Source organism: Saccopteryx leptura, chromosome 7, assembly GCF_036850995.1.
Source record: "Saccopteryx leptura isolate mSacLep1 chromosome 7, mSacLep1_pri_phased_curated, whole genome shotgun sequence".
Classification (NCBI taxonomy): Eukaryota; Metazoa; Chordata; class Mammalia; order Chiroptera; family Emballonuridae; genus Saccopteryx; species Saccopteryx leptura.
This window is the reverse complement of record NC_089509.1, coordinates 86288444-86565306: the sequence shown is the minus strand read 5'-3', so window position 1 is coordinate 86565306 and position 276863 is coordinate 86288444. Positions and strand designations below refer to the sequence as shown.

Below are 276863 nucleotides of genomic sequence, written 5' to 3'. Positions count from 1 at the left end.
AAGGGAAGGCAGGGTAGATGTAGGAGAGATGTTAAAAATTGTGTGTATGTGAATGTAGTTTGTGTTATATACATATGTATTATTCACTTTATGTTCCAAGAGAATTAGCTTAGTTTTCTTTCACAAATGTCTTTCATAATCTCTATAAAGAATTTGGGAAAACTATGCAGAGAAAAAAATTTCCTCTCTGTATTCTATTAGACTGAAAATTAAAATAGCTTATTAAATCTAGGTTTTAATAATTTATTATACAACTTTTCACAAAGATAGCGTGGAAAGCAATGAAGGAAGTCCCTGCCCCTCCCAAAGACAAAGTCAAGGCAAAGGATTTGAAGGCAAAGGAGGCAGTGATGAAAGGCGTCCACAGCCACACAAGAAAAGGAAGATCCAAGCATCACCTCACCTTCCAGGGCCAAAGACACTGCAGCTCATAAGGAAACCTAAATAACCTCTGAAGATCACCCCCAGGAGAAATAAGCTTGATCACAATGACACCATCAAGTTCCTCCTGACTATGGAGTCAGCCATGCAGAAGATGGAAGACAACAGTACTTGTGTTCACTGTGGATATCAAGGCCAACAAGCACCATTTCAAACAGGCTGTGAAGAAGTTCTATGACAGTGACATGGCCAAGGTCAACATCATGAACAGGGCTGATGAAGAGAAGAAGACTTGACTGGCTCCTGAAAATGGTGCTTTGGATGTTGCGGAAAAAATTGGGATTACCTAAACTGAGTTCAGATGGCGAATACTAAATATAAATAAATAAAAAGAAATAATAATTGGTTATACAGTGATGCAGTCAACTTCATACTGATATTTTGTTCACTTGGAGATGTTTCGAGAATCACAACTTTCCATTTTACTTTAGAGAATCCAGAGAAATAAAGCAAAACATGACTTAGAGTTAGACCTCTTAGTCTAACTATTGAAGATCAGTCTCCAAAGAGATCTAACCAGTATCTTGTGTTAGTATAAAAGTATTTATTTTTGGCCAGCTGCTAAAATTATAGCATATAGTACAGCAAAAATTTCAATTATAGTGGTTTTGAATGTAATATACTGGTTATAGAAATTTCTGTTATCTAGGGGTTAACTAGCACTATATCTTTTTCTTTTTTTTTTTGTATTTTTCTGAAGCTGGAAACGGGGAGAGACAGTCAGACAGACTCCCGCATGCGCCCGACCGGGATCCACCCGGCACACCCACCAGGGGTGACGCTCTGCCCACCACGGGGCGTCGCTCTGCCACGACAAGAGCCACTCTAGCGCCTGGGGCAGAGGCCAAGGAGCCATCCCCAGCGCCCGGGCCATCTTTGCTCCAATGGAGCCTTGGCTGCAGGAGGGGAAGAGAGAGACAGAGAGGAAGGAGGGGGGGTGGAGAAGCAAATGGGCGCTTCTCCTATGTGCCCTGGCTGGGAATCGAACCCGGGTCCCCCGCACGCCAGGCCGACACTCTACTGCTGAGCCAACCGACCAGGGCCACTAGCACTATATCTTGTTTACCCAACCTGGCACACTAAATGCTCAATATATGTCATATGCTTTTTTAAATGAACCATGTCATGGTTCTGCCATTTAGTGGTTATTTAAATTCACCAAGTTACTTAATCTCTCTGAGCTTCTGCTTCCTCATTTGTAAAATAGATTAATAACAGCATCCAATATATTTGTATGACGGTTCTAATCAACAGTCCTGTCTGTTCAAATACATTAATATTGCTTTCTTCTTGATTCATTTTGCAGCTACAGCTTCAAAAGCAAAACAAATAGAAAAAGGGAGACAGAGCAGTCAGAGTTAGGAGAGATGTTTAAAATTTTATCAAGACATGAATACCAACATCTCTTTTTTAAAAAGTGCTGATTATTTCATCTCAGAACAGTTGAAAAAATTTAACAAACCAAGAGCTCTTTAAAGTATAGAAGTTCCTTTCTGTAATTGTAAATTTTTATCATACACAACCATAAACTTTTTTTTTTTTTTAGGTGAGAGGAGGGAAGATCATGAGGCAGACTTCTGCTTGTGTTCCAACCAAGATCCACCCTACAATTCCATCTGGGGCTGTTGTTGGAGGACCGAGCTATTTTTAGCATCCAAGGCTGACATGCTGGAACCAATCCAGCCACTGCCTGGAGGGCTGGGGCTGAGGGAGAAGGTGGGGAGAAGATAGTCATTTCTCTTGTGTACCCTGACCAGGAATCAAACCCTGGGTCCATACACTGGGCCGACACCTTATCCTCTGAGCCACTGGCCAGGGCCAACAACCATAAACTTAGAAAGTTTGGCCTGAGTTTAACCTAATCTCAGCTTGGTTTCAGATCATTTGCCTCTTGATATAATGCACAGAGGCAGGAGTACTGGACTAGGAGTTTAAAGATGAAGTTCCTTATATATTGAGTACATATTATCTGTATGTTCTTTGTTGCAAACTCCTTATCTATAAAATAAATCAGTTAAATTAAATGAGCTCACAGTTCTGTTGTGATGTTCTCCTGCACACGGCACTGATTTTGCTGTTCTCTCCTCCTTTTCCTTTATTCTTCTATTCATCAGTTGCCTGATTTCCTCTACCTAAAGGTAGATTCTAGTCAGTTAAAATTTTATTATCCTGACCCACACTCCCCACACTAATAAATGGGTAGAGGGAAAGAAACAAGAGGAAAGCTAACTGCTAAATAACACAACAATGAAAATCATTGTAAACATCACAGCATTACTAAAACAAAAATCCATGAAAAGTCATCCCTGAACAAGAGCCAAATAGAAGACACACTGCAAATCAATAAACCAATAAAACAAAGCAGAAATAGTATACTTACATTTTATTAAACTATCTGATCTGATGATCTGTATTGGTTTGACAGGTTGAATTGCACCAAGTAACCCAGGCTGATAGAAGCAGAAAAGAACAACGGGTAGTTGAAGCTCAGGGTGATTTCTGCCTTAGTGGTCCCCAAAGTAATTCTCCTAGTTTCACCAGTCCCCAAGTGTAAAAATGTTGAAAACCACTTGTTTAAAGCATTTCTGGAGAGGATAGAGATGTGGGCTGGTAAAGAGCAGGAAAAGGAGGCCTTTACAGTGGACAAGGACCGAGCTACAGTTGTGCTAATAGTACAGCCTGTGTGAGGAGCAAGAGCAGAGCAGACTTTCCCTCAACTTTTGACAATCCAATATGGAGTCGCTGTCAGCCATTACAGTTATGTCAAGTGGCAGTATGCCCAAAACTGAGGTAATGGAGGGTAATGGGGAATGCCCTTGGGAGGGGTCCAGAATGCCCAAAACCACAAGTCTGGACACGAGATAAGGATTCCATCTAGACACAGATAAGAGTGGGACTGCTGCCCACTGGGGGCTATAAGAACTTGGACCATTTGACACTTGAACTTGGCTATATCATGGGTCATGCTCTTCCACTCCACCAGACACATGCTACCACTGCAGCCACCTAGCTCGAGACTGACACACCCCCTCTCCATCCCCAGACATGCCAGTGGCCCACACTTCATGTCAGTCACTTGCTCTACTGTTTCTATGACCTAAGCTCCCACTCCTGTGTGTAACTCTATTGCCTTATTAGGGATGTCTCCCCTAATAAACATGGAATTGTAGAAAGACACAAACGTGTGTGAGTGGCTCCTCTCAGGAATGCTCCTTTGCTCATGACAGCTTGTAAATATGCCACTGATCTTGCACAACCAACAGGGGCTCTACAAGCTGCTGCTGAGACAATCATTGCTACAGTCTCTGCAAAAAGTAGGCAGGACTGTGCTGGATCACAGGCCATAAATCATAGCTGCAAGGGAATCCTGAACATTCACCCTGTGTCTGGCTTTTGTAGCTTCTTACTGAGAAGCTTTCCACTTACTCAGGAAAGGCATTTTGAGCTGAACCGCCAAAAGAATAACAAAGGTTCATTTCAGTATTTTTTAGTACTTTACTATAGTAACTATATTTTCTTTAATGGAAAGACTTCCTGTTGTGCTAGGAGAGAAATAGGTAAATAAATACAATAGCATTAGATAAGATTTATCAGGTGCTTACCATGTCCTAGGCACTGTGTGAAACCCTTTATATGTCTTTTTAATTCTCACAGTGATCTTATGTGGTAGGTATTATTATTTCCTTTTTACTTGTTTGAGGAATCTGAGGCACAAAAAACTGAAATGACTTCTGTAAACTTTAGCAAGTAGTACTGCTGTAATATGAATCCAGGTGATCTGTTCCAGGCTTCTTTGAGATAGTAGAAAAAGTGGCTTTCTATCTCTCACTTCAGTTTTGAGACATAATTTTCCTCATGTGAATTTCCACATGTTGCCTGCTTGCCAGCTTTTTCTTTTTTCTTCAGTATACAATTTGGGGGAGTCCCTTTGGCACCTGGCATTATGCTAGGAGCGAACATGAATGAGACAAGTCCTCTTTCATTGAGGGAGAAGGCAGACAATGCAAACAATGCATTTGCATTGTGGTAAATAGAGACTTGAGGTGATTCAAGACTGTTTCTCTGGTCCAGGCAAGGCCAGGGATTATGCAATAGGGACAGCAAGTATTCTTATCTCGGAGGTGTAGGTGCGTGTGGAAGTAAGGCTCCTCAGGGAGGAAAAATATAATCAGAGGTCTTGGTCTACCATTTTTTCTGGCTGGAAATCCTCCCGCAGTAGTTCTAATTACAGCTCCTTCACCTACACTACACTAGCCTACATGCCGTACTATGTTAAGAGACTGGGGTGGGTCTATTACAGCTCCTTCACCTACACTACGCTAGCCTACATGCCGTACTTTGTTAAGAGACTGGGATGGGTCTATTACAGCTCCTTCCCTTACACTACGCTAGCCTACATGCTGTACATTGTTAAGAGACTAGGGTGGGTCTACTTGACAACCTCTATCTTCTGCCTCCACAGGGAATTCTAGAAGGTTCAAGTATTTTTTACTCAAGATTTCCAGTGATAAAATCCAACGCATACAAACTGAAGACTTGGGAGGACTTGAAAAATAAGCTGTTGTGCTCATCAGCTTTCCTGATGGAGTTATGATTACATACACCATCCAACAAGCAGGGCCCTGAAGCCCACACCTCCAGAGTTCTCTCCATATGGCCATCCCCCTGGCTTCCTCCTCCTTGTCACATACTATTTCTGCCTTCTACGACCCACTGCAAATGCAACGAAGCGGCAGTTGCGGAAAATAGTGAATTGTGCTGTTTAAAGCCCCTTTGGACTATCTAGGTGGAAATATTCAGCAAGCACGCAGATGTAAAACATGGAGCTCAAAAAAGATGTCTGGATTTGAGAACACTAATAGAAATCCTGCTGCAATTGATTAAGAAAGGAGAGCACGTAGAGCGCAAAGAGGGTAGAAGGCAGAACGCTGGTGAAAGACAACAAATAGAGGAAACGTGAACGGAAAGCCAGAAAGGCAGCGAGAGGTCGGAGAAGACACAGGCCCACTGTGGAGGGGACAGGAGCTGGTTCAAAGGGGACAGCCGGCCTTGTCTTCTGCAGCAGGAAGATGTGAGTGAGAGCAGCCGTGAGGGTTGACTAATGGTTAGGGAGTCACTTATTTTACAGCAGAGAGGATGCAGAGATGAGAAATTTTTTTTCTGAATACAATTATTAAATATTGAAAGTAGTTTTGTCTTTATGTCAGCAAGGAATGTTCTGGGTTTAGTTTCTTTCATTTTTCACCAATAGAACTAAGAAAACACTGGAATCCTTAGCTTCAAAAAGGAAGTATATAATGGGCAACACAAATGCTCTTTATTTCATGGAAATCTCTATACTTTCTTGTGAGGTTTTTTTAAGAGATTTATTCCTCATTGGATGACACATTAAAGTTTATTAGATTGAAATGGGAATACAAAGAAAACTGAAGTCAGAGCACTAAAAAGCTAAAAGATTGGTCAATCGAAATGTATCTTAAAATGCATAATATTGGCCATGAGTCAAAAATCAAATATTTGTTAGTGAAATTTTGTTGTTAGAAATGATTTTTTTTGTTTTCAACACTCTCTTACGGAAGAGTGCTGCAGTATTACCTTAAGGATAACTTAAATGCAATCAAATAGCTACCTGTGAGGCTTATTTGATTGGCTTTCATGCATTGATATTTTCATGCTTGAGATGTTCTTGCCATCTTGATAGAATTTGACTGGGTAACTGGCATCGACACTTCTTAATCTCAAAATCAGCTAGTTTGGGGCATAATGACATTTCTAAAAGATACATATTGTATTTCTCCATAATTAGCTTCTTGTTGTTTTCCAATTTTGCTTCTTTACTCATTCCATAGAGAAAATGAAGGGCCGATGGATTGTGGTCTCTCTTGTGCTTTTTCAAGTGCAGATAATTCTTTGAGGATAAAAAGGAGTGGCACTAGCTGCAGGGGAATGCAAGGTGGAGGGAGGATTTGTATTCTGCTCACAGGCTGGGGGATAGATAGAGGAAAAGTGGATATAGGGAAGAGGTGGGTAGTGGTGGAGCAAAGTTCTGTGGATCTAGAAGTTAGACCAAGGGCTAAGTAAGCCATGAGGCAGGAAGAAGAGATGTTGAAGTCATAGGTGAGTTTGAAAACAAAAGTGCTTTGCAAACTTTCCAATTCATACTATTATCTATCATTTCATTTAAAACATTTGCTTCCTTTAAAAAAGCCATCACCACATTTAAAATTTTTTTATACTTTCCTTTAATTTAGTACAAACTAAGGCCTCAGAGACATTATTTAGATAGTGTAAGGTATTTTTCCCCGCTGAGTAGGAAGGAAGGGGGCCAGAGCCACCAAGTGTGGAATAACAAAAGGCTTTATTGAGTACAGAGCATCCCACCTGGCAAGGTTCCCTGGCCCTGAGGTAAGACGGAGGCCAGGGAAGTCACAAGGATTAAACAGCGTGGGAAATATTTAAAGGGGTCCCTCTAGGGAAGTTGAGCTAACATGACATGGTGAAATCTCACTGGCTGGCAGACGGTCGCTTTTTTCCAAAGGGCTCCTGCAAAGCTTCTTTTGGCACGCTTGGTTGTGGGTGGTCCTAGCCAAAGTTTGCAGGTCTGAGTTCCCCACGTGACCATCCCCCATTATCCACCGACCTTACATTCTGACCTTTTGTGTTAAATAGAAAAAGGGGCGCCGTTTATTCATCTGGCTACTTCCTGCTGATTAGGGGCATCGTGGGGAGGGGGAGGTCAGAAGGTGGTGGCTTTGAGGGGTGTCAGGAGGAACATCTGTGTGGCTATGAGTTGAGAAACTTCGCGGATGCGGTCCTGTAAGGATTTTTTTAAAAAGGGAGTAATAGGGGAATTTGCAGGGTCCAGCCTTTTGGTGAGATGGAGATGGGTAGAGTCCAGTGGTTCCGACTGCCAGTGGTCCTGCATGGGAGCAAGCTTGAGGCAAAACTGCATGTCAGGAGTGGCGTAAAAGGGGAAAGGAAGGGGTCCCATCCATTCCCATAACTGAGACCTGTGAGGAAACTAGAGGTCCAGAGTGTGATGGCAAAACAAAGGAGGTAGCCCCTGTATACACAAGAAATGAGATGGACTTACCCACTCATTGCAGCATACCCTGGGATCTCCGAGTCCAGGCCATGTCCTAGGAGTTTGAGCGATGCGCCTACCTGGCTGGATTGGCCTTCCCATTCGGGCGGCTTGTCCTCCACGTAGAGGCACCGAGGAAAAGCCTGTTGCCCAAAGGGGCAATTGCTCCGCCAGTGACTGGGCTGCTTGTAGTCAGGGCAGGGCTCAGTGGGTAGCTGCGGGCAGGGGCCCTGCAGGGACCAGTGACCCTGCTTGCCACACTTAAAGCAAGCTGCTGGTGGGGTTTCTCTTTGTGGCTTGGATTTGGGTTGGGCACTTCCTGTGCCTTGCCTCTGTTGTTCTACTGGCCTCAGGGTTGCCACAAGAGCCGGGGTTTGGAGCATTACCTTCTGCTGCATGCGGGCCTGGTGAACAGCCTTGGCCTGTTTCTACTAGTTGGGACCGTTAAAAACTTTAAATGCTGTGTTCACAGGTTCCGGGTAGGGGTTTGGGGGTTTGGGAATAAGAGGAGGAGGGCTCGTGCAGAGCCCGGCACCCAGATCCCGCAGGAAACACTGGAGCCAATGGCAGGACAGGGCCAGAACTTCCTGCAAGAAAATTGGAGTTGGACGTCCTGAAAACCGGTGTAAGAGCCAATGCCAGGCTGAGAATGGCCTGACAGAGGAGGGGTTTAAGAACACAGTGGAGAAGGGAGGGGCCCCTGACCAGCAGGGGAGGAGAAAGAGAGATGGTAGTGGTGGATAAGAAACAGGTTTTTGCAGAGGGGAAGGGGCTTTCAGAGGGAAGAGACCCGAGCACAAAAGAGGTCTGCAGAGGGACCAGAGAAAAGTCCCGAGAGAAGGAGATAGAGAGAGGGAAACAGAGAGAGAGAGAGAGAGATGCCCCCGGGGGTCAGGCAGGAGGGAAAGAGAGTGGGGAGTCCACGGAGAAGTTAAGATCAGGAGTGGAGGTTTTAGGTGAGGTTTCTCTGGCCAGAAAAAGGCCTGTGCAGTGGAACAGGCAGCACAGAGATCAAGGACGGGTGCGCAAATAATTAGAAGCTGTGTATGTAAGAGATCTCCAATCAGTCCCCAGCTTTTTTGGCAATAGTTAAATTGGTGAGGGTGTTAAAACCAAAAGTCCCTTCAGGAGGCTAATTCAGTGGGTTCTGTGGCCTGGCCACAGCAGAGAAGAAGAAGAGTTTCTTCTTCTTCAGGGAGGGAGATTCCTGTGCCCCCATGGCTGCCCTCAGTCCTCGAAGTGGTCAGATTTGAGTATTAGCATCCTAAATCTCAAGGTCTGGCCACGGACGGAAAAGGTATGCTTGGGACATCTCTGCAAGCACACACTCACTTGGAACGGAAAAGACTTCCCTGACGTAGCTACGGTTTTGGACAGGGAGTCTCGGAGGAAAGAACTCAAGGGTGGGTGGAGGCAGGGGACTTACCGCACTGTGCGCCGAAGTGGGTGGAAGGTCAGAGATCCTGGTTCTTTCTCGGAGGGGATGAGGAAAAGGAGTGGTCCTTGCAGACTTCAACTCCTCCTGGGTTTTCGGCACCAAAATGTAAGGTATTTTTCCCCGCCGAGAAGGAAGGAAGGGGCCTGGAGCTGCAAAGTATGGAATAATAAAAGGCTTTATTGAGTACAGAGCACGCATCCTGCCTGGTGAGGTTCCCTGGCCCCGAGGAAAGATGGAGGCCAGGGAAGTCATAAGGATTAAACCACGTGGGGGATATTTAAAGGGTCCTCTAGGGAAGTTGGGCTAATATGACGCGGTGAAATCTCACTGGCAGGCAGATGGTCGCTTTTTTCCAAAGGGCTCCTGCGAAGCTTCTTTTGGCGCGCTTGGTTGTGGGTGGTCCTAGCCAAAGTTCGCGGGTCTGGGTTCCCCATGGACCATCCCCCATTATCCACCGACCTTATAGATAGCAATCAAAACTTTCTGATCTCTTGTAAATGAAAGAAAATAATTAGTTTATGTGTAAAACTTTCAGCTGTTATTTTATCAACCACTATACAAAGTTATGGCCTCTTAAAAGAGTTTGTCATAGAAAGAAATATGAAAAATACTGGCTTCAAAATGAGTTGCCTGATGACTAAAGCACCGCATAAGTTGAGAGGGAAAAGAAAAATACATTAGATTGCAGAGTCCTCTCAAAGTAAAAATTTAGACAAGCGAGCTCATCAAATTAAATATTTCTCAGCCAAGGCAGGAACCTGTAAGTAGCTAAATATTAATCATAACAGTAAGTTGTAGAAAAGTTTACTGTGTTCATCCTTAAAGCAAATATGAAGTACTTTTCTCAATTAAAAGGACAACTGCTAATTTTTTTATTATTATTATTATTTTTTTTTTCATTTTTCTGAAGCTGGAAACAGGGAGAGACAGTCAGACAGACTCCCGCATGCGCCCGACTGAGATCCACCCGGCACGCCCACCAGGGGCGACGCTCTGCCCACCAGGGGGCGATGCTCTGCCCATCCTGGGCGTCGCCATGTTGCGACCAGAGCCACTCTAGCGCCTGAGGCAGAGGCCAAGGAGCCATCCCCAGCGCCCGGGCCATCTTTGCTCCAATGGAGCCCTGGCTGCGGGAGGGGAAGAGAGAGACAGAGAGGAAAGCGCGGTGGAGGGGTGGAGAAGCAGATGGGCGCTTCTCCTGTGTGCCCTGGCCGGGAATCGAACCTGGGTCCTCTGCACGCTAGGCCGACGCTCTACCGCTGAGCCAACCGGCCAGGGCTGCTAATTTTTTTAAACTAAAAAAATATCATGTATCTTCCCCATCACCTTAATTATATTAAGACAGGTAACATAGCTGTTTTTATTAAGATTATATTTTCCATTTTTTAACGTGTAAGAAAAGAACAATATAAGGGGTGGTAGAAATTATTTAGAAAAAAGGATAAACAGTTGATAGGTGCCAGGTCCTATGGCAGGGATCGGGAACCTTTTTGGCTGAGAGAGCCATGAACGCCACATATTTTAAAATGTAATTCTGTGAGAGCCATACAACGACCCATGTACGTTTCACATTATCCAATAAAAATTTAGTGTTGTCCCGGAGGACAGCTGTGATTGGCTCCAGCCACCTGCAACCATGAACATGAGCAGTAGGAAATGAATGGATTGTAATACACGAGAATGTTTTATATTTTTAACGTTATTATTTTTTTATTAAAGATTTGTCTGCGAGCCAGATGCAGCCATCCAAAAAGCCACATCTGGCTTGCAAGCCATAGGTTCCTGACCCCTGTCCTATGGGATTACAATGATAGAAAGTTTGTGTTTCAAAGAATTTTAGAGACTAGTAGATCTGGCATATACATTAATAATAATACAAGATGGTCCATGTTTGTTGCCATGACAGTAGCAGAGGATAGAATGATTCTTATTTGGTTGTATATCCAGGAAGCCAATACTGAGGAAATTTCATGTGACCTAGGGGACTGCTGTAGGCTAATAAAATGGCTCCCTAAAGATGCCATATCTTCCTAGTTTCTGGAATTATGAATATTGCCTTATATGGGAAAATCATGGCTATTACTTTATTTTGAAAAAGTCTTTGGAGATTTTATTATGTTAAGGATTTTGAGATGAGATTATCCTGAATTCCCCAGGTGGGCCCTACATGTCATCACAAGTGTTCTTATGAGAAAGAGGCAGAGAGATATTTGGCACACAGACTTCTGTGAAGAGAAAAGAGCAGAGAGAGATCCAGTGACAAGCTCAGGGATGTCAACAGTCACCAGAACCTGAAAGAGTCAAGGAACAGATTCCTGCGAGCCTTCAGGGGGAGTGCAGCCATGCCGACAGCTCGAGTATGGACTCTGGCCACCAGAATTCTGAGATAATAAATTTCTGCTGTTATAAGCTGTCGTGGTCCAGCCATGACAAGTCTGTTACGGGGTTCTCAAACGGGAAAAGGTATGGAATTAAATAAATGATAGACAGAGAATTAAAGATATATACATAAAGATGGGTTCGGGGAGGACCATACGGCAAGCAGTCTCTACTGCTCCTAAGCCGATGCAATGGCGGCCCCCAGAAGCACATCTGTCTTTATTCAGGGAAAAAACCTGGTCCATTAGCAATTCAATTGTTTCCAAGACAACTTAAAGACAACCCCCACCATACCATTTAGATCTAACTTTATACCAATAAGAAACTAGCTTCCAGCCTCTTCTGGAGAACCTGGGTGGGATACGCAGTAATCAGGTATAGCTCTTTGTTAACTGGGCAGGTGAGATGGGTGGTTAGGCCCAGCACCTCTCCCCTGGATATAAAAACACCCTGTTTATATTTCGGTCCCCAACAATAAGCTACCCAGTTTGTGGGAATCTGCTACAGTAGCCTCAGGAAACTAACAAAGGATGAGTAGGGTTTCGCCAGAGGAGAACTGCAGTGTATGAAAAGGAGCATTTTATGTTGAGACAAGGGCAGGATCAAGGGAAATAAAATAGAAAAAAAAGGCAAAATTTTCTAACAAATAGTTTAGTTCAGGTATAATACAATTACAGAGGGCTAAGTAGGAAAGAAGGGATGGGTCAATTATTTGGCAATGTGGACACAAATTTTTGGTCAAAAAGGGACATAATCAGGGCTATGCAGAAGATATATATAGATATATGGATATAGATATATATAAGCTTGTGTAAGGTCTTCTGGAATTGCCAGAATAATTTACAGAAAGCCTATATAAACTCTACTTAACCCTAACAAAGGACTGCATTTTTATATATTTGTAAATGTATTTATATTTTTATTTATTGTTTTGAAATAAATTTACTTACATTTTTATTATAATACTTTTTATTTTGACAGTTTCAGACCCTATAGATACCTTTAAACTGGAAAATTTTTAAAGTCTTTTTGCCTTTCATGAGCTTGACATTTTTGAAGTGTATAGGCCTACTAAATTACAATGTCCCTCCCCTTGAGATTGATGTTTCTTCAGGATTACACTTAAGTTTTCATTTTGGGCAACTGTATTATGGAAGTGATGTTGAATTTTCTTAATATATCATATCACATATTATATATGATATATATAAGATATATAGAAACATATATATGATATATATGTACATAAACATATATATAAACATACATATATGATATATATAAACATATGTAATCCTATGGGCACATAATAGTTTCTACTGGTAATTACAACTTTGACTTCTTAATTAAAGTGGTATCTGCCAGGTTTCTCCACTGTAGAATTAACACTATTCCCTTTATAATTAATAAGAATCTTGTGGGGAGATGTGTTGAATGTATGTAACTATTCTGCTACTAATCAAAATTTTCACTTACTAGTTTTCACATCTATTGATGTACCTTGCCTGAATCAATTATTCCTGTGATAGTTGCCAAATGGCGACCTTTCTATTTTATTGTTTCTGTTACATTTACTGGTTGGTAGAGCTTTCTTCTCCATATCTATTTATCCACCTACCTATCTAACAGTATGGACTCATCTATCAGTATCTGTCAGCATTTATCCGTACAGATTTACGAACTCTTGTTTCATTCAACAGATTATAATCTCTAACTATTATAATTAATTTTTATGAGCAAAATGTCCCATTTGATAATTTCCACCATTCATTGAATATGTCCTTACTTTCTGAAGCAGCAGGATATTTATGGCTAATTTTATACTTTCTTGGTCCCAGCTCTGGAATCAGTCAATTGGCCATTTCATTAAGAAGCTCTGGTTTCTTTTACTGGAGGAAAGGGGAGAATGGGATTAGAAACCAAAATCAGGGCACTCAGTGTACCCATTGCTACTGGGGTGTCATTAGTGCTAGGCTTTCTAAGGGGACAGAGCTTGAAAAATCTATGTACATTTATATATACGTGTATGCATGTATTTTAACATATCCATGTTTTTATATCTATCTATCTATCTATCTATCTATCTATCTATCTATCTATCTACCTATTTTAGAACCTATGTAGTCACAGCAATACTTAGAATCTGAAACAAAATCATAGGGTTTATTCTAGCATTTTCCTTTTCAATGCATGTATTACTTCTTCAACTATGAGAAATTTGATTTCTATTATTTATAATACATTTAATTTTTACTCAGTCACAGAAAATAATGTGGGAGTTAAAAAAATTAATAGTTCTGAGTTTCTCTAGGCTGGGCTGAAAATCAAATTAACAAAGACAGATCAACAGCAGAAAATCAAGTTTTAATACATGCGCATGGGGATTCACATAGTCATGAAAATTCCAAAGACAGTGAGGCAACATTGGGTATATCAGATATTTTTGGACAAAAGAGAAAGGAGGGAGGATGGAGTAGTAGATTTCATAAGTGAGAATGGGTAACATAAGGAAAAGAGAAACATACATGACAGAAAAATTCTTACAAGACAACTCAAAACAACTGGACACTAAGGAGTATCTAGCTAACAGGCTTAGAGTCTTCCTGCTAGGGTGAAAATTCTTAAAGTGATTAATCCAAAGTTTCCTTTCCAAATTAGATCTCTGTCTAAATCTCTTGGACAGGAAAGAAGGAGGGTCTAAGTCTTGTTTCTTAATAACCAGCTCAAAATTAATATCCCAAAAAAGGCAGCTTCATGATGGCCAGTAATTCCAGAATTGCTAACCCTACTATTCTTTTTTATATCTTTTGCTGAAGGGTATGTATTCAAATATTGTGAACTAAAGTTACTTGGACTCATTAATTTCCTCACTTTCTTCAGTGTGACTATGTTATTTATTTGAATTATGGTTAGGTTTACTTACATCTGTTTGTATATAGTTTTAGAATTTTTCTCTCCTTTATATACACATGTGTTTATACTTATATTTTAGTATGTGAAACAGTAATTAGTTTCAAAAGTCAAAATTTTATAAATAGGTGTATTAAAAAAGATCACTCCTCTTTTCTTTTCTTCTATTCCTTTCCCACTCCCAGTTCCTTACCTCCTGTATTGGTTTCTTATTGCTGCTGTAACAAATTCCCATAGAGGTAGTAGTTTAAAACAACAGAAGTTAATTCTCTGGAGGTCAGAAGTCTGAAATGAATCTTATGGCACTAAAATCAAGCTGTCAGCAGGGTTGTGCTTCCTCTGGAAGCTTTGGGAACAATTTGTTTCCTTGCCTTTTTCAGTATCTAGAGCTGCATTCCTTGCATTCCTCCACTCAGGGTCATTTCCTTCATGTTCAAAAGCAGCATTTTGATTCAGCTTCCCTCTGCTTCCATTACATGCTTTCCCTTTTGCTTGCAGTCAAATCTCCATCTGCCTGCTTCTTTTTTCTTTTTAAAAGATTTCTACCTATCTATCTATCTATCTATCTATCTATTTTATTAGTAGTATTTTTTAAGGTGAGTGGAAGGGAGATCGTGAGGCAGACTCTCGCATGCACCCCACCTGGCAATCCCACCTGAGGCTGATGCTCAAGTACCAAGCTATTTTTAGTGCCTGATGCTGATTTGCTTGGACCAACAGAGCTATCCTCAGCACCTGGGCCGATGCTCAAACCAATTGAGCCACTGGCTGCAGGAGGAGAAGAGAGATAGGGGAGAGAGAGGGAGGGAGAAGCATATGGTTGCTTCTCCTGTGTGCCCTTACTGGGAATTGAACCCAGGATGTCCATATGCCAGGGTGACACTCTATCTATTGAGCTACCAGCCCAGGGCTTGATTGACTGATTTGAGAGAGAGAGGGAGGCCCAGAAACACTGATCTGTTCCTGAATGTGCCTGACTAGGGATTAAACCTGCAACCTTTGCAAAGCTGGACAATGCTCTAACCAACTGAGCTATCTGGCCAGGGCCCTCTGCCTGTCTCTTATAAAGATATTTGTGATTATATTTAGGACCCATCTTAATAATCCTAGACAATCTCTCCATCTCAATATACTGGATTTAATAATATCTACAGAGACCCTTTTTTCCGTAGAGGGTAACATTCAAAATTTGCTAAATTGGGATCTAAATGGCCATTATTCAGCTAACTGTAGGTATCTAATCTTAACAGTTTCTTGTTTATGTTTTCTGTGTTTCTTCACACAAATGATACATGTATGTTTTCTCATTTTCTATTTTTATACAAAAACTGACATACTATTAGAACTTTTGCAATCTGTCTTTTTCATTTAAAAGTATCCTAGAAATCACTTTACATTAGTTTATAGAAAATGACTTCGTTTTTTTACAGACTCATAATACTCCATTGAACGTGCACCTCACAGTTTATTCACATACTCTCCTATTGGCAGAAATTTAGATTTCCCCTGAATTTTGCAATTACAAACAACACTACAATGACTTTGTCATACTTTTGGAGGTGTATCATCAGAGTAGATATAATTTGCATTTCATTTGTGATGACTGAATTTAAACATCTTTTCATATTTTTGAGAAGTATGTGAGAAATGTGTGTATGTGGAGGGGGAATTCTCTCTTGGTTAGTAACTCGTTTTTATTATTTTTGTTGTTATTCAAGGGTTTTTAAAAACGTAGTCAAATTTATCAACTATTTTTTATTGAGTCTGAATTTTAAATCATGCTTAGAAAGCATCTTCTACATTAGACTAAAGAGAAAATCATATATACTTTTTCCTAGTACTTCTATGGTTTTATCTTTGACATTTATATCTGTGGTCCTTTTGGAGTTTATTCTTTTTTTTTTTTTTTTTTAGATTTTTTTAATTGTTTTTTTTAGAGAAAGGGGAAAGTGAGAGAGAAAGAAAGGGGAGAAATAGGAAGCATCAACTTGTAGTGGTTGCTTACTATATGTGCCTTGACCAGGCAAGGCCAGGGCTCTGAACTGGCAACCTCACTGTCCCAAGTCAACGTTTTATCCGCTGTGCCACCACAGGTCAGGCTGAAGTTTATTCTTGATAATAGTGTGAAACTTGGTTCTAATTTTATCTTTCTGCAAATGGCATACCAGTTGTCTTACCAATATTTATTAAATTGCCCATCTTTTCCCAAGTAATTTGAGATACCATGTTAATCACATGTTAGATTTCCATATGCATTGGATCATCTATTTCTAGGGCTATTTTATCCCACTGGTCTATTAGTCTATTTGTACGCCAGTACCATGAATAGATAAACAAACCAGATTTATAGTGTATTTTAATGACTGGTAGGGTTAGCCTCTCTTCATAAATTTTTCTTTTTCCTGTTTTCCTGTCTATTTTTGCATTTTTATTTTTCCATATGAATTTTAATGTCAACTTGTCTAACTCCGTAAAAATCTTGTTGGTATTTTTATTGGTATTTGTTAAATTTATAAATTAACTTAGAGAAAACTGATCTTTTTATGTTACAGGATGTCTTTCCATTTGTTCAAGTCCATTTTTATATCTTTCAGGAGTGCAAACGGTTTTCTCATATAAGGTTTGCACCATTTCTTGATAACTTCATTCTGAAATATTTTATCTTCATTGTTACTATTGTATTCTCTCTTTTCAGGGTAGAAAGTAAGTATATCTATAAAATCTACCTTTTTAAAAAAAAAAAAAGACTTTATTCATTTTAGAGAGGAGAAAAGGAGGAGAGGGAGAGAGAGAGAGAGAGAGAGAGAGAGAGAGAGAGAGAGAGAGAGAAGAGGGGAGGAGCAGGAAGCATCAAGTCCCATATGTGCCTTGACCAGGCAAGCCCAGGGTTTTGAATGGGCAACTCAGCGTTCGAATTCGACGCTTTATCCACTGCGCCACCACAGGTCAGGCTAAAATCTACCTTTTTGACTATGCATTTTACATCTATATTTATTTTCCTTACTTATTGTTTGTTTCCTCAGTCGGCTTGCACTAAAAGTGACATATTTTTCCCTGGGATAGACAGGCGCCCATGTTTCCGTCCGCTTTTCCTTTCCCTGAAGGGTACCAAGACTCCTGACTCGGGTCCTCTCCTCGCTGGTGGCGGGCGGGCGACCCGCGGGGCTGAACAAGTCCGGGAGCGAACCGCGGGCGGGGCGGGACGCGGGCGCGGCGGGCCAGTCCAGGGGCGAGCCAGCCCCGGGGGCGGGGCTCTGGCTGGGCGGGGCCAATGTTAGGGCGGGGCATGTCCGGGGCGCCGCTACCCGGCCGGGCCGCACGGGGGAGCCGCTGGGGCCGCGTTGCTTCGAGAGTTGCTGAGCCGCGGAGGAGGCGCTTACCTCCGAGTGGGGCCTGGCAGTGTCCGGCGGCCGTGCCGAGGGCCGGGCGGGCCGCAGGTCAGTCGGGGAGGCTGCCTATCCGGCCTCACCCGTGCGGAGGATCTGGGCCCCGGGTGGGCCGCGGGCCCGGGAGGCGGCGGGGAGCCCCGAGCAAGAGTCCGGGCCGCGCTAAATAACATGGGCGGCCCCGGCAGCGAGCTCGGGCTTGGGGACGATTCCGCGGTCGCCGGCGGCGGGGAGACCCCGGCGGGGCCTTCTGGTTTCTCGGCCCCTTTCATCCCACCTGGTGGGAGAAGAGCGTATTCCTTGAGCAGCGTTTCTCTGCGTGGGTCCGGGGCACACTGCCCACCCCTCCTCAGACCTGAGCCCGACTGGGTGCCGTGCCCGGGAATCTGCATTCAGCAGGCGTTCCTGATGGTTTTGATACAGGTGGTCACAGGGCCGCACTTGGGGACACCTCCCCGGAGGGCAGGGCACTGCTGACATAGTAGGGAGCCGAAGTGGGTGCAATTGCGGATGGGGCACCGTGACGAGCTGACACGGTGGTGGCCCTCCGCCTTCGGAGAGCCTGTGGCAGGCCTATCTCTAAGTCCTGGCATTCCGCGTGCCCGCTGAGCTCCCGGGGTGCTGAGTGCAGGGCCTGGCTCAGGAGCCTTCGGCCTGAAGCACTGCCGAAGGTGGCCTTGAGGGGTGCAGCCGGGAGAGCCTGGGAGCTGGTCCTGCTGCCCTGAATCAGAGCCGACTCCATCACCTAAGAGCAGGGCAGCCTTAGTGTGGGCCCTGAACACATCACTCTGTTTATTCCCCCAGTGTCCCCATCTGCCAATAGGTAAAGTTTATGTCGTTATAGGTAACATTTATCATTTATTAAGTACTGACTTTGAACAGTTTTAAGTCCCATCCAAAGGGGCTTTTGTAGGAATTAGACGATGTCAGTCCAGTGTCTCCTACCGTGGCTGGCACACAGTGAATGCTCAGTAAATGGGAATTATTGAATGACACAGGCCCTGACTTCCAGGGGCTTATAGCCTCCCAAAGTAGGGATTAAACAAGTGAGGTAAAATGTAGACGGGGCTACCAAGTGTATTTGGAGAACTGTGCAAAGATTCTAACTACGCAAGTACTGAGGTTTGCCTGGGGCTTTGAAGAATGCACAGGATTCCAGGGAGCTGGTAACGGGCAGCATGAGCCAGTTCTGTCCCATGCCTCAAAGGTGGTTCTCTCACTTGGATCATTGGGGGCTGCTCCCAGACCTGTAGGCAGTGTAGGAAGTCACATCCAAAAGTGGTTTTGAAGGCAGGCCCATAGGCCCATAATAGTTCTGTCTATTCTGACCGTGTTTGACACACGTGGTTTTCCTCAGACTAATGGTCTCCTTTCCCTCTTTCATTGGAGACTGGATAAATCGGAGCATCTATGAAAGAATCTTATCTGATCACAGTAAAAGTGAATTGCCATTGATGTAGGTGAGGCTCCTGGCAGCCATGTTACCCTTGCTGTGGAATGTACAGAGACAGGGGGTCTCAGTCAGGAGGGCCTTTTTTTTTTTCCCCGTTACAGTGTTGATTTAGCTTCCATAGAAATGCCACAGTCACCCATTCCCATTCCCATTCCTAGTTTCAGAATGAATTAAGAAATCAATTTCTTAAAACTTCCCTAAAGCTTCAATCACTTTAGAGTAAAGAAGTTAGATAATTTAGAGCAGGGGTAGTCAACTTTTTTATACCTACCACCAACTTTTGTATCTATGTTAGTAGTAAAATTTTATAACCGCCTACCGGTTCCACAGTAATGGTGACTTATAAAGTAGGGAAGTAACTTTACTTTATAAAATTTATAAAGCAGAGTTACAGCAAGTTAAAGCATATAATAATAATTACTTACCAAGTACTTTATGTTGGATTTTCGCTGTTTGGCAGAATAAATCTTTATAAAACAACCTACTATAGTTAAATCTTTTTATTTATACTTTGGTTGCTCTGCTACTGCCCACCATGAAAGCTGGAACGCCCACTAGTGGGCGGTAGGGACCAGGTTGACTACCACTGCTTTAGAGATATTACTTGTTATTCTGGACCAGTCTAACTACTAGCATACATGGAATTCTGATCTCAGTTGATAATTTGTGTCTCCCTTAGTTACCTAACTTAAGAATTATAATTACCATTGTTAATAATTTCTGTTGTTTTGTTTTCTTAAATCTCCAGAGCCAACAACAAGTCCCACTATATACCCTATGGTAAAATTTATATCTTTATAGGTAACATCATTTATTAAGTTATGACTTTGAACCAGAGACTGACTGTTTTATATGCTTTAAGATGTGTTAGTTATTCCTCTGGTAGTCCTTGGAGGTAGGCACTATCTCTGCCTCCATTTTGTAGGTGAGACACAGGCAGAGGAAGATAGGTATTTGTCTTGGGTCCCAGAGCTAGTGAGTGACAGGGCTAAGCAACCTCGTCCCATGCGCTACACACGGATGTCCTCTGCAGTCTAGACAACTCCTTCAGACTTATTGTAGTTTAAAAAGATATACGAATAGCAAAGATATAAACACACTTCACCTTTGCTTTACAGGCAGTGCATTTTGTTTAATTAAACAGTAATCGCAACAGCTATAATTTAGTTGGTAATAGTTTATTATTTGCAAATCCTTTGAGCCAAAGTTTTCCAGATTCTCAGTATATCTCAAACTATGTTCATATTGTAGAAAATCTTTCAATTCAGTCTTGTCAATGCCGAGTTTATTTTAAATCACTTTGAAATGTATTTATCATTGGAAGTGTCAGTGGTGATTGTCCTTTGTTTTTACAGAGGGGGACTGGGACCGCCATTGTTTTGCAGTTTCTGAAAGGGTTTGAAGGCAAAAATTCAGGTATCATTGGAAACAATGGAAGACAAGGCAGAAGAAGAGATGTTAGATATTCTCCGATTGAACGTGGGTGGCTGTATTTACACAGCCAGGCGTGAGTCCTTGTGCCGATTTAAGGACTCCATGCTGGCATCTATGTTCAGTGGTCGTTTTCCTCTAAAAACAGATGAATCAGGTAAATAATTAGTCTGTAAGCATGATTATTAATATTCATTAAACTAGGAATCTAGTTCAAATTTCCTTTGATTTTCCTAATTACAACGGAATATATTAGATTAGTTTACTAATTAGTGAGATCATTAGGACTGTATGGAGACCAATTAGATAGATGAAGAAATTAAACACCAGTTTCTAGACTCTGTGATGCTCTTGCTGAAATTTGACAAAAAAAGTGAGAGTGTGTGAAGGCCAATAATTATAGGGATTAATTGTATTTTGAAAGTTGTTACATTCATGCAACTCCATGGGTAAAGGTATAGAGGCTGATTAATATATTAGCTTCTCTCTGTGTTTTTCAAGTTAAAAAAATATATCTCTGGAGAAAACACTGTTGCCGTCACTGCTGACGGGGCAGTGGCTGTTAGTGTAGTTTTATACTTGTCACCTAGTGTAGCTGGAAATGAGGTTCTTTGCAAATCTTAGAGGTGCCAGGGCTCCTGGAACCTCCTCTTGCTTCTGTGTTAGAAGAAAGAGAGGGGTCTTGAGCATGAGGGGCTGTTAGGAAACCCTGGGTTTTGAGAGATTGCTTTGCCAGCTGAACAGCAGTTGAAAGCGTGGGAAATGCACCAATGGCTGTTGCCCATGGCTTGACGTCCATCTGAACAGAAAGGTTGCTGGTGGAAGATGGTAAGCAGAGATTGAGTTTTCTGTCCCCAAGGGAGGAATGGAATTGCTGAGTAACATCACACAGAAGTATTTTTCTTTAATTCTGCTAAATTGCCTAAGAAAACTCTTTTATCATAAAGCCAGCATATCATTTGCTTTTTGAAGTCAGATTTGCACAATACAAAGGGACTAATCTAATAAATCCAAACACATGGCATGCCTGAAGCCAGGAGCCCTGGGTTTATATGCCAGTGCTGCAAATCAACACGAACGTTGGACATGGTACAAGCACCCTGTAGGCCCTCATTAGGAGAAAGACTCCAGAGGCCTTTCCTGGCCAAGCTGGGCTGAAGTGAGGGGTCAGCTTCTCTTTCTTCCAGAAGTCTGAAGTCTCCCTGGCTTTTGCAGTGGCCAAAGTGGGAATATGGCCATTGCCTCCAAAATTCCAGATGGAGCTCAGAATAATTTTCCTATATGGTCGGTGAGAATGCAGAGGATCACTAAGTTTGACTAAACCTATTTGAACACTAGATGTGAACTTTTTTGTGAGAAACTAGTCTACCTCAGTATGATTTTAATTTGACATGTTAAAATTTTGTCAGTGGTCATGTGTATCTGTGCAGTTATTTTTGAACTGAATCTTTTCTAGGGGCTTGTGTTATCGACCGTGATGGACATCTATTTAAATACCTTTTGGATTATCTTCACGGAGAAGTTCACATTCCTGCAGAGGAGCAAACCCGTGTTGCTTTACAGGAAGAGGCTGATTACTTTGGCATCCCTTATCCGTACAGCCTGTCTGACCACTTGGCCAATGAAATGGAGACATATTCTTTAAGGTCAAATATAGAACTTAAAAAGGTCTTGACATTTTCTTAAGTTTTAAAAAATATATATGTGTACATATATATATATTGTGCAGTAAGCAATGTATATTATTTTGTATAGCTTATGTTGTCACATAAACCAAACATGAGACAGTTTAACTTTTTTATAATTTTTGAAGATACACTTCTTAATGACTAGTAGTCATTTTTTAAGGCCAAAGTTCTGTTTTAGGAAAAGTGCATTATATCGCCACTCAAAGGTTTATAGAATTTTTATTCTTCACTGATGATGGCTATTTTATAGAACTGTTTTTCTCTTGAAGTTGTTTTTAAATTAAGAGCAATACTATATAGTATGTCAGGGTGTAGTGGTATTATTTTATTTACTGAAATGGTTTTTTTTTAAAAGAATGGTCATAATTGTATGAAATCTCTTACCTGACTTAGTGAGTGTAGAATTTGTTACTAAGTTAAAATATCAGTTTGATTAATTCACTTTGAGATTAGTATATCTTTTTAAAGATGCTTCTATTTTAAATCACATTTTGAAGATCTTTACTACTTATTTATATGTTTTTGCCTTATTGATAAATATTACATTTGCTGTTAATTAGCACCTTTGCACAGCTCAGAGAGATATTTTTCTTAAGTAACTGTTAATAGTGAACACTGATCTGAACTGATGTGAATTCTTTGACTTGGGTATCCGTGTTCAGGGGAGCAGTATGACGCTGTGGTTATTAGGAGTACAGCGTAAAGACAAAGTTGATTTGGTTCCAGGTCCTCTTCAGGAATCTGCATGATTGTATGGTTCTGCTACAGGAAGCATATATGAATTGAGTTATCAGAAAGTCTTTTGGTGCTTTTTGCCACATCTGCAGAATGGGGCTAAAAAAGCTTGACTGGGAGGTTGTAGTGGGTTCACATTCATCTTCTGAAATCTCAAGTCTGTAGTCTTTTATTCCTGGTTTGTATGCAAAAAGGACATAGCATGCATACATTCATTCTGCCCACCAACACACCTTTATTTCAAATGTTTTTGGCAAATGGAGCACTGTTCTAGGGATTGTGTGGGACACAGAGAAATATAACATATAGTTCTTACCCTTGAACAGTTGATAATATAGTTGGAAATTCTGTTCAATGTGCAAGTAAAGTCACATCTAACTCCCAATATAGGAGTTAGATGGCAATGTTAAATGAAAATGCAAGACATGTCAGGGTTCTATTTTTATTCACTGCGCCAGTAAATAATTATATTAAACACCTCCTTTGTGTCAGGCGCTATTCCAGGCATTATTTCAGGCACTTGGGATATAAGACAACAGTGCCTGCCCTCAAGGTGCTCACAGCAGTAATGATGCCATTTCTCCCAGGTCATACCCCTGCCACCCCACTGAGGGAAGCCCTCCTGCTCTATGTCCCGTAGCCCGTTGTAGGCTCACCTACTAGCGCTTACTGCGTTGTGTGCCGCTGGCTTATTTAATGTTTGTATTCTGCATTAGCTGTAAACTCTGGGAGGGTCAGGATCTTGTCTCTTGTTCCCTGTTATATCTCCAGGACTGGTAGTGCCCAGCACATAGCAGGTACTTAATATGCAAGTGAATGAGTGGTAAGTGCCAAATAAGTTCAGACAGTATGTATTGAGTTCATATATTCATATCTTTCAGTGTAAAAGAACAAGCTCAAATCTGCTTAATCCATGATTGGATTTGGATATAAAAATAAGCATCAACCATAGAGCCAGTCAGTAGAAAGTGAAAGGAAGATTGAGTCAAATGGGAAATCTGTGGGAAAATAAAGGGAAAAGTACAAAGGTCTAATTCTTAGTAATTATGTGAAGATTTTAAAATTGAAAGTGATGTTAGTAGTAAGGCTAAAGAAAGAGGAAATAAAATGTAATTTCTATTCAAAAAAGGATTCTCTAAACTGAAAAGGTATTGAGTTTTTGGTTGGTGCTTTTTTGTGATTTTATTTTTAAAGCCATAAAATCTTTTTATTTCCCATATGACCAATTGAAATTATAGCTTTATATGAAAGTAACAGCAAATTAATTTTTTATTAAAAATTACTTTCCAGAATTAAATTCAAATTGATATATGTATATATTTTGCTCCAGGCTTTAACAGACTTCTGTGACTCATATGGTTTAGTTTGCAATAAACCAACCGTTTGGGTTCTCCACTATCTTAACACATCTGGTACAAGCTGTGAGAGTAGAATTATTGGTGTTTATTCCACAAAAACTGACGGAACAGATGCTATTGATAAACAGCTGGGAGGAAGAATTCACAGTAAAAGCATTTTTAAAAGGTATGTCTATATTTTAAAATGAAAAAGAAACAAAATTAAGTCTTGGTCTTTTCTAAGAGGGATTACTAAAAGGAATATGTGGTTGACCAGGAAAGACCATCTACACCTCTCAACAGGCAGAGTGAGCCTTTGGAGCTGTTAAGATAGTCCTGCTTCCTGAGGAATTATAATCAAAACCATTTCTCATGTGTATCATCTATGGGTTACCTGTATGGTCCTGTACTGTGATTCTCAATTGGGGATGGATATCAGAATAACCTGCAAAGCTTTATTAAAAAAAGAAAAGAAAGAAGGAAAAGAAAAGCCACATGCTTGGGTGTCTCAAACATAATCTAGGGCAGGCATCCCCAAACTATGGCCTGCGGGCCGCATGCGGTCCCTTGAGGCCATTTATCCGGCCCACCTCCACACTTCCAGAGGGGGCACCTCTTTCACTGGTGGTCAGTGAGAGGAGCACTGTATGTGGCGGCCCTCCAACGGTCTAAGGGACAGTGAACTGGCCCCCTGTGTAAAAAGTTTGGGGACCCCTGATCTAGGGGCAACTGTCGAAGGAGTCAGTAGGCTCTCTTAATGACCCAGGACTGGCCTGGGTCTCGGTGTCCTTTTCTGAGAAATGATGAAAGACTTTCCTGGTCCCTCCCAGCTTTAAAATTCTATGACTTGAACATGTTAGCTTCTTAGGGTTATTCTCTTAATATTTTCCCTGTAATCTTATTTACACTGGTCACTTCACTTAGCCAGTTTTTTATTTTAATTTTGGGGCTATTGGATTGGGGCACATAATAGTGACTAATGCATGACCACATGAGTTTGTTTTGTAGATGATTAAATATGTCATCATTCATCATTTTCTGAATTTTTTGCAGGCAGAGATGTTTCTATATAGGATATATAACTGCCTGGCAAAGTGCTAGGGAAGTTTTAGTCAAAATGAGTCTTTTTCTCACTTTTACTGGAGTTAGGTGATTTTTTAGAAGAGTTATTTTAAAAATTTTGTTGTGAAATTGATAAATACTTTACTACTGTGAAAAGAGATCAACTGTGGGTTAGTATATTCATATAGTATATTATAAACATAGTATATAATACTATATACACAAGTATATGTGTGTATGTATACACACACACACACACACACACACACACACACACATATACTGAAAGGCCACAGAACAAACCTTTTCCTTAATGAACAAGGACTTACTGTCTATTAGCTATATACATACTCACATACACAAACATACATTCACATTTAAGTAGTATGTTTTCATTACCTTTTGCACTGTTTCTAGAGAGGCGGGAAATAATGTTCAGTACATATGGAGCTATTATTCAGTAGCAGAACTGAAGAAAATGATGGATGCCTTTGATGCCTGGGAAGGAAGAGGTACAGTACAGTTCTTTTATTTCATGGGAGAAGGTAGCATTATACCTAGGAAGACAAAGGAAGGTTAAATATGTGTTTATTATGTTGAGGAGGTAATTTTTTTGTGTGGGTCCAGGTACTTGTCATGTCATGGTAACATTGAGATAATTTACTTACAAGTCTTTAAACCCCATGAGTTGCTAAATATTATTAATAGTATCTAGATATTATTAATCCACTTGCTTAAGGATCACAGAAGATTAATTGTTCTATGCCTAAGTTGTTTTTTCCCCCTTAATTAATAAGCATTTATTGAGTGTTAAGTGCAAGCACTAAATCCTAAAATTGGGTCCAAAAAAAAAATAGCCCACTTCTCAGTCCTCAAATGATCTTAAAAGCTGATAGAAACAGTGATTATCAGTCATATAAAATTGAATAAAGGAGTGAAGAGGCTTTTCAACATCACATCAGCCGTCCCTCCTGTGTGTGGGGTGCTAGCACCAGCCCTGTTTTCTTTCCTCACCTTTGCCCCTCTCATTTTTCTTCCTTTTTTTTCTTTTCTTTTTATACCCTTCAAGCAGACCAGATGAAGTATAATGAAAAAATTGCTCTTCTCCTTAAGCTTATTATTTTAGATTTCATTGACTTTGAGATGCTTGGGTTTAAACTGAGGAACAAAGCTTACGGTGTTCTGTGTCTCCCTCCGTGCGTCTGGACGGGCGGGGCTGCGCAGGAGACTCGGGAGGGCCTGACTGGGCTTATTTCCTTACTGACTTAGGAAGCTGGAGCAAAGAACTAGAATCACTGACTTTTACAAAGCATGCACCTGCTTTTAACCTTTTAGAAAGCATGTGATGGAGCATCATTACTATTTAATCAAGTTCTAGAAGGCCTGTGGAAAGCCATAAGACAGGAAACAGAAGTAAGTTGAAAGAAGACAATTATTATTATTTTTGGAGAGTGTATCTTTTTATATAACTCAAAAGAATCAACTAAAGGTAAATTAAATGATGAGTTTAATAGACTACAATAACTGGATACAATATACTATATATACACAAAGAACAGCTTACTTATAATAAATTAATTAGAAATTTCAGAGAGAAATCCCATTCACTATAGCAATAAAGAAAACAAAAAAATAACTAGTACTGCCCTATCAAGAAATGCTTGAGTGTTTTATGAAGAAAATTAATAAAATGTATTTATTCATCCACCCATTAAAAAAAGACATAAAGCTTGACCAGGCGGTGGCACAATGGATAGAGCATCAACCTGGGATGCTGAGGACCCAGGTTTGAAACTCTGAGGTTGTTGGCCTGAGCGTGGGCTCATCTGGCTTGAGTGCAGGCTCACTAGCTTTAGTGCAGGGTCGCTGCCTTGAACATGGATCATAGACATGACCCCATGGCCACTAGCTTGAGCCCAAAGATCACCAGTTTGAAGCCCAAGGTCGCTGACTTGAGCCCATGGTTGCTAGCTTGAGCAAGGGGTCACTGGCTTGGCTGTAGGCCCCAGTTAAGGCATGTATGAAAAAGCAATCAATTAATAACTAAGGTGCCACAACTTCAAGTTGATGCTTCTCATCTCCCTCCTTTCCTGTCTATCCTTGTCTGTCTGTCTCTCTCACTTAAAAAAAAAAAGCATAAAATTATGGTGAGACATACGATGGTCCTGAGCAGGAAATCTGAATATTATAAAGATGTCAGTTCTTATTAGATTACATTGTAATTTTAACACAATTCCTATCAAAGTATCAATAGAACTCTGTGGGAATCTTGAAATGATTCTAAAATTCCTTTGAAAATAAAAACAGGTAAAATAGCCAAGAACATTTTGGGAAGTAGTAGTCATTAGAGGAATGAAGCTGACTCTGTTTGATAGTAAAACATGCTGTAGATAGTTATATTAAAAACAATGTGTTTCTGGTATAAGAGTAAACGCAGAGATCAAGAGTAAACCCTAATAAAATTATAAGAATAAAAATACTAAGTAATAAGAAGTCACTTAATTGATTGACTAAATGTCAATGAAAAAAGGATAGATTATTTAATAAGTAATCGGAAAATATTTTTGAGAGAAAAACAATTTTAACCTCACATCAGGCCTGACCTGTGGTGGCGCAGTGGATAAAGCGTCGACCTGGAAATGCTGAGGTCGCCGGTTCAAAACCCTGGGTTTGCCTGGTCAAGGCACATATGGGAGTTGATGCTTCTAGCTCCTCCCCCCTTCTTTCTCTCTGTCTCTGTCTCTCCTCTCTCTGTCTCTCTCTCCTCTCTAAAAATGAATAAATAAAAAAAAATTAAAAAAAAAACAAAAAAACCTCACATCATTTATCAAAATAATCCCAGGTAGATTTATGAATGAAAAATGAAACGATATATAATGAACTAAAAGGAAATTTAAGCAAATAATTGACTTCTTAGTAAGGAAAAGAATGATAAGCCTAACATAAATTATAAAGCTAGATTAATATATTTGACTACATAATGTTTAAAGTATTAACTTTAACAAAAAAAATATGAAAAGACTATTAAAAAACTAGGATAAATAATGTTATATTAACTGGTAAAAGAATATCCGTAATGCAGAGAGTTTATTTTAATTGATTAGAAAATCAACTCCATCCCTACTCTACAAATAAATGTGCAAGGTTCATGGGCATAAAATTCCCAGAAAGGGAAATAGACATATGGTGAAAGGTTCAAACTTATTATTTATCAATGAAATATATATTCAATAACAACTATATTTTATATACCAGATTAGTAAAGAACTTATATATTCTTGACAGGAGTAAAAATTAATTTTACTTAAAAAAAAATCAGTAGCATCAGAATTGTTCATACTCTTTGACCCAGCAATTCTACTTCTGGGAATCTACCTAAAGGACATAACCATATAAAATACAGAAAAGGCTTATGAACAGAGATGTTCAATTAAGCATTACTCATAGTAAATAAAGAAATAGGAAACGAATAGAAAATCTGTAATAGAAAGTTAAAAACATTTTGGCACATCCATGGGATAATATAGCTAGCTATTCAGATTATTTTGAATAACTTTTTACATAGATGAATGCCCACGATGAAATAAGAACTGATTAAAATCAGGAAAGAAAATTAAATGTCAAGTCTCTTAAATTATGTGCATATCATATAACTAGAAAGAAGACTGGAAGGAAATACATCAAAATAACAAATTTTTATTTTCTTATATATACTTTTCTATACTTTCAAACTTTTATGCAATGAATGTTAACTATTTAATAGGCAGGAAAAAAAGTGTTAAAAACAAACAGTGGAATATCCATACAATGGAATACTACTCAGCATAAAAAAATGATCATTGATACATATATCAACATGGATGACTCTTCAAATCATGCAAACGAAGCCAGACACAAAAGCTACATACTGTGTGATTCCTGATTTTATTTGTATGACTCTCCGGAAATGACACAACTAGGGAGTGGAGAGGAGGGACCTTTTTGGGGTGATAGAAATGTTCTGTTTTAATTGTGGCTACAGTTCCATGACTGCATACATTCCTAAAAGGTCATTGAACTGTGTACTTTAAAAGGGGTGAATTTTATTTTATATAAATTATATTTCAGTAAACCTGACTAAAATAAACGCTTAATGGATAAGATTTGGAAAGGTTTTTATAAGATGAATAGATTTGGGGACATTATAAAATGATAGCAGAAAGTTATTGTCTTAAAACAAGGTTCAGAAAATTCTTTGAGTATTGGACATATTTTATGTAACAACTTATATACTCAACTTGCTAAGTTGTGTAGTATTACCAGACCTTTAATAATAAAAGACACCAACTCCCTTCTTGGGATTTTAAGGTAATTTTTTTTAATGCTGAACAACTTTTATTCACCATTTTAAAGCCCTTCTTAATGAATCTATATGTCTTTATGGTTCTTTTTCAAAAAAACTGAGGAATTTATATAACAGAATTGAAATATACATTTCAGTGGCATATACCACATTGATAATATTGTGAAATCACCACCTCGATGCAGTTTTAAAACATTTGGGCAGGGGGTCAAACCATTTTATTGGGAGCCTTGGAAGGGTTGAAGGGCTGTGAGGACACTGAGATGGGATGTCCTCAGCCCAGCCAGGATCTTCCCAGCTCCACAGCTGCTGAAAGCTGGAACACCTTCATTGCCCCAAAAGGCAACCCAGGACCTAGTGAGCAGTAACTTCTCATTCGCCTCTGCTTTCAGCCCCTGGCAACCTCTAGTCTGCTGTCTGTCTCATTGGATTTGTCAGTTCTGGATATTGAGATCATATAATTTGTGTCTGTCTTATTTTACTTAGCATAATGTTTTCAAGGTTCATAAGAATATGTTTTTAACTTTCAATCAGAAATATATCAGGATTAAAAACTAATATGAATTTGGCTGGAATTTTGGCCTAAGACATTAACTCAGATTATTCTTGTTTGAAAAGGTGCTTCTAGGGTTTTGATATCTCCCATTTATATCGTAGTTGCCTCTTACAGAGTGGTTCACGAAATTTGCCTGATTAGAAGGTCACAAATCCAATGAGGTAGACAGGGTAAGTGTTAGGACACCCACTGTCCAGTCCTTACACTGCTGCCAACATTGACTTATAATATAATAAAGGCAACTCACATCTCCTGAGTGCCTAGTCTGTGCCAAGCCCTGTCCGAAGAGCTTTACATTTATTTACTCCTGTAATTACCACAGCAATCCTGTGAGGTATGTATTGTAGTTGTTAACATTTTGCAGATGAGAAGTTAAATAACTTTCCTAAGGTGACGTGGTTAGTGAGTGACAGGAGTGGGATGCAGACCCAGAGCCTGCCCTCTCTCACCAGCACACACTCAGCTGCCAGGGCCTGGAGAAGACCTGCTGCTTGCCAGTGACAGAGCGGGGCTGGTCACCGGCTCCCCGCGACCCCTGTCAGGAGCTGTGCCGCTGCTGCCCTGTCTCTTGGTGGGAACACTAACCCCTGCCTTTGTCAACTGGGAGGCATGAACCTCAAGCTTTCTTTCTGGCTTGTCTTATACAAAGCAGTGTTTCTGAACATTTTGCAGTGGACAAAGGCTCTCTTAATTAGGTCTTTTTATCTTTCAGGTGTTAGCTACTGGCGGGTGCCTCACGAGCTGATAGAATGTTGGACTCTGGAAGAGCGGCCTCTGCTTGGCAGCTTGCGTCACATGGCACCAATTCGAAAGAGGTTATCAGTGCTTTGTTATGGTGTTTGATTTTTGTTCTTTTTTTTTTTTTTTTTTTTTTTAAATCTGTGACCTCTATTTTTACCTCCTTTATTGGGGAAGTGAATAATAGTTCTTGACTTTACTAATCCTGTTAATCACCTAGATGAATATAAGTAAATATAAATCTTGATAAATGCAAAGTTAGCAAAACTATGTAGAAAGTGCAAATAATTCTCTAAAACTTTTAGTATGTACTTTTTGGAAGAGTGGTTTTAAAAATACTAGTGGACACAGTAGGAATGCTATGCTACTTAGTTTTCCCCACAAAAATGAAATCCAGGCTTTATTGGCAATAGTCAAAATATTTCTTGTGACTTATTTGGAATTATTTTCTCCTTGGTACTGCAAATAGTATTTTAATTTAATGGTATTTTCTTGTGTTCTATAAGATTATTAGCCCTACATTTATTCCACATCTGTGTCAAATCATCTTTTTTATTGTCTGGGAATTATTCATGGCTTTCAGGTGTTCTGATTTCTTGATCCTCCGCTCTAGAACTTGAGTCAAGGCCCCTATGGAATTTCAGAATGCTCTCTTACTTGTACCCCCCGGGTCTTTTTCAGGAATGCTGGGTTTATTCAGTTTTTAATAATTAATCATCTCTTGTTACAACAGATATTTTTTCTTAAAGGTCCTCATTTTGTTATCATGATTCTTTTTTCTTTTTTTTCCTATTTGGTTCTCTAAAAATGTCTTGGAAAGAAATGAGCCTAGGCAAGCAGCTTTGGCTTACAGGAGAGTTAGAGAAAAGGGGCCTTGGAGACAGGTTCAGGGGGTTAGCCCAGGACAAGGTGCAGCTGCCCACTGCTCCCCTGGTTGCAAGTATTATGGGGTCCCTTACAGTTTAGGAGAAAGAGAGGGGCAAGGAAAATATGCCTGGGGGGAGTAGAGGAGGAGGAGAAGGAGGAAGAAGGCACAGGTGTCCTCCCAGGAGGGAGAGCGCTTGTTTTCATTATATATTGAACCTATAGTTAGCAAATATCATTTTGGTCTATGCCATGGATCAGTGTGGCTCGTAATTCTGGGTCTTGAGGGAGAATGGTGCAGAATTAAGAAAACAGACTCATTGAGGCCCTGGCCGGTTGGCTCAGTGGTAGAGCGTCGGCCTGGCGTGCGGGGGACCCAGGTTCGATTCCCGGCCAGGGCACATAAGGAGAAGCGCCCATCTGCTTCTCCCCCCTCCCCCCCTCCTTCCTCTCTGTCTCTCTCTTCCCCTCCCGCAGCCAAGGCTCCATTGGAGCAAAGATGGCCCGGGCGCTGGGGATGGCTCCTTGGCCGCTGCCCCAGGCGCTAGAGTGGCTCTGGTTGTGGCAGAGCGACACCCTGGAGGGGCAGAGCATCACCCCCTGGTGGGCAGAGCGTCGCGCCCTGGTGGGCTTGCCGGGTGGATCCCGGTCGGTCAGGCGCATGTGGGAGTCTGTCTGACTGTCTCTCCCTGTTTCCAGCTTCAGAAAAATACAAAAAAACAAAAAAAACAAACAAAACCAGACTCATTGAGAAAAAAGGATGGGATCAGGAGGCCTCTTCAATGCTGATGGCAATATCCGAGTGCCCAGTAGCCCCAGTTTGCTTTATTATATAGCCATATGCAAATAAGGAAGTCCTGATACAAAGTCACACATCTGAGGCAAAAACAGAAACTCTCTTAAGGCATAAACAGGAATCCCCCCACCATGCATAAGTGAAATCAACCAACATCTGAACAAACAGTGAGAGGAAGGGCATGTAAATTGCTTCCAGCAACTTAGGCAAGCAAGTGAAGTGAGGCTATGGGATGAGTGCAAATACTCAGCTTCATAGCCAATATGGAGGTAGTGGGGGGAGAACTTAGCCTTTTGCTAAGCCTCGAATCTACAAAGGCTTTTTGCCAGTTGCAGTCTACTACATAGTCTCCTTTTCTTTTTTCTTTTTAATTTGTGTGCTGAGATTTGCACTCATTTGATTTCATAGTTTCCCAGATTCTAATTCGGAGGCAGATTGAAAAAATAAAGAATAAACACAAAATTAGTATAGCCAATGCTAAGAGATACCCAAACAAGTATTCTAATACATTACAGGGATTAAAGCCTTTTAGATTATCAAGCAAATTTTTAGCCAACACTACAGGATCTATAATAGAGTCTTTGCTGTTTTAAATGTCTTTAATATGTTAATGTAATTTCACCAAGTCCATGTTGGCACCATCACCATTCCAAATCCCTGCAGATGCAATCCAACTCCACTTCAGTCCCATTGAGAGCTGTCACAAGGAGCAGGAGTCCAGGAAATACATCCAGGAAAAGTCCGCGTGGCACTGGAACTGTCACATTTCTACACTTTGCAGCTAGCATCCAAGTCCCAATGACCGCTGCTTCTAGCTGGTAATGATTCAGGTTGACTGGAAAAGCCATCTGCAGGCATGTGTGGAGATGGAGCCCCTGTTCTCTTCAGCCTGGAGAGACCGGGGGCCCTTTCCTGGAGTTTTGCAGCCGTGGAGGTGGTGAGGAGAACCTTGGGATACACTGTGCTGGGTGGAAGAGGTAAATTTGTAACAGAAGTTGGCAAAAAGGAGAAAGAGAGTTCTAAATTAGGAGTAGGTCTCAGCCTAAAATATGAATGGGGCCTTGAAGCAAGAGGAATAAAGGAGACAAACAAAGCAGCAGAAAATAGGACTATCAACACCCACAACAGAGATCTTCGAGGGATGAATAAAAAACCTGAATATTGGCCTTGGCCGGTGGGCTCAGTGGTGGAGCGTCGGCCTGGCGTGCAGCGGTCCCGGGTTCGATTCCCGGCCAGGGCACACAGGAGAAGCGCCCATCTGCTTCTCCACCCCTCCCCCTCTCCTTCTTCTCTGTCTCTCTCTTCCCCTCCTGCAGCGAGGCTCCATTGGAGCAAAGATGGCCCGGGCGCTGGGGATGGCTCCTTGGCCTCTGCCCCAGGCGCTAGAGTGGCTCTAGTCACAGCAAAGCGACACCCCGGAGGGGCAGAGCATCGCCCCCTGGTGGGCAGAGTGTCGCCCCCTGGTGGGCGTGCCAGGTGGATCCTGGTTGGGCGCATGCGGGAGTCTGTCTGACTGTCTCTTCCCGTGTCCAGCTTCAGAAAAATACAAAAAAAAACAACCCCAAAACCCTGAATATTAGTAAGTGGCCCTTGTGTCCATAAGAAATGAGATCAGTTTACCTGCTACTTGGAAGAAATACCCTAGGCTCGTCCACAGTGACATGAGATGGGGCCAATGGCCTTAGGCACCTTTAGCCTTCAATGGCAAGTCCCAGCAGGCTGGGCAAGGTTAGGTCACAGGTGGCTGGAGCAGGGTTGGAAGATACTGAACCCTCCCTTAGAGGAGCGAGGGGGCAGCTTACCTTCCAGTGTCCCTTTTTCCCCACAGCAAGGGCATGTCCCTGGTGGGGACCGAGAAATCTAGCAGGCTTTAGCTCAATGGCCTTCCTTTCCACTCTTGAAGCAGGGCCCAGATGGAGTCTTATGAGTCCCCTTCGGGGCATTGGAGCCTTTAAGGGCATATGGCAAGAGCTGGTATTTTACCCGATCTCTTTTGGGCTTTCTGTCTCTTGGTCACTATAGACCTTAAAAGCCATGCTCAGAAGCTCTTGCTGAGGTGTTTGAGGGTCCTCATCTGTCTATATAAACTTTTCCGTATATCTGGAGCTATTTGGAAAAAGACAAAACAGCGTTATGAGCTGGATCAAATAAAAGAGGGTAGAAGTTTGCAGGAGAAAGAGGTTTGGCATCTCCTGTACATCAGCATTCAAAAGAAATTTTTTTAAGTTAAAAGCATGATAAGGAAAATTTGCAGGAGTTTCAGGATATGACTCCCCCATTTTATATTTTTTAAAATTGACCTTAAATATTTGCTGGGTACACTTTAATAATACCTTGACTTTAAAGATTGTAAGAAATACCCATAATTCGAAAGGTTTGACAAAATATAGTAATTACTTTTCCTACCTATGTAGGAGTATTGTCAGTTTTAACCAGTTTAAGAAGTCCAATAATAGAAAATGCGTACAGATAATGAGCTATAACATGCTTTACAGTTCTCCTGTTCTGGCAGAGGCTACTATAAATCCAGAATAAGTATCCACTATAATGTGGACAAAGGACTGTTTGCCAAATGAAGGTATATGAGTAACATCCATTTGCCAAAGTTGTCCTGGTAGGAGTCCTCAAGGGTTAACCCCAAATGAAGTGACAGATTGTAGTGTATGATACCTTAGGCAGGATTTAACAATCTGCCGTGCTTCCTGAGAAAGTTGAAACTGTTTACACAGGGCTGCAGTGTTCTGGTGGTGAATAGTATGAGACTGAATTGCTTGATCTGTCATAGTTGCTCCAATAATTTTCTTTTGGGTAGCTTGATCAACAAGGGCATTCCCTTGTGCTAAAGCTCCCGGGAGCATGGAATGAGCTTGAATATGTCCTATAAAACATGGAACTCTATGTTGACGTACAGGTCTTTGAAGAAGGAGAAATTGCTGAAATAGTACCTCATCAGCAGTTGTCCTTAAAACAGCAGTCTCTATAGTGGAAACAACCATAAGTAAATATTTGCTGTCTGTATACAGATTAAAGGAGGAACATGGCAAATTCTGAAAAGCCATGACAATGGCATGTAATTCTACTCTTTGAGCTGATTTTAAGGTGACTGTTTCAGTATAAACTTGTCCATCGATTATTAAGCCTGCTATTCCTAAGCTGGAACCATCAGTAAATACTGTAGGTGCTTCAGGAATGAGTTTATTAACAATTGTCTTAGGAAATACAAATAATAGTAATTAATGAAAGTCCTGTAAAATTTGCAAAAGCAATTTGCCTTTAGTGGAAGTTTCCCAGAGCCATTGTTGTTGATCCTTTGAAAAAGGAACAATAATAATTTGAGGCTCAAAACCTATAAACTGTAAGAGTCGCCTACACCCTTTGATAATCAAGGAGGCGACAAGATCAAAATACAGAGATGAAACTTTCTTAGGAGTAACAGCTAAATGAATCCATTCAATAGGACCTGAAGCTTGCCACAATAGTCCACTTGGAGTGTAACTCGAGGGACAAATTAGTAAGGCAATTGATTCTTCAGGATTTATGCGTTTTAGTTGTGCTTGTTGCAAGGCTTTTTTACAAGCTTTAAAACTTGCTGTCCTGCAGCTGTAAGTAGCCAAGGAGGAGCTGGTTCAGCCGAGCCTTTAAGAAGATCAAAAAGTGGCTTCAGTTTCCCAGTAGTTAATTTCAAGGAAGGTCTAAGCCAATATCTCCTAATAATTTCTGGAAATCATTTAAAGTTTGCAAATGATCTGTCCTGATTTCTAATTTTTGTGGACAAATTTGTTGTCCCTCAATAATTTGTCTAAATAAGAGAAAGGTAAAGATTGCTGTACCTTTTCAGGACCTATATAAAGTCCTGATTCTTTCAAAGAATATTCTAGTTGTTGCAAAATGGTCAACACAGTGTCTTTTATCTGGATGAGCAATAAGAATATCATCCATATAATGAATTATGTATGCCTTAGGGTGCTGCCTTCATACTGGAGAGATAGCTTGAGCAACATATTTTTGGCACAAGGTAGGACTGTTAGCCATACCTTAAGGCAAAACTCTCCTCTGGTATCGCTCCATTGGAGCCTGGAAATTAAGCGAAGGAACACTGTATGCAAAACACTTGCAATCATGAGGGCTTAAAGCTATAGTAAAAAAACAATCCTTCAAGTCAATAGTTACAAGGTGAAAATTCCATGGAATGGCAGTAGGAGAAGGGAGTCCTAGCTGGAGAGGACTAATAATTTCCATAGTCTTATTTATTGCTCTCAAATCTTGTAATAGCCTCCAGTTTCCTGATTTCTTTTTAATAACAAATATAGGCGTATTCCATGGGCTATCAGAAAGTTCAATGTGCCCAAGCTGTAACTGCTCTTGTACCAATCGAGCAGCTGCCTTAAGTTACTCCTAAGAAAGGGGCCGTTGGTCTACCCATACAGGATTATCTGATTTCCAATTAATTTGGTCTGCACAATGCATTATTGGGGCAGCAGGAGCTACCAAGGCCTCTATGCTAAATTTTGATATCTTAATCCATGCCTTCTGGTATTGGGTGCCATTTCTATGGGGGTGAGAATTCCCCGCTATTCTTTCCCTAGTCCCTTAGTGGGCAAAAATCCCTGATCAAGCGTTCGAGTACTGACTACACTATTAGGACTGACAAGCAATGCTCCCATATTTTTCAAAACATTTCTACCCCACAAATTAACTGGCAATCCAGGGAGCACATAAGGCTTAAAAAGTCCAGAATGACCTTTATCTTTTCATTGTAAAAAAACTAGAGCTTTGTTGGGGGGTTTACTCTGTCCTATACCTTGTAATTCTGTGGCTGCTGCATAAGTGGGCCAGGAAGGAGGCCAGTGTAGCTTAGCAATAACAGATACGTCAGCTCCGGTATCTAAAAGTCCTTTAAATTTACACCCTTGTATTGTTAGTTCCATTTCAGGGCGTTCCTGACCTATTTTTTGAATCCAATAGGCAAAATCAGAGGAGCCAAATCTTCTATTTCCTTGGGGCCCCTTTTGCAGGATGTTACCTGAGAAGCAGAATTAGCATCCTTATACTATTCTTCTAACTGCCTGAAGTAGCTTGAGACAAATTCTTGAGCTGACTTATCAGGGCCCTGCTTAATTTTGCTCAATTCCTTTGTTGTACCTACCTGAGTATAGCCTTACACATAAACAAGACAATTTACACAGAAAAACACAAGTATAACATATAACTTTGATTAATCCAAATACTTGAATTGCTATTTGGCTCCTAATTCTGAACACACCTCACAATGCACTAACCAAATTAGTAAGTCTTAAGGATCTACATTCTATTCTTTTAAATTTAAATGAGCACTCCTTACAAGTTCTAAAATCATTTTATTTTTTCAATATTAGATTTGGCATTTCCAATATTTGCATGCAAGAACTTAATTCAGGCCTTAAAAACAGACACATTTTAGACAACATTAAATAAAAACTAAACAGAAACAAGAATTAGACGAATCAGAGAAACCCAGGATTTCAGAGCACTATCAGATTAGAAAGATGCCTGCCTGATTTTAGTCAGGGCATTTTCTGACAGAGGGACTGAAGGATGGAACTAAACAAAATTTCCCCAATAAAATTTTCTTGGCAGCTGCTGGGATATTTTTTATAGTCAGATCCAACACAGATCCCCTGCCTCAATTTCCAGGCAAAGAATAAGAAAGAAGCAAAATGATAGTTAAGAAGATTGTAGTTAAAACATTAAAGAAAATCAGACCATAACAGGAAAAACTGTAACTTTCCTAATACCTGAGTCTCCTATCCATTCTCAAATTCTATAGTTGCTATGACCGGCAGTTCAGGTTGACTATGCTGAGATTTCTCCCCTACTTCAACTTCAGCTGAGTGGCAGACTAAGCAGCCAGAGAGAACCAGAGGCAGCCACACTGTCCTACGTTCCTCAGCCCCCAAGCCACAAAGTATAGCACCAACTGCCAGAGAGACTGCCACTTCCATTTCTCCTGCCAGTCTCCTCACACCACTGCCTTCTCAGAACTTTACCTACTTGCTCCCCTGTAGCAGAAATAACCATTCCCTCCTCCGGGAACCAGGGGCACACATCCTGAACATATCGCAAAAAGCATTCTAGCTGCATAACTATTCTCATAAAAAGTTTTGACCCTGATTGTCCCATAATTTTTTACTCTGAATTATACTCTCCCCAAAAACTTTCTTTACTCACTGTGCACACTTGGAGAGTTCCATCACCTGCCTTTTGTTTAGTTTTCTCGTACTCAAGTTCCTGTTCAGGCACCACTTGCTGCGGACCAGCGCCGCTCGTAATTCTGGGTCTTGAGGGAGAACGGTGCAGAATTAAGAAAACAGACTCATTGAGAAAAGAGGTGGGGATCCGGAGGCCTTTTCAATGCTGATGGCAATATCCCAGCACCCCACAGCCCCCAGTTTGTTTTATTATATAGCCCCCAGTTTGCTTTATTATATAGCCATATGCAAAACAAGGAAATCCTTGATACAAAGTTACACATCTGAGGCAAAAACAGGGACTCACCCAAGGCATAAACAAGAATCCCCCACCATGCATAAGTGAAATCAACCAACATCTGAACAAACAAAGGGTGAGAGGAAGGTCATGTAAATCGCTTCCAGCAACTTAGGCAAGCAAGTGAAGTGGGTGCAAATACTCAGCTCATAGCCAATATGGAGGTGGTGGGGGGGAGAACTTAGCCTTTTGCTAAGCCTCGAATCTACAAAGGCTTTTTGCCATTTGCAGTCTACTACAGGTCTAGAGCAGTGGTTTTCGGCTAGGGGTGATTTTGTCCGCCAGGGGAATTTGGCAATGTTTAGAGATATTTTTGGTTGTTACACTCTGGAGTGAGGAGTGCTACTGGCATCTACTGGACTAGAGATGCCTTTAAATGTCCTAGAATGCACAAGGCAGCCCCCACAGCAAAGGATTATTTGACCCAAAATGGCAACAGTGCCAAGATGGAGAGACCTCAGTCTGGGGTCTAGGGAAGATGTGGACAGAAGACAAAGCAGCAAGAGGGTGTTATGGGGACTTCCTTCTCTGTTCATTGTCTTTTCTCTGGGATTTTATTAGGCATCATTTTTGATGCATTGTCAGGATAATGATAACTTGTGAGACCTGACCTGTGGTGGCACAGTGGATAGAGCATCGACCTGGATGCTGAGGTCCCTGGTTCCAATTCCTTGGCCAGCCCAGTCAAGGTACATGTGAGAAGCAGCTACTATAAGTTGATACTTCCCACATATCTCCCTGCCTTTCTCTTTTTATCCTCTCTTGAAAATCAATAAATAAAATCTTAAAAAAAACCCCACCCAAAACCTAAAAAGCACTTACAAGATCCCAAGAACTGTCTGAATCACCAGAGAAAATTTAGTTATGTTCAGCAGAGTTTTAGGGTTGACTATATTGTACAGTAGTCCTCGTATTCACAGGGGGTGACTTTCACGTCACCTAGTTGGTGCCTGAAACTGCAGATAGTACCAAACCCTATACATGTGGTTTCATCACTATTGAAGACTCGTTCGGGATGGTATCTTTTCTCCTTCATCAACTTCTTTAACTCTGATGGAAATGTGCAAAAGCTTCTTTATCAGAAGACTCAGCTTCTTCAGTAATTTTTATGTTTTCCCTGCAAACCTGTTCCTGAATCTGTGTAACCATCCCTTATTTGCAGTAAGTGGCTAGTCACTCGTTGGGAACCCCTTGCTGAAGTCTTTATGTAGGCTCAGTGCTTCTTGCCACAATGTGTTGCCATCGCTCGGAACACGTTCTCTGGTCACGTCTTCCACCCATCCTAACTAAGTACTTAGCATGCACTGTGACCCTAACTTTGCAGTTTGAGGTGTGACACCAAAACTAGCACACTTTTTTTTTTTCCTTCACAATTTCATGAGTAGAGTTGTTTTCACTGTAGATCTTAGGAACCTCAGGGTATGATTTTTTTCTTGCCTTATTAAGTCATGACTTTCACTTTCTCACTTAATGGAAGTATTTTACAGCTTCTCTTCGGCATATCCGAGTTTCCAGCATCACTACTCTTGTGTTTTGGGGCTGTTATTAAGTAAAATAGTGTTATTTGCACACAGCAGTGCGATACAGTAGCAGTCGGTCTGATAACAGATGGTTCCTTAGTGGGTAGCTACACAGTGAGGAGGTGCTGGACAAAGGAGAATTCCCGACCGGGTCGATGGGGGTGGGATGGTGCTGGGTTTCATCACATTCAGAATGGCATGCAATTTAAAACTTCTAAGTCATTTATTTCTGGAATTTTCTATTTCATATTTTTGACCATGTATGACTGTGGGTAGCTGACACCGTGGAAGTGAAAGCAAGGAAAAGGAGGGATTGCTGCGTTTGCATTCTTCACTATATAGAGCAGTTTTTAAATGACCATGCTATTAATGATCCCATTTCTAAGAATCAGAGTTCACTACATTCTATTTGCCTCTGAAAGCACCCCAGTTTGGGGTGAGGGCAGAAGGCTTGGAGGACTGCTGTACCACTTTGTGTTCAAGAGCGGGTCTTCATAGGGTGAAACCAGGGGCAGCAGGGGAAGAGACAGGCAGGTTTCTCACAGTGGTTGTTTGACAGACTCAGGGTCACTTAAAGTTTCTCCTTTGGGCTTTTTATAATGGAAGGAAAACTCAGTTGGAATATTTGAAGGTTTGTTCACTACTTCTCAAATTCAAAAAGTGCCTAACGTGACCATGGGTTTGACTCTTCTAGCAGTTCCCAAAATGTGTCTCCTGGAATGCTAATTTTACTGGGTACTAAAGACTTCATTACAGAATGACTGGGCAGCCTGTCCTGTGGTGGCGCAGTGGATAAAGCGTCGACCTGGAAATGCTGAGGTCGCCAGTTTAAAACCCTGGGCTTGCCTGGTCAAGGCACATATGGGAGTTGATGCTTCCTGCTCCTCCCCCCCTTCTCTCTCTGTCTCCTCTCTCTCTCTCCCTCTCTCTCTCCTTTCTAAAATGAATAAATAAATTTAAAAAAAGAAAAAGAAAAAAAAACAGAATGACTGGGCAGTACGGATGAACCAAAGTGGAGCAGGCATCCTCACTGTAGGCCTTCCCAGAACCTGTAATGTGTTCACAGAGATTTTAGAACTCCAAGAGGAGAATAAAATGTGCAGCAGCATTACTCAAATTTATTTGACTGTGAAACCTCCTTTTCCCCAGTAAATCTCTTAAAACTACTGTTCTGGGCCAAACAACCTGGGATATTTCTGGTTATCTTCTGGCTCACATCTGGATTCTTGGGAACGGAGGGATATGCTGTATAATTCTCTCACATCTCATTCCCAAATTTTAGCTTGTTGATATATTATATCTGATTTTAAAAGTCTGTATTCAAGTTGGTACAATCTTCTATAAACTTGCTAATTTACTTACTGTGTTTATGGCAGATGAGAAATGAGGTATTTTGATACTTGTAAACCCTTGACTCAAATTCTTGACAACCCTTTTGCTCGCCTTAAAGGTGAACTCTGGAGATGGCTCCACTGTTACCGACCGTGACGTGCTAACGCGTGCTTCTTGTTTCCAGGAGGCTGGTCCCCTTCAGTGAAGAGGACGAAGCTGTGGACTGTAGGACCGGCCCTAAGCCTGTCAGATATTTGGGTCCCTCCACTAGCACCCAAATTAAGGTCAAGAACTCTGCTTCAGTCAGGGTGTCCCCCACCAGTGCCCTCGCCTGGTCCCGGAACATGGCAAACCAGCCTTCCGGAGCAGCGACAGCCCAGCCCTCTGCACTGGTGAGAGCCCCGCCCCTGGTGGGCTCTGGCGGACCTGGGCATTCCCTGGCTTCCCACGGGGCCAGGAGTGCTGAAAATGGGGCCACTCACACACTTCCAGCCAAGGCTCTGCTCCCCGACAAGAAGGCCACCCCGCACCGAGTGATAAAACTGAAGCGGACTCCACTGTGTGCCGCCGGGTCTGCCCTACCTGCCTGCACAGCAGCGAGGCCCGCGAGGGCCCTGGCGCCGCCACCAGCCGGAGCACCCATCTTGGATGTGCGGACAGAAAACGGGCAGGGCATGACCGAGTGATGGAAACAGCGGACTCCAGGTGCCCTGTCTGCCCCCACAGCTTCCAGCCCGGTGGACACGCATCAGTGACACCATTTGTTGATGCAGTAGAGGGGAAAATTTAATGTTTCTATTCAGGACAATTATGGGAAAAATAAATTGTGTGATGTAAGAATGGAAGAGGAGAGATTTTAGGTGGTTGGGGCTGTAGTTACTGTTAATTTTTCCAACTTTTAAATGATTATTAGTTTACAGACAATTTGAATTCAGGTTTTTAATTCTTTTCAATGGTTAATTGGTATTAAGGCAACATCATCACTGGAGAAATTGACTTTGTTTTTTGTTTGTTTGAATTTTGAAGGGTTTTATTAAAGGAGGAGATTTATTAATATGCCGGGCGCATATGACTGACACGGGGCATATCTAACCCAAATCGTGCGTACCAAATACATCTCAGAGGCTGGGACTTCATACAGGTTGGGGGGACATGACACAATTATATATTAACAAGATTATAACATTTGTCTAGGGGATTTAAAAAGCGTTGGAACTTTTAAGGTAACACATGGTGATGTCATTTTACATATTATAATACATTCATAAACCTTTTAGTGTCCATCTCTCCTGTTTGCCTAGAGGTACAGTTACTCTCAGGATTCCAGGAAGGGAGGGAGAGCCAAAGTCAGTGTAGGTGGGATGTAAATTTTGTCTCATTGAAAGGAAGTTCTTCAGATAACCTTAATCCTTTCAGAGAACTAAAGTTAAATAACCCAGTTGTCCTTGTAAGTCAGGAGACTTTCATATCCTTCCCCCTCCATTTTCCAAAGAACGGACAGGACAGAAAGCCTGACTTTTCCTTTTAAAATGGCATTGCCAATACTAAGTTTCACAGTTCTCTGGCACCTAACCACACTCCCCACTGGTTTATATCCTGAGTCAAATCCTTGACTCATTTTAACGAGGTGCATGAGGCAATCCTTAATTTTTATAAATGTTCTTAATTATTCAGAAATAAATGGCTTTTATAACAATTTACTTTCTTCCTTTCTCTTTCAAAAAGTATTGCTATACCCTATACCTTTTCTTACTATAACTATACAATTCCTTTTAGTCAGAAATCTTAAAGAATTTAACCTTTAGTGACAACCAAGCTGGCTTTTCTTTTACCCTAGTTTCCCCTTTTCCTCAAAGTCTAATTAAAAGAGGCCCTTGGTGAGTTTCTTCATGCATTAACCGTTCGTAGACCAACCAGCTTCCGGTTTGTGGTGGGAGCACGTGGCTGAAATAATTATAGACTTTAGGCTATAATTAGACTTTTGTAATGTTACTCATTGCAGCCCAGGGATAGGAGTGAGTCTGGGCTTAGCTCTCCCTGCCTGGTGAAATGAGGGGGTGCTACCAGTGCCTCCTGGGGCTACGACACTATTTCACAGACCACAGCCGAGGGACGCAGCAAAGTGCAGATCAGGGGAACTCACTGCACGTTACTCTCTGTCTCAAAAGGCAACAGGAAAAGAAATGATGGGAGGGCAAAAACAAAAAAATGTGAGATCACACTTTGGCTTTTACTTAATTTAACTATTTCTTTCCTAGATTGGCTTTTCTTACTTTTTTCCCATTGGCAGATTTAAGTATACATCACAGGAAGATTTCTTGGGATATGAACTATATATTTAACATCTCTTTGGAATAAATTGTTAAACTATTTTATTTTAATGTGGGTAGTATAGTTTTGAAAGTACTTTGAAAAAGAGAAGTTAAAAGTTTAACTTTATATGTAAAGTTAAGTTTTATTTTCCAGAAATGACCATTGAAGAGTCATTCTGACTATACAGTATGATTTTTTATGCATAAACTATCCACATAACTTGAATTTAATATTTTCCAACAGGCTATTTTGATTACTCCTCTATTTTTCACAACTATTCAGTTGTGTGTGTTTACTCATACATGTTGCGTTTTATAATTGGGTCATATATTGCTGCCTTCAGTGAGGAGTAGATCTTGTGTGTTTAAGTTCATACAGCAGGGTACTTTTTACTCCGTGTTTATCATTGTACTTGCATTGTTTTGAAAGAGTAAAGTAACTATATTCAAAACATTACTTTTTACAAAATAAAGTAAAACTTTTCCATAAAGTGACGTTTCCTATTACTGTACTTATTCTTAAGCCTTGGAGCTCTTTAGTAGTTTGAAAGCTTGCCAGTTTATGTAGATTATCTATTTCTGCTTACAAAATTGCTTTATTGTGTAATATATAAAATAATTAAACCAATTTTGGAAACCTATCCAAATACCAGCAACCTTTTAAAATAGATGGTTTATTTGGCTAGAAAAAGTGATTATTTAACTGAAGATTCATGAATGACATTCCCTTGTAGAATATATAAAATAGTTACTTTGGAAAAATACTACTATAGTGAATCCAGACATTCTGACAAAGACCACAGTGAATTTTGAGAACTTCCGATGAGGACATTATTAGTACTGCTTGATCTAGGACCTTTTGAGTTGCGGATTCATATAAGAAAATATTATACTACTAATAAACAATGTTTATTTCATACATAATAAGCATTTTCCAGAAAGGAAACTTGTTGAAGATTAGTCATGAGTGCTTCAGTCAAAAGCCTTCACTTCTTTGCATCAAGTAGTTTAAGGGATAGTCTGTTTAGCACTTGTAGCCTTTATAAGAAGATAATTTTGAGGATAACTGCTGGGCTCTGTTGCAGCTGAGATGGAAAAGAACAAATGATCCTTTGTGGACATCAGGAGTCAAAGTCAATTCAGAATGTTGGAGTACTTGAACTTTATTTGGATGTGGTTTCCTGGGATTTAGGTCAATTTCACATGAAAACACATTTTTCCTAATACCAGACCCTGTAAACATGAAAGAATTGGTAACTCATCATAACCCATTGTTCTTCTGGAAAAATAATTTTAAAAAGGAAAGCATGCTTTATAAATAGTGACTCAGTGTCATTACTTTGGAGAAATAAGTTTGTGTAGTAGTTGAGTCAAGGGGCACAATAGAAATTCTTAATGATGAGGAGGATATTAGGTATTGCTCACATAATAGAAGATAATTGATTATGCCCTTCAAAGTAATCTCTCTGTTGAAAACTAGTTTGCCCTGACTAAAATTAGTTATATCGTGGGAAACTGCAAAAGGGTTTGTTTTATCTTTTTAAATGTTTTTGTTTTAATATTGCTGTTATGTTATAGTTTTATAAAGTATCTTCATATATTTTATTTCATCATGTTTATTATGCTTTTTAGTTTCATACAACACCATAATGAAGTAGTCTTTTTTAAGTCCTTAAAGATCAAGACAGTGGGGTCCAGCAGAGATATGGCTGTACAATTACAACAGTCTCCACCCCGACCACGGCGCACATGCGTTTCAGCCTCGTAATCTGATTTCTGTAGGACAGTGGTCAGCAAACCGCGGCTCCAGAGCCACATGCGGCTCTTTGGCCCCTTGAGTGTGGCTCTTCCAAAAAATACCACATGGCCCTGGCCGGTTGGCTCAATGGTAGAGCATCGGCCTGGCGTGCAGGAGTCCCGGGTTCGATTCCCAGCCAGGGCACACAGGAGAAGCACCCATCTGCTTCTCCACCCCTTCCCCTCTCCTTCCTCTCTGTCTCTCTCTTCCCCTCCCGCAGCCAAGGCTCCATTGGAGCAAAGTTGGCCCGGGCGCTGAGGATGGCTCCATGGCCTCTGCCTCAGGTGCTAGAATGGCTCTGGTTACAACAGAGCAATGCCCCCTAGTGGGCATGCCGGGTGGATCCTGGTCAGGCGCATGCGGGAGTCTGACTGCCTCCCCTGTTTCCAACTTCAGAAAAATACAAAAAAAAAGAAAATACCACATGCGGGTGTGCAGGTGCACGCAGGGGTGTCGGTCGGTCAGGCCACGGGAAACGCGCTGCAGGGGGAGGCCCGCCATTCATGCAGGAGTTGAGCGAGCATGTGGCTCTCCAGCCACGGTTTGCTGACCACTGCTGTAGGATGATAGAACAGAATGACCAGAGGATAAGTTAGAGGGAGGAAGTGTATGTAAAAGTGTCAATTGTTTCATATTTCTAGTTTTTGAGCAGAAAATACTAAAGTATTGGATGACGTGTCTGTTTCCTACTACCCAGGGACTCTGTCGCTTCTGTACCAGGTAGAGAGTAGACCTTCAGAATTTTCTGAACTGTTAGGGCCATGTCCTCGCCCCCACCCCCCAGTTATTTTAGAAAGTTGGTAGCATTCTTCAGGGGGTATGGAAATTGATTTTCCACCTGCAGAGTTTATACTGTCAGAACAAAGGAGGTGCTAGTGGAAGTTTTTTAGTAGTTCCGCCATCCTCGCTCATGACCGCAGTTCCTATGAGTAATGACCATAGCAGTTACATAACTTGTCAAGTTGCTTAAAGTGAGTCAGAGGCACGGATCATAAGATCCCAGAGAGGTCGCTGGTGGATTTGTCTGACTTCTGAGAAAGGAAAAAGGCAGTCTGGCCTGTCCCTTCTTGCTTCAGTGCTCCTGCGAGGGTTGCTGGTGCAATTTCTTTTTCATTCACAGCATGAACCCTATTGCTTCCTTAGCAAGTGTTAACACTGAAAAAAATTGATACAGTTTCCAGTCTGTGGTTAAATACAGTATAATTTTTATCCAGACTATACCTTGGTTTTTAAATATACAGTCACATTTGGCTTTTACTTGAGAAGTTGTTTGTATTGTTCTGTTAAAGGAAGAATAATAACATTCACATGTATGTGAGGTTGCCTTATAAAGGAAACTTATGCCTGCAATCCCTTGGAGTAGCTTGAGTCTGTGTTTAGTAGGATGTTGGTTAAATAATTAGTAGAAAGTATGACCTTGATAAAATGAAAGAAAAGAGCTTCTACTATAGCAAATGAAAAATATTTTCAAATGACTTACATGTGTGTTTTCGTCAGTGAAATAGGAACTAATTAGTGGCCATAGTGTCATTTTCTCAGATGCCGAAACTCTCCCTTGAAAATTGTCAACAGGTTGCTGATTCTTGAGTCAGTGAAGAGTGGATGAGTGATTCTTTGTTGAAGGCTGCAGTTAATATGCAGGATCTCAAGCATGTAGTACAGCCTAAAACGGAACTTCATGAAGAGCTAACAGAAAATTGGCTGTTAAAAAAATGAAGAGCTAGAAAAAGCTGGTTTCCAGCTGTTCCTGGAATTTCATATTCGTGGAATGTGGTCCGTGGAGCGGCCTCCGGGGCGGTTTTCGCTGTCGCGGCCCAGCCGTAGGAGATGCACATGGTTCACGTTGTTACAGAAAAGCTGGTTTGTCTGTGTTCACATGTGTTGCCTCAGACAGCCCTTACACGCTTTGTATTTGTTAGCTGACTGGTTTCTGATGTAGGCTGTGGCTAAGACAAATAGGATTTTATGGTAACCCGTCAATCAGTATTCTGCCCTACTTGTTTATTTAACAACTTTTCATCATATAATGTTGCTTCTCATACTTTTCATTTCCTTCTTTTACCCAACAGCCCTCATTACCTTAGTAAAATTTTACTCAGCTTTAAGGAATGAATTTGGGGGCCTGAAGCTCAGAAGAGAAACTTGTTTTAAACAGAGAGCACATTATGGAAAGAGAAAGTGTATTTGCTAACGTTGGGAAAAGGCAAATATTGTTTCCTTCCAAGATTCCTTAACATTTTGAACATTTCCTTTTCAACAGCGGCTCTCTCAGGAACCCAGCCCCTGATTTCTGAGTTTGAAAGTTGTGGGAACTCGATTTCTATGTGGCTGTCAGAGCCCAAGGACATCAGAAACTACGTGTAGGCTGGCTGTGGGCGGGACAGTCGGGATCTGGGAGCCGAGGTGGAGCCAGTCACAACCCAGCGCGGCCGCAGGTCCTTGCTCCTCGGCCCTGTCTCAGTCAGAACCCAGCGCGGCCGCAGGTCCTTGCTCCTCGGCCCTGTCTCAGTCAGAACCCAGCGCGGCCGCAGGTCCTGGCTCCTTGGCCCTGTCTCGGTTCCCTTGCTCCAAGGCGGAGCCAGTTACAACCCAGCGCGGCCGCAGGTCCTGGCTCCTCGGCCCTGTCTCGGTTCCCTTGCTCCAAGGCTGAGCCAGTGGGAACCCAGCGCGGCCGCAGGTCCTGGCTCCTTGGCCCTGTCTCGGTTCCCTTGCTCCAAGGCGGAGCCAGGTTCCCTTGCTCCAAGGCGGAGCCAGTCGGAACCCAGCGCAGCAGCAGGTCCTGGCTTCTCGGCCTTGTCTCAGTTCCCTTGCTCCGCTTCCCTTGCACCCTCCACATCAGGGTTTTCAACATTTTGGATAATTCTTTATTTTGGGCGATTACTGTGCACTGTAGGATGTTGAGCAGCATCCCTGGCCACTGCCCTCTGCCCCAGTTGTGACAATCAAAATGTCTCCAGACTTTTCCAAGTGTCACGGGGGGGGGGGGGCAGGGTGGAGAGGGGTGGCCACAAAATGGATTACCCCAGTTGAGAGCCATTGCTTTACTTGGGTGATTTAACTTGAGCAAAATAGCTGCCTCTTTTAAATGGGGGCTATGGGTGAATAAGAGAACCCTGGAGCTGTCAGTCACAGGCAGGAATGGGGCCATGAGAACTGAGGGGGAGGATGATACCAAAGGGTGTCTCAGGCTGCCAATTAAACAGTCTGTCCTACCGGCTTCCACTTACATTTCTGCTTTTGGTGTAATATTAGAATTCTTTTTTATTTGTTGTTCTGAATAAGAATCTACCAATTAAAAACTAAGATGTACTCGTCCAAGCCCTTTATGCATTACGTTATTTAATACACCCACTCTGTTGTGTAGATGTGTTATTGTTATCCTCATTGACTGAAGCACAAAGGTGCGTGGTAAGCTGCGTAGCTGCCAGTGGGGACAATGCGGCGAGGGCTGGGCTCACATGCATGCACCTTCCTTGTGTCCAGGCCCCTAGGCACCATGTTGAGCCACCTCTCCATTCCCAGGAATGACCAAGAGAGGACTCGGAGTCTTCTGTGTGCTGCATCGCTATCATATATTATCAAGTATTCTTACAGTGCTTTCTAATGGTATGACAGTTAACTGCTTCGTGGTTTCAAGTCACTCTTCACTGCCTGCTTGCTCTCCTGGCGCTGGACCCTGTAAGCACTTCTCTTCGGCCAGCTGGCTTTGTCACTGCAGGGGCGAGGCAGGAGGAAGGGGCTTCTTCCTGGCTGTGTCCCTGTATTCTTGCTCCTGCAGCACTTGGTTGCGCTGTGGACCCTGAGAGGCCCTCACCCCAGCAAGTTTCAGCTGCAGCTTCCAGTCCCCTGGGTCGCCCTGCTGGCTTCCCAGAGAGTTCAGCAGCAGCTGAGCAGGGGTTTCCTGGGGAGTCCTGCAGGTACACCAGCTGAACACCCAGTGCCTTCCCTTCAGTGGCCTCCCTGCTCCTCCTGGGAAAGCTTCTTGCTTACCAGCACCTCTGCAAGCTGCTTGCCCTCTAGGGAACACAGCCACATCCTTCTCCACCAGGTCAGAATCTCAGCCTTGGGGGCAGCAGTTGGGGGGGGGGGTCTTCCAAACTTGTCCCTTCCTTGAGCACTCTGCCTCAGCTCTAAGTACAGCCTCAACTGTCCCTCTGTCTGCTATTCATGTGTTCTTTAGTAGCTAATCCCCTGTTATTATTACTTCATATATATACTAGTTTATATATACAAACATATATACATTTGTACACGTATAAAAATTTATATAAAGCTTCCCCATTCAAATTACTCTGGTTGGTTACTGATTCTGATTAGTACAGCGGTTCTCAACCTGTGGGTCGCGACCCCGGCGGGGGTTGAACGACCAAAACACAGGGGTCGCCTAAAGCCATCGGAAAACACATATTTCCGATGGCTTTAGCAGCTGAGAAGCCGGGCTACCGTCTGCAGCAGCGCTATTCAGCTTGAACGTATGCGGTCATGGATGTGCTTTCCAAACTGAATGCCTGGGTCATGCGCAGATGTGATTGCATCATCCGACCAGGGCCTATAGCAGCACGGCTGCTTGTCCATAGCAGCGCATTACGTGTGTGTCCGGCGCTTGCTGACGTCATCAGTGGGCGGGTGCAGCAGCGCGGGAGGACGGAAGCCTAGGAGGCGGAGAGGCAAGAGGCAGAGAGCCAAGAGAGCCTGCTGGTGTAAAAAAGGTTAATAATGTAAAAACAGTACACACACCATACACACAATACTGTGTAAGTGTAAGGTGCTTTGTGTGTAATCATTACACAGTACACAAAGCAGCTTACACTTACACAGAGCACCATACATTTACACAGTGTGAACTACATTGGTCTTATACTATAAGAGACCACTATAAGATGTAGTTCACACTGTTCCCCAATGTACAATTATCTCCCATATCTCCCACTATTTCCCCATATTCTGAATGAGGAAACTGCTGAAATCAGCGGTTTCCGGCATTGAATCGCCTCCTATTGATTTCATTGGGAGTGCGGCGGATTTTGTGGAAGAGAGCTCCCGAGAATCTCGGGTTACCACACAATCCGCTGCAGCCTCCTTTTGATTTCAATAAGAGGCGGAGAAATGACAGTTTCCAACACATTTCTTCCTCTCCTATTCTAGTCAATGGGAGGCCGCAGCAGATTCCGCTCAAATATAGAGCATGTTGCTTAATTTTTTCCACGCTAGAACTTTTCCTAGAGCAGAAAAATTCCAAAGGTGGAATCCGCCACCCCCAATAGACTTCTATAGACTTCTATTGGAGGCAGATCTTTTACACTGCAGAATCTGCACAGCAGATTCCTCAGTGTGAGGCCTCTTTCAATCTATTGGGGGTGGCTGATTCCACCTTTGGAATTTTTCTGCTCTAGGAAAAGTTCTAGCGTGGAAAAAATTAAGCAACATGCTCTATATTTGAGCGGAATCTGCTGCGGCCTCCCATTGACTTGAATAGGAGAGGAAGAAATGTGTCGGAACTGTATTTCTGCCGTACAGGGGATCTCTCTTCTGCGGAATCCACGGGTCTCCCATTGAAGTAAATGAGATGTGGATTCCACCGCAGAAACTGCTGCTTTATAGTGTGAAAGAGCCCTGAAAGATACCATGCTGTGCAGAAACTGCAGTGTATCCTATGACGTAGTTCACACTGTTCTATATAGAAAACTTGCCACTAATCTGGAAAAAACAGATCCATTAGTTAGGCAGCTATTTACGGAATGGTAGCCCCAATACACTAGGTAAGGAGGTCCATTAGTAATAAATATTTCTCAATATATAATTAAATATTGTTTTTGTGATTAATCACTATGTTTAAATTATGTTTGATTTGTAGCAATGAGAATACATAATGCATATCAAGTATTTACATTCCGAATCATAACTGTAGCAAAATTACAGTTATGAAGTAGCCACCAAAATTATTTTTTGGTTTGGGGTCACCGCAACATGAGGAACTGTATTGCGGGGTTACAGCATTAGAAAGGTTGAGAACCACTGGATTAGAACCTCACCCATACAAAATCCCAGGCATAATTCCAAGTGCTTTGCAAATATTAACTTATTCAATCCTTATAACAACCCCTCGAGAGAGATATGGTTACTAGCTCCGTGTACTCAGAAACCCAGGTAACAAGATTTTTAGAAATATGCCCAAGTTTAGACAGCCAGGAGGCGGGGGGGGGGGAGGCTATGTGAATTCAGTCTGCTACCAGGCCTGGAACTTGAGCTGCTCTGCTCTCTTCCCTTCTTCTCTGGATTATTTTGCTAATTCGTTTAGACTCCAGAATTTTCTAGGGGGGTCAGAGTTGACCACTCTTTCATATCTAACTCTCTGTCCCTTGTATTTATTGAGTACATACTCTGTGTCAGGCGTTGTCAAAGGGGTAATGACACTATTGGCCAGCTTGCTACGTAATGATGGCAATTTACAGAAAGCATGTGTTCCCTCAAAGACTAGGAATAGTAGGTCAGTATAATTCCAACCTAGTGAAAAATAAGATAGTTTTTTTGTTTTTGACAAGAAGATATTTTTTACCCTTATTTTCTGTAGGAATTCTTTTGGTTATTGTTGCTGCCATGACTCTGAAGTACATTTTATTTTTTGCCAGAAATCTACATACCTTCTCAAACACATTTACTTCAGAACTTATTTATTCTCTAAAAACTGTGTGTGGCAGTTTTTCCTGCGAAAGTTGAACTTAGTGATCGCTCCACAGCTTCTTCTGAGCCATGGGAAGAAGCAGAATTCACAAAACAAGGGAGCCTCTGAAAATCAGTCACCAAAACTAATTTGTAAGAGCCTTGTGTGATGAGAGCAGCGCTGGGCTTTTTTCAGATGGCACTGCGAGGTCCAGACCAGGGGGCGTCTGCCTGAGGGGCTGCCGTAATGAGAATTAAACTCGGTGTAGACTGATCTGCCTCCAAGGATGGGGGACCTGGTTCTGGGAAACTAATAATAGCAGAAAACTTCCTCAGGACTTAATAGCTTGTTGTAAAAAAGCAAAAGGGTGGGGAAAAAAAGACTCCTTGTAATAACAGCTTGCAATGAATAGTATTAAGATTGTGCTTCAAATTGTGAGATCACAGGAGAATCCTTGGGACTCAGCAACTCTTCATATTTTCTTATTCGACTATCGCCATTAAGATAGCTCAGTACTCTCAGGAAAATGCTAGAGCAATGTATAGTGTGTTTGAAATTCATGGTGCACTTTTGACCGGCCACAGAAAAGCAACAAAAGACGATAGAAATGTGAAATCTGCACCAAAATAAAAGGAAAACTCTCTCAGTTTCTGTAGGATGATGTGGCAGCACGTGCACATGCGCAGATGATGATGTAACAAACACCATGTATACAGCGGAGCAGCCCACGGCCATGCCAGTCGAGATGGGGATGGTACAGAGGAAAGTTCAGTGTGTTCTGTGGCTTGCTAAATTCGAATCCGTGACCAAAGTGCAACATGAATATTGACACGTTTATAACGAAGCACCACCACATAGTAATAACATTACTCGGTGGGGTAAGCAGTTGAAGGAAACCAGCAGTTTGGTGGAGAAACCCTGTTCTGGTAGGCCATCAGTCAGTGACGAGTCTGTACAGGCTATATGGGATAGCTACCTAAGGAGCCCTGAAAAATCTGTGCGTGAGCCCACATTGAACTGCACTGAATAAGTATGAAACTGGGAGAGTTTTCCTTTTATTTGGTGCAGATTTCACATTTCTATTGTCTTTTGTTGCTTTCCTGTGACCGGTCAAAAGTGCACCATGACTTTACGGACACACTGTATTTGCTGATCAAATTATTATTATTATTATTAATGTTATTTATTGTCTTTTGCTATTGTATAGTTTTCATAGGAAATTTGTGAGCAAGTGGCTGGCTCTTCCTCTTTTGCTTCATTTTTGGTTCCTGGGAGCAATCTGGAATCCTAGCCCACCTGTGCTTGAATTTTAGGTATGGCCTCTGAAGCAAGTATGGTTAAAAGCCATTATATATTTCATGGACGCTGTCATTAGAATGTCCGCTGGGAAATTAGACGTACCATCTGTAAACACAAGAGGGCACTCTAAACAGGCAGTACTATAAGAAGGCAGGGAGGGGTGAAGAAAGGAGGAAGCTTAGTTAAAGGTGGTATTGAATTCAGGCATCTGCCTAATTGCTATCTCCCTTCTGTTCTCTCTTTTCCTACTTATCCCAGGAAAAGAGCTGTCCAGACCCTGGATTTCCTCTTCTCGTGGTTAAGTCATGATTGAGGCTCCAACCTAAGCTTTCAGAATCAGAATTCCCAAATCTCTTTCTTTGGCAAAAATACATAGGTCACATTTAGTCTTGCAACTTTTCCCAGTAACCTCATTTAATTTCGCTTCCCAAAGAACGTTTAATTAAAATCCCTTTTCCTGATGCCAGCAGAATGGGATATGGTATGTTTCTGGTTTCTTCCCCTACCTCTTGTACGGCCTTCATTGAGGCAGAGTGTTGTACTGATTTATGTTTAACTTTCTGAGCCTAGCTATATTAAGCCCCCCAGTAAACTCTCACCTGCCCAGCGCTGGAGTATGTAGATTCGCAAATGAAATGTAAATGTGGAATGTAGGAACCCAACAGGGAGGTTTGAATTTCACAAATGGAGATTTGGTGCGACATAGGGTGAATTTTGAAGTTATTCCATTTTCATGAGAATTAAAATGTTTTAACCTCTCAACTAGAGAAATGTTCAAGAGGGAAGAATCTATTCTTCTGGCTATTGTGCATTAAATAGAGAGATTAGAGTGTTCATAGCCTGTGGATTTTAAAAAGGAGTTTAAAACATTTTAAAAGAATGGCAGAATTTGACCCAGATCTCCAGGATCAGACCAATGGTTCCACTAGAACAGATGAATACTATTTAGTAATGTAGTATTTCAATGGCCTGACATTTGACTCATCTTTAAAGCTGTCATATATAAACTGACATTCTTCAACAGCAAGCCAAATCTTGCTACACAAAATTTGTGCAAAGTCCTTCTTTGTCTTGTGAAATTTAAATTCAGGACCTCAGATGGAGTAAACAGGGAAGGCAGCCCTGAACATTTATCTTTCTTATTTGAACGAGCAACTCTTCCTTCCTTCCTGGAATGTGACTTAACATTTAAAATTCCCATTAAATCTCTGGGTACACCCTGAGACTTCAGACAGCCCTGTGCAGACAGAGCAAACATCCTCCTGCACTTGGCAAAAGAAAAAAACCGGATGCTTGCGTGGCAGGCGGGCTCAGCGGATCAGTGGAAGAGCTGTACCTTGGCTGCCAGGAAAAAATGTTAATGTTGAGCTGAAAAATAAGTATTTGCACTTGAAAGAGACCAACAAATCTGTAGGACACATGGAAGTGTGATGGGAAGCAGTGTCCAAACCGAGCTGCCCTGCAGTCAAAGATAGGGACTTGGGGCGACTGGGTCCCCCAGTATCCGTTCTCCCTCCTGAGGTCACAGTAGCCCTTTTCCACAGCCCCATGCGCTTCTGGGGAGCTGCCACTTCCAGCTCGAGGGCTGACTAGTCTATACTTACTACATCTCATTTGCTGCTCCCTCCCCCACTTTGATGATTGGTTTAGGGACAAGCCTATCAGCCATCTACGCCAATAATACGCAAGACCTTTGCTGGAACTTCTGTGAAAGACACCTTCTCCAAGAGGATGCTACCTGGAAAAGGTTCTGTCTTCTGGACAGTTAGCCATTTGCTACCATTCTGAATACAATGTCAGCCTAAGGAGGAAGGGAACACTAAGAACATCATCTCTCAGTGATGATGGAGAGAAAGCCCTGATCAAATTGGACCCAAGCCGTACTTTGAGACTGGATTTTTCGGTCACTGAACCAATCAATTTTCATTGTTTTAAGCTAGGCTGAGCTGAGGTTTATGTTACTTGCAACCAAGGTTCCAAACTGCCACAGAGTCTCTAAGACGACTGAGGTGATATCCATCTGTATGTGTGTAAGGTACTGGCAGGGGCCATTGTGGGCCATTGCTTTTTCTGAAAGGATGCTTGTCCCAAGAGAAACAGTATTGTATAAAGCTCTGTGCCACACCTCTAGTTTTCTTGGAAGTATTACACATACATTTAATAAAAAGTGAGCATCGATAAAAGAAACAAGCCAGGTATCAAATGCAGCATATTTTAATTTGTTTCAAATAAAGCAATATATGTATATATATATATTTCAGAAAAACACCAGATGTTCAATTCTACAAAAGCGCATGTGTCTTCAGCAGATCATGTTTGTCTGATCAATAAGAATTTATTTTTTTCAACATTAACTCTCTAAATACGACCAATGGACTGACATCACTGCTACAACAGAGGCTGCTACCAAGCCTCGGATCTTGAGTCACGTGTTGATTTTCCTAACAAATGAGTAAATACTGCCTGGCTAAACTGCTGCAATGTCTTGATGAGAAAAAGCATCAACAGATCAAGCAAAGCCATGGAAGGTATGAAGCAAGCTAGCGCTGATTACTAGAATTAGTAAAAATGATTAAGAGAGGGTGACACAACCGTACAGGGTTTGTCTATTCTGATTGACTCTCTTTTGGCAGCGAATTGGGTCAGCACCTCGGGCAGGGAACCAAAACTGAGTGAGAACTGCTTTTTTTGTCTGCTGGCTCAGGCCACCAACGTCACAGCTGGGACTGAGAGGACCGCAGCATCTGTGGAGACTTCTATTCTTGTGGGACAGAGGTTGCACTGTGACACCCGGGAGACGTTACCCCGGAAAGGCCTGGCCTCCGCGTGGTCCGCGGGGTGCTGCCTTCGCCGCGGCTTTTCCGAGTGGACAGGGGCCTCGGGGGCCTTTGTCCCCAAGGAGGCCTCTTGATTTTTGACGCCCCCTTTGTTTTTGGGACGGAAGCCGTTGTGAGGCTGTCGTCTGTGTTCGTGGCGGTTGTTGCCCTTCCCCATCGGGTCTGCTTCATTACCGACGCCCTGCGGCTTGCTGGACCCATTTAGCCGGTTGTGATACTGTGGGTTAAATCTTCGTCTTTGGCTAGAAGACCCATTCTACCAAAAAAAGAAAAAAAAAGAAAAAAAAAGAAAAAAAGAGATAGGTATTAGATGCCAACAAATTGCTTGTGACATCGGGAGACATCACAGAAACCAAGTCTTCAAGCTGCCAGTAAGCTTTATTTACATCCCAGACGAATATGACAACATGTGCAAATGAGGTCAAGCGGATGAAATCCTTAAGCTTAAAAGAATAGTGGACTGTCTTATAAATGGAACTCCAAGGATATTACTGATGTTGAAACAGAGGTTATAGAGGCCTAAGACAGACAATTCTAAAACCAGGCCAAATAAAGTAAACTTAAAATGTAACAGAATAAAGTATAACCCAGAGGCAGGGCATTGATGATTCTCTAGGATGAAAATTCTGGGGACATTCCATATAGATTATGTATATAAATTCTCATTACATATATGAGAAAAAATGTAAAATTTTGTTTGTAATTTTTTTTCTCTAAAACAGTTCTTTTTTTCTATATTATTTCAAAATAAATATCACAGTTCAGAAATACTGTCTTGGGTAAACAGAGGGATGAGGTGTGTTCTGGTGGGATGTGGAGGTAATGTGTATCTTCATTGAGGTCATGGTTCTTTTTCTAACTGTGGCAGTGCTCAGCCAACGAATTCTGAACGTCACAGTGAAAGGCTAGCCCCCTCCGACACATGGGCCCCCAGGCACAGGAGGGATGCGCAGAAGGAAGTGGTGGGCTAGCGTGTCTGCCGCTGAAGGGCAAGGGTTTCCAGTTACTAGGGGTCAACAGCCAACATTTACAGAGCGCTCATCATGTGCCAGGTGCCATCTCGTTTATCATCACAATCATCAGGCTTTAAGATAGTTGCTATTTTGTTTCATTTTATAGAGGAGGAAGATACATTTAAGGGACTTGCCCAAGGTCTTTTGTTTGGAAACAGTGAGGCCATTCCCACTTTACATATTGTCTCCTGACAAGATTCACAGATAGGTTGTTAGATGAACACAGACCTTTAATGAATGAAAATCAAACTCCTATTACTAAAACGTGTAATTTTGTGAGTTAAGTTTATATATAAAGTTTGTAATTTGTGCACTGTGACTGGAAGGTACAGGTTTAGGGCAGACTCAGCCCTAGCAGTTCTGGGCTCAGGGCCAGAGCACAAAGGCAGGCCCACATAGCACCTGCGTGGCTATGGTGTCTTCCCACCATACTCCCACCTCTGGCTCCAGAGCACAAAGGCAGGCCCACATAGCACCTGCTTGGTTATGGTGTCTTCCCACCATACTCCCACCTGGCTCCAGAGCACAAAGGCAGGCCCACATAGCACCTGCTTGGTTATGGTGTCTTCCCACCATACTCCCACCTCTGGCTCCAGAGCACAAAGGCAGGCCCACATAGCACCTGCTTGGTTATGGTGTCTTCCCACCATACTCCCACCTGGCTCCAGAGCACAAAGGCAGGCCCACATAGCACCTGCTTGGCTATGGTGTCTTCCCACCATACTCCCACCTCTGGCTCCATCACACATTGTGAGGGGCCCTTGCGCACATGAATGGGCCACTCCAGCCTGCACACCTAAACTTCGTGCTCATCCTCACAAATAATCACCTTTGGACTAGGGGTGTGCAGACTGGTAGTGTGGTCTGCTCGCGAGATGCTGTATGCAAGGAAGTGGTCCGAAAAGAGAGGGCAGGCTCTACCGTTTGGGTACAGAACTACAGGATCTCAAGTATTTGGAGCACTTTCCAGGAGGGAGAGTACAGATTTTGGGTAGTCACACCCTGGGCTTGCTCTGTAGGGAGGGTCACGGGGCCCAGCTCAAGGCCCTTGCTGGCCAGGTTGACAGTTTTCTAGTTTATATGTATAAATATATTTCAACTTAAATGAGCCATTGCCTGCAATGTTCTGCTGAAAAATAGTAAAACAGGGAATTAAAAAATAGTTATGTGGATAGCATTTAATCTGGCCTCTTTTGGTTTTAAAGAGATTGTGCAAGGGGAGCTCAGACTAAAATTTTAGACTTTTAGCATGAGCTTTCATAATGAGCAAAGAACAAATGCTGTGAAGATGTATTTGGATTACAAGGAAAACAGATCTGATTATGATCTTAAAGCTAGGCATATATGAAACGTTCCTTGTTAAAGTGTGACTTTAAAGTTCATGAAGACATTCAGGGCCAGAGGAATGCCTGTCAGTGTCATTAGTGTGACTTCTAAAAGACTGAGACCATGAAACCCAACAGGGCGCTCATTAGAACACCAGTGTTTTGGAAAGCTGAAATGTCTTTATAGCATGCCGGCTTCTGTACCATCAAATCCCGTTTCTTGTTCGGCCTCTAATGATAAGGGGGAAATCACTTCTCACAGAGACAGGGGGGAAGCAGAAGACTGCCTGTTGGATGCTTGTATTTTTAGGGGACAAACTAGCATGCCATTTTGAAATGTGTTCTCTTTACTGAAAGCCCAAGAGAAGAGAGAGAACTTTAACTTTGGCTTCTTACTGATACTAAACGTAAGTGAGAATGAAAGAATCTTAGGTAATGAATGCCGGATGTCCTCCCACACTCACTGTGACAGAAACCAGGTTCTGAATCTTGTCCCCGTGTCTGTGCTTGACCCTTCTGCACGTGGGCCAGTTACGGGGGGGCCTGGGGGTGGTCGCATTCGGGGGCACACGAGGAGCTGCTGCAGTTAGGCGGACTGTTTGCGGATGCTGTTAGGAGTGAACAAAGGCCACTTCCTTCACATGGAAGGGCCATAGGAAATGTGGGCTTGACGGACCAGGGAGGCCCCCAGGCCAGGCCGTGCTGCTATGGGTGGGAGGGTCTAGATGGGAGCCCAGAAAGCTCTGTTTCTAGCAGTTTCTTCCTCTGCAAATGAGTGGTTCTTCCTCGCCCCAAAGACGAGGGTCCGCAGGACCCCTGGAGGTAACCCGAGGAGCCTGCCCAGAGCGCTTACCTGCTTATTAGGCGGCATGGTCTGGTGAGAGCTGTCCATGGTGCTGGGAAGGTTGCCCGCCATTTTGGGGTTTGCCATTTTACCCTCGGAGGGCTTGTTGTGATTGGACGATTTTCGGGTAAAGTTACTCTGTTTCCCAGAGGCTGCTGCGTGAGTGGTCAGCAGCGGCAGCAGGGAGCTGCAGGGAGTTCTCGAGGAATAGTTGTTCTTTGGATGTGTAACTGCAACAGGAGAGCACAAGGCATTCAGGGCGGTGCCACAAACAAGGCTGCCTCAGTACCCCATCAGGAGGAGATGGAGACAGGCCAGAGCTTCATAAAAACACTCAGAAAAGTTTTTATTTTTAAAGATGTCATTTGAAAGGGCACCTCAGTGCTTGGATACCACCCAATTTCTTCTGTGAGAATCACTGAACTGTGATTACAGCATAATCACTCAAATTGGGAGACGTTTGTAGGAAATAAGACCTATCTATCTGAGCAATTTTAATATTATTCCTTAGGCCAAGAACCACCAAGGGAAGATGGATAATGCAATGGTGCAGTGCCCCTCAGTCCTGCCCCTAGATGTCTCTGCCTCCTGGTTCCCCATGATCAACCTGCTCTTGCTGTCCCTGTCAGATCCCTTGACCAGCTGGCACTCCGAGATCCTGAAGGACCAAGAGGTACATGGAACTTGGCCCATCAGAGCCATGATGTCCTGAGGGCATGAGACTCGGGCGATGACGGGTGTCAGGAACTTTGTCACCTGGGTTGTGCATATCCTCTGAACACAGTGCCAGGCCCAAAGGTGCCCTAGCGTATCCTTTCTATTTCATTACAGTGACATTATCTGGCCACTTATCAACCCCATTTTCTTCAGCCCCACTGCAAACCTGCACCGATTCCAATACTACAGTCAATGCAGCTAATCAGACAGGTCCCAGCCAGGCTCAGGCCCGTCTGTCTGTTCAATGTTTATTATCACCGTTCATGCTGGCTTTGAAAGGGGTGGTTTCTGATGGGGTGATTTCTATGTGATTATGCTGACTCAAGGCCAGAGGGAATCAATCCAAGGATAAAGTCACGGTTCCCTCTCACGGGTCACTAGGATTTGATGGCCAGGCTGGAAAGCGAGACCTTTGAATCTTAAAATTGTCACCAATTTTTAGACGCAATTTTCTCTGCTACCTGTGTCGGATCAGCCTTAATCCTAGGGTTCTTGCAGAGGATTAGGAGTGACAAGTGGGATCAGAGAACATGAGAAATGGCAAGGACAGGGATGTGCCTCTGGCCCGGTTGTTTTATAGGTAAAAGGGGCGACGGCCCGCTGAGGGCTGTGCAAACACCCCCCGGGGGTTTCATTAGACTCAGTTTCGGAGGGGGGGGTCCTCCTTTCCTACAGCTCACGGACCACTACTGCTGGTTCATCAGCTGCGGGCTTTCAGTGTGCTCTCAACAAAGCTGAGACGGAAGGGCCTTCTGAGACCTGTTGTCTCCAACGGAGGCTGTCCTTCATGCGGGCACCTGCCATTGATTGGGTAAGGGATCGCTCCTCCCCCTAGACATCACGGGGAGTGCCAGGGAGGGAAGCGGGTGTTGTGTACACCCCTTCACGGGGAGTGCCAGGGAGGGAAGTGGGTGGAGTCGTACACCCCTTCACGGGGAGTGCCAGGGAGGGAAGCGGGTGGAGTCGTACACCCCTTTACGGGGAGTGCCAGGGAGGGAAGCGGGTGGAGTGTACACCCCTTCACGGGGAGTGCCAGGGAGGGAAGCGGGTGGAGTGTACACCCCTTCACGGGGAGTGCCAGGGAGGGAAGTGGGTGGAGTCGTACACCCCTTCACGGGGAGTGCCAGGGAGGGAAGCGGGTGAAGTCGTACACCCCTTCACGGGGAGTGCCAGGGAGGGAAGCGGGTGGAGTCGTACACCCCTTCACGGGGAGTGCCAGGGAGGGAAGCGGGTGGAGTGTACACCCCTTCACGGGGAGTGCCAGGGAGGGAAGCGGGTGGAGTGTACACCCCTTCACGGGGAGTGCCAGGGAGGGAAGCGGGTGGAGTGTACACCCCTTCACGGGGAGTGCCAGGGAGGGAAGCGGGTGGAGTCGTACACCCCTTCACGGGGAGTGCCAGGGAGGGAAGTGGGTGGAGTCGTACACCCCTTCACGGGGAGTGCCAGGGAGGGAAGCGGGTGAAGTCGTACACCCCTTCACGGGGAGTGCCAGGGAGGGAAGCGGGTGGAGTCGTACACCCCCTCCTAAGAGCGGTGACAGGGTCACTTCGCATCAGGCTGAAGTAAAAACTTCAGGATGGGTAAATTTCCAATCATGAACCGGACTGCTTTCTTAGATACGGGACAGGCAAAAGCAGAGGGTGGAGAACGCCAAACAGACAGATTCTTTCATAGGGCGGGGACATACAGAAAAAAAAGAAAGCAATTAAAATCAGATAATTGCTGATGACACGTGAACAAAGATGCTCATAGCAGTGGTTATTTTAACAGTAAAAAAATGGAAGCAACCTAAATGTCCATAACCAGGGGACTGGTTGTGTCCATTTTACTTAAATAAGTTATGGGTAAAATATATTGGCATGGGAAAAGTTCAACCATGTATTATGAAGTAATAAGAGCAAATTATATTACTATGTAGAGTTGTATAGCAAATTATAATATGTAGTATAATATATGTAATACATAATTGATACAGTAGACTTTATGTGCATAAAAAACATGAAGGATACACAAAAGTCATGTCCTATTCTATGTAATGTAGTTCTATAACTTTTAGATCAAGCTTATATTTTTTATATTCAGAAAAAAAACCAGTTTCCACTTTGACCAAAAAAAAAAAAAAAAAAAAGTGCGGCCATTTCAAATTTTCAGCTGACTATGAGGCTGTGGGTATTCCATGTCCCTCACTAGTCGTCCTTTGCTCCTTGTGGCCATCCTGAAAGCCACTTTTGTGCTCATTCCCACCTTTTCTGGAGGTGCGCTGGGGTGTGGGGAAAGGATCAGCCAGTTCCGTTGCACATTAGCTGCTCTAATTAAGGCTTACTAGCGAACAGAACTAAAGCTAATGGATGAAGTGAGGTCTTTCATTATCTGCAGACTTCACTGGGCCCAGAACCCAGGGAGAGGCCAGCACGCACAAGACAGCTGGGCTCTTCGCGACAGTAGCCGATTGTTTGCAGACTTATTAGGAAGACTTGCTGTCAGTGTGACAGGTCCCTCCTGTAGAAGCAGGCTATTTGAAAAGAGAGAGGCAGTTTATTTGGCAACACTTGAGAAAAGTTTGCAAAAGGTATAAACTGGTCGACCTGTTCTGTCCTGCTTAATAAATCCTGGGGATTCACTGATGGGCAGTGGCATTTGAAGACTCTAAGTTCAAATCTTGACATTTCTAGTGACTCGTGTCATGACCTTAGATCATTAAATCTCATTAGCCCTCACTTTCCCCCCTAGGGGACCACGCTCTGACATTTCCGATACCAATGCCGAACAGCACCAGGATTACTCATACAGAATTATTCAGCAAGTATGCAACACTCACTTTCTCCGCAGAGCATGATTTGGTCCTTTAGCTGTTCAATGTCACAGGAGAATCGGGCAGCTTTCCCAAGCTCTTCATCATATTTACGCTCGCTGACAAAGTGCTGGGAGAAAGAGAAGTAAACCGGGAGTAAGGGACCGAGGTGCACTGCAGATGTGTTCACTCTGCTCTTCTGGTATTACTGATGGCGCTAACCAGGATGGCGCCAGCTCTGTCACTGCGAGGACCTGGCGAGCCAGCCTCGGTTTCGACCTGCCTGGAGCATATGTATATAGATCCTGTCTTTTCCCTGCCTGGGCTTAGAATATAATGGGATACAGGTACATGTCTGTCTGGACTCATCTATTTGTTTGTTTGTTTATGAGAGAGACAGACAGACAGACAGACAGAGGGACAGATAGAACAGACAGACAGGGAGGAGAGAGATAAGCATCAATTCTTCACTGCGGCTCCTTAGTTGTTGATTGCTTTCTCATATGTGCCTTGATGGGGCAGCTACAGCAGAGCAAGTGACCCTTTGCTCAAGCCAGCAACCTTGGGCTTCAAGCCAGCGACCTTTTGGCTCAAGCTAGCAATGATGGAGTCATGTCTATGGTCCCACGCTCAAGCCAGCCACCTTGGGGTTTCGAACCTGGGTCCTCTGAGTCCCCGTCTGACGCTCTATCCCCTGCGCCACCATCTGGTCAGGCTGGACTCATCTATTTAACCTTTAGCCCTTTGCCCTCCTTCTAGAATTTCATGGACTGTTGTTAAGTTAGTGGGCTGCATTTGAGCATGCATCCTACTCTGGCCAGTGGCTTGTTCAGATAATACGACTCCTGACGAGAAAACATGTCGGCCTTCCCTAGACATCTATCTCTGTTTTAATAGGGAACCAGAATTCCAACCAAACGGCCTTTAGTAACTAGAAAACATTATCTTGGTAGAATTCCAAGTGCTGTTAAAGGAAGTGGGAAAGAGATTATTTTTCAATTCATTTGAAATTAAGATTTATATGTTGATGAAAGAGTGAGAACTAGAGAAATAACTATGACTCAGTTCCTCCTTGAGTTTACCACCTGATGAGGGAAACACATCACTAAATAGGATCTAGGATAGAATGTGGTAAGTGCTTCAGAGACATAAAAGAGGAAGAAATGATTTCCCACAGAGGAGAATGGAGAGTTATGTAAAGAAAGCATTTGTGCCCGACCTGTGGTGGCGCAGTGGATAAAGCGTCGACCTGGAAATGCTGAGGTCGCTGGTTCAAAACCCTGGGCTTGCCTGGTCAAGGCACATGTGGGAGTTGATGCTTCCAGCTCCTCCCCCCCTTCTCTCTCTCTGTCTCTCCTCACTCTCTCTGTCTCTCCCTCTCCTCACTAAAATGAATAAATAAAAAATTAAAAAAAAAAAAAAAAAAAAAGAAAGCATTTGAGCTGGAATATTAATAATAAAAAAAAGGCCAAATTCTTAACAGATAATCTCATTTTCATTTGATCAAAGTATTATGAAGACAGTGCTATTATTACCTCTATCTCACAAAGGGGAGCTGGGGTCCTAAGAATATTTAATTTATCCAAGAGTACAAGAGCTAAACTGTTTCACCTCAGAGCCCATGTTAGTAACCATTTTATGTCCAGTGGGGTTGGGATACGCAGAAATGACACTTGGAAGATGAATGCGTTTCAACAAACCAGGAAGCTGGCAACTTCACACTCCTCACTTCATGTTCTCTTAAAGAGAGATGAAAGTCAGACTAGGTCTGTACTGGAGTCCAGCCGTGGCTTTATCCTGAGGGGGAGGGGAGGCCACACGGGGGAAGACCAGACCTGCTCTAGGGCTATAACTTTGGTGTTAGGGTAGATGACCAGGCTGGAGGCAGACAGTGAGGTGGGGAGAATAATTTGGAGGCTGTGGAGATTGAGTGAGTGAGAAGCAACAAAGGCCAGCAGAGAGGGTGAGGAAGAAAAGATGTCTAGAGCCACTCAGGACCCTGGGCATGGGGGTCCTTACTTCCCTGTTCCTTTTCATGCTGAAGCAAAATGGAGGGGCTGGGAAAGTCCCTCGCCACTTTCCACCACACCTAACCAGTTTCACACCCACACGAGCAGACAGTCCTACTTATAAAGCCTGTAGCCACTGTGTCTTCAAAGAACACTAGTTCCCAAGAAGTACTGTATTTCCCCATGTATAAGACGCACTTTAATTTTGGGACCTGAAATTTGAAAAAAAATGTATTACATAAAGTTAATGAACTCAAGTTTATTTATTTATTTATTTATTTATTTGTTGTATTTCTCTGAAGCTGGAAACGGGGAGAGACAGGCAGACTCCTGCATGCGCCCGACCGGGATCCACCCGGCACGCCCACCAGGGGGCAACGCTCTGTCGCGACCAGAGCCACTCTAGCGCCTGGGGCAGAGGCCAAGGAGCCATCCCCAGTGCCCGGGCCATCTTTGCTCCAATGGAGCCTCGGCTGTGGGAGGGGAAGAGAGAGACAGAGAGGAAGGAGAGGGGGAGGAGTGGAGAAGCAGATGGGCACTTCTCCTGTGTGCCCTGGCTGGGAATTGAACCCGGGACTTCTGCACGCCAAGCCGATGCTCTACCACTGAGCCAACTGGCCAGGGCCTGAACTCAAGTTTTATTCATTACAAAATTCATACAACTCCTTATCATTGTCAAAAATCCCATCCATTTGCTTGTCCTCATCTGTGTCTGATGACGAATCACTGTCTTCAACGAGCGCAAAAACAAGCGCAAAAAAGCGGGAAATGCAAGTAAAAAAACCCTACGACCACTATATAAGATACACCCAGTTTTTAGACCCCAAATGTTTCAAAAAAAAAAAAAAAGGTGCATCTTATACATGGGGAAAATACGGTAGGTCAGAAGCTGGTGTGCATGTGTGTGTACATATGTGTGTAAGTGTGTTTAGTATACTGGGTGGAAAAAGAGAATAAGGGGAAACTTATAAACTCTACCTTCCTATTTTATTGTAGATACTTGTTTTTGCCTTTCTGGTAACCATTTCTCCTCCTGGTAACTGTACCCCAACGTGGTTTTGAAGATCCACAGTCTTGGTGAGTCTGTTAGTTCAGACCTCCCTCGGCTAAATGGTGGATGTGACCCAAGCAGAGGCCTCAATCGAAATCTCTCTTTAGGACTTGAATCAAGTGTGTGGTGGCACAAAGGCTGACGATGTCTGGAGGTCACTCACTCAGATGGCGCCCTGGGGCCTGTCTGGTAATCACTGCTGCCTACCTTACCCACGCTTCTGCCTACCTGTAATCACTGCTGCCTACCTTACCCACGCTTCTGCCTACCTGTAATCACTGCTGCCTACCTTACCCACGTTTCTGCCTACCTGTAATCACTGCTGCCTACCTTACCCACGCTTCTGCCTGACTGCAGCCCAGTGTCTTCAGCTCGTGCTCTGCTTTGCTGGGCTACACTCATATTCTTTCAAATTGTACTTGTTCTTGAGGTTAGGCAGGGTCAGATTTTATTGCTTACAACTGAAGAACTCTAATAAATACATATCTGTGGTGATATCCTTAATAAAAGGGCAGCTAAGATGAGACAAGGATGTAGGAAAGACATCTCCACATATTGTACATTCTTTAGAACCCTACTGTTATATAATGTTCAGACCTGGTGTGTGTTTACGTGGTGTGCTTATATACGTACACATAAATTACAGACGGTGAAAGTAATAATCTCCCATCTCTGCTAAAATTCATGGTTGAATACATTTGATTTAGGTCAGTCCCAATAGACTAAGAAAATAGCTTGCACCTCTCTCTGTATTAGTATGTCCTTTCACACCACAGCATACTTAAATGTAGGGATTAGACAGTTCTTCCCCCTGGCATTCTCTATTCTAGCCTTGTTAGAGAGCGCTGGGACTATGATGTGAAGTCCTCAGAGAGCAGAGCGAGGGGTACAATGCAAACACAACGGAGAGCAGATCTGTGGCTCACGATTCAGGCTACGATCGCTTAGAACTGACCTTAATTTCTGCCCTGAGTTCGGCCAGCTGCATCTCTGCCATCTGACTGGCTAGATCAGTAAGTCTCTTTAGTTCTTCTGCTTTCTTCTGACGAGCAGTCAGGATTTCCACTGCCAAATAAGGAGTAGTACGTTAGGGCCAGAGATTTAAACATATTCAATGACCTAATTTCTTGGAATCAGTTCTCCCTCCACAGAGTGATCACTCTGTTGGACCATGACTATGTTTTCGGAGTTGGTCATCGAGGTGGGTTTGCCAATGATGCTCATTACCAACCACCTATTTCTGTATGTCCTTACCCACCAACTCTGAGCCTTCTGATTCACTGGACACCCACAGCCTTCGTTTTCCTCACTGGCGTCTGATCTCACTCACTTAATTTGGACTTTGAAATGTGTGTATTACTAACAGCTATTTCTAAAAAAGATACTTATTAAATTCCTAGCTTAATGGTATTGCAAAAACAGGGAGTCCCTTAAGCAAAACCCATTCTATGTGCTGTACTATTAAATTCTAATGGTGGCAGACTTTCTGAATTTTCACACATATTCATTTTGGGCAACTAGCTGTGTTATAGGAGTATGACATAAAGACTTGATTAGATTTTTGTGAGCTAATATCTTCTTTTGATATTCTGCAGATATGTTTCTATTTTGCAATCAGAAATAAGTTCCAGACCAGAGTGTCCTGTCTTTGTTATCCATGTCCCACAGAAAACATCTCAAGGGTGAGTAGAATCCCTTTTGAACTGAATTTGTGTGCACTCTTCAGCATCTGTACATGTGGCAAAGACCCCAGGGAGCTCTCTGCTACCACATTTCACATATCTGTCAGATGAACTAAAGGTTCAAGTAGATGTAGTGGCCCATGAGTTAATTTGTGTGTGTGTGTGTGTGTGTGTGTGTGTGTGTGTGTATTTCCCATAAGATCATGGAACTCAAAAGCAATGAATATTAACCTATGGGGTGAGATTTAAATATGAAGTCTGATTCTTTCAATAGATAGACTTATAGTTCTTCACTTGAAGCCACATATAAAATGCCTTCATTTCTTTTGGACAAATATTTTGAATTATAAGAAAGGAGAGGTTCACTTCCCTAAGATAATATGCACTTTAAATTTACATTCCATTCTTGGCTGATCAAAGGGCAACTGTTGCATTAGACCTGATTCACAGAATACATGCAAAGCCAAACAATGTGATTTCTCATCATCAGAATCCTTAATTTATAAATGTCAAAAAGTCACCCTAAAATCCCAAAAGAAGTTCGGAAGCAATCAGGAGTTGAGTTCATGCAAAACATAAACCATTCTTCAGACAGACTGAGAAACATTACCTTTTCATGCTGATATCAATGCTGAGATGGCAGTAAGAAACCTATAGTTCATAAAGCCGTATCATCTGCCAAACTTCTCTAATTATGCTTTGATTTCCCAGGGCTCCCTGCCTCCAGCTTACACCCCAGGTAGCCGGGCAGGGGCTGATCTGTGTCTGGCAGTCTTTCAGAATGCAGAAGAGCCAGAGAAAAATCTGTCCCAGTGATGAAAGTGAAGGGAATTTTCATCTGAACATAGGCAGTGTATTACTGAATGAGGTTCCAGGTTACCCAGTCAGAACAGAGGATAAAAAAAGATGATCCATTATCACTTTTGGCTACAGAGTACATATGTTTTGTTTGGTCCACACATGACAAGTTAATTTTTCAAATTAACTGCCCACATTTGAAAATTAGAAGAGTCCATTTGAAAGCTGGATTTCTGGCTTCTCTTAAAATATTGGGATTTCTGGCCGTAGCCGGCAAGCATTCCCATATGGCAACTACTGGCCGGAGCTGAGAACTCGTTGCCTTTTTCAGGTGAAGCACGGCTCTCGGCATGGCTCTCAGCATGCCTCGTCCCTCCCTGCCCTGTTCAGCTGATGAACGTTACCTGCCTAGCCTCTGTAACAGGCATCCGCAATCACAGCAGAGGCTGCACGTGTAGTCATTTGTGTCCACAACACTGAGGGGCAGGTACACAGTGGGTGCCCCGTATGTTTGCTGAATGAAGAATTGAGTGAGTGAACAGATCCCTTACTTCAAAGGAATATGCAGAGAAGGACAGAAGTTCCTTTTCTACAAGGAGCCACTTAAGAATGTGCAGGACTCATACCTTTGATTATTTGTTTGCCATTATAATTCAACCCATGGATGGGACTTATGTCTGGAGCAAGAGAAAATTATTTTTGAGTAAAAAGATGAAACAAAGTACTTTCTTCTTGCAAAGAAGAAAAAAACAAAATTTCGGAAGGCCCAGACTTGACAGACAGCTGGTATAGAGGTCAGCAGACCCAGAGGGACTACGCAGTTAAACAGACCGGCTTTTCTTAACGGATCATTCGTGGAACCGGTAACAATTAGGGACAATTGTTCTTTTTGATTAAATAGAACTTAGGCATTCACCTCAAACAAAAGATTTTGTAGAAACAGATATAAATGGGCCCTAAAATAGGAATGCAGGTGCAAGATCACCAATAAAGTCTTAGTTTACACTCATGCAAATGTGCATGGAAATGAGTACGTTGCATCAGCAAATGTGGGGATGAGTTTTACATATCGTCTCATTAACATTTCAAAGACTTTCCTTATGAGAACACCTTCAAACTTGAGATCTAAAGCGAAAATTCTTTGGAGGGAGGCAGCATTTTCACCTCAAGAACATCAATCATAGAAATAAAAAGGAAAAACAAAACCCAGATCAGATCCTAAAATTCATTGATCCTAAAATTTAAAATAGAATATGTATGTTTTGAAAGCATCACCCTTTCATAAATCCTTAGAGGGGGACAGTTTCTTTAGGGTTTCATTGCATTTGGAACTTAATATTATTTAGGTACTTCTATAAACAGTATCTGGTATGCTGAAATTCATTTTCTCAACAGGATTTATAAGTTCCTTCAAGTTTTAAAAAACACATTGGAAGCTTGCTCTATTGCTTTGAACCATGGACAATTTTAGGGTGTCTCAAATAACACTCCTTAGCACTGGCTGTACTTGAAATCCGGGGGGGGGGGTTCAAGCAGGAGCTGGGGCAGAAGTAGCTCTTCAAGCACAAAGAATCTTTGAAATTCTTTTTATTCCTAAAAAAAATTCTTGTGAATTTTGCATTTTACTCCATAATCTATCTGTGTGCCTATTAATATAAAGTAATGCTTTCTTCCCGTATCTCTTGTAAACTTGGCACTAAGAACAGGCCTCTGCGCAGGCCTGCGATCCCTTGGGTGTGCACACTAGTTGAGACCCCAAGCACAACCACGAGGCCAGTTTCTCCGTCTGTAAAATGTAATAACCACACACACCCTGTAGGGTTATTGTAAAACTAAATGAAGTAACTGTGTGAAGTGTTTAGTATAGTCCACTCAACAAAGGCTAACTACAAATATCATTAATAAAGTGAGATATATTCATTTAGATGACGCTTCCGCATTTTGTAATTACACTAATGTTCACCAATATTGGATTCCACAGCCTATAGACACTGAATAATTATAATGGTTTGCTTACCAAACATTATGAAGTACCTATAGGCTTCTCAGGATTGTGTTATGTGCCATGAGGGTTATGGGAGCTTAAGTTATAATTGAGGAAATATGGTTATACCATGTGCAGTAAATGCAAAATACTCGTGAGACAGTAGATAAGCAAGCTCAAGATGGTGGTTGTAAAGAGTTCAGTATTATGTGGGGAGAGAGTCCATGGTTCCTTCTGTCTGTGGAGAAGACATAGTTGACTCGAGCGTGTCAGCTGAGGGCTGCTGAGTAACCCCTCTGACCTCCACTTTCTTACTGTCATGTGAGAGGATCAGTAACCCCTCTGACTTCCACTTTCTTACTGTCCACTTTCTTACTAACCAGAGCTTTTCCCATGTGCACACACACTGAGTCAGGGACTGTGCTAGGTGCCTGACACGTTCTCTCATTTTATCTTTACAATAGCTGAATGAGGAGATAGATACTATTCTTATTCCCCACTTTCTGATATGGGACCACAGACTCTGAGAAATTAACAAAATGGTTCAATGTCACACAGCCAATACATGGGTAGAACTTGGATTTAAACTCAGTTCTGCTTGCCTCCAGTGCATAAGAACGGGCTTCCCCAGGACTCTGGGTGGTTCTAAAACCTTAGGGAAGTCAGGTGACTCCTGCCAACCAATCTAGCTGTTTCAGCTAGCCTGCCCGCTCCTGTAGGTCACTGTTTGCTGTTTATCCCAGTCACTAACAGTGCTTAGCACACAAGGAAGCACGCAGTAAATGTTTACTCATTGAATGAGATGTAAAAACGGGAATGCTCTCCAGAGATGCTCTGAACTCCACAGGTCTTGACACTTAATATTGTTCCAAGAAGAAAGAAGGAACATATGAAATCTCAGGTCTTTTGTTAACCTCTTACAAAGTGATGTGCTAGCAACTTTCTGTTTTGGTACTAAAGAAAAATTTTGTTTGTGTAAGTTCTTAGCATTTTTATCAACAGACGTGAAACTGAAAATCAGGAAAAATAAGCTTTACCTGAGAAACAGGAAAAATCTCGTCCTGTAGAAATCTACTTTTACTAAAGAAACTAACAAATTACTTAAGAATAAAACAATGTCCCAATCAAAGGGATGGTGTCACTGCCTAGACATTCCACAGCCTAACCCTGGATCGCTTTCAGTTTTATTTAATAAAACCTGCTCTATGTTAGAGTCTAAAATGTTGTTTAAAATTATTGAGAAAAATTGGGTAACAAAAATAACGATAGCTATTTTTCATAAAGGGATTACTGAACTATGGCCAAGGGCCAGGTGAGAAAAATACAGAAAGAAGGAAGAATCTGGTCTGATCCTTCATTCTGGTAAAAAATGCATTGCGGTCAAAGAGAAAAGGGAAGTTAGCTGAAACCTGGTTGGGGTTTTATCTCATGAGTTTATCTAACTCATGAGATACAAATTCAGTAAAGATGAAGAATTTAAAATGCCCAGGAGAAAAGAATTGTAAGAGTAAATCTCAGCTTTAAAATATGGTCTTAGGGTTCCTATTAATGGAGTTGACTGAGTTTCATAATGAGGGGGCTGCGTGTCCATTTGTGGCTCGTGTTGAACCTGACTGTGCAATCAATCCTGTCTCAGCTGAAATTTTCGACACATGAGATGGTAAATCTGCCTTACTAGCTGTTGAGTAACTTCACAACAGTGGAAAGTTTTAGAAGTAACTATAAAGATAATAAAATGAATCAAACCCAGAGTGCTACTATTTTGTGTTAAAATTAGGAAAAGTCATGCAATGATCAAGATTGTCTGCGTGTGTTCATCATTTAAAGAGAGTATTTGGTGCATTAAGCAATCTCACTTGTGATTTCAATTTAAAACGTAATTCATTTTCTTTTGAGGTGTCAAGATGGCAGGTGTTGGCAAATTTGACTAAGTTTGTGAAGAGAATTGGAGTGATTTAAGAAAATTAATTGAGTACATCTTTAAGTTTGAATTATTGATATTACTCTTATAAGAGTTGTTTAAAAGCTTGGAATACTTCACCCATTAGGTTTGTGCATTTGGCTCCTCAAACATCTGAAGTACTCGGAAAAAAAATCAGATTATTAAATTTATAAATGTTATTCAAAATCTTAAGAGGAATTAAAGTGAGTTTCATATGGTGCTAAATTTTAGGGGAATTTTATTTGTTAAACTCGAGTTAGTTGAACCTAAAAGAGGCCGAGTGAAAAGGACTGTGTAAGCTGCACAGCAAGATTTGTAAGTTGTGAAGGCTTAAAAGTTTTAAAATTTAATGTCATTTTAAACCCATTTAAACTACTATAGTTAGTCCAATATATTCACCAAAGTCCCTTTGGACTTTAAATAGCTCAGCTGATACCTACTGTTTGCCGAGTATCTACTCGGCCACCTGCTCAGTGGGCGCTACCACTCTCCTTTGCCAAACGAGGTTACTGAGGAGAACCTCTTCTTCTGGGGAGAAGTGACTTGCCTAAGATTACAGAGCTCGTGAGCCAGGATCACTATGTGAATTTTAGGACCCGACTCAGAATCCGTATCACTGTCAGCCTGATCTACAGGTTGCTTCTGATTGGGAGCTTCTAACCCAACAACCAGGTGTCTACTTACTGGCTTCTTCTTTAACTTTATCCATTTCTGCCATTAACGAAACTTCTTTGTCAATGATGCTGGGGAGAGAAAAGAAAAGACAACAAAAACAAAAGCAAAGAATGCTTAATCAAAGGCAAACTTTTAATAAGCACTGGAAGTAAAAAAAAAAGGATTATTTTCATTAAACAAAATTCAGAATTACCATAAATATTTCTATGTTACGATGCCAGCGGCACACTCCGCTTTTCCAGAAATGAGGCAGTGTGGTAGGGGTGCTCTCAAGTATTACATAGTGACATCTGCTGATTAAATCATTGTCAGCAAATCTAAAAAAAATGCCTTTTCAGACTTTCAGAATGGCACTGCTTTGAATTTAAATTTGGGAGTATTTTTGCCCTATGAATTCCAGAGTTCCAAAACAACATAATAAGTATTTAAAAAGCTGGCACCCAGGTTATCGCGACCGGCAGTTCTCAAATGTCTTTTTGCTTCTTTGCTCTCCCAGAGTCTGGCTGGCAGGGGGGGGGGATGGGCCCAGCTTTGATGCCTGTGGACCTGGGACCTACTCTGAGAAATACGGTCTGGATCCACCCATCCACATGCTCTATAATATGAGCGAGTCTGTGCCTTCTCATCCCCCCCAAATAAGCATCTCAAGCATCTTCAAATGAATGTTGTTCCATCATACTGGTATTTATTTTTGGTTAATCTTTTGAAAAGGTATTACCCGCATACTGTAATCCAAAGCTTATTCCCCCCATCCTATTACTCCCAATTTCCCTCCGCAAAGCAACACATCTTCAGAAGTCCCTTATATGTATATCCTTTTCAGACTTTTCTGTCTGTATAAGCATAGATGTAACATTTTTTTATTTTTTCAACCATAAATATTTCAACACATATCTAAAAGATAAGGACTTTTGGGGACTATACTCATTAATACCTAAAAATGTTAATAGTTTCAAGTTATCAGATATTAAATTTCCCTAATTGTCCCATCCAGTTTAAAAGTTTATTCAAACCAGAATCTAAATAAGTCCTGTTCATTGCAACTGGATGATTCTCTCTTAAACCTGTTTTAATCTATAGATTCCCTCCCATCTCTTTTTTTTTTTTTTTTTTTTGTCGAAGAAGCCAGGTTGTTTGTCTATCATCATCCAAGGTCTGAATTTTGCTCCATGATATTTTATAACTCCATTCTTTCATATTTCTAATAAACTTGTTATGATAGAAATTTTAATGATATTAGTAGCCATTGATGGTCATTGCTTGGATCCATAGGGTTTTAAAAGTGCAGATATTTAAATTCTGTTACTCCTTCATTTACATACTGGAAATCTTCTATAAAGAAAAACCTTCCCTTACCAACTATTTGGGTTATCATGAAGTAGTTTGTACAGGTAAGGCAGGACAAATGCTTGTTTCTCCCCTTTTATTATCACTTTTCAAAATGACAGTTGGCTCTTTAGCATCCTCCAAAAGTAGCCAATAAGACTTTTGGCTTGTTTGTACAGTTTAATTATGAACTCATACAAAATGTACTTAACATGCACTATTCTTGTCATCCTTATTACCACTCAGATTGTTCCATCAGATGTGCCTTTTTCTCCTCCACCAGACATACTTTTAAATTATAAAGTGTGTTGGAAATGGACTTCCTCTCGAGAGGAACTATTTTGTATATCTGTCACGGTAAGAAGTGGTTCCCGGGATACAGCTACAGGAGTGTTGGCAATCCTAAACCAGACGATGTGACCCACACTCTTCGTGTGTCAGGACTGTGCTGAGGAGTTCAGCTCTGGCCCATCGGAAAGCCTCATGGGGAGAACGGCCATGTAGACTGAATGGCAAATTCCGTAGGACTGGGCGCTCAGCCAGCTGTCCAGCTCAGACACCAGCCATCCCCAGCACACGTGGTCACTGGACAGGATCACTCTGATGTAACCAGCACATCGGGTTACCAGTACCTTACTTATTGTCATTATACAGGTATGATATCAATGTGTTTTAATATAGGCAATATGTGATATTTTAGAAAAAAAAGGTGTATGGTGAGAAGGAAGTCTTTATCCCATCTCTGTCCCAGCTTACCCAGTACTCTTCCCTGGACGTCTCTGCGGTTATCAGCTTCTGTGTTTCCTTCTACAGACCGTCTACTCACAAACCAGCAAGTAAGGACTGAGAATGATATGAAATGCCAGGTTGGATCCACAGGCTCGTGTCCCTGTGATTATGAGGTAAGTCTGGTTTCTCTATCAAGTTCACAAATGTAGCCACCCCTGAGGCCAAGTGATTTTTAGTTTTTCTTTTTAACAACCCTCCTAGGGCAATTCCATGTTAGTTTAGAAAAACATGGCTAAGCTATTAGGGAGGTAAGGTAAGAACCTAGAGATCTGGGGTTAGGAGCCCAAACGACAACAGTATGGCATTTCCAGGGGCCAGGGCATCTCGTATGCTACGGGAAGGGGAACACTGCTTGGTGTGCACACAGACACTGAGGAGGTGGCTGGTTTCATGGGAAGGGGAACACTGCTTGGTGTGCACACAGACACTGAGGAGGTAGCTGGTTTCATGCCCGGGGCTCGGCAGATGAAAGAGGCAGCAGCCCGAGGGAAGGTTAAGTCCCACCCCATCCCAGGCCTGATACAAATCTGAGAGATGGCTTATGATTTCCACAGGGCGTGGAGTAGGAGTCCCGACAACTTCTTTGGGACTTCAGGGGCTGGAAGAGCCCAGCTGACTTATGGGTAACAGGTCACGTGAGATTTGCAGGTCACTTGTCCTCTTCTCCAATGGTGTGTAGCAGGGTTGCACAGGTTTGGGCCGGCTGTACAGGAACATGCCACAGAGAGCACTAGAAACGGGGAAACTGACAACGCAGTCCTCCATGGAACACATAGCTGCTGAGTGCCGGCCATGTGCCAGTTAGGGGTGGTGGGTGGGGACTACAGCTGGGGATAAAAAAAATTCCTGCCACCCCCGAGGAGCCTACATTCTTTTTGGGAGAGCTGAGAGGAAGAAAGTACTAGGGGGACATCTTCACTGTGTCTCCAGAGAAATTACTGGGGACACAGTAAGAAACGGGAAGGTAAAGGAAATGATGATGGCGAGAGGAAGAAATTAGGGTTTCCTACCCTCAACCACCCAGAAGGTTTCTAATTAGTCTCTTCTGTACACACGAAGTATAGAACTTACAGAAATGCATGCATGTGATACGAGAGTGGGTGTCTTTAGACTTCCAGTGGGGTGGGGTGGGGGAGCACACTGCAGAGAGAGGGCCAGGACAGCCTCACAGCCCCTCCAGCCCCCGGTCCCCCCTGACAAGGCCTGGGTACCCCCAGACAGACCCTGCAGGCTGGAGCCCTGCAGCCTGTGTGTATGTTGGGTGCGGAGAACAGTGAAGGAAGGGGCCTTGGCTAATTTCTTTACCAGCTACAAAATCGTGGCAAATTTTTGTTAAGTTTGTTGACATAATTATGTGCCCAGAGAGTTTACAAGATGGACATCTGAGGTATAATACATATCCCCAGGTAATGCACATTACACAAAAGCTGGGTATTCAGACAATGGTTAGTTCCGGCCTTCTGGGCTAGCAACTCGAGGAATGAAGGTTATCCTTAATAAATTGTTAATCTGCTTAATGCCCACTTGAGGATGTGAAAAAGCCTGTGGAGTTGGCATCTAACCACGTTACTATTCCTCTGCGTATTTCAACAATACACTGTCCTCAAGCGTCTTAGTAATTCAAGCACATCTCTGTATGACTGCTTTCAAAGCTCCTGTGAATAAAGGCAAGCCGAGGAATCTCCGCTGAGTCAAGACCCTATTCTGAACTGATGATCTGAATGCAAATCAGGGTCAGCTGCCGGCCTGAGACAGTTCCCACTGAGCCTCCTGCAGGAATCTCAAAAAGCTGCACCTGTAGGTTTCCCTGGGTTTAGCTTTCAAGGCAGCAGACCTGCGGAGGGAAGGACGGCTGTGGGAAGTGGGTGCGGAGGGTGAAGCCGTAGAGGCCTGCCTGTCCTCTGGCAGGCTGTCAGCGAGGAGCCAATGTCACGTCAAGCTGAGAGCCACACCAAAGGAAAGGTCCAAGAGGAAGGACTGTGTCTGAAACCCCCAAATGCCCACAGGGCCTGGCATCACTTCCAGCTTGGTGAGGAATTTCATCAGAGCCATTTGCAAGTCCTACTTAATCTTCTTAGAGGTACTAGGACAGAGATACACACTGCATGCTGCCTAATGAAAAACACCTCTGCAGCCTGACCAGGCGGTGGCGCAGTGGATAGAGCCTCAGACTGTGGTGCGGAAGGACCCAGGTTTGAGACCTCGAGGTCACCAGCTTGAGCGCAGGTTCATCTGGCTTGAGCAAAAGCCCACCAGCTTGGACCAAGGTCGCTGGCTCCAGCAAGAGTTACTCCGTCTGCTGAAGGCCCCCGGTCAAGGCACATATGAGAAAGCAATCAATGAACAACTAAGGTGTCGCAATGCGCAACAAAAAACTAAATGATGCTTCTCATCTCTCCGTTCCTGTCTGTCTGTCCCTGTCTATCCCTCTCTCTGTCTCTGTAAATAAATAAATAAAATAAAATAAAAAAAAAAAAACCCAAAAAACAAAAAACAAAAAAAAAACACCTCTGCAGGCTGGATAAGGACAGAGTGCTGGCAAAACCCCTGTACGGAGTTACCAGATACGGAGGGCTAAAGAAGGCCTTTGACGGGAATGCTATCAGAGAGTGGATGTGTCACAGAAAAATCACAGGCAGAGTCACGAGCCACATTCCCACAGGGGAAGCAGAAAGGTCACCTGCTTGCTTTTGAGGTAAACCTGTGTAGATGGGTATCAGCCCTCAGTTGCCTTAACATGAAAGCTGATGAGAGCTAACACATCCTGAGTGCTTACTGTGTGCCAGGCACATTAAATAGAGCACCAGTGCCTTACTGAATGATCTTATACTCAAGCTTCAGGATGCCCCGAGGGTCTGAGCTCTGCTCTCTGCTCACCACAGGGCCTTGGCACGTGCCCTTCTCTCTGCTGGAAGGCAACACTCCTTCCCAACCCTGCTTTTCTTCATCTCATTAACTGAGTATTCCTTCAGGTCTTTGCTTAATCATCACATCTTCAGGAAAGCTCTGAGTTTTTAAAAACTTCCGTTCAACTTTAGGATCTTAGACTATTGTGGGCTGCTCGACAAAATCTGCTTGATAGTGATGAATGTAAGGGAAGAAAACATATTCATTTACCCATGGCATTTCAATAATGAAACGTCTTAATTGTTATATGGTAGTTCTTGCATATAAATCATGTTTATGCAAAAATTTATATCATTTTTGTCACTGACCGAACTTAATCATTTGAGACACACTCTTATGAATAAAAGTGCAAAAATATTCACCAAACCATACAGGGTTTGGCTTAGAATCAAAACAGGTAGGTAATGATTCTGCCTGCAAACTGAGGTGGTAATTAATTATTGAAATCTGTGCTTTCCCCCCAGTCATCATCTGCAAGTCTACGTTTTGAACATTTTTGTGTTTCAACAGTGATCATCTGTACCTGACAGAAACACAGAACTCTTTAGCTGGCTTTTCACTGACCACTCACAGCTCTCTCCGTGGTGGGATAATGTCCTCTGGAGGACACCAGACCTATGCTACATTGAACACGCTCTGCCTAGACTGAGCGCACACAAAACCCACGCTGACCTCGCCGCTTTCAGATGTGCCCTTTATCCTTCCAAAAACACATCTTCTCATTTTATCTAAACTTCCAGGACAGTAAAATTTTATTCTGTTGCCATAAAAAAAGCTTTTATTATCAAAGCAATAAGATGTAAGGGGAAGGAGATTATCATGGCAAAGCCTTTACGGTTTATTATATAGTTAATCACAGAGATAAAGTGTCATTTTATAAAAACATTCCACTGTCTTGATTCCTTTCTATGGAGGACTAGTAATAACAATAATAAAAAGAATCAGAAAGGCACTTCGGCAGGAACAGATTGATCACTTCCCGCTCTGTGAAAAGACTCTCCCGCAAATTGGGAGACGAGCACGAGGGACAGAGCTGCTTCATTCGGAAGCCTGGCTGAGCCGTGTCAAGTCCCGGCTCTTCATAAAGGAAGATGCTGTGATAGGGAGCAGCCGAGGGACTGTCAGTGCTTGATAAGCTGGAGAGCAGAACCAGCTGGTGGATCCTGAGCAATGAAAGCAGAATTTCAAAGGGATTTAAAGAAATCAATCCTCAACAGCAGCCAGGGTTAGATGTTGAAGAGTTAAAACTAGGGCACCTTCCGTCTCGAGTAGTTTGCCTCAGGGACGCTGTAGTGAGAGAAATTGCCTGGGACTATCTGATCCCAGACAATTTTGCTTCAGAATCTTCTTGTGGGTGAAGAGCTTCAGTCTGGAGTTTTCTTAACTCCTTAGCTGCCAGGCAGAAGCAAGCAAGCAGATAGCTTCAGGAAGGAGACGAAGCCCAGAGCCCCAGCAGGATGAGCAGACTGAAAGAGCCCCCTGCCCGCCACACCTCCCCCCCCACACACCTCCGGCCCATGAAAGGGAAAGAGCAAGTGGAAACTGATGGAGCAAAAGACGTCTGATGAATGCTAGGGTGCTGGTCAGCCTTCCTGGCCTCCACACTTTACATAGAGCACACAAGTGAATGATACGCTGTAAAGCAAAAGTGAATGATACGCTGTAAAGCAAGAAGTCCCGTATAAAGGATTTCTATTTCTTTCACATTTCACATATTTCCCCAGGGTGTGTTCTGCTCCTTACTGTTGTTTCAGGAGTGAGAACTATGAATGCCCGGAGGAATGCCAGCTGGGCTCTGACAGCCTGTAGCACCCAGTGGCCACTGTGTGGGCCTTCTGCTGAGGAGTTAACACCGGTGGAACAGGCAGCCTGTATTGCCCACAAATTCAGGATCCTATGTCCCTTCCCTGTAGGTGAGAGGATTTTATCCACCCGGTGGAAGGCAGAAAAGCTCCCTGTATACATTTAGGGTGTACGGTACCATAGGTACCATTTTCAGTCCAACTTCTCAAGTGTTACCAAAAATTCTTGGACCCAGGGCAAAATTAGTCAGGAGTTTCAACTTATCTGTTTCTCAGGCACAAATCCAACAGGACTGTGTGTGGTTCTCTATTCCTAGGTCAGGAGGACTGGCAGCCCTATCGCTTAAGACAGGTACCTGCATGTGGTGCCCACGCTCTTGCATGGCTGCCAATTCCCCATTCCTCTTTTCTGTTTTGCTTCCTAACAGGTAGTAGAATATGCCTCCCCAAAATATGGCACTCTGGTATATTGATTATTTTGACCTATTGGCACTTGAAAAACAGCAAAGCGGCTTTTCTAAAGTCCCCTATCTGCCTAAAGACAGGTCCTCCAATAGTAACTCAAAGATTTCATCAACTGCAAAAGATTGATGACTCTTGTCACAGAAGAAGAGACACGGAGTTGAAACCATCCCCCAAAAAACTCTGTCAAAAATTCTCATGTTGGCCCTGGCCGGTTGGCTCAGTGGTAGAGCGTCGGCCTGGCGTGCAGAAGTCCCGGGTTCGATTCCCAGCCAGGGCACATAGGAGAAGCGCCCATCTGCTTCTCCACCCCTCCCCCTCTCCTTCCTCTCTGTCTCTCTCTTCCTCTCTCGCAGCCAAGGCTCCATTGGAGCAAAGATGGCCCGGGCGCTGGGGATGGCTCCTTGGCCTCTGCCCCAGGCGCTAGAGTGGCTCTGGTCGCAACAGAGCGATGCCCCGGAGGGGCAGAGCATCGCCCCCTGGTGGGCAGAGCGTTGCCCCTGGTGGGCGTGCCAGGCGGATCCCAGTCGGGCGCATGTGGGAGTCTGTCTGACTGTCTCTCCCCATTTCCAGCTTCAGAAAAATACAAAAAAATAAAATAAATAAAAAAATAAAAAATTCTCATGCTTTCCTATTTTTCTAAAGGTCCATTCATCTTCCCCCAAAATCATTTACTCCCCTCTGAGAGGCCTACACACTGCTCCCCCTTCTCTTTCTCTGTTAAGATGTATTTAAGCCTGAGTTCTAAACCACTTCTTAGAGTTTCTTGAGTACCTCCCATGTATACATGAGGAATACATGTTAATAAACTGTTTTCCTCTTGTTAATCTGTCTTTTATTAGAGGGATGTCTCAGTCAAGAACTCAGAAGAGTAAAGGGAAAATTATTTCTCCTCCCCTACATCTCAATTCTGCCCCCTCTCCTATGCCATATGCTGGTTGTTGGTATCACCACTCACCCAGTTTCCTTTTCTTTCACTTCCCACATGCTCAAGTCCTCTAAAGTCCACCCCAGATATGCTCCTCCAATCCTACTCCACTTCCCCTGTTTTCCAGTTTCACTCCAGGCTCATTATCAAGTTTTTGGCTACGTTTATTTATTTTTATTGGGATTCCTAGATCTGTCATCTTCCATTCTGTTCATTTCTGCATTTAGGTTTTGCAACAACTGGTATTCCTTTTATGATTGGAAAAATAATTCTTTTCTTCTGAATGCAGCAGTGGTGACAAAGTGATCTTTCTAAATATCTCTTGAATTCCACAGTAATACTTGGCAAATACACAAAACTCAACACATATTTCCACAATATGTAGACTGGGGATGGGACACAATCCTTTGAAATGGTGCCTATCAGGGAAATAAAGTAGCCAGTGCCTCTAAGCAGGAACCACTCTTAGCATACAAAGCACAGTTAAAATCCCTCTGGCTGTCAGTGAATAAGACAACTGCACCCAACTTGCCAATCAGGCTGGGCCAGTTTTATTTCTATTTCTTTTATCAGAGGTAATAAAATCTGTTAATGTTAACACTTTTTAGTCTGCATATTTTACACTGGGATCCTGCAATGATTTAAACCACAGCTCATGAATATTTCATTCCACTGTCTGAGGTGCATCTCTGGAATGAGACACATGCAGATTTAGCACAAGGGCTAACTACCAACACTTAGAAAATCCTGGACTCTCCCCAGAAAAGACATAATTAATTGGAAAAGACAAACATGGGGAATCCTTTTCCTTATTACAATTTTTAAAATGACACCGAAGTTGCAAAATCCTGTAAATTCTATAAATTTCACAATGCCATATGTTCAACAGAAAAATCTATATTCCTCTATACCCCCATTTAGAATTTTACATGCAATTTTACTTTATAATACAATTTCTTATCTTTGTTAATTATTTCTTAGGTTTCTTTCTTTCCATGGAGATCACTATTCAAAGAAAGTAACTTAACTATATTGTTTCTATAGCTATAAAATTTACATGATTTACCCCTGCATCCTTAACCCTTTGAGGGGTACGAACATTCATGTATGTCCTCGTGCCTCCTGACCATCCAGAGTATGATCGTAACAAAAATTTTATTTTAAAAGTGTGTAAGGCAACATTAAAAAAAGGCAAATGTATGTTCTTCTTGTTTCCATAAATTGGTTATCAAACAAACATGATTTTAAGTTAATAAAACTGTAACTGGAACTAATTCCATTTTTTTTTTAAAGAGAGAATCTTTTTTTTAAGGGTTTTTTTTTTCTTTTTATTAATTTTTTAGAGAGGAGAGAGAGTGAGAGAGAGAGAGAAGGGGGAGGGAGGAGCAGGAAGCATCAACTCCCATATGTGCTTTGACCAGGCAAGCCCAGGGTTTCGAACCGGCGACCTCAGCATTTCCAGGTCGACGCTTTATCCACTGCGCCACCACAGGTCAGGCACTAATTCCATTTTTTGAAAAAACAAAACAAAAAAAAAAACTTACTGCCAGGGGTCAGCCAGCATGAAAAAAACCTCATAACTCAAAGGATTAAAAAACAAACTTAGAGCTACATCTATGAGAAAGAAAGCAAATTTCCATCTACAGGTGGTAACTGTCTTTCAGCACAAGGACACCGTGTAAGGAGCTCAGTGAACAGCCACTGTGACGTGCTCCTCCTCCATGCGCAGCTCCACTGCAGTTTTGCCATATGTATTACACAGCCTGTTTGCTCCCACTAGACCCCGGATGCTATTAGTAATGTTTTTCTATGACATAATTTTAGCAATGTTCTTCGAGTGTGGTCCTCAAACCATTTACACTGGTTCCCACTGTGCTTACTAAATTCGGATTCCTGAGCCCATACCCACAGAATCAGAGAGTACTGAGATGGGGGTCTGATGCTCCCTGTGCATTCCAAAGTTTTAGAAGCACCAGCTTGTCACACATTCATCTATCTATCTATTGGATGGATGAATGAAGAAAAGGGAAGAGAAGGTAGAGAGAAGGCATGGGAAGAAGACACAGAGGGGAAGGAGGGCTGATCTGGTGGCAACTGTGGCCATTCAGAATCAGGGGTCCTTTTGCCTGACTTCTTTCTTCATCGAGCGGTAAACAGCAAAACGTTATGATGACATATCTCTATCTCATAGTTGAGATCCCACTGTATACTGAATAAACAGAGAGGTGGAGAAGGATCCTGTCTTCCCAGTGCCTTGGTATAAAGCAGGGGTCGGGAACCTATGGCTCGCGAGCCAGATGTGGCTCTTTTGATGGCTGCATCTGGTTCGCAGACAAATCTTTAATAAAAAAATAATAATGTTAAAAATATAAAGCATTCTCATGTATTACAATCCATTCATTTCCTACTGCTCATGTGCATGGTTGCGGGTGGCTGGAGCCAATCACAGCTGTCCTCCAGGACAACACCAAATTTTTATTGGATAATGCGTAACATACACGTGTTGTTGTACGGCTCTCATGGAATTACATTTTAAAATATGTGGCATTCATGGCTCTCTCAGCCAAAAAGGTTCCTGACCCCTGGTATAAAGGAAAAGAAATTTACTAAGTACTTATCTAGAAGAGAAGAGAACCAATCTAGATAGAATTTCTGACATGGGGCAGGCTATAAGTTTCTAGAATAATCCAAGAAATGCATATCTTGGATGCATTTGAATCTTCACAAAACCCCTGGAAACAGACAGCAACACGCCTGTTTTATAGGTGAGTAGAAGTTAAACTCAACCATCTTCAAAGCTAGAATTGTGGAGATGAGATTTAAACCCTATCTGTCTAACTCTACACTCCATTCCACCAATTAAGTGGTTAATAAATCTTGAAAATGTGACTTTTGTTAGAACATGGCCTATTAAGAACCAAAGTTTACAGTCACTAGAGAAATAAAATAACATTCATATAAGGACTTTTATTATAGTAACTTCAGGTATTTTATAGTCTTTTATTTGTTGCTGTCCTAGCCACAAATTGTCCGAAGCAATGCTTAGTCTCACTGTACCCATCTAATAAACACAAATAAACTTCAAAATCCATTCAGAAATTGTGAAATTATTATGTATTTTATATTTATACTAATATACAAGAACAAATTTTTTCTCATGTTCCAGTGAACATGGATTATACTATAAATTTTCAAAAAGCACAAATAATGCATACTCTTGGATTGTAAAGATAGAACAATTTACTTAATTCCTTTTTATATTTCTATTCTGTGAAACTAACAATTCTTCTTCCGGAGCATGTTACCAAGCTGATTTCATTGGTAGCCTTCATTTGCTGAAAAGATTCTGAATTCTTTTCAGATTTCAGGCTGAAATTAGAATCCACTTCTTGTTCTCTAGCTCTTACGGGGAGTCTATTATTCTGCAGAGAAGGCTTCCACGAAAGGAAAGCCTGCTTCCCATGCTAAATGTGACATAACGTATGGGGGTAATCTCACGAGGAGCTCAGAAGGGCACTTAATACAAGGTGCGATTTATGCTGGTTTCCTGGGGACTATACCAAAACTGAAAAGGCTAGTTCTGTATTTTTCTGTATTTATCAACCTGCTCTTCCTGCATGTCGACTAATTCACTCAGTCCTTGCAGTGGCCCTGGGGAAACATCTAACACAGAGAAAAACCTCGGGGAGGAAAGAAAAGGGAAAGAGAAGCTTTCACCTCTGAAAGGCGAGCTATACCTATTTAGAATGACACATTCACAAACGAGGCAGGGTTTGAAATACACGGTACCACAGGGACTTGCCTCAGCCACAAAGTCAAGGGAACCTTGAGTTTCTCCATGGTGTGCGGTATTCACCCTTTCCACAATTTCAGAATGGATCCTGGACCTTATTTCTGTTTATTGGACTGGTGCAGAGTAACGGAATGGAGTTATTTGGGGCAGTCTATCAGCTAGGACAGCAACAAAAAACCATACCTAAGGCCCTCGTGAGGCATAAACATATTTATTAGCCTCTTCTATTATTGTCTCTCGATATCCCTTGCAGGTGGATGTTCATTTCCACAGAGTGCATCCTTTTCACCTGCTGGCATAATCCTAGATACCGGGTATGGGGAGAAGGAGCAGGTTTGTTTCATTTCCGTTGGACAGTGCTCTGTACAAGTCACAAGCAGGTGGGCACTTAGGAAAACCATTTGATGAGAAGGAAAGTCTTGTTTGTACAGGTTTTGATCAATGGGAAGATTGTATTCATTTCCGGAGCAAAAGGACATAAAGACCTTTTATTAAATTTCTTAATAAAAAGACCTTTTATTAAATTCTTAAAAAAACCTGTAAAAATTACAATGCAAACGCTTGCTTTTGTCTTCCTTACATGCTTGGTCTAAGGAGCTGGCAAAATCCAGCCATCATTTAACACGTTGCTGATACTTTTTTAGGGAAATAAAGGCTTTGTGAAATTATTATATAACAATGCTAAGTGGCTAAAAAGGTTCCTAATATCAGCTCTTCTGTTGGTAACTCCATTATCAATATCTGCCGTTGAATGGTACAGAGAAAGGCATCATTTTATTACTGGACATCACACTACTCCGATACTCGCGATGTTAGTGGGGACACTGAGAATGTTTACTACTTCAGCTGCACAGTTTTAAAATGGAGTCGACTCATTATCCAGGCTTGTATCAAACATTCTCTGCTTCTTGTCACAGCATCTTTTCTGTGACACAGATCTAATTCTAGGACCATTTCACCTAACACTTACTTGCCCTATATTTGTCTATCAAATTATATACAGTGCCACAATTCCAATGACTCTCCTAATTAAGGGAGAGTGAGAAAATGGTTAACAAGTATTTGTTCAACCACCACTGAAGCAAAAGATAGGCAGAAAGACCTGTTTCCATTCAATTTAGGGAGCACAAGGGCTGGCACCCTTGACGAAGGCACTGTCACTGGCATTTGAATAGTTGGACATATTCCATGAGTGCCCAGGAACACCAAGTAATACTGCTGCCTGGCTGAAGCCAAAGATAATAATCCCCTCGACAGAGAAATTCCCTGCTGTATTTATCTTTACACGCTTCAACTCTTCACCCTAATCCTGGTCCCCCCTGCGCTGTGGGGTTTTATTGCAAAATGAGAAAAAGACTCAGGTAGAGACAGAATGGCTAATGAGAGTGACTGCCTATCATTAGCTACAAGTGTCAGTTCTTAACAGTTCCATTTTCTCCTAAGGACTGAGTTGAAAAATAGACAAAAAAGCAAAGCCCTCAATTTTCTACACTTCAATACAATTGTTTTTCTGGCCTTAAAAAGATAAAAATGTAATTTGACCTTTAAAACGTGTAGCTAGAAGGTTTACATTTCAGGCAATGTGCAAAAAAAATTTCCTACTTCACTGATCTGAAAAGACAAGACACTACGGTTCTCTGCTTTGGGTATGTAAACGATGGGAGAGGAACCTTCCTCTTTCACGTCTCCAGTGGTGCCCGAGGGCAACTGCGGGAGGGGCAGTAGGCACTGGGGGGTGTCGCAAAGGGAGGGATCTCGCCCTTCAGCGGCAGCAGAGCATGCGGGACTGGGTCCAAGGTGATGGTGAAGAGACCTGCGGTCCTCCACTCACTTTCCCATGCTCAGGCTTTCTCAGTATTGGTGGGTCTGGGGACAGACAATCCTTCATAGTAGGGGTGGGTGGCTGGGAGGAGGCCTGTCCTGCACATTCTAGAATATTTAGCAGCATGCCTCACCTCTATCTGCTAAATGCCAATGTGACAACCAAAAATATTTCCAGACAAACTGTCTCCTGGGGGCAAATCCATCCATTGAGAACTGCTTGAGCCCCACACATACTCATCCCTTTGCAGGACTCTTAACCAGGGAGTTCAACACAGATGCACAGAGTAGTACCCGCAGTTCTTAAAACAAACAAACAAACAAACAAACAAAACAAAACAAAAAAAACACCACCACCTACTGGTAGGTCTACTTCGGACTAGTGACACTGTGTCTCTGGGTGTGGCACGTAGGCAAAGGCTGACCACAAAGCTCTAAGAGTTTTTAATTACAGTGTATACACATATACTTTATAAAGAGAAGCAGATATTAATTTATAGACATCATCTTTCAGTCACTGTTTAGTCACAAAGACAGAAAATAACCCCCCATAACGGGCACAGAGGAACCAAGCTGGAAGCACTGCCTGGAAAGCCAGCTGTTCACCAAGTAGAAGCTGTAAGTTTGGGGAATGTCGGGGGAAACAACCGACGAGGAAGGACTCCTGCTATGTGATAAGCCAGTAAAAGAAGAAAAATCGTCTTATTCAAACTGAGTGGTTCCAAAGCTGTTTACTGGGAGAGTTTGATATTACCGTATTTCCCCATGTATAAGATGCACTTTTTCCCGAAATATTTGGGGTCTAAAAACTGGGTGCATCTTATACAGTAGTTGTAGATTTTTTTTTAGTTGCATTTCCTGCTTTTTCATGCTTGATTTTGCACTTATTGTTGAAGACAGTGATTTGTCATCAGACACAGATGAGGACAAGCTAATGGATGGGAGTTTTGACAGTGATGAGGAATTCTATGAATTTTATGATAAAACTTGAGTTCAATAACTTTATGTAATACATTTTTTTTTCAAATTTCAGGCCCTAAAATTAAGGTGTGTCTTCTACATGGGAGTGTCTTATACATGGGGAAATACAGTATGCCCCCCCCCCCCAGCCAGCTTGGGGGGGGTGTAGCCTGCCTGCTCTGATGCAACAGCTCCAGGGGCAGCTTTCCCTTGGGTGGCCTTACCAAGCTCACAGCCCAGAAAGTGGACACCATATTTAAAATGTCACAGTGATGATACCTGGTCTGTGTGAGGCCACCCTGCTGACCACCAGGGTGGTCTGTGTGAGGTTTTGCTTGGCTGCCACTGGGGCTTCTGCTGCAGACGAGAGGCCCCCTTCGTAGTGGGACTTGAGGGAGGCTGGAGGAAGAGACATCTCAGAAGAGCTTTTTCTGCAGCCTGAAATTCTCACCTTTGGAGTCAATCTTTTGTTTGGTAGAGAGAGTCTCAACAGATTTGGTATGTCTCGTTGGGAGGGATGACACATGGTCATCAAAGGGATGAAGTTATCAGTTACACATATATGCGTTTTAATGGTTAAAAAGAAAAGGGCAGGGAAACGGGGACCCATCACAAGTCCCTATCTTGTAGTGAGTGGCGTTGCAGTGAGGAGCCCCTGGCCTGCAGGGGCAGCAGAAGGTTCACCCCGTCTTTGCTAGGAGGGAAGAAACTCCAGGATGGAGAGAAGGGGGAAGTGGGCAAGGGCTCAGGGCCAAGGGAGCCCAAACGCCTGTCCTACATCCCAGTTCTCCTTGAGCCAGACCTGGCATGGCTTCAGGAAAAAATAAGCATCTGGTATAGAAACATTTCTGGCCCCTTTATACAGAAGGCACGTTTGACTGATTTCCTTTTCCTATTTGAACCCACATCAGCCTTAAAATATGGTCCCCTGCAGCCCCCCTTCTCTGCACCCCTGCTACCCCACCCCCAGCACACACTCTGTCCTTCTGGCTCATTACCAGCTTCCATTTTCTTGAGGGGTGCTTTAAGTTAGATGCCAAATCGCCAAAGCACCTTAACAGTCTTCCAGCTCCGTCTTGGAACACTGCCTCCCGCAGCATATGGCAGAACTATCAAGCACCATTCTCCTTCCTCAACGTTCTTTGAATTCGATGTTTTATTGCTCATTTTAAGCCTTCACCATGAACTCGGACATGCGCACGCACAGATTTGTGATGGGAAGCTAGCCTAGTCTGCACACAAAGCAATTAAATCTGGCAGCTATAATTCCAAAGAATGAATATTTTCCAGTTGTGGTAGGGGGCCAATCATACAGAAAGGAAACCAGCCGTTTCATGTTAGTGCCTGATGGGACTTTTCACACAGATGCTCGTGTTGCAAAATTTATTTTCTGTTAAGACGTACTGTGAGAACACTGTGTCATCTTTGTTCCCCTCTCAAACCCCCCACTCCCTTCTGGGAAGATAACAATGATCTATGCCATGGTCATTTAGCCCTATGTATCCGTGTCCGGGTTAAATGCCAACTTTGATATTCTAATTTAGCAACTTAATGGTTTTCTTCACTTACTGTATTGAATGGAGTATTGTTCTCGACCAGACTGGGAAGATAAGCATTTTAGTTCATTTTCCTCAGCCGCGTGCTCACACGGTCCTGAGCATGGGTCCTGAGCATGCGCAGACTAGCGCCTCCGCCCAGCCTCCCAGTCATCCTGCCCGTGAACTTCAGCAGTGTGCCGGGGGAATTCAGTCAGGCAGGACTCACTTCCTGAGCCGCCACTTTGGTAACAAAGTGAATGTTTAGAATTTCTTTCCTGAGAGTTTCCATTTATTCCTAAAGTAGACATAACCCCTGTTGAAGGCTTTGATGAGAGAACTGGGTGGCCCGAAGGAGGCAGAAGAATTGGAAATGCACGGTCGCTCACGCACCCGATGAGTTAACGTCTGTCTGTCTCGGAAACGGCACTTTTTAGAAATCACCAGAGGACTTGGCGCACAGCCTCCAACTCTGGATGTGTCTTACAATGTCATCCCGAGGCTTCCATTGTATTAAATGAGTGGCGCTGCATTCAGAATCGTCTCTGATGGCCGTTGTTTGTGATTTCACCACCGATAGAAAAGCTTAATTTTTTAAAAACAGTTAAGCTGCCTTCTTCAGTTCTGCCATCAGCTATTTTTCAAAAGCACAGCAATCGCTAAAAACTCAGCCCTCAGAAAAGGAGAGGGAGGCTTAATTCAAGTACATCACCATGTTGGCTAGGCTGCAGGCTTATTTGGAACTGAGTCAAAGTTTTTCTGTTTGGCAGAAATGCCTGTGAGTGAGTGGTTGATTAAAAAAAATACTTTGGTTTTATTTTTAAGTTAGCATTTATGTTATTGTTTTGGGATCACTTTTATTAAGGGTTAGATCAGAAAACGGTAGTGTTTACTCATTTTGTAGCAATAGCACACAGAAAATAGCTGATCTAAATTTTTTCTTCTCCAGTTTGGAGGAAAGGGCCATTTTGTCAAGTGGGTGACTTTTAAACAGCAGTACTGCTTGGCAGCACTTGCTCAGAAGTGAGCCTTCCCACCAGTTTAAAACACAATGTGAATTACAAGCAGGGAAAAGATATATAACTTCCTCAGGTGCTGACTTTCCTGGCCTCATGCTTTTAGCTCTTGAGTGAAACACTCAAAAAATCTGTTATAAATCTCAAGATGTCCCGTGACCCATGTGATGTTCATTTTACTAAGGAAATAAAGTAAAAAAATAAACAAATAAATACGAAAAGCAGCTGGAGGAGAGAGGTAATTTGAGGTCATTGCTACACTTCGTCAATTAGTGTGTGAGCCATTCAGATGGAAGAGTTTATCCTAAGATGTCACACAAAAGGATGCGACAGAGAGATCTTCTCTGAGCAGCTAAGGTTTCTAGACAGAGGCTGGCCAACTACGACCCCCACGAGCCAACTCTGGCCTGCTGCCTTTCTGCATTATCTCTGGCTGCTTGCATGCCATGACAGGCAGAGTTGCGTTGCTGCGGAGACCGCATAGCCCATAAAGCTGACAACAGTTGCTAGCTGGCCCTGTCCAGAGAGAGTTTGCTGACTTTGGCCTGGAAGTTGAGTGTGCTATACATATTAGGGTAACTTAAGGATAAATTGGAAAAGTCATGTAACTATAAAATTTAAAAGCCAATGATAATAAGAGTAACATCTTGCATTTATAAAGTATCTTTACCTTCTCTAATAGTTTCAACCATATTCTTGGACTTTGCTTTGAACAATGAGTTAAGGTTATTATCTGATCAAACAGAGAAGCAGTCCATGATGGTCCAGATGCTGGGACTGGGCGGAGAGTAAATGGTTCCTCACTGAATGACAACCGAAGGGCATGCATTGCTGTTAAGGGTGTCTTATACCCCCCTTGGGATTTTGTATTATATGTAGCAGATGGTTTAAGATTTAAGAATTTTAGATTAGGTTAGTGCAGGGGTCGGGAACCTTTTTGGCTGAGAGAGCCATGAACGTCACATATTTTAAAATGTAATTCTGTGAGAGCCATACGATGACCTATGTAACATATGTTACGCATTATCCAATAAAAATTTGGTGTTATCCCAGAGGACAGCTGTGATTGGCTCCAGCCACCCACAACCATGAACATGAGCGGTAGGAAATAAATGGATTGTAATACATGAGAATGTTTTATATTTTTCATGTTATTATTTTTTTATTAAAGATTTGTCTGCGAGCCAGATGCAGCCATCAAAAGAGTCACATCTGGCTCACGAGCCATAGGTTCCCGACCCCTGGGTTAGTGTTAAGCATAATTCTTAGTTTTACACAACTCAACAATGAGCTAAAAAAGCACATCAATGTCCAAAAAAGGACTTGGAATAGAAAAAAATGTGCAGAAGATGTGACCAAATTCTATAACCATGGGAAGCCAATGAGATATAAGGAACATATCATGTGAACAAGGACAATGAGGATGTTTTCCTTGTCCAGCATTTTTCTTTTTAGTATCCTGATTTTCCTCTGGGTACTATAGCTCCTCAATTCTCAATTCAAGGGTTTTAGGTGGGGCTCACCCCACCTCTAACTCTGTGGTAGACACAGGACTATCTGGATAGTGACTGGTTTGAAGACAGATACATGACCCAACCCAGACAGTGGGAATTAGCCCTTGGACTTTTGTTAGAACTATTGGAGACAAAGCTGTCCTTCAGATGATGTGGGTGGGGGTTAAGGATTACCGTATTTCCCCACGTATAAGATGCTGGAACTGGGTAGAGGGTAAGTGGTTCCTCACTGAACCAACTGAAGGGTATGCATTTCTGTTAGGTTATAGATTTTTTTACTTGCATTTCCCGCTTTTTCGTGTTTGCTTTTGCGCTCATTGTTGAAGACAGTGATTTGTCACCAGACACAGATGAGGACAAGTTAATGGATGAGATTTTTGACAGTGATGAGGAGTTGATTGAATTTTATTATGAATAAAACTTGAGTTTAATAACTTTAGGTAATACATTTTTCCAAAATTTGGGCTCCCAAATTAAGGTGCGTTTTATAGATGGAGCGTCTTATACATAAGGAAATACGGTATGTAAACTTAGAGCTGCAAGGAGGTCTTCTTTGCTGCTATGCGTTGAGATCATGCCTAAGAATGAAGCCAGGAATAAGCAGAACCAGGAGACAGTGGGAGGCACTGAGAGAGGAAAGGAGAAAGAGAGGGAGGGGGAGGGAGAGAAAGTGAATCTTCAGAACATAATTTGGACTTAGGACCAAATTTGCTTAAAGGAATCTGGAGTTTCCATGTGGGTTCTGTCACTTGAAATCAAGAGTCCCGATTGACACACTGAGAGCACTTTTGTACTGATAAACACTTAACCTTTACTCGCAGACACTTCCTTCGGTTGTAGACATGAGCAGAAGTACAAGACTCAAAGAAATGTCTTCCATCAAAATCAGCTGCAGAGCAGGCCAGGGCCGAGCCCAAACCACACCAGCGTACCATTTTTAAATTCCAGTCTTAAAGGTCTCTGAGAACGGGACTATCACCACTAAGCTCTTTCGTTTTTTGTTTTTTTGTATTTTTCTGAAGTGAGAAGTGGGGGCGGCAGACAGCCAGCCTCCCGCATGCATCCGACCGGGATCCACCTGGCATGCCCAACAGGGGGCGATAGTCGGCCCATCTGGGGTGTTACTTGGCTGCAACTGGAGCCATTCTAGCGCCTGAGGCAGAGGCCATGGAGCTATCCTCAGCGCCCGGGCCAACTTTGCTCCCATGGAGTCTTGGCTGCAGGAGAGGAAGAGAGATGAAGAGAAAGGGGAGGGGGAAGGGTGGAGAAGCAGATGGGCCCTTCTCCTGTGTGCCTTGGCCAGGAATCGAACCTGGGACATCCACACGACAGGTAGACGCTCTACCACTGAGCCAACCCAACCGGCCAGGGCATCATCACTAAGGTTTTGTAAGATGTTTCTGAGTTTTTGTTAAGGGAGTTTTTCTTTCAAAATGACAGGTTGGAAATTATTTTTTCTTAGTAGCATGTACAATATTGACCTCCCAGAGAGTCATCAAAAATATCATTTGTTGAGGTTTTTGCTCTCTGTTGTCCTACATCACTCGTACACTTCTGGGCCAACTTCAAACGCCACTGAATTACGTGTATTTGGTTCCTTTCTATTCAAACACAATCTCTTCTTTTTTATTTCCAAGATATATGCCTCTGCCAGCTTAAGAGCGGTCCTGTGGTGTGTATATACTAAATAAACAACGTTGTGTACCTGATGCTCTCCCCTACGGAAACAGCGAAGGGCCAGCAGCGTACAGCTCCCAAGTCGGACTACTCACCAGTTGTGCAGTTCAGCAAAGGCAGCTTTGATCTTCTTCACGGAGCTGTCCACCTCCTCCTTGATCATGACGCGGTACCTAGTGAGGGACACCGTGCAGCGCTGCAGGTCCTTCACCGACTTCTCAATGTTGGGGCCTGCGACCAATGTCAAGACATTTTTTTTTTTAAATTTGAGCACTTGATATATGAGAGCTGAACAATAACAACAAAATCCAACGAACTCATCCCCTCCCCCTCCCTCAATAAAAAGAATTGTTTTTGTTTCTCCATGAAAAATAAATGTTCTGTCAAGAGGATGTTTATAACTCAGGGTTTTTAAAATGCAGAGTGGGCGGTTCGTACAGCCCCTGAGGCCGCTGTGACTTCACCCATGGGTTCTCTGGCTGGGGCATTCTGGGCACACGTGTCTGCTCTGCTTTTCAGAAAAGAGGCTCTGGTCATATGTTCTATCACAAACTGCAGTTTCTTAGACTGTGATTCATCTAAAGACCATTCGTGCTGCTGGCTCGCACTGTAAACACCACTCTGTGTGGTTACAAGCCAGCAGGCCTTTGGAAGAGGAAACTGACTTGGAGATTGGGAGAGATACAACGGAGCTAGAGAGAGGATGGAGCGTCGGTGCCAGGTATGCTGGCTCTGGCCCCATCAGGCCTGAGCCAGGCCTGTAATTATAGCAGCAGCACTTAGAGCAGCTCCGTGGGTGCCAATCTTGCCTGATTTCCTGAAACTGTCACCAGGGTTTACAGACAGTGCAAAACAAATCGGCAAATTGCATTTATCTCAACATGTTTCTTCGAAGGAAGAAACCTCCCTCAAGAAAAGTGAGAAAGTATATCAAACCAAAGCCAAGAAAATCAGATATAACTGAGGCTGAATGAAAAGAATATTATTTCATCTGCTGGGAATCAGAAAGGAAGTCATTTAGCCCCTTTCATTTTCAATACCAGTTATGTGTAAAGTATATCAAAGCTTGAAAAACAATAAAAATTATAGTGTGCCAAATATAAACCCCTCTTTCAGTGTTACATTGTCTGAAAGTTCTATCAGAACGGACCTCACGTGAGAAAGCATCTGAAGACACTCCGGCCCCTAGATTCATCTTGATTCCATGCAAGTTCAGAACCAGTGTCTCGGGGGAACTTTCAGCACTCCCCTTTCTAAAAGAGCTCCTGCTCTAACTTCTGCTTCACAAGCCATCAAGGTAGAACGTACTTGTGGTGCAAATTTACCAATGACTATGAAGAGAAGAGTGGCCACAGAGAGGCAGAGGAAGGGGATGTAATTCCATTGAAACACTCAAGACCTTTGATTAACATGGGAGGAATCACATCTGCCTTTCCATCTATGTGGGTCACAGGAAGAAAGCACTTTCATGTGTATCTCTCTTCAACTACGCAGCATCGTTTGGAAAGTTCCGTCATTCTGGCACTTTTCTCCGTGTGCAAAATAGGTTGAATCATTTGTGCAAAAGAAATCACTTTACCTCTTTTCTTTGCCAACTCATCTGGCTTTATTTCAAGATGAGCTGCAGGGGCATTGGACTTAACAGGAGATGTTTTTGCCTTAGGCTTGCTTGGGGTACAAGGCTGCTCAGCTGACCACTGTAGGCCATCTGACCTCTCTGTTGTTCCATGTGTAGGTTTGGGGTTCCCATCTAAGGATAGTTTCTGTTGCAGTGGTCTGTTGCCTTCTGTAAGAAAACACCAAATAATGACTTGGAAGTGAGAAACTAAAGACATTGATGTTAAAGTGATGGGGGATGCCAAGATTGCTGTTTTTGTTCACATGTTGGCAATAATGCCTTTCATTGCAAACAGGCAAGAAACTGTTTTAATAGACTCTGCAGATTAGAGGATATACTAGAAACATCCAGAAGACCTGGCTGGATGTTTTGGCTCTGATAATTTCTGGCAGGTTGAACCTGGATAAGCCACTTAACAGCTCTGAGCCTTAGTTTCCTCATTCAGAAAAGTTATTAGGAGGCTTACACGAGACACATGAGATGATCAAATGCTCCTCCCCACACACACACTCAGTAAATGCTTAGATGTCTTTAAGTATGATTTCATATAGAGGCTATAAAAATGTAGCCCTCCTATCTCCAAGTGTTACATTAATGTCTTGTGGCATTTTATTCTGAATTAATGAAGACAGAGGAATGACTGGAGATAGGGGAAGAACGAAGCGACAACAGGTACTATAATCAGTTCATTTAATTTATGGAAGGATTAAATCAGGAAACATCATTATAATATCTCAACTATATTTAAAATCTAGGGAGTCAGATTCTCTCTGGAGCTCTCATAGATGTTGCAATAAATTAGCAGGACATTGCTTTCAGCATCTTTTAAAGGTAGGTTCCTATTTAGTTATTGCTGGAATGAATTAAATGGCACCTTAGTGGCCTGAAAGGGAAATGTATCACCCTTCACATATGACTTATAATCAGAGAGCACTTTGGGTGTGAAAAAAGGGAAGCCAGTGTGCTTCTGAAGGCCACGGTCTCAGAGAAAGCTGGGTATAGTGGAAAGAGTACAGGTTTGGAACTGGGAGACCCATGTCTGATCTTCCCTGGGTCCTCATGACACTGTAGGAATTGACTTCATTTTTCTGAGTGACTGTAGTTCACGCTCAAATAGAACAGAACGTCATCTCAATGAAACCCAGGCCTTTTTCAGATAGTCACCCTGCCTCACGTCTGTCTAGTCCCACAGTGCCTTGTAAAAACTTCCTGTTATGTTTTAGCACAATACTTAAATGTCTGCCCCTTGCCTTTGCTTTGAAGAGGCTATGGCGTCCTTGAAGGCAAATATTGAAATATGATTTATTTTTGAGGCCCCAGTACTGGCTCACTAGCTTTCGGTAGAACTGATCGAATTAAAGTCCACTGAAAATGATTTTACAGGAAAAAAAAAAAAGGAAACAAAGAACAGTTTTCCTGACACTGTCACACACATTACAGAAACTGCACTTGGAAAGTGCAAGAAAAAAAAATGCGCTGGGTCCTAGTCAATTTGATTTTAGACATTAGCCCATTTATGAGAAGTGCATATTTTAGTCCATCATTCATAACCTATATATTAAGAAAGCACATCATGCATTTTATAGGCTGAATGATGAGTACTCTTAAAATTTACCTAAAGGGAAATTACAGTACACTGGAAATGTTCAACAAAGGTAGTAAACATAGTAATTAAGTACTGAAAACAGCTTTTCCTCTAGTAATGAAACATTTCATAGAATCCCCAGCAGATTAGAGGATATACTAGTAATAGAAATTTCTACTTAAGTCAGAATACCTGGTAGGTGTTTTGGCTCTGGTAATTCCTTTCAGGGTGACCCTGGGCAAACCACTTAACATCTCTGAGCCTTAGTTTCCTCACCCAGAAAGATTATTAAGAGGCTTTAGTTACAAAATAGAAATTAAAATCCAGCCTTGATGAAATATTATAAACTGAGAATCTAAACTAGACCTCATTGTGAATAGTGTAGTACATTAGTCTTAGTCTTAAAAATAAGAGAATTTATATTATAGCCTGACGAAAATTATGACTTCAGGGATAAAAAATTATTCTGTTGAATGCAAAATAATTTTAAACTGAAGACAAACATGCAAATGAGCATAGGCTCATTAATCTAGAGTTGAAAATATTTTGTTTGTGTATCAGAGAACTGATATGTGGGCTATTGGTTCATTTCATCATTTATCCAACATATATTTATTGAGAAATTTGAGTATCAGTAATTTTTTTAAAGGAAGGTCCTGAAAAACTGTCTCATTATTGGTAGGATCATTGAACACTGGGATGATTTGAAGTTCTCAAAGTATGTGGATATACTATTTGCACATTGGCTATACAGATCTATTTCCAAATATAGTAAAACCCTGGAGTTCTTTCAGATGACTATTGGTAGGGAGTCATTCAGCTATCCCAGAGTTAGGTTTATCTTGACCACAAATCCTGATATTTCTAGCAACTAGAACAATGGGAGTTCTCTAGTGTCTGTAGTGGTTTTCCTCTAACATTATAAGCCAGAAGTACCACCAAGTCTCTGCCTTTCTGGAACTGACCTATAAACTACAGTAGATTAGCTGACTTAGAGGTGATTCATAGCACTGTCTAAAAATGTAGCTACCAGCCACAAGCAACTGTTGAACACATGAAATGTGGCTTATCTGAATTGATATGTGCTCTAAGTGTAAAATACACATTAAGATTTTAAGACTCAGTGCAAAAAAAAACTTTGATAATTAAAAAATATTGATCACAGGTCAAAATGTTAATATTTTGGGTATATTAAGTTATACAAAATGTTTTACCCAATTTAATTTACCAGTTCTTTTTACTTTTTAAATGTAGCTACTAGTATTTTTTGTTTTTTGTAAATGTCTTAAAATTTTCTACATAGGCAATAATCTGAAAATAAAGTTTCATTTCTTTCTTTCTAATCTTGCCCATATTGGACTGGTTAGAAAGGAATACAATGTAGAATAAGCATTTTTGCATTGATCTTGGTCTTAGGGAAATTACATTCAATATTTTATTATTAAGTATGACATTAATTATAGATTTTTCATGTTTATCAGGAAGTTCTCTTATATTTCTAATCTGATGGGAGTTTTTATTTTGTCAAGTGATTGGACTTTGCTTTCGAAACTTCAGATAATCATATTGTTGTTCTCTTTATTTTGCTAATATAGTAAACCACGTAGGCTGGTTTTTAAATGTTAAGCCAATGTTGTATTCTTGAGAGAAAGCACACTTGGTCATGGTGTATTATTGTGTGTGTGTGTGCCACTTACTTCAATTTGCTAATATTTTGTTGAGAATTTTGCTTCTTTATTCATGATCAATATTATCTTGTAACTTTTCTTTTAATGACTTTGTCAGGTTTTGATAAGGTTATGTTGGTCTCATTAAATGAGTTGAGAACTATTCAATTGTTCCCATTTCTCTATTTTTTAAAAATCTTTTTCTCTATATTTCAGATGATAATTTCTTTTGACCTGTCCTCAAGTTCACTGATCCTTTCTTCTTCATTGTCCTAATTACTGTCAAGTACATCTGATGACTTTAAAATTTTTTTTTCAGATAATGTATTTTTTAGTTTTAGGGTTTCCATTTCATTATTTTTTATTTCTCCTAAAATTCTCCTTCTCTTCACCCTTTATATCCACCTTTTTCATTTCTGTAATTTTTTTTAGCATATTTATAATCCTTGCCTGCTGACACAAATATCTGGGTTATCTGTGGATTTGCTTCTAATAAGTAATTTTTCTCTTCATCATAGGTCACATTTTCTTGCTTCTTTCCATGTCTAGTAATTTTTTAAAATAGGTATTGAACATTGTGTATGACAGACTGAGAAATGTTTAATTTTGTTATATTCTTCCAAATAGTTTAACTTTGTTGTAATAGGTCATTAAAGTACTAGATCACATTCCACTGCCTTCTTTTGCTTTTTTTTGTGCCTTGAAGGTAAATATTAGGGATTTTATAGAATGAGCTGGAATATAAGAGACGGTACGTGGATAATAAACTATTTCTTTAAAAAGTTTTTTAATTTATTGATTTCAGAGAGAGGAAGGGAGAGAAAGAGAGACAGAAACACTGATCTGGTCCACTATGTGCCCTGATGGAGGACTGAACTCACAATCTTTGCGTATCAGGATGGCACCCTCACCAACAGAACTATCCAGCCAGAGCTGTGAACTGTTTCTTAAAATACCTTCAGTTAATTCCCATTTTATACCTCTCTTCTTAAGCTAGCCCTCCATTCTATCTGCTGACTTAAATCCAGAGCTTTTTCATTTTTCCAATAGGCAGTCATCCACCTCCCTGCCAAAGCTCCCTCCATTGTAATTCTATGTGAGAGTGTCCTATACTCTACTTTATCTGACAATCCTCTTCCACCTACTATCCCTCTTCTATTAATTGAGGCTCTTCTTTTCTTTTTCTTCATTATTGTAGATTTCTACATTCAAAATTTCAATGAGTTTGCGATGAAGAATATATAAATTCATGCCTTTCTTTTTCTTAAGTAAGTTACTGATATGCATCACTGAATTGTTTCCAATTGATACCCATTTACACTCAGCTGTAATGCATGCAATTGTTCTCAAAATTAAGTCTTCAATACTGAGGACTTTCAATTTTCCAGTTACTAAATCTTGGTATCAACTTACATATTTAATTTGTCCTTAACGTGATTTATTTTTCACAGTAAAACAGAAACTGTGGTGGTCGTTTTTTGCTAACAGCACCAAAGAAAACAAATTTTCCTCTTGGGAGAAATATATGAACTTGGATTCAATGATTTTCATAATATATGTACAGCCATGTATGTGTTCAGATTTCGAAGTTTCTGTAATTACATTTTCCATTTAGTTTTTACTTTTTAGTGAAAGCTTTATGTACTTATAAGCAGACTGAGAAAAGTATAGATAGAATTCAAATCTAACTTTAAGAAATATATTAAAGATAAAGTAGTTCTAAAATAATTATTTTAACCCATTGAGTTAAGATGGTTTCATAGTCTCCTATAAACATAATTTCAGTAAAGCACATCATCTGATAACAATTGACTTAGTATTGTATAATTTTACCTAAAAAATTGATAAAGTATAATTCGTCGTTATAAAGCTAAAATTCCTAATGTCTGTGTTACTTAAAGCATGTTACCATTCCGTTAAAAGTATTTAAGTAAATATGAGTGTTTTATGATAACTGATAATATTTTGGTGGTTCTTTGATCATTGGCCTTAGGATTCTTAAATATTAACAAAAGAAGAAATGTAAATGGAAATTAAACATTTAACTATGTTTCATCTTCCCATGAATCAGTTTTACAAATAAAAACAATGAAATTAGAACAATCTTTCTAGACAGACACACAAGAACTTAAAAAAATCCATACCCTTTGAATACAATAATTTCACTTCTAGAAAAATGTGCCAAGGAAATGATCGTAACTGTTCATAAAGATTTAGATACAGGAATGTTCAGAAAAGCATTGTTTATAACAGCAAACAAATGGAGACAATCTACATGAACAAAAGTTTAGAAATAATTAAAAGAAATATGGCAAATTCATAAAAATACAATGCAGCCATTGAAATCATGATTTTAAAGAGCACAATGATATGAGGAAATGTTTATAATGTCATGTTAAGTAAAAAGAATACAAAACTTCACATATGGTATTTGAAAAAAAATAAGTATCTAAATATATATCTGTGCATTAAAATTTCTGAAATAAAATTTAACAGTGGTTGTTTCTGGGAAGTAAGATTATTATTTTTCCTTAAGACTTACTGCATTTTCCAAACTTCTTCAACTGGTATAAATTCATTTTAAAACCAGAAATACAAAATCCATAATGACCTTTAAAAAGCAGCATAGACTTAAAAAAATTAACCCACACTTCTCTACATATTTTATCACTAATAATTCAATAGAAGCCATGAAAAGACTTGTTTGAGTGCCTATTATGTCCAGTTCTAGGCACTACAACTGCAAGAATGATCAAAGATATCTATGGTCCCTATCTTTCTAGAACTTGCAGTCTAACATAAATCAAACCACTCCACAAACAAATGTAGAATTACAACTGTGATAAATGTTATGAAAGAAAATGACATAGTATTCTGCAATCTGTAATTAGCATCTTTGACCTAGGGATAGCAAGAAAGAATTCCTCAAGGGAAAATACCTAGGCTCACTTAAAATCAATGAGCTAATCAGATGAAGAGGAAGCGAATTCCAGGCAGAGACAGCATGTGAGGCAGGGGAAAGCATTGCGTGCCAGTCATCAAATTCACCCTTCTTTGCCCCACTTTGTGATACTGAAGCTGGACCCTGTAAACAATTCTCTTTGCTCAGCTAGCAGAATGTCAGCTTTGTCAGTAGAGGGCAATAAAGTGATCTTGCAAGGCTATAATGACAAGAATACACTCTGGTCCTTCACTATTACTAGTATTCATCACAGGAACCAGTAGCCAGGAGGAGGTGCTCCAACCACACCCTCATGCCATGTTCCCGGCCTCCCCCACAATCAGCAGCTTTGAGCAGTTCTAGTCTCTCTACACCCTCAGGAAATGTGGGTCTCATCTACAAAACAACTCAGTCCGTGCCCTGTGACAAATTTTGTTTGCTCGTCTGCTCCCCCCACCCCCAAGGCTGCATGTTTCTCTGGTAGCCACACACCTTCTTGAATGAGGTCAGAATCTCAGTCTTGGCTTGGGGGACTCTCCCAGTCCAAGTCCCTTAGTTGTGTAATCTTTCTGGAGACAGTAACTTCTTTCTTGCCAAGTCTAGACCCATTAGAATCGTACTTACCCCTTTTTAGTAGTTAACTACCTTGTGCTGTTTTAGTTAGCAGTTCTTCATATTACATTTCCTCCCTTCAAATAATCAGTGTGGCTTCTGTCTCCTGACTTGAATCTGACTGATACATGTGGTCGGTATGAGGGACTGAAGGGAGGCCAGTATGGCTAGAGTAGAGAGAGTAAGAGGAGAGCACTCCATAAACCATGGCTGGAGCAGAACACAGGGCCCAGACTATGCTGAGTAAGACTTTTGGTTTTTATCTTGAGAGCTCATTTTTGTTATGAGAAGATTATAGGATAGAGAATGAGGGGAACAAGAGTATATGCTAGGACAGTGGTTCTCAAAGCATGCACCAGGGCGCACTGGTGCGCCCTAGAAGATTTCCAGGTGTGCCCTATGGTATTCCAGAGAAATATGTGCCTGTTGGGGACCAAAAAACCAACAGGGTTTTTGGAGTTTAGATTTTGGGGGGACAGAGGTGTGGGGAATTGGCTGTAAGCTGACAGTTTGCCCAACCCTCTACCTCACTTGCCTGATTAGGTTGCAAAAGGCTGTTAAGCTGTGGTGCTGGATTGTTTACACTACCCCCCATGTTCCCTGGAAAGACTGGAGGCAAGTTTCTTCTATCCTTTGTTTGGGGTAAAGTTAAGATGGTATGGATGGTGGGGGTTTTGGATTGATGATTAAACATAAGGAATTGTCTCTTGAAGCCTTTTGGATTTCTATAAAAGAAGAATATGTAGCAATATCTACAAAAGCTTTGAACATTTTACTACAATTTTCAACATTCTATTTTATATGAATTAGGATTTCCTACCCTCAACACAATTAAGAGTAAAAAGAGAGGAATTCTTCAATGTATTGATGAGGAAATGAGAGTTTGCCTTTCAAATATATGCCCAAACATTGAAGAAATCACTAGGACACATCAGGCTCATGTTTCTCATAAATACAAGAATGAAAAACTTAACACATTTGCACTGGGACCTGCTGAATTTACTAAATCTTACTAAGACTGTGTGTGTGTGTGTGTGTGTGTGTGTGTATGTGTGTGTGTGTGTATACACACACACACACACATATGTAGATAACTTTTTTGTTGTTTTTTTTTATTTTGTAACCCCTCTTTTTTACGAATTCTAAAAAGCATAACTCAAAAAATGTAACAAAAATGTTTTTTAATGTCAGAATAAATTTAATTTTGTCGTACTCATTTTGTTTACCATAAAAGCATGCTTGGGCTTTATAATTTTTTCCTTAATTATCATAACATATATCTCAGAAATTTGTATGTATTGTGCCTACAATTAGTTTTAGGATTTTAAATGTGCCCTGACTTCAAAAAGTTTGAGAACCACTGTGCTAGGCGATTAACGAGTGGACTACTGTAGCAGGCAAGAGAGGATGGTGGTCTTGCTGGGAAGGCAGAGGCAGTGAGAAATGGATAAATTCTAGGAATATTTGAAAATGAAAATCGATAGGACTTGGATATTAATTGGAAATAGAGGGTGAGAGACAGGAAGGTGTCATAATTAATGCTCATACTTCTGACTTGCACAATTAGAAAGAGTACAGTAAGATGAGGAATGTTAAAAAAACCTTAGCTGGGAAGGGAGATCGTGAGTTCATTTTGAGCACGTTGAAGTGCTTTGAAATGTCAAAGTGAAAATATCAAGCATCGTTGAAATGATACAAGAGGAGAGTATAGCTTCATGTAAGAAAGGACTTGGCACCAACCGAGCACTGACAAGGCTCAACAGTTAACAGCCAGGTAGAGAAGAATGACTCTCAAAGGAAGCAGAGAAGAAATAGAGATGGAGGGGAAAATAAAGAGAGTGTCCTGTCATAGAAACCAAAGGGAAAAAATAGAGTGGTTGAGGATAAAGTGGTCAATAGTGTTGAATGTTGCTAAAAGGAAAAGGTAAAGTAAAAATTGAAAAGTGTCTGCTAGGGAGGCTTCTTAACGAAGGCTAATTCATCTAGAAAAACGCACCTGTTTTCACCTCCCTTGCTTCCTACCTCCTGCCTGGAAAAGCTGATGTGTTTGCAGGAGTTCCAGTAACATTCTTAACTATGAGGCACTTTGCCTAGGAAAGCCTACATTTTAGTGGAGCAAAAAAAAAAAGAAATGTAAAGAGTGTAGATCCTTGAGGACCATGTAACCACACAACCAGTTCCAAACTCCAAACTCTGCATCAGAAAAATAAAGACCTTTCTAATTTACAAAGAAAGGAAAAATGTCTGCTATATTCAATATGTCAGTGTTGACCAGACTGGGGTTGAAAAACACTGCAATACATGGAGCCAATGGTAAACTTAGTGGTCCAATTACTTTGGAGTGATGGGACTGTAAGCCATAATAAGTGGGTTGAGAGAGAGGTGAAGAAATGGAGAACAATAACTAAGTTAATTCTCTTGCGGTGTTACAGGATAAAGGTCTATGCTGAAGACCCAAGAAAACTCTTTTCACGGTATAATTATTTCTCACATTGATCGCATGCTCATCATTCTTCTTTCACTACATGACAGGGTAATTAACAGATATTCAGAGGCACCAATAACTTTGGAACAGAGACCAAAACAGATAGGTTTATTTAGAAGAAATAATGTCAGTCATTTCTGCCTTTTCCTAACATCTTTATCAAATATAAATAGACTATTATTTTATTCAAGTCCTGTGAAACTTACTTAGCTCGGGGGGCATGAAGCTGTAACTTCCTTATTGGAAACAAATCTTTTAGTTTTATTTATATTGTCTTTAAAAGGTCTCATATGTAATTAATACCTCTATAAGTTTATTTATATTAAAAGATAACAGATAACAAAGCCAATGCATTGAAGCTGTCAATGACAGAAGGTAGGCATGTTAACTTGGTGTCATTGATTTATTTCCCTGCAAAAGGGAAAAATTCTTATTGCATTTTGATAGAACCATTTAAATCTTTGTTCAAAAAAAAAAATTGTTTTTGGCCTTCTGTTCTTTGCAAGGAGGGCATTCATTCAATATAATATAGTCTGTTTGTAACTGAAATCGCCGTAACAAGGTACAGGTGTGGGCGGGAAGGGGACGTTAGGAGGGCGCCAGCTATTCAGAGACGAGTAGCTTTGTGTTTTTGCTGTAGGCTTGCAGCAAAAGTAGGTTTCAAACGAGAAAGAGAAGGGAAGAGGCTCTATTTTCACTTCCCCCAGGTGGCAGGAAAATGCCGAAGGGTTTTATATTTCTTGTGCCCTCATGTCACTACATCCTATCTCTGTCTCTTTCTGCTTTGTCATTCACAAGGAAAGGAAACAGAGGTCCAAGTCACTGAAGATGCAACCTAAGGCTTCCCCAGACACAGTGCTGCTGGAGCTGAGGTTGAGAATGAATCACACACAACTGTAAACAAGAGTTAACACCAACCACTCTTAGATGCTAGAATAATAATTAAGGAGTGACAATGATAAATAGGCTTATGTGCTTTAAAATATAAACTTTCGCCCTGGCCGGTTGGCTCAGCGGTGGAGCGTCGGCCTAGCGTGCGGAGGACCCGGGTTCGATTCCCGGCCAGGGCACACAGGAGAAGCGCCCATTTGCTTCTCCACCCCTCCGCCGCGCTTTCCTCCCTGTCTCTCTCTTCCCCTCCCGCAGCCGAGGCTCCATTGGAGCAAAGATGGCCCGGGCGCTGGGGATGGCTCTGTGGCCTCTGCCTCAGGCGCTGGAGTGGCTCTGGTCGCAACATGGCGACGCCCAGGATGGGCAGAGCATCGCCCCCTGGTGGGCAGAGCGTCGCCCCTGGTGGGCGTGCCGGGTGGATCCCGGTCGGGCGCATGCGGGAGTCTGTCTGACTGTCTCTCCCTGTTTCCAGCTTCAGAAAAATGAAAAAAAAAAAAAAAAAAAAAAAAAAAAAAAAAAAAAAGAAAATATAAACTTTCAAAATGCATGTGTACATAATAGGACTTAATGTCAGCTGTATATATTAATAAAGCATTCTATCTTTAATTTAAAAATAGGAGTAAAAAAATCTATGATTATATCCCTACAGGGGCTTCAGCTACAGTACTTAATTAAGGTTTAAATAAAACATCGACTGTTTGGACCACCACGGCCTGGTGTCAGAGAACCTGAATTGACGCATTTGTGTCTCAGTTTAAATGTCCCCTCTTCTCACTCTTGTCACATTGTGGCCTTATCTGAAGTTGCTGCACATAAGCTGAAATCCCTGCCCCAGTCTCTCTCCTACTTGCTGCCTTCACAACATTTACTACAATCTATAATTATCTTGGTAACTTAGTTAATTCTACTTTATCATACATCTATCTCTTCTCCCCATTCCCCCCAAAGATCATAAACTCCAGGAGGGCAAAAACTGTTGACTTGTTTACTTCTTTTAGAAAAATTCCTGGCACACGTTAGATGCTTTAAAATATTTACTCCATAGATAAATAAATCATTTGAGGGTTGACTGTGTGCCAGATGCTGTGCTAATCCCTTTACGTATCTCAGTTACTGTGCACTAAAATCTTGTAAAGTGGAGTTAGTTTATAAGTTAGGACACCGAGACACAGAGGGGTTAACCTGTCCAGGGTGACACACCCAGTAAGCGAGGAGGCCAAGATTCGAATCCAAACACATCTAACACTCAAGCCCTGGCTCCTAGCTACACTGTTACATTGTTGCCATCTGAGAGCTGGCGCTGGTGCAATCCTGGAACACACACATTTGGCTTTAAGATGTCAAGTTCTAGGTGAGCTGCTTTCTCCTTTTTTATCTCCCCTAGTCCCCTGGTCCAATGCAGGGCTCAGAGAAGCAGGGGAGATAATACCGCAGCCTAAAGAATCTGCTGGGAATTCTGCAGGGAACCTCATAGAATGAAAATACTGTGAAAGAGTGTCAGGTGGTTTCTTCGTTTTGTTTTGTTTACAAGAAGCCCACATAAGGGACAATCAGACCACATTCTAAAGTACCAGGACCCTTCCTCTCTATTTGGTTGAGTTCACTTGGAGGAAGAGAGAGCGGCTCTGTGCCTGGGCCATGCAGAAACATAGAACCTCATGGCTAAGGTAAGGCGTGCCAGTGAGGTCCGCTCTGTGGACGTCGGCAAACACAGCACGGGGCCTTCTGTTTGAGACAAGTAGCAGGGCACAGAAGAGCTGGCTCCCTAAGGTGCCTTACAAGGTGAGGGGGCCGAAGGGGAGCTGAAGACAAGAAGAGCCCTGCTCCAAAGTTCACCTCGCTGGAGCCAGTTGGTGGCCCACAACTCTGCAACTTTCCTATTCAATGGGAATCACAGCCAGTGGGAGAAAGACAGTACAGGAATCTGGATTCTTATTCTGACCGACGGGGTGATAAGCACCTACACATTTGGGCAATTTGAACCTTAAGAAAAATAGAGCAGCAGGAACATTTGGGAAAATTGGACCCTAAGAGCATAATGTGCTTTTAACCTTCAGATGGGGCTTAGAGATAAAAATGATCCTTGGGATTACTTGTGATGAGAATAAATCTTGATCTACCGTTGGCCCGACTTTGTACTTGGATGCAGGACAATCATCATTGGATTATATAAAAGATCTCACTTGAGCTGTTATTAAAAATTCTGAAATCCAGAAAAACTACTCCAAGGTTGAAAGAAATAATTTTGAACAAAGTTTGAATCAAACTCCCAGACTTCTAAGCGATATGCTGAGATACAGCATATCCCACTAGACAGCGCTCTATTTACAGCCTGAAAGGACGATGCTTTGGGTGCTTATTTTTCATGTTGGGAAGTCACACTGACACCCCTGAACCACCCACATATATCTTTTTTTTTGTATATATTTTTTTAATTTTTCCGAAGTTAGAAGCGGGGAGGCATTCAGACAGACTCTCGCATGCCCCCGACCAGGATCCACCCAGCATGCCCACCAGGGGGCAATGCTCTGCCCATCTGGGGCATCGCTCTGTTGCAACCAGAGCCATTCTAGCGCCTGAGGCAGAGGCCACAGAGCCATCCTCAGTGCCCGGGCCATCTTTGCTCCAATGGAGCCGTGGCTGCAGGAGGGGAAGAGATAGACAGAGAGGAAGGAGAGGGGGAGGGGTGGAGAAGCAGATGGGCGCTTCTCCTGTGTGTCCTGAATCGAACCCGGGACTTCCACACGCCAGGCTGATGCTCTACTGCTGAGCCAACTGGCCAGGGCCCCGCATATATCTTAAAGCTAACTTTTTCCCTACCAGAAAATGATTCTGTTTAAAACTTTCAAAAAGAGAGATCTTGACTGTCAAGGTGTTATAAAAAGATAAAACACGAATTGCACATGTTCACGGCCTGCTGCCCGGCTGGGTACCTGGGGTTGGCTTTCTTGAGCCAGTTTCATTAACGGGAAGCTTGACAGCTGCTTACCACTAGCTGGCTGGAGATTTCTTTTAGGCTTAGACTTCGGATCCGCTCAAGTACAAAATACCATTACACGGCTTTGTTATGATTACTTTCCCCCCAGTTTTTCTTACTTATTGAAGTGACACTGGTTAACAAAATTATATAGGTCTGAAGTGCACAATTCTATTATATGTTATCTGTATGTTGTTTTGTGTGTTTACCACCAAGTCAAGGTCCCTTCCATCATCGTTTGCTTTGTGACGGCACGGACGGGCCTGGAGAACATTATGCTAAGTGAGATAAGACAGTCAGGGAAAGACAAGTACTGTATGACTTCACCTATATGTGGAATCTAATAAACAAAACAAACTAACAAACAAAATAGAAGCGGGCTCATAGATACAGAGAACAGAGAGCTGTCAGAGGGGAAGGGGGTTGGGGTGCTGGGTGGAAAAGGTGAAGGGATTCAGCCAAGAAAAGTAACCTCATAAACAAAGACAACAGTATGGGGGTTAGGAAAGGCAGAGCAGCGGAGGTGGGGAGACAGAAGACGGAGAGGGGGAACATGGTGACGGAAGGAGACTTGACTTTCGGTGGAGAACACACAGTGTAATTTTTCAATTATGTAGCATTTAGGAGTTAGGAAGGCCCTGGCTTTAACGATAAGTCTCTAATGCATGTGTAAAAATATATGGATCTGGGTCTGGCTTTTGCAGACTAAAGAGGGTCACCCCAGGGCGTGGGCTATCTTCTCAGTTTCTTCACTTGGGGCGGGGCCTCGGTTTCCTGAGCTATAAAATGAGGAGATGGGATTAAAAGATAAATCCCATCTTATCTAGTTCCAGTGGGTTACTGTAAAAAAGGGGCAGAATGTCCAAGACCTGTCCTAACATGTGAGAAATATCGGTCAGAGGTCTGTGTTATATTGGTCAATAGCCAACAGATTGAACAAGCATTTTAAAGTCATATGACAGTTTTGGCATAAACCTCCCAATAAAGGTCCTTATTTTGGGGAAGAAACACTAACTAATTACAAACTCTTTTAAAAATGCAGGATCTTAATAAATGAGTTACTAACGAAATTAATGGCCCACCAGGAGGAGTCTCTTCCTTTTGCAAAAACATCTTGTAACCTTCTATTACCATCATTCATTGTTTAACAAAAAAATTTACATGAAGCATAGATTTGCAATGAACCAATAACATTAAAAAATAATGCTGACATATCCCAATGCCTTCACATTAAACTTATAAAATTGGGGGGGATCCTGGGGTGGTTTTTTGTGCATGAAAGAATTCTTCATAAAAGTTTCATGGTAGAGCGCACAAGAGCCCCCTTGAACAGAGAGCTCCACCAGTGGGTACTTAACTTTCAAGGCGGCTACCTACCGTGAAGCGAAGCTCTTCAATATTGCATTTGCTCTAATGTCATATACTTGATAGAGTTACTGAAATTGTTTTAGGGAGAAGGTATAAATTATCAGTAAATGAACAAATATATATGTGCTAGGCTTTTAGTCTATGATTGATATCAAAACAGCAACTTGAGTAATTAGATTTTGAAAGTAATTCATGTGAAAGCAATAACAAGCAAAGTTGGGAATCTGCCACTTGATCATTTAATTTCTTTTTCCTGCCCCGACTATAAATCAAAAACAATCTCAAAATGGTTGAGCCTCGTAAAAACTAGATTAAAAAACTACTGGAAAATCCAAATTCTAAGTGGAAATAGGTTGTTTTTGTTACTGTTTGTTTGGTGTTAAGAAATCATTGTGTAGGAAGGAGTACCCGAATCACGGCCCTATTAACAGAATTGTTAGGTAATGTGTTTACCGAAGAAAACCAGTGCTTTGTGAGCCGTCTAAAAACTTTCTAGTGTGTCAGTTATTTAATGCTGCCTCACTGCATCCCTGAGGCGGTATGTGCCACCACGTGACGTTATAGTTTGCACCTGTCTCTTCTGCTTGACTGAACTCTTCCTAGGCAGGGCCCCGTCTTATTCATTTTGGTTTATCAGATGGTAGCTCTGCCTCATAACATAGAGGGTGGGTTTTGAATCAGGTTCTCTCTCCTGAGTCCTAACTCTCCAACTCTGATACCTCAAGTCTATCAGTCCTGCCGCACCCACTGCTCCCACGAAGTCACTCAGTCAGATGTGGCACGCCTCTTCCCCAAACCATAAATTCACCAGTGTACGCACAGCCTTCTCCTTAAGGAGGTCAGAACGTGATTCCCTCAGGGCCTCAACAATACCACATCCTCCTCTAAATCTACTGTGGCATCCAGCACACTGCTTTGCCTGTAAGAAGAGATGAAAAAGTCGCTGATTCAATAAACTCAGGATTTTTTAACTAGAAGGACTTTGGGAATCATCTAGTGTAGTGGTTTTCACCGAGGGATCTACCACTCTTAGAAGGCATTCTGAAAAACTGACGGGGCATTTTAAATTTTATCAAAACGGCGTGGGTGGAAGGGGAGGGCAGGATTCTAAATGACTTACAATCCCAGGAACCCCACACGACAAAGAATTGCCCTGTGTTCTGAACTTTCTCACGTCCTTCCAGGCACTTCACATAGAAACCCCAGGTATTTGGTACTGTTTCCTATGGAACTCCAGGATTTACTTGGATTTCCAGAATTCAGCTGCTGTGTAAATAGGGAAAAGATTGTACTTTATGAAAGAATTTCACCAAGAGGATTTCAGCAGTTAGGAAATCACGTGCCCAACCACACCAGCAGTCAGGGTATTGGAGCTGACAGCCTGGGTCATTCTGCATTTAGAGCAATTGCATTTACTTCCATGTCTACATAGAAATAGACATGTTAGGTCTTTTTTTTTTTTTTTTTTTTTTTTAATATTTTTCTGAAGCTGGAAACGGGGAGAGACAGTCAGACAGACTCCCGCATGCGCCCAACCGGGATCCACCCGTATGCCCACCAGGGGCGACGCTCTGCCCACCAGGGGGCGATGCTCTGCCCCTCCGGGGCGTCGCTCTGCCGCGACCAGAGCCACTCTAGCGCCTGGGGCAGAGGCCAAGGAGCCATCCCCAGCGCCCGGGCCATCTTTGCTCCAACGGAGCCTTGGCTGCGGGAGTGGAAGAGAGAGACAAAGAGGAAGGGGGGGGTGGAGAAGCAAATGGGTGCTTCTCTTATGTGCCCTGGCTGGGAATCAAACCCGGGTCCCCCGCACGCCAGGCCGATGCTCTACCGCTGAGCCAACCAGCCAGGGCCAGACATGTTAGGTCTTAATTCACATGTCAAATATGGAGAAACAGTGTCCACATATCCAGCCATGTCTTACTCTTTTTAAGTGCAAAGTAATTCACTGGAAGCGGGTATAAACATCTGGCCATTTTATTAGGCCTCTTATTTTAGTTGTTCCTGATTTCTTGAATTTTTCACTTCATGGAAATTCTGTTTCTAAGTAGACTGTATTACCTATGAACTTTATTTTAGGATTTGTTGTAAAAAGTGGAGTATTGGGTGAGACAGTGTTGAGGACCCAGATCTAGTACATTCCAGTAGAGTACAATTTCCTTATTTTACGGGAAGGACACAGACTGCAGAGGTGTAATGATGCACCCAAGGTCACACAGTTGATTAAAAAGTAGCCTTTGTAGATTAGTTAACGTACAGCTATAGCCCAAATAATGAACATTCCAGATTCTAACATCCTGGAAAGATTATATTCCATCAACATAATATAAAATACTACCCTTTAATAACATTTTCTTTTGTCACTAATTATCCCTCCTTTATCCCAGCAAAGGTGTCTAGAAAGAATTTCTTTAAACTTGGAATTTCCATTTCCCAATTACTCTAATACAGACGAGAACCGTGTTTTTAAGAAAAAAATAATCCTTTGACTTCGTTAGTGCAGGGCTAGGCTGAGCATTTCTTCCTCGGCCCGGTTGCGCCCCGCCTGGCCCCCGCCACCCTGCAGGAAGCCGGTCTGAATCTGTGCGCTGAGAATCAGCCTTTCCCTTCCCACAGTGTCAGCAGTGGTGATGACGGAGCCAGCAGGTCCCCGCTGCCTTCCTTCCGCCTATGTCTTCCCAAGCAGCTTTACTGAAACAGCACTGACCTGAGACCCCACGAAGGGCCTTTGAAGGTTCCTCGAGTATTGAGATCTTTTTCTCACGAGGGATAAGGACTGGTTTTTCACCGGTAGAATCAGGGGACAAGCTGTCCTTCTCGCAGCCGTTCATGTGGCCGTTCTGCACCTGTGGCGGCGGCGGCTGCAGGGACCCTGCTTCGGGCCTCTCTGCCTTGTCCTTAGCGTCTTTGTTGCCTTGATGCTGCTTGGACTTGCTTCTTTTTCTTTTATTGTTCTAGAATAAGAAATAAACAAGAGGATAATGTTATTTAGCTCAGGCCCTTGAAATATAAGATGAAACTGAGAGACCAAAATAAGCTTCATACATGCGCAAACACACAGAAACACACACACACACACACACACACACACACACACGGTGGGGCAAAGTAGGTGTATGGTTGTGAGTATATGAAACCCGGATTTTATTCTTGTATTATTATTTATTAAATGTATATAGTTTCCTGGATCATCTAATAGAATGGGTGGAGATACCTGCATCTTTATTAACCACCCAACTTTATGTAAGTAAATATCTTTTTTCTTATAATAAGTTTTATAAACTTTTACTTCATAAACTTAGTAAACAAAAAGGTCCCTCCAAAAGGAAAAAATCCACAGAGAATGGCTTAAATACTGACTTGTTATTTGAGCAAATCAAGGCACTACACAAGTGGCAATGTAGTAAAATCTTGTGATCACACCCTGGAAGAACTAGAACTCAGCTGCCAAGTCACTGGAGAATAGCTCTCGTTTCTTAAAGAGGTGATGGGGAGGGCAAGCAGGACACTACGGTTCTGATCCTCTGGGGAGGAGGGGAGACGGAGGGAAGGACAAGTCCTTATAACATGAGGATGTAAAAGGCAGGCCCCAAATCCACATGGGGTCTATGAAACCAGCCAGAAGAGCCCCAGACTGCTGCCACTGTCCAGGCAGCCACGGGGCCCAAAACCACCCCCAGAGCATTTCAGCTGGAGCAGACACTGCTGCAAAGGTAGGCCACACTGACAGGCGTCCATCGGGTCTGGGCTACGCAGCAGGACCCCTGGACCGCTCAGCTGCTACATGAATGGCGTTACAAAGCTTCACTACCTTGCCTGTAAGACAACTGAAGTTTTTTAGACCTGAATTATTACTTTTATTGTTTCTCTCCTAAAATGTCCTAACGGTCAATATACATAACAATATAGAGGAAATGAAGCTGTTTTTCCTAATTATGTTGTATGCTTTACTGATTTTGGTTTGGCACCAGGGGGATATTTGGTGTTAACATTCAGTATGGTACAGGCCTCAGTCAATCGGAACATATACCGACCCATCAGGACACACCCTGTGCGCCGGCTACATCAGTGGGTACCAGCTGAACATCAGCCTGCCTTTGTTCAACACATTTGGAGAAGAAATCAACAGAAACATCTTTCTTTTCTGAAGTCTCCTCCTTACTCCTTCTTTTCCTTTGAAACCACGCCCACGCCCCTGAGTAAGGGCCCCTCTAGAGAGGTGAGAAGTCCGTTCATTGGCTGGGTGGCGGGAAAGGCCGCGGCACCTATGCCCACACAGACCCCACGCGCACTGGGGTGGGGAGACACTTTCCCACGGAACCGCTAAGAGGGAGACTCGGTAATGAGTTGGGTCTGCAGCTGCTGTCTGCTCCTTTCTTCACAGCAGAGAAATTCATACCCAAAGCACACTCCTGAAATTTCTCCATGTAAGTGTAAATACTGCCTTTCAATCACTTGTGAATCATCTTCATCTCACACAAAAAGCCTGGGAAGCTATGATTCAAGATAAGCAGAGACTGTCAGAGATGGTGGCACACAAAGACTAGGAGGAAAAAATCCCACAGTTCTTCCTATTCCACATGAAACTAGGAAGAGAAAAAGGGGGGACACATAATTCCAGTAATCCCGGGGTTTATGAAAGTAATGCTGCTTGTTTGTTTGTTTTGTTTACAATCTGTTTTCCCAGCCTATGATCTTCCCTCCTGGAGAAGGAGAGATTGGGGTATTATGTCCTGGGGTACCTAGAACACGGGCCCAGCTGGCGAACAGTGGCAATGGGCAGGACGGCACTTTAACAAGAGCAGACTTTCCGTGAAAGCCCTGGAACAGGTCACAGGCCAGGAACAAGGAAGGAGCCGCCTTGCAGCTCACGCGCATGCTCCCAACAGCAGGAAGGCGCTGGACTCCGAGGGCCAGCGCGCACGCGTGCACACTTCCCGTGTGTCCATAAGTCACTCTTGGTGACCAGGTAAGAAAGCAAAATCATGTGAAAGGGGCAGATGAAATCTTCCCTCTGCTTTCAAGGAGGAGTCTGCCAGGGTTCTCAAGAAGGAAAAATAGATCCCTTACTATGATGTTAAAGTATCAATATTTTCTTTTTTTCTTCTTTTATTTAAAAAGAAATCTAGCTTAAAACTCAGCAAAAAAAAAAAAAAAAAAAAAAAAAAAAAAAAAATAACTCAGTGCAGCTTTGGACAGATTCTTTCAGTTTAAAAAACATGTGAAAATATATTTTGAACTTTTCCAAGTATCTTTAAAACACACCCTATTTCCTTTGTGCTACAGGATATGTTCAGGCAAGTTGATGTCTTGACTCCTTTGAATTCTCAGACTAGGCTCCCCTTAATACTTAAAAAGAAAAACTCCAGGACTTCTAAAGCACACCTGGTAGTTAAAAACACTGAGCAGAAGACAACGGCATTAGCAGTGAGGGTGGCTGGTAATTGGAGAGAGTCAGGAATTTGCAAGCTTTCTGGGTGTACATGTTAACATATTTGCAAGAAGCATAAAATTTGCGGGCTTGTTAAAATGTTAACAACTATAAAAGTTTTGATTGAAGATGTTACTAATTTACAATCAATATTAATCTTACCTTCTTTTTTCCTGTCATATTCCATTCTTTTAGAACTTGAATTGCACTGCCTAGACGAAGACAAAGAATCTTTTATGTGCATTCACATAATAAAACACCACACAAAATTCATCTTGGTCTTTCCATCTTGGTAGCAATTTTTTCCTTGGCTTTTTCATTTGTTTTGATACATCCTACCTTAATAAAAATGCCAGTTTCATGTTTTACTTTCAGATTTTCATTTAATTCACTGCATGATCTTGGTTTTATCAAAATATTAAGCCTTACTACATGAAGCTTATTTTTTTTATCATTGTTTTCTTAGAGAAAATGAAATATATTTTACAAAGTTTCTGATAGTTTCATTGCCATAAGTAAAATTAAAATTGCTCTGTTTGATATATGAGTCAAACTACCTATAATCTTCCGGAGCAAACATGGGATTTTGAATATTATTTAACCGTGTGAATCATGGCTCTTTGGCCTCTCCTGCTCTTTTTTCTGCCTCTGTTCCTTATGTTCACAACTTGTAGGGTAACAAGGAGGACAGATTATCCGATGTTAGTTTTGCTCCCATCATTGGAAAGCGATGGTGGATGTGGTCTTCCCATGGCATCCACTTTGAAACAAAAAGAGTTCATCAAATGACAACTGAGTCACAGTTTCTGTCAATGCCATTCATGTGGAACTGCACAGACTCAGAGGAAAAGTCGGATCTGACATGTTATTCAACGTTTTAAAGAAGTGTTTTACCATTGGTCAGCCACAGTAAATGTTTCCACCTATTCTAACAAAGTTCTTTTACTCATTCCAACTGTGCTGAGGTAATTTTTTAAAATTGATATTAGAGAGACATAGAAAGAGAGATAGGAAGGGAGAGAACAGAAGGAGAGAGATGAGAAGCATCAACACGTAGTTGTAGCACCTTAGTTGTTCAATGATTGCTTCTCATCTGTGCCTTGACTGGGGTCTCGAGCTGAGCCAGTGACCCCTTGCTCAAGCCAGCGACCTTGGACTTCAGGCCAGCAACCAAGCACTCAAGTTGGTGACCTCAGGGTTTCAAACCAGGGATCCCAGCATCCATTGTGCCACCACAGGTCACATTGTGCTGTGGTAATTTCAACCATAACTTACTGATAATAAGTACGTAATTTTTTCCAAATAAATAGATACTGCTAAAATAGTAGCTTTTAAATGCATTCTTTTAATAATATGAGCATTCTCATTATACTAACAGTTCTCTATAATGAGTGGGTTGGCCAAACAAAGATAAACTCCAGTCTGGTCTTTATAACAGAATTAGTAGGTCCTAATTACTGAGTCTGCTGTCACTGTTGGATAAGCAGAGGCCATATTGCTTTGACTAATATTTAGATGGGCTAATTATTCCTATTTATTCAAAGTTTCCAATTCAGTGCCTCTCTTAGGCTTTTTGAGTCACATGTACTTGAAATAATAAGGCTGCACTTAAAAGTAAGCTATAATTCAGACTTTTTATTAACTGCCTGGTCTGTCTCCAATTTTCCCAGAGAATTAATGCTTCACAGTATTTTCCTTTTGAAGAACTTTAGGAAGTCACTTTCATTAGGTTTCTTGGTAAGTAATGCCAGTGGCTAATAATCATTAGGGTAGTGCTTATTTACAGCCAAACTTCAGTTTTCTAAATAAAATTTAAATTTTAAAAAATGTGAAAATTCTGCCCTTTTTAATCAGAAGGAGATGAGTTGCTTCCTGCTTTCGGTTGCAAAATTCAATTGTTCCTCTGCTTTCATATTTTGACATAAATTCTATTTGCAAATTTTTAAAAAATGAGCTTTTAGAGAATAATTCTGAAGAAGAAACACCCATGTTTAGAAAGACTTTTGAAACTGTTATTATTAAATCTTAATTATACCGAAACTGCTTGGAGTTTTTTAGGACACTTGGAAATAGTGCTTTTAATATGCCACGTAAGTGATTCCTAACAAATATTTTTGATTCTCAGTGGTTTTTAAACAAGTTGTCTGATTGATTCCCCAACCAAAATGCCACAAGTTTTCTCAGCAATCAATGGTGTTTATTATTATTATTTTTTTTATGAGACCTCAACACGGACAAGGTGAACATGTCAAGGACAAGCAAGGTGCTCTATTTAAATACAAACGGATTGATGACAGTGTCTCAGTTACTGAACTTCTGCGCATTTCATCAGGGTCACTTTGTAATAAAATTTCATTGCAGGGCTTCCATCCAAGTGAGGGCAGGGAGGGATGGGGTTTATAAAAACCTTTTTCCTTTCCTGAAGCACTTTTTTCATGTGAGCAATGTTGGCAAGTGAAACCTGAAGAGTTTATCTGAGCCAGGATGTGCATAGTTACATTTTTTTTTCTTGAGACAAAATGCACTGAATGCTGCAACATTGGATTAATAAATACTGCACTCTCTACTTTTTTTTTTTAATGACTGAAGATTCTATGTCTGCTATCCATGAATTGTGAAAAATAGAAAAGCTATACACTGTGGGTCTACTTGCAGATCTATTTTGAATGGTAATTATTTTGAAATGCAATTAGGACTGTACGCCTTGGCTGCGACATCAGAATGGGAGCATGTTAGCTGGATCTAAGACCTTGCCTGAAATGCAATAATACTTGTAGAAACTTAGGAAGATCACTCTGCTCCGAGAATAAAATAAGTAAGTCAGACTGTCCTTAACAAATAAAGTACAAATAGGTTATAATAGAGAAGTGTTTTGAGAAGTCTTCCCTGACCTGACTTATCAGATTAGGTAGAGCTACTCCATATTTACAAAATTGAAACTAATACCAGGACACAAGGCATTATGATAACCAAGGACAGGTATGAGACCTTTGTTCATAAACAAAACATTTCATTTGATTGGGAGAAGAGAGTTTCCCCATAGTTTACAGGAAATCTAAAGCAGTACACATGTATAAGATAAAAACATTTTGAGACTTGAGAGTCCATCATATCACTGGTAATGGGCTGTCTGAAAAATAAAACAACAAAAAAGTTTTTTAAGCCAAAAGTTTCTAGAAGTAGACAAGATGAATGATTCATTAGGCAAACTCAAAACCAAAATGTAATGATATTAAAGAATAAACCAGTCATCTCAGATACAAAAGCATCAAATTCAAGGATCCCGGTCATAAAGCCAAGTAAAATCATTCTGATTGATGAGAAGACTTTCCACATCAGGAATGAGGTAGGTACCTTATCCTCCCTGCACAAGGACACCATCAAATAAAGGACATGTTTAATCACAAGTTTAAAGATTGATAGACAATGGAATCAATAGCATACTTGAGAAAATATTAGAAAATATCTACAGTATTTTTTAATGATAAAAAAAACACACATTGTGTTCTTATTGAGTATGTACATGTGTTTTTAAAGATGCATATTTTTATGAGTGTTAGTAATGAATTGGTATTTAATGCATTTAAAGAAAAACATGCAGAAATACGTGGACTGTTTAGTTGTAACATCTTCTGGTTCAGGGGTCGTGTATACTTACCATCCACGAAGGCCTGCACTGCTTTGTCTACATTAAAATCAAACTGCTGTAGCACCAGGACTATTTCATTATTGCTTTTGTTGGGAACAACTGATCGAACGGCATAGATCTGTAAAGGAAAAGAAAGGAAAGTACACACTGTAAATATTTTTCATCCATGAATTTCTCACTGGATGAATTATAACTGTTAGAAAGACTTTGAGAAGCCAACTAGTCTATCTGCTTGCCATCAGGTATATGCAGAGCATTTCAGAACAGTAAAACTCCATCCTGAGCATCATCACCTTCATACCCCCTTGACTGTGTACACGTTTCTCACAAGGATCCCCTGGTTGGGACTTGAAGAGCACGTGTGAAGAGCTAACTCTGGTTGAGCCGTCCGCCCTCCCCTCCGACTCCAGAGGCACACGAGATGTGGTTTCAGTGAGGACACAGATGTTTTCTGTCTCAGGCTCTCCTCGCCACTGGTCCAGGGGGGTTATCTTTGGAAAACACGCAGAAATAGCCTCATGCCTCAGCCTTTCTTATCTGCGCAGTGGAAACAGTCATCTCGAGGTTCACACAGAGTGTTGTGAAACTCCATTACTGTTTATAAAGATAATAAAAATGTGGGGCGTTGTATATATTTTTGAAATAGCAGTCTTAGCCATAATACAGTAAATGTTCCCAAACACTCTTGTGAACACCAAACTTTTAAAACACAGTCAAGTAAATACATAGATGAGAGCTAAGGGTTTCAATAGATTAGGCTGATATTCAGCTTTTAATGACATACATATTTCTTAGACAAACTGAGCATGTATTCTTTCATCTGGCTTAACAGAGTGAATTGATTTTTATCTCAGAGAACTTGCAATTACTATAGGGTGCGCTATCTATTTTTACAAAAGCTAGCTCCCCCAGCTTTTTGCCAAGGGGATTACTGTGGCTGTTACTGACAAATACGAGAGAGTACTACTGCATGGTGCAAAGGGAAGGGGTATCAAAATGATGATCACGAGAGTGCTGCACATGTTCACATGTTTACATCAGTGGTGATTTATGACCAGTTGAGTTTGAGAGCTATCTGCAGTTTATTGCAATCAGATTCGTGGCATATGGGTATGATGTATGTGATGTGACTCTACTGACTCGAACATTTAATTAAGCAGGATAGTCTCTTTCTTAAGTCTGTTAGAAAATCAGTAGCCTTCTCCATATATACTGCTCACAAAAATGTGGGGATATTTTATCATATGAAGCAATAAAATATCCCCTCATTTTTGTGAGCAGTATAGAACTGTGTATAAGAGTATTCAGATTATAATGAGAAAACAGTACAAGCTATGGGTATATGACTTGTAGAGGTTCTGACACTACAGATCAAAAAGCTGGGTTTGAATCTTAACACTCATAAATGCTAACTATGTAGGTTTTACTGAGGATTCTAATACAATATGTATTTGTATATATGTAACTCAAGATTCCTCTGGTTTTCTTCTATTCTTACATTTTATGGTTCTAAGTTTTCCTAGCCTCCATATTAAAAAAACTGTAACTTCTTCAAGTCTAAGTTATTCCTCTCTTTTCTGTTTTCTCTTTTTCAAAATCCATTCAGTGGATATTTTTTTTATTTTGAATGCCTATTGTGTGACAAGATACCAAACTTCCTGTAACTTATACACTAGAAAGAAATATACATGTTGATCAAATGATCAGACAAATATATACTTATACATTGTCATAAAAACTATAAAATCGTATGACAGGGATATGTACCTTTACATAGGTATACTGAGACCTGATGTGAGGAGACATGAGTGAGAGGTAAGGGAAAAGGCATTTTAGGCAAAGGGACCAGCATGAATGAGGACCAGCATAAACAAGGCACAGATGGAGAAAGAGTGGCTGGAAGTGAGGAAGGAGGGAGGGAGAGGGTGAGGATTCTAGAGCAGCGGCTCTCAATCTGTGGGCCGCGACCCCGGCGGGGGTCGAAAGACCAAAACTCAAGCGTCGCCTAAAACAATGAGAATACATAATGCATATCACGTATTTACATTCTGAATCATAGAAGTAGCCACCAAAATTATTTTTTGGTTTGGGGTCACCACAACATGAGGAACTGTATTGCGGGGTCACGGCATTAGAAAGGTTGAGAACCACTGTTCTAGAGGGTGAGATGGCCAGGGATGGGCGAGGACCAGGTCGGGCAGGGCTTTCAGGCTGTGTAAAGCCTTTCGATCTTGTGCACATGCCTCAACAATTCTTTTAAGTTTTCCTCTAACTATTCATTGATTGTGTTAAAAACATAGCTTTCTCTCTTTCTCTGTCACTTTCTCTAGTGCATGTATTATCTATCTATCTATCTATCTATCTATCCATCTATCTATCTCATTTTGTAAGTTAAGGTATTGATTTGATACACTTATAGATCGCAAAACAATTACCACCATTGCATTAGTTAATATCTCTACTCCATCACATAATCACCTTTTTTATTTTATTTTTTTGTGGTGAGTGTAGGATCGGTGGATAATGGGGGAAGGCCACGTGAGGAACTCAGACCTGGGAACTTTGGCTAGGGCTGTCCACAACCAAGCACGCCAAAAGAAACTTCCCAGAGGTCCTTGGGAAAAGAGTGACTGTCTGTCAACCAGTGAGATTTCACTACATCATATTAGCTCACCCACCCTAGAGGACCCCTTTAAATATCCCTCAAGTGGTTTAATCTGTGCGACTCCTCTGGCCTCTGTCCCCCAGGACCAGAGGACCTTGTCGGGCAGGATGCGCTGTACTATATAAAGCCTTTGCTGTTCCACACTTCGTGGCTATGGCCCCTTCCTTCCTTCTCGGTGGGGAATAATATCTTACATTTTGATGCCGAAACCTGGGAGGAGCTGAAGTCCGCAAGGACTGCTCCTCTTTCCTTCCCCTCCGAGAGAGAACCAGGACCTCCGACCTTCCACCCACTTCAGCGCACAGTGTGGTAAATCCCCGCCCTCCAGCCTCCCCTCAGTTCTTTCCACTGAGACTCCCTGTCCAAAACTGCAGCTGCGTCAGGGACCTCTTTCCGTCCGAGTGCGTGTGTGCCCGTGGAGATGTGCCCAAGCACATCCACTTTCCCTATCTGTCCGAGGCCAGAGCTTGAGTTTTGGGACACCAATTCTCATCTCTGACCACTCCGAGGACTGAGGGCGGCCATGGGGGCACAGACATCTAACCTAATCCAAAAACACTCAGGAATTGCCTTATCCGAAATCTCTCCCTCCCTAAAGAAGAGGAAACTGTTCTTCTCCGCTGTGGCCAGGCCACAGAACCCAGTGGATAATCAGACCAGGTAGCCTCCTGAAGGGACTTTCGGTTTTAACACCCTCACTAATTTAACTATCGCCAAAAAAGCTGGGAACTGATTGGAGATCCCTTACATACAGGGCTTCTCGTTATTTATGCGCCCGTCCTTAATCTCTGTGCCGCCTGTTCTACGTGCAAGCCTTTTTTTTTGGCCAGAGAAACCTCACCTAAAAACCTCTGCTCCTAATCTTTCCTTCCCCGTGGACCCCCAACTCTCTCCCCCTCCTGCTTGATCCCCGGGGGTGCCCCTCTCTTGGGACCCTCTCTGGTATCTCTGTGGACCTCTTCCACTCGAGTTTCTTCCCTCCGGAAAGCCTCCTCCCTTTGCAGGATCCTGTTTCTCATTCACTTGCAAATACCAGTCTCTCTTTTTCCTCCCCTGCTGGCCAGGGCCCCTCCCTTCTCCACTGTGTTCTTAAGTCCCTCCTCTGTCAGGCCATTCTCAGCCTGCCATTGGCCCTTACACCGGTTTGCAGGACGCCCAACCCCAACTGTCTTGCAAAAAGTTCTGGCCCTGTCCTGCCTCTAGCTCCAGTGTTTCTGGCAGAATCTGGGTGCTGGGCTTCCCACGAGCCCCCCTCCTCTTATTCTCAATCCCTAAACTCCTATCTGGGACCTGTAAACATGTCATTTAAAGTTTTTAATGGTCCAACTAGTAGAAACAGGCCAAGGCTGTTCTCGCCAGGCCCACATGCAGCAGAAGGTAATGCTCCAAATCCAGACTCTTGTGGCAACCCTGAGGCTGGCAGAGCAACAGGGGCAAGGCACAGGAGGTGCCCGACCCAAGTCTGGGCCGCAAAGAAAATTCCCACCAGGAGCGTGCTTTAAGTGTGGCAAGCAGGACCACTGTGTCCGACAGGGCCCCTGCCTGCGGCTGCCCACTGAGCTCTGCCCTAACTGCAAGCAGCCCGGTCACTGGCAGAGTGATTGCTCCTTTGGGCAACAGGCTTTTTCCTCAACACCTCTATGTGGAGGATGAGCCAGCCAGGTGGGCGCATCGTTCAAACTCCTGGGACACGGCCTGGACTCGGAGAACCCAGGGTATGCTGCAACGAGTGGGTAAGTCCATCTCATTTCTTGTGGACACGGGGGCTACCTTCTCTGTTTTGCCATCACACTCTAGACCTCTAATTCCCTCACAGGTCTCGGTTATGGGAATGGATGGGACCCCCCTTCTTTTCCTTTTTGCATACCACTCCTGACATGCAGCTTTTCCACCTTCGTACACCACTCCTGGCATAGTTTTGCCTCAACCTTGCCTCCATGCAGGATCATTGGCAGTCGGAACCACTGGACTCTACCCATCTCCGGCTCATCAAAAGGCTGGACCCCGCAGATCCCCCTATTACTCCTCTTTTTTTTTTTTAAATCCTTACAGGACCGCATCCGTGAAGTTTCTCAATTCATGGCCAAACAGATGTTCCTCCTGACACCCCTCAAAACCACCACCTGCCAATCTCCCCCTCCCCACGATGCCCCTAATTAGCAGGAAGTAGTCAGACGAATAAGCGGTGCCCCTAATTAACACAAAAAGATCGGAATGTAAGATTGGTGGATAATGGGGGAAGGCCAGGTGAGGCACTCAGACCTGGGAACTTTGGCTGGGGCCGCCCACAACCAAGTGCCCCAAAAGAAACTTCCCAGAGGTCCTTGGGAAAAGAGCAACTGTCCGTCAGCCAGTGAGATTTCGCCACGTCATATTAGCTCGCCCACCCTGGAGGACCCCTTTAAATATCCTTCACGCTGTTTAATCCGTGCGACTCCTCTAGCCTCTGTCCCCCGGGACCAGAGGACCTCGTCGGGTGGGATGCACTGTCCTAAATAAAGCCTTGCTATTCCACACTTTGAGGCTACGGCCCCTTCCTTCCTTCTCGGTGGGGAAAAATACCTTACAGTGAGGACATTTAAGATCTACTCTCAACAACTTTCAAGCTCATGATACAATAGTATTAGCTACAATCATCATGCTGTACATTAGATTTCCAGAACTTGTTAAATCTTATAACTGAAAAGTTTTCACCCCTTGCCCAGTATCTTCCCATTTCTCTCACTTTCTCTCTTGTTTTCTTTAAATTTTCTTAAGACTTTATTTATTCATTTTAGAGATGAGAGGGAGAAAAAGAGAAAGAGAAGGGGAGGAGGAGCAGGAAGCATTAAGTCCCATATGTGCCTTGACCAGGCAAGCTCAGGGTTTTGAACCAGTGACCTCAGTGTTCCAGGCCAATGCTTTATCCACTGTGCCACCACGGATCATTCCAGGCTCTCTGAACAAAAACACCTGCATCCAACTCAGAAAAGTCATTAACAGCCTGTGTCCAACAATAAGTACAACAACCTAGTATTTGCCAGTACACTGGAGTTATGCATAAACATTGTTATCCCTCTAATGTAGTTTTTTAAAGATAAAAGTCTAGCACTTTAAGCCAATATAGTTAGTATTATATAAAATTTCTTAATAATTACTAGCATTATTACCACATCAGCCATTCTAAATAATACAATGCTTAGTTATTAATTACATTAGCTACATTATACCTGGGTTTGAACTGTGTAGGTCCACTTATACTTGGATTTTTCTAAATAAATATTGTAACTGTATTTTTTCTTTCATATAATTTTCTTATTCAGTTTCTTTTATCTAGCTTATAATAAAAATACAGGATAAAATAGATGACATAAAAAAAAGTTTTAATTATTTATGTTATTTGCTTCCAGTCAAGAGTAAACTATTAATAGTTAAGTTTTGGGGGAGTCAAAAGTTACACTCAAATTTTTTTACTGTGCGAGGAAGGCAGGTATACCCACAACCCCCCACCTAATCAGTTGTATGACCAGTAAAGATCCACCCAGAATTATAGAATAAACATAAACTAACTGTTCTACCTGTTTTCAGTCTCTTCTCTGCAAAACATAATATACTGTATCATGTTACAACAACACAGTATAAACCATAGCTCACAGAAACACTTCCTTTTTAGACATTTATACTACTCTTGCCTATCCCTCTGTAATAAAATACAACCATGGTCAGATAGAGTAAACATCTATTTTGTCATTTTATATATCTTGGCTCTGAACGTATCCTTAAAAAATTGTCAATAACCAAATTCTGATATCAAATCTAACTATGACTGTTGCATACAATTCCCAGTTAAAGATATTTAATTAAGACAGAAATAGCAAGTTAAAAAAAATGAGCGAAAAGGGGCAAAAAATAGTTTCTGCTTATACTTAGATATTCCAAAGTCATGCTGAATTCTAGTGAATTTCTAGGCCAGGCGGTTTCTGCTTTCATCACAGAACTTAGCTGATGTGAAGGGCGTAGTATTGTTTCCCCACCTTCTTATTTATATTCACTACATTTATTCTCCTATGAAAATGTCTTTGAGAAACACGGTAAAATCGTGTGCTCTCGTGTGTGCACATAAAAACACAGGAACCTCAGGGTCACTATTCATGATGCAGCCTGAGTCTTAAGGGGTTTAAACATTTAAATCTAAAAAAAAAAAAAGAGACCTCGTTATGAAGTATACTATAGCTTTAAATGTAAAGAAGGGATAACAAAGGCAGTGTGATAGTGGGGTTGTGCTAAAAGGCTGCCTTTGGGTTTGGAAATGAAGCTCCTGGAGGAATGGATCAATCAATGCGTGACTAATGGTAGTTTGCATACGGGGAAGTCATAAAATCCACGCCTGCAGTGACTGTTCTGCAGAGGCCGTTTCTGGAGCTGTTTCGGATACAGAGCCCTTCCTTCCTTGCCACAGCCCAAGCAGTGCCTGCTGCACCCCTCACGGGTTCTCACGCCATAAACAGAGCGGTCCAGGAGGGCCCGCCAGGCAGCAGTGCGAGCTGTGGGGTGACCATTGGGACCCCCCCCCCCTCCGTGAGCAGTTCATTAAGTAACTGCCTTACTTTTCCCACATCCCCTTTCCCCTGCTTTGCTTTTATATTCAATCTGGTTTGGTAAATTCAATTTGCTTTTGAGAAATCTGCCTTTTGCACCTCAAAAGTTGTTTTGATCTCCCCTTCCCTCCTCTCTCTGGGGCTTCCTAATCTGGCTTGGCAGGTTTCGCCCCATTCTGCATCAGGCCCGCCCCGCTGGCATTTCGCCCACACTAAGCAGAGGAAGCAGTGTGGCTTTCACAAGCTGTTTGATTTCAGCTTCCTACACGGACCTCCCTCCTCTGTACCTGAGTCGCCTGGTCTGAGTGCCGTTAACAGGTTTCTGCATTCACACTGTGCAGTTTTTGAGCCTGTCTGTGATGACTCCTTAGAAATTCCTCTTGCCTTACCGATGAGTCACTTAGCCTATGTCTGAGTATCAAAAATGGTTCTGACAGAAGTGTACAGTCCGCCTACACAGCCGTGTGATCAGTAAAGGCCCAGTATGATCAACTAAACAAAAAATAACCACTCTCTCTGCTTCCAGGCTCTCCCCTGCAAATTTGTTCTGAGGTTGCTGCCAGACCGCTCTTCCTAAAGTGTAACTGTGGCCACTTTACCATTTCCTTTCTAAGGAGAAGGTCTCCACAACCTGGCATTCAAGGCTATTAGCAATGGGCTCCAGTCGCTTTTCTGAGCTCCTCTCTTGCTCTGCCCTTTATGGGCGAGCACAAGCCCGTGTTGGCCTCCCACCCCCAGCTCTGTGGGTTTTGCCTTTGACCTGAGCTGTGTCTGTCTGTCCGAACCTAACATTCTAGCTGAAATGCAATGGGTTTCATGAAGCTCTCCATCATTCCTGCCAGAAGTCTTCCCTGCCTCCTTTCAATTCCCATCGCCCTCAACAGTGGGTATCTCTTAACACTTAGCACCTGTTAGTTTACACCCACAGCGTCTGTGTACATGTCATAGGTATTTAATAAGTTAAATGAGAATGTCAATGTGTAGGTATGCCCGGCTGCCGTTTTGAGTCAAAGGGATATTCCTCCAGCATTTCTAGACCCTTCTACGACTCACCATTTACCATCCACACAACAACAGAGGGTGAGTCTCAGTTGATTGTGATGTGACCTAATCATTATGTAGCTAGGATGGATACACACATGTCCTTTAAATTTCAATGACAGAGATGAAATAAATATTTATAAGACTCAATAACTTTACATTTGTTATAAGGTACACATGGTATTTTGCTGAGTTTTAAAAATATGAAATGGTACAGTAAATGCCTATCCTTCCAAAGTTCCACCCAGCAGACAGATATTGGCTGGGCTCCTGTTAAGTGACAAGTACTGAGGACATAAAGGGGAGCCAGATACAGTTCCTCCGCTAGGGAGGACGGTGTGCTGCTGGGGCCAGAATGCCTGCACCCGCGGGCGGTGAGTACCAGCACTGCGGAGAAGAGAGCCGTGCAGTCTGCCCGTGCAGGGGCGCAGACTTGAGCGAGGAGACGGTCAAATGTCATGGGAGGAGCTTTGAAACTACGTACACCTATGTTCTAATCTTGGCTCTGCTACGTGCCAGCTTTGTGACCTCAGATGAACTGCTTAGATCGCTGAAACTTGGTTTGTAACTATAAAAATGAGGATATCACTTGCTAGAATCTCTGTAAAAATGAAAAGAGATGATAAATGAATGTGTCTGATATAGAATTTGGCCTATATTTGCTGCTTAATAACCTTCAAAACAAAAAGGGTGGGCCCATTTACCCTGGGCCACGAAGGAAAAGGCTCTCTCTAGGCATAAAGGGGGACATGTCTTTGCAATGGGAAGAACGGGTGGCTAGTATGTTGGCTAAGACTTATTTGGGGGAGACTGACCCTGTCCATCTCCCTTCTTAAGAACCTTCCTCCACAGCTTCGGCGAGTGGTCAGTGGCCCCAAAGCTCTCCTCAACCCCCCGCCCCCGTCTCCTGCAAACTGACTAGTGCCATAAGGAAGCCCATCTCTAGGGAGACAAACAATACATGCTTTTCCTCTCCCTCTCTTTCTTCCATTTATTTATCCACTAAATGCTTTCTATAACCAGGCACTGTAAAAATGGTTAGATAAAACAGTAACAAAACAGATACAGCTTTACCATAGCAAGAGAGGAAAACACATAAACATATACATTTCAAAAATAGTAACTGCAACTCAGGCCAAGTGAGTGATATGAAGAGGGCAATCGAACACAGTAACAGTGAGCACAGTGGTCAAGAAGCAGCCTGGCTGAAAAGACCAGTGGGCTAAACAGATCCTCCCCGGTGGGTTCTGTTATTCAACACAGAGGCATTTTGGGCTGCCTCACTTTCTGCCTTTCCTGCCTTAACTTTTCCTGAAGTCCTATGAGACCCTACCAGACCTTTAACATAACCTTTTTTTAAAATTTACACGAGTATGAGAAGTTTTCATTTTCTAGAACAAGAAGCGAGTGCCTCAAGGCAACATTAGTAGCTAGGGCTAAAAACAAAAATAATAAAGCCAAATAATTATTCCAGTTGGCAAAGGGGAGAAGTGGACAATTTTAAAGATAAATTCAATTAGCATGTAAACGACAGATGAGAGAGGAGAGGTCCGTGAGCCAGGCTCACACCTCTTCTATTACTCATACTGCCGTAATTATTTTCTCATATGACTCTTTGCCCCACTGGGATGTGAGTTCTTGAGTAATAGGGGCCGTATCTTTATATCTACGGGGCCTGGAACAAAGGGTGACACTCAGTAGATGATTCATAAATGTGTGTTGAATAAATGAACAACTGAATGAACAAAAAGAAGCAGAAAGTCTAATATGATGGTCACCAAAATATTCCAATTTCAGTCATTCACTTTTTTTCCCAGCGCATCTCTGGAGTCAGCGTAAAGTATTCACAGTATTAAAAAGTACCCAAACCCAAACTGTGTGGAGCGCCTCCAAGGTCCCACACACCAAATACAGTCCTAGCCTTGAGGAGCTTATAGTCTTGGAGTTGAGCTTAATCTTATCCCCTGCAATAAGGACAGCAATCAAACAGCCAGTAGCTTCCTTTTCGCATCGGTGAGAACCAGAGTTATTTATGGGTTTGCTGTTTCTGCAATTTTGAAAGGAATTTTATAATCAGCGTTGGTCACATTTCTCAAAGGCTGAGCCATTCAGAGATGCCTCAGAAACAGCTCATCTGTGTACGTTTTGCTTCACTTGCTGGGCCACTAATATTATCTTCACACTAATGAAGGCAGTTCTCCGGCGAATCTTCTTGGGGAAGAAAATACTCTTTGCAGACCAGTACCTTTGCATCACGGATAATTCTCTAATTTAATTGCCTTTCCCGGCATCTACTTTCTGCCAGCCAAAAATTATGCATGAGCTGTTGTCATGTTCTACTTGGCTGACTTTTGGGGAATTAACACCAGGGGTACAAATCAAAATTAACTTTTTTTTTTTTGGTCAGGAAACAGGATTAGAAGGAATAATGAAGATTTGAAGGTAGGGGGGAAATGCAGTTTTCATAGAATTGTGTGAAGTTTAAAGTAGGACTTAGAGATAGACTAGGTGTAGATTCTCAAATTTTAAAGTATATTCAAATCACTGGGGGTGGGGGATTGATTAAAATGCAGATTCCGACTCAGAAGCTCAGGGTGGAGCTCCATACTCCGCATCTCTAAAAAGCAACCAGGTAGTGTAGATGCAGTCTGTCCAAGGATGCGGCAGGCAGAATAATAACTCCCCAAAGACGCCCATGCCCTAATCTCCCAGAACCCGTGACTATGTTAGGTAACACGGCGAGTTAAGATTGCAGAGAGAGTGAAGGAGGTTATTAATCAGCTGATCTAGAGATGGGAAATTATCCTGGATTATCTCAGTGGACCTAATGTCACCACAAGGATCCTTATAAGTAGGAGGAGGAAGAGGGAGTCAGAGTGATGTGATGACTTGACCAGCTCTTGTTAGCTTTAAAGGTGAGAGGGGACCATGAGCCAAGAAAGGCAGACAGCTTCTAGAAGCTAGAAGAGCTACAGGACTAAACAAAGTGTCCCCTAGAGCCTCCAGAAAGGGGTGTAGCCTTGCTGACACCTTGATTTGAGCCCAATAAGACCGGTTCAGATGGCAGAACTCGGGAAGATAACCAGTGTGCTGTTCAAAGCCTCTACGGCCGAGGCGGTTTGTTACAGCAACGGGAACCGAGCACCATGGACCACTTTCTGAGGAGCAAGTCCCCACTTTTCCTCCTCCGAATATGAAGATGTCTTTCTCTTCCCCATCAACTATACTCTTTTTAAAAATATACCTTCCGGGGGCAGCTCTCTCCCCCCACACACATTTTGAAGGAATTCTGTTCATTCAAGCCAGTTTTTCTGAGGGAAACAAATCTGACAGTCTTTGCCCCTAAGGAGCTGACAGAACAGTAAAAAAATAAGGTAAAGTCATAAACAACTGAAGAGTCACTCTGACAACTAAATGCCCTCTGCACCTGACCCGTTCTCCATCCTCTCTTTCAGAGCAGGTTGCCCTCCCTTCCGCCGGGACTCTGGAGGAACCTCCTCACTGGACCCTCTCTTTCAGAACAGGTTCCCCCCGCCTTCCGCCGGGACTCCGGAGGAAGCCTCCTCACTGGACCCTCTCTTTCGGAACAGGTTCCCCCCGCCTTCCGCCGGGACTCTGGAGGAACCTCCTCACTGGATCCTCCCTCTCTTTCAGAACAGGTTCCCCCCGCCTTCCGCCGGGACTCTGGAGGAAGCCTCCTCACTGGACCCTCCCTCTCTTTCAGAACAGGTCGCCCTCGCCTTCCGCCGGGACTCTGGAAGAAGCCTCCTCACTGGACCCCCTGGCTCGGTTTCTCCTCTCTCCCATCCTGGTGAACAACCATTACACCATCACGCTCCCTAAAGTGCCTGAGCACCTTCACTGACTGAGGAAGGGGCCAGCAACGAGAGGAACTTGAAGAGAAGAAAACCAGTAGATAAATTATGAAACAAAGTCCCAGAAGAAATGAAAAAAAAAAATATATATATATATAATATACATATATCTCCATGGAAAAAGCAAGCGTTGGAAAGCAGGGGGTTGGTTCTCTGACATTCTCAGAATTCTGAGAAAGGGGGAAAGGGACAGTAAAGATAATAAAAATTTGAGATTGTGAAGAGGAAATTTAAGAAAACTATTTCCTCTGTGTGAGTGTTCTACATTTTGCTTAGGGCTAAAAAAGCAGAAAGGGTTTCGAGCTGCTTTTTGGGACACTAATAGGAAGCGGCCAGGATGACTGAAAGGAAGGTGGCCGGGACTGAGGTCCCCCAGTGCTGGACAGCGCAGGGCTGCCATGGAGCCAACTGGCATGCTCTCCCCAGTGATTCTGGGTAAACCAGAGGCAGGAGCAAAGAAAAGGAATAACCCAGCCTCGGCCGGGTGACTCAGTGGGCAGAGCACTGTCCTGGCCTGCCGAGGCTGCAAGTTCAATCCTTGGTCAGGGCACATATGAGAAGCAACCAAAAGTGTACAACTAAATGGAACTAAGTGGAACGAGTTGCTGCTTCTCTTTCTCTCGCTCCCTCTCTCTCTCTCTCTCTTTCTCTCTCTCTCCCTGCCCTCCCCTTCTTCTTTCTCAAATCAATAGGAAAATGTAAAAAAAGAAAAAAGGGCATGATCCAAGGTTATAACACGTAAGAAACAGGGTAGATCCTGGGGCTCAGGGTCTGGGGGCTGAGAGGCAGCAGGCACCTGTGGTCTGTGAAGGGGCCGATGGGCTGGGGGCCTGGGGAGAGGCGAAGGGATGAGAGATTCCGGGGAGAACAGAGAGCGGATGGTAAGGAGAGCGAGTGGACGAGAGACGCGGTAAGACTGTGGCCGGAAAGGGGATGCTAGATGCTGCATCCTTGGTTCCAGTTCTGCTTTCTGGTGTGTAAGTATAAATTTTTTTAAACCATCCTTTTTCTTTTTTCAAGGAAACAAAGTATTCCCCAGAATTCCATATTCTCTGTAGCAAACATTTGCTCTTCGGCAGTTTTTCATAAGCTGTGCTTCCGAAGCTTTTCCCACCCGAGTTGACCTCCTCCGAGGGTATCCTGCTACAATGTGGTCCTGTCCAAGAAGCACAATGCGGCAGCGGTGGCCGGGTCAGAGCAGAGAACTATGAAACCTGTCTGTGTTGGCTGGACCCTACATATCCTAAAGGAAACTAAGATGGCACTAGCACTTGTAGAAGCCACCTCAATTACGGCCTCAAATGGGGCAGACTTCCAAGTGTAGACTGTCCCATCCTTGCGCAGTGACTAGAATGCAAGGGTAGGATTTTGCATTCATCTTTATTAAATTCCAATCTGTAGGTTCTGACCCAACACTCTAGCTAACTGATATCTTTTAAATATTTGCTCTTCCCCACGAAAAACAGGAAATGGATTAGCGATTCCTTCCAGTTTTATATCATGTGAAAAGTTAGCTGACATTTATATCTTGTTCAAATTGTTGATCTGAAGTTTGGACGAGCCAGAAGCAAGCATAGAGGCAGAAGTATTGCCGTAAGAACTTCCCCAGAGTTGATATTGATCTTTTAATCCATTCATTTGTTCACTCATTCAACTCATTCAGTCACAATGTATATACAGCACAGACTATGCTAGAAGCTGAGCTATAGGCAGTGACAGATACAATCCCTGCTCTACTTTAGAGTTGATAGTCTAGAGAAAGAGCAACGTTTGATGAGTGTTAGAGGAGAAGTAAGGATGATTTAGGACCTATCCTAATCTAGAGTCAAGGAAGCCCCCTTTAAGAACTGATGTTCATTTAAACCGAGGGTGAGGGGTAACACTAAGACAGGAGAGGTTCCTGGGGGGTTCCAGGAAGAGCATACAACATCGACTGATGGGCAGAACTGAGGGACTAGAAGCACATTCAAAAGAATGAAGCTGCAGGCTTGTTGGGACATCATAAAATGTTACAAGGAAAAAGATTTCAGCCTGACCAGGTGGTGGCGCAGTGGATAGAACGTCGGACTGGGATGCCCAGGACCCAGGTTCGAGACCTTGAGGTCACTAGCTTGAGCACAGGGTTTAAGCAAAGCTCACCAGCTTGAGACCAAGGTAGCTGGCTTGGGCAAGGGGTTACTGGGTCTGTTGAAGGCCCACGGTCAAGGCACATATGAGAAAGCAATCAATGAACTAAGGTGTCTCAACAAAAAACTGATGATTGATGCTTCTCATCTCTCTCCGTTCCTGTCTGTCTTTCCCTATCTATCCCTCTTTCTGACTCTCTCTCTGTCTCTGTAAAAAAAAAAAAAAAAAAAAAAAAAAGATTTCAGATGAAGTTGGATCAAAAAGATATGGGGCAAAAGTGTGCAAGGCCCAGCCAGCTGTCCTATAATGTTGAGCTTATTCTAAGGGCAAGCCATTGAAGGGGTTAACTCAGAGAAGGAGTATGATATTTGCATATTCAAGAATACACAGTGGTTTCTCTATGGATGACCTGGAAGGGAGCATCGGGATGCCTTTAAGGACTCTAACACAGCATGCAGGGAAAAGAAGGTGGACCAAGGTGGGGCAGTGTGGAGAATGACTCACAAATTATTAGGACGGAAGTGAATGATTTGCATTTAACGATGCAAAGAATAAGGAAGGCAAGGAATCTGGAAGAGCCCCAAGTTTCTGGCTTGAGAGTTTATGTGGACAGGGGTGTCATTTCCTGAGAAAGGAGCAGTGGAGGCGACGGGGCACTGTGCGTGAAGGGAGCAGCCGTGCCCAGATAGCTGGAAAGCCGCCGAATCTCTGAATCTGCAGGTCCCAGCAACACTTGAGCCAGGGATACAGATTTGGGCATTGTCAGCATCAAACAGTGCTTCTCCGCCTTGGCTGCAAACTGGAATAACCCGGTGAGTTTTAAAAATATACCTAGACCAGGGTCCTGCCTCAAACAATTAAATCTGGGCCAGGACACTGACTTTCTTTTTTTAAGTTTTCCTAGTGCTTCTAATGTGCACCCAGAATTGATAACCATGACTGAGAGATACAAGGGAAGTCAAGGGCAGGTAAGGAGTAGTGTGGACGGAAAAGACATGGCATAAGACAGACCTCTTTTTAGTTATAACTGCTCACCTATTAATTACCTGAGTGCACTCTCCACTCATCTGCATCTTTCATCATTTATGCACAATTTCAAAAATATCAGTTCTAGTTTAGAACAGTTATACTTTGTGAGAGGTTATTCCACTTATCTACTGCTGAAATACAAGTCACCCCATAACTTGTGGCTTAAAACAACGACCTATTAATTTTCAATGTTTCTGTGGGTCCAGAACTCGAGAGGAGTCTGCTGAGTGGGTCTGCCCCGGGGTCTCTTGCACGGACAGGTGGAGGGGCTGGGAGGGAGGGGAGAGGGACGCTGGCGCAGCTGGGGTCCTCTCAGGTCTTCTCCATGGGGTCTCTCCTCACGGGCTGGGTGGGGCTTCCTCACAGCGCGGCAGCCTGGGAACAGACCGTGTGTGTGTGTGTGTGTGTGTGTGTGTGTGTGTGTGTGTGTGTGGCAGCCCAGAGCTCTAGCACAACTGTGTGTGTGTGTGTGTGTGTGTGTGTCAGCCCAGAGCTCTAGCACAACTGTGTGTGTGTGTGTGTGTGTGTGTGTGTGTGTGGCAGCCCAGAGCTCTAGCACAACTGTCCCACCAGTGAGGAAGAAGCTGAATCATCTGGCTTCATAAGTCACACAGGTCACCTCCTTCCTACTACTCTGGTCAGTCAGTTCCAAAAGCCTACCCAGTTTAAAGGGAAGGGGCGCGGACCCCAACTCTTACTGGGGGAGATGCTGATGTGGCCCCTGGAAAATACAGTCTTCCTCAAAGCGTTAAAAACAGCAACCACCTAGATTTCTTTCCATCAATTGAGTCTGTATTTTGTCAATTCACTAAACTTTTGAGAAAAAAAATTTACAGTTGTTATAATAATAAATGAAAATTGATAACTTAAAAATGTCAAAGAACCTCTTTAATTCCTAAAAACTTAACTTGCAGAGCAAGAGATCCATACTCAAATGACCTTTTCTTCTATCTAAAAAACCATAAAATTACAGTCTGATAACCAAAGCATATTAAATCTTGTCATTTAGTCCATGACAGTTTTCATATCAGAATCCTTACCTTCAATCTGACACTTGTAGGATACAAACACACACACAAACGCATGTGTATATATCTCCAAAGGTTGCTATTAGTAACAGTTGCCCCTCTAACCTCTTTTGAGACAAGCGATGGGCTCCAGACACAATTCATTTCACCCATTTAACTAGCTAGCATGTATTCAGTGACCACCTGCACGTTTTCTATAATTGTGCTTGATTCTTCCTCATATTTTCACAGAACTGCTAGTTAGACCTGCACGTAATTTAGGGCAGGACGAGTCCCTGAGGCCATTGGAAGTCTGTTTTCAGCCAGCCTGTTACACCCACACAATTTGGGACTTAGGTAACTACTTTCTCTGATGAAATCTGTATTTGAATTTATTAGTAAAGACAAAAAAAGGAGAGGTTATTTTTACAAGACATTTGTTTGTGATAGTATAGTCTGAATAGAAAAGTAAAATAGTTGCCATTTATCTTCTGCTTCTAATTTAAGACTATTCATTAAAAACCTTTCCTCCTTTTCTTTGGAATTTAAGGTCTCAATTTACATGGGGGTAAAAGTAATTTATTGACATCCACTCTCCCTGTGGCTTGTTTTTCTCATTCATTCACAGAATTTTTCAGCTAAAGAGTATTATGAAAGTGTAAGTCACTAATACCCTTTAATCAATACAAGAGTAAAGGAGTTTATTACCCTTTAGTCAATACCAGAATAAAAGAGTTAAATTAATCTCTAAATTATATCAACTTTGGATATTTCGTCACTGTGGCGTGAAAGAAGGAGACCATCTGAATACCACAGGAATGAGGGGCGCACTCTCTCTTTGGGGGGAGTGTTTGTTTACCCGATACCAATTTTTTATTTTAAACGAAGTTACCAATTTTAAAAAGGCATGCTGGTTTAAACACAATAAAAAAGATCATCTGACTGACCAGATCTCATTTTCCCAATGCTTTTCCCAGTATACGCACTTGCTTTTCTTCTAAAGGCAGTAAAAAGAGTTAGAGCTAGCTTGTGCGTTCAGCTTCAGTTAAGCAGCTAAAATCACAGTTTGAGCCAATCCAAAAAACATGAACAAATGTCCATCGAAGGATAAGTTGCTAAAGAAAATGTGGTATACACAGACAATGGAATATTATTCAGCCCTAAGAAAAGAAGAATCCTGTCATATGCAACAACAGGGACAAAACTTGAGGACGCTATGCTCAGTGAGATAAGCCAGTCACAGGACAAATGCTGCCTGATTCCACTTCGACAAGGTACCTAAAATGGTCAGTTGATGGAAGCAGATAGTAAGAACGGTGGTTGCCAGGGACTGAGAGGAGCAAGTCACAGGGAGTGGCTGTCAGACTGGTATCAAGTCTGTTACGCACGATGGTTTAAGTTTTAGAGGTCTGCTGTACAATTTGTGCTTACGATTAATACTGTATTGTATGCTTAAAGCGAGTAAATCTCATGTTAATATTCTTACCATGATAAGAGATGAATTAAGTTATGTAAATGATCCCCAGTCATCATTTCAATACATTTTTACTGATAATTATCTTCAAGGACTGAGAGGCGAAGTTCTGAAGGGTCCGTAGACAGGACGGCAACAGAAATGCCGTGTCAGTGAACGGCAGAAGGACCTCAGAGATGGTTTCATCAGCTTGCTTTATTATGACAGGAAATGAGTATAGAGAGGTTAGCCCTACACTAAAACGGAGGCGGCTTTTGTATCAGGACTAAGGCTGCCGGTGGCACAGTCCCCTTCTCTGGTCTCGCAGGCACCTGTGCAGGGGGAAAGATCACCGACTCACTTAACTTCAGAGTTGGAAGGGGATTTGGAGTTCTTTATGAATTCCTTCCTTTGCCAGATAAGAAAATTGAAGCCCAGAGAGGTTACACAATGTACCAAAGGACACACGGTTTTCCATCAGAATCAACCCGTCCCTTTGTTTATTAGAAAACGAGACTACTAAATCATCATTGGCCCAGAAGCTGAGAAGGCTCCCTATACTAGTGGCGGTATGACTCGGCTTACCAAGGGGAGGGAAATTCTAGGGTTTGTATTTTAATTGATTAATTACTTTAGAAGAGTGGTTCTCAAACATTTTATTAATTCTTTTCAATAAACACATAAGTCACAGGCTTTTCTCTTACATGTCTGAATTCCCAAATTGGTGTTTCAATTTCTTTTCTAAATGTGGTGTTTTGTTACACTCTCAAACATTGTGGTGGCTCTGGAAACTGCCCACTGTGGAAGGCATAGTGGCTGACGGCCCAGCTGCCCCCTCTGTGGGCCCACCAGCGCCTTGGTCCCCACACCACACTCCCCCAGACTGCTCCCAGTCAACACCTGAGATAGTGGGGTACTAGCGAAAGCTCTTTTCTCAGGGACACGGGAGACCCCAGGGAGCAACTCCGGCCCACGGACTCCCGTCAGCCTGCAGGAAGTTCCTGAGAACCATGCTGCAAGTTGAGATTGCCTGCCTAATTTTCCTCTCTTCTCCCTCTTCGTTCAAAGAGGTAAGACCTGCACGGAGGTCTGTAGACTCTCCCTGTGTGCTCATGCCTCCTTCCTTTCATTTTTTTTATAAGCATTCACCTGCTCACCCTCCCTCTCCCGGAGTCTGTGGCTCATCTAACCCCATCTTAGCATCTGTTTCTTGCAAGACTCACATGAGCACAAATCAGTGTTTTCTCATTCCTGCTGTCTCTCCTCCATGGACATTCTAATGCTTGTCCCAAACCAAGAAGGAATGCTCCATTTTCTCTTCCCATCTTGCTAATAGCTGAGAACCAGCATTATAAAACATTGGCTCAATCATTTAACTAAATATTGCTTAACAAATATTTAGGGGCATCAACTCTAATGATAATACTATTATAGGAGCTATTAAGTACACAAATAAATTAAAAAGTCCATTTGTGCTTATAATCAAGTTGTGGAGAAATTACTCAAAGAGAAAAAGTGGTTTTAGTAATAATAATACAAGCAGTACACCTTTAAATGCTGACTTAATCAGTTTAGCTATCTACTCTTTCTGGATAGATTTTTAGTGCTCAAGGTCACAAAAGAACCCATTTTACAATCTTGTCATATTTTTATCTATAAAAATTGGAAAATTTAGTATGAAGGATCATTGTGAGAAGTAACTAGAAAATTGGTAAAATACCCATAAATTCCAAGGGATTGACAACAGCAGTAACTTTTTTCCTGCTGCCAAAGGTTTGCATTTTAGACATGCTCTTATATTCTTTAGCATTAATCATTTATCTTATGTATACCTCTCAGCCACAGTGCAAAAGGGGCTGCAGTGAAAGGCCAGAAAAAGAGAGGGCAGGATGAAACACTGGGAACTTGAATCGTCCAGCTTCAAAAAAAGCAAGGTGATGCTAATCCTGCAATAGCAAATTTCTTCTAATCCTCTGAAACTGATGCGGACATTTCCATTTATTCATTCAGTTCTTTTAGACCCCTTGTCAAATCTCTTCGAGTTGCCAAGCAACAACAACAGCCAGTTCTGTACATAAGCATTAGGCAATAACTATCGTCAACTGTCTCTCCTTTCTTTAAAAGGAAAATTTAATAACCCTTTCCTATGAGAAAAATGATGGCAAGAACCTGTCCGTAGTAAAACCTGAAAGCTGTGGTCTTGCTATTTGAACTTAAGGATTGGGCTAAATTGGCTTATACACCCCTATGAAATTAAGATGTGCCCCCCAAAGCTGCATGGTTTGGTCTTTAAAACAACTGCATATCATTAAAACTTGTGCCAAGTCCCATGAAATAAGTTCTCTATGAAACAGAGTTAATATTTAATTAATTTTTAAAAAGATTTTATTTATTCATTTTAGAGAGGGGAGAGGGAGAGAGAGAGAGAGAGAGAGAGAGAGAGAGAGAGAGAGAGAAGGGGTAGGAGCAGGAAGCATCAACTCCCATATGTGCCTTGACCAGGCAAGCCCGGGGTTTTTAACTGGTGATCTCAGCGTTCCAGGTCAACGCTTTATCCACTGCGCCACCACAGGTCAGGCAAAGATAGTATCTTAAAGGGGTATGATTACAGGTTTCTTCTGTACTTTCTCTGATCCTGCTAAAATCTCTTTAATCACATGCTTGGGTTTTTCTGACTGTACTCCACCCCACATAAAGACTTCAACTATATTTCAGTACTTTGTAAAATAGATCAAGGCAGTTACAGGAAAAGAATAAAATGGGACATATGCTCATCTGTTGTGGACAGACTAGGATGCAGAGTCGATCTCAGTCATTGGCAGAAATGTTGAGATGACCCCTCTCTGTTCCCACTGTGGACAAGAGGCTCTTCTCTCCTTTTCTATTCCTCCTCCATTATTTCAATGACTCTATATGATTATTATTTACAACCCAATTTACCTCAGTAACGTTAACAGCTCTAAAAGCTATTCACAGTAAGTGGCACTGCTCAGCAAGGACAGTCTAGACTCTAGACTGAGCTATTCCTCATTTCCGTAGCCTCCCATTTTCTAGTCTCACTTATTTGCCATGCGGCTCAGCAATAGCTATCAAAGTTTGAAGAAATCAGGTCCTGTTTCATGTTCTTTTTCCTCTTTGGACTTTTGTTTTCTTTCTACTCTCAGTCAGTTCTCTGTGAATTGATATTTTGAGTTCCAAACAAAAACGTTACCTAGAGATCCTTTTCCATTTTTTAAATTATAAAATAAACAGATGAACTCCCCAAGATCCTTTACAGTTTATATGATTAAGAGTTCGTAAAGCAGCTCCACATTTATGACTGTATTTGCTGACTTTGTTAAGTAGCTGTTATTATCACATTCAGTCTACAGAGCAGGAGCTGAGGCCCATAGAAGTTAAGTGACCAGGCCTCTCGACTAGTACCTGGGGAACTGCTAACCTCTGCTTCTGTCGCCTAACTCCATACTTTTTTCTCGACCTTACTTCACTGGAGCTTACTTCCTAAGTGTATAGGGTTCCCTAAGGTGATTTAGGGACTAGTTCTCAGTCCATAGCTAGACACTCAGAAATATTAACCCCATTTTACACATAAAGATCTCCTTTACTTTCCATCACCCGATTTTATTCCTGAATTGTGTTGTATTTAAATTGATTTGTAACAATGCATGAAAATAACCAAACATTTTATTTCGTCTATGCTAGTTCTAATAATCCATTCTTATTCAGTTGAAAATTACAACTAAAACTTTATAAATCAATTTGGCTTGGTACCCTACTGTTTCATATGAGAAATAATGAAATAGTCACTATTGAGTCCTCAGCTCCTCTATGGTTTTCTAACATTGAATTCCTTTAAAAATGTGTCACTTAGAAGAGAGCTGTAAAAGTGAGTATGCCCTAAAAAGAAGATCCCTCATTAGCCCAAAGATTCTGTTCTGGTATCTCTCCTTAACAAAATGAGATGTGGTGATTTCTTTTTTCTTTCCTTTCCTTTTTTTTCTGTTTCTTTTTCTTCCTCCTTCCCTACATCCCTTTCCTTTTCCCCTTTTTTCCCTTTAACTTTTTGTAAAAGTGGGAAAGACTAGTTACTCATCAAAAGACATCACTCATTATGGTGAAACCTATCTGAGATCACTTATATTTGATAAGTATCTCATAAACATGCTGCTTTTGGGCAGAACCACCTAAGTAATCTTAGTTCCTGTTTCTAGAAGCAATTTAAAACTTGCTTTATTTAAAAGCAAAGAGAGCCCTAAAATGAGAGGACATTGCCATTAACCTATATTTCAGTTTTCAAGAAGGCTTGAGATTTTGCAAAATACCGTGAATGGGAAATGCATCAATCAGGCACGTTCTTTATCTGTTATCCATTCATTTACCTGATTCTAAACTGGAGGTTACCTAGGTGGACGGCCCAGGCCCTGCCCCCACGGAGCACCTGAGGAGACAGACAACAAACAATCACAGTACAAGGAGTAATGGCTGCATGCAGAATGCAGAGAACCCCACTGACTGAAGCAAAAAGGAGAACAGAAGTACAAATAATTCAGGGGAAGCACGAGGAAGGAGAAAGGAGATGATGACAGGTTCATAAAGGGGAGGTGAGTGAGGGCTAGGTCTGTGCAGAGGACAGCCTGGGTGTCCCGGATGGAGGAAACTGCTTCTCCCACTTCCTGGAGGCCAAAAGCTCCAAGGTCAGGATGGCTACTGCAGGTCTCTGGCGAAGTGGCAATAGATAAAGGTGTAAAAGTAGATGGGGGTCAGAGCACAGGGGACTGAGCACACAGGGCACACTAACTAGAGCCTGGCTACTAGACTACACTTGGACTCCAACAATATTTCTAATTTAAATCCTTACAGTTATAATCCAGTAATATAAAGATAATTTTAAAATAAAACAGTCACAGGGTATCAACTGTCAGTTTCTGTTGTCTTGGGTGTTAAACCTCAAGTTATTGATTCCTCCTGTGAATTAAAATCTGCCTGAGGCCAGAAATTACTTCCTCATCACAACACCTACACCTTTTCAGTTCACCCTGTAGTGGACCCACTAGCGATACTGATGAGTTAATTTCACTGTAAGGCTCTCATTGAATATTTAACTCCCCATAGCACTCGACTAGATAGTCTAGAAGAACACTATTGTTCTTGGTCTCTAAAAGCTTAGAATTTATAATTTAAGATATAACAGTTGTTATTATTCTTACTTTTCAGAACTAAAATGTCATTGCTCTGTGTGACAGATTGAGAAACAAACTAATCATAAAAAGGCCAGAAAAGCTAATAACTAAAGGAAATAAAAGTCCTGAAGTAAATCAATGTAAAATTATAGATGATCAGAATTTTCAGTTGTTTTATTATGATTTATTTTATTGAGTTGAAAAATCTATTAACCTTTTGACATAGGAAGATGGAATTTACTAATTGAGTTAGAGGAGCTCTACTTCCATTGTCATGTGGATTGATAATATTTACAACTTAAATATCACCTTCTTTCAAAATAATGCCAACATTTTGATAAGTGACTGAAGCAGGATAGCAAAAACTCCACCTCTTGTTACTCTTCATATGCATATATGACATTGACCATGACAGGTGGATAATGTGGGGCCTACAGCCAGTGCATGGAGTGTTTACCCTGAATCTCTGTGGTGTGTGTTGACTGATCAGCCATCTTCTCCTTATTGGCTTGCTGCCACCTTTATTTGGAAAAAGACACTCTATCTTTGACCGCTGAGACCATCATATTGTCTGTCCAATAGTTATAATTTGCAGGGAATCAATTGCTAAGACTCTGATTGTTTCAAGTGCTTTTCCTCCCTACAGCCCAACTTTAGAAGCTGTTCAACCCATCCATCACCAGATATTTGGAAAGGGGTCAATCTTTGGTCAGCACTGAGATGCTGGGCCCAGTTTCTCAAACTGGGGAGAATATCGTCTCCCTTGAGTATATGACTGTGAGTCAGGAAAAGTATGAAGTCACAATATAAAAGGGGCATCTTTCTTTTTCTTTAAAGACTTTATTTATTTATTTTAGAGAGGAAGAGCGAAGAAGAGAGGGGGAGGAGAGAGAGAGAGAAGGGGGGAGGAGCAAGAAGCATCAACTCCCATATGTGTCTTGACCAGGCAAGCCCAGGGTTTCAAACAGGCGACCTCAGCGTTCCAGGACAACCCTTTATCCACTGTGCCACCACAGGTCAGGCTAAAGGGGGCATCTTCCTGCTGCTGTGTGCTCAATGGTCAATAAGTAAAAACAGTTTGGTATTAAAATAATATATTGGATATATCATGGAATATAATGGATTCAAAATGTGTATCAATTTTTAAGATAACACATAAAACTCCAAAGTTGAAATTGTATGTTGGTGGGAGTTGCTTTTGAACGTGTCCACAGAGACTTGGGTAACAGGTTTGTTCTGAGTTTACTTTTACCTCAAGCCTCTGTGTTCTCACCAAACAGGAAAGCTACTGTATTTTTCGCTCCATAAGACACACACCCCCCCCAAAGTGCAGGGGAAAATGCCTGTGTGTCTTATGGAGCGAAAAATACGGCATTTTATTAAATACCTTAACACATCATTTGGTTCAGGATATTTTTTTTCTTATTTTCCTCCTTAAAAGCCTACATGTGTCTTATGGTCAGGTGTGTCTCATGGAGTGAAAAATACCGTATTTAATATGAAGATTTAAGAAAATATGAAGCTCAGTAATTGACAGAGCCAGGGTGAGCTTTTGAAAAAAATACCACTCCACGTCATGCTTCTACTATAACCTTTCAACAGCCACTTCTGTCCTCGAAGAAAGCCCCTCATGGCTGTCTCAGGCTCTAAACCCGCTCTGGCACTCTGGTGAAGCCTATGGCGTCCTTCTAAGAATAGTGTCTTAAAATTCATGAAATAAAATACATCTGGATTACACAGGAAACCACTCCTACTGAAATAAAGTTAAATTTAATGGAAAAAAAAACCCCCAAATTTATGCTACAGTAATAAATGTGCTTCTCTGTCAACATCAAATAAAACAATAAAGTGCAGGTTCTACAACTACAGTAATTTTGAAGTCGTGATGAACAAACACTATTCAGGAGGTCTGCTACACATGTAATTGGATATGAAGATGGCAGTGATTTCCAGCTGTGAAAGCCTCAGGTACGCCTGCTCTGCTGTGGCTCTTTTTTCCTATGCCTACGCTCATGACTGAAGGAAGTGCTAGATTTCAGTTAGGTGTTAGTGAAGATGAAAATGTACTTTTTCATACCCAAGTTCATGGAACCCTGAATTCTACCCACAGATCCATTAGCGGTCCAGGAAGAGCCAATATTCACCACACTGGCTCCTGCCTCACTCTCTGATTTCATCTCGTCTCACCATCCCTCCTGCCGACCGCACTGTGGCCACATTGACAACTTGCTCTTCAAACACATTCAGTTAGTCCACCTGGGCCATCTGCTTTTGCTTTTCTACCTGGTATGCCCTGCCCTCGACACTTGTCCTGTTGACTTTATCTCAGTTTAACTATCACCTCTTCCAAGAGGGCTGCCTGGACCAACCGTTCCATGTAAAATGGCCATCCCCCCTTACAACCCTGCTTTCTTCATGGTAGTTACCACCATCTGAAATGACTGTGGATATTTAGATGTTTTTGTGTTTATTCTGTCCCCTTTCACCCCCCCCCCCCCCAGAAAAGCGAGCTCCGTGGGAGCAGAGATCTCATCTACATGTTCGGTGCCATATCCCAGCATCTAGGGCGGAGTCTGGCACAGAGTAGAGGTCTGTTATATTTTTGCTAAATAAAAGAAAAAAATAGTAAGAACTCCATAAATGTTGCTTCCTTCATCCTTCACTCTGTGCTTTAGGAGCTGTGGGGATACAGAGTGATGAAAGACAAACTGCTGCCCTTAAGTAGTCTATGGACTAGTGGAGGTGGGAAGTGGCCACGGGGAGGGTGGAGAGAGGTCCAGTCCAGGCTGTCAGGTGGGAAGTGACCACGGGGAGGGTGGAGAGAGATCCAGTCCAGGCTGTCCCACTCCACTGTATGCCCAGGGGCAAATCTCTTCTGAGGCCTCAGTGCCCTGCTGCCAGATGACGGGGCTGGGCAGATTTATCTCCATGGTCTCATATGGTCTATGGTTTATGATCACTTAGAACTAACAGTGCAAGGTAGCACATGTAGCAAGTGAGGGACTGTCACCCTACGTGGAGGACAGTTCACAGAAAAGGACAAGACTTGGAAGGACTCTGAAATGTAATCAACCTTCAATAAATGAGAAGAGGCGATTTTCAGAGTCATGAACTCTCAGTGTTGAAAGAAACTATAAAGGCTACACAGCATGACCACTAGGTGAGGCTTCGGGCACCTTCATGTGAGACCATTTCTGAAGATGTAACGTAATCTTCTAGCTCTTAGATGCAACCTGCATTATGGTTAAGAGTATGAACTGTTAATGCACTGCCAGGTTCAAATCCCAGCTCTGTCGCTTACAACCTATGTGAATTTAGACAAATTACTTCTGTGTCTCATCCTCTCCTCTATAAAATGGACATAACAATAGTATTAACTTTATGAGGTTATGGTCAAGCTTAGATGAGAAAATAAATTAATATGCTTAATACACATTCAGTAAATGCTACTTATGATTCTGTTGAATGGTTTCTGTTGAATGTTGAATGTGTCAAACTTACTATTTATATCCCCAAACCATTCTTCCCTTCGTCCATGTAAATTGAAGTTTTACCAGCTACAGACTATATTATCCAACTTGGAGTTTCTGCAAGCCTACATTCAACTTTATCTTACCTTCTCCTTGACATTCACATGAGTATTGAGTTCAGCCATCTTGTTTCTAGTAGAATAAGTCCTATAAAGAAGGGGGAAAAAAGATTAACTTCAAAGTTTTAAAATTGATTTCCCAATGTGTTATTTTTATGCTCTCTTCCAACACAGTAAACAATTTTATTCAAGCATAATCACAAATACCATTTTTGGAATGTAAAAATACTTTCAAGCTAAGCACTTGTCTTATATATGTTCTAAAAGCATCATGTTACGATAACTCTAAAAGACAACGTAAAATATTTTATTCATACCGTATTGACATAAAAAATGACAAAGACAGATGGGTATGCATCCGAACTGTGTTTCTTCTTATTTTGTAAAAGAAAGGTGGTCGAAGCAGTGAGAGGAGAAAAAGTGTACCTATATTAACTGAGCATTGTCATCACAGTCCTTTCTGTCCCAAAGCTTTATCAGCCTCAGATGATATAACAAGCATATATTGAGTCTTTCTTGAACATATTTAACTAAAACATGCATTCAAGGAAGAAACAGGACAACTGATTCCAGATTTAAATATAAGAAACACTGTAGATAGTGGTTTTAAAACTTGGTAAGTTGGTTTTCACTTACCAACATATAATGAACATCCATACCATCATTGTATTTTTAATAACATAAAAATCCATGATCTCAAGTTTCAACTGGACCTTTACAACTGCTCGTGTCCTTCTGTTTCCCTAAAGTTTTTAGGTTTTCTGCCTCTGGTGTTTAGTGTTCTTTGTGAAGTGGCCCATTCTGAGATATGTATCCCTAATATTAAGCTGTGGTGTTTTCTTTCTTCTCATCTGGTTTAAATCTTTCACCATTATTATGGAAGCTACATCTTACATATTTAATAGTATCCATTTCTTTTTGAAATAGAGCATAAATGACTTATAATGAGCAAACATAGTGGTTCAGATTAGCATCTAGATGGGCCAAGATATCAATATACTACCTATTTGCATGTTTAATGCTTTTTGTCAATCAAAGACCAATGAAACACTTCTCTGTATTCTTTTTAACTTTTGCTACAAAGATCGCATCTAGAGTTGATACATTTTAGGGATAATTTGCAAAAATTCTTAGATTTCTCCCCATCATTTTCTTTTAAACCTAGATCTTAAATAAACTATAAATTCAGATCCATTATCTTTAGTTGATTTTAGTACGAAAGCTTGGCAATATGTAATCTTAACTCTATTACCACTTAAATAGGAATCTGCATAGACAGATTATTCTATATTGCCGAATATTGGAAACAGTAAGATTTTATTTTATTTTTATTTTTTGCATTTTCTTTTGCATTTTTCTGAAGCTGGAAATAGGGAGAGACAGTCAGACAGACTCCCGCATGCGCCCGACTGGGATCCACCCGGCACACCCACCAGGGGGCGATGCTCTGCCCACCAGGGGGCGATGCTCTGCTTATCCTGGGCATCGCCATGTTGCAACCAGAGCCACTCTAGCGCCTGAGGCAGAGGCCACAGAGCCATCCCCAGCGCCCGGGCCATTTTTGCTCCAATGGAGCCTTGGCTGCGGGAGGGGAAGAGAGAGACAGAGAGGAAGGTGCGGCGGAGGGGTGGAGAAGCAAATGGGCGCTTCTCCTGTGTGCCCTGGCCAGGAATCAAACCCGGGTCCTCCGCACGCTAGGCCGACGCTCTACCGCTGAGCCAACCGGCCAGGGCCAGATTTTATTTTTATAATTTTCCAAACGATAGTGCCACTGACAGACACAGGCATGTGGGCACAACAGCAGGAGAAACCCTGTGTACTCAATTCCTGTTAAGGCAGCTCCTTCCCATACTCTCTGCTAAGGGTGTACATCCCATTGAACACACCTCTCATTTATATTGCTTCCAAATGATAAATTTTATATCCTCTGACCGGACTAGCAAGCAAGTAATATCTGAATTTCATTCTCATTTATTCCTGCCCCTGAGACATACTAGTAGAAGACAATAGGATTATTTTCTGATTATCTGTACCAGGAAACAGAGATCATATGTGAGGTGCAAGGACAAATAACCAGGTGTGTTTGTTTACAAGCCATAGAGGAAAAGTGAAACCTTTGGTCAGTCATTACGATATCTACAAAGATGGTCAACAATCAGGCTATTTGAAGACATCTGGATTGGCTGATTGTCTTGTTCACATGGAACTTTTGGCATCATGTATACACTCTGTATTTTGGGTGTTTTTCGTGTATAATTGTGTATGTGTGTGTTAGAGAGAGAGAGAGAGGGAGAGAGAGAAAAAAATTAAAATTGGGGAGAGGGCTGGAGAGAAGGAGGAAGGGAGACAAGGAGAGAGAGGTTATATTATACCTGTGGAACTATAAAGTTGCTGGATTTGGGGCTAGTTGTTAGGGTGGGTCTGGGAGCCACAATTCCTTTCATTAGACTAGAGCAGCTAAATCTTCTGGACACATCTAATCTCACCATTATAGATCTGAGAGTTTTTGTTGTTGTTTTTGCCTTTGATGTGTAAGATTTGGGTGTGCAGCATTTTCTAAAGCTGGTATAATCCACAGAGGAATCAGGGAGGAATTCCTCCGAGGTCAAACAATTTCTGAGATCTGAGGAAGTAGCAGCACTGAATGATGACATAGAATCATAGGAAAATATATATATATATATATATATATATATATAGTATCCAAAGGACAAAATATATAGATATTTCCTTGACAATTCCTTTTCTCTTTAATCTCAAAGTCTGACTCAAGGAAAGGTTTTTTTTGGAAGTGATGCCAGTAAGATTAATTACAACATTATTGTTTCATGGAAGGAAAATGCTGGCTGTGATGGTAGAGTAAGGCTATTACAGGTTTCTCCGGTGGGAAGATCAGATGAAAGTTAATTAGAGGGAGCTGTTCTTTGCTCGGTTTACTCTCTTAAACTTTCTTCTCCTGAGTGGAGGACTGCTTCTGCAGGCTCTGCCTTCCGGGTGGGTACCGATGCCCTCTGCACACCAAAGCTTTCTGCGGGCTGGTTGGCAACAGAGGGCTCGGGCCATCAGCTCCAGCTATGGAAACTAGATGAAGGATTTTAATGTAAACAGAACTTAAGTTGGGTTTGCTTTTAAGAATTAGGAATTTGAGTGACTAGGTGGTCAAACTGGGTTTTACTGAGAAGGACAAATGCTAGGGAACTATGGAACAGGTGAGGTTGATCCTCAACGGGGACTCAAACGTCCCCATTGAGTGTCCGCAGCCCTGTGTCGACATTAGCTCCTCGAGGATATTCAAAAACACACATCACACCGGCGTAGCGCTGTGTGCTTATTCTGCTTCCCAAGTCTCCCCTATGACAATGACACTGTGTGGTGCCCTTGTTCTTCTGGGATTGTGTTGTCTGCTATGAACTATTATTGGGACAGTCAGATCTACTCAGTCTAATCTTGTTTAATTTAGACAGTAAAGGAACTTTTTCTCTAGGAAGCATTCTGTCACCCCATCCCAATTGACAGGCCCAAGGTTCAGCAACGTGAAACCCCAGCCCTCATAGCCACAGACCGCTGGGTTAACCTGAGAAGCCTATATAGCACTGTGAGTGAGTGACAGCTGTTTTGGTCCAAGAAACCTCTTATTTCCCTGACATCATGTTTGTATGTCATTTCCTGGACATGACGGATGCCCATAGCCTAACAGAGATTGATCACAAGAGCTTTAGATCTACAAGAAAGGTATAGGGAATTCTGACTTCTTGCGAAAGAACTTGGCTTCTAATTCCTATTATCACTTAGGACTGTTCTTGAAACCAAGCAATTACTGAGGCTTAACTATTCAAATCCACAATACATGTTCCAGGCATATGAAAAAATAAATAAATATAGAATTAAGATAACCAGAAATACAAGTCCTGATACTTATGCAACATTTCAATAGCTTAGGTATTATTTGAAATATTTTTCCTCTAAATTATATGTTAGTTTTCAGTAATATCATTACAAATATATATAGCTGTCATCTAAATTATGTATATATATCCTAGAGAAAAATAAAGACCAAGAAAATTGTTGACTGAAATTTTATTTATGAAATAACAGATTAATCTTTTGCTTCTTTCTAGCTATATATATTTCATAGTAAAAAACTTGTTAGGAAAAAAAAATCAACCCCCAAAAAAGAATTTTACCATTTATCACCAATATATCAATCTATACACTTCTCCAGTGGAAAATTAATACACCACAAATATGGTCACCACCAATCACTTCATTTGCAAAGTTATGCAAGCTGAACTACTCATTATACAAAGATCCTACTTAATATGCATTAATGCCAGTCAGAAAAATCTATTAGCCTATGACAAAGACAAATATTCTTTATAAAAAACAACAACTGAGCAGTACAATATCTGGCAAATATGTTTGTTTCAGCATTTCTAATTAATGCAATTCAGTGTAGTTTAAAATATATGACAATCTGATTAACAGTTTAAAAATATATTTTTACATTTCCCATACAATCATTTAAATATAAAAAAAGTTAAAACAATGTATTGAAATGCCAAATTGCTTTCTGACTTCCCTATGGCTGTTTGCCCTCATGGTTTATTAAGTAAATAGTAATAAAGTTTCACTTTTATTTCTCTGAAACCTATTACTAAAGCTATTCCTGCTCTTAGATTCACTTTCCTGTTCACAGGTATTACATCATCTTTCTTGAACTGGAATACAAAAACAGGAAATACATGTGAAAACCTTGTAAAATGATTTAAAATAATAATTGGCACATTTATGGAGCACTTACCATGTTCCAGGTACTCTGGCTAAGTGCTTGACACATTTTTTCACTTAACCCTCACAACCCCTATAGAGTAGAAATTCTGATTATCCCCACTTTATACGTGTGAAAGCTGAGGCGCAGAGATGCCATAACTAAATCACGGTCCCACAGACAAGGGCAGGGTCAGGACTCTAACTCTGGCAGAATGATTCTGGAGCTCCAGCTGCTGTACCGACAGTACCTCAAAACCATCACAGATGAGTCATGGGTCTCAATGTACGTGAACTGCAGTTTAAGAACTCTGCACAGAGATTTAAAATGACCCTGGGCACCCTGCCTCCTCAGGCCGGGAGGGCATGTGATGGATGCCCTGTACGTATAGGCAGGGCACACACACAGCAGAGCAGGACCACTAACCTCACACAGGCACAGGCTGGAGCATACCCACTAGAAAGAGATGACTGTTTTCCTGTGGCTTCCTACCTCAAGTGAAAGGGTAAAAAGCTGCATTTACTGCCCCCTAAAAAGTTGTGTTGCTGGCTCCATGATGCTGCCTTGGGGGTCCCTCGTAATTCCAGAATCTGATGTTTAACTGCTCCTTCTTTCTAAATTAGGGTAGCTTGGACAGTGTTGTGATCCCATAGATCCGGAGGCATTATCTCACAGGCGGCCTCAGAGAAGAAGAATCAGAAAGTCAACTATCGATGTGATACAACTGGAGAAGCAGCAAAAGGCCTTTCAGGCAAAACAGTGTCCAACAGTCTCCCAGAGGGCTGATTCCTAACCGGCATAATAAGCATCCTCTAGACATCTGCATTGTACACCTCTCCCACCATGCTGTTGCCTCTGGAAGGTGCAATATCACAGCTTAATTCATTTTGTTTTCTACAGCATCCGTTGGCCCTTCATAGTGAGCAGTGTTCTTTTTGAGAGAATGGGAAACAGGACAGGTAGGTGTTGCTAGAGTGAAAAGGCTGAACATCTGTCTGTACGGGACACCATATAATCACGGTGGGACGTCTGACTGAAGATTCTAGACCAGGGGTCCCCAAACTTTTTACACAGGAGGCCAGTTCACTGTCCCTCAGACCATTGGAGGGCCAGACTATAAAAAAAACTATGAACAAATCCCTATGCACACTGCACATATCTTACTTTAAAGTAAAAAAACAAAACAGGAACAAATACAATATTTAAAGTAAAGAACAAGTAAATTTAAATCAATAAACTGACCAGTATTTCAATGGGAACTACGGGCCTGCTTTTGGCTAATGAGATGTTCAATGTCCGGTTCCATATTTGTCACTGCCAGATGTAACAAGTGATGTGACGTGCTTCCGGAGCCGTGAGGCATGCATCCCACGTCACTGGAAGTAGTACTGTATGTGAGCGATGCCATGCTTTGCGTCTCTCACTGACCACCAATGAAAGAGGTACCCCTTCCGGAAGTGCGGCGGGGGCAGGATAAATGGCCTCAGGGGGCCGCATGTGGCCTGCGGGCCGTAGTTTGGGGACCCCTGTTCTAGACTGTCAGTGTAGTATGCAGGCCTCATCAGGGCTCTAGCTGTAGAATAAGGCGAGAGGTGCAGGGGAGGAAAAATAATTTTCCCTCTACTATTCTAAGTTCTTAGCTGAGACATCCCTCTAATAAAAGACAGATTTATAAGAAGAAAACCAAACAACTTTATTAATATGTATACTTTATGTCTACATGGGAGATATTTAGGAAAAATGAGGAACTGTATGGCCAGTAGCCACGGCCACCATCACAGCTGCCTGGCCCATGCAGGTTCGCATTTTATTCGGACAGATGGTAATGAAACAACGGAGCCAAGAACTGGTGGGCCATTATCTTTAATCCTAGCTTGTACCCGTGGGCAAGTAAAAACACACACTAGGCTCCAAAATCCATTCATTCAGCGCTCACAAAGCTACTGACTTATCCGAGATTCCTAGAATCAAAGGTTTATACCTAACCAGCCTTATTCACCTCTGTTCCCCATCTCCTTCTGTAAAGCCAGCAGGCAGGGCCAGGGCCACTATCACAGCAGCCCGGCCCTTGCAGGTTCGCATTGGATTCGGACAGTCGGTAAAGAAACCATGGAGCCAAAAACTGGTGGGCCATAGTCTTTAATCTAGCTTGCACCCGGCGGGCAAGTAAAAATACACACTGGGCTCCAAAACCCAGTCACATTCAGTGCTCACAAAGCTACTGATTTATCCGAGTTTCCTAGAATCAAAGGTTTCTAGCTCACCAGCCTTATTTCCCTCAGTTCCCCATCTTCTTCCTTATCCCAGATACAAACTCTGTACAAACTGGCATCTCACTCAGCACTCCGCCATCTTGGCTGCTTCTCCTGGCCTCCTCCACGTGGCCTCCTTTAGCTGCTGGCTCTACTCTCTCCGCTCTCTCATGCTAACCTCAGGAACCAAGAGAGCAAACTCTCGTTCCATCCCCATTTTATAGTGTAGAAATCCAAACCCTTAATCCAATATACATAATAGGGAAGTCTCTAATACAAAGTCACTTCTCTGAGGCATGATAGGATTGTACCACCTCACACCAAAAAGGGTGGGACAGGCTTAATCCCAAAACCAAGCCCCAGGCTACAAGGATTCTGCCTGCCTTTAGCCCACCCCAACACACATTAATACCACCTGGGCAACGGCCTCTTTAACAAAGTGAGCATAATACATTTTATCTGCCCAACACCTTCTCTCTGCACAAACTCTGCACTAACTGGCTTCTCTTTCAGCACTCCACCGTCTTGGCTGCTTCTCCTTTCCTCCACGTGGTCTTTCTCTGCTCTCCCTAAATGCTAATCTCAGGAACCAAGAGAGAGCAAGCTCCCGGTCTGCCCCATAGTATAGTATAGAAATCAAAACCTTTAATCCAATATACAAAGAAGTCTCTTATACAAAGTCACTTATCTGAGGCATAATGGGATTCCTCAGGAGAATGCACCACTCCCTATCATGCAACAGTCAAGGGTGTGGGGAAAAGTTTAGTCTTAAAACTAAACCTTAGGCTATAAGGACCCTGCCTGTTTACAGCCTGTCCCCTACACACAATACAAACTATAAGTGAGCAAACATATACATCATATTTACAAACTTATTTGACCAATAGGAATCTGTTGGGCAGATAAAATGTATTATGCTCACTTTGTTAAAGTGGCACTGCCCACGTGGAGGCCGTTGCCCAGGTGATATTAATGTGTGTCTCTGTGGGCAGGCAGAATCCTTGTAGCCTGGGGCTTGGTTTTGGGATTAAGCCTTTCCCACCCTTTTTGATGTAGGGCGGTACAATCCAATCATGCCTCAGAGAAGTGACTTTGTATTAGAGACTTCCCTGTTTTGTATATTGGATTGAGGGTTTGGATTTCTACACTATAAAATGGGGGCAGAAGAAGAGCTTGCTCTCTTGGTTCCTGGGATGATTAGCATGAGAGAGCAGAGGGAGCAGAGCAGAGAGCAGAAAGAGGCCATGTGGCCAGGAGAAGCAGCCAAGATGGCGGAGTATTGAGTGAGAGGCCAGTTTGTGCAGTTTGATGCTGGAGAAGGAAGGAGATGGGGAACAGAGGTGAGTAAGTCTGGTGAGCTAGAAACCTTTGAGTCTAGGAAACTCGGATAAGTCAGTAGCTTTGTGAGCACTGAATGTGAGTGGGTTTTGGAGCCCAGTGTGTATTTTTCACTTGCCCGCCGGGTCCAAGCTAGAATTAAAGATGACAGCCCATCAGTTTTTGGCTCCGTTGTTTCTTTACCGACTGTCCGAATCCAATGCGAACCTGCATGGGCCGGGCTGCTGTGATGGTAGCCCTGGCCGTGGCTTCTGGCTTTACAGAACCCCTCAAGACAGCTTAGAACTCAAGATTAAATAGCATCTTACTAGGGAAAGGGAGAGGGGTGTCAGCCTCTTAGGGGGGAGCACATGAGTTTTAGGAAAGATAAATGCGCCCCTTAGAGGAATAGATGGGAAGTATGAGGTTCATAAAAAAGTGTCTGGTGTCACCTTCTATCTCCTTTCCTGTGAGAGAATCCCTCTTCCTTGGTTGGTGAAACTCCAGGGGAGAGGATTTAAGACAATTAGGTTCTGTTTGGAGGATCTGTCTATTTAGGAAGATGAGGGGAGTTTGGAGAAAGCGTCTCTCTGCATTTTGTGTTTTTCAATTGCCTTTAGCTCACAATAATCCATATGTCAAAATGGCATATTTTAGTACCAGGTCCTGACCTCCTACATATTTTGGATATTTTGGAGTGGCGTTGGGCAGATAAAATATATTATGCTCACTTTGTTAAAGATGGCGCTGCCCATGGGGAAGCTCGTCGTCCAGGTGATATTAGTTGCCCTTCTTTTTGGGATGGGCGTAATTATATTAATGTGTGTGGGGGGCAGGCTGTTGGCAGGCAGGATCCTTGTATCCTGGGGCTTGGTTTTAGGACTAAGCCTTTCTCACCCTTTTTGATGTAGGGTGGTGCACTCTCATGAGGAATCCCATTATGCCTCAGATAAGTGACTTTGTATCAGAGACTTCCTTGTCTGTATATTGGATTAAAGGTTTTGATTTCTGCACTATAAAGTGGGGCAGACTGGGAGCTTGCTCTCTCTTGGTTCCTGAGATTAGCATTAGAGAGAGCAGAGAAAGGTAACGTGGAGGAGGCCAGGAGAAGCAGCCAAGATGGTGGAGTGCTGAAAGAGAAGCCAGTTAGTGCAGAGTTTGTGTAGAGAAGGAGATGGGGAACAAAGGAGAATGAGGCTAGTGAGCTAGAAACCTTTGATTCTAGGAAGCTCGGATAAGTTAGTGGCTTTGGGTGCTCTGAGTGGAAAGGGAATTGTTTTCCCCACTGTGTGTATTTCTTGCCTGCTGGGTGCAAGCTAGGATTAAAGATAATGGCCCACCAGTTTTTGGCTCCGTTGTTTCATTATGGACTGTCCGAATCTAATGGGAACCTGCATGGGCCAGGCGGCTGTGATAGTGGCCGTGCCTACTGGCCTTATGTAAGGCCAGGAGCCGCCATCGTGGCCATTCACATGCAGGTTCCCATTGGATTCGGGCAGACGATAAAGAAATGGTGGAGTCAGAGGATGGGGGGCCATCCTATTTATTGGTGTCTCACCAAGACAGGCAAACCACAAAAGAAGACAAGGGAAAAGCAGAAAACCAGCTCTTCCCATGAAGGGCAAGGGATCAGGGAAGCCCCTGCAATTGTGATAGCAGGAACTGTGTGTCCAAGCTCCTGGTCTGTCCCACTTTATAGTGTAGAAAACTAAAATCCCTTAATCCAATATACAAACAAGGAAGTCTCTGATACAAAGTCACTTATCCAAGGCATAATTGGATTCCTCATGAGAGTGTACCACCCAGATCATACAATCAGTCAAGGGTGTGGGGAAAAGCTTAGTCCCAAAACCAAACCTTAGGCTACAACGACCTGGCCTGCTTATAGCCTGTCCCCCACACCCAACACAAGTCACAAGCGAGCAAACATATATATCATATTTACAAACTTATTTGACCAACACCTTATAAGTGGCATATCCTCTGTCCTTCCGAGTACGTGACCTCTGTGGTCCTTTTCTGCCTTCAGATAGCACAAGTCTGGAAGGGTCCTGGAAGGGAAGTGATGCTTAGCAAGCAGTGTAGCAGAAAGCTAAAAATTCAACTTAAAAAAATAAAAGATATGGGTGTTGTCTCCAATGTACGAGGCAATTTCTCTGTGTGGATGAAAAAAGAGCCACATACTGAACCTGACACGCTCAGGGGAGGCCTGCATGGTGGCCTTACAAAGTCTGAGACCAAAAGTAACCATGCAGGATGGTCTGAATATAATAGCCGCTCATGGTGGGTAGTAAGGTCCTAGGCCTGTAACTGCCTTGACAAAGGTCAATCTTTATATTATCTGAGCCTGTCTAATGTCTTTTTGCATCTATGATAACATCACCTTTGGAATGTCTGAGTAATCTTTTTCCAGACCCCACAGGGCACACCCATGCATCTAGAGCATGAGACCTCATTGTTATCTTGTTCTCTGAACACCATCTCTGTGTGCTGAGAATGTTCACTGTTAACCGTCCTGTACTCCCCAATGTAAAAGGAGTATGTCTCTCTCTTTACCCAATCTTAGTGAGTGCCCGCTTTGTCTTCTCCCGCCTCCCTAATCTACCACCCATGGATTGCACGTAACCCCCCCCCCCCCCATGTCCTCCTTTGATTCTAATGTATAAAGTAAGCTATAAAATTGCCATTCTCTGAAACATTTTCTCAATCCTGAGATTTTGCTTCTCGGCAACTGTTGTCAATTTGGCTCAAATAAACTCATACAAATTCTCTTCATGTTTGGCTGTTTCTTAAGTTGACACTTGTAAAATCACCTTTAAACTGGTCCAGGACTAAGTGTTCCATCACCCAGCACAATCGTGGGTACTCGCATGCCAAGTCACCCAGCACAATTGTGGGTACTCGCATGCCAAGTCACCCAGCACAATCGTGGGTACTCACATGCCAAGTCACCCAGCACAATCGTGGGTACTTGTATGCCAAGTCACCCAGCACAATCATGGGTACCCGCATGCCAACTGAAAAGAGAAAGTGTTCTTCTATAAAATTGGGGCTTTGTCTAAATTTAACATTATGCAGGTTTTCTATTGCTTACTTTCCCATTGCCCGATCTCTCTTGTCTGTTTGTCCCTCTACTCCTCTGCTGTTCCTTATCTGGGCTTGTGATTACCGCAGAATCTCCTATTCCATGGGCTTGAGCTCTTCTGTGGTTTAATTCTCACAGTTTAATAAAAGTTCCTGTGCAGTGCCATGTTCCTTGGAGGGAAGTTGCTTTAATTATTAGGAACGAGGACACATAAACAATGAAACACAGAATGAGGACTGAAATATGATTTTCATTTGAAGATATTTACCTAGACTTTTTTGTTTGGTGTGAGGGGAGAAAAAAATCTCAAGGTTGCCTATTTATTCAAAGACACTTCAATGTACTAAACCTACTGCTAAAACAACTTCACTGAAAAGCATTTTAAGGGCAAAAGTCAGACAAAAATTTCACATTTAAAAGCCCTGGCGCTGCCTCTTTAGAAAAGCAGGGTTAGCCTTTGGTTTAGAAATGTCACTGCCTACTAAATCCTTTGTGGGGGGAAGAAAGAAAATTGAATGTTTTATTTAAACAGGTCATTAACAGTCAACACTTACTTAAAAAGGCCTGTTTCCAGAGGCAGATAAAAGCTCCCCATCACCGAGACCATCACTTGAGCACATCGAGGGCACGACGTGCTGATGCGAGTCCCAGACCTTCCCGGGGAGAGTGCACTGCGCGGCCCCGCGTGCCGGCGGCGGAGGCAGAGGCGTCCGAACCGCACTGCGCGGCCCCGCGTGCCGGCGGCGGAGGCAGAGGCGTCCGAACCGCACGCCCTCCTGTGAGCCGCACCCAGGGAGGCCGAGAGCTGCACAAAGCACACTCCACGGCAGGCCCGCTTTGAATTTTCCATTTAGCACCGGCCAATGCGTATGAATGAAGATTAACCATTTTTGCATAAAGTGCCAAACCACCTCCCCCGGGCCACCGAATGCAAATGGATGCAAAAGAGCAAAGGACAGCTAAAATAAATGCGGTGGGTCTCAGGCACTACAAGCAGAGGGCAGGGAGCAGAGCAGGCTCTGTTAGCATTCATCTAGGACATGATTTTTCTATTTAATTTGAAATTATTTTATTTCATAGCTCTCTGACAGTATGAGAATATAAATAAATGCTTTTTTTTTTTTTGAAGTGACCCAACGCTGGCTTCTGGAAGGCTATGCTTCTGATGGCTGGGCTTTCAAACAAACATGTGTTTCCATAGAGATGTGGGTGACCTGGGCCTGGTGTAAGTACCCACTTGTATCAGCAATTCAATTATGCTCCGTGCTTTTAAGATGCTATGATGTCAGCTCAAGTCTTTAAAGCAAGCCCATCCTCAGAGACGTTTCAGATAAGGTGAAGTGGCCAGCGTTGTGAGGTTCAGAAGAATAAATTCCACCCTCTCCAAGCACACTATAACAGGCTCTCTCTTCGCAGATCCCATACTCCCCACCCCCAACTGCTGAGCAAATCCCAGATCCCAGAGGGGTTCAGACAAAAGACGAAGCACAGTTCTCCTTCACACGCCAGAGCACCAGATACCTCACCACAACTCCCCAAATGTCAAAAAACAAATATGCTTTCTGTAAGGCCAGTAGCCAGGGCTACCATCACAGCAGCCCGGCCCATGCAGGTTCGCATTAGATTCGGACAGACGGTAAAGAAACAACGGAGCCAAAAACTGGTGAGCCATCATCTTTAATCCTAGCTTGCACCCGGCGGGCAAGTAAAAACACACACTGGGCTCCAAAACCCACTCATTCAGTGCTCACAAAGCTACTGACTTATCCGAGTTTCCTAGAATGAAAAGTTTCTAGCTCACCAGCCTTATTCACATCTGTTCCCCATCTCCTTCCTTCTCCCTGCACAAACTCTGCACAAACTGGCTTCTCACTTAGCACTCCACCATCTTGGCTGCTTCTCCTGGTCTCCTCCACATGGCCTGTCTCTGCTCTCTCCTCTAATGTAAATCTCAGAAACCAAGAGAGCAAGCTCCCGGTCTGTCCCCATTTTATAGTGTAGAAATCAAAACCTTTAATCCAATATACAAAATAGGAAAGTCTCTAATACAAAGTCACTTATCTGAGGCATGATGGGATTGTATCACCCCATATCAAAAAGGGTGGGAAAGGTTTAGTCCTAAAACCAAGCCCCAGGCTACAAGGATCCTGCCTGCCCACAGCCCACCCCCAACACACATTAATATCACCTGGGCGACAGGCTTCCATGTGGGCAGCGCCATCTTTAACAAAGTGAGCACAATATATTTTATCTGCCCAACACTTTCCCTTTCCTTCTTTCCTTTCCCCAGCTCTCCAACTAGCTATGGGCAAACCCTACAGAGAGGGCAATGTGTTTTCCTATTATTTGGCATACACTTACTGAATACCTGCCCTGTGCCAAACTCTATGGGGAATTCTGGCAATGCTTACAAAAGAGCATTTATTGAACTCTGACTGTATACCTGGCACTGCTCCAGCACTTTCTATGTACTATGTATTAACTCATTTAATTTTCCTAATAGCCCTACAGGGCACATTATCCTCATTTTATGGAAAAAGAAATGGAAACACAGGTTACTAAGTACTTACTCAAGTCACACATCTAGTAAGATGCTGAGCTGAGAACTGAACTGGATCTCCTGACTCCAGAGCTCTTGCCCCCCAAAGGAGGGCATATCTTTGGATGGAGACAGATATGTACACAAAAAACACAGAAAAGGCTCAGGAAATGAGAGTGGGAATTGACCTGGCTCAAGATTCTGGGCAAAGCCACACTCGGGCTGTGATCTGTCCAGCTTGCAAGTCTCAACTTCACAGAGAACGGGTACAGCCAGGATTGAAGCAGGCTTGCAGAGGGTTAGAGGTGGGAGAGGCGAGGGTGTTGTATACATAAAAAACAATTTTTTTGTAGCATCTTTTTAAGGAAAACACTGCATATTTATCTCCAAAGAGAATGTATCGTGGTTCTGCAATATATCTCTGGACTGGCTAAGAGAAATCCTAAGAAAGCCTGGCAAATAAAAGCTATACGTTCAGAGCCAACTCTGGGGGATGCTCAGTTGTCACGAAATAAACACGTGGCAGAGGAAGCCATCATCTCTTGGAAGACACATTCTGGCTTCAAAAACGTCTGTTCCAACAAACTCCCAACATTCCTAGTTTATTAAACCAGAACTCTCCCAGTAAACAATGGTATTCTCAAAGTAGCAGAAAGAGTCAGGTTCCTCCTACTTCCTTGAAATGTCACTGGCACTGGCTGAATAAAAACAGCATACGATGTACTGCCTCACAGGAAAGAAATCCTGAGGAGCGAGGCCGAGCCTGGGCGTCCAGCAGAAGAGGGCTCCCGGGCAGCCAGCCCCTCGCATGCCTTCTCTCCCACCCCTCACTGTGCCGCCCTACGGTTTCCAACAAAACCAACCTCAACTCACGTTTTACGGTGTCCTCGTCTTCCAAATCAGGGATTCCAGTGCACGGCCGGTCTATTGGCTTTCTCCATAGGCAAATAAGCCCTGTTCCCCAACTGGCCACCTATATCAACTTGTATTTACTGCAATCAGTAATTAAGACATCTCAGGAGTGACGCAGATGGAGTCAGAAACCTGGGTATGTGGCAGGATCCTGGGTGTGGCTGAGTAGCCAGCTGGTGGCCTCACCTTCAGGGAAACTGCTTGCTCCCTTTTTGTAAAACTGCCCAGTGCTTTTGTCTTCAGGCCACCATTAGTGAATGCCCAGTTCTTCTTTTTCTTATCTAGAGAAAGCCATAGTTTTAAGACTGAACTTGCAACTTTTACACTGACTGCCCCAGAGGCTGTGACAGTACAAGCTCGGATTGTAGTCACCATTCCAAAGGTCACTTTCCAAATATGGTCTTGGCTAAGAGCTTCTAATCTTCCGGTGACACCAGTACAGGCATATCAATCAATTAGCAAACATTCCAAGTTCTGCACCCTGAGGCAGGCTCTCTCTCTCTCTCTCTCTCTCCCTCCTTCTCTCTCTCCTTCCCCTTCTAAAACCTGTTCCTGGTTCTACACCTAACTGGAAGTACCTGCTGGCTAATTCCGCACTAAATGAATAATGTACTAACATGTCCCAGAAGGGGCAGATACATTTTTGTTAGGAGTCATGCTCTCACCCAAAGGAATAAGTTCTCATGGTGAATGTTTAGTCTTTACCAGTAAAAAGCTAGTGTGAGGAGCATGGGGGCGGGAATAACTACTGAGTGGCAGAATGGAGAAGTCTTTCTTACCTGTTGGGCCTGCTCTATTTGCAGGCAAGTTAGTCCTGTATATTAAGGTGACCAATTGTCCTCCTTTAAGGAGGACAGTCCTTCTTTTGTAAGTTCCGTCCTCCCTCGTAAGGTGTTCTCCTACAAGTCCCCCTTTTGATATTGGAAGATTAATCTGTAAATGTCCATATTCGATCGATGCAGAGTCGATCCATTGCATGTGATATGACATATTTGTATCTAAATGAGTACTTTTTTCTTACAATTACTATTAAAAATTAATAGGCATGTAAGCATAATTATAATATATTACAAATGTTTTATTATGCATTTATCATATTATAGTGCATTATTATTGCAATGAATAAAATGTTTCTTTTATTTATGATATTGGTTTCTTCAATTTATTTTTGTCCTCTTTTTCATTGTAAAAAAGTTGGTCACCTTATATGTATGTCACTTGTTTTCTGCTTTGATGTTTTCAAAACTAACATGTAAATTCAACATGTTCTTAGATGGTATTTCTCTGTAGGGTTAGGCCTCCATTGGTCCTCAGCTCACTAACCACCGGGTCAAAGTCAGCCAGGAAGTGGCCACAGCATGTTTTAACTAAGGTGTGTTGTCAACAACCACAGTATTTTAGGCCCAAAAGTGATGGCAAAGAGAAAACATTGTCTATTTCTGCTGTTTTAGATTCTTCCTTACCTTATATGATAGAAAATAGTAATGACAATTTACCAAGTTTGAATCCCAGCCTGGCCTCTTAATAGTTTTAGAATTTGAGCAAGTTACTCAACCCCTCTAAGACTTTGTTTCGTCATCAGTAATATCAGAGTAATAATAGTTAACTATCTCATAGGGTGGTAATAAGGATAAAATGAGTTCACATTTGTAAAGTGATTAAAACAGTGCTTGACACACAGTAAGTGCTATAAAATAAATAAATATAAAGAAATAAATATTCTCCTTAGGTTCCTCCATAGGCTATGTCAGGGGTAGTCAACCTTTTTATACCTACTGCCCACTTTTGTATCTGTTAGTAGTAAAATTTTCTAAGCACCCACCGGTTCCACAGTAATGGTGATTTATAAAGTATGGAAGTAACTTTACTTTATAAAATTTATAAAGCAGAGTTACAGCAAGTTAAAGCATATAATAATAATTACTTACCAAGTACTTTATGTCGGATTTTCGCTAAGTTTGGCAGAATAAATCTTTGTAAAACAACTTATTCTAGTTAAATCTATCTTTTTATTTATACTTTGGTTGCTCCGTTACCGCCCACCACGAAAGCTGGAACGCCCACTAGGGGGCGGTAGGGACCAGGTTGACTACCACTGGGCTATGTGGTTGCTTGCCCACTATCCTTCCTCATTTTGTAGGAGAAACTAAGCCTTGACAGGTTATGGTCATGCATCTAGGCAATGATGGAAGTGGCCCTTGAAACACAACTTCTGACCACAAATTGCCCTCAGATAGCTATACTCTTCCTTCCCCATGGTCAAGGTCTGACTGCAGCATTGCTAAGAGGGTCATAAATTCTTAGAACTCTATGTCCACAGGGTTGTTTGTTTTCCAAGTTCTTAAAACTTATACACAAGCAAAAGTAAAGGCAAAACTATAATACCTCTTCCTTGTAGAATGGCTCTGAAACCCATACCAGGTCATGGGTTCCTGCCTGTGGCTACCAGATGTGATCAGTGCCCTAGTGACCAAATTCATAGCTAAAATACTTTTTTTTTTTTTTTTTTTTTTTTTTTTACAGAGACAGAGATAGACAGGGACAGACAGACAGGAATGGAGAGAGATGAGAAGCATCAATCATCAGTTTCTCGTTGCGCATTGCGACTTCTTAGTTGTTCATTGATTGCTTTCTCACATGTGCCTTGACCGTGGGCCTTCAGCAGACCAAGTAACCCCCTGCTGGAGCCAGGCAAGCTGGTGAGCTCTTTGCTCAAGCCAGATGAGCCCGTGCTCAAGCTGGCAGCCTCGGGGTCTCGAACCTGGGTCCTTCCTCATCCCAGTCCGACGCTCTATCCACTGCACCACCACCTGGTCAGGCAAGGTACTTGTCTTTTAGGATAATAAGCAGTTACAACAAGTAAAGAACAAAGTTCAAATAAAGTCAGAGCTACTAAGACTACCGAATCCCTTCTTACACATTCTTATTTCAAGTACTTGTATCAAGATAGGTAAAAGAGAGAATTGATATGATTTCTATATCCTGGAGTTTATTTTAATGCAATCACAGATAATAAAAACTCATTTTTACTATTTTATGACATGGTCAAAATTCTAGAGGTCATATTTGAGGTCGCATTTACTATCTTAGTGAATTTTATTTCAATTTATAACTATAATAAAAAATAGAAATTTGTCTCCTAAAATATGCTGTTCATGGAAAATTAATAAAAACTTTAAAAATGATTCAAATATATAAGATTAACAGATTTAATAAATTGCAAAAATAATTCTTTTCTTTTAAAAAGTCTATCTTTGATAAATTCCACTTCTCTTTTCTCTATTCCAAAGTACCTAGTAGAATGCCTTTGACAATTAAATGTTCAATAAAGATATGTGGAAAAAGAGAAATAAATGTCCTCTCATTTTATTTTTCCTTTCTTGGTTGCAATGAATCTTTGATAATTTATTCTCGGTCCTGGCCAGTGGCTCAGTGGATAGAGCATTGGCCTACCCTATTGATATCCTGGGTTCAATTCCTGGCCAGGGCACACAGGAGAAGTGCCCATCTGCTTCTCCCCACCCCCCCTCCCTTCCTTCCCTTTCCCCTCCTGCAGCTAGTGACTCAACTGATTCAAGCATAGCGCCATAAGCTGAGGATAGCTCAGTTGGTCCAAGCATGTCAGCCTCAGGTGCTAAAAATAGCTTGGTACTGGATAATCAGCCTCAGATTGAGTTGCCAGGTAGATCCCAGTTAGGGCACATGCAGGAGTCTGCCTCACTATCTCCCCTCTCACCTAAAAATAATGATAATAATAATAATAATAATAATAATAAAAAATTGATTCTCCAGTTTTTAACATCGAGTACTGGGTTATCATTTTAAATGCCACCATTAAAACCAGAAATTGTCAAATGTTGTTCTAGCCACTTCTAGTTACACACCCTTTAATCCACTCCCTATCCTCCTCCCCCATATCTCCATGTTTTAATCATTCTCAGAGTCAAGGCCTAATCATAAGCACCAAAGCCCTTCATATCTTCTTGCATTGGACCCCACATATCCCATCTTTAACGAGGTAACTTCCCCAACATCTACTTATTTTATCTTCTTCTTTACACAGAGCCTTGTATTGGGGATAACCCGGTCACTAGACTAGCCTATGCTTTGTTCAAAACAGAAAGACTGAAATTTTACCTTTTGTATGGGGTATGAGAAAACAAATAGTTGGTTTCCAACCCAATGCTAAACACATTTAACCACTAATCTAACCTTTATATACTCCTGTAACTCCACCAATAAATTTGGGTCTTTATTGCTGATGATAACATATGCATGTTACGGGTTTTCTGTCAAACTTCATATAGCCTGGCTGCTTACTCCTTTTAGTTTACAGCAGGGGTTGGGAACCTATGGCTCGCGAGCCAGATGTGGCTCTTCAGATGGCTGCATCTGGCTTGCAGACAAATTTTTAATAAAAAAAATGTTTCCTGATCAGGCGGTGGCGCAGTGGATAGAGTGCCAGACTGGGATGCGGAAGGATCCAGGTTCGAGACCCCAAGGTCACCAGCTTAAGCGCGGGCTCATCTGGTTTGAGCAAAAGCTCACCAGCTTGGACCCAAGGTCGCTGGCTTGAGCAAGGGGTTACTTGGTCTGCTGAAGGCCCGTGGTCAAGGCACATATGAGAAAGCAATCAATGAACAACTAAGATGTCGCCATGAAAAATGGATGATTGATGCTTCTCACCTCTCTCTGTTCCTGTCTATCTGTCCCTATCTATCCCTCTGACTCTCTCTGTCTCTGTTAAAAAAAATGTTAAAAATATAAAACATTCTCATTTATTACAATCCATTCATTTCCTACTGCTCATGTTCATGGTTGTGGGTGGCTGGAGCCAATCACATCTGTCCTCCGGGACAACGCCAAATTTTTATTGGATAACGCATAACGTACATGGGTCGTTGTATGGCTCTCACGGAATTACATTTTAAAATATGTGGTATTCATGGCTCTCTCAGCCAGAAAGGTCCTCAACCCCTGGTTTACAGCATGAAAGGCCCAGGAGCAAACAGCTCAGCCTCTCTATTTTACACTGAGATTCAACATGCCACATGGCTCCACTCACAGTGGGGGAAGTTCCGAAAGCATCCAGTCCTTACGATGGTCAATAAGCCTTAGCAATATGTAGTTTAATGTTTTGCAACTCATTTTTCTAAAGATTGAATAAATCAAAACTATTTTTGTACAGTAGGTCAAATATTGTACAGGCGTCTCACATAAATACAATACCATATATTATTTCCCTTTGGAAGACTCTTTGCTAGTCATCCAATCTACCTTAAAGCAATTTGGAGGTGTAAATGTATTAGGTTTTGATCACTTGTTTGATGTAAAAGATCAATCTCTCACAGCCTTGATTCCATTTATACCCATGTCTGGAGACCGAGAGTGACAAGCCAGCAGTGTTGTCTGATGTTTTACTAACACTAAACATTTACTGCTCAGTTGCAGAACCTGTCTTTGAGTGTGCCTCCCTCCGCCCCACCCGCCCCGGGCTGGATCCTGCATGTGGAAGGGGCCTCTGTGTCTGTGTCCTTATGGGAAATAAGACTCAATGCCTAGTCTGTTTTTTAATTTATTTTTGAAAATAACCTTTAAAGGAATTTTCAATTACAGTCGACATACAATATTGTTACTTTTAGGTATACAATATAGTGATTAGCCATTTATATAACTTAAGAAGTGACCTCCCTGATAAGTCTAGTATCTGTCTGACACCATGCATAGTGATTTAAACATTACTGACTCTATTCCCTAACTAGCAATTTGTACTTCTTAATTCCCCCCTTTTTTCACCCAGCCACGCAAGCCCTCTCTCTTCTGGTAACCATCAAAATGTTCTCTGTATCTATGGTTTGTCTCTGTTTTGATTGTCCATTCATTTCATTTTTTTGGATTCCACATATAAGTGAAATCATATGGTAATTTGTCTTTCTCTGTTTGACTTACTTAATTCAACATAATTCCATCCTTGTTGTCCTAAATGTAAGATTTCATTCTTTTTTATGGCTGAGTAACATTCCATTGCATCTATGCCTATTCTTGGCAGTGTCTATATGGCATGGAGACTGTTAGAGCCAAGAGAAATAAGAATGCCAATGACAGAATCTTAAATCTTTATGAAATGACTACAACCCTGATTTTATAAAAGGAGCTTCTATAGAGGTGGGTTTAATCAGGGTGGAGTTCTGAGAGGAGGTGGCCTTTTCCACTGTTTGAGGCAGTCCTGGCAATGATGGGAATGGAATTTCAGGTAAGAGGAAGAGCAGAACTGAAACTTCTCTGGCAGACACAAACGAGTCGTGTGTGAGGCCAGAAAGAAAACCTACCTGCAAAGCGCACAGAGTCGGTCAATAAATATTTATGGGGAGTCCACTCTGAGTCTTGGCTACATGCAGTGTGTGTAGCTAACTGTAATGCAGTATAATTTTAAGGTTGACGGGAGATAAGATTAGCAGGCAGTAAGCAATTAGATGACATCAGAAGGCGGTATGTGAAAAGGTGTTATATGTTATGGTTTCAATTATACGCTTGTCCTGTTCGTAATGAAGCAAAGAGGTAACACACTTGTTTCGTTTTCCTTTTGCAAATGGGAGCGTTCCTTCTCACTCCCCCCCCCCCCCAATTCTCTGTGTCACTCTGCTGTCATTGCTGCTTACACGGTTCTGAAACTAGACCTTATTTTCTCTGATGTTCTTGAAATGCTGGATCAAAAACTGGATCTTTTTTTTTTCTTTGAACTATTTCAACTTGATTTTTTGCCCTTTTAGTTTTGCAAAAACACACTATAATCTGACTAATGTTAAAGGCTCCAAAACAAACTACGTAGGTGAGTTTCACTTAGCTCTAGAAAAGTAACTTCTAAATTACATTACAGATTTCATTTGGTTTTATTTTTTACCTGGGTTACATCCTGGGTGTTGACTAACAGCTAATATTACGCAATTGCCAAACTCAGTCTTAAAACAGAAACAACCATAAACTGAAAAGACACTCTTGTTGTTTCATTAAATGCTTCCCTTAAAAATATGAGGAAGTATTAGTGAGGGAAAATGTCTTTGAAAATTAGCCTACTTTAAAAAATCTATTTCTGAATGGCTATCAGTCAGACTTGGTTTCATTTTTCATTTCAAGCTTTCAAACAATACAACCAGATAAAATGAAACAACTCTTGATACCTCATGGAAAACACGGAGTAAGAACCAAGGAAAGACCACAAAGACTAAATAATGACCACAATTTTAGTTTAGCTTTTTAAAAATCCTGAAGCTATGCTACATGATTGGGGGGGAGGAATTAAATAGGACAAAATATTCTCTCTCTTCATACCTCTAAATATTTAGCCTCTTGCTTTACAAAGATTTTCATGTCTGAAAATACTGCCTTTGGCCCTGGCTGGTTGGCTCAGCGGTAGAGCATCAGCCTGGCGTGCGGGGGACCCGGGTTCGATTCCTGGCCAGGGCACATAGGAGAAGCACCCATCTGCTTCTCCACCCCCCCCCCTTCCTCTCTGACTCTCTCTTCCCCTCCCGCAGCCAAGGCTCCATTGGAGCAGAGATGGCCCGGGCGCTGGGGATGGCTCCTTGGCCTCTGCCCCAGGCACTAGAGTGGCTCTGGTCACGGCAGAGCGACGCCCCGGAGGGGCAGAGCATCGCCCCCTGGTGGGCAGAGCTTCGCCCCTGGTGGGCGTGCCCGGTGGATCCCGATTGGGCACATGCGAGAGTCTGTCTGACTGTCTCTCCCCGTTTCCAGCTTCAGAAAAATACAGAAAAAAAAAAAATACTGCCTTCCCTTTAGAAGAAACTATCATATAACAATCATATTCACTCATTCATTTGTTCATTCATGTGTTAATTTAACAAACCTTTACAGAACATCCCCACTGTCCTAGGTTTTGGGGATACAACAGTAAATAAAACAAAATCCCCTCAGGCACCATGCTGGATGATTTTATCTCTGTCTATTTCACTGAGTCCTCACAATGCTCCTGCAAGGTAAGTATTCCTATCTCTATTTCATAGATTAGGGAACTAGGAGTACAGACGTTAAGGTCAAGTCCAAGGTCTCAGAGCCAGTCAACAGCAAGGCAGGGGCTCAGACCTCTGAAACTTACTCCTTTCAGTTGTAGCAGTAAGTGACTGCTATTCCACTAGCCTGCTGCCATTGTTTTGGTTCAATGCAAACAAAGGATATTATTTAAAAATTTAGTGGGTTCATTTCTATTGAGCAATCTTAGCATTCACAAGAATTAGAATCAGAAATGCAATTATGGCTTGGCAAAGAGCCATATGGGCAGGAAAATTATCAATGGGAAGAAGAATGTTATGCCAGTGTTTTAAATTTTCCTCTCTACTTCTCAGTGAAGACAATCACTGTGGAATACACTTTCCCAAACCATTTTCCATATTCTTGCTCACCCTTTCCTTTACCTTTACCCACTATCTCCTCATGTTCCCTTCCTTTCTTCCTCTTATATTTGGTGTCTTTAACTAGCAGGAGCTGTCTTGGGAGGTAGTGAGTTTCCCGTCACAGAATTTGTTCCAGCAGAGGCTGGATGGTTACTTAACGGGATGTTGGAAAGGGGATCCACTTACAGTTCAGGATGATGGGGGACCTCTGAAACCCTTGTAACACCAGGATGCCTAAAGGGAAGACAATGTTGTTTGTCGTTTTTCCTCAGTCTTTAAGTTTCCCATGAAGCATCTAGAATGCTCTCAGTCTGTCTTAGTCACGTACTGTCTGAAAGTGTGAGATGAAACTGAAACCAAGTTATGTCTAGCTGAGACTTGGCAAACTCCCAGGAGTGAATTATCCCCTTTGCACCTTTGTGCCTAGAAATCTGAGATAGTCACGGGAGAGCCTGCCTGCAGGCAGGGCCAGAAAGTTCTCCTAATAGATGGCTTTGCTGTGACTTACGATTTGAAGCAAAATCTAAAGGAACTGTCACCAAAAAGGCACAAACACCTTCTAACTTAGATTTTAGTGTTTGATTCGGTTTATAACTCAGTGTAACTCCCATAGAAAGCATCTTCAGGTCTGAACTTCCCCACAGTCCTGTGAGCTGGTGCAGCTTCAGCACTTAACTAACAGCCATCCTTCACTACTTGTTTCACAGAGTCTAGTAATTGTCCACTCTCTTCTGGAATCTTGGAGTTGCCAAAGGACCCAGAGGTCTCCCATCTTCCTGTTCTGTAAGTGAATCTCCTTCCCAACACCCTCATTAAATGTTCACCCAGTCTCTTTTCAAACAAATTCTATAATAAAGATTCAATGCTTCCTGACACGTCTTCTTCCACACAAGAGTAATTGTGAGTAAATTCTTAGATAAAATGGAGTCAAGCGCCTTCCTGTTAACTTCCCACGCAGCGCTCCTACTTCTGCCTTCAGACACTCCATAAATCTGACCACCCTTGCAAAACAGATTTGTCTTAAGTATGCTTTCTCTTTTCTAGTGCAGAATCATTCACTGAATCACAGGATGTCAGAGTGGGAAGGACTTCACAGATCCCTGAATTATTTTGTAGATGTAATTTTGTATTATCAGACCTTCAGAGCTTTATTTTTGAGGGTTCACTCATTCTTCATGTAACAGTGTTGAGTCTTCTCATTCTATATGTATACATGTATATATGTGTATACATGTATATGTACACATATCAGTATACGTGTATATGTGTGTATGTATGTATATATATATTCATTCAATGGCTTTATTCTTTGTTTAATGCAGGCTAAGATTGCGTTTTGTTGACAATCAGATCACACTATACTTTGGTCATAATAAGCCTGTATTAAATAAAAACCTTAAAACTTCCTCATTTGACCTATTAGTAAGTCCCATTCCCCAATTTTCACTTTTACAGTTTATTTTTTTTTGGAACTTAAATGCATGAATTTATATCTGGCTCAAATTAATTTTGTCTTATTAATTTGGACAATTTTCCAGTCTATTAGAGGTCTCTTAATACCGACTCTACAACTTTCCACTTTAGATGTACATTTCACTTTGGTCATTCACAGTTGACGGATTATCATTTATATAACTTACTCCACTAAGTGAAGAGTCTGGGCTTGAATCTCAGCTCTGCCACCTATGAATTGTGTGGCCTTGAGGGACTTACTTAAACTCTCTGGGCTGCAGTTTACTCATTTACAAAGTGGAGATAAAAGTGTCAGCTGCATAGATTAATGTAAGAATTAAATACAGATAAAGTAATATAACAGAAATACATACAAAGTAATAAGAGTTCAACAGTTGTATTATTTCTATTATTTTCATCAAATTCATCATCATTCAAGTCATTGAAAAAGATATATCTAGAATAAAGTACAAGCAGATGTATGTAGATCACCCTTTGTGATTATCAACCTATCTTTAGAAATCTCTTTGGGTTTGATTAAGCAAATCTAGTTGTGAATCCACTAAATTCTTCTGCTATTCAGTTCCCATTTCCCCATTAAATCCATGAAACCTTGAGATACTGTTAAAACAGCCTCATGAAGATGACATGTCACCTCTGCCACATTTCTTTATCTCGCCTTCCAGTTATTGAACAGTTCCTCTATCGAAGGTTTCCCCAAACCTTTTAGTCCTGCTTGAATTCTTGCTGGTGCCCAATGATGATAACTTTTTTTTCCCTAAATGTTCTCAAAAGTTTCAGAATAAATGATAGAATATTACTGGGATTTTATGTTTTCTCTCTCTTGTTAGTCTCCAGATTTTGGGGGATTTCTCTACTTGCTGAAATTCCAAGATGACTGGCTGAACCAGGGCAGGTGCAGGTGGCAGGCTCTCAGGCCCGTAGATACAATCTGCGCCAGGAGACCCCATCCACGACGCGGGGCTAAGCAGCCAGTGTTACGCTTCTGTGGGTCTCAATGTCCTCATAGTCCTATTTAGTTCTACCTCCCAGGTGAGGAATCATGATCCTTGATTACAAGGCAAGAATAATAAGAGAGGAAAAGCCCATTGTTTTTCTCATCAGAGGTCCTATCCCTGTCTTGTTTTTTACTTACTACAAAAGTAAAACAAAATTCTACAATAAAAAGCACAATAAAAATATTCCAGTATTGACAAAAATTATAAAACTATGTCATTATTAAAAAATGGGACTAATAGCCTGATCAGTCAGTGTTGCAGTGAATAGAGCATCAGCCTGGGACACTGAGGACCCAGGTTCGAAACCCCAAGGTCGCTAGCTTGAGCGTGAGATTGACGGCTTGAGCGTGGGGTTGTAGACATGACTCCATGGTCACTGGCTTGAGCCCAAGGGTCACTGGCTTTGAGCCCAAGGTCGCTGGCTTGAGCAAAAAGAGAAGGTCGCTGGCTCAGCTGGAGCCCCCCCGCACCCCTATTAAGGCACATATGAGAAAGCAATCAATGAACAACTAAGGTGCCGCAACAAAGAATTGATGCTTCTCATCTCTCTCTCTTCTTGTCTATCTGTCCCTCCCTCTCTTACTGGCTAAAAAAAGGGGGACTAATACATTTGACATCACAAGCTTTCCAGTTTTTTATGTCTGGCTTATTCATTCCTGTAGAATTTCATTTTCTGTAGAATTGTTCCTTGTCAGCTTTTTGTCTCTTTTTTTTTATTTTTAGCATTTTTTAAATTCTTCCACTCACTCTGGACTCTAAGCATCCTGACAGTATTCTACTGGAATTATCTTTCTTTGGTATTTGCTCTTGGTTACGTGCCTCTCCTGGCATTCTTCTTTACATGTTCTTTTTTATTTTCCGTTAATTTGAACATGCCCTTTGTAGCCACATCCCTGTCTTCCTCATTTTTTTTTTAGAACTTTCAAAAGTCTAATTCCAATCATTCAAAAAATAGTGGACTGTTAGACTTGTGTGTGTAATTTATTGCATTTTTCAGCTATGTGCTAAGTAATGTCCTGTTTGCTTGGGTACAAAGATAAAGATGAGAGATGCAGCCAGTGGTGGGATTCAGCTGGTTTGCACCAGTTCGGCAGAACCGATACCTAATTTTTTGTTGAGTTCTGGGAACAGTTGTTAAAATGGCACTTGTCATCAGGGATCTCTTTAAGGCAGGCGCCTAGGCAGCCACCCAATGTGGAAATCACCAATCTTTTTAAATTTTCATCTGCACAACAGCGTATTCTAAGTGCCCATAGTAATGTTCACTCCATCCACAGGTAGAAAAAATTGCAAGTGAGGACACCAATCAAGAAACAATATGGAAATACTATATCTTAAATAACAGTTTTATTGTTTTTTTGTCAGGAATTATTTATTATTTTTTCATTAATATTTTAAAACTCATAACAATCTAGGTTTGTGTACCTTTCTTATTGTTCTTATTTAAGTATTATATGCATAAATGAACTACCTTTCAGTATATAGTTGTTGTTGTTGTTTTTTTATAGTTAAAACGATCATTAGGGCTGAGAACTGGTTGTTAAATGATTTGAATCCGACCACGGGATGCAGCCCTGTCCTCCTGAAGCTTAACAGTTCATATAAATAGAGATGAGTACAAAGGCAATTATGATCCAGTATGATATTGGATGTGAGAAGGGAGGTTTGAGGAACTTTGGGAAATCATAGAAAAGGCCCTAATCTGATCTAAAGGGTTGGGTTTCTCATTTCTTTAGTCATCTTTTAGAGTCTCACGCTATAGAATGACATCTACTTCTCTGAATATTGCAAGTTTCTCACCTGAAGACTGTAATACATATCTGGCTATATCCATCATCTGCTCCTTGATGATCACAAATACTAAAATGACATGGCCACAATCTTCCCAATGTTGGGTACATAGCAGATATTCAAAAATATTTATTGAATAAATAGATAAATGTTCCTTCCACTTCTATTTCAATAACCAATCCTTTTTTTGGTTAAAATTAGATCCAAAATAACCATTTCCTTCATTTCCTTTACCTTCCTAGAAATGAAAGGGTCAGTGAGGTAGACTGGTATCTGAGCCCATTTTCATTTAAACATGGATAAAAACTTCTAGCAGATGCCCCAGTAGTTTAAGTCTCTCATCACTTCCACTAATTATCTTTGTGTCACTGTTATGCTATATCAGAAGTAAATTATATCAATGTATGATATGTTGGGTGGTCTAAGTTCATTTATTCACTCCAAACTATGAGTGCCCACTATGTACAAGGAACTACTCTGGATGCTGCATTTTTTCTTCCTCCTTTTTTTTTTTTTTTTTTTTTTTTTGTATTTTTCCAAAGTTGGAAACGGGGAGGCAGTCAGACAGACTCCCACATGCACCCTACCGGGATCCACCCGGCATGCCCACCAGGGGGCAATGCTCTGCCCATCCGGGGCGTTGCTCTATTGCAACCAGAGCCATTCTAGCACCTGAGGCAGAGGCCACAGAGCCATCCTCAGCGCCCGGGCCAACTTTGCTCCAATGGAGCTTTGGCTGCGGGAGGGGAAGAGAGAGACAGAGAGGAAGGAGAGGGGGAGGGATGGAGAAGCAGATGGGCGCTTCTCCTGTGTGCCCTGGCCGAGAATCGAACCCGGGACTCCTGCACGCCAGGCCGACGCTCTACCACTGAGCCAACCGGCCAGGGCCATTTTCTTCCTCCTTTTAACCATGTTTGTGTCTTCTCTTGGGTTTTTTGATACCCACACTTCTGCCTCTCCTGAAACATCTAGATTTCTGCTCGGGGAACAATTCATTTTCCTGCTCTTTTTTCTCTGTCAAAAACTCTGACATTGATCAACCTTATTTATTTTTAACTGCAGATTAGTTAAAATAGGGTTTCTCGATCTTCTCATAATAAAAACTTTCTTATTTTCCTCTAATATTTTCTGAAATATCTAATTAAGTATAGTAACTTAAAAAATCAGAGCTATGGAACAAAGTACTACATTGTCTATAAACTACATCCTTTATCACCCACCATTGAGAATCACTGATCTTTTAAAAAATGTATTAATATTATTTTTTATTGATTGATTTTAGAGAGAGAGAAGAAGGGAGAAAAAGAGAAAGAAAAACATTGATTTGTTGTTCCAGTTATTTATGCACTCACTGGTTAATACTTGTATGTGCCTTGACTGGGGATCAAACCTGTAACCTTGGAGTATCAGGCTAATGCTCTAAACAACTGACCCAGCCAAGGCCAGAATCACTGATCTTAATGATGGAAATAATTAACATTTTTAAAGAATATAACCAAATTTATAATATTATTTTATTGATAATCAACATGAACAGTTGTTGATCAACTGAATAGGATTCGAACTTTATATATCCATATATCCCATATGTAGCATAAAACTTGAAATTCACTTTTAAAACTAAGACATATAAGTATTTCCTTCTTAATCTCTTTAAAGTACTTTTGCAAAGTAATTTAAGCAATCTATAATCAAGTGCAAAAGCTGTCCTCAAATAAACCACAATTTATTTTTCATATGAAATAAAGATACTCTTATTTTCTTGAAAAGTATAGATTTTTATCCACGGTTTCTATACCAAGAATTTGAGTCATCAAATCATTTTCATTGGCTGTGAGTTGAGCTCAGGGTAATTTGTCAATAGAGAAACAACAAATCCATTTGTCTCTGGTATTTTTTCTGATGTGCTGCTGACAGTCAGACTGTGCTCCGTCTGCACAAGGTCACAGCCACCTGACCTGGAAGTGGACTCTGTCTGCACAAGGTCACAGCCACCTGACCTGGAAGTGGGCACTGCTGAGTCAGGAGGTCAGAGATCATCACGGACTGCTAAATAAGCAATAATACAGCCAAGTGATGGAGAGGAAACAAACCCTAATGCTAATTAGCTTATAAACTAGGCCAAATACAGTCTTGTCCAAAGATAAAAGATATTTGGCATTGGCAAAAAAATTTCAATTAAGAAGCAAGAGTAAAAATCATTTGTAGTGAGTGTACTTTGAATACTGATGTTTTATCCCATCAGGTGCACCATTTCAATATTGATCAAGAGTTTGTGGTAAGATTAAGAAGTAGTTTTTAGAAAATTTTTCAATCTACTTTTAAGTTTTAATTAGTCACAATTACTAGGAAATATAGAGCAAATTTTAGGGAAATTAGTAACACCTATAGAAACATTTAGTAAATAACTACTTCAGATTATTACATGTTAATGAAATATCTAAACACGTTCAATTTATTTATTTTTGGGGTTTTTTTGTGTGTGTTTTTCTTTTTTAAAGTGAGAGGAGGGGAGATAGACTCCTGCATGCGCCCAACTGGGATCCACCCAGCTACCCCCATTTGGGGCTAATGCTCAAATCAACCAAGCCATCTTCGGCGACTGGGTCACACTTGAATCATCAAGTCACTGGCTGTGAGAGAGAGAGAGAAAGAGAGAGAGAGAGAGAGAGAGCGCAGAGGGAGAGGGAGGGGAAGAGAAGCAGATGGTCATTTCTCATGTGCACCCTAGTCGGGGATCAAACCTAGGATGTCTGCATGCTGGTCCGACGCTCTACCACTGAGCCAACCAATCAGGGCCAGACATGTTTAATTTACTAGCAAGAAGGACTTGAGACATGGTAACAATTATGATTCCTATGATAATAAGCCATAGGAATGTAGAAGGAAGCAACCTCCAAAATATAGAACCTCAAATACTGTTTTGCAGTCTGACACGGATTCCTGCCCCATGGGGTTAAGCTAGTCAACATGATGTGTGAGCTACTGCAATGGTTACATTTGACATTCACACTTTCACTGCTGGCATGTTCACAGTTTTCTTTTTTTCTCTCTTTATTTTCATATCAAATATTCCACACAGTGAATACATGGTATTATGTCTACCACCAACTCAAATCCAAGGCTAATCAGCAAATTTTGCGGGTTTTTTTTTCTAGTTTGATACTGCTGTTCTCATCTAATAGTTCATTTAATTACCTTCATTTAGTAGAGCAAAAGATTTCATTAACTCCCTTGAAGTAAAAAGAAACATAAGAACAAAATAGTAGACATTAACAGAAGTTATTTTCTCAAGCTTAAAAGTCTACTTTTCGAATGTCAAACAGTGTAAACAAAGAGAGTGTTCTGTAGAAGTAAACCCTTGGGTCAAGGGCAAAAATAACAAAACAAAAATAGGTATAAACCTGATGACCATTAATGTATTCAAGTGAATAAATGAAATAATCCATGTTCAAGAAATAAAGTCCATGGCAATGTTCCCAACTTATTATCTTAAAGATATAATTGCTGATTTATGGTTTCTGAACTGCTAATGAGTTGCCACAGAATCCCAATATGTTCACGTTTGAAAAGAACTTCACACCATCACAATGAAATTTCTTTTTATAAATGTGGAAACTGAGGTCCTAAGCATATAAGGAACTTGTCAAAAGTAACACAACTGGAAATTAGAAGGGTCAGGAATTGAACACAGGTCTTCCATTCTCTGTTTATTCAAGAAAAACTTTTTGAGCACTTCCTATATCTGCAGATTTGTGTCAAACACTAAGTAGAAGAATAGTGAATAAAACAGGACACTGGCCTGAGAGAACTTTGCTTCCGATGAGGTTACCAGACAAGTAAACAGAACACAAGTCAACACAAGCATTATAGAGGAAGTACAAAGTTTTATGAGAGCACTTTGATTTGGGGGTGGGGTGGGGGACAAAACCAAAACTAGAAATGTCAAGGAAAGCTTGCAGATGGATGTTAAATCTAAACTGTGCCCAGAATTAGCCAGATGAATGGAGTAGGAAGAAAGAGGAAGAATATGGTATCAGCACAGGGACCAGACTACACCAAAGCCCAGATGCAAAAGACCTTCAGGCCTGACTATCCCTAGAGCTGAATAAAGAAAGAAGAGATGAATCTAGAAAGAGGCCACTGATTCAGCGCCTCAACTTTATGGAGCAAAGAGTCCCTGAAGGGTCACAAGCATGGGAATAAGACAGCCACATGCATATCTCACAAAGAATGCTGGCAAAGTGCAGGGAGCAGACTGGTGTGAAGAGCAAAAGAAGTCTATTGAGCCCTTGCTATTGGAAAGGGGATGCCCTGGTCTTCAGGAAGAAAGAAATGCCCTAATAATCAAGACATCAGCTTTCTGGTTTATCTACCGCCCATACAAAACCTCTTTTAGCTGAATATATCACTGTAGAGTCAGAGCATCTCTGAGCTCACAGAAAAAGTCCACTACATGGGCCTCGGGGACTGAAAATCAGGCTTTGGAACGTGGCCCCCACAGAAAAGTCCTGCCTACACATCCAGCTAGCAGCAGCCCCAGACAGCAGTCACACTGCTGTCCCCAGCCAGCCCAGTACAGCTGCCACACTCCCTGAGCCCCAAGGCCCTGCACTTGTAAATGGGGGTAATAATATTTCTTAATCTATTTCATAGTGATATGGGGAGGATATTCCCTCTTCCTCAGCAGGAAATGACAGTAATAATATTTATTTCACAGCGATGCTGTGAGGATTAAAAAATAACATATGTAAACACATAGTTTTAGCACTTGGGTAGTAGGAATACAATTCTGTTGGTTTCTTTCCCTAGGATCATGCAAAAGCTGTTCTCTGTGAAAATAACTGACTCGACGAAGGAGAGAAAAAAAATCTGTGACTTCCACTTCATTTACACCAGGCTCTACCCAACTGACTCCGTAAGCAAGTCAGCAAATGTGGCATTGTGAAGATTCTCGTTTTTGGACAAATCTTCTTAGTCACTTAAGAAAACGAGAACGGAAATACACACACACACACACACACACACACACACACACACACACGTGAGCAAGCGTGCACAACCGCACACTTTTCTTAAGTTAAAAAAATAAAACACTTCATTCTTCCCAGCCCAGCCAGCTCTAATGCGAGTGCCTCTCCATGGAATTGGCAGCCCCTCTGGGGCTCCTGCTCACTTACTGGGGTGTTGGCAGCTGGCCCTTCTCTCCTCTCTGCTCCCACTGGACCCCCCACCTCTCCACAGACCCCACCAAGGCTTCCAGCATCTCTTCACACAAGGCAGGAGCGGGGAACGATAAAAAGGGAGAATAGATTCGAGGAGGAACAAAGAGTTGGAAGGTGATACATGGAAGTCACTAAAAGAAACCTCCCACAACTGAAATAGAAAATCAACAAAAGACAAACCTGAGGAGAAGTCCCCTCAAGTAAAGGGCCAACATAAAACTTGACTATCGTCACTGACATGATCAAAGAAAGAAGTCTATCGGTGACTGTGACGTAAACATGGAATTTGCATTCAAAGAGTGCAGGCCCTGCCTGCCTGACCCTGGCAAGGCCAGGGTATGTCGCTATGCTCCCTAGGCAAGTACTCCTCATAGATTACTTAATGCTTACAGAACACCTGGGACACGGACCATTTAATTCTTTCATCAAAAAGGAGACAAACCTGAGTGTATGAGTTTTCGATTGCTGCTGTAACAAATTGGCACAAAGTCAGTGGCTTCAAAGAACACAGATCTTAACAGTTCTTTAGGCCAGAAGTCCAACACGGATCTCACTGGGTTCACAGCAAGGTGCTGGCAGGCTGCCTTCCTTCTGGAGCCTCCAGGAGAGGGTCTGCTTCCTTGCCTTTTCAGAGTCTGTGGTCTGTCCACATTCCTCGGCTCGTGTCCCCTCCCTCCAGCTACAGAGCCAGCACTGAAACGTCTCTGACCGTTCTTCCAGTCACGTCTCCCTGTCTTCAGACATCAGATCTGGTATTTTCACTTCCCAAGAACCAATTTTTTTTTTAATTTTTTTATTATTTATTTATTCATTTTAGAGAGGAGAGGGAGAGACAGAGGGAGAGAGAGGAGAGACAGAGAGAGAAGGGGGGGAGGAGCTGGAAGCATCAACTCCCATATGTGCCTTGACCAGGCAAGCCCAGGGTTTCGAACCGGCGACCTCAGCATTCCCAGGTCGACGCTTTATCCACTGCGCCACCACAGGTCAGGCCCAAGAACCAATTTTCAATTTGGGTGCAGTATATTCCTGTTGAGAACGCACATTCTATTCAAATGGGCATAATAATACTGAAGTAGAACCTATTGTTCTTTATGTTCCTCAGTTTTCCTTCCTGGCTGTGTAACAGGCATGCAGTGTGGGTGGGGCTGATTTGAGGCTTTAAGCGTTGACCACAGAAACCCGTGCAAGAAAAACGCATACCGAATACTCAGCAAATGAGTTTCCATCATTATTATAATACTATTTCCACAGTAGACAATAGAAATGTTAAATCTGTATAGGAAATAAATGGTCAGCTGAGAAATAAATTTTAAATGCAATTTTTTTGCATCCCCTGTATACTTAAATTAATCCAATATTAGGTAGAACTATATATATATATATTTATTTATTTTTGTTCCAGGTTAAAATAATGGATGTCCCTGATCTAATTCTGCCTTGGTTTTTTATTACTTTTTTCAATAACAAAAGCCAGGCACAAAATCAGATTTTGCTCCTGGCAGTTTAAATAGATAAAAATCAGTGTGACTGTCAAAATCCAGGTTGGTCTTGTCAGGTTGAGATGAAAACCAGGGTTACAGTTGTGAAAGATTAATGTGGACACTAACAGGAGAAGCGCCTGGCTAATCAAGTAAACAGATACAACATGCAGGTGCCAGACGGAGTGTGTATAGCACCATAATCAGCAAAGGGTTGGGGGGGGGGGGTTTGGTTATTTTCCTAGAACATTCTTAAAGTAATGCAGATCTTTCAAGGTAGCAGTGGTACAACATTTCAACCTTAAAATGTTCATTTACTAGCCTCAAAAAGTTTTATTTTTATCATTACCAGCCTCAAATTTACGTTACTGCCTTCTTCAGAGAAGTGCAGCAAAGCTTAGTCTAACAGGAAGACATAGATCAAGGGCGATGAGGTAGCATGACTTCCTTTGCCTGAAATTACAGTCCCCGGGCAAAGTTGTGATCTTGGTTTTATATTGAACCCACTCAGTCTGGAAACTTCACCTAGAAAATCTACTTTTCACTTGTACAGTAGCAAAAGACATTCTTGGCGTTGAGCTTCACCTTCTTTCCCAGTAGCAGGCCATGTGTACCTTATTGTTGCATCCCAGGCCTACGTCCCACGAGGCTGCCACCAGGCTTACCCAGGAGTCTGTGCTTCTATTGAAGAGCAAGGTTTTCTCTTTCTTTAAATCTTTTTTTTTTTTTAATTTTATTTATTTATTTATTTTTTACAGAGACAGAGAGTGAATCAGAGAGAGGGATAGACAGGGACAGACAGATAGGAATGGAGAGAGATGAGAAGCATCAATCATTAGTTTTTCATTGCGCGTTGCAACACCTAGTTGTTCATTGATTGCTTTCTCATATGTGCCTTGACCGTGGGCCTTCAGCAGACCGAGTAACCCCTTGCTGGAGCAAGCGACCTTGGGTTCAAGCTGGTGGGCTTTTGCTCAAACCAGATGAGCCCGCACTCAAGCTGGCAACCTCGGGGTCTCGAACCTGGGTCTTCTGCAATCCAGTCCGATGCTCTATCCACTGCGCCACCGCCTGGTCAGGCTCTTTAAATCTTTTCTATGCTGTTTACAAGTTCCTCAGCTGAACTCGGGATCAAAACATGCTTCTCTGGCTGCCTCCACCAAGCCAGAGACTGAGTTAGCTGTTGTCCCTAAATCCATTCTCTGCTTCTTCCTTTAGTAACAGAACTTTGCGGTCCTACCTGGGTGCATGTCCCCCAGCTAAAGGCCGTAGCTTCCGGCTCCCCTCACAGCTTGGTATGTTCAGTAGTTAAGTTCTGACCAAAGGGATATGAGTGAAAGCGATTTGCACGACTTCTTGGTTGTGCTTTCCACTCCCTCTTGGCCTCCTTCTTGCCAGCTAGTGTGACAAGACCTTGAAATGGGAACCAGAAAGACTGGTCCCCTCACTGTGCAGCTTCCACCCCAGCCTGTATACTTAGTTCATAAGGGAGAAATGGACTTTTTTATTTTTCAGCCACTGCTGTTTTGTTTTTATCACAGCAGCCAAATGGTATCCTAACTAATACTTAGTCAATACCTTTCCTGCATTGACCTTCCTGAAATTTCCAGCCTTCGTATCTCTGGATTAAGAAGATTTCTATATCTTATGCACACTGGTGTATAAATGTCCTTAATACAAAGAAATCAATAAGCACTGTAGTTTTTTAAAGCCAAATACTGTACTTGGAGCAAACACAGGGAAGCACACAGAAACCATCATGTAATCCTTTTTATTGAGTTTCCACAACGAAAGCGTGCTGCAGGAATCAGAGCGGGTGCAGAGGCACACAGACAGGACTCGAGGCGAACTCGAGGGGGGTAGGATGGCGTAGGGTGGGCCGATGCAGTCATACATCTAGCAGTCAGTTTAATATCTCTGCACCAGTCAAGAGATGGTGATGAACTGTCCCTTCCACTATAGAAATGAAACCATTTTAACCTGAAGCAAGAAAGCCTTGAGAGTTTGTAGAAAAGTATCCTCTGAGTCTTTGGTTTATCATTTTAATTGTTGAAGGAAGTTGTGAAATCTCTTTCTCTGTAGATATTTTAAAGTTGTATAGATTTTACTCTTCTGAAATACCACATAAGAGTCCTGCCCTCTGAGGGCAGGCAGCAAGGCGTGAGAATGGACTAAAGGACCTCAGGGAAGTTCCCTCACCCAGGGACCAGATGTGTTCACAGTGCATCTCGCTCTCTCTCTCTTCCCAGAATGACGCAAATTGTTTTCTGCTGACAAGCAATGAGAAGCAACAAGCTTCTTTTTCTCTTTGTTTCTCATAAACACATGCCTTGACCTATGTCTTCCATCCCATAATGTGCCAGAGTCTGCAAAATTTAATGGTAGGAACTTTGTGTGTGGCGGGGTGGGGGGGTGAAGGGCAGGCCAGGGCGTGGAGCTAGAAAAGGATTTCTGCAATGTAACCTGAGGAAATTGACAGCCACACCATTCTTTTCAAAGACACACACTCATATGCACACACATACATGCACACACCATACTCTCACACACACACACTCACACACGTACATACTCTCACACACTCTCTCACACACGCACATACACACTCTCACACACACTCACACATGCACACACTCTCACACGCACATACACTCTCACACACACACACTCTCACACATGCACATACACTTTCACACACACACTCTCACACACACACACTCGCACATACACACACTCTATCACACACACTCTCTCTCGCACATACACACAGTTTCTCGCACACACACACTCTCTCTCTCACACATACACACACACTCACACACACACACTCTCTCCCTCTCACACATACACAACCTGTTCTGTTCTATCAGTGTTGGGAAATCAGATAATGAACTCTGGGGCAAGGCCATACAATGACACCAGGCCTCAGGTCTCAGTACAGATGTCTCTTAGGCCGTTAGATACACAATTCAAAATTCTGTCAACAGGTTTTATGTGTCCCACCTTGTTCTTTGGTAAAAGAGGAAAGTATTCTTTTTTTAGGAGATACATCTGAAACGACAATCTTATTATCTATTAGGAGGTGAGAAAGTGGAAATAACTCTGGTGTATTATTAGGAGGGAGGGACCCTAATATTACAGGAACACTGCTGATCTCTCTCCTTCTGCTCCCTGCTTTCCTTCCCCCAAGACAGAGCGGCTTATCTCACAGGTGCATTTGGAAGAATAAACTGAGGACACCCCACTCAATCCCTTACATCTGTCCCATTAGGATCCTCTGGCCTCACCTGCTCGTCTGTCAAGCTTTGGGTGCAGGCCTGGCCCTTGGCTGTGGAGGACGGGGGCAGAGCAGGAACTGTATTTGTCCACTTGGCCTGTACCTGGGTCGTCCTACTTACTGCAGGGATGAAGTTTTAGCAAACTATCCTGGGCCTGATCCAAAGTCACATTTTCCAGTGAGCTTTGATCAGAAACGAGGCTGGCATTGTGAGCTCCTCTCGCCTGACGTTTCTCTCTCTCGGCACTACCTGGCACACTGCACGGGACTAGCAAACACTTTTTAAAAGAGAGAACTAGCAGACTTGGCTGGGTCGGTTTGCTGATCTAAGGCCCCCGTAAAATTGTTCTGAATTTGAGACTGTACATATTTTTTAATCATTCACTCCATTAGTAAAAATGCTTGCGTATGAAACCCTAATATATGTATATTATTTACTTATAAATGTTAAACATGTACCTTTGCACTAATACATTATATACTTTATAAAAATATCCTAAAATAAATATGAAAACATTAAAAAAATATAAGTTCCAATATAGTCACCCTGAACTCCACTGAAGGATCTAGAAGTCTGGAGCGATCCAGACAGACGCAGGCACTACATCAGGGACTCTGTTTCACACAGTTTTTGCTCTCCTGACCACACACCGCAAGGTGACTTTCATTTTCATGACAGGGACTCAGTAAATATAGTAGGTGTTGAACTGAGTTGGAAGGAGAAGGTGAGAACGGAGCCATCCTGGATGAATGGGTGTTTATTGAGCTAGAAGGAAAAGGGAGAGGGATTCCAGGTGAGCCTTATTTTGGAACACCTTACTCCAAGAACAGAATCACAAAAATTGGAGAGAGGCTGGCTTTCATGAGGCACTGACTTGAGCACTAGCATTTTGTAGAGCAGTGGGAAATAAAGCTGGTTACAGGAGGAGAGAGACGAGAGAAGGTGGCAGGTTACCCTGGGCCATGCAATCTAAGCAGGGATAGCTGGATCTGATTTGCTGTAGAACCAAGTATGGAATCATTGAATATTTTTAAGTTGTAAATGTTATGATATCGATGTTCTTTGAAGATTATGGGATGAAATGATATTTGAACCTGGTTAGAGCAGCTCGGGAGAGTCTGGAAGGAGACCATGGGAATCTCATTAGAGTAAAAAAGATAATAATGAAGAAGAAAGTATAAAACTAAAAGTTGATTAGAAGGAATATGATTAAACCTTGGTAACCAACAAGATGGAGGAAGAAGGAGAAGAAGCCAAATACACAGAACCTAGAAATAATCCCATCATTTAGAAAATGAACAACCTTAATTGATTTCTCAAAATGTTCCTCTCTCCTGATCTGCCATGGTAAGTAACCCCAGTGAGAGTTGGTTTCTTTGTTCTTATTTAAAAGCTTAGGGCTTGGCCCTGACTGGTTTGCTCAGTGGATACAGTGTTGGCCCAGCAGGCTTGATTTCCGGTCAGGGCACACAAGAGAACATCTGCTTCTCCTGCCCGCCCTTCTCCTCCTCGAGCATCGGCCCTGGGCGCTGAGGATAGCTTGGTGGATTCGAGCATCAACCCCAGACAGGGATTGCCAGGTGGATCCTAGTCTGCGTGCATATGAGAGTCTATCTCCCCTCCTCTCACTTAAAACAAAAAAGCTTGGGGCTCACCCTATAACCTCAAAGTGAAATTCTTAAATATGAACATGGACCAACTAACTTTTCATGAGTCCAAGGTATCACTTACTTACGAACTTTGCTGGAAGATGCAATTTAGAAATAGCACTCTGCTTTAGAAAAAAAAAGGGGGGGGGGAACATCATGTTTGTGTGTACGCAGCTGATAATTTCTGGTTTTCTGCACACAAGTGAACAATCTGGGCAGCCACAGATGAGGACTGGTAGTAAGTTCCATGCACTTTTCAGCCACATTTTTCTATATGTGATCTCCATGGTATTATAAGCTATGAAGTTTCGCTCTGAGGTAATTGAACCAGCTGAAAAATAGAAAAGCGAGGCTAGAGGAGGAGGTCATAACAACGCTGGAAGAAAATGAAATCCAAGCATTTTCATCACGTAACTACAATTCTGTGGGCAGGCTGTATGATGTGCCTACGTCTGTGCAGTTTATATTTTGAAGCCTGTGTGCTCATTGACTTAATCTGAAAATGGTCTCCTCGAATGGTAAGAAATGACCAAAAATTACATCAAGCTCACATTCCAAATAGAGTTCTGCAGAAAATACAGCTGCCATCTGGCCTTCTGGCTAACTTCACTTCTTTCCTTTTATGCAGATATTATTTAACCCAGACCACACAGTTTGTTCATCTGGTTGGCTCGTGAAAATATCGGAACACGAACCTGTAGCAGAGATGTCTGGCAAGTGACAGAACATTAGCTGCTTGACATGAGGGCAGTGTCCCAGTCTCAGTGGTTCAGCAGCTTTTTCCTAGACCCTGTGTGCTTGGGTGCCTCGGCTATGAAGTCAAACTGATGACACTTGTCATGTCTCAAAAATGTTATCTACAATGCACTTGGGACAAACGCTGCTGTTACACATATACTGACCCTCTAAAATTAACTACAAAACCTTTAAAACCTCGTGCTAGTTCACGATTTAACATTATCGTGGTCTACCTGAACGTAAATGGACCTAAACCAAGTCCCACAAAAAATGGGAATCAAGTTTCTCTATTCTCATTATAATATAAAATATATCCTGTCATTCTAAAATTTAGCCAGGGTGTATTAAAGTATGGAAAAAGCAATTTGGTCTGGATTGAAATTTTCACATCCTGTTTAAACGACGAAAAGAGGCATTCAATTAAAAAAAAAAAGTCACATCAGTTACATAGTTGCTTTTATCCTCTTTCCAGGTTTTTCAAAGGTCAGAAATTGCTGGTGTCTGTAACTGCCTACCTGTCTCCACAGATAGTGGGAGGTTGAGCTGGGAGGCAGAGCCTGCAAACTGTGGGTTTGGCTTCATTGCTCGGGGGCCTCACTTAGCTGGCAATGCCAGACTGCAGCAGAGCCCAGAGCATAATTCTATAGACACTGCCAATGAAATTACCATCAGAGAGAGTGCTAGCCTATTCCAGTGAGCAGATTAAAAGAGTAAATATATGTCCAAAAAACCTGGCTATAAAAGAAAAGTGAATGGAACAATATTCAGCATTTGCGAAGAAGGTTGGAGGATGATGTTAGTTTTTGAGAAAATACACAGGTAGAACTTTACACAATTTTAATTATAAACAACATCCCAGCAAACAATAATTCTATGACCCTTAAGGCATCACAAAATATTTACCAACTTGTTTTCAAATTTTAATTTCCTATTAAGTCTAATGGATAACAAGTTGATCATTCATTTGCATAATTCCATTTCCTTCACCACTTCTTGTTCAGAGCATGACATCATGGAGTCAGGGCATGGAAACTGTTTCTATACTTTGGAAAGAAAAAAAGCAATGTTTGTGATAACCCAATTTTTTTCCTTCTTTCTAAGCTAAACACTTATAATTCGTAACACATGTTTCTTTCTTGGAACCATTTTTACTTCTGGTTTTCTGTAAAATGTGAGAATTTTCTCTCTCAGGAAATGGCACCAGTTCATCTCGTATGACGTTCCCGTGGTTTCACTGCCCGTGAGCAATCTGCTTAAAGCGATCGATGCTATTACTATAAGTAGAACTGTACAATGTGCTTATACGCATGTTCGTCACTTTCACTTACAGAATTGTGTATTTAGGTCTTAATCGGAAAGGTTATCACATGAAAATATCTAATAATATTTAGATAAGCCTTTTTGGTATGAGATTCAAATATACTTTGTAGATACAAGTAGTACCCATTTATCAAGAATGGACTGACTGCTATTAGTAAATCAAAACCACAGATGTAAACGTTAGTAGTGTTGGGATTAGGTTTGTAAACAGAAATATAATTCATGAATTTTATTAATCATTTAATCAACCATTACATAGATCTTTCTCAGTCAAGTTGTAACATATTAGCATTAAGATTTTTAAGTGTGTGAGGGCATTATGCTAAGTTAAATAAGCCAGACACCGAAATACCAATACTGTGTGACCTCACTTATATGTGAAATTTTAAAAAGTCAAACTCATAGACTCTAAGAGTAGAACAGTGGTTTCCAGAAGCTTGAAGGTGGGGGAAATTGGGGGCTGTTAATCAAAATTGCAAACTTTTAGTTATAAGATGAGTAAGTTCGGGAATCTAATGTACAGCCTGGTGATTGTCAATAACACTGTACTGTGTGTACTTGAAGCTTGTTAAGAGGGTAGAAGTGTTCCTACCACACACACACACACACACACACACACACAAAAGGTAACTGAGGTTATAAATGTGTTAATTACCTTGTGGTAATTATTTCACAGTGAGGATGTATATTGAATTATCATGTTGTACACATTAAATATATACAATTTTTATTTGTCAGTTATATCTCAATAAAGCTGAAAAATATTTTCACAATTAAAAAAAAAGATTTTTAAGTGTGTTTTATAGGCTCACACACAGTACTGTCAATTTCTAAAGCTTATGCAGTGACATCCAATCTTCTAATCTTCACCTTCCAAGTCCAAGGATCTTATAAAACTGCAGAATATTAAAGTCAGAGACGGTTTGCTAATCATCTGCAAATGTGCCTGCTTCCCTATTTAAAAAGGCAGGAATGTGAGCATGTGTGTATACATACAAAAACACATGCATATGTAAAAATACTCACACACAATGTTATAAGGAATGTAAGAACTCATTTCAGAATGAAACATTTCAGTGTTTAGTTCTGCTTGCAGCAGCTCAACTATGTCAAGTTCTCTGAGTCCCACATTCACCATTTGTAAAGCAGCTGTAAAGAATAAATGTGTGGAAACCTTTTGTAAACAGTGAGCTGTAAAGCACTAAACATACACGAGGCTTGTATGTGAATGTGTGTGGCCACCGTAGCTGGACTCATTCACGTGCACATAGAAATGAACAAAGGCTCTTTTCCTCGTCTCTCTCACAGACATGGGATTTTTTTTTTAAAGGACAGTTGTAAGTCTAAATGAATAAAAGTAAATGAAGTTAAAAAAAATCATATCCCTATTGGGGAGTCCATCTGGTCCCGTTCAGGAGCTCCCTCTGGGGTCAGGGCCAACTGTGCCTATTGTACACAGCTTCTTCTTCTACCTTGGAAACCAGTTTTCCCAGAAGAGCCAGGATTTTCCACAGGCAGTTTCCATGGCACTGCCGACTGGGCTCTGGCATTGAAGAGGATGGGAGGGAGGGGGATGGAAGGGCAAAAAGGAGAAATGAAAAGGATCTTGAAAAGGAAGAGGTGGAGGAAGGGCAGCCTTTTATGTGTACTGGAAACTTGTTTGTCAAGTCCTTGTAAGTCAGGGACTGTACGCATATTCAACCATACTTTATTACGATTTTTTAAAAAGTCATTCATAGTTGACATTTCCTAAATGTCATGTTTAGCTACGAAACACAACCCTGGCAAGACGTCAAGGGTACTGCCTTTGTTGCTAAAGCTGGTGTGTTTGGTCACAGCAAATAACAAACAACCACAGCTATTTTCTCCTAAATTGAAAAGCATTTTCTCGTGTATCCCAGAAAGCACTTTAAAATACATCTACGGACAGTTCAATATTATTTCTATTTTCTACAAAAAAACTCCCGCCCTTTCAAATGGGAAGAAAGGGCATTAGCAAGAATCCTTGGCAATAACCAGCCTCCTATATTGGTGAGGACTTTAGAGGCAGCAGATTGAAGCAGGTGAGCAAGGTGAAGATGAACAAACGTGATTCTTTACAAGGGCTAGTTACACTGCACAAGACCTATGGCTCCATTTCCAGGGTCATGAGGTTGAAGCTCAAGTCATCTCACTAGGTCCTGGGCCGGGTAGCTCAGTTGGTTAGAATGTTGTCTTGATATGCTAAGGTTGTGAGTTCGATCCCCAGTCAGGGCACATACAAGTATCAACCAATGAACGCATAAATAAGTGGAAAAACCAATTGATGTTTCTCTCTCTCTCAAATCAACTTTTAAAAATTAAAATGAATGAGAAATAAAGTCATCTCATTGTACAAAGATGAGGAACATCAACAGCCTTTTCTATTAAGAACAAAGAGCCCTCACTAAAATTCATGGTCTTGGCCAATGCATCCTTTCCTCTTTGGTATCAAAGAGAGGGTCTGAGCTAATAATTCACATTGTTAACATTATGGACATAGGCAAATAATTACTCATGGTTAGCTAAGCAAAGGTTTGCTCCGACATGCCTTTCCTGAAGCGACTCCTCTCAAAAACAAACTCACTGGGCAAATGTTTAACCTCAGTAAACCTGTGCTGACATCAAGAGGATACATTTCCAATGGACTCAAGCCATAGAAAATGTGAATTCGGGGTCTTTACTGAAGGCCCACCTTGGTATTTGTGGAATGTTCTCTTCTCGCTATAAAGAAGACCAGACTTTGACCAAGAAAATGTAATAACTAGTTTCCTGCAATGGTGCGGCAGTTTTCTTTTAGACTGTAGCACAGTACTTGTAGAAGTCACTGTTTCAGGAAGAGGTGATTACGTGTTTGAACTGTGTGTGAGGGACAGCAATGTGGACACTGCCTGCGGTGCAGGGAAGAAGGAGGAGGACACGGGGGGATAAATGGTGATGGACAGACGTGACTGGGAGGGGTGAGCACACAATATGCTCTGCAGAGAAGTGTTGTAGAACTGGGCACCTGAAACCTGTATAATTATGTTAACCAGTGTCACCCCAATAAAATTTTAAAAAGATCAATGTGTCTGAGTGGGAAACACCATCAGGATAATTTTTCTTTTTCTTTTTTTTTAATTAATTTATTTTTTACAGAGACAGAGAGAGAGTCAGAGAGAGGGATAGACAGGGACAGAGAGAGATGAGAAGCATCAATCATCAGCCTTTCATTGCACATTGCAACACCTTAGTTGTTCATTGATTGCTTTCTCATATGTGCCTTGACCGTGGGCCTTCAGCAGACCGAGTAACCCCTTGCTGGAGCCAGCGGCCTTGGGTTCAAGCTGGTGGGCTTTTTCCTCAAACCAGATGAGCCTGCACTCAAGCTGGTGACCTCGGGGTCTCAAACCCGGGTCCTCTGCATCCCAGTCCGACGCTCTATCCACTGCGCCACCGCCTGGTCAGGCCCATCAGGATAATTTTTTTTTAGGGGTTAGCTAAAGAGGGGATGTGGCAAGACAAATGGTGTTCATATTTAAAGTCTGAGAATCTGGGGTACGGCAGCGACTGGGGGTGGGGAGGTGGAGGGTTGGAAGAGGGTGAGACATCCGGGACCACATTCCTGTGCTCCCATTTCCGCTTTAAGGGTAGTGACGTCTTTTGAAAAAAGGTTTATTTTCATAACAGGCAGAGAGGAACAGCTAGGCAGATGTGTGTGGGCTGGTTCTGGCCCTTGATTAGCAGACAGGAATGATTCTGCCTTTACGTTTCACCAAATATATCCATCGAAACACATAGAAGGGACCTCCACTTGAGTTGCACAATCAAGATCCCAAATTTCAATGCAGTGATCATGCTGTTTCAGGAAGGTTTAAAAGGAGCCAAATTTCCACTTGCAGAACTGTTCTCAGATGTGGTTAACAAATTACAATGGACTTTTTCATCCCCTTTTCTTTGTTCCTCTCAGTTAAAAAGTCTGAAATCAAAGTATTCTGAAAATGTTTCTGGGTCTTGATCCAGGAAGTACTATACTTGATAGAGGCCAGATGGAATTTTCACAGCATAGCAGAGGATGCCACCAAACATTGCCCTTCCTCTGAACAAGAATGCTCCCAAGCCTTTTAAAGACTGGTCCGGTCATGTACGACATGTAGATGCTCTCTGAAAAGTAGCTAAGTTTTTTGATGGCTAAAATGGGAATGCGGCTTTTTTAGCACACACTCAAAACCTCACTGGGCGGCTGTTTGTGTGTCGATGTGGGTGTTCCCTCTCCCCCTCCCCCCTGCTTTTTCAGTATTTCTTTCTCCTCCTAGAAGCAGTTAATCCTCTTGGAATGTAGCTCTTATCACCACCTAGAAGAATTCATTACCCTTTCGCCCTCACTGCTCCCCAGGCTCACCAGACAAAGGAACAAGAGCCCAATTGTCTGGGGAGCTGACCCCTCAATTCAGGTGTGCTGGCACAGAGACACGGAGCACCCGGGTTTTCCTATAATCAAAGGGGAAGGGGAGAAATTAATCCTGCCTCCCTCTCCAAGGGAGTGGGAGGAAAAGAGCCTCAGGAACAGAGGCTGAGGCCCCTGCCATTAAATCCAGCTATTCTAAAGCCAAGGGTTTAAGAAAGAAAAGAAGGAGCAGGTTCACAAGAGCGTGCTGTAGCTGTGTCTGCACAGGGCCAGAGCAACTGATCAATATGGAGGGGAAAACTAGTTAAACCAGTTATTTGCAATAATGTTTGAGAGAAAGATGGCTTGTTTGCCTTTCTCTTTTTTTCTTAAACCTCTGCTGCTTTGAAGCCTTTCTGCTTCAAAGGCAAAATGTCTAATTTTTTTTATATAGGGCTTGCAAAACTCATTTTATGTCTTCAAGGGTCCACCCTTTTCTATTGTCCTTAAATCATCAGTTTTGTTTACACAAGAAAGCAGACTCAGAATACAAATGCCTCATGCACCCCTCTCTTTTGGTTGTAAACCTTGGGAGGTGTTGTCACAGAGCCTGGGCATTAACAAAAGGCATGGGACACAGAAACACATTGGTCTCTGGGGTTCTTTCTTTAAGCACGTAAACATGAAACCAAGATGGACATTGAAATGGGAAGCTACTCAAAGCAGAAAGGTAGCCAAACAGACTGGAGAAGAGACAGAACAACATTCGTAGAATCCATTAAAGACAACACAAAGCATCCATTAATTGAACCATATTGAATTAGGTCCACCCTCTTCAAGAACAATGTCAAGGGGCTGGGACTTAAAACCAAATTCCTCAAACATTTCTAGAATCCAATACTTCCTGAAAAAAGTCCACAGGACCACTTTACACTAAGGTCTGCATTACTGTTAGCCACATTTTCACAAGGCTGAACTGTAGTTTCATCAAAGTAAAAACTCAGTTCATACGCTCTCACTGGAGGAATTGGGGAAAGTGAGTACAAAAATTGTAATGCTTCATCCTTCAGTCAGATATCAATTCTGAATGCTATATTAATAAATTATGCATGTCAACACCAGGAATAATGCAGTATTAACTAAAATATACTGCTCACAAAAATTAGGGGATATTTTATAGCTTCATATTCATTTTGAAATATCCCTTAACTTTTGTGAGCAGTGTATATCAGGTGTTGGAGAAAAGTTACTGATGGGCAAATATATTTATTTTTAAGGGAAAATTATAGTCTGTGACTATAAAAAATGTGCCATTCATTTCATTTTAATTTTTCAAGATTTTGAAAAGCATCTTGCCTTCAAATATCTTTACTGCAAACATGTCGCTGTAGTAAAAAATCTTTACCATACAGTAAGTTTATTTACTTAGCAAACATTTATTCCTCAGCATTCCCGGTATGCACACACTTGGGGGAAAGTTTCCATTGCTGTTTAGCCGCATCTAAAAACACAAACACTGAGAAACACATTTGGCACTTCCTCCCTGCAAGTGCTCTGCTACGGAAGAAATATACAAATCTGCCTCTCCCTGGGAGTTCTCATTGATTTCCAGCCATTGATTTCATAGTGGAGCATTTCATTTTCAAAACATGACTGTGAACCATGTTGTGAGGCTAATTTTTAATGATAATACAAAACCTGAGATTTGTTTCTCAGAAGGTTCTCGGCAGTGATTGAACACATGGTGTGTTCTTTGCTGAGGGTAACTCCTCACACATAAGAACTGAGATTTCCTTGCCCATTCTCTGTATTACTGAAGGTCAAGGCCCTCCCCCTCCCCCCTCCCCCAATAAATATATAAGTAAGTAAGTAAGTAAATAAATAAAATTAACTGCACTCAGCCCTGGTCAGACATTAATCATTGGACAATATACATAAAAGAAATTTAAAAAACTGTTAACATCCTAGAGGGTAGAACAGTGGTTAACAGATACGCTAATCTTGGTTTCTTCCGAAACCCATTAGGATGGTGAGAAAGAAAGGAAAAGGTATAAACCAGAAGGACCACAAATGGTAGCGGGAACAAAAATGGCTGAGACATGACACAACCATTCTGCAAGAGTGAAAGCAAACACAGGAGTGGTCACAGCCACGGTAGAGGCGACTGAGACTTCAAGGTCCACAGACAAGAATACAGAGAAGCCAGCCAGTGGCCCACCGCAAACCCCAGGAAGATCGGAGGCTGACAGACCCGCCCCGCTCAGAGGAGCCGGGCAACTATTCCATCCCTCCCAGCTCTGTGACAGAGGAGTGGTTTAGTCTCTAGAAAATTAAACCCAAGACGTTGGAGATGTCAGGCATTATAGAGGACAGTCTGGGGTGCTAGACGGAAAACAAGGGGCTTAGGAGGAAGTCTGGATACTGACACGAGGCCTCCAGCCCTTCTCCCACTCAACGGCTTAGCTGGTGGCTACTCAGGGGATGTGCATTCTGCTCATGGGAAATTGAGTGACTACTGTAGGAAGACCTATATATATGTGGACAGTTGGGGACAAGGTAAGTTTGATTTGCTAAAAGGAATGAACCTGTCCATCAGTGGTTGGGTGAGGCTGGCAATTAACAGGCGAGCAGTGGGGAAGCTTTGAGGACAAACAGTAGTCTAGTGGCTGCAGTCATCATTTCCCCTGACCTGGGCCATCAGGAACCTTGAGTTTAGTCCTGCTTGTATCACTGACTCACCTGATCTTTGAGTTACTTTTCCATTCTAGGTTTCAATTACCACATTTGTAAAATGAAGGGTAACGGTCCTAGGGTCCTGCTATTCTGAGATGCTCACTGTTCCCAGCAGGTCTAAAGTGACAGATAAAAAGTCAGGAGCCTTTGACATAGTACTATCTGATTTACTGGGGGGTCCTTGCTGCTTCCATAGCAGGTGGCTGCCACTCTTAGATGTGATGCAATGAAACCATTCTCCCAAAAAGACTATTTTCAACAGACTTCCACCCCAAGTACAGGACAGAACCCTGAGGCACCTACAATATGCCAATATCAAGACTCCATTTCTCCACATAACAAAGTAAAAGCACTGTCAGGTGGAGCCAACTCAAACTCAATCTTCACTTTCCCATTTAAAAATTTTTCTTAGTGAAACTCGGGAGCAAAACAAAGAGTGAAAAACTCACCACTCTTTTCTCTTTTTAACGTCAACTTTGAAAACAGTATAACGGTTAACATTTACCGAACACTTAGGGTAGGTCTGCGGCATCAGACCAGAAGTTTTACATGCCTTTTCTCATCAGCTTTTCATATTCCCCCACTTTACAAATGAGGAAATTGAGGCTCCAAGAGCTTAAATGATCGACTGGTACACATGGCGGGGCCAGCGGCAGCCCCAGATCTCACTTGAACTGCAGAGCCTGCACTCTCGTTCCTAGTTCCCTCCGCTCAGACAGCGAAGTCCCCCAGCCACCTCCGGAGAGCTTTCTGCAGTCTACCCTCCAATCACATTTCTTGTGGCTTCCAAGAATTGACATGATTGGCCCTTATGCTGGTAAACTAGGAGGCAATCTGAAAAATCAATACTGGCTCCTGCAAGAAGCAGCCTTGCCCAAAGCTAATTGAAAGCCATCTGAACATTTTCAGAACTGTGGCCATAATCATCTATCTTGTTGCATACCATGTCCCAACATGCTACGGCAGTAAATCACTTCAAAATCACTTCCCCTGGTCACTCATACAAAACAGACCACGATATTCTTTGTCATTGCCCTGTAGCTCCTCCATCTAAACGCAGGGCACTTGGCATTATGGTTACATAATAGGCAGTTTGCTGACATGACTATTTTGAAGTAGTACTTTTTCAGGGTTTATGGCAAGTCGTTTTAAATTTCATTTAGCTCTAACTTGTGACTCAACTTTATGATTGGAAACAATGTCTTCTGATACAAGCTAGATTGGAAAGTATACTTGTTTGGGGTTTTAAAAAATTGTTGGCAAACTTTTATTCTACTCTTTTAAACAGCCACATATAGGGTAGTAATGAGAAAGAAAAAAAAAGTTATGTGGCTTATTACAAGAATTAATTTGGAAAACTAAAAGATATCTATTTTGATATCTAATCTGGGTTAATTGTGTGGTCTTGAGACCCTAATTTCATTTACCATAAATGAATCTAATGAACAAATCATTGCTCAGTGTACATTTGCAAATCAAATGATCATTTCCCTCATTATCAGGCGCGATGATAACTTGGAGAATAAACTGGCAAACTTGGCGGGATGATGGGTGTTTGTGGTTAGATCGTACAGGATCTATCCACCTCCCACTTCTCCTAGCCATGGAAGCTTTATTTTGCTTTGGAGGACCCAGGGAAGCTACCTCCAGAATGGGTCTAAGGGTGGGGTGTGTGACCCAGGACGCACCCACCAGCCCATCATTTCGTGTGTCTCAGTTATGGGTTCAACGCAGCTCAAAACAGGCACTCAAGACAAGGGAAAGCAAATTTGGGGCGGCTTGCTTTGTTAGGAAATTGGACATTCTTCGCTAGGCTTGAATGAAGAGGATGATGGGACTAGCACTGCCTCAGCCATCTTGTGAGCATGTGGAGCTCAGAAAGGGCCAACTTATCCCTGGCCGGTTGGCTCAGCGGTAGAGCGTCAGCCTGGCGTACGGGGGACTGGGTTCAATTCCCGGCCAGGGCACACAGGAGGAGCCCATTTGCTTCTCCACCCCCCCCTTCCTCCCTGTCTCTCTCTTCCCCTCCCGCAGCCAAGGCTCCATTGGAGCAAAGATGGCCCGGGCGCTGGGGATGGCTCCTTGGCCTCTGCCCCAGGCGCTAGAGTGGCTCTGGTCGCGGCAGAGCGACCCCCCCCCTCCCCGGAGGGGCAGAGCGTCGCCCCCTGGTGGGCGTGCCGGGTGGATCCCAGTCGGGCGTGTGCGGGAGTCTGTCTGACTGTCTCTCCCGATTTCCAGCTTCAGAAAAAAAAAAAAAAAAAGAAAGGGCCAACTTAGAGGAACATAGAGGAAGAAGTCAATGCACAGTTCAGTAAACTTCCACTGAAGAGGTTTCCGGAAAGTCTCAACTGACGACTTCTCTGTATTGGTTTCTAACTGCAAGGGAGGCTGGGAAATGCAGTCCTTGGGTTGGGCCTATCGCCCCCTTGAATAAAATCAGAGTGTGTTACTAAGGAAGAAGGAAAAAAGGGGTATTGGGTAGGCAATTAGTAGTTTCTTTTGTGGCCTATTTGGGTTAGGTTTTCTGTGCAAAAACAGAAAACAGACAGACAGACATGTGAAACAATTATTACATATTTTAGGATCTATAAATATGGGATCAAGCTAAAACACACAAGTATTTGATTTGTAAAATCTTTCATGAAGGTAAGCCAATTTTTCTTTTGCAGCAAATTCATTTGAAGTTATTATTCAATTTTAAAATATGGCATCTATAATTAAAAATAGAAGATTGGCAAGCATGTGCAGCAGCCCAATTTGGCATATTCAATGTAGATACTGAAAAAAAAAATGTTGTAAAAATGTTAAATACCCTAATTTCTTCTTAAATTATAGAGATAAATCATACTACATATTTATGAGTCCATTGTCTCAGGGCAGAAATTTTTCTGCTTCAAATTATGCCTTAGACTTCTATAGGTTAGGTTAGAAATGATTATAAATGCAGGTATCTTTGAACTGACATTTAGTTCTCAGGGGATAGCTTTAAAAACTGAAGAATAATGGAAATAGCTGCTTTAAAGAATTTTTTTTACTAGTCACAAAGACACATCATAGAGAATATAGAGAATGCCAAAATGATATTCTCTGTAATTATTCAGTGCGGCATGAGTCAAGGAAGATAAACAAGAAAACAACGGGGTTTTTGGACCAAGAGAGACAAGAAACAGGGGAGTCAAAGGGCTGGACTGTTAACAGATGCTCCACCTGCAGCCTTGAGTTATGCAGGCAACAATAAACGGCCTTTACAGATCATTTTCATGCAGTTTCACAGCCAGAAGGAAGCTTGAAAATCACTGAATTCAACCATCTCCCTTTGCAGAAGAGAGAAACTCAAACCCAAATGTCTGGGTCACCTCTCTAATGTTCTAGGAGTTCACGACAAAGCCAGGGTCAAAATCTGGGCTTCCTAACTCGTGGTGCCATGCTCTTTCCACTAATCCCCATTCTGGAGTTACAGAATTAGGAAGTTGGTCTACCAGATGTGTACGGTAATTTACTTCTGTGTTAACTGTGAATTCACTCTGAAATTATATCTTTAAAGGTAGGAGAATTTAACTGTAATATCATGACATCTGCCAAGGGTGATTAATGAGGAAAAACATATGGTATCTTGCCTCCTTGGAGCTAACTGGGCCCAGGGTGTGTGGACAGAAAGAGGCCTCCTTGGTACTTGAGGGAGAGACTGAAAGGCTGTCAGTGTTTAATAGCTGGTGGGACTTGACTTTCTAAAGGAAGTGAGTTCTTTGTCACTGTTTCAACTGCTTCCCACCTACTGATGAAGTTCCCCTGAGACACAGAGCAGATCTCAGCCTCGTGAACCTCACCGGGAAGCTCTCTTCCAAAGTTCAAAACTAGGGAAATCAACAAGTGATGGAGAAACCAGATCATGCAAAGGTCTGTCTTTGAAGTAGCAAAAGACAGAATTAAAGATAATTTTGCAGAGTGGTAATTTGAGTGTTTGAGTGTACTACAAATAAAAAAATGTATCTTCTTATTAATATACATTCCTCCCTCAGCAGCTTATATGAGACATTCAGGACATACCCTGCTCCTACTCAGCGTTTCTCTACACAAATCTAGGAAGGACAGACCTGGGATTGGGGAGTAGGAAGAAAACTCATAGGTGGTCTAGTAAGGGGATTTCCTTCATTTGCAGAGATTAGAAAGAAAGCTAGTAATCTCTGCTAAATCAGGTACAAAAGAGCAATGACTGTTCTCAAATCATGGCACACCAGCCAAAATATGTTTACAAATATAGTCAGCTGAAAAGCATCACACGAGGTCTCTTGTTATCCAAAACCAGTCATTTTCATATGGTTTGGCTCATTTTCTGTTTTCAATTAAAATAAACCTTGTGGGTTCTTTCTTATATATAAAAGCACTATTGTTTAGCGTAGGAAAATTAAAGACAGAGATAAACAAAAAAGGAGAACATTTTAAATAACCATGATCTTACCTCCTAGAGAACCACTTTAAAGACCTTAAATATATTTCCAGGTCACTTTCTAAGCCTATGTCCATAGACTATCAAAAATGTGAGTACACTGTGCATACGTGGTTTTTTCTAAAACATGACTTTATCATTTAACAATATACAATGAACATCTTTTCATTATCAATATTTATCTACAACATCACCAATACTAGCTGAACAGTATTTCACTGTTTGACTATAACACAATACATTTCACTAAGCTGTTATTGTACATGCAAGCAATTTCCTATTTACCCTTTTATAAATAATGATGTGCCTGATCTGTGGTGGAGCAGTGGATAAAACATCGACCTGGAATGCTGAGGTCGCCAGTTCGAAACCCTGGGCTTGCCTGGTCAAGGCACATATGGGAGTTGATGCTTCCTGCTCCTCCTCCCGCTTTCCTCTCTCTAATAATGAATAAATAAAATCTAAAGAAAATAACAATGATGTGATGATTAATATCTTTATGGCCAAAACCTTTGCACACATCCTAAATTATTTCCTTAACAAAGATTCTTAGAAGTAAAATTTCTGTGACAAAAACAGTGAACTCACTTTAAAGGATTAAAAAAATACTTATTGCCAAACTACTCTCTAGAAAGGGAATCATACAGTTGAATTTTCTTGAGTGACAGGTCTATCAACTCTATTGGTCAGTTCAACACTTCATACAAGTGTGCCTATATAGGCACATCTGGATTGGTCAAGTGTGATAGATGTACTTATATCTACAACTCTGATGAATGTTAACTACAGACGCCTTAGTCAATTACATTATTTTATACTAGGTCTCTTGTTATCCAAAACCAGTCATTTTCATATGGTTTGGCTCATTTTCTGTTTTCAATTAAAATAAACCTTGTGGGTTCTTTCTTATATATAAAAGCACACCTGTCTATATACCTCCAGCCACAATCGACTTATACATTCCATTTTGACTCTTTCTTTGGGATTTGATGCTTTTCCTCCCTCCCCAGTGTTAAGTAGTCTTTTTATGCCCCTAACAATATTCTCAAAAAGATTCCAGAAGGTTAGTCCCTGGCAACAGTCTTGTAGTGCTCTGATTACACGCATCAGCTAGAAAATCTACCATCCAGATTATGCTCCCAATTAGATGCCAGAACCAGTTTTCAGTTTGACATTTTAATGAAATAACAGAAATGACATCTGAAGTTCAGGCAAAACCAACAAGTACCTGCAAGACTCAGGGGAGGAAGCGAAGCGTGCTGCCAGACCACACCTGCTCTTTGAGGTGCTGTATTTATTCCACCTGACTCCAGAAAGGGCTTGAAGGAGCTCTTATTTTTAAATGTGTTTTTTTTAATTGGACATTTTCACATCACTGAGGCTGCCAACTTCTTTCTTAACATAAGGATATTCTTCTATCATAACAGCTTGCTATATTTGGAGACTGAATGACAAGGATATTGTTCTTATGCAGAAAAGAGGAAAACATAGCTCACTATGATCAGGAATCCGGCCTGGAAGACCCCCCAGACTGAGTGACCCTGGGGATGCAATACCAGTCCCATAAAAAAAAAAAAAAGGAAGAACTCAATTTCTAGGATGCATAAAAAAAGCTCCAAAGAATCCCTACGTCAGGCCTTTGGACTATTCACTTCCGCCAAGGGATTGTAAGAGTGGAGATCTTGACATTCTGCCTTGAGAGCACTGTGTGACCCCAAAACGCCTCAGACACGCAGCAAGGAAAGCGGGCCCAGCATCAGAGGGAAGAAGGAAGCTTCCGTGTGTCCTCGATCAGCTGCAGTGAAACACCATCTTCTGTCAGCTTGTTCTTCTCAGTCTCCCTTCCCTTTCCTTCCCAGGTCCCCTCCCTGCTGGCATCACCCATCACACTTCTCCAGGGTCTGGCTCTGGTATCCCAGCCCACATTTGGAAGCACGATTCTTCTTTTTAGTCCGTGACCTTTCTATAAATCCTCATCTTTGGACTCAATTTTTACCTCTTTCCCATTGGTCTAAACCTTGCCCGATATCATTTATTTCAGGGCCACATGCTAAAAAGACATGGTCCTAGACCCCGTATTATACACTGAGATACTCCACGACAAGTGCCCCAGTATGTGGTGAGCAGAGACTTGGAAGAAAATTAATTTTTTTGTGATTTAGAAAAAAAAGGAAGAGGTATGAAATGCTACATTAATGGGGGGAAAGGGGATAAATGTCATTGAGGTAACAACTAAGCTTGCTTGGCATATTACAAATGGTGTACGGAGATTCCCCATGTTCTACATGTTCCCAAATGCCGCCATTTTGGAAGAAAAGGATCATTTTCATTATGAACCCTAAGGTTTTCTCAAACGTCGAGACAACCTCAAGAAAAGCACACAGTTTTCCATCTGGACTAGTAGTATATCCAAAGAGCAAGGCCAAACTCAACAGTAAGACCCAACTGACTAATAGAAAATATCATATTGACATTTAGCCAGAACGTAAACCTGATGCTACAGCTCTTCACAATCTATGGAGCCCTTCCAAATAATTATTTTATTTGGGCCCTGGCCGGTTGGCTCAGTGGTAGAGCATTGGCCTGGCGTGCAGGGGTCCCGGGTTCGATTCCCGGCCAGGGCACACAGGAGAGGCACCCATTTGCTTCTCCACCCCTCCCCCTCTCCTTCCTCTCTGTCTCTCTCTTCCCCTCCCGCAGCCGAGGCTCCATTGGAGCAAAGATGGCCCGGGCGCTGGGGATGGCTCCTTGGCCTCTGCCCCAGGCGCTAGAGTGGCTCTGGTCGCGGCAGAGCGACGCCCCGGAGGGGCAGAGCATCACTCCCTGGTGGGCAGAGCGTCGCCCCTGGTGGGTATGCCGGGTGGATCCCGGTGGGGCGCATGCGGGAGTCTGTCTGACTGTCTCTCCCCGTTTCCAGCTTCAGAAAAATACAAAAAAAAAAAAAATTATTTTATTTGATCCTTACTACAATCAAATAAGGAAAGGTGTTATCATTCCCATTTCAGAGATGAGAAACTTAGGCTCCCAGAGGTTAAGCGACACCCCTGTGTCATTTAGGCAGCTGGTCCAGTGGCTAAGAATGTGGGCACTGACACAGACCACTTCAGTGCAAGTCCAGGCCCTGACCACCGTTAATTCTGTGGCCCTGGGCAAATCACTTACCTTCAGTATGCCTCAGTGTGTTGCCATCATAAAACATGAACAGATGACAACACTGCCCACCTCACAGGGCTGCTGTGAGGGTTAGTTTATTCATAAATCAGTCTGGCACACAGTAAACACTGAAGAAATGTTTGCAAGACTCAATCCCCAGAGCTACATGCTCTAAAGCCACATGACGTATCCTTATCTTTAACAATGACACTGCTTCTGTGATTCACCATTTTATCAGCAGAGAAATTAGCTATTTCTCACAAAAGGAAAAGACATGCTAAAAGAAAACCTCGAACTGGATGTAATGACTCAAAAAAGAAGAAAAGGGCAAAAGTTCAAGTGTGGCTTCTTAAAAGAACCCCATTTATTTTTGCTTCCAGAAAAATACTGTACATGATTTAAGTATTTTCAGTCATTTTAGAGCACAATGAAAGGTCAAGCTAAATGGAAGTAATATTTGTGCAGCTCATGGTGACCGTCGGGGAGCCGGTTTCCCATGGCCTGGTCCTTGATATTGACAATGAAGCCCTTCTCTGGGCCAGTGCTGAGGAAAAGGCTGTGCCCCTACCCCCCAGCCCCCCACCTCCCCCCACAAGAGCTTTCTGTGAAGAGAGGAGGACAAAGCTGCAGCTGGCCGCCCCGGAGGGCTGTGGAAAGAGCAACCCACCCAGGGAAGTAGGCAGTGAGAAGCGGCAGAGGAATATTACTGGGATGTATTTTTAAATGTCTAGTTATTTGTGGCTCTGGGAGCAAAAAAGGAGGCTGAAAGGCAGAGAGCGTGTTGTTGGGAGGGCAGGGAGGAATGGAGAGACCAACCAAGACACAGGGTTGGCAGGAAAAACCACAGGTGGGTGGAATAACTACAGGAGAAGGGCCAGTCAGCAGAAGACACGAAAGCAGCAGACAGTGTCCTGCCAGAGAAGGTGTGGAAAAGTAGGTATGTCAGAGGGCAGCAGCCCCAGGAAACAAGAAATGAGTGAGTTCTCTGTCCTCTGCTAATGCATGTCAGGGACAGGGAGCTGGCCACAGCGGGACTCCTAGCCGTCACTGGTAGGATGCAGGTGGGATGTGGGCTGAGGTATCTGCCTAGAAAGCAAGCCTTCTAAAGCATCCGTGTGGCGTGCTCCCAGCAGCGCAAGTGTGGCCCAGAGAGTCCCAAAGTCAGGTACAGTGTGAGGAACCCAAATAAGGAACTCAGCGTGTAAGACACAAGGGTTACATGTGAAAAAGAAAATCTCACTCGAAACAGAAAGGTGTGCAGCATTGAAACACAAAGTTATGGACTGTTGTCCAGCCCAGAAGTTCTGCATGTCACAGGTGTAAAATAACAATAGTATGACCATATTTGCATCACACTTTAAAGTTGATAAAGAATTTCTTATTACCGTGATCTTCTGTCCCACATGAATATGTTACATGCCACAATAAGACACGTTTTTCATATTATTATGAGTCCCTAAGAATTGACTTTATGTTATTGCAAACAATTTATTTTTAATCTATATATACTATGGCCTGACTGGTGATGGTACAGTGGATAGAGCATTGACCTGGGATGCTGAATACCCAGGTTCAACACCCGAGGTCACCACCTTGAGTGCGGGCTCATCTGGCTTGAGCATGTGCTCACCAGCTTGAGTGTGGGGTCCTTGGATTGATTATGGGATCATAGACATGGCCCTATGGTTGCTGGTTTGAGCCCAAAGGTCACTGGCTTGAGCCCAAGGCTGCTGGCTTGAACAAGGGGTCACTGGCTTGGCTGGAGCTCCCCAGTCAAGGCACACAGGAGAAGCAATCAATGAACAATTGAAATGACACAACTATGAGTTGATGTTTCTCATATCTCTCCTTTTCTGTCTGTCTCTCTCGTTTAAAAAAATACTAAGCATAGAATTTTATCTGTAAATACTATATATAAATGCAAAATGGTAGGTTTTAGTTTCTGAATTATTCTAAAATATCTACTACTTGTCCAGAATGACTAATTATATATAATTTGCATTAACCAAACTAGGTGTAAACATTGCAATACTCTGCATAGATCATTAAGCATCTCTCATTAAGAAGTTTCTTAATGTCTATAAACTCTTAGACATTCTAAGGGCATGCTATAGATGAATAATTATTTTTAAAAGACTGTATTAAAGGATATCCCTTAAGGGTCTTTAAAAATATTTTTCAGTGCATAAACAGGAAGCATGCTATAAGATTATGAAGAATAGTGAAATAAAGATTGCGGCCTATTTTCATAAAGCATGGAAAAAGAAAACAAGCTAAAATTACTGGCAGCTTGCTGAGTTGAAACGAACCGTTATGTCGTTAGGCAAGTGTCTTATTTACTCTTTGCCCTATATACAATAATATCATGTTTTGCTGAGAGTCAGGAGTTCACATTAGCATTTTTTAATTTAGGAAAAAAGGGAAGTTGTAAACCTTAAGGAACAGTTTCCCGATTGGCATAGTTCAGCATGCCTGGAGGGTAGTAGGTACTTTGTACCCAAATCTTTATTAAATGTTCTGTCCTTGAGATACAAAGATATCACTTTTGATCCACAGTCAGCAGAGCATTTGCTTTAGGTCCTTTTAATTCCTTCCAGCTTTGACAATTAATTTGTGCTGAGCTACTCTCTTCTGGTCATCTGGTCTCCTGTGTGACTGACAGCACACATTTGGGAGACAGCTGCTTGGCTTTGGGAGAGAAGTTGTAGCTTGGAGAAGGGAGAAGAAGCAGGAAGCTCACCCTTGACCTTGGCACTAGGCGCTAACCAACTGATACGTTAAAAGCAAAATTCTGTAAAGTAGAAACTGATACTGTTAGTATGGTAAGAACTTTGCAAACCTATTTGCATTAAGAAAAGTTGTGATATGATGAACACTGTCACTGGATATGCTAACTTCTGGAGTAAATGAAACCTTCTGGAAGGTTCTATCAGTTCCTTCTATACCGTTGAGTTTTCATATTGTTGTAGGTTTTGGTTTCTCCAATCCCATAGTCCTTATCACGGTTTTCAGCCCTTATTACTACTTGTATTTATTGTGTTTATGCACTTGATTACTTGTTTCTTCACTGTCTGGCTCCTCCACCATAATATGGGCGCCATGTATTGAAAGATCCCAAAGTTGGGTACTGAATTCTTTGATCAGAGTGAATCAGGCCCAGAGGATATCTGGCCCAATATATAATTCACCATAGATCACAGAAAGATATGCCTGAATATGTTCCTTCATTCAACAGACACTACTTGAGCATCTCTTCTGTACCAGGCAATGGGCACAGCACTGGGGCGGGCCGGGGTGGCAACATGGTGAACAGAACTTATATTCAGACAGTCAGTGGTCTATTACTGGGCTAGCTGAATATATCATGTACTATCTTGCTAAATCCTTGAGCAGACTATAGAGAAAGAAGAAAAGAGGACATCAGCTCATTAATCAAAGATCAAGCTCATAGAGTACAAAGCTACATCTCCCCCTACATCTTTGATTTCCTCTCCCTAACACTTTGTTGCTCTAGGTAAGTAAGCAACACGCCTCTTAATTGGCTGCCAGAGTCCTTTTCAAGCTCTCTTTTCAGAAAGCTTTGCAAAAGTCTTATAAACAATTTTGCTATTTCAGAAAATGTTAATGCTCAAGGTACCCCTTTAAATAAAAGAAACATTCTTTTGAGTTCTTTATTTCTCAGTAACAAGGTATGCAATTAGGCCTATACTTGGCATTCTGTCAGTTTTCAGAGCCAAGAGTACTCAAAGTTAGGAGAACAAAGCTACCAAGATGCTTTTGCTATTGACTATGGCTGGCCCAAAGTTCGACGGTTAAAGCCTGAGAAGGTTTTACCCCTTTACTTTAATTTCCCATGTAAGTAACATCCAAATACCAAGGCTTACAGGACTCAGAATGCAAAATCCTTTCCGTTACTTTATTGAAAAATTATGTATGCTGTGATTTATTGCTAATGCTGGTCTTTCAAAGCATTAGTCAGGACATCTGCAAACCTTTGGACAACAGCTGCCAATACAAGTTTAGCATTTCATGGGTCAGCACTTAAAATCTGACGAATAATAAATCATCCTTGTAACTAGAGTGAGGCACTGGGTTGGTAATGTATTGAGAGTTGGTAAAAAAAAAAAAAGAAGAGAAAAAAGAAAAGTATAAACTATAGATTACATTGTACCTCAGCACTTTGGAAAATGGAGGCTAAGTAAAATAATGATTGCTATTACCATATCTCTTTCTTCCGTGGCACACTTTCTCTGTGTATTAACATTAGAAAATTTGGTGATTTCATATACATATATACGTGTTTGAAAAACAAAGGATTTATGCACTCTTTATAGCTTTATAGTGAATGATCCAAAGGGGACAATACTCTATTTAGGACTTGTCAGGGCAATATTAGAAAGCAATGCTTTTGACTTGTTTGGAAGATATTCATTGATTTTTCAGGCACATGAACTTCATGATTTTAATTCTTGAAATATTACAAGTGATTTCTTGAGTCCTGGTAAAACAAATGCTACATATTAACTATCCATTCGGTGTGAGGAACAACTATATACATCTGCTTAGGAATGGCTGTGACATTTGCAAATATACTTTAATAGGTTCAGAAGAGAAAAAAAGTAAGGTCTTTTAATAGTGTATGGCGTGCCTGTGGTGTGCAAACTCTGTGTATCTCCTTGGTCATCTTTCTACCTTGGTATAAATTTTTAGGGCAACTCAGGCTGTCAGTGAAAACGTGAGGTGCATTAGGAAGGCTAAAGTTGACTTAATACTTTCTTCCTAATAAGAGGTAGAGCAGTAGCTAAAGGTAGAGATGGAATCAAACCTTGGAGAAAACAGCCTAAGCAGAAGGACACCCCTTGGGACCTGCAGAGAATTTCCAGCATTTAATGTGAGTGCTCCAAGTCCAGTGCTCACCTAAAGACCACAAGAAGAGACCGAGGCTCAATCCGGTGTGTTGACATTTATTGAAGGAAACATGCATATTTCCTTCTGTATTTTTATTTCTTTGATTCTTTTAATGAAAATTCCTTAAAGAAAGTTGAGTTATTATCTACTAATTAATTAAAACACTAATACCAGTTATAGGTAGATGCTCACAGGGACCCCTGGTTTTCTGAGATGGCCCAGATATGTGCAGCTAGAGCTCCCAGGAATTTAGTCTGTACTGTAACTTTGTCCCCTCACCTGAGGCTGACTGGCCAAAGGGTGGTTGATCAACCCAAGTGGGACAAATTAGAGTCTCTTTTCTAAGGGCCTCAAACTTGGAATCGTGAAGCCCAGTGGGCAGAAGTCATCAGTGCTCAAATTAGCGGCAATAACTTAGGGAAGAGGGCCACAAAATCCTCTGCTGTGATTGCCAGAGCTTCCCTGGTTGGGGTCCTTCCTTCAGTTCTGTGCGATATCCCAGGATCCTTCCAATAAAAAAAATTTTTAGGCCCTGGCCGGTTGGCTCAGCAGTAGAGTGTCTGCCCAGCATGTAGAGGTCCGGGGTTACATTCTGGGTCGGGCACACAGGAGAAGCAACCATCTGCTTTTCCACCTCTCCCTTTTCTTCCCCCCACCCCAACAGCCATGGCTTGGTTGGAGCAAATTGGCCCCAGGCGCTGAAGATGGCTCCATGGCCTCGCCACAGGTGCTAAAATAGCAACAGGGCAGCAGCCCCAGATGGGCGAAGCAGTGTCTGGCAGGGGGCTTGCCGGGTGGATTCGGGTCAGGACGCATGAGGGAGTCTGTCTCTGCCTCCCAGCGCCTCACTTATTAAAAAAAATAAAAAATAAATAATTTTAAAAAATAATTCTTTTTGGTTTAAGTTAGCCAATCAAAGAAATTTATAGGTTAAAGATACCAGTACTTCAATAAAAAGTTCCATTTTGTTAAAGGAGAGAATATAAGGGACATGATTATACGTAATTCCTTGCATTTGTAGCAAACCCTACATCAGGGGTCCTCAAACTTTTTACACAGGGGGCCAGTTCACTGTCCCTCAGACCGTTGGAGGGCCGGACTATAAAAAAAACTATGAACAAATCCCTATGCACACTGCACATATCTTATTTTAAAGTAAAAAAACAAAACGGGAACAAATACAATATTTAAAATAAAGAACAAGTAAATTTAAATCAACAAACTGACCAGTATTTCAATGGGAACTATGCTCCTCTCGCTGACCACCAATGAAAGAGGTGCCCCTTCCGGAAGTGCGGTGGGGGCCGGATAAACAGCCTTAGGGGCCCACGGGCCGTAGTTTGGGGGCCCCTGCCCTACATTTTACAGATGCTCCCGCACGTCACCCCTGCAAGGACTGGAGAACTGTTGCTGTTATCATCCTGGTGACAGAGGAAAGGCGGTGGCAGCTCAGGGGGCGCTTGCCTGTGTGCTGCGTGCGGTCTGGCCACTGGCCAGTGGCAGAATCAGGCTTAGCACCCCGGTCTGGTGACTGCTGCCCTTCCCAGCACGGCCAAGACACACGTGCCACCTTCACACTCCTGCTCTGCTAAGTCCTACCTGACAGTATTTAGCTTTTTTTTTTTTTAAGATACAAAATCCTTAGTTAAAAATTTCTCTTATAGAGACTATATACTCTTATAGGTAAATGTCACCTTGTTAAATTTAATTTTGTAAATAAAACTATAAAGAAAAAGAAAAGGAAAAGAAAAAAGCATATTCTACATAGAAAAAAAGAGACTATAAACAAAACAGAAGAACGGAGCTATTCTGAGTATGTATGTATAAGTATATATATATTTATGGCTTTTTGTTCTCCCTACTTGCCAACTCAGGGGCGGGGAGAAGTTTTAATAAAGTACAATATACAATTATAGCCGTGATGTTGATAATTGATAATAAAATGAAGTTAGGATGGAGAAGTGCCTCCTTTTGATATGAAGAGTAAGTTTATCATCTTTTACACTTTTAACTCTTAGCAGGGAGTAGCCTTTGAACCACAGTTCAGTGATGTTCCAAAGTGTTCTCATCTTACATTGACATGTTTTGAGCATGTATCCTCAAATGTGTTTGCTTATCTGTTAATACTTCACATACAAATATTATTATACTAACATGTTACATACCTTATAAAAACATGAACAAAATAGAAAAGAGGAAGAATAGAATTGATGTAATATCTTGCTAATTATAATTACCTCAAGGCAAATTTATACAGGATGAGGTTCATGATTAATTAACCACAGTGGATATAAATCTACATGTCTTCTAGATAACTTAGAGTTTGGTGGCCAGCTTCTTGCCAGATTTGATTTAATGGTCACTGTCATTACCTCATAGTGTGGCTGACAACGAGTTCACATGAAACTTCACCATTTTCTTGTCTATTTCAATGTTAAAATTATCATCAATTTAGGGGCTTTCTTTGCAGAATCTTTACAAGTGTTTGTAAACATTTATTGAAACTGAAATATAAAATTTGTAAGTTCACTTACCCAGGCATAATATATTTCACAAAATAACAAAAGCAGATGAACCAGTGGGAAAGTCACTATGAAGGGGAGGCCTCACCTCACCCCTCTCCCTCCAGGTGATGATACTGACCACCTGCCACGTGGACACAGGGATGATGCCAGGGTCAACAGTCCCCATCAGTTATCATGATGTTCCACAATAAAATGAGTGTAAATGTCGGTTCTAATCGATCCCCCTCCCAAGTCAATCACAAGGGCTCCTTGGGTGCATGTCCCACTTTGGAAGCCACTTAGCCATGCACAAGGCAGTAGATGCCTTTTGGGGCCACTTACAATCACGGGACTCTGTAGGCCTAAAACTCTGCAGGCCAAAAACCAACCAACCCTGACTGCAAAGACAGTGACAGTGCATTTTAAAGAACTTTCAAAATTATGAATTATAATTCACAACCAGAAAAGCATATAAAGCATTGATGTTTGAGGTAATATACTGTATATTGCCCAGGTGACTACCAGCTCAGTCACAGAAACAGAACATTGCCAGCACTCCCAGAAGGCCTCCCGGTCCTTTCTGCTTCCCAGCAAATCCTCCCTTATAATAATCACTATCTTAATTCTTTCAGTAATAAGTTTCTTGCTTTTCTTTACACTTTTAGCTACTTAAATAGGCACTCCTTAGCAATAGAGTTAAGTTTTAAATGTTTCTACACTTTATATAAATAGAATAAGATTGTTATATATTCTTTTGTATCTTCTTCCTTTCAACATTATGTCTGGGCCCTGGCCGGTTGGCTCAGCGGTAGAGCGTCAACCTGGCGTGCGGGGGACCTGGGTTCGATTCCCGGCCAGGGCACATAGGAGAAGCGCCCATTTGCTCCTCCACCCCCCCTCCTTCCTCTCTGTCTCTCTCTTCCCCTCCCGCAGCCAAGGCTCCATTGGAGCAAAGATGGCCCGGGCACTGGGGTTGGCTCCTTGGCCTCTGCCCCAGGCGCTAGAGTGGCTCTGGTCGCGGCAGAGCGACGCCCCGGAGGGGCAGAGCATCGCCCCTGGTGGGCGTGCTGGGTGGATACCGGTCAGGCGCATGCGGGAGTCTGTCTGACTGTCTCTCCCCGTTTCCAGCTTCAGAAGAAAACAAAACAAAACAAAAAACATTATGTCTGTAAGACACATTGGTGTTACTGGTGTAGCTTGGTGTGTTCTTTCTCCTCACTATATAGTATTCCATCTTTATGATTACATCACAATTTATTCAGCCATTCTACTACTGATAGATACTTTGGATATTTCTAATGTGATATGAATACAAACAATGCTGCTAAGAATATTTTATACCTGTTTATAGATGTGCATACATTTCTCCAAAATGTGTGCCTGCAGGCAAGTGAAATTGCTGGGTCCTCTCTAACTTGGTTTAAAAAAGAAAACCAAAGGGAAGGTAATTTTAGTGCATCTCTCGGCAATCAATTTTAATATTAACTAACTCTTATATTACATTGCTAGATTTATCTTTCCCCAGACTTTCACTCCTGGCGCCTCGTTAAATTTGAACCATGATATTAAATGCATTAAACTGTGCTAAAACCACTTTGAAAATGTTTGATGAATTTATTGAAGCTAATTGTCCCAAATCTCCTCCTCCCATGTATTTATTTTTTACATATTGTAAAAGCATTTTCCTTTTAATGATAGCCAGTATTATGTCTACTGAGAGAATAAAACGTTCATTCAAAATTTAAAGCAATTTTGCAGCAAAAAGTTTGAAGTTAACACATTGATCAAGTGTGAAAAGCCAAAAATGTTCATCATATATAGCCAACTGGGAAGGACAAATACAAATAATAAAGATTAATTCTAACTTCAGAGTCTCCAGTATGTTTTTTTTTGTTGTTGTTGTTGTTTTTGTATTTTTTTCTGAAGTTGGAAACGGGGACGCAGTCAGACAGACTCATGCATGCGCCCGACCGGGATCCACCCAGCATGCCCACCAGGGGGCGATGCTCTGCCCATCTGGGGTGTTGCTCTTTGGCAACCAGAGCCATTCTAGCACCTGAGGCAGAGGCCATAGAGCCATCCTCAGCGCCCGGGCCAACTTTGCTCCAATGGAGCCTTGGCTGCAGGAGGGGAAGAGAGAGACAGAGAGGAAGGAGAGGGGAAGGGGTGGAGAAGCAGATGGGCACTTCTCCTGTGTGCCCTGGCCGGGAATCGAACCCAGGACTCCTGCACGCCAGGCCAACACTCTACCACTGAACCAACCGGCCAGGGCTCTCCAGTGTTTTATTATAGTCATAAGTGATCTGCAAAGGGACTACATAAATGGGACATACTTAGGTGACAATATTGTGGCACCACTGAAAATCACTCAGTGGTCTCCCATTGTCTCATTGATAAATTTAATAACTAACCGCATTATAGTGCTTTCCACATATTAGTTCATATATGCAGTGCTGTTTTATTCCTCAGAACCACCGTATGAGGTAGATAAAATTATTCTTCCCATTTTAAAAAGGAAACAGAGGCACAGAGAGGGAAAGTAACTTGACTAAGACCCCATGGCTGTTAAGTAATTGAGCTGTGAATCAGAGCCAAGCTTCCTGGTGCCTCGGTTCATATTTCACTGTATTACCTGGCAACCTGTTAGCTCTGCCGTTGGCATTGTTATTATTATTTTGATAACAACAAGAATAGTTCTTTAAGAACAGAGCAAAATGTATGAACTGTAGGGGGGAGAAATGTATGTACATTTGTTTTCATTTATGAAAATTTTGTGAAAATGGTTGTAACCAAGCAGCTCTAATTCTGAGAGAACTAATTAAGAAATGAATTAAGGGATTCAACAGATACCCAAATTAGTCATTAGGGCTCAAAGATCTGGAGTTTTGGTCTAAATCCAGCTCTGGTGCTTGCATCCAAAATAAACATGACCAGATAAGTACCACAGCTCGTGATTAAAATGGATTTATATGGCTTATGTGTCCACATGGGAGAGGTCTCCTCTTAATTGAATTCGGACACCTCGGCAGTTATTGTGTTTCATCTGCCATCTCATCACTCTTTTGTAACTGCTGGCAAGAGGGTTCTGCTGAGGGAGAAATCATTGCAATCTGCAAAGTGATGTCTGCAGAGTGAGCATAAAAAAAAAAAAAAGAAAAGCCTTTGAACTGTAATTAGAAAATTCCTTAAGTTTGCTCATGTGACATATGTTTGAGGCTCCTACCAACTGGCAAGATGAGTCACGAAATGGACGTCCAATGTCACTGTTCTGGGTTAGCAGCCAGTAAAAGTCGTGTTCCAGCATGCGATGGGAGTAATCTTATGCAGGCCAAAACATTCCTGCTTTCCACCTCTAATATGATTAGTGACAGACAGCTGGAGGCATCTCATTCTCCTGACAAAAGTATGATCAGAATTGTTTTCAATCAGTACATCTTTCCATCAAGCTGTTTGTGGCATTCCAGCAGAATGATCAGTTTGATTATCTGATATATTCCTAGAAAACAGGAATTGATTGTGCCCTTGCACGTCTGATGGGGTCAAGGCTGCCAGAGTGTACACAGTAAATCTTCAGTTGCCTAAGAAAAACTGAGCTGTGTGTGTGTGTGTGTGTGTGTGAGAGAGAGAGAGAGAGAGAGAGAGAGAGAGAGAGAGCGCTAGAGAGCGAGAGAGAGAGAGAGAGAGAGAGAGAGAGAGAGAGAAAGAGAGTCTGTGTGTGTGTGTGGGGGGGGGAGCTCCAGGAGTTTCCATAATAATTCTCTTTGAAGAACAATAAAGAAAGTATTTTCATGGTGATTCAGATTTCAGATAAGAGGAAGTAAAATATTCTATTCTATTCACGGAAAACAACCAACTCCCACCAACATTAATGGCTCTTTTTAGAAGATTAGTCATCTTACTCGTAAAATTTCAGGGTTTTGGAAAAAGAATCAAGTGTAGATTAAACATTCATGGAAATATCCAAGTATAATAGGACTTCATTAATTTGGACTACCTTGATTTGGAATTTATAATCATTTGACAAAATTTGAATCAGAAGCGATCTTTTCCCAATGAATATACAGCTTACTAAGCAAATTAAACAAGCAAGACATCTTAGGGGGGGAAATAAAAATATTTCAGAGAAAATATGGTGAACAAAAAGAACACGCTTCTTGTCCAACAAATACTTTTGATGAACCTCTTCCAATACCAGTAACTGATAATAATAAATGCCATTTCATTGGAAGTCAGTCCTGTACAGTTCACATCATATACATGAGCTAGAAACATCCCCACAACTCTGCAAGATGGGTATAATCATGCCCATCTCAGAGAGGAGGATACTAAGGCTCAGAGAAGCAGGTGACACGCAAGGCTGCACAGTTACGAGGCCGCGGACGCAGATGCAGAGCCAGCAGGCTGTCTTGCTCAATGCTATGTCCTTCCATCCCCACCCAGCACTGCCTGGGCACTGAAGACCGCATGTCAGACTCCCAGATTCACTGCAGCGAGCTCTTCAACAGTGGCAACAATAGCAAATATGACAATCCCTGAGAGAAAGCCAGGCAGTCTGGCTCCAGAGCCCGTCATTCTTAACTGTAGTTCCTCTCTACATCACAAAGGCATTTGTAAAATAATTTTTTTAGTACTTTTAAGTATTGTCCGTGCATAAAACTACTCTAGAAACCCCACAGAAATGGTGATATAGGTGGGGAAGGGGAATGTAACATGAAGCAGAAGTGCCTTGGGTCCGCTGCCCCTCCCCCATGCTCCACTACAAGTGACTTCAGTCTACACACCCATAAACAAGAGCTCCGGTGCTGAGTCCCCGAGAGGCTGACGAAGGCTGTGACAAGGCCACTAGGAGTCAGCTGCAGGTGCAAGGACAGCTGCCCATGTGCACCGGAAGAGGATATGGAGAAGGGAAGGGCCGTCTCTACTTACCTGGGAACCCACAGAGATGTTCCTGAAAGCAGCCTGGGCTCTGGAGTGTTCTAGAAAAAAGAAAATTCGGGAGGTCAGACCTCACATTTAGAAGCCCCACCACCTATTTCCGTCTTACCCACCCTCAAATACAGGTTCTGGAGTCAGACAGACATGGGATTTGTCCTTACTTGTGACACAAATAACGGTAACCTCTCTGTGCCTTAGTTTACTCAATTGTACAATGGAAGATAAAAATACCTTCCTCATAGCTGGTGATAAGACTATACAATATATAAATTGTGTAATAAATTTAGCACACAATAATATAACAGTAATAGCTAAAATTTGTTGCTTGCTTAGAGAGTACAGAGCATTATTCTAGAGTTCAAATAGGCTCACTCTTCATTCAATACACTGTGGTAGGCACTATTATCATTGCCATTTTGCACATGCAGAAAATGAGGCATTAAAGGGTCAAATCATCTGTCTCACAAAGAATACAGGACAAGTGGTGGATTGGGGATTCTACCTGTGATCATCTGGCCCCAGAACCTGGATTCTAAACCACAGTGTTATTCTGCCTAATTTATTACAATTACGTGTAATCTATTGTTATTATCGTTATAATATTCCCTTCTCCAAGAGACTATCTACAATATGTAACTACAGGGAATTTACTGTTTAGCTAGTAACCACTTGAGCATAGGGACAGGTATCAGAATCATAAGTAAACCAACCAATCACTAAGTTAACACTAGCTTCAAGTGTTCCCTGAGAGTGCCTGTGAGTCAGATGCCCTGTTAAGCACTGTGTGGGGCTTCAAATGCTCTGGTCACTAATCCAGCAGCGTCAGCTCAACCTCCATGAAACAACTGGGGAACAGTGACAAGGTGGGAGCACTGGGAAGGATGGGACAGAACCTCAGGACACTGAATGCTGTGCCTGGCTCTGTCACCAGCTCTCTGGATGACCTTCTCCAGCCAGCTGACCTTTCTGGGTTTCATCTTTAAATGAGAGGACTGACCTAGGGGATCTTAAACCCTGAGCTTCTAATCTGCAATTCTGTTCTGATACTTTCAATCAGACTAACTTTTCCTCCCAATAATCCATTTTTGAGAGAATATATTAGAATATAGTATAACCCTTCATTTATCTAACAGCCATGGAACACAGTGACAGGCATTGGGAATAGTGTCCAGGACATCAATGGAAGACTTGGTATTCACTTTGTAATTAGCTCTGTGAGCACGATGACATCTTATCATAGGATATCTTGGCAATCAGAAGACCAGGGAAGAGTATAGCCCTGAGGACAAGTGGGCGTGCCCTATGTGCCCAATCTGAACCTTGAAAGTGGCCGCCCAAAATTCTGTACCAGTCCCCAACCCAGGGTTCTGGTGTCCCAGGTACCCAGCAGTCTGGGGGAGGGGTGCCATTAAGATGAGAAAGATAAAAATGTCTGTGTAAAACAAGGCAGAAACCAGACAACCAGTAAGATACTTGGGTTGAGGGTTAAATTTGTTTTCTCAAAGTAACAGTGTTGTATGCAACAATTCCAATGACAACTCAGCGGGCACATAACTAGTTTGCTTTCTTGACCTTAATAAAGTATACTGCTGGCCATTATTTTGTGTGTGTGTTACAGAAACAGAGAGAGACAGAGACAGAGAGAGAGGGACAGAGAGGAAGGGAGAGAGATGAGAAGCATAAATTCTTTGTTGCAGCACCTTAGTTGTTCATTGATTGCTTTCTCATATGTGCTTTGACAGGGGGTGGGGGGGGGGCTACAGCAAAGTGAGTGACCCATTGCTCAAGCCAGCACCCATGGGGTCATGTCTATGATCCCATGCTCAAGCCAGTGACCTCACGCTCAAGCTAGTGAGCCCAGGCTCAAGTCGGTGAGTTTGGGGTTTTGAACCTGGGTCCTCTGCATCCCAGGCCGATGCTCTATCCACTGTGCCACCGCCTGGTCAGCCTGTTGGTCACTTTGATAATAATCTTTTCTTTCGTGTGAGTGTTGTATGTGTGTGTGTGTGTGTGTGTGTGTGTGTGAGAGAGAGAGAGAGAGAGAGAGAGAGAAAGAGACGTCCCTACATCTTTGAAAAACATTTACTTCAAGACAAAATGTTACTAACTTTATTTAAAGATTGGTTTATCCCACCTAGATATATTTGTTTTCACAGAAATTCTTTACAGAGTAATTCAGTGAGTATAATACTTCCATTAAAAGAAACTGATTTTAAAATGTTTTACAAACTTTTGACAAAAACAATTTTCTGACTTTTTTATGAGCTTACAAAAGGCAAATATTGTGTTGACAATATTATAAATACAAGCTGTCAGATGAGGTATTAGACATATATAGATTTAATTTTTAATAAAGAATTTTAAACATACCCCAAAATGCCCATCAATCTTTGAAATGGGAGAAAGTAGCATTCTGATAAATCCAGCTTCTACCACCCCAGACGTCAGCAAAAGATGTTTATGGCTCTTAGAGAGGGAACGATGGTATTCTTTACTGGTGGTTACATAGTTCCAGCATATAATTTTAGAAGGCAGGAAATGGTAGCAGATATAGAAATATCTTATTTTAATAGGTATTCAGGTAATGGACATACTGCTTTTGCTGTGTCTCCATCGAAGTACCCTGTGCATGGGAGTCTAAAGAGAATTAGGTTCCTAAATTAGCTCGGAAAGGGATTTAAAAAATGTCTTAAGCAATGGCAACATCATTGGAATATATGCATAAACTTCAAAGATTCTGAGGAACAAGACTCTCTCTTTTTTTTAAAAATTTATTTTATTTTTTTGTATTTTTCCGAAGCTAGAAACGGGGAGAGACAGTCAGGCAGACTCCCGCATGCGCCCTACTGGGATCTACCCGGCACGCCCACCAGGGGGCGACGCTCTGCCCACCAGGGGGCGATGCTCTGCTGGGACCAGAGCCACTCCAGTGCCTGGGGTAGAGGCCAAGGAGCTATCCCCAGCACCCGGGCCATCTTTGCTCCAATGGAGCCTCCGCTGCGGGAGGAGAAGAGAGAGACAGAGAGGAAGGAGAGGGGGAGGGGGTGGAGAAGCACATGGGTGCTTCTCCTGTGTGCCCTGGCCAGGAATCGAACCCGGGACTTCTGCACGCCAGGCCGACGCTCTACCACTGAGCCAACCGGCCAGGGCCAAGACTCTCTTGAATATATAAATCATAGCTTGCTTAAGCCTGAAAAGAAAAAAATTCAAATTTTAGTAGTGATTATCTCTGGGGTGAAGAATTATGGTTGATCCTTTTATTCTTTATAATTTTCTCTTCTTCCCAAACTTCCTATAATAAGCATTTGTTACTCAATTTGAAACAACTGTTTTTTCAATCTTATGATATATTATGGAAAATCGCCTGATGTAAAAAGTGAAAAGGCTTTGGAATCAGAGCAACTTGGGTTCAAATACCAGCTTGCACCCTTTCTAGCTTGGTGCCCTCATATAAGTTACTCAGCGGTGCAAATTGCACATAAAATGGAAATAATAACACACACCTTGAAGCATCAGTCCGCCTATTTGAGGTGAGATGTTGTAAGTGCTTTGCACAAAGTAGGGGCCCAATCAACGATAATCACTCTTCCATTCACAGCACACGGGGAAGAGAAGTTAGGCTTTTCTGATAACAGTAAATAAATTCATTGTTGTTTATAAATTGATGCTTCAGGCCATTTGTTTTTAGAAACAAATGAGTTTTTTAACAGGTAACTTTCAGAAATCTTTTTAACAGTTAAAAGTTCAGGAAAAAAGAGCAAGTAGGAATAGACTGTGCCATTCTCCTTTCCACCATGTTTATTAAGAATCCTGCAGCCTGAGACACGCGGGTTCACTGGGCCTGCTCCTGTGCTGCTCTGGCTCGGACATCCTCCGGGTGGGATGGGAGTTGGGAGAAGGGTTTAAAGCAGACCCACTGGAGCGCAGCTACCACAGCCAAGGTCTTTTCCATGTTGTCATTCCTTACGTACTAAAGTGAGCGAAATAAATTATGCGACTGTTTAAATGAAGGGTGAGGGGCAAGAAGATAGATTTTCTGGTTTTTCTTCTTTTACGATAACTATGTTGATATTTTCATCCTATTCACCCAAAGGTAGTTTCATCAGTGAGGTCTGTGATAAAATACATGTACTCAGCAGAACATGGCTGCTGGGGATACGTTGCCCTTGGATATATGTTGCTGTACCTTGACTACAGCAAGAAATATTGATTTAACTGGCTTTAATATCAAGTCAGGCTATTTGTTGACACATGAAAATGAAAAATATCAAAACCATGAAAAGCTTGATATACAGGTCAAATCCCATTTTAGCTCACTCCAAGGGAGTGGCCAAGCCTTCTGTAGTGGAATTGTGTCCTAACGAAGCTTGCCTGAATCACAGATAACAGTAATTCTCATTATAAAGGGATTTGCTACATAAATGAATATTGATATGGATTTTTATGTAGTACAATTTATTGTAAAAAGTATAGCAAAAAAAAATCATTACATATTTAATCTCTCCCTTCTTTTCACTCTGGAGGCATATCTGGCTTTCTATCAAAGGTTTGTGGGAGTCTCCTCTCTCCAATGTCTGGTTACCCTGTGCTCCTCTCACAGAGTCCCACCAGAGCAGACCCTCAAGAAATAGCTGAGGAAGAAATGAGCTGAATAAAATGTGGTACCAGAACGAATGAGGGAAATTCAGAATAGTGCCCAGTGTAGGAGAAATAAATTTCAGAAAATGATTCAAAATGAGGTTTAGCCATTCCCAGTTAGCATTCTTGAGGAGTCCGGGGACCCACTGGCCTTCTGTTGGCTCCCTACTGCGAGGTGGTCGTGGAGGCTTGTCTGAAATGCCATCTGAACCGACTGAAAGACCCCAAAAGGGTCCTCCAGGAGAGCCCGAGCTCAGGTGGCAATGAACAAATTCTCTTCCTTTCCGTTTGAGAGAAATTACTGCCTGGCAGGCAGTGAAAGGCGGGAGTTAGCACACAGCAGCCCAGGCACAGGGAAAAAGTGCAGTCCCAAGGTGGGGAGTTACTCACTGTCTCGGAGCCCCTAGGGACAGAGCCAGGTCTGGGGAACAGACCAAAAGAGACTTCAGAAAAGCCTTCATGGACCCCACCCAGTGTCAAAATCCCAGCTTCTGGTTCTTTCCTTCTCCCCTCCAGCAACATGATTACTGTAATAATCAATTTCCTTTGAATTTTTATAATGCAATCTTGTTGGAGTATATTTTTCTACCTGACAGTCTTTTTTTTACAATTTATTTTATTAAAAGTTACAATAATGCATCAAATATACATGTTTTGCTTCTGTCTTGGAACAACATAATGCCTATTTTTATAAAGGTCTTGATTGTGTTCAAAGGAACCAGCTGTTGATGCCAAGGGCCTCTGTCCCTCCTCCCTGTCCCTCCTCCGAGGACCAGCCGTGGGAGGGAGTGCATTTTGAGAGGCTTCAGGTTGGCACAGGGCTTTCTAGGGCAGAGGAAAGGCCTGTCTCATTATTACTGGATAAAGTAGCAAAACAAAGAGTTAGGAGGAGCTGCTGAATTAGCTCTAGGAGTGGTGGATTTTTACATATATATATTTTACAAATATTCCTATTATTCATCTGAAAATAGTTTAAATGGTAAATTGGCTTCTCCTCAAGAGGAATGACCTGTGGACCTTAGTGAATAATTGGGAAACTAATCATAAAAGCACTTTTGAGTTAACTAAGTGGTTTGTTCAATACATGGATCCTCCATATGACTTCTGACTATGCAGTAGTCATGGTCTCCATGTGACAGTTGAGGGAGCCGAGGCTCAGAGATAGCAAAGCACTCTGCCCAGTGATAGACCCAGCAATGGAGCCATATCCCACATCCAAGCTGTAGTTCACACCCAATTTCCTGCTCACAGCTGTAACTACTCACTAGTTGTATAGACAGTCTAAATTTAACTCAGTGGGCCCTTCCAACCTGCAACACCACCAAGGGGGACATAACCATCACCAGATCAACTTCTATCAAGATCCAAAATCTTTTTAGCTATTGGGCTATGAATGACACTGTCCCTCCTTTGCAAGAACTGAAATGAATGAAGAAAACTAGAACAATTCAAAGGCCAGAATGCGTAAGCTCAACAGCTATAGAAATTCAAAAACTCAAAAATCAAAGATAGCTTTCTTGACCAGATAACAGTTGGTTAAAAATTGTGCAACACAGTACCTCACGGATATGAATGACAAACCAGGATTACCCTATTAAAAGACACCTTCAATTGTTCCTTTGTTCTGGGAAACTGTGTTAAGTACAGACTGGCAATACCTATACCATCATCTTCATATTAATTATGCATTTTTCCTACAAAATTGATTGCCACACTACATGGTATAAGATTTGAGCTGCCAAGATAAATGTTCCGAATGGCTGACTTTTTAAAGACAACCTGTCAGTTCACCAAGTAATTCTTCAGGGGTTTCTCCATGTATACTTTATGTCTCCCCTATACCTATACTTAGATGTTTAGCAATTGACAGCTCTTTACTGGTGTATCCTCTTATTGCTAAGACTAAAGATTTTTCCTTTCAACCCCTAACATACAAGTAGTGGGAACTAAGAATTCCTTTTAACAGAATCAATTTACTCTGGCTGTTATTACTGTTTCATTCCTATACTGACTTATATGAAACTCTCTCATTCCTAGGGAGATAAGTAATTCTGGCTTTAGTCCATACAACTGAAACAAAGATGACTTTTGTATGATTGACTAAATAAATATTTTCTTCCCTGAGGTTTGCTTTCATCGTGTTTTATTTCCTTTGGTTAACACCTTGTTTTAATGAGGCTCGATTCCAAAACATATAAGGAACATACACACACAAGAGGTACTACTACACTGAGTAAGCCAAGAGTTCTAGCCAAGTGTCCTATCTTTTATGTGGCACGAAGTGACATTTTGTGAAAAGCACAATGGTAACCATTCATTCCTCCAGACTTAAAAAGATAGGCATGGACTGCACGCCAGAATGGAAAAGTGTAAGCTTTGAAATCAGGCAGCTGGCTTCAAATACCGTTTCTCCACCACTATCTCTGTGACCTTGGGCAAACGCCTTATCTCCCCTTGGGGCTTTTTCATCTGAGAAGTGAGGGTAACAGAGTTACCTTAGCAGAGTTGTGGAAGAGTTAAATGAGAATTCTGCTGTAGAAAACCTACCATATATCCTGGCACATTAGTAGACACTAAGAATTGTTAGTTTTTTTGTTGTTCTGCCTCTCTATAAAATGTCATTAGTCTTCATTTGAATCTGTTGTCTATGCACAAAAAATAATGTCAAGGATATTAACTGTGGTGCTCTTGGTGATAGCAAGAAATTGGAAATGGTCTAAGCATAGAGAAATGGTTACATTAAGGTATATTCATATATTGAAATATATGCGGTTATTCCAAATATTTTTCAAATCATATTTATGACAAGGGAAATTGCTACCCTAGTGAGGAAATTTAAGTGAGGAAAACAAACAAGAAAACCTATATAACAATAATAGCTCACACTTACTGATCATTTATTATGAGCCATGCACCATGCTCCATACTTTGCAATGCATTATCCTATTAATTCGTACAATAAACCTACTAGATGCATACATACTATTACTATCTTCATTTTATTAAAGTAGAAACTGAAGTTTTGATAATTTAAGCGATTTACAGTCACTACATAAGTAGCACAGCCAGGACTGGCATCTCAAAGTGTCTGATTACAAAGCACTTTTAATTACTATGTGACATTGATCCTTCAGTATAGACTTCCTAGGTAAACCGTGAGGCTAGCTCAGACACTCACAAATGTAGGCACACATGCATACTTACACACACAGACACACACACACACACACACACACCTGGAAGGAACACACGCCAGATGCTAACAATGATAGTCTCTGGGTGCTAAAATTTTAGCTGACTTTTAATTATTTTTATCCATTGCAGTATCTCTTCCAAATTCAATGAATGTGCATTATTTTTACAACTAGAATTTTTTTTCCAAAAAAGAAAATGTGTGAGAGTACTTTGTGAAATATAAAGTATGGTACAAATCCCAGTATTTTCATAAAGTGATAGTTTATTCCTTGATTTATTGTAGATTTGGGTTCCTCAGCGCTGCTATTCTTTTAAATTATTTTTTTCTGTTAAGTCCACCGTAAAAAAAACATATAAAAAAAACTATCTTGTGCATGAATACAACAAAATATAATACAGAAAGCACCATCTGTCTATCTGAAAGGTATTTGGTATTAATATAAAAAGTCAAAGAGTTTGTGTGAAGAAAAAAAAAAACCCTTCAAATAATATGGAATTTTCCATTTAGAGAAAACACATCTATTGGTGACATGAGATACCGTCAGCATAATGAACGTCATGGTCATGTTAGTGATGCAGTCACGGAGCGATTTACACAGACGCCAGCACACTGTTTGGACATGCCGCAGCCTGATCACTGTCTGTCCCAGGAGGTGGGACCCTAGCGATGTGCTGGAGTGACATCCGAGGAGTGATCTGTCACACCGCTCATTCATTTTCGAGCAATGATCCCATGTAGAAAACTGAACGATGTACAAAAAAGCAATTCCTCTGAACACAGTAAGTTCATCTGAACTGAAATGGTGAGACATGAATTTATTTTATAAAAATTTTTTAAATAAATTAAAAATAAGGTTCTTTAGATATGCCTTTTAGTAAATCTGTCAAAAGAAAAAAAATAATGCAATCTAACAGTTACTCCAAATTAATCTCATTTCTCTTCAGAGAAGAGGGTCTGTAATTGGCAGTAGGTTGACCAACCATGATAACTTTTACTTAGGCATTTGACTAAATCTTTCCTGACTGTATTCTACTAGACGTGTCCTCTTAGACAACCTGGGGATGAGAGAATAAACACAAGCAAAGTGTTATCAAACTAGTTTTAAAAAACTAACAGAATTCACATATTCATGTTACTAAGTCTCCTCTAGGTCAAAGGGCTCTCTCTTTGGCTTGTGTTGGGACCAACATTTTACCAATGACAGAGAAGACGCCATTCTCAAATGGGTAATTGATAAATAAGTAAAAGAAGTACCATTTATGAGTTGATTCTTTAAAAATTAGAATTCAAAAATGTCCTGAGAGGAAAAAGAATTCACATAAAAAGACAAAATGGAACAAGGATAAGGTTCACACAATTAACTACACAAGGACAAAATAAGGGAGACATGGCTTTGTAGCAGTTGGTTAGCAAAAGACATGGAGGAGGCCTGACCAGGTGGTGGCGCAGTGGATAGAGCGTTGGACAGGGATGCCGAGGACCCAGGTTCGAGACCCCGAGGTCACCAGCTAGATCAGGGGTCTCAAACTCAACTCAGCATGTGGGCCGCAGAGCAAGATCACAGCCGTTCGGCGGGCAGCACTAGGTCTACAAAAGGCAACTGTTACACAACACTTTTCTCACTGCAGTTGAAAACAAAAAAAAATCAGTACAACAAGCACAATCGTACATGCAGTTTACTCAGTGTCACAAAACGACCAGAAACTGTAGTTCGCATCACAACTGCTGTTAACTAAGCTAATATCTAGCTAGGATGCTAGAGAAATGAAAAATACAAATAGGCCCCTAGGCTTACTTAATTTTATCCAAAATATTTTGAACTTCATGGATTAGTCTGTGGGCCGCACAAAATTGTTCGGTGGGCTGCAAGTTTGAGACCCCTGAGCTAGAGCACGGGCTCATCTGGTTTGAGCAAAAGCTCACCAGCGTGGACCCAAGGTCACTGGTTTGAGCAAGGGGTCACTCGATCTGCTGAAGGCCCGCGGTCAAGGCACATATGAGAAAGCAATCAATGAACAACTAAGGTGTCACAATGTGCAACGAAAAACTGATAATGGATGCTTCTCATCTCTCTGTTCCTGTCTGTCTGTCCCTGTCTATCCCTCTCTCTGACTCTCTCTCTGTCTCTGTAAAAAAAAAAAAAAAAAAAAAAAAAAGACTTGGAGGTTTGAGCTCCAAAAAAAGACTCCCTGAACAAGGGAGGCAACAGCAGCCTGGGTATCTACTGCTCAGAGAATCCAGGGGTAGGGCGTTGCCTTCAAATTGCCTCACTTTTACAATGGCACAAGCAGACTGGCGGGTCACCAGAGGAGTGTTAACAGGCTGAGGAGTCTGTTGAAAGAACTGGGACAAAGGAAGCCTGAAAAGAGAAGACTTTGAGTAGGAAATACCGGAGCCATGCTCAGATATTTGAAGAGCCACCACACAGAAGACACAGGTCTATCAAGGGCACCCCAGAGGGCGATGGAAGGCAAACGGGGAAGCTGTAAGGAGGCACAACTCAGTAGATTTGTTCTCCTGTGCTTGATAATGAGTATCGGTCCAACCACAAATGAGACAGGCCCAAATCTAAAGGGGCTTCAGCTCTAGGTGCCCTGCAGGCTCCTGTCAGCAGAACCGCTCAGCATCACAAAATTGTGAACTCCTTTTTCTGGGCAGAGTTCAAATGGCAGCTGGTTGACTGGGACACTGTGGAAGGCATTCTTGCATTTGGGAGCAATCTGAGACCGTGGCACCCACTATCCCTCCAATGCTCACATTCTAGGCTCCTAATTTCCTATTGGTAACTTTCGTGAAGGTACTCCTAGTACATTTACTTAAGCAGTATCTAAATATGCCTTGCTTTAATAAATGAGAAATAACTATAAATTGAAATGCAATCCAGAAGAGTCCAGAAATGCAATTCTACCAAAGTTTAGAAATTAGAAATTAACGTTGTCACGATACCTTTAGTTGATATTATCTATTGCAGCTGAAAGAGTTCTTGCTCTGAGACTACCGTAACAATAAATGGATTTATATATTCAATGCCACAAACCGGCACTAAGTAATCTTTTTAATGCTTTTATTTTTAATTTTGAGGCTGTAGATTTACATTTTCCTCCTTGCGTGTTCACAATTTTAATATGACACTATACTAGGGTTCCAGTATTACAGCGGGGGAAATCACTGGCAGCCAATGCATGTGCTGAACCCAGACCACAATCCAGACTTCAAAGGGGAAAAAATGAGGAAGGACAAAGTCCTGCCAGACCTGGACATGAGCAGGCACAGTAGCCAGCGTAACATCTTCTGCTTTCCCCTCTAAAAATTATAGGGCTGCCCACATTTCTATGATAAATACTCATTGATCAGAAGTGGCAGTACGTCAGATCTGACTATCTCACCACTGTTTATGGCACTTCAATAAATGGGTTTTCTCAGTTATGTATTAGCAATCACTGTAACATATGACAGTCAGCCCACACTGAGAACAATATTGCCTCCAATCAAAACCATTCTTCCTTGGTATACTAAAGCTTTCTCCCCTTTCTTATAAGCAACAAAAGCTACAACAAAAGAACTTCCCAAACACGCACAGTTAAAGAAAGAATGGCTCCAGCAAAATGAGTGTGAAATCTGTCCCTGATGTCTAATTTGTATCTGAATCTTCCTTTTCAGGTTATTTTAGTGGCTTCCTTTATTTGTAGTTTGTCAGCAAAGAATAGAAATACAAGTTTATTTTGATGGCGGTGTACCTGACTATTCAGAGATGCAAACACTTGATTTGTTTATTCTTACATTATCCTGGCATAAGATGTAAACATGCTTTTTTTCCATGGCCTCATGCTGTATTCATAATCACAGATGTGTACTTTCACAAATGCAAACCTTTAGGCAAGACTGGCCTTAAGCAAAATGTGAAAGCAACTTCCTTCTGGTCCTTTTTTGCCCTTGGAAGGTGGAATCTGGGCCAGGGGCTCAGATTCCTTGTCTTCTTCCTCACCAGTCTCAGGAAAGGGTCTAATTATACATCCTTAGGAGCACATGTCTAAACTACTACTTAGCTTAGGCCATGCTGCTGAGCATTTTCTCTCTTGTTTTAGTCAAAATAAAAACACAACAAAACAAATAGGTATTATTGTCACGTCATACATGAAAAAACTAGGGTCCAGGAAGGCTAAATAATTTGCTCAAGTTCACATAGCCAGCCAATTACACGAGTCAAAACCAGGTCATTCAAGTACCACATTTGTCCTCTTTTTCCTCTAAACTGTACTGGTCTTAGAAGAAGGGCCAGAGTTTTTATAACAAGCTTTCCCATATTAGAGAACAGGAAAGTGGAACTGGTGATATTTGAAGTGCCCTTTGGATTCTGCAATCACATCATAAAGGCAGCCACCCTTTTTTATCCACACACAAGCCTAGACTTCCCACAGGAGACACAGAAGGGGATGTATCACAATTTAGAAAAATATCATCCCTATACTTGCCTTCCTCTTTTCTTCCCAAGTTGCACATATGGTATAAATGGGAACTAGAGACCAGTGGGCAGCCAGTTAGCAAGCAGTGTTTGGTGTCAGCGGTCTGGAACCAGGGAACGGCCAGTATCCAGACAAGCTAGTCAGTTCCACAAAAATCTGTTAAACTGCGTTTCCTGCCCATGGTTGGCAAACTTGAAAGAAGCCAGGAAGGGAGAAGCAGGGACTTACCCCATGCCTGGTAGCCCCCCGGCAAGACTACTGTCTTAAGAAGGCCTGGAGATATATAATGGCACATTTACCCAAAACAATTTGGGACTCCTACACAGAACTCAAAGCAGGGACTTGGGAATGTAGGAGACAAAATGGAACCTGAGCACCATGTGAAAATCTGGTTACCCAAGAATGAGGCTGAGTTATGGCTTCCTAGGTAAATTGTCCGGGCAAGGCAAACAGCACGGTCAGTCAGATGGACAGTCACTCAGGAAACTGTGAGCCTTCTACATGGGGCCTAAGCTGGTCCCCAACCCTGCAAGTGGGGGAGAAATAATCACACGAGGGTGATCTCTACTTTCTCAGGCCATTTTCTACAGATGTATGGCTTTCATACTTTTGTTTTTAAGCACAAGAATCTTTCCCCTTAACAGAATCTTATGCTAATGCCTAATATGTAAAAGCAAAGAAAAACACCTGCTCAGGGCATTTTTTGCAGAAGCCAGGGGTTCAACAGCACACAGCATGCATACTACCGGGAGAGTGCAGAGTCACGCTGCCTATTGGACCTCAATGGAATCTGATCCGGCTGAATCCTTCTCCTGATAATCATGGCTTCTTCTCCTCACCCCCAGGTCTCTCCCTCCTGCTCCAAAACAAGAAGCTCTGGTTTCCTATCACTGGCTGACTTTCCCATTGTGAAAACATAAAGTTCTGCATATCTCATAGGACACGACACATTATTTTCGGGCTTGACAGCCTCAAAGCCTTTGGGGTCAATTGATGCACAGATTACTGCCCTCGGTATTGTAAGGCAGTGGTCCCCAACCCCTGAGCCGTGGACCAGTACTGGTCCGTGGGCCATTTGGTACCGGTCCGCAGAGAAAGAATAAATAACTTACATTATTTCCGTTTTATTTATATTTAAGTCTGAACGATGTTTTATTTTTTAAAAATGAGCAGATTCCCTCTGTTACATCCGTCTAAGATTCACTCTTGATGCTTGTCTTGTAAGTTCGACAATTATATTTAAAAATACCAGTTTTTACGCCAGTCGCATAATTTTTTGTGCATTTATCCCTCCCACCCTAAAGGCTGGTCCGTGAAAATATTTTCTGACATTAAACCGGTTCGTGGCCCAAAAAAGGTTGGGGACCACTGTTGTAAGGCATACCTAACTTCAGAGCACTTACCAGTTGTTTGCTATGTCATTTTGTTTAATGCACAATGACGGTGGGATGTACCTATTATTGAGGCTCAAGACCCATTGATTCATCAACTTGCTCAGGATCCTAGAGCTATCCAGTAAGAGAGCCGGGACTCAGCCCACTGGGAAGGGTCAATGGCAGGATGGACAGCTCAGAGACACAGCAGCTCTTGGCATTCTGCCTGGCACCTTACAGGTGGGAAGCTTCTGTGAAATGTGACTCCACTTGCCCTTTCTTGCTCCTACCATCTGTCTCAGATCCTTCTCCTAGCATACAAGTATCCCTGCTGCCCACTCCTGACAGTGACTAGGGAGACAGATGTGCTTTAATGGTGACTTCAGTTCTGTGCTCATTGTACGAATAACTTGGCTGTCGCTTTCACAATCTGTCTCTCTGATTCTGAATCTTATCTAAAGCACTTTATATCTCTGGATTTAAGAAACTGAGCAATTGCTGCTTCTCTATACCTGTAGGGCTGACTTAGTCATTCAAAAAGCTCATGGGTCTGGCTCTTGTAGGATGTATCTCTTGGGAATGAGATGTTCTATAATATGCTATCCAGTAGAACTATAATGTGCAGGCAATTGAAAGTATTCTAACAGTCATGTTAAAAAAATTAAAAAGAAATATGCAAGATTGATTTTTTTTTTTGGTATTTTTCTGAAGTTGGAAACGGGGAGGCAGTCAGACTCCCGGCATGTGCCCGACCGGGATCCACCCAGCATGCCCACCAGGGGGCGATGCTCTGCCCATCTGGGCGTTGCTCTGTTGCAACCAGGGTCATTCTAGCACCTGAGGCAGAGGCCAAGGAACCATCCTCAGCGCCCGGGCCAACTTTGCTCCAATGGCGCCTTGGCTGCGGGAGGGGAAGAGAGAGATAGAGAGGAAGGAGAGGGGGAGGGATGGAGAAGCAGATGGGTGCTTCTCCTATGTGCCCTGGCCGGGAATCGAACCCGGGACTCCTGCACGCCAGGCTGACGCTCTACCACTGAGCCAACCAGCCAGGACCACAAGATTGATTTGAATAATATATTTCATTTAACCCACTATATCCACGATATTACTGTTTCAACATGTAATCAATATTAAAATTTGCTAATGAGATATGTTCCGTTTTGTTTTGGGGTTTTTTCATATAAAGTCTTTGAACCCATGATGTATTTTGCCTTTATAGCACAACTCAATTTGGACTGGCCTTATTTCAAAGAACCAAAGCCAGATCCAGCTGGTGGCTGTGGCACCGGTCCACACAAGTCTATCTTCTCATCCCCCGTCTCATTTTTTTCCTGTCACGAGTCACTTCCTTTAGTAGGACGGTGTAGGCAGTGGGGACCAGGATCATGAGAGAAGATCTGATACACACCTGCAGGGAGAGTCCAGCTCACAAAGGAGCTTTCTACCATGCTCAGGAACTTAGATTTTATTCTGGAGAAGCAGTGACTCTGCTAAAGAATTTTAAGGAGCTGAGAGTCGTGATCAAATTTGCCTTTTAGGAAAGGCAGCAGTGTGGGAAATGGATTGGAGACAGGCCAGGCAGAAGGCAGCCAGACCAGTGACGAGGCTACTGCAGTAATACTCCAGAGGAGTGATGAGGGCCTGAACCAGGCAGCAATGGCAGCAATGGCCAGAGATGAGGGCCGAGTCAAGACAGGTCGAGAAGACAGTCTCTACAGGGCGTGTGTTCAATGAAATGTAAGGATGTGGAAGAACAAGGAATGTGCAGCAACTCCCAGATTTTAAACTTGGTGAAGTGGGTTCCATTAATTAAAATAGAGGATACAGAAGAAATATGCTAGTTGTGGAAGTGGAGTTTTGAACTCACTAAGTTGAAGATACCTGGAGCAGAGGTCAGAAGAGTCGAGGGTGGAGTTGTAGATTAGGAAATCAATGGTATGTAGGTAGTAACAAGAGAAAACAGAAGGTGAGTGGTCTCAAGGCAAACGTGAAGAGTGAGCAGTGTTGAAGAGTGAACTCTAGAGCAGGGGTCCCCAAACTTTTTACATAGGGGGCCAGTTCTCTGTCCCTCAGACCGTTGGAGGGCCGGAGTATAAAAAAAACTATGAACAAATCCCTATGCACACTACACATATCTTATTTTTAAGTAAAAAAACAAAACGGGAACAAATACAATATTTAAAATAAAGAACAAGTAAATTTAAATCAACAAACTGACCAGTATTTCAATGGGAACTATGCTCCTCTCACTGACCACCAATGAAACAGGTGCCCCTTCCAGAAGTGCGGCGGGGGCCGGATAAATGGCCTCAGGGGGCTGCATGTGGCCCGTGGGCCATAGTTTGGGGACCCCTGCTCTAGAGGATGCTAAGATGTGGAAGGAGGAAAGCAACCTACAGTCGAATGCAGGGCACTGGACAACAGAGAAAAATCAGGAGAGGAATGACTGAAAAGAGGTGGGTCAAATTTCAAGGGGCAGAGGAAGATTGTTAATACCACACAGGCCAAGAATTAAAAGAGAATCCTGGACAATGGGTCTCGTGATTTAAAGAACAGAGGTGGCTGTTATGAGAGGACAGGACTGTGGAGAGTTGGAGAGAAAGAGTAGGTGGGAGGAGCAGGTATTGCATGAAGATCTGTCTATCAAGGAGCTGCCTTCTAAAACCAGGAATGAGATGGGACATACCCAGACCACGAGGAAAGGGTCAGGGGATTGTTTGTCTCCTGTTTTTACAGAAAAACGAGAAAGACTTACCCATGCTCATGCACTGAGAGAAAGGTTGGTTGAGACCTTGAAGAAAAGAAAGATAATGGAGCAAGGTCCCTGAGGAAGCAGGAGGGGAAGCATCCTGAGAAATCGCCTCAGAGTGGAAGAGGGTACAGGGAAGAAAAGGCGCGGGGAAGAGCCCTTGTCATTTCTAAGGAAGACGTAACACGACCATTGCAAAACATTTATTCTTTGTTTAGAAATATAAATGAAATATAATTACACACGAAGACATTTGTTTTTAATAGCACCGTGTATCATGTAGAAAATCAGATAAACATAGAAAGAAGTCACTAGTTTTCTGAAGCTCCAGATCTGCAGTCCTGAAATATTACCAAGTTTCTCACACACCTTTGGACTTCGCCTAAACATCACCTCAGGTGACAGTCATCACCTGGGAGAGCCAGAGTGGTTGTTTAGAGCTGGTAGCCTCTCTGATTGGTTGATGTCCAGTGCTGAACGGGTAAATTTTCTCAATGTCACCATGCATTACCTCACAGGGAAGGGTAAGAAAAAAGCTGGGACTGGGGACCAGGCACCAAACAGATCCATCCGCCCCTTACCAACTCTGCAGATTCAATCAAGCTATGTGACTTCCCTGAGCTTCAGTGTCCTCTTTGTAAACGGACACCTGATCCCTACCTTACAGGATCATGTGAGGTTTAAATGAGATGATCACTAAGTGTTCACTATCATGATGATGATGATAATTGTATTCACTTTGTTCTGATCTTCTAAGAATTGAGTGTGCTGCCTGACCTGTGGTGGCGTGGTGGATGAAGCATTGACTTGGAATGCTGAGATCGCTGGTTCAAAACCCTGGGCTTGCCCGGTCAAGGCACAAACAACAAGCAATCCATGAACGACTAAAGTGAAGCAACTAAGACTTGATGCTTCTTGTTCTCTCCCCTCCTCTCTCTGTAAAATCAATCAATAAAATTTTAGAAAAAAAAAAAAAAAGAATTGAGTGTGCTGGTAATGAATTAATGCTTTGCAACACTTAGCATCTTGATTCTTCAAGAGAATTGAAGAATCAATCTTATGTTCGGAAGGGCCCTTTAAATTCCTAAAATACTAATGGCCATCCAATGTTTGTATCCTGTCTTCATCCAGTGCATACTCACTCTCTGCCCTTAAACTGCCTGGGCTTGACACCTGTTCCGCAACTTACTGGTAACTCTAACCTCCTAGGCTTCAGTATTGCTCTTCAGAACAAAAAATAAATAAAAATGGAGGTAATTAGAATTAGCATATATATATATATATGTATATATATATATATACATATATATATATATACTTCAAAGCACTGCTTTGAGGAAGGAGATAATGCATGTATTTAAATGAGACATTGATTAGGTATAACCTATTAAGTGCATTTAGTTATGGGGGACTTACCATCTAATGAAATAGTACAATCAATAATAGACTACTTTCTTTATATTGACCCCAAATTATTCTCCTTGAAACTTATACCCATTGGTCCCAGTTTTATAGTCCATGGGGGCACTTCTACAAAACAGACCTAGGGTTCTATATAACAGCATGTTCGCCCATTTATTGCACTCTGCTAGGTACACTGGGCAGAGTCCCACACATGACTGGCTTCTTGGGAACACAATCAGACAGGCATTCCTTACTTAAATTACCATGAGAGTTTCAACTTTCCATCATGTTTCCATAATGCAGAAGGCCTTTTTCAGCATTCTAAGCAAGTTGGACGCTACCCAGGAATGCACTGGTTATACTGTTTACAAGATTTATTTTGTACTTTATGTCATGGTCAGTTCCACACTTGGCACCCAAAGTAATTATTGCAGGTGTCTATACATCCTAAAGTTTCATTATTGAACACTGCAGACCACCAGTGCCCAGGAGAGACCTGACATACTACTGAGGTTAGAGTCAAAAGACTCTGGCATGCCTGCCCTGAGCTGCCCCGACTCTCCCACCCTTGTATTTCCAATAACAGCTACTGAATTCTTACCCGAATCCTTTCCATAATCAGCTCGAACAGTTATCACTTTGGGCAGGTCCTGCCACCTTCTTCCCGTGCCCCTTCCCTACTCTCCCCCCAGCACACACCCAGGAGAAGGAACTTTCCCTCTGACTTCCTTAGGTCTTTATTTCTGGGATACATGTTATTTCTCGTGCTCAGTTATAAACTCCTTCCTGGCAGAAACATGCTTTGTGCAAAACGAGTCTTATTAAAGGTTTAAAGAACTGGATTTTGTCTTGAATACAATAGGATGGGTGTGGCATCTCTTCCCTATCTCAACTTTCATCTCCAGATGAGTCCCCAGATAATTTTTTTAATGTTACAAGGAAGCTTTTAAATGAATAGATTGGTTAGCCCTGCAGTAGAGTCTGGGATTTTTAAGGCCAATTAGCTGAACTTTTATATAAATAACTCTAGTCTAATTGTTTTAGTATCAAATACTGGCATAAGGCCTGCATGCTTTTATTTTTTCTCATTAAGGGCACCCATCACTCTGCCTGAAGATAACAACCTTCTTAATTCTAACTCACAACTGCCAGCCTCCATCATTATCTCAACTCTAAAAAATGCCAGGCCTCAGAATCCTCACAGCTGATGAATAGAGAGGACAATTAAAACCACTGAAAAAAATGGAAAAAACTCCCTGACAAATGCCTGTCTGTCCCTCTGATCCAATGTCAACATTAATTTCTATGTTAACAAAAATGTATCAAGGTCACGACTAGTTGTCAAGCTACAAACTAGGCCCTAGGGACACAATGGTGAGGAGTACACAGGCAATATCAAAGCCCATCATTAATAACAATTAGAAAAAAGGTTACCCTTCTGGTTTATTAATGCTATGCCCAAGAACCTGTAAATGATTCAGAGATAGCATACAAGGTACATTGGTGCCTTCAAAGAACTTGCGATCTAGTTGGGAAAGCAAGAATTAAGAATACACTGGCATAAAGGAATGGTGCAGACAAAAGGGCAGAAGAGGAAGAAACCAGTGAGGGTAACATGAATATGGCAAGCTGACTTGAACTTCAAGATTGTGGTTAGGACAGAGGGAAAAGGAAAGGCATTCTAAAGGGTAGCTCATGAACAAAATGGCACAGAGTCATCTTCGAAGGACAGTGAGGTTCGCGTTGGAGAGAAGTATAAAATAAAGTTGGTGAGTTAAACTTGGGTAAGACTGTGAGGTACATTAAAACAGGTTGAGAGGGTAGACTTTATACCAAAGGAAACTGGAGGGGAGGGCATGGAGACTATTTTAACTGGTAGAAAGAGCACTAGCTTTAGAATCAGGTAACCCGACTTCAACACAGCCTGCCTGTGAGACAATCCTTGGAGAAGAGTTCTAAGGAGAAGAGCTTTAGACAGGACAGTGTGGCGGAGGTGCACAGAAGGGGCAAACTCAGTTACAGAGAGACCAGGCTGTAGGGGCCTGGAATCACCCTAGCAAGGCGATGGCTGCGGGCCTGGCCATCAGGGGCAGTGAGGAACGCAAAGGAAATGTGGGGGCTGGCTCAGGGAAACTGGTGCTAGGGAAGAGTTGACAGGACTTTGCATAGTGTTACTGAGGGAACGAAAGAGAGAGGAGCCAGGGATGGTTCGTAGGTTTCGTGTCTGGGAAATGAAGAGAATACTAAGACTGTCAAGGAAAGGAAAGCCTCTTCGTGCGAAAGGGAGAGGTGTAGCCAAGAATATGAAGTCTGCTATCAGGCAGGAGGCCTCTAGCCTGACAACACGACATCCACTATGAAAAGACCGTTCAACAGGTCAGCACTCAAGACTTACAGATGGAAGGGCAGACGACACCATCAAATTTAAGAATTATTTTGTTAGAAACTACTATTAAACAAAAATAATGAAAATGATATAAAGAGTAAAGAGCAATACATCTTCACAGACTATTTTTCTTAACTGTGGTACTGAGAGGATCCTGTCCAGTACCACTACACTGAACACATATAATTCTGTAGAAATTCAACATATGGCCTATTTACATAACAAGCATCACAACTCCAAATTAGCCATTTTGATGTGTCAGGGAAACAACACCTTCATAGCAGACTACTTAAAAAAAAAGGGGAAGAAAAAGAAAGGTTTGTTTTTCTTCCACAATTATGTGTATTGGATTATTAACTGTATCATGAAAATCATATTTTAATTGTGTCATTACATGGTAAGACAGAACAGTGATGGAATGAAATGATTAGTTGAATTATGCACAATCACTTAGAGATCAATAAACAGACTCCATCACTCTGTCGTACTATATTTCTGCCTTCATGTCCTGTGTCATGTTTATAAAAGCTACTGTTCTGTGTACAAAAATTATAGCAGTCATATGATTCAACTGCCACAGTCAAATAATAGTAACAGGTCTCTAGAAGATGACTAGGAAAGAAGTACTATGGAGCAGTGAGTAAGCAGTATCTGTTTAATGCATACAGAACCCACCCCATTCTTATCATATGGCAAGACAGGGGTCTTACCATAAGCAACCTCAACTTCTTCCATTTTATCACACAAAACCAGAAATTCTTGTCCCAGCTCACCTTATAAGATACTGATTAAAACTGTGTAAAGCAGGGATAGTCAACCTGTTTATACCTACCAACCACCTTTGTATCTCTGTTAGTAGTAAAATTTTTTAACCGCCCACCAGTTCCATAGTAACGGTGATTTATAAAGTAGGGAAGTAACTTTACTTTATAAAATTTATAAAGCAGAATTACAGCAAGTTAAAGTATATAATAATAATTACTTACCAAGTACTTTATGTCGGATTTTCGCTAAGTATGGCAGAATAAATCTTTATAAAACAACTTACTCTAGTTAAATCTATCTTTTTATTTATACTTTGGTTGCTCCGCTACAGCCCACCATGAAAGCTGGAACGCCCACTAGTGGGCGGTAGGGACCAGGTTGACTACCACTGGTGTAAAGGAAGTAGAATAAAAACCACCTGAGTGCCTATAACACAAAAGCCATAAATGAATATTGGTTGTCAATGACAGCACAGTTCTATGATCAGAGACTGAAAAACTGGTAAAACTTAGAAACAAAAATAAGCCTTATCTTAAGATTAACTCTTGATGGAAAGGTATCTCTATTTGCACAGCAAAATTGACTTATGAGGTACTTCTGATTGGCAGAGCTTCAAAGACTGCAATGATATGGCCTAAGCATTCATTTTCTTTCCCTGATCATTTCAGAGATGGCAAAGCTGCTTCACGGACCACGGCTACCTATCCCCACAGTGGCCACTTGAAAATCAGTAAGAGCAGAGAACCCATCACAAAGGCTTTCATCACGGACCTCCCTAAGACAAAATGAACACAAAAAGGAATCTTGATTATTTTGCCTGTCCAAATAAGTATGTTAAACTATATAAATTGATTCCTAGTTTCAGAGACAGGGATTAAAGAAAGAAAATTGCTAATTAACATACTCCTTTCCTCGATGTTGAGTTTTTACTATCCTCTTAAATATTCTCTGCATTCAAGTGATTATATTTTTCTGCAAATTATCTTTGGGGCTAGTCTAGTTTGTGTGTATTTAAGCCACAAAGACCCAGACTTTTACATGCTTTTTGTTCTGCTGCTCCATAAAATAGGTTTTTAACAAAGCTTGAGTTTAATCCAAAACTCTAGAGACTGCAGCAGTAAACGCCCTGTCCAGATACAAAATCATACCCAAAGCTGATTTTTCCCCCCAGTTAAAGAACCAACAACTATTATCATACGCGGGTATTTTTATTTATTTATTTTTAACATTTTTCTATTTATTGATTGATTTTAGAGAGGAAAAGCAAAGAGAGAGACAAGCATGGATTTGTTGTTCCAATTAGTTGTGCACTCATTGGTTGCTTCTTGTATGTGACCTCACCGGGGATGGAACCCACAACCTTCGTGTATCAGGACTATGCGCTAACCAAATGAGCTACCTGGTCAGGGCTCAAACACAAGTATTTTTAAACACTACAGTTAATTAGTAAAACTGTCCACATCTGTACAATACACTGCTTTCCGATGAAGCCATACAATTTCATCAGGCCAATGAAATAGTTTACCCAGAAGGCAACTTTAGTCTTTATTTTCAGAGTACTGTATCTTTCAAAATAACTGTTACTTGAATATTCTTTTTATTTTTCTTAATGAAGCAATTCAGACTTCTTAGCCTTTCTTTCCCCTGCCATACTGCCATCTGCCTTATCTCTAGAAGACATAATTAATCAGAATGGCAATGAATCAATCCTTTAAGACAAACTAAAACGATATCATAAAGGACTAAGACCTTACTCTTTTCAAATACTGGTATAAAGCCTCTTCCTCTACATAGGTTCTAACATTTCAGAGTCTTTTTTCTTACTTGAGGAGAGACGAGTCAAGTTTCTAATGAAACATATTTAAAATTTTTTTTAAATAAGCAAGTGAAACTACTACACAACATTTTATGTAAAAAAAAAGAGATTGAAGTTCACTGGTTCTCAAGCCGCAGAGATTTTGTAACATACCGGTACTCAAAGGAAAATGCTGCACAAAAAGAATCATTACGGTGTCAGGTCCCCAAAACCTTGGCATCAACTAAAATCAAGAATGCTGGGAATTGAAAGCTTCTGAAGTTGGGAACACACACCAACCCCCCCAAGAACAGGAAGCCTCCTCTCCTGAGGATGGGAGTCTTCGGTCGCTGCCCCGTCCAGGTGAAGTGGAAGCCCTTCCCCTCCTACGTAAGTGCTAACAACCGACCCGAGTGAGAGCGAGCAGGAGGGCGAGCAGGCGGGTCGCGTCGTGCGGAGAGAGCGGGACGGACCTCCCCGCGCCTCGGCAACAGCCGCTGGCCGTCCCGGCTGCGGTCCCCGCACAGTCCAGACCCGCCGCCTGCGGGCTCCGCGTCCCCGGCCCGACCCTGCGGCGCGACCGCTTCCTCCCGCGGCCGGTCGCTCGGCATCTACCCCCATCCCCCGGCCTGCACCCGCGGCGAGCCCGCGGACACTGGGGGCCCGTGCAGCCCGCTCCCGCCGGCGTCCAGGGCGCGGGGCCACGACGGCCGGCGGGACGGTCTGCCGAGGCGGCAGCTCCTCACTCGCGGAGAGCGGGCTGCGGCGCCGGCGGCCGGCGGGGTGGGTCACTCCGCTGAGCCAGGGGAAGGGGGCGCTCGCGCCGGGGAGGGCAGAGCAGGGGCCGCGGCCGGTCCGGATCCCGGGAGGGAGGGTCCACGTCGGAGCGCGGCGGCCACAGGCTCGCCCGGGGCGCGCAGCGGGGCAGCGGAGCCGGCGCCTCCTCCCGCCCGCCCGGCCACAGAAAGGAAGGACCGCGACCTCCGCGTCCGGTCCGCCCCGCCAGCCGGCGTCGGCGCCCCGCGGGGGCCACACCCAGCGCCCCGGGAGGCGGCGGAGGCTGGGCAGCCCGCGCGGCCGGACCGAGCCACCGTCCCGGCCGCGCAGGCCCCGCCGCGTCCGCCAGAGTCCCGCGTCCCGGCTCGGGCCCGGCGGGCGGGCGGGCGCGCGGGGAGGGGACCCCGGGCGGCGGTGGCCAGGAGCCCCGGGCTTACCTGGGAGCCGATCGTCGGGCACTCTGCCCGGGCCGGGGACCGGGTCCGGGGGCGCGGTCGCCGGGGGAGGCGCGGCGGCGGCGGCGGCCCCTGCGGCGCGGAGGGCGGGCCGAGCGGGAGCCGCTGCCTGGGCCGCGCGCCGTCCGGAGCTGGCCCCGCGCTGCCGGCGCTCGCGGCGGAGGGCGCAGCCTGCTCGGCCCCCCGCCTGGATTCCTTCGCTGCCACAACTCCGGCGCGGCCGGCCGCGCGCAGCGCCGCTCCCGCCCCTCGCAGGCTCGCGGCCGCCCCCGCCCGCGGCCCGGCCAGCCCGCCCCTCAGTGTCACTCACCCGGGCGCACACACCCGAGCCGGCGCCCCTCGCTCCCGCTCGCGCACGGCGCTGCTCACGCCTCTCTCGGGTTTTGTATCCGCTCTCACGCACGTTCTGACACAGATCCCTTCCCTCCACACGCCCTCCCGAGCTCCCTTCCCACCCCACTTTCTAGAAGAATCCCCGTACAGCTTCCGCACTTTGTTTCCTTGCCCCACACCGGCCGTCTCGCCTTCCCCAAACCTCCACCTCACTTCAACTATCCCTGTTACTGAAAGATTTTGTCACAACCGCCACGTGTTGCAGGAGAGGCACCCTCCCGTACCCAGAAGGATGAACTTTGCTCTCCGCCGTTTCTCCGCGCTGTCTACAGATGCGAGATGCTTCTCCTTTTAGGAGGCGGCGGTGCTCTCCGGTGCTGAGCCAAGCTCAGGATGTAAACAAAGGGAGCGGATTCCGAAATGACCGAAGAACTAGGCGCGGAAAAAGTACTGGGGGTCGGGTCTGACCTTGGAAACCCAGCGAACCCGGAGTGTTGCGGCCCCTCCCGCTCGCTGCCGGTTCCCACTGGGCTTCTGGATGATGGATTGCCCTAAACGTGTATGATAACCAAGTTCCGGATCGACACATGGGCATCAGCCCGTGGGTTTCTGCCTAGCAGAACAGTAGTCCGGAGAGTAAAGGCAGTTTCTCAATCATCATTCGTGATGGAAGCACTTTAGATAACACACCTCTTCCAAAGGCAGTAGAGTGAAATGCAGGCAGCTCTCCAATTCAGTATTTTTTTTTTTAAAGGATGATTTCTTAGCCTCCCTTTCTCTGAATACCAATAACTCTTTCTCAGCGGCTCCTTGGAGCCCCTTAAAAATATCAGACCAGAGTTGGTTATGCTTCTCATGCTCCAAACTCCAAGGGGCCTCTAAGTGTACAGCAGAATGGTGTATAACCCGATATTCAGGAATCATAATTTGAAATAAAATACAAACACCTTTCTGGCAAAGTTCAAATCTGCTAACACAATGTGCCCCACTTGACGAAGCGCAACCATAATAAGAAATGGGCTAATAGTAAAGGAATACATTTTCTTAAGCGACTTGTGGTGTTTGTTCTTGTTACAATGGATGGGTGTATGGAGTCATATAATTTATTTAACAAGCATTTGTAAGTGCCTTATAAGTATTAACTTTATTTAATCCTTTAAACAATCCTTTTAGGTAAGAATATATTTTTGTCTGTATTTACAAATAAAGAAACTGAGGCACAGAGAGGATAAATAACTTGCCTGAGTTATTTAGCTAGTAAATGGTGGAGGGAGGATTTGAACCTGTAATCTGACCCTGCCTATACTGCAGATAGGAAAACTTGCTTCTGGAAACCGTATTACCTAAAACTATAAGGCAGGGGTCCCCAAACTTTTTACACAGGGGGCCAGTTCACTGTCCCTCAGACTGTTGGAGGGCCGGACTATAAAAAAAAACCTATGAACAAATCCCTATGCACACTGCACATATCTATTTTAAAGTAAAAAAAAAACAAAAAAACGGGAACAAATACAATATTTAAAATAAAGAACAAGTATATTTCAATCAACAAACTGACCAGTATTTCAATGGGAACTATGCTCCTCTCACTGACCACCAATGAAAGAGGTGCCCCTTCCGGAAGTGCAGTGGGGGCCGGATAAATGGCCTCAGGGGGCCGCATGTGGCCCGTGGGCCGTAGTTTGGGGACCCCTGCTATAAGGGATAAACAACATCCTATTGCTTATTAAATTTAGGTGAAAAGATAACTTATAACTATTTAACTTGGAATTTGATGCACCTTTTAGATTCTCTGTTGAAATAATTTAAGTTTTTGGGTTCCCTCATAATTAGAATTCCCAAATAAATAACAAATTATTGCTTTCTTAAGAAAGGTTTTTGAAAATAACACTGAACTCAGTTTTTATTTCTTCCTCCTACCACTTCATAGTCTTCTCAGGACTCCAGCTCTAACTTGCTTGGTAAAGTCGGAAAGAAAAATGCTTTTAAGAACTGGATATGACCAGAGGGAAGAAAGAGTTGTCTGAAGCTTATACATGGCCTTTTACATTTGAGGCCTATTTCCCAGTTAGTTGGTAGGAGCCATAAGAATAATTGGTATGTGTGTTGAGAGCAAAAAATGTTAAAGCATTGAATTAATGAAAAAAAATGTAGAAAAAGAGAATAGTAGTAGCCACTGTACCACAAACTAGACTAAAATAATTTCTCTACTGGGAATGGAGGTTTAGTCCATGAAAAGACAATTATAAAGTAACTAAAGGAAATCGTTACAGCTTTCAAGAGTTAGCTAAGGGATCTAGCAAAAGAAATCAGACTTTTAAAAGTTTTATAGACAGTGAGTTTGAAATCAAACTTAAATCCTTTGCTGTTTAAATAAATTCACTCTGGAAAAAATGAAAATTTCTGGGGGAGAGGGTTTAAAATGCTTATTAAAGAGTGTGTAAACACTTCTTGCACATTAAATAACAAAGCAGATTTTGATGAGTTAAGCATAAATGATTTTAAAAATATATGAGTTACATTCCTGTAATTACATGGAGATGTGCAAATCCAAAGAAATAGAATATGAAGAAATATGTATTGTTGGTACTAGACCAAGTCACTGAATTCGAGTAACCCTTGCAATTCTAAGTCACTGAATTCTGACCAATGTTGAAAATTTATTTGAAAAATGACATCATTTGAAATTTTGATTAGGAGGTTATCTCTATAATGGTAGTATGATTCAGTTGTTCAAAATTATTCTTTATGATTATAATCCATGAATCTCTTTTTACTGTTTTCAAAACTATATAGAAAAATGAGGGTTGTGTCTTAAGCAAACAAAATATTAGTTTATGTTTTAATATTTCCATATAGGTATTTTTAATGTGTCTGCTGCTTTCTTCCATATTGTCATCTATACTCTTTATCCAGTGTGTTTCATTGTGAGTGTAGGAGAACAATGACATATCCTTCAATGAGGCTGACTGTTTCTATGCAGAATTGATTTCAGCAAAATGCCATATTCTCTACTTTCCACCCCTAGATTGTGCTGCGTTCCTGACTCTCTAGGCATGGTCATCCAAGGCAAGGTTCACATCTGTCGAATTAGCTCACATCTCACAAGCCTGTTTTAGGCCATCGTCAGTGGTCTCTATTAGAATTTTGGCATCTGGATCAGTAGTGGGGCCAGAGAGTGATTTTAGTTGCTAGGCTCCAGACTGCTATTCAGACCTAACAGAAAGTCTGTCATCTAGAGTTCCTTGACTTGGACTAGGTGCAGTGACTGGGTGAAATCTGCATGATCTCACTTAGGGAAGAAATTAATGTGGTGTCTGTGTGTGAGTGTGGTATTCATTAGGGCTGTTCACAAATATTCCAGCTCTGCTTCCTTTGAAGCACATGATAAAATTGCACTTCCCCACCCTACTGAAGGGCAGTGTAGCCCTGCAACTTGCTTCAGCCACTGGAAGGCGATGGAAGTGATGAATTGTCAGCTCTGGGCAGAAGTGAAGAACTTGAGCATATCACCACATTCTCTTTCCCACTAGTACTGCAACCAGCAAGGTGCCTGGTGGTGGCTGCTCCATTGGAATGGAGTAAATGATGGTAGCAATGCCACTTCTGCTGACCGTTATGGATATAAAATATGAACAAAAATAGTCATTTTTTTTGTTTTAACCTACTGAGATTTAGGGGTGTTTGTTTTTTCAGCATAATCTAGCCTATTCTAATTAAAAATAGGCAGTAAGAAACAAATAATTGCAGGGCACATGGTGGCAGAGAGTGGCTAATAATTCTACAAATCTGTTTCTCTTTTTTTCCTGGATGTACAACTAATTTATATTTCAGCCTCCTATGTAATTAGGCGAGGTCAAGTCACTGAATTCTGACCAGTGAGATGTAGATGAAAGCTTTGTAATCCACTTCCAGTCTACACCCATGGAAAACCTGTGTGATAACCTCTTCTCCATCAGCCACTTGGAAACTAAGGTCTCTGAGACACCAGAGCAGGAGTCAGCAAACTGTTCCTATAAAGGGCGATATAGTAAATATTTTAGGCTTTCTGTGTCAGTGGTCTCTCACAAGTACTCAGCTCTACTCTTTTACAGGAAAGCCATCATAGACAACTGGAAATGCTTGTATTCCAATAAAATTTTATTTCCAAAACAGACAGTGGGTTTGTGTGCTGCGTGCAGTAATTTGTTGACTGCTTACCTAGAGGAAGGTAGAAACACAGGATGGAAGGGATCCGAGTCTCTGAGTCATTCTACTGTGTCTACTTGCTAAACACCCACATTGAAATGTTATCTTAATTAAAAACAAACAAACATAAACTCTCTGTTGAGCCTGACCGTATGGTGGCGCAGTGGATAGAGCGTCGGACTAGAATGCAGAGGACCCAGGTTCGAGACCCCGGGGTCGCCAGCTTGAGCGCAGGCTCATCTGGTTTGAGCAAAGCTCACCAGCTTGGACCCAGGGTTGCTGGCTCAAGTAACCCTTGCAAGGGGTTACTCAGTCTGCTGAAGGCCCACGGTCAAGGCACATATGAGAAAGCAATCAATGAACAACTAAGGTGTCACAGCAAAAAACTGATAATTGATGCTTCTCATCTCTCTCCGTTCCTGTCTGTCTGTCCCTATCTATCCCTTTCTCTGACTCTCTCTGTCTCTGTAAAACAAACAAACAAACAAAAAAACCCCTCTGTTGAGTTAAGCATAACTAATATACTATCCTAGTCCATATTTCAAGAAAAAATCCATAGGTATTATCAATCTAAACAAAGAAAACTATAAAAGGCTAAAAAAAAATACAGCAGGTCCTCCGGTTACGACAGTCTCAACATACAACATTTTGATTTTATGATCACTTTCATAAAAACTTTAAAAAATTGAGACGGCTGTGTCTCAGCTTAAATCATTAGTGTGGTACTTATAGACTACGTGGGTGAACTAGTTTGTGTGCAACAAAAGAATACGTAGAAATGTGTACAACACGGTATGTTTATGTCCTTTTCCTTTTTCTGTGGCTTAGTTGTGTTTTTAAGTTCTAGATTATGATTTTACAACTGTGTTAGGATAGGTAAGTGACTTAGTCTAGGGTGTGTTTCAACTTACACCAAAATTCAGGTTACATCACTATCATAGGAACAGAACTGTGTCATAACCTGTGGACCCGCTGTATAGAAGATTCTTTTATACCGTGGGTTATCTTTAGAATACTAGTTAAAATTCTAGAAACTGTAACAGAAAAGGTCAAACATATTTGACTAAAAAAACCACCCATGACATTTCTGTAAAGGGTACCATAAAAAATGTTATTTAATGGGAGAAAATATATGCAATACACAAACAGAACAGGAAGCAGTTAATATGCAAAATAACAAATAGCTTCTAGAGGTCAAGACGAAAAAGAGAAGCAGCAAAATAAGAAAACGGAAACAGGATAGGAAGAAGTTATTCTCAAAAGAAGGAATATGTGCTAATATGCATATAAAAACACACTCAACCTCAGAACGATCAAAGTATAAATAAAAAGGTAACATTTTTTACATATCAAATTGGAAAAATGTTTTACCAAGAAGTGCTTGTGAGTATGTATAAAAAAATAACTTTCATACTGAACTGACTAGAGTAAGGATTGATAAACATTTCTGGAAAGCAGTTTGGAGGGTCTATAAATATTAAGAAGGTATATACACTTTGTGAATTTCCTCTATAAGTAATCTCTCCAACTGAAATACTAAGTATGCCAAAATATATTTACATGCATGTCCATTGTAGTATTATTTCTAGGAGCCAAAAAAAATTGGACCGCACTTTAACATTTATGACTAGAGAAACGGTTAAATACATTTGGTACATATATACTGTTAAATCATAAATAGCTACTTATAAATGAGGGAGATACGTATTTGTTGACATGGAACAGTGTTAATGATATATTTTTCAGTGATAAAAGCAAGTCGGGATGATGTGTACAGTATGTGTTCTAAAAAGGGGGGTAAAGAGGCCAGAAATTGATGTATCTTGAAGGAATATGCCCTGTTGACACTGATAACCCTTGGGGACTTACATTTTTAACTTTGTATACTTTTTTTCCCATTTGTATGTCATCTTTATAATGATAAACAAAGAGTAAAAAACAGAAGTGAAGAGAGATGGAAAGAAAAGGCCATTGTAGACACTGGCCAATACAAGGGATTGAGGAACGGATGGCAGAGGAACAAAGACTTGTTGGAGACTAGCTGAGGCCAATCCAAAGGGTGAGTCACTCTCTTGGTGTTCCAATGACAGCAGATCGAGTTGTTATGAACTGGAATTAGGGTTCTGCTTGGAAATCTTCCAGAAAAGAGGAAGACGTGGGGTGGGAAGAGAAAGGATAACCTTGCTGGCCTGAGGGCAAAACAAGCTGGAAACAAAGAAACAAAACAATGTCCTTTGGCTGAACTTGCTTAGTCTCTACAGGAGCTAAATATTAGGTTAGCTTTTCACTGCTTCAGATTTTTTTTTTAGGTTTAAAACCTTCTCTTCTTTCCCTGGCCGACTGTCTTGGTGGTAGAGCGTAGGCCGAGCGTGTGGAAGTCCCGGGTTCGATTTCCGGTCAAGGCACACAGGAGAAGCGCCCGTCTGTTTCTCCATCCTTTCCCCTCTCCTTCCTCTCTATCTCTCTCTTCTCCTACAGCAGCCAAGGCTCCACTGGAGCATAGTTGGCTTGGGAGCTGAGGACAGCTCCATGGCTTCTAACTCAGGTGCTAGAATGACTCCAGTTGCAACGGAGCAATGCCCCAGATGGGCAGAGCATCGCCCCCTAGTGGGCATGCCAGGTAGATCTCAGTCAGGCACATGGGGGGAGTCTGTCTCTGCCTCCCTGCTTCTCACTTCAGAAAAATACAAAAACAAACAAACAAAAAAAACTTTCTCTTCTCAGAAGCTGGTGCCTGAAATGTGTACCTAATAGTTGTGTGTGTGTGTGTATGTGTATGTGTGTTGTTTTCAAGATTATATGTCACTGTGTATTGTAGGAAGATAATCCCACATTCATTCAACCTTAGTTGTGCCAACAGGAAGACAAATGGCAGCAGTGTGTTTGGAGGTGAATAGGCTATCATTCATTCAGGATGCGGGCATTCAGTTCTCTAGTGTGTATTAGTATCTTCTGTTTACCAAGAGTAGTTTTTATCACAAATCTGATTTCTAATGAGATAGAACATCTCGTATGTTTATTAACCATTTATTTTAAGTAGTGCCATGTTCATTGGTTACTTACCAGAAAGTTTTGTTTTGTTTGCCTGTTGAGTATAGCTTGTACAATACTTTGAAATTGCCCATATCGTTGTGTATTACTTACCTTACAAACAAAGGCATCCCAGTGTTGCCTTGGATACCACACTAGAGAGGATAAAGTAAACTTGTCTGAATACCCAAACTCACTATTTAAAGAAACCTCAAGATTCCTCTGGGTCATAGCATGTGAATGCGTCCAAGGCAGATTCGGGAGGTTTTTTGTTTGTTTGTTTTCCTGGTTGGTTGTGCTCTGAGTGGTTTTGCCCAAATTTTCTCATATGCGGGCATGGCCTTGCCTAGGGTGGAACCAGAGATGTGAGGTATGCTTGTGACAGTGAAATGATGTATTAGCTGGTTAGGGCTGTCATAGCAAAGTGCCACGGTCTGAGCAGGTGGTTTAAACAAGAGGAATTTATCGTATCACAGTCCTGGAGGCTAGGAGTCTGAGATCGAGGCGTCAGCAGGCTTGGTTCCTTCTGGGGGCCGTGAGGGAGGGATCTGTTCCAGGCCTCTCCGCTTGCTTTGTAGATGGCTGACTTCTCCCTGTGTCTCTTCACATTGTCTTCTGTTTGTATACATCTCTCTTCATGTCCACATTTCTCCTTTTTATAAGGACACCACTATATTGGATTAGGGTCCACTCTAGTGACCCCATTTAATGCCCTTATCTTCAAATGAGATCACATTCTCTGGTATGGGAGGGGGGCTGTTAAGACTCTAACAAATTTTATTTGGAGAGGACACAATGCAACCATAATGACAAAGCTAATAATAAAAGTAGAGTTAGATCCTGGGTCTCTGACTGGTTACCCAGGATATTTCATTAGACCTCATCCCTCTGCATTCCAGGGTGTCTTCCCTGGCCCTTTTGCCAACGTTCCTGTGGCTCCTGAACATTCCTGCCCTGTCATCATAATTAGGTAATTGTGCATTTACCTCCTCGAGGAAACTCACATGCTCCTTGTGAGCAGGGATAATGCCTTTTGTTCCCGGTGCCTAGTACAGTACCTGATCCAGACAAGGGGAATGAATGGATGGTGAACAATGATGCAATGTTCATCTTTTAAAGAATGCCAGTCTAGGCCCTAGCCGGTTGGCTCAGCGGTAGAGCGTCGGCCTGGCATGCGGGGGATCCGGGTTCGATTCCGGCCAGGGCACACAGGAGAAGCGCCCATTTGCTTCTCCACCCCCCCCCCTTCCTCTCTGTCTCTCTCTTCCCCTCCCACAGCCAAGGCTCCATTGGAGCAAAGATGGCCCGGGTGCTGGGGATGGCTCCTTGGCCTCTGCCCCAGGCGCTAGAGTGGCTCTGGTCGCAACAGAGCGACACCCCGGAAGGGCAGAGCATCGCCCCCTGGTGGGCAGAGCATCGCCCCTGGTGGGCGTGCCGGGTGGATCCCGGTCGGGCGCATGCGGGAGTCTGTCTGTCTCTCCCCGTTTCTAGCTGCAGAAAAATACAAAATAAATAAATAAGTAAATAAAGAATGCCAGTCTACACTGCTATTTGTCTTCCAGATTGCACAACCAAATGTAAGGGAACCTACACTCCCCCCAGTGAAACAAAATGTCCCGCCAACATGAAAACTGAAAACAGCGGACAGCAGCTTCTCCATAGGAAGGTGGAATAAGAGCCCCAAATGGGGACTAAGGACCCTTATATTCAGCTGCTTCAGAAATGAAGTAAGTTCAGCCAAAGGATACTGTGCCCTACTTACATTAATAATGAGTTTTAGATTTAAAGCCTAATTTAAAAATTAGCGTTAGACAAAGTGGAAATACATCAATGAAGCTTATTCTGTGGTTAATAAATAGTGTTCGCAAAGAAGACTTGTGGAAACTGTGTGTGTTTAAAACCTGGGAAAGATAAGTCAGAAGGGCAACTTAATAACAGTCTTCAAGTGAAAATATAGGCGTGTTGATGAGCTTTTCTGTCTCTGCTGAAGACAGAACAAGAATAGTTTATGCTACTGCATGCAACGGTTTGGTTCACTATGAAGAAAGAATTTCCTAGTAGAATACCAAATATCAGGATGGCTTGGATTCCAATACAAGCAATGGTCTTACATCTTTCTGTTATTTAAATTAAAATGCCTAAACTCAATCGAGCCAAGCTCTTTCACTTACTAGCCACAAGACCTTGGAAAAGTTACATCACTTCATGGAGGGTTTGTTTCCTTAGTCATAAATGGGTTTAATTTTTTACCTCCTAGGGTTACAGGAGATTGAATGTGAAGCATGGAGTACATACCTGGCCTGTTATCAAGCACTGCAAAAATAGCATTAATAATAAAAATGATGACAAATGTTTATTAATTATTTCCTACATGCCAGCACCAGCACCATTCCAACCACTTTATGTGCTATTTCATCTTGGTTTCATAATAATCATGTAAGGTAAAAATGCTTTTATTTCTGTTTCACAGGTGACAAAACTGAGATGTAAAGGCGGTAAGCAACTTGCCCCAAACTGTGGAGCTATAAGGGCAAAGCTCTAATACTAGCCCAGGCCGCCTGTCTTTACAGCCTGTGCTGCTAGTCACGCCATTAACAACCTCTACATGATTGTAAATGTTAGCTATTCTAAAATTAAAAAATTGGCATGCTCTTTAAAAACTCATTGTCTCGTGGTTCTTAGCCTTTCATCATCCTTTTTATTTTTACTTCCATGGTTTGAATGGTTTTATTTGCTAACATACTGCAATAACTAATAATCAATTAATTTTTATTGTTATTAAGCAAAGCCATATGTAGCAAAGCTCCTGACTGACATGAGGTAACAGCATGACCTGAACTGATGTAATTCTTGTCAGAGGCAAAGCAACTTGAAAATTTCGGTTGGCACATGCAGCTCTATTATTGCAGTTTGCGCTAGCCTTTCTGAAATATCTGTAATAATTAATTGGCTCTCTTTCTCCAAATATTAAGTTCACAGAAGTTAAATAAGCTACATTAGCAGTTCTCATAAACTGTGGTCGACAATTTTTTGGATGTCTGTTTAGGGTCCAGAGTGTATTTTTAAATGATCAGATGTTAAAAGTGAATGTTTTATGGTAGGAGCCAAATGTCAAGGCACCGGACACAAGTGAGTTTGAAAGGGTTCCCTGCAGCTGGAGGCTCAGGCAGACCAGAGCGAGGAGGGTTTGGCAGGAGAATTGCCGCATGTGTGTGCACGTGCACAGGGAGCAATTATGGGTAGAAACAAGCAATGGTGTGCTAGTAAATCACCTTTCAGGAATAGAAAAGTTCCCCATTGGTAGCCTTTGCCAATTTCTATGCTGTAAGTACTTCTACCGTGGCCAATTTCAAGTTACCAATGGTTCAACACGATGTTCTAGATTGATATTTATTTTATTTATAATATATTTTTATATTTAACAATTGGCTCTGTCAAGCCAGTAGGAGCCCACTCCAGCAAACTCCTGGAAATAAACAAACAAACTTGTTTATCAGCAGCCTCAGAGGAAGAGCCTAGAGATGTTATTAGTGAGAATGAGTGTCAGCACAGGTGAAGGAGAAAGTCGAGAAAACAATTTCTGAGATGAAGTCTAAAAACTGAAGACTTGTAGCCAGAAAAATTATTCTGAACCAAGGAGGACACAAAGAGGAAAAATTTCCGTAGGTAGCAATCTGATTACTATACTGGGAATGAGGGCCTCGGATGCAGGGGCATATCCCAGACACGATGACTGACGGAGAAGGGGAGGAAGGGGAGAGGACACGCTGCGGTTCACAGCAGGAGCTGCTGGCCTCTGACCGCACGTGTTACTGTTCCGCATGAAGCTTGTCATTGCTCTTTGCTGCACCTGCTCCTTGTGCAATATGCTCATCTTTCTCTCCCAAAGGGAATCTCAAGCACCTTTGGCCATATTGGAAAATACTGTTCACCAGGAATTCCTGCAGCAGAAGTCCAAGACTAGTATCAACAACCTGCAAGGCCATGTAGGAATAATCAAGTACGTAATTTAAACCATTATGTTGACATAGCATAGAAACTCTAGAAGCAGACAGTATTTGGAGATTCAGGTGGATAATCAGAAGGCAGTTAGATTTATAAAAGTCCATCAGCAGATATTAGGGTCAGAGAGATAAAATAGGACACTGGTACAGGAAAAGAGAGAAAGTAGGAGAAATGCAAAGGTTTCTAAGCTGAGCAATTAGGTCAGAGACTGTTGGTCCTGTACCCAAATCCACTGTGTTTCCTTTTTCTCTTGCTTTTCCCTCGAAAGACGGCAAAGATGGCTGGTGTTTCAACAGACAGTTTGGGCCATAAGACAACTTTGAAAATAGAAACAATGTTTAGGAAATTGTTCCAGAAAGAAAGACAGATTCTTGGACTCTGACCCAAGAAGAACCATCATAGCAGTCGTGGACTACTGACCTCTGAAGGTTTTTACCTGAGAGAAAAATAAGCTTTTATCTTGTTTAAACCATGGTTATTCATGATTTTGGTACCAACTGAAATTCATGTCTGATATAGCCAACTAACAAGCCGGGGATAAAGGAACAGGAAGCAGAGATAGCAATTTTGTTTCAAGAGCTCTAGTACAAGGTGGAGGGAGAAGGAAGAAGCAGCACTACTGAAATCAGGACATCAGATAAAAGCCAAACCAGCAACACTACTTCTAAAGCAAGAAAATTTAAATCCAAACCCTAAAGCCTCCCACCAAGCATTCCCTTTTGCCACTAAGCCACAGGTAGGATAGCAGATGGTCTACAAGTAGCAGTCAAGAGATTGAACAAAAAAGGGCCCTCTCAGGGTAGGGGAACGGGTAGTCATTACACTAAAGAGTGAACTACACAGGTACTGAGGATTTCAGACATTTCAGTGCAGTTCTCATCCGGAAAATCAATCTGCATTTGGCATCTTACAGTCTGGTAATCAAACTCCCTTTATCCAGCACTACAAACCCCCATCTTATCAGGACCAGATTTCTGGACGCCTGAAGATGGTAGGAGAGGAAGGAGCGTGAGGAAATGGAGTTGGTGAACATGGACCACTCTTTCCAGCAGCTTGAAAGAGAGAGATGGAGCTAGAAAAAACAACAACAACAACGGGGCCAAGAGGGCTTAAGTGAAAGAGAAAAAGAATGATGAAATGCTGACTGCCATGAATTCTGATCAAAATTAGGAGAGAATGCTTGAGTTTATCTGGGGAAAGAAAGAGCAGAGATGTGAAAGCTAGAAATCTAGACACACAAACATCATCCTCCGATTGTTGCAGTGCACTGTATCATCCCGTCTGAGAAGGAGTGATTCAGATACAACTGCTTCTGCTCTGCCTCTTGTACAATAACCAAAGTGTAAGACAGGAATATTATTAACACGTTGGTGTCTGGTTACCTCTCTACAATAACATGCAAAATGCTCTCACCAAAGTCACCAGAGACCTCTTATTTGCCAAATTCGGTTAACGCTATTCACTCCTTACCTTCGGTGGCCTCCTTGAATCACCGGACACTGCTTTCTTTTTGAGAACTCTCTATTCCTCTGTACTACCCCTTCGAGTTCTCATCCAAACCCTTGGATTGCTCTTTTTGGTCTTAAACTGGTGTGTCTTCCTTCTCCCGCCTCTTAAATGTTGGTGCTTCCAATATTGTCTTCAGTCTACACAGTAGCCCCCCCTCATCCATGGGAGACAAGTTCCAAGACCCTCAGTGGATCCCTGAAATGGCAGATAGTAATGAACCTTATATATACTATGTTTTTTCCTATACATACATCTGATGATAATTAATTTACAAATTAGGCACAGTAAGAGATGAACAACAATAGCTTATAAAATAGAACAATTATAACAGTATACTATAGTAAAATTATGTAAAGATGGTCTCTCCCTCTCTTTCAAAATATCTTATTGTACTGACCTCATGTTCTTTTTGTGATAGTGGGAGATGATGAAATGCCTACATGATAAGATAAGGTCATGTGAATGTGGCATAATTAAGTTAAATAAGAGTTACTTGAAGATAAACACTGCAATACTGTGACAGTTAATCTGGTAACTGAGATGGCTACTAAGTGATACCTTGGACAAAGGGATTTTTTACATCTTTTTTTTTTTTTTTGATTTTTCTGAAGCTGGAAACAGGGAGGCAGTCAGACAGACTACCGCATGCGCCTGACCGGGATCCACCCGGCACGCCCACCAGGGGGCGATGCTCTGCCCATCCCGGGGGAACAGAGCCACTCTAGCGCCTGGGGCAGAGGCCAAGGAGCCATCCCCAGCGCCCCGGCCATCTTTTGCTCCAATGGAGCCTTGGCTGCGGGAGGGGAAGAGAGAGACAGAGAGGAAGGAGAGGGGGAGGGGTGGAGAAGTAAATGGGCGCCTCTTCTGTGTGCCCTGGCCGGGACTTCCACACGCCAGGCCGGGACTTCCACACGCCAGGCCGACACTCTACCACTGAACCAACCGGCCAGGGCCGTACATCTTGAGAGTACAGAGTGGGATGGCGTGAGATTTCATCACACTACTCAAAATGGCATGAAATTTAAAATTTATGATTATTTATTTCTGGAATTTTCCACTAAATATTTTCAGACTGCTGTTGACCGTGGCTAACTGAAACTGTGGAAAGCAAAACTATGAATAAAGGGAACTAATTAATCTATTCCTAGACCACCTTCTCATGTAAGTTATTTTATTTGCTCTATATATCCTAACGCCACTATCTATATCTTCACCTTATAATTCTGTCCTTGTCTTGAGACATCTAGATTTTAAATTTATATGTTATGTTCCGTAAACAGCTCCAACCCCACAAGTCCAAAATTGTAACACTTCAATGAAAGCCTTTGGACTATAGGGTTACATCTCATAGTTCCAAGGTATGGGCTATTCAAAAATTGTCATCAAATGACAACATAGCTAGATATTTGCAACAAACATATATTTAAATGTTACATATTTATTTAATATTTTACTGAGGTATAATTGACATGCAATATATTTCACACATTTAAAGTATATGATTTAATATTTTGACATAAGTACACCTGTTAAATTTTCATCACAGCCAAGGTAGGAAACACAGTCATAACCCCCAAAAGTTTCCTTTTTGTGCCCCCTTAAAATTCCTCCTCAGCTTCTCATCCTCTGTCCACTGCCAGGCAACCCACTGATCCAGTTTCTGTCACTATAGACTAGTTTCCATTTTCTATAATTTTATAAAAATAGGCTCATATATTATGTATTCATTATTTTTGGCCTGGCCTCTTTTCAGCATAATTATTTTAACTTTTTATATTTCTTCAGGTATCAATAGTTCATTCCTTTGCATTGTTGAATGACATCCTATGATATTGGTATGCCACAATTTGTTTATTCATGTACCTGTGGATTGACCTTTGTGTTGGTTTCATTTGTTAGTTATTATAAATAAACTTATTTGGGTAAATTTTTTTACAAGGACATATACTTTTATTCTTTTTGGGTGAGATAAATAAGAATAGGATGACTAGATTATATGGTAGGTGTATATTTGACTTAACAAAAAACTGCCAAACTTTTTTCAAATTTTTCCTTTTTTTACATCCCCACTAGCAGTCTAATACCTCCACATCCTCAATAGCACTTGGTATGTGGTCAGTAATTTTAATTTTAGCCATTACAATAGAGACAGTCTTAATTTGCATTTTCTCATTGACTAATGATTTGAGCATCTTTTTTTTTTTTTTTTGTACTTTTCTGAAGCTGGAAACGGGGAGGCAGTCAGACAGACTCCCGCATGCACCCGACCAGGATCCACCCGGCACGCCCCCCAGGGGGCGATGCTCTGCCCATCCGGGGAGTCACTCTGTCGCGACCAGAGCCACTCTAGCGCCTGGGGCAGAGGCCAAGGAGCCATCCCCAGCGCCCGGGCCATCCTTTGCTCCAATGGAGCTTCAGCTGCGGAAGGGGAAGAGAGAGACAGAGAGGAAGGAGAGGGGGAGGGGTAGAGAAGCAGATGGGCCCCTCTCCTGTGTGCCCTGGCCGGGAATCGAACCCGGGACTTCCGCACGCCAGGCCGATGCTCTACCACTGAGCCAACCGGCCAGGGCCAATTTGAGCATCTTTTCATGGGCTTATCTGTCATCTATAAATCTTATTTGGTAAAGTATCTGCATGTTTTCCCATTTTAAAAATGTGTTATTTTGGGAGTTCTTTATAAATTCTGAATATATTTTTTAATCAGATTTGACAATACTTTTCCCAGACTGTTACCTCTCTATTCACTCTTTTAACTGTGTTTTTTGTTCTGTTTTTAAAATCTTCCATTGATAAGAGAGAGAGAGAGAGAGAGAAGAGAAAAGAAGGGGGAGAGAAATGAGGGAAAGGGAGAGACAGAGACAGAGAGAGAAGCATCAACTCATTGTTCCACTTAGTTGTTCCATTTAGTTGTGCCCTCACTGATTGCTTCTCCTATGCACCCTGTACAAGGATCAAATCTTCAACTTGGTGTGCCAAGGCAATGCTTTATCTACTGAGCCACCTGGCCAGGGTAAGAGCAGAAGTTTTAATTTTGATGAAGTTCAATTTGTTCTTTTACAGATTGTGCTTTGGGTTTTATATTCAAGAAATCTTTGCTTAACCAAAAGTAACAAATATTTTGTTTCATGTTTTATTCCAGAAAGTTTATGACTTTAAATATTACATTAAGTCTGTGATCAGTTTTGAATTATTTTTTTTGTATATGGTGGGAGGTATGAATTGAAATTCACTATTTTACACGTGACTAATTTGTTGAAACATATACATTTAGAAAATTATAAATGTCTTTTCTTGTTATGAATTAGTGAAAGCTTTATACTTAAAATTTTTGTAATCAAGGCCCCGGCCAGTTGGGTCAGCGGTAGAGCGTCGGCCTGGCATGCAGGAGTCCCGGGTTTGATTCCCGGCCAGGGCACACAGGAGAGGCGCCCATTTGCTTCTCCACCCCTCCCCCTCTCCTTCCTCTCTGTCTCTCTCTTACCCTCCCGCAGCGGGGCTCCATTGGAGCAAAGATGGCCCGGGCGCTGGGGATGGCTCTGTGGCCTCTGCCTCAGGCGCTAGAATGGCTCTGGATGCAACAGAGCGACGCCCCAGAGGGGCAAAGCATCGCCCCCTGGTGAGTGTGCTGGGTGGATCCCGGTTGGGTGCATGCGGGAGTCTGTCTGACTGCTTCCCCGTTTCCAGCTTTGGAAAAATGAAAAAAAAAGAAAAAAGAAAAGAATAATATGCCAATAGCCCACACCAACTGCTTGCCTAATTAAAAACAATATATTCTCTACTTAACTTTTTTTCAAGATGTTGCATTAACTTTTTTATTTTTATGTTAAAGAAATCAATCAACATAATTTATGCCTCACGTCTCATTGGCTTCTCAGCTTAAAAAGTTTGATTTCTATAAACTCTTCTCTTAATTTAGAGAGCTCCTGGGCCCTACAAAGTAGGAAGGAATAATGGGGTGCAGGCATTAACTAGGGGAAAATATGCCTAATTGATATATCATTAAAAAGCTCATAACTCTGAACTGACACATATGAAACCTCCAGTGTTATTGCATGAGGCATCTTTTTGTGTGTGTGAATTTTGACCCTTGCAAGAATAGGGTATTTTTTTTTTAACAGTGTGTGTATGTTTCTCTATTTTAATAGGAGGCAAAAAAAGAACCACTGATTACAGATCTTGTTTATTTCAATTTAGTAGAAAAAGAAGTCCTGGGATAAAGCCATCTTTTCCTTTTCACTAGAGTTTGATCAAAAATACCTCAAATATCTGGAGTGGCCTATGAAGTCTTAAAGCCATTCTTGGGCCTGGGACGACAGATGGGTATTCTCAGCCTGCTTAGTGCAGCTGAGAAGCATGTTATTGTTAGTATTGGGAAATATCCTCTCTTTTTTAACCATTATAAAAGTATCCACTTTTTTCATGAGACACAATTTGTATTGGCATCCTGATTCTGTTTTCTCCACTTCCCCTTCTGGTAGTTTCTTCTCCTTTCTAGGTACCCAAGGCTCTTGTACTTCAATTGTTTTCTCCTTTTCTCAGATCTAAATCTGCCCAGGATTGATAATTATGCCTGAATGTATTGTCTTAACAGGGATACTTGCTCGTTAGCAAAGGACTAACGCTTAACCAAAAAGCTCTGTAAGAGTGGAATTCCAGGGCGCAATAAGTCAATGGGAGAGGGTCAATGTCTTTGGGTAGCCATTTAGGCTAGGTACTGGACATATGTAGACATATGTTGCTTCCAAGCATCCATGTTTCTACTATCCTATTCTCCATAGCCCCCAATATCTCTGGGAAGTCATGTAGATTCATCAAAGCTGAGCCCACCTATGATTTCAAATATGGAAAAATTAGCTCTTTCAATGCCCCTGGCCCTTGAATTGGTTCATGAGTGGCAATATGACATGAGTTGATTCAATGAGAGTGAATCTCAAGACACTGTGCAAAAACCATCAGACGTTTCTTCCCTATTTCTCCAAGCACTGGTTTAAAAAATTGTAAGGGTTGAAATTGCTGCCACCATGAGAAGAAAGTCTGTATTTGAAACCTGGAAATGAAGCCAACACTATAGCTGGCCAAAGGGATGGACAATGAGAAAGTCCTTGGTGATGTCATATAACCGCTAGCTCAAACCGACTGCTTCAAGACTGTTCAACTGTGTGAGGCGATATATTTTCTTTTTCTTTTATGCCTGTCACTTAACTTGAAAGAAAGATACAATTGGGTATTTTAAGGTTGCAAGGGCCTGAGATTTGTTCGAGTTTCCGCAGGTTTATGAGGATATAGCACAAAGCCTCAGCATGTCCCTTGAAAATTGAAAATTGGTTCAAATTGAGCTTTCACAAATCTAATTTTTTAAATTGTGTCAGAAATTAGGATCTAACCCTATTCTAGGGCTCTACAATATTGGCAGTTTAATTGCTTTCTGCTCCAAATGCTATCGGTTACCTAATTCTCTTCTCCTTTTTACATTCAAATTTTGGTTCAGTCCGTTACAATTCCAAAATCTCTCTCAAATGTCACTGGCAAACATCAATTTGTGCGTGGTCCACTCCACCCTAGCAGATACTAAGATGGAGTGATAAAAACCATGGTGACAAGGGGTAAGGAAATGTTGAGAAGTAGACTGGATGTCACTCAGCTCTGTTAGGCACCATAGATGGGCTGTTCAAGACAGTGTGCTTTCTGGAATTCCTAATCTGATAATAGGTAATTTGAGAAAGCTGAGGGAGCTAGGAAGTTGAGAGTTGGCAGAGATCTGATCATGTGTCTATGGGAACTTCTGGAATAGTCTTGTTGGCAATTCCTATGTAATCATATAATAAAAATGTTAAAATGTGATTTCATTAAAAATCACATGGGAATCGAAGTGCCAAGGTGATTTGGGTGCAACCACTGCAGTGTCTCATACAACTATACGATGATATCAACCAGATTTCCTTACCATTGAGTTCTGGTTAGTTTCAGTTCAGAGGGAACCCTAGTGAGAGATAGGAGAACTGAAAACTAACGGTAAGCTATTTATTTCCCTGGCTCTCTTCCTATGGGATTGCCTCAGGCTGGTGGCATCCCTTGACCAAAGGTCACTGCTTGGCATTCTGAAGATCACAGATCCTTTTCAAAGTGACCTTTTCTATATGATTCTCCTGTTGGATTAAGGTAACTTCTTTTGACCTCTGCTGCTACCAGCTCTGATCTGATACTATCTTTTTTCGTTCCCCTATATCCTGATTATATTCTTTTTATAAATAGTTCCGTCCTAAATAAATCTCAGTTTTTCCTAGTTTGTGACTTGTCTATTTTTTTTCTTAACAATGACTTTTGATGAGCAAAAGTTTTTGTTTTTGGTGAATTCTGATTTATCTTTTTTTTTTTTTTCAAATTAGCTACTGCTCTTTTATTCTAAGAAAATGTTGCCTATTCCAAGTAATGAAACTGTTTCCTAGATTTTCTTTCAAAAACATGATGCTTTTAGCTTTTATATTTAAGTTTTTGATCTATTTCAAGTTAGTAGTTGTGTGCCATGTGAGCTAGTGTGTGGCAATGACAAAAACTACTCAGAGACTAGATGAAATGCACTGAGGGCCGATGGGAAGCAACAGTCCTGGTCAGCAGAGAAGGACTGAGTCCCTGTCCCCAGCCTTACTCAGATATTTATTAGCCAGCACAAATAACTCAAGGAAGCAGAAGAAGAAGTTTTCAGGGGGTAAAGTACAGGACAAGGAACATGCTGACTCCTAAACTCTGTTCTGAGAGCCTAAACATTTTCTGTTGCTAAATCTTATCCTGCTGTTGATCTCTTCCCAGCATGCACTGTTTCCAGTGCAGGGTCAGAGAGACCCATGGACTCTTGTCCACTCAGGGCTTTTGCCCAAGGGTGCCTCACTGTTTTTAAGTGTTATCCTAACTCTGCATGTTTTCACAGCATGTTCCTACACTAGGGGTAATTCTTTATTTTCTTTTATGGATAATCCAGTTTTTCTAAAGCCATTTGTTGAAAAGACTCCTTTCACCATTCAATTGCTCTTACTAATATGGTTGGATTTATGTCTATTGTTTTGTTATTCATTTTCTATTTATTCTTGCCATTGATTTGTTACTCTTTTTCTCTTTTAAAAAAGATTTTTATTATTGATAGGCAGGGAGGCAAAGAGACAGACTCTCACATGTGCCCAGACCAGGATCCACTTGGCAAGGCCCCTATGAGGCAATGCTCTGCCCATCTGGGGCCATTGCTCCATTGCTCGGCAACCAAGCCATTTTAGTGCCTGAGGCGAGGCCATGGTGCTATCTTCAGTGCCCAGGGCCAATTTGCTCGAATGAGCTCTGGCTGCAGGAAGGGAAAGAGAGAGAGAGACAGTGAGAGAGAAAGGGACGGGTGGAGAAACAGATGGTCACTTTTCCTGTGTGCCCTGACCGGGAATCAAACCTAGGACTTCCACCTGCTGGCCAACACTGTACTGCAGAGCCAACCAGCCAGGGCATCTGTTTGTCTTTTTATGCCTTCTTTTGGTTCAATTAAATATATTTTAGAATTCCATTTTAATCTATCTATTGGTTGTTTAACTTCTTTGCATTACATATTTTTATTTATTTATTTTCCTAAGTGAGAAGAGGAGTGGGTGGCAAGCAGACAGACTCTCACATGTGCCTGACTGGGATCCACCTGGCATGCCCACCAGGGGGTGATGCTCTGCCCCTCTAGGGCATTGTTCTGCTGCAATCAGAGCCATCCTAGCACCTGAGGCAGAGGCCATCGAGCCATCCTCAGCGTCTAGGCCAACTTTGCTCCAGTGGAGCCTTGGCTGCAGGAGGGGAAGAGAGAGACAGAGAGGAAGGAGAGGGGGAGGGGTGGAGAAGCATATGGGTGCTTCTCCTGTGTGCCCTGGCCGAGAATCGAACCTGGGACTTCCACACACTGGCCAACACTCTACCGCAGAGCCAACCAGCCAGGACAGCATTACATATTTTAACTAATTTCTGTAGGAACTGTAATGTCTATCCTTAAAATTTTTTTATGGCTCTCTTTGAATTATTCCTCACTATTTTATGGTAAATGTAGAAACCTTGCAACTTTGTCTTTCATGCTATAATTGCCATATTTATTGCATCTTTATATATTATAAAACCCAAAACCAATGTCATAAGTTTTGGTCTAAATTGTATGCATGCTTAAAGGTTGAAAAAAAAAAAAGAGGTTTTTAAAATTAAAAACCTCTTTACTATTTCCAATGTTCTTTATTTTTTTCTGAGGATAGAAGTATCCATCTAGCATCATTTCTTCTAGCCTACATTATGTTCTTTTTATTTCCTGCAGTGTAGGACTTTTGATTATGAATCCTATTAGTTTTTACTTTTAACCTGAAAGTATCTTCATTTTTATTCTTGAAGGATATAATTTTTTTTCTTCAATGCCTTCAATATGCTGCACAATATGCTGCACAATTGGATTCTGTCCTCCTTTGTTTCAAATATGCAGTTAACAGTAACCTAGAGGAAATGTGGTATTGTTCTCAGGCTGCTCTCAAGGTTACTTCTATATTTTTGCTTTTTAGAAGTTTAATTTTCATGTGCTAAGTATTGTTTTCTTTATATTTATCCCACTTGGATTTTGTTGAGCTTCTTCAGTCTGTATATTTGACTTCTACACAATTTGGAAAAATTTTAATCATGACTTCTTGAATATTCTTTTCTGCCACATTGTTTATATTTTACATCTTTCTTATTTTCCTGGACTCCAATTGTAAATGTGTTAGATGATTTTATATTGTCTTTCATGTCCTTGGATTTCTGTCTTTCAGTTTTTTTCTTTCCTTTCTTTTCTTACCTCCTTCCCTTCCTTCCTTCTTTCCGACTGAATAATTCTATTGATCTATCTTCAAGTGCACTGGCTCTTTATTCTGTCATCTCCAAACTGCTCCAGCCAATAAATATTTTTATTTCAGCACTTTACTTTGCAGTTCTAGAATTTCCATTTCTAAAAAATAGTTTCTATTTTTCTATTGAGAGTTCCTATCTTTTTATTTATTGAGCATATATTCTTCTGCCTCACTGACCATCCTTAATAGCTATTTAAAATTCTTGTCTCCTGCCCTGGCCGGTTGGCTCAGCGGTAGAGCGTCAGCCTAGCATGCGGAGGACCCGGGTTCGATTCCCGGCCAGGGCACACAGGAGAAGCGCCCATTTGCTTCTCCACCCCTCCGCCGCGCTTTCCTCTCTGTCTCTCTCTTCCCCTCCCGCAGCCAAGGCTCCATTGGAGCAAAGATGGCCCGGGTGCTGGGGATGGCTCTGTGGCCTCTGCCTCAGGCGCTGGAGTGGCTCTGGTCGCGACATGGCGACGCCCAGGATGGGCAGAGCATCGCCCCCTGGTGGGCAGAGCGTCGCCCCTGGTGGGCGTGCTGGGTGGATCCCGGTCGGGCGCATGCGGGAGTCTGTCTGACTGTCTCTCCCTGTTTCCAGCTTCAGAAAAATGAAAATAAATAAATAAATAAATAAATAAATAAATAAATAAAATTCTTGTCTCCTAATTCCAATATCTGAATCTTTTGGGGTTTGGTCTATATTGATTGTTGTTTCTCTTGAGACTGGGGCACAATTTTATAGTTTTTATTATGTTGAGTATTCTGTGCTGTGTCCTAGAAGTTGTGATTATTATGTTGTACAGACTGAGTTGTATTAGATTCCTCTGAGAATTGTTGAGCTTTCTTTTTGTTTTTTCTTATTTGAATTTGGTTTATCAGGCAATCAACTTGGTTATATTCAAATTTCAAACTCTGTTTCTTAGATAAAGGTTTAAAACTCAGTTCTATTATTTTAACTTTATCTACACTTGAGGGGTCTGGCAAAGATTTATGGAGTAATTTGGAGCTCCATCTATTTAAATACTTCATTGTATAATTCTCTCTTTTCCTTCCTTCCTTCCTTCCTTCCTTCCTTCCTTCCTTCCTTCCTTCCTTCCTTCCTTCCTTCCTTCCTTCTTTTCTTCCTTTAACTGAAAGGAGGGGGAGATAGTGAGCCAGATTTTCACATGTGCCCTGACTGGGATCCACCTGGCAACCTCCTGTTGCCAGGGATGTTGCTCAAGTACCAAGCTATTTTTAGTGCCTGAGGGTGACACATTTGACCAACCAAACTATCCTCACTGCCCAGGGCCATGCTCAAACTAATCAAGCTACTGTCAGTGGGAGGGAAAAACAGAGAGAAGGTGGTGGTGCGGGGGTGGGGGGAGCAGATGGTTGCTTCTCCTGTGTGCCCTGACCAGGAATCAAACCCGGAATATCCATATGCCAGGCTGATGCTCTATCCATTGAGCCACCGGCCAGGGCCAAATTCTTTTTCTTACAGCTGTATACTGTTTGAGTGTACCCAGAACAGACTCTTCCTAAATCAAGGACTTGAGTAAAATAGTTTATTCAGCAGATAACCCCTGGAAACACAGTTAAGACGATGGGAAAATGAGACAGGAAAGGGCAGGAAGCCCAATAAACAGTGTGGTATCAAGCATATTGCCACTGGATCCTGGGGCTTGATCTTACTGGTGAATGCTGGGAGATCATGTAGAACATGCAATGAAAATTTTCCCTGAGAAACAAGGGGCGAGGTAGTTATCCTCCAGCTCCTATCAGTGATTGGTGGAGCCAGGCTCTCTGAACTCTCTGGCACCTTCAACTATTCTGTGTGCAGGTCAAGTGCATTCTGTTGGCCTGAGAAATCCATCAGGCAGACTTGCACGTGCTTCCAGTTAAAAGCCACTGAGGCTCATTGTTCAGCCCGTGCAGCCAGACAGAGAGCAAATTCAGCTTTTGTCTTTTTGTTCCATTGAAGACCTCAGTGGATTGGGTGACGGCCATCCACATTGGGGAGCTCTGTCCTGGCACCATCCCTGATGCTTTTTCTACACTCTGCTCCCATCTTTGTGAATTGTTCCTTTGTAAATATACCTTCCTCAGATTATCCTAGTTTGAGGGTGCTGTTTCCTGTTGGGGCCCTGATGGGAGAATGTGGTTTAAAACAGCAGCTAAATGGCTTTGAACTCAGTTACCCACCCATATACTACCATACAAACCCCTTCTTAGCAGAAGAGAATTTTTTTTCCTGAGAATTGGCCATATCAAAGCAGAAAAAACTAAGCTAGGAACAATTCAGTTCCTTTCTCCAAGTCCATAAGTTACATACATCACTTTGCCTTTCCTGAGGAGGAGTAGTGAAGTGGAATAAGGACAGGCTCTGCCCATTACTGTCAAAGAGGTAGAATTTATGGGCCAAGGAAAGAGTGCAGGGAGGAAGAAAGGATGGTCTCTACAACTCAGTGAACCTGAGCTCAGCAAAACCTGTTCTTCTGATGCGTTCAGACTCGCAGAGTTCTGGGTTTCCTTTAGATATCAAACCTGGTAACAGAAGTGGTAGTTGAAGTGGCAGTTAACAAGCAGCTGGGATTGATTAGATAAGTGTACGGTGCATGACTAATAGCAAAGTAACAAAGTTATCCCCATTACACATGGAACACTTAAAATCTGTACTCTTGTGATTGCTGTCATTTTTTATTTCTTTTGAATGTTCTCAGAACTCACCAGCCTGTGAGCATGAAAGAGGTTATGTTTATTAGTAATATTTGGCAAGCTTTATAGTCCCACCTCTATTGCTCCGCGATTTTGGCACCGTTCCCCATTGAAATCTCTGAGGTTTCTTTTTCTCCCCATGAGGAGTCCCCAGATGGTATCTCATGGGTGCGCAGTCATTCTGACCTGGCCTTTCTGAGGTTTCTGAGAAAAGCTGTTATTTGCCAGCCACCTGGAAAAGGCAGTTTTTCATTGCTTCTGCTGCTGGTGTCCTCAGAGATGGTGCCTTCATACTGTCTCCTAATGCTTCTGGGGCCTATGCCGACAAAGTCACTGATGTCCGGGCAGAAATGGTTGGGCGATCTCCCCAACTTTGTGATGCGCTTGTTCTCTGGATTCCAAATAGTAGTATATAAACTTCAAGTCTCCCCAAATCCTTGGTGTCTGAGTCCATTCAGGCTGCTGTGAGAGAAGGTCATAGTCTGGGTGGCTTAGACACAACAGAAGTTTATTTCTTGCAGTTCTAGAGGCTGGAAGTCCAAGATCAAAGTGCAAACAGATTGATGTCTGGTGAGAGCCTGCTTTCTGGATCACAGACAGTTATCTTTTGCTGTGTTCTCACAGGGCAGAAGAGGTTAAGGAACTCTCTCATCTCTTCTTATAAGGGCACTAATTCCATGATCAGGGCTCCACCCTCATGACTTTAGCACATCCCAAAAGCCCCACCTCAAAATACCATCCCATTGGGAGTTAGTATTGAGCATATGAATTTTGAGGGAATGCAATCAGTCTGTAGCACTGGCTTCCAAAGCTGACCTGAAATTTTCTCCTTAGCTATACTTTCTGACCCTAAATCAGCCTGACTAGGCAGGCGATCATATTTCTGGATCAGGGAAATTCCAAAAACTCTATGGTTGAAACAATATTGTGTGTTTCTTCCCTTTGCTTCTTCTCCACCCATTCTTTCTCTTGGAGCACATACATTTAGCCCTCAAGGCTGTGGTGAACAGTTGTACAGGTTGTAGGATATGCCGTATTTTCCACTCCGTAAGACACACCTGACCATAGGATGCACTTAGGGTTTTAAGGAGGAAAATAAGAAAAAAAAATTCTTGAACTAAATGGTGTGTTAAAAATATTTAATAAAATATACCACAATAATATTTCAATAATAAACTCGACAGCAGTAATAACCATTAGCACTGTTATTAACAAATGAGAAGAGACTTTAGTGTTCAAATCCTCTTCTAGTTGTCCTGGAACCCAGGAACTCATCATCGCTCGTGTCAGAATTTAAGAAGCTCAGTTGCTCACAATCACTGGTATCACTTTCTTCGCTATTTTCATATATGATACCATCTTCAGTGCCATCTAAGGCATTGCTACATAGGTAAACTACCTGGATTATAGCTGGAATAAACTGATGGAGATGAGCAGCATAGCCTGCTCCGTCTGCCACTGCTTTACCTGTGCTTGCACTGGCTTCCCAGCTCACTGCACGTGCCTCACACCCTTGGCCCCTCCCCTATCTGCCAGCCAGCCAATGAAATGCTATTAGGCTGGCAACAAGCGATGTCAGCACTTCACACAGAGCTCCAACAGCTTCAGTGCAGCCCCCCACCGCTGCTAAGTACCTCTCATGCCCTGGATGATGCCAGATGAATGCGTCCACACAACGTCCTTCGCCTTCCCTCCTGCGCTGTATGCAACTGTGGACACCAGAACCAGGAGATCACTCAGCAGATGCCGGGGTTCCATGCGCTGCTATGGCGGGTATGATTATGTTTCTGTTGGTGCTCATTCCACATATGTTTACCCGCGCAGCGTCCCGCAGCAGCTAAAAACAATGAACATTTGCTCCATAAGACACACAGGCATTTTCCCCTCCTCTTTTGGGAGGAGAAAAGTGCGTCTTATGGAGCAAAAAATATAGTAAGTAAGGTCCTCTAGAGTTGAGCAGCACATTCTCATGCCCAGTGGCCCTGCCTGCATTCAAGTCATTAATGCTGCCCTGGCGGGTTGGCTCAGTGGTAGAGGGTCGGCCTGGCGTGCAGGAGTCCCAGGTTCAATTCCTGGCTAGGGCACACAGGAAAAGCATCCATCTGCTTCTCCACCCCTCCCCCTCTCCTTCCTCTCTGTCTCTCTCTTTCCCTCCCGCAGCCAAGGCTCCATTGGAACAAAGTTGGCCTGGGTGCTGATGATGGCTCCATGGCCTCTGCCTCAGGTGCTAGAATGGGTCTGGTCACAACAGAGCAACGCCCCAGATGGGCAGAGCATCGCCCCCTGGTGGGCATGCCGGGTAGATCCTTGTCAGGTGCATGCGGGAGTCTGACTGCCTTCCTGTTTCCAACTTCAGAAAAATACAAAAAAAAAAGAAAAAAAAGTCATTAATGCTGACCTGTTGGTTCTCTCTTTGTGGCTCTAGCTATCTTTTCCTTCACTAGGCAGCACATTAAATAAAATACTTTAACAGTATTACTTAAAGGGTGGGCCATCGACTGGCAGCAGGAGCATCACCTGAGAAATTCTTAAGATGCAGATTCCTCAGGTTTCACCCACACCTACTGAATCAGAACCTTTGGGGTTCACACCTGAAAGTCTGTGTTTTAACAAGTTTTCTAAGTGATTCTTATGCAGGTTAAAGTTTGGGAAGCACTGACCTATAACCTACTCAATCTCTTAAATTTGGCTAAGCTAACAGGAGTTGAATGTAAGCGAGATATAACAAAGGCAAATAATCATAAACATCTGATGCCCCCAACTAAACCGCTTGGAAAGTGGGGCCAATAGGGAGTTCAAAATCAGTTACTGGTCATTCTTACTTGGCCTGCCTCTAACATCAACATCACTTGTAAAAAGGGAATGGTGATAATGTTAGAGAACTTACTGGCTCTTTGTTTCCAATTGTCACTAACTGTTTTAAATAACATGACTTAAGTCACTTGAGTCTCATGTATTAAATTTCTAATTTAGTGAAGTGCGATAGTATGAGGCAATCCCCCAAAAGGCTAACTTTCAGTCAATCAGTAAAAATGCCACTGACATTGCTATTGTTGATGTTAATATTTAAAAATATTAACATCTTTTATTTGTGTTTTACTATTTATACATAATTAAAGAATGCCTTCTAATACTGTGTCTTCTACAAATTGCCCCTGGAAGGTTCAGAGTTTTGTTTGTTTGTTTCATTACAGGGATGAATTTTTAAAATCTCTTATCTTGGTGACTATTCATTGCTAATCAGAACAAAAAGAGCTTTTGCCTCTCCAGTAATTTTTATTTTACGATAACATGCTAGGACAATTTCAGTATACTTTAGAGCAGTGGTAGTCAAACTGGTCCCTATCACCCACTAGTGGGCATTCCAGCTTTCATGGTGGGTGGTAGCAGAGCAACCAAAGTATAAATAAAAAGATAGATTTAACTATAGTAAGTTGTTTTATAAAGATTTATTCTGCCATACTTAGCGAAAATCTGACATAAAGTACTTGGTAAGTAATTATTATTATATGCTTTAACTTGTTGTAACTTGGCTTTATAAATTTTATAAAGTAAAGTTCTTCCCTACTTTATAAATCACCATTACTGTGGAACTCGTTGGTGGTTAGAAAATTTTACTACTAACAGAGATACAAAAGTGGTTGGTAGGTATAAAAAGGTTGACTACCCCTACTTTAGAGTTGTATAAATGAGTCTATTCTAGTGTTTTTTAAAATTACTATTTTTGCTATGGACTCATTAACAATTCAAAACTTGTATTAGAGGTAACCTAAAAATGTCTTACTTTAATTTATGTCAATGAAGTCTCTCAGCCTGACCAGGTGGTGGTGCAGTGGGTAGAGCATTGACCTGGGATGCTGAACCCTGAGGTCACCAGCTTGAGCACGGGCTCATCTGGCTTGAGCATGGGGTCACCAGCTTGGCCATGGGATCATAGACATGACCTCATGGTTACTGGCTATAGCCCAAAGGTCACTGGCTTGAGCAAGTGGTCACAGGCTCAGCTGGAGAACCCTGGTCAAGGCACGTATGAGAAAGTAATTAATGAACAACTAAGGTACCACAACTTCAAGTTGATGTTTTTTATCTCTCTCTCTTCCTATATGTCTGTCCCTGTTTGTCCCCTGCCCTCTAAAAAAAAAAAAAGTTTCTCAGATACAAATGAAATCAAATACATTTTTGCAATACTCCATGAAGAACATATCACACCTAATGCAAACCTGTTCTCAGATTTCTTAGAAAATAAGCTGAACAAAGAGGAACTAAGTAAAATGTAATTTTAATATTACATTAACATGACAGAATTGGAGAAATAGAAGGGTCAAATTGCTGAACACATTTTTTGTTATCATGGTGAGCCCAGAAGGTTTCATTTTAATTATACACTAGAGAGGATGTCCTTAGGGAGTTCAAATAGTCATTATTCAACCTGAACTTAAAGAAGACGTTGAAAAAAACTCATGAATTAAGTAAAATCATCAGATTTTCTGCTACATTCCCAAAGTTAATTTATACTTTTCTTTTGTTTTACTATAAGCATTTTGTCTATAATTAAATGAGAGAGAATAAAAAAGAAAAAACCTAGCTTATGAATTGGCACATATGCACATAATAAATGTTAGTTTCCTTTCTTTCCCCGTTGTATAATAAACTTAAAGAGACCTTAATTTCCAGTCACATAAGTATCTAGTTTCTTTAGCCATTTTTAAAACAGTGTTTAAATATACTTGGAAAATGAAATTAAAACTCTCGGGAAAATTAGAGCTATATGAAGGCAAATTTTTTTAAGTGATATTAAGTACTTAAAATATTACATAATCACAAGTGTTAATAGTAAGCATTTTAACTTTGGCATAGTGTATGTTGCTGATGCTTACATTTTTAGCTACTATTTCAGGCATTACAAATTCACACATAGGATTCAATTCAGAGGAAGTGAGGAGCCTCAGGTGACAGATGACCAAGTCAGAAGGAATTCATATTTAAAATAAAAGAAAAAGAACTTTAACAATTTTTAGATCACTGGCAGAAATTCTAAACCAAAAGAATATTACTGAAATCACTAATCCTACAGTCCTAGATTTATGAATATTTTGCTTGTTACAATTATAATTTTTAGACTCACACAAAATGATTTAAAGATTCAATTTTATAAACCTGCAACTTGCACAACAGCTGTTACATATTAACGACGTTGTTTGAAAATTTGTGTGTGTTTGTGTCTGAACATGTTTAGGACACAAATGGATCATAGAAGGTTCAACTTTTTTTTTTTTTTTCTGTATTTTTCTGAAGCCGGAAACGGGGAGAGATAGTCAGACAGACTCCCGCATGTGCCCGACCGGGATCCACCCGGCATGCCCACCTGGGGGCCACGCTCTGCCCACCAGGGGGCGATGCTCTGCCCCTCCGGGGCGTCGCTCTGTTGCCACCAGAGCCACTCCAGCGCCTGGGGCAGAGGCCAAGGAGCCATCCCCAGCTCCCGGGCCATCTTTGCTCCAATGGAGCCTCGGCTGCAGGAGGGGAAGAGAGAGACAGAGAGGAAGGAGAGGGGGAGGGGTGGAGAAGCAGATGGGCGCTTCTCCTGTGTGCCCTGGTCGGGAATCGAACCCGGGACTTCTGCACGCCAGGCCAATGCTCTACCACTGAGCCAACCGGCCAGGGCCTCAACTTTTATTAGTTGGGAAATGCAGGGTCAATTTTATTTCCTTCCACATTGAAATTAGGGCTCTCAAAAATTCCAGACTCAAATACAGGAAATGTAAGTGCCCAAAATACCCACAGAAAAGGTACCAATGGTGATCAGAGTTACCCAGTATTTGGGGCGAGGCAGTGCAGAAATTGTATTCATGTGAATGACGAAACAAAAGAAACCGAACTCGTAAATACCTGCTGTGGCTCATTATGCAGCCGACTGCACCAGCGCTGTTCCTGCCCTTTCTGTTTCATCATTCAGGTTGGAGTCTTCAATAGGGCTATAGGGTACTTTAGATCAATCTAGTTTGATCTTTTTATTGTACAAATGAGGCTCCAAAAGATTAAGTGACCAGTTCAAATCACAAAGGCAGGAAGTGGAAGAACAGGGTCTTGAACTCTGCCCTCTCTGTTCTCAGCTCAGTTCTGTTAGAAGGTTTTTCTCCAATAGTATCAGCATCACAAATGCTGCCTGAAGGCAAAAGTTAAAGCTTGGCTTAGCCTTTGGGAGTGCAAACAAGGAAGGATTGCAGTCCTACCCAGACCTGCCTTGAGGTTCAGGCTGGGACTAGTGAATTCCTAAGGAATCCTTGGAGTGGTGGAACGTACATCTTCAAGGGTGGGAATAGGGTATGTGAAGATGCCCTGGAAAGGCAGACTGGGACCACACTGTGGGGCCCTCAACTGTCAGGATACCGAATTGGGAATTTCTGTGACCTGCCAAAGGTTGCGCCTCCTGGTGAATAGCACAGCGTAGCTATTAATGTATACTTATTGTATGAATGGGTGAGCTGCTGATAGTTTGTGAGTAAGTTCTGGGACATGTTTGTCTCAGAGCTGCACTTCAGGCCTTGTTACACCTTCAGGGAGAATCTGACTGCAACTGAGGAGGCTGGCAGTTAGGGGAGGGTGGATTCAATCTTCAATCACAAAGGTGAGAAGGAGTATAGTGAGTTATACAATTTTAATGTATATGTCAATAGAATTTTAATAGCCTTATTAGGATATAATTATATTTTTTAATATAGGGATTGCTCATGGATGAATCTTGCGTATATAATCTTAAGTGAAAGAAGCCAAATACAACAACCAAACAAACAAAACATATGTCAGTTCAGGTCCTCTAAGAAGCAGATGCCAAATGGAATTGAAGGTCAAGAGATGTCATAAGTAAAAGAAAGGGGAGGGGGAGTGGAAACAGGGAAAGCTGTCCTACCACGATGCATGTCCGACACCTGTGGAAGGAGAGGGGAGGAAACGGAGGATTAGTAAGACTTTCAGACTGTAAGGCAGCCAGGCTGCTGGCGTTCTCTGGAGCAGAGATTGTCCATTAAAGAGTCTTGTGTTGAGTAGAAATAGCTTGGCTCCCATACCCCCATCATGCTCAGTCATTGGCTGACTGCAGCCTAGGGAGAGCAAGGTCTTGGCGTAAATTCTGCAATAGATCCTGATGACACAACAAGTAGAAGCTATTGGATCACTGCACTCCTTGCTGTAGGTTTTCTCCTAAAGGGAGATCTGAGTGGCCCATATCCATGGCTGCTGCCATACTATTTGATTCTATTTACATAAAATTAATAAATAAACAAGTCAAGATAGTGGTTAACTTTAGAAGGGGAGACAAAAGGGACTTCTGGGGTGCTGACAATGTTTTCTCTTTTAATCTGGACACTTGGCTACACTTTGTGAAAATTCATTCCAGGGGTCCCCAAACTTTTTACACAGGGGGCCAGTTCACTGTCCCTCAGACCATTGGAGGGCCAGACTATAAAAAAAAACTATGAACAAATTCCTATGCACAATGCACAGATCTTATTTTAAAGTAAAAAAAAACAAAATGGGAACAAATACAATATTTAAAATAAAGAACAAGTAAAGTTAAATCAACCAACTGACCAGTATTTCAATGGGAACTATGCTCCTCTCACTGACCACCAATGAAAGAGGTGCCCCTTCTGGAAGTGCGGCAGGGGCCGGGTAAATGGCCTTAGGGGGCCACATGTGGCCCACGGGCCGTAGTTTGGGGACCCCTGAGCTATACACTTATAATTGTGTATTTTTCTCTATTATATAATATTACAGATGAGTTAACAAGATTGCTCACTGGGCTCAAACAAAATATAATAATGAATACTTTAACATAGTAAAAAACAAAAAAATATGCTAGAAAATCAAATAATTCAAATATAGTAAAAAAATAAAACAAGTGGCTTATCTTAGAGTTGGGTTAAAATGGAAAAGTGTGGACTGGACAGGCATAGGGACTCGGTTGGTAGAATCCGACAAATCTATAAAGCTTGTTCAGTTATGGGGCAGAGAGGGCAGACAGGGTGGAAAGAGGGACCTATCATGGATGCCAGTGGCTGTGTGTGGGGCAAAGGTTACCATAAAGACTGACCGGGCAAAAAGTAAAGTCCCAAAGGGTAGAATGGCATCAGCTCCAAGGGAGCCACGTTGAGTAAGAAAACAACGATGTATTTTGTGGTCTAGATACTCTTGGCATTCAAGTGGTTTCAACACACATCTTGACAACTGCAGGGAAAAGAATGCCAATACGTAAACATGGGCCATTAGCGCACTTGTTTAAATTATGAGACTGAATTTCAGGTCATAACGGATGATTTTCAGGTCCAAGGCTGGTCAAGTTGAAGAGGCGGTGAGCTTGTGGTGTGAAAATATTCAGAGGTTATATGTGACTTTGAGCAAAAATGTGATTCAGGGAAAAAGCCAGATGACTATAAAAGCATTTCTGCTTTCTAGATGTTAGGGGTTTGAGAAAGTCTCAGGTCATGTCCCTTCAAAATTTTAAGTCTGTATTGTATGTTTAGATAAGGATGGTATATTTATCATCTTCAGACCCTGGGAATATGGCACATGATGGATTTCCTGTATATCCTTGTTTGAGAAATAGTTAAAAAATTCTGAACAAACTAAAAGGTCACTTTGTCATTAGTCTGGTCTGAGTGAGCAAAGTGTACATGAACATCAGAGGTCACCTGGAAACTGTTGTATACCCTGGTAGAGAAAGTGGGGACTTGTCAGAGACTAATCAGGACCCTCTACCTCCCAAGAGCTAAGTCAGTGACACAGGGAGATCAACCTTGATATTTATCTTGAAACAACACCACTTTTTCTGAAGCTCGTGGGGGCCATACTTAGGTCAAACTTGTCTGAGACCTCAGGAGAGAAATTCATGAAAGGGTTGTTTTCAGAAGAAATTTCTAGTGCTCATATTTAAGTAAATTGCTGATTTTTAGTATAAATTCTTTTTTTTAATTTTTAAAAATTTTTGTATTTATTCATTTTAGAGAGGAGAGGGAGATACAGAGAGAGAGAGAGGAGAGACAGAGGGAGAGAGAAGGGGGGGAGGAGCTGGAAGCATCAACTCCCATATGTGCCTTGACCAGGCAAGCCCAGGGTTTTGAAACGGCGACCTCAGCATTTCCAGGTCGGCGCTTTATCCACTGCGCCACCACAGGTCAGGCTAGTATAAATTCTTGTCAGGGTTTACTAAAAAATTTTTATATTTGTTAAGTGCTTTTTAAAATTTCAAATCTCTTATGTACATATTATTTTTTTAGTGCGAGCTATGACGTCTGCAGAGTGGATTCAGTTATTCTATAATTTAAAATGGGAGAAATTGGGTTGTATTAGTGTTTTTCAGAGAAACAGAATAATGATACATACATATTTATGTATATAGTGTTATATTTATATATCGAAGATATATATCTAGAGAGAGATTTTAAGGAGTGGGCTCACATAACTATATAGGTTGGCAAGACCCAACAGACTAGATAGAGACAAAGGGGTAGCCAATGTGTCAGTTCAAGACTGAAGGTCAGCTGTTTGCTGCAGAATTCTCTCTTGCTCGGGAGAGATCAGTCTTTTTGTTCTACCGAGGCCTTCAACTGATTTGATGAGACCCACCTACACTATGGAGGACAATCTGCTTTATACAAAGTCCACTGATTCAAATGCACCCTCACAGAAATGTCCAGAATAACATTTGACCACATAGCTGGGCATTGTGACCCAGATAAGATGACACATAAACTTAACCATTGCTTGGGTCCTGGAGTCAAGAACTTGTTTAAGCCTATGGAGTGTATTAGTCTCAAGATTGTTCCTAAAATTCAGGGCTTCTGACATTTTGTCCCTCATGAGAGACTTACTCAGCACTAGAATTTGGTGATTTTTTTTAAAATATAAATTTTAGTGTGAGGAGCAAGAATGGAAAGGACTGGCTGGCAGTCAGAAATGTTAGTTGTCATTCAGCAGATGCTGAAAGCGAGAATCAGACCCCAGGCAGTTAGGAACCATGAAAAACCTCAATCCTCCCTAAATAATGTTATGTGTAACTATATAAAATTACAAAATCAGAAACAAACTCAAAATAAGAGAAAAGAAACTAAACCATCAGCATAAATTTAGAAAGACACCTGTAGAGACCCTCAAGTCTAGGCAGGAGTGAGGGTTTCACTACTAAGTTTAGTACAGATGTGATTAACCACAGCATGGGGCAGGGGTGGGCTGGCCAGGAGCTAGGCTCAGCTGGGAGGTCAGCGTGTTCCAGGAAGTCTGATTTGTACTGGGGGCAGGTGTAAGCTTTCAGGTTTCCAAAACAGCTGAGAAAGCAGGATATTATTACGTAGCATGGAGTTCTTCCCCATCCAGGTGTGGTTCCCCACCCCTCCTCAGCTTGGCAGGGTTTTCTGAGTCTCACACAGCTCAACCAAGATTGCTCATCATGAGGAGTATGTGATCCGTGGTGAAAACTCATATTCAATACCCCCAAATCCATGAATGAATGAATCCGGAGGTTTTCCTGTCACAGTGCTGGGCAATACATTCCCATGTACCGCGTGGTCTCTCCTATGACCTGTGATGACGAAGAACACAATTTGTGTGAATATTTGAAGGCCTCAGCTAATCCCCAAACCTAATTTTAATTTAAAAGCTTTGAAAATTTCAACTTCCTGCCTCATGAAACAGCTGTTCTTTTGGTCAATTCTTTCTCTAGCTCTTCCTTAGTTAATCCCGAAGGAGGCAGAACCGCACGCACAAATGTGTGCCGTTTCTGATGTACTAAGAGTGTCCCTGAAAAGTTGTATGTAAATTGTGCATTTCAAATACACCCTGAGTAGGAGAACTTGCAGTTTAAAATTACTGTGAGGTAAAGGCATTTTTGATTCTACAGTATTTGTGTCCTAATTTAGCTGCCTTAGAGTTCTGAGTTTTATAAATTGTATTTGCCTAAAGTAAGGCAGTATTAATGGAAAGGTGGGCATAAAATACAGAAAATTAAGTGCCTACTAAGTGCCAGGTTGCATACTGGACATGGCACAGAGTACCCAGTTGGAACGAGGTGTGTTGATGTTTCAGATTCCTAATAAGTATTTTGTAGCTCAACAGCGATGCTAAGGACAGGCGTTATGTTTCTTTTCTTTCTTTCATTTTTTTGTGTGTGGGAGAGACAGAGTCAGAGAGAAGGACAGACAGGAAGGGAGAGAGATGAAAAACACTGATTCTTCGTTGCGGTTCCTTAGTTGTTCATTGATTGATTTCTCATATGTGCCTTGACCGGGAGGTAGGGGGGGCTGGGGGTGGCTACAGCAGACCGAGTGACCCCTTGCTTGAGCCAGCGACCTTGGGCTCAAGCTGGTGAGCTTTTGCTCAAACCAGATGAGCCCGTGCTCAAGCTGGGACCTGGGGTCTTGAACCTGGGTCCTCCACATCCCAGTCCGACGCTCTATCCACTGCGTCACCACCTGGTCAGGCCAGGCATGATGTTTCTTTCTTTTTTTTAATTTATTAATTTATTTATTCACTTTTAGAGGGAGAGGAGAGAGAAAAGGGAGAAGGAGCAGGAAGCATCAACTCCCATATATGCCTTGACCGGGCAAGCCCGGGGTTTTGAACCAGGAACCTCAGCGTTCCAGGTTGACACTTTATACACTGTGCCACCACAGGTCAGGCCAGGTGTTATGTTTCTGATGAAAGGCAAGCTCCAGTATTTAGCACAGTTAAGGAACAGTAAACATGCTACTGCTTAAGACAGAACAATGAATCACGTTTCATTTCCCAGCCTAAACAAGAGAAGCGACTTTTTGTCCTGCTTTTCCTTCATGCTCAGCAGATGCTAGCTCCCCCCAAAGATAAAGCATTCTTTGTGAGCTGTGCCCTCAGCTTCCTTGGGTATTGGATGGCAGCTTCTATATGCAGATGCTGAAAAAAATCTTTCTGAGTCTGTTTTCATAGTAGTCATCTCTTGAGCACATGTTTATTTTTAGTGGTGAATTATCAGAGTTTGTGAGGCTGAAATCTCAGCTACTGTTTGCATATGTTTTCAGTAGCCGGATTCCAGACCAGGACCCCATAGATCGCACGTCGGTTTCTAGACTTCATCCTCCTGTCCTGCCAGGTAATTCAAGTTGATTAATGACGTACCCATTTAACAATGGTCAGGGAGGGCCCACAAAATGTTTATTTTTAGATTATTCATAGTTGGAAGCTTATTTGTTCATCACTAAAAGGAATGAGCTAAACGATTTCTCTTTGTGGAGGAAGAAACCTTAGATCAGTGCTCGCAATTCATTGCTCAGCATCTGCAGAGTCAGAGCAAGGAAAAAGGGTCAAGTCCAAGACCTGATGACAGACTGCTAACAGGGAGGCGAAGGCTGCCTTGGATACTCAGGATTCCGAGATGCCGCTTTCAGTGACACCCTTGATACTGACAAGAGTGACAGAGATTGCTCCGAATCCTTCTGGAAGAGACCTGGGAAACACAGTGAACTCAGGCCCAGGAGAGCTGTTCTTACGGGCAAATGAAGAATGGGGCATCTGCACCAGGACCTTGACTTTGCGCCTCCTTATGCTCGGAGATGTAAGGATGCAGCTCCACTAGCTTCAAGGTTTAAGGGTATTATAGATTTTGTGTTTTCTTTTTAAAGGCAGGATTCTTGGCTCTAGGCAACAGAGACTCAGTCTAACTTCTTATGCTTTCAACCTAACCTCTCATATCCTTCTTAAACTTTCAGTTGCATCAAACAATCTCCCTTCCCCCAGTGGCTACAGATAAAGTATTTTGCTTATGTGTGTGTATGTTTATTGTATGTAACTGAAAGTCTAAGAAATATAGCCAAGAGTTTAGAGATGTCATTGGGGTCCTACGACTCTCTCCATCTCCTGGCACTGCTTGTCTTTATTCCAGCTGTAGACTCTTTTCTCATGGTAGGCAAGTTTCATACAGTCCATGGTTAGAAATCACAGTGGAAAATAAAGCTTCTTTTCGTATCTGTACATAAATCCCAAAGAGAATAATGATTGGCTCTACTGGAGCACATGTATACCTCTGAACCAATCACAATGCCTTGAGGGACACACTTGGATAATCTGAGGAGTCATGTGCTCAATCCCATGGTCAGTGGAGGCAGGGCTGTGTGATTAATAGCTCTGTCAGGATCTCACCATGAATGGAAGGAATAGATTTTCCAAGGAAGGGACAATGATAAATAAAAGAATGCCCAGCTTGACCAGGAGGTGGCACAGTGGACAGAGCGCCGGACTGGGATGCAGAGGACCCAGGTTTGAAAGTCCGAGGTCGCTGGCTTGAGTACGTGCTTATCTGGTTTGAGCACAGCTCACCAGCTTGAACCCAAGGTCGCTGGCTCAAGCAAGGGGTCACTCAGTCTGCTGTAGCCCCCTGGTCAAGGCACATATGAGAAAGCAATCAATAAACAACTAAGGTGCTGCAATGAAGAACTGATGCTTCTCATCTCTCTTCCTTCCTGTCTGTCTGTCCCTCTCTCGTTTTGCCTCTGTCACTAAATAAATAAATAAATAAATGCCCATTAAACATGTAAATGTTCCATAAAACTCTTACTGTATTAAAAATAAGTAGGAGATTACTAACTGCTCCTCCTTTCCATTTGTACTCTTCCTTTGTTACTCAAAGTGGACTTTGACATTATGTGGAATGTATGGACTTGGGATAGGTTCAAATTAGTTCTGGACTATTTACTAACCTACACCTGATAAACTTTAGGCTGTTGCTACCTTGATTAAGCCAAAGTCTGTGAGTACAGCATGCCATCCAGTGATGCTTGGTAGACAAAGATGGAGAAAAACATAGCTTCTTGGGAGGTAGCACTTGGTTTTATTTATCTTTGTTTCTGCTACATCACTGAGCAGTATCTGGC

At 42.1% G+C, this 276863-nt stretch overlaps 2 protein-coding genes and 1 long non-coding RNA gene across 8 annotated transcripts; 2 read left to right on the top strand and 1 right to left on the bottom strand.

Annotated features, from left to right (window-relative positions):
• Positions 1 to 17591: 17591 nt before the first annotated feature.
• KCTD18 (potassium channel tetramerization domain containing 18) lies at positions 17592 to 44169 on the top strand. Of its 2 annotated transcripts, XM_066345862.1 has the most exons (7): positions 17592 to 17689; positions 20447 to 20679; positions 21979 to 22190; positions 24276 to 24469; positions 25762 to 25856; positions 30955 to 31057; positions 42202 to 44169. In XM_066345862.1, exons 2-7 carry the CDS (start codon positions 20523 to 20525, stop codon positions 42701 to 42703), a joined length of 1263 nt encoding a protein of 420 aa, XP_066201959.1. In that variant the 5' UTR covers positions 17592 to 17689; positions 20447 to 20522; the 3' UTR covers positions 42704 to 44169. The 2 variants fall into 2 exon arrangements, with proteins under 2 accessions (XP_066201959.1, XP_066201960.1); XM_066345863.1 differs by lacking the exons at positions 17592 to 17689; positions 20447 to 20679 and having other exon boundaries at positions 22031 to 22168.
• Positions 44170 to 56285: 12116 nt separating this feature from the next.
• On the bottom strand, positions 56286 to 239038 carry SPATS2L (spermatogenesis associated serine rich 2 like). 5 transcript variants are annotated; one of them, XM_066345597.1, is made up of 13 exons: positions 238963 to 239038; positions 214336 to 214385; positions 146077 to 146137; positions 119516 to 119624; positions 116020 to 116069; positions 113134 to 113380; positions 95865 to 96071; positions 94381 to 94516; positions 73765 to 73823; positions 67630 to 67739; positions 63642 to 63744; positions 60116 to 60336; positions 56286 to 57180 (listed from the first exon to the last, which is right to left on the bottom strand). In XM_066345597.1, the coding sequence occupies exons 3-13, from the start codon at positions 146113 to 146115 to the stop codon at positions 56788 to 56790; spliced, it is 1674 nt and encodes a 557-aa protein (XP_066201694.1). In that variant the 5' UTR covers positions 146116 to 146137; positions 214336 to 214385; positions 238963 to 239038; the 3' UTR covers positions 56286 to 56787. The 5 variants fall into 5 exon arrangements, with proteins under 5 accessions (XP_066201694.1, XP_066201697.1, XP_066201695.1 ...); XM_066345600.1 differs by lacking the exon at positions 238963 to 239038 and adding an exon at positions 238328 to 238604; XM_066345598.1 differs by lacking the exons at positions 214336 to 214385; positions 238963 to 239038 and adding an exon at positions 160874 to 161279.
• Positions 239039 to 246796: 7758 nt separating this feature from the next.
• LOC136378553 (uncharacterized) lies at positions 246797 to 248532 on the top strand. Its single transcript, XR_010746620.1, has 3 exons — positions 246797 to 246866; positions 247459 to 247623; positions 248367 to 248532. It is a non-coding gene; the product is annotated as an uncharacterized lncRNA (long non-coding RNA).
• The last annotated feature ends 28331 nt before the right edge of the window (positions 248533 to 276863 follow it).

Coding starts and splice junctions, on each gene's coding strand:
- KCTD18 (XM_066345862.1), top strand. CDS start 20,523: ATGGAAGACAAGGCAGAAGAAGAGATGTTAGATATTCTCCGATTGAAC. Junction 22,191..24,275: donor CAAATATAGAACTTAAAAAG/GTCTTGACATTT, acceptor ATTTTGCTCCAG/GCTTTAACAGACTTCTGTGA. Junction 31,058..42,201: donor ATGGCACCAATTCGAAAGAG/GTTATCAGTGCT, acceptor TCTTGTTTCCAG/GAGGCTGGTCCCCTTCAGTG.
- SPATS2L (XM_066345597.1), bottom strand. CDS start 146,115: ATGGCTGAACTCAATACTCATGTGAATGTCAAGGAGAAG. Junction 119,625..146,076: donor ATGTGAATGTCAAGGAGAAG/GTAAGATAAAGT, acceptor TTTCCTTTACAG/ATCTATGCCGTTCGATCAGT. Junction 116,070..119,515: donor AGTGCAGGCCTTCGTGGATG/GTAAGTATACAC, acceptor GTCTTCGTCTAG/GCAGTGCAATTCAAGTTCTA.